At 47.2% G+C, this 288,358-nt stretch overlaps 1 protein-coding gene and 1 long non-coding RNA gene across 2 annotated transcripts; one reads left to right on the top strand and one right to left on the bottom strand.

Annotated features, from left to right (window-relative positions):
- Positions 1-63,381: 63,381 nt before the first annotated feature.
- Positions 63,382-179,393, bottom strand: LOC144754107 (E3 ubiquitin-protein ligase TRIM39-like). The gene is made up of 6 exons (XM_078641672.1): positions 178,879-179,393; positions 165,259-165,354; positions 161,722-161,952; positions 131,491-131,513; positions 91,365-91,414; positions 63,382-64,391 (listed from the first exon to the last, which is right to left on the bottom strand). Exons 1-6 carry the CDS (start codon positions 179,287-179,289, stop codon positions 63,826-63,828), a joined length of 1,377 nt encoding a protein of 458 aa, XP_078497798.1. The 5' UTR covers positions 179,290-179,393; the 3' UTR covers positions 63,382-63,825.
- A 399-nt stretch (positions 179,394-179,792) lies between these two features.
- LOC144752921 (uncharacterized) lies at positions 179,793-199,182 on the top strand. Its single transcript, XR_013594142.1, has 2 exons — positions 179,793-179,887; positions 198,851-199,182. It is a non-coding gene; the product is annotated as an uncharacterized LOC144752921 (long non-coding RNA).
- The last annotated feature ends 89,176 nt before the right edge of the window (positions 199,183-288,358 follow it).

Raw genomic sequence — 288,358 nt, 5'->3', positions numbered from 1 at the left:
GCTGATACATTATTCTATCCTTCAATGCCTCTTTGGTGACAACGGGCTGTCTTATACACGTCGTAGCACAAAGGCCACATAAGGCAGGACCACATTGCACACAAAGACAACATGAGAACAGAAATGTCACAACAACCCCTATGATCATCAGAATCTTCCAACCCCAAGTTGACATCAGACCCCAAAACCATCCCAGTAGCGTCCAATTTCCTTCGTCCACGTGTATGGACTCCGAAATTTTGTGCAACTTAGAGATGGCTTGATAAATCGTTGGAGCGTTATCAGGTATGAATACGCAGCAGCTCGAATGGATGATTTTACAAACCCCACCTCTATCTGCTAGAACGATATCTAGAACCATACGGTTCTGCAACGTCATTAGTCTATCCGCCTGGAGTTCGGCTGTCAAATTACCAAGGGCATTTGCAGTTATGTTGGCAGTTGATTCTACTACACGAGTTAACTGCCTCAGGTTCCTGCTATTAACCATCGGTCCCCAGAACGGTAGGAAACCCTTAAAGAAGTCTCCCGCTTCTTGTCCGGGAGTATCTTCTTTGCTAACCACACCTCTCACAATTCTAGTTCTGTGGTAATCAGAGGCCACAGTGAAAGTCGGAGGCAAAAGATTCGCAATATAGCAGGTACCTGAGAAGTCATGAGGTAACCACGTATAGGCTCGATCATAACATACAAAGTAGGTACCCTTGGCAGGCAGGAAGACAGGGGAGGAGAGCGTCGGTAAGACATACGTCTCGGTACAAGCACTCTCCCCAAACTGAGCTCTCGGATTTCGACCAAGACCTTTCAAGCAGAAATTACCAAGGTGAGGTACAATCCATATCGGTGACGAGCTTTTAAGCTGCCTCTCACCCACTGATAAGCTGTACTCAGCCTCACTTAGTTCCTTATATGCTCGCTCCTCTTCCTCTGGGATGAGCGATGCGTCAAAAATATCTCTATCTAAGTCTGCAATAGCTCTTGCCAGAGTCTTGTGGTACGGGCCAGGACCAGAGTTTGCTGAGCGTGGTTCTCGATGGGGGTAGGAATCTAGTGCGCTACGAAACATAGTTTGTAATGCTCGAGCTGACCCTTGTGCACTATAAGGCAGAACTAAGTACGGAATACCCTTATCCATGGTATGTGGCATTAACCCGCACACCCAACAATTGGTAGTGTTTACCACTAACTGATGCTGATGCAAGAGTTGGATAAAAGAGTTGTTTCTGAATTCCGCACGTCTGACTTGTTCGTGTTGAGGCAGAAGATAAAAGGAATGTGGAGAGACAGTAGAAACGAAATATAGATCATGAGATGGAAGAGTAGGTGTAGCAGAAGACAATAAGAACTGGGACCCATAATATACTCCCCCTACCAGTAACATAGATATGGTGAGGAACAGTATGATCACCTGTGAGAAAAACCATTTCGTATGAAACATTTTATGCAATGCAGATCTTTGCGCCAACATTCCCTCTCTTTTCGACAGCTCAGACAATGATGATTCCATCCCCTAACAACCGTCCGCGACGTTCTTGACGCACTTCGTTCTGAGTAGCGATTACCAATTCCCAGGAGTTCCCAGAAATCGATAAAAGAAACCGACCTTGTGTCGATAGCTGCTAAACAGAAGGAAGTACCCGCACGGCCTTACGGTCAACCTGGATGGCAGGTTCTAGCTAAATAATGTTCTTGGCTGTACGAAAAAAGAATAAAATACACAATATATAGTATCCACTGTTTTCAGAGCAATGTAGAACCTAGAAACAAAAAAATCTTTTTATTTGTGGCTCGTTCGTGGACGAAGAAAGTATCGACTACTCCCAGGGCGAGTCTGTTCTTCGAATAGTGGATTGGACGGTAAAGGAGTGTTCAATTGTTCAGGCGATTGTTCAATAGTCAAATTTTCCAAGGTTGACGTGGAGGAAATTGTTTGAGGGGAATCAACAACAGTGTCAAATACAAGCCGAGCTTCGCTGAATGGAACGAAACGTTGTGGAGTGTCGGTCTCAGATGAAGAAAGACCTCTTCTCATCCAGGTGTCCGACGGCAAAGGAAGCGGAACTTTTTTAGTATGAGTAGCGTGGACCCAATTCCGGCGTCCGTGTAGTCGAACCGCCGTCCTCGTAGCCAGCTGTACCTGAAACGGGCCCACAAATCTCGGTTCAAGGTTCCGTTTTCGTCCGTAGTTCCGGACGAGGATCCAGTCTCCTGGTTGGAGCCGATGACCAGGACCCTCTGTTTGTGACGGCAGAGCCTCAAAGACCTGTTGGTGAATCAAACTCAATTTAGCAGTCAGATCATAGAGATAATCGATCAACATAGGGTATTCAATTCTATCAAATTCTTTAGGTCTTGGGACTCCCCATACATTAGCAGGGCGGCCGAATACAATCTCGTATGGGCTGAGCCCTACTCGAGAGTGTACAGTTGCCCTGGTCGACAGGAGAGCTAGAGGCAAAGCGTCGGGCCATGATAAACCAGTTGTTGCCTGAATTTTAGCCAATTTCAGTTTTAGAGTGCCATTATATCCTTCCACCAAGCCTGCTGATTGTGGATGGTTTGCACTATGAAATTTTTGCACAATCCCTAAACCGCGACACACACTCTTCATCACACTCCCAACAAACTCACTTCCGTTGTCCGACCATACGACCCGAGGCATTCCATACCGAGGAAAATATTCTTTGAGCAAAATTTTTGCCGTGGATAAAGCCGTGTTATCCTTAAGGGGGTAGGCCTCAATCCACCTAGAGAATGCACACACCACAACCAACACATACTTCAAGTTATTACATCGGTCCATGTGGATAAAGTCCAACTGGATGACTTCGAAAGGGTATGTAGGAGGGGCAAAATGGCCAGGAGGAGTGGGGGTGCCCTTACCAGGATTGTGCATCAAACATACCATACAATTCTTAACCACTCTCTCTGCACACTTAGTAATCCCATCATTCTTCCATACATGAGACAACAACTTGCATATGCCTTTCGTGTTGATGTGCGCCATACCATGAGCCATTGTAACAACAGCGAGCACATACGCATCCGGTAACATCCATCTCTGCTTCTCTGATAAATCAACCCAACATCCATTCTCATCCAATCTTCCCGTGCTCTCTCTCCATTTAGTCCTTTCCGTCTCAGTGGCTTCATTCTGTATTCCTTTCACACTTTCAAATGTGTCTTCACACATACCAGTCTCTGTTGGCCATCTCACTGAGTTCGTAACATACATTCTGTTCGTCAAATCTTTAGCCGTCTCTTTAGCCGTTTCATCCGCAAACGCATTACCACGACCCACATCATTCGTTACTTTCTGATGTGCGCTACATTTGACTATGGCCACCTGTTTAGGCAATGTGAGTGCATCTAAAAGATCATTTACAAGCTGACCATGTTGAATCTTCGTGCCATGCGACGTAAAGAATCCTCTCTCTCTCCACAGTCGTCCAAAACTATGTGCCACACCAAACGCATACTGGCTATCTGTAAACACATTCACCCGTTTATCTTTAGACAACATACACGCTCTCGTCAATGCGATCAACTCAGCAGCCTGAGCCGAATTCTGACTTAATCTTGCCCTTTCTACAATCGTTCTCAATGTTACTACAGCATACGCAGTCGTCACATCACCATTCGGCAACTTAAAACAAGAACCATCCACATACAAAGTACCATCAGGATCTGTCAATGGAGTATCTTTTAGGTCAATACGACCCTTGGTCTCCTCCTCAGTTCTGAGATAGCAGTCATGTACTGCTTAACCACTTGACTCTGTGTCGATCGGCAGCAATGTTGCTGGATTCAACACATTGCATCGTTTTATCCGTATATGACTGGCCAGCAACGTCAACTCATATCCAGACAACCTTGCGCTCGTCAGATGTTGAGTTTTCGTTCGATTCAATAGAGTGTCAACTGCATGCGGAACCATCACCGTAAGCATATTATCCATGACTAGACCTGCGGACTGTCGAATGGACGCCGCAGCTGCCGCCGTTGCTCTTAAACAACTCGGCAAGGCTCTAGCTACTGGGTCTAAAGTCGAAGAAAAATAGGCACATGGGCGTTGCTTGCCACCAAAAGGTTGTGTCAGAACACTCAACGCGCAACCATCCCTCTCGTGAACGTATAGTGTAAACGGCTTACTGTAGTCAGGAGTGCCCAACACAGGAGCCGAACACAACGCATCACGTAATTCAGAAATACTCTTCTGACACTCTTCAGACCAAGGCACTGGGGATGGAACATCTTTGCACGTAAGAGCTATCAATGGTTTCGCCAACAATGAAAAATTTGGAATCCATTGTCTACAATAGGACGTAATACCTAAAAAGGCACGAACATCTCTTTGGGTTTTTGGCACAGTCATTTGGGAAATCGCTGCAATTCTCTCTGGGGTCAACCTTCTCCCTTGTCTTGACAATAAGTGACCTAGATAGGTTACTTCTTGACAACAATACTGTAGCTTTGAAGGCGATACCTTGTGGTGTAAGTCATGTAGATAGTGTAACAATGATACCGTAGCCGTTTTGCAAATAGCTTCTGTATCGGCTGCCACTAAAAGATCGTCAACGTATTGAATCAAAGCCGCACCTTTAGGTAAAACAAAGGCATCAAGTTGACCTTTAAGTGCTTGGCTGTAGATTGACGGACTCTCACAGTAGCCCTGTGGAGCGCGTTTTAGTCTAAAACTGCGACCACCTAATGAGAATCCGAATAGGTCTCTGCTTTCCTCTGCAATCGGGATGCTAAAGAAAGCATTCTTTAGATCGATCACTGTGAACCAGGAGGCAGATGCCGGAATCATTGTTAGTAAGGCCGTAATGTCGGGAACCACAGGAAATTGTGGAACCACTATTTTGTTCACCTCTCTTAAATCTATTACGAAACGATACACAGGAGGTTTAGTTGGGTCAGTTCGTTTCAGAATTGGCAATACAGGGCTATTACACACGTTTCCACGAGTTTCTTCAACAACACCTTTTCCAATGAGATCATGAACAATTGTTAACAGTGCTCGTTCGCCCTCAAGAGAAATACGATATTGAGGTAAACGTGGTAACCGCGCATTTGGTTTCAATTGAATCACATAGGGTGGAATGTCTAACAGGCCCACATCATTGGGACCTGTGGCCCATAAGGACGCAGGGAGGGAACTCAATTCCGGTGGAAATTTATCGACCGATAAATACATGGGAGAGATCACTCTCCGTCCCAATGTAAGCTCCACTCCTTCGGGGGAACAATACAAAGTTGCATATAATCGTTTTAATAAATCCAGGCCCAAAAGATTCTCACCACAACCTGTAGATAGAATCAGTGGAGCCGTTAGCTCACGAGGTCCAACCATAAGAGGCAAAGGACTAGAGACTGGGTTGCTAACAGGGGCGCCGGAGAATCCAACGGAAACGTTCGTTAAGCCAGACAAAGGTGCGCCAGGGAGTTTCGAATGCATGATAGAACTTTTCGTCGCACCAGTGTCTAACAGAAAAGGCTCAACTACACCCGATGTAGCCACTGCAACGTAAGGCCCACTCTGATCAACCGGAACTGACACTACTCCCTCTCTTTGTCGTTGGCTGTCCTAGTAATGGTCGTTTGCAACAGTCTCATGCTCTACGTAATAATCGTCCACATTATACTGTGCAGATCGGACTGACCCCGCATTTCGCTGGTCAAAACAATTATTCGCATCTGATTGATTTTGATGACGATCAATCTGATTGTGGGATGAACCACGACCTCTACCTCGTGATGCCTGTTGAGGACCACCACCACGGTTTTCCTCGTGTCGACACACCATTCAGACGGTCCCGTAAGGCAAGACAATCATATTTTAGGTGTCCCTCTTTCCTACAATATGCGCACTGATTATACCCAAGTGAAGATCTATAATCAAAGTTGCTGCATCCTATCGGGCTGTGCTCGTGATCGATACTGCTGTTGTGAATCATTTTGGTTTGATCGTGGAGGATATGCTTGCTGCAACAAAACCTTCGTTTTGAGCTCTTTCGTTTTCTTTTCTACACGATCACTTTCTTCCTTTTCCCTATTCTCATAATACTGGGCCGTTGGTAGTATTTGCGCAGGGGTTGAAACTGCCCACGCACTCTCTGAATTCTTCAATTTGTTGCTTAGCTCAGGTAACAAATTCGACACGAACTTGTCAACAAATAACCGCTGGCCTCCCTCAGCGCCCATGTCCTGGCCGCTGTGGTCGACAAACGCGTCCTCAAACCTCGTGAAGAAATCCGAGACACTCTCGTCTTTCTTTTGCTTACAAGCTGATAACTTGTCCCAGTTCACCTTCATCGCTGGCATGAGAGTTTTCATGAGCGTAATGATTTTCTGAGGCAAATCCAAGATCAGTTGGTCAGGCTTAGCCCCACCAACTTGTAGTCCATCAGCCGTTATCAATGCAGCCCAATCACCCCCTAATTCAACTGCGTGGTCGGCTTGACGAATTTTAGCCCAAACTGGTTGCGGTACAACATTACCGAACAACATGTCGATGTCGGCAAGGTTCATAATAGAAGCTTCCACCAGTTGTGATAACTCCTTATAATAACCAGCCGGATTTTTACGCGGATCGGGCAAGGATTGCTTCACTTGCAAAACTTCAGATCGTTTCCATGGAAGATGTATCCATACCCTCCGAAAATGCGGTAAAACCACAGGGTTAGCTTGCAGATCTCCAGGCACCCAAAGTGGCGGAACCTCTCTCATAGGATACTGACCAGGAACCGCTTTCCAATTCTCAGAGGTATCATCTAATGACACCCGAGAATGTGCTGTGGATCTGAACGCTAATAAGCGTTCCACGGCACGTCGTACATCTTCACCTATAATCATACCGTTCGAAAAGTGACTCTGAAGTTCAATAATGTCGGACGGTACATTATCTATATCATCATTATACCATTCTTCCCTCAAAAAGTTACACATCTCTTCAAACACGAATCTCTGCGTAGGCTCATTAAACTGAGAAAACGTGTCGAAGACCACACGTGGAGTGTAATTAGCAGGATGTCTTATCCTCCTATAAGCCATGGTTACTAACGTCTCTTTCTCCCTACCACTAGGGATCTGACTCCGTCTCTGAGGAGTTCCAGATAAATCACACGAAAATAACGGACCAGAAAGAGGTGAATAAAGGGTAGCAACAGAGTTAGGAACACGCTTACGAACAGAAGGGGAAAGAAAAACAGGGGCAACAACACCGGAGGTGAAGGAAGGCATAGTAGGAACGGACAAGGTAGTCGGAGTAGCAGAAACAACAGTTTGCGAAGGTACAGGTACAGGAGCAGTAGGAACAAAGACAGGTGGTAGAACAAACGTAGGGTTAACAGCGGGCTGACCCGCAGCCGCTGAAGCAACAAGAGGTACAACAGGAGGTACTACAGGAGCAGCTACAGGAGCAGTAGCACCCTGTACATAAGGAGGTGGTGATTTCATTAAATACGATAACAAGGAATCCTCCTTCAAATCTTCTTCTTTCTTCTCTAGACTACTCGGTAAAACCGGGTAACATTTATCTATTTTCATGTGATGCAATCTAGTAGAGATTTCCATTTCCTTTTCTTCTTTATCTTGTTTACATTCTCGTATAGTTTGCATTATCGGAACGAACCCTTGCTTTTGATCCTTTTTAAGTTGTTTGATTTCTTTCTGCTTGGCCTCTTTACGCCATATCCGAAAGGAATCAAACATAGCTGGCCTAGCTTTCTTTAAAAATAATTTAGCCTCAAGATTATCTAAAATCGAAAGTTCAAAAGTTCCATGTGGTGGCCATCTAAGGTCACCGTCTTTCTTTGTATAGCGGATCCAGTAATCATTATATATTATAGGACCCACCCCATGTCGACTATAAAGGTCATGTATCGGAGTTCCAACCGGAGGTATCGGACACGAGTCCTCCAACCGGGAATCCATTGCGCAACATTTGAAAATACGAAACAAACCACTATGGCTAGGCATCGTGCACACTAACCTAGTATCAAACTTCAAGGATTACCGAAGCAATAAAACCTCGTGTAAGTCAAAACCCTCGGTTTTTGGCAATTGCAACTGTCAAATAATACTAAGAACCAATACTAAGAACCACAAATGCAATGGAACCATGCAATACAACAAAGCCTTAAGGCTATCACAAAGCTCGGAGAGCTAACCACAAAGCCTGAGGAGGCTATTACAAAGCTCGGTGAGCTATTACAACAAAGCCTTAAAGGCTACAATAAAGCTTTCAAAAAGCTAGAACAACCACTAAGGACTGGGAGCGACCCACAAATACTTAACTCAGAACTTCAATGGCGTCACCAGGAAGGCCCGTCTATCGTCTCGCTTGTACGTAAGGTCTGCACCGGGCGTCGAAGACAGGTCGACAGTCAGGGCATCGGTCCGTCGCAGCCGTCAGGAGGCGGGAATCTTCGCAGGGAAAATCGTCGGGCCACTTATTTCGACAACAGGATCGATGAAGCGGGGTGCACCTTCCCTCGGAGATTTCACACGAAGTTCCTCACGATCATCAGGCTTTGGACCGGTACCACTGAAGTCGCCCTACGTTGGGCGCCAACTGAAGGACTGGACTTTTAACAGTACCAGCGGTGTCAGGGAACAACACCTATAACCTTCATGGGATACCTGTTTCGGCGCACAAACTACAGAGACACGGGACACTTCCTTCGGCGTCAAAGATCAGCGTTTATTACTGCAGGGAAACAAGAGTCATAAGAAGTACATGGACATGTAGGTTCTGCGAGTCTGCTTCAATTTGCATATGTAGGTCGCTCTCTTTTATACAAAATGTTGCCATTGCACAACATGTGAACAAAAGATTACAATTCAGTTCCCACAGTAAAACTTCAAAAGGGTCGCTTTTATGTGTTCAGAATCCCGCAACATAATTACAGTAGCAATGCCGGTTCCCAACTGTAAAAGTACATCTCCCCACCATTAGGCACACCCATTAGAGTTGTAAATGACAAAGAAGAGGGGACAAGAGCAGCTGCAAGGAAGTCAGACACGTGTAGAGAAAAGAGTGTGGGGGTAATATCGGAAGCATGATCATAGGATCAAAGAGTTGGATCCCATCTCCTGCACGGCTGTCACAATAGACCGACACGACCAGATTACCCTCAAGCTGAGCCATCTGCCTTTGCTGTGTCATTCCTCCGGCCATAAAGACGCATGAAAGGAATATGCGTCTTCCGCAAGGCTTGGGAACTAGAGGGTCAAGGGGCGAACAGTTACCTGCTCGCTGACTACGTGAGGGCAAGAAACAAAATGGATGCCGTATCTAAAATGGAACCCAAGGGTTCGGATGAAGAACACGTAATATTAGACGAACCCTGGCAGGTAGCGTAGCGAAAATACACACACTTGCCGAACTCGTCATTTACGGTTCGTAGATACCAAACTCGTCCATATTCAGTAATGCACAGAAGGTCGTAATAATTTTCACGGAACCTCAATTCTCGTGAATACACGAGTCCTTCGGCTTTGGCGCTTGCAAGTTCCAAACAAAGTGATCCCGAGGGATGCCCAAAACTAAGAACCAACTAAGGACTGAGAGACGCTCCACTTATACTTAACTGAGATATCGATGACGTCTTATCGTTTCGCTCTACCAAACATCAAGGGTCCAAATCAGGGCGATAGCCAGGGCAGCAGTCCTTTGTAGCCGTCGGGAAGCGGGGAACCTCGCAGCAAAGACTTTCGGACCACGTCGACATGCAGGGGTCGATGAAGTGGCGGCCTTCCTCCAGAATTTTCACACGAAGCTCCTCACGAACCTCAGGCTGGACCGGTACCGCTGGTATTGCCCTACGTTGGGCGCCAACTGAGGTACTGGGTTTTTCAGAACCGGTACCGAACCGGTAACCCAGTGGTGTCAGGGTACACACCCAAAGACCTCGAGTACTTTCCTGATTTAGACCACAGAAACTCAGAGTCTTCTAGGTGAAGTGTCAAAAATCGATTTTATTGGCTGCAACCAAGTAACAGGCGTCCTAGAAGTACAACAACACGGTATGTATATTCTCAGGAGACTGCTCAATCTTACAAAGCCAGCCTTCTCCTTTTATACAAAATATTGTGCTTGAGGCAAGCATTCCTAATTTTACTGCTTGACTATTCACATATTTTCATTACAAAGAAAAAGCAGAGTCATGATGAAAAACTCACATTTCAGTTTGTCCAGCCTATATTTAATTACCCGGCAAGGCCCAGTATTTCCATCAGATATCAACGGACCCCTCATAAAAACGGGCACCTCCTCTTTGTAAAGCAAGTCATGAAGAAGGAAACAGGGACAGGTGTGTGTAAGATTAGGCATGTTTCGTGTGCGATGAAAGGCTTATGACATGTTGCGCCTTGATATTAATCTCACTCGGCCACTGGGAAAGGAACTGGCCGAGCAGGTTTGGCTCCAGGCAGTGGAGTCAGCTTGCCCAGGTCACAGAGGGGTTAGCAAAGGTGTATGTGTCCTTTAGACTCGTTTTTGGCCTCAGTCACTTGCCTATGTGAGGGCAATCACAATATGGCTGCCGATCAAAAAATGGAACCCGAGGGTTCAAGACGGAAACTCTGATTTAACGGTGATCCCATCACTCGAACGCAGCGAAAATGCTCGTACATAGTATACTCGCCATTTCCGGTCTGCCGATACCAAAATCGTCATGATACGACGATGTTTATTGCACGAGTCCAGAATTTTCAGAACCACAGTTTGATGGAGTGGAATACCGTGGCTAACAGGGAGGATTTTAACTCGCTACTAAATGTAGACCTAGACAGATCAATCCCGCCCCTGACGAGAATCACAGCAAGATTCAAAGCACAGGCATTGGCAGAGTGGTTGGCTCACTGGTCACTAAAAGAGATCTGGCGCACCCTCAATCCCAACACACGTATGTAATTGTTCTATTCAGCTGTACACGGGTTACATGTAAGATTGGATTGCATAGTAGGATCACACGTCCTCCCCCCCCATTTATCAAGAAGATCTAGTACCTAGTACGCAGACACTATGATCACAATTCTCAACAACTACAACTCACCTGGGAGGTAGGCCCCCCAATTCCTACATGGCGGCTTCAACAAGCGGCGCTGGAGGACCAAGCTTTCGGATCATCTTTGGGGACGGCAATGTTGGAATGCTTTGAGGCAAACAAGGGCACTATAGATGACACCCTGCTCACAAGAGGTCTCTGCCTGGGTGCTGCCTGGGGCATATGGTAGCAATTGACTGACTCACTTAATAAAATAGAGAGACAGTTACTGAAACACAAAACAAGTGCTATGACAGATGTGGGAGACGCAGCGACCATGCGCGCAGAACATGCTGAGCATTTAGAAGCACGTATCTTACAATATTTCACTGCTATTTTGAGTCTGAAAGTTAACACTGCTAAGTCCTGCCTTTACCCTTTTAACAAAGCAAACCAAGACCCGGTGTACATCCTCAATGGGGTACGAGTACAGTGGAGGGCAGACACATTCCGGTACTTAGGCATAAGAGTGTATAGGCAGTCAACAGACTTGTTTGATGACAACCTGGTCAGAACATTAACCGCCATCCGTTCCCAGATGTCATTCTGAAGCAAGCTCCTACTAGTAGTGACAGGCAGAGTAGCTCTCACTAAAATGGTGATCCTCCCATTATTCCTATACTATTTTGTGAATCTGACAAGATATAGCCCCCCGCTTTTCCACTTGCTGGAGAAACTAATCAGAGACTTCATAGGGGGCAACGCCCGGCACCGAGTAGAGGTTGAAATATTATATCTACCCACAAACCTGGGAGGTCTAGCGGTCCCAAATATTGAAGAGTAGTACCTAGCCATTCAATTACAATAGGTGGCTAGATGGTTAGCCGACCGCAAACGTGACGATACTGCGACTATGGGTCCATGCAACCGTAGCTGATATTTCATCCCAATGTGAACACAAGACAACTAGAAACATTGCTACTCAAAGTGGCGTATAGAAGTTTCCGCAGAAGTCTGAACCTAACCCCACATATCACGCCATACGCACCAGCGTTACCTTTGGAAGGATCACCCGGTGGCCAAATGACGGTTACAGAAGCTGAGCTATGAAACTGGCATGAGGCGGTTATTCAATGCATGGGAGTTTTATACTGAGATGGCACACTAATCACATACATGACATTAATAGAAGAAGACGAGTTACCACCAGGCCAATTCCTGCTACACCGTCCACTAATAACCGCCCTCATGTCTAGATGGGGTGACCTAACAAATGAGCCTCAAACCCACCTTAGCATACAATAAATGCACGTTATGGGGTAAGGCAGACACCTCACGTGGTGGTTTGTAATCTTGTTGAGGCAGCACACAGCAGCTAATCTAATGGTGCTCGACACCGCTGGGAACAAGACATGGGTCGCCCGCTCACAGACACCTAGTGGACCTCAGTGCTAGAAAGCCAGGTGTGTAACCCTCCTTCTATACACATACTGAAAGGAAATTGCAGACACACTGGCCACATGCACGGATCACACAGTTCCATTTAAATGGCATATTTACATTCAACATCTATATCGTAGGCACCCGGAATATTAAAGTAACTTCTAGATTCCTAGATCTGGGTATGGTGGTAGCTTAGAGACTAATCACTAGGAAATGGAAGGCTCAGGACCCACCTCATATACTAGCATGGAGACACTCCATGCTCGTGTGGGCCAAAGCAGAGAGTATAGCGCTCTACATAGAGGACACCTTTGGTATGCGTAAGACCCTGATTGCCCCAAGCTGGGATGCGATGTTGGCAGAGATTTCGCAAGTTCATAATGCTGCAGATTAGGGATGCACGCACAAAAAGCAGGAAAAACCCTAACGCAATCGGCAGAGTAGAGGTAGTAGGTGACAAACATGAATGCATCCCAATCACATCCAATTAACAAATAGATGTTAAACTGATCTTTACACATACCAGCATACGAAGTGAATTAGGTGGGGAATCGGTGGAAGGCTCTGAACCTGTTATATAACACCAGTTATGATTTAAGTTGTCCCTGTTAACTTATTACCCACCTTCCAAAGTCACGAGACAATGCGCAACTACAATCCATAGCACTGGCAAATGCTATTCACTAAGGCAACAATATGCATGAATGACCATAGATAATACATGAATGTACTTCATAAGTAGACATTGCCTATGGATATATGCTACAATGGCGAGTACAGGCAGTACCTGTTAATCTTTTCAATGCTATACAAATATTGTTGTTGTGATCCATTACAAAACCAATGCTGAATTTATGATATACTATGTATGTTTGAATAGTTGCTGAATATTGGTAAAAAAAACAACAATTTAATAAAAACAAATATTTTTAAAAAACACTCCAAGGCATACAGTAGTAATCAGTACACTCCATTGGATGGCAAACAGTAATAGAACTACTAGAAGTCTTGGCGGTGATTTCATGCGGGGCGAGTGGTCTGCATTGCTGCTGGTTGTCTGGGTCAAATATTTGGGCAGCTGGCTCCTTTTTTATTCGCCGGCCCCTTTTCCTGGTCCCGCATGAGCTCAAGACCTCGGGACTTTGTTTGTTTTAAATGGGGTCCTTTTCCTCATGCACCCGTCCTCTGTGAGTGCCTGTTCTGGTGGCATTTTGCTGTGTTTCTAAGCGTTGCTGATCCCCGAAGTTGCTGTCATGGACTCGGGTGTCTCTTCATCTGCTCCTCCTCTTGATTCCCTGCGCCTGTTAATTAATGAAGTGGTGGCTGCTGCCTTTGGGGCTCGGGAGGCTGCTGGACCTCCTGCCAAGGTGCCTCGTGGGTCTGTAGATCCGCTGGGTGCTCCTGATGGCGAGTTGGGTCCTGATCAGGAGGAATGTGTCCGGGGTGCTTTGTTCAAGATGCAGAGCTCTCTGACTTGTTCGCCCACGTGCGGGATAGTTTGGGGTCCACTCCTCCTGTCTCCGATGTCCTGGAGGATGACTTCTTTACGCAATATCACCAGCCAGCTCCTGAGTCCTTCCCCTTGCATGGTGCTGTGCGCAAGGTGCTGGATCATGAGTGGAAGGAGGTGGATAAATCCGCCTTCCCTCGCTTTCTGTCTAAGCGTTATCCTTTGGAGGGTTTTGCTGCTGAATTAAAGCAGGCCGTCAAGGTTGACAATTTGATGGCTGGTCTTACCTCTCAAGGTTTGGTCCTGTCAGATGATGCCCTTCCTGCGGATGCTGTGTGTAATCATTTCGAAGGGGCGGTGAAGCATTCCTATGCTGCTTCCAATTTTTCTGTCAGGGTGACTGCCTATTCTAATTACATGGTCCAGTCCCTCCTCAAGGATATTCTGGCACTCTCTCTTCTTTTGCAGGATGGGGAGGATGCCTCCTCTCTCTTGGCCCTCATGGAGTTGCAGGTGCGATTCTTGTCGGATATTTCCTTTGACAATTTGAGTGCCGCTGCGGCTGCTTCTGGTGCTTCGATAGCTGCGAGGCGTCATATCTGGATGCGGTCCTGGAAAGCTGAGTCTTCCAAAATGTTCGGGCCTCAACTTGAAGAGATGGTCAAGCAGTCAGCAGAGAACCGCAAGCTTGTGGCTCCGGTCCGTCCTCCTTTTCGGGGCGTGGTTTTGGCTACCGTCGTGCCTACTGCTCGGGGTGCTTCGCAGCCATTTCGTGGCAGGGGTTGTGGCCGGGTGGCCCCTGGAGGTGCCAAGCCTGGGCCCCTGCCGATGTTGCTGCCAGCGCTTCTTCCTCTTCTCAATGACTGTCTGCCTTTCCCCTCCAGCTGAAAGTAGGGAGAACTACCCAACCTCCGGGGAGTTCTCTTCACTAAGGCGGAAGAACCTGTAGAGATCATCTTCATTGGCATTTTCTGTGCCAGGACGGTGTTCCACCGTAAAGTTCATTCCTTGTAGGGAGATGGACCACCTCAGCAGTTTTGGATTCTCACCCCTCATTTGCATAAACCACCTAGTAGGGAGACCAAGTAGGGAGCGGCCAGGTGGCACCCCTACAACCCAAGATTGACACCATTCCGGCTTGGAAGCGCCCCAAGACCCAGACAGAGGTGAGGGCCTTTTTAGGACTCACCAGGTACTAGCGGAGATTTGTTAAGGGTTATGGCACCATTGTTGCCCCCTTAACCGAGCTGACTTCCAGGAAGTAGCCAAAGAAGGTGATCTGGACTGAGTCCTACCAGAAGGCTTTTGATGCCCTTAAGGCTGCCATGTGCACGGCACCGTGCTCAAGGCACCCGACTTCTCCAAAGAATTCATCATACAGACTGACGCTTCAGAGCATGGTGTGGGAGCGGTGCTCTCACAGCTCAACGAAGAGGGCCTAGACCAGCTTGTAGTCTTCCTTAGCAGGAGACTACTCCCCAGGGAACAGAGGTGGAGTGCCATAGAAAGGGAAGCTTTCGCTGTGGTCTGGGCACTGAAGAAGCTGAGATCATACCTGTTTGGGACTCACTTCCGGGTTCAGACAGACCACAGGCCCCTCAGGTGGTTTATGCAAATGAGGGGTGAGAATCCAAAACTGCTGAGGTGGTCCATCTCCCTACAAGGAATGAACTTTACGGTGGAACACCGTCCTGGCACAGAAAATGCCAATGAAGATGATCTCTACAGGTTCTTCCGCCTTAGTGAAGAGAACTCCCCGGAGGTTGGGTAGTTCTCCCTACTTTCAGCTGGAGGGGAAAGGCAGACAGTCATTGAGAAGAGGAAGAAGCGCTGGCAGCAACATCGGCAGGGGCCCAGGCTTGGCACCTCCAGGGGCCACCCGGCCACAACCCCTGCCACGAAATGGCTGCGAAGCACCCGAGCAGTAGGCACGACGGTAGCCAAAACCACGCCCCGAAAAGGAGGGCGGACCGGAGCCACAAGCTTGCGGTTCTCTGCTGACTGCTTGACCATCTCTTCAAGTTGAGGCCCGAACATTTGGAAGACTCAGCTTTCCAGGACCGCATCCAGATATGACGCCTCGCAGCTATCGAAGCACCAGAAGCAGCCGCAGCGGCACTCAAATTGTCAAAGGAAATATCCGACAAGAATCGCACCTGCAACTCCATGAGGGCCAAGAGAGAGGAGGCATCCTCCCCATCCTGCAAAAGAAGAGAGAGTGCCAGAAAATCCTTGAGGAGGGACTGGACCATGTAATTAGAATAGGCAGTCACCCTGACAGAAAAATTGGAAGCAGCATAGGAATGCTTCACCGCCCCTTCGAAATGATTACACACAGCATCCGCAGGAAGGGCATCATCTGACAGGACCAAACCTTGAGAGGTAAGACCAGCCATCAAATTGTCAACCTTGACGGCCTGCTTTAATTCAGCAGCAAAATCCTCCAAAGGATAACGCTTAGACAGAAAGCGAGGGAAGGCGGATTTATCCACCTCCTTCCACTCATGATCCAGCACCTTGCGCACAGCACCATGCAAGGGGAAGGACTCAGGAGCTGGCTGGTGATATTGCGTAAAGAAGTCATCCTCCAGGACATCGGACACAGGAGGAGTGGACCCCAAACTATCCCGCACGTGGGCGAACAAGTCAGAGAGCTCTGCATCTTGAACAAAGCACCCCGGACACATTCCTCCTGATCAGGACCCAACTCGCCATCAGGAGCACCCAGCGGATCTACAGACCCACGAGGCACCTTGGCAGGAGGTCCAGCAGCCTCCCGAGCCCGAAAGGCAGCAGCCACCGCCTCATTAATTAACAGGCACAGGGAATCAAGAGGAGGAGCAGATGAAGAGACACCCGAGTCCATGACAGCAACTTCGGGGATCAGCAACGCTTAGAAACACAGCAAAATGCCACCAGAACAGGCACTCACAGAGGACGGGTGCATGAAGAAAAGGACCCCATTTAAAACAAACAAAGTCCCGAGGTCTCGAGCTCATGCGGGGCCAGGAAAAGGGGCCGACGACTAAAAAAGGAGCCAGCTGCCCAAATATTTGACCCAGAGAACCAGCAGCAATGCAGACCACTCGCCCCGCATGAAATCACCGCCAAGACTTCTAGTAGTTCTATTACTGTTTGCCATCCAATGGAGTGTACTGATTACTACTGTATGCCTTGGAGTGTTTTTTAAAAATATTTGTTTTTATTAAATTGTTGTTTTTTTTACCAATATTCAGCAACTATTCAAACATACATAGTATATCATAAATTCAGCATTGGTTTTGTAATGGATCACAACAACAACATTTGTATAGCATTGAAAAGATTAACAGGTACTGCCTGTACTCGCCATTGTAGCATATATCCATAGGCAATGTCTACTTATGAAGTACATTCATGTATTATCTATGGTCATTCATGCATATTGTTGCCATAGTGAATAGCATTTGCCAGTGCTATGGATTGTAGTTGCGCATTGTCTCGTGACTTTGGAAGGTGGGTAATAAGTTAACAGGGACAACTTAAATCATAACTGGTGTTATATAACAGGTTCAGAGCCTTCCACCGATTCCCCACCTAATTCACTTCGTATGCTGGTATGTGTAAAGATCAGTTTAACATCTATTTGTTAATTGGATGTGATTGGGATGCAATCATGTTTGTCACCTACTACCTCTACTCTGCCGATTGCGTTAGGGTTTTTCCTGCTTTTTGTGCGTGCATCCCTAATCTGCAGCACTATGAACTTGCGAAATCTCTGCCAACATCGCATCCCAGCTTGGGGCAATCAGGGTCTTACGCATACCAAAGGTGTCCTCTATGTAGAGCGCTATACTCTCTGCTTTGGCCCACACGAGCATGGAGTGTCTCCATGCTAGTATATGAGGTGGGTCCTGAGCCTTCCATTTCCTAGTGATTAGTCTCTAAGCTACCACCATACCCAGATCTAGGAATCTAGAAGTTACTTTATTATTCCGGGTGCCTACGATATAGATGTTGAATGTAAATATGCCATTTAAATGGAACTGTGTGATCCGTGCATGTGGCCAGTGTGTCTGCAATTTCCTTTCATTCTGTGTATAGAAGGAGGGTTAGACACCTGGCTTTCTAGCACTGAGGTCCACTAGGTGTCTGTGAGCGGGCGACCCATCGCTTGTTCCCAGTGGTGTCGGAGCACCATTAGATTAGCTGCTGTGTGCTGCCTCAACAAGGTTACAAACCACCACGTGAGGTGTCTGCCTTGCCCCATAACGTGCATTTATTGTATGCTAAGGTGGGTTTGAGGCTCATTTGTTAGGTCGCCCCATCTAGACATGAGGGCGGTTATTAGTGGACGGTGTAGCAGGAATTGGCCTGGTGGTAACTCGTCTTCTTCTATTAATGTCATGTATGTGATTAGTGTGCCATCTCAGTATAAAACTCCCATGCATTGAATAACCGCCTCATGCCAGTTTCATAGCTCAGCTTCTGTAACCGTCATTTGGCCACCGGGTGATCCTTCCAAAGGTAACGCTGATGCGTATGGCGTGATATGTCAGGTTAGGTACAGACTTCTGCGGAAACTTCTATACGCCACTTTGAGTAGCAATGTTTCTAGTTGTCTTGTGTTCACATTGGGATGAAATATCAGCTACGGTTGCATGGACACGTAGTCGCAGTATCGTCACGTTTGCGGTCGGCTAACCATCTAGCCACCTATTGTAATTGAATTGGTAGGTACTACTCTTCAATATTTGGGACCGCTAGACCTCCCAGGTTTGTGGGTAGATATAATATTTTAACCTCTACTCGGTGCCGGGCGTTGCCCCCTATGAAGTCTCTGATTAGTTTCTCCAGCAAGTGGAAAAGCGGGGGGCTATATCTTGTCAGATTCACAAAATAGTATAGGAATAATGGGAGGATCACCATTTTAGTGAGAGCTACTCTGCCTGTCACTACTAGTAGGAGCTTGCTTCAGAATGACATCTGGGAACGGATGGCAGTTAATGCTCTGCCCAGGTTGTCATCAAACAAGTCTGTTGACTGCCTATACACTCTTATGCCTAAGTACCGGAATGTGTCTGCCCTCCACTGTACTCGTACCCCATTGAGGATGTATACCGGGTCTTGGTTTGCTTTGTTAAAATGGTAAAGGCAGGACTTAGCAGTGTTAACTTTCAGACTCAAAATAGCAGTGAAATATTGTAAGATACGTGCTTCTAAATGCTCAGCATGTTCTGCGCGCATGGTCGCTGCGTCTCCCACATCTGTCATAGCACTTGTTTTGTGTTTCAGTAACTGTCTCTCTAGTTTATTAAGTGAGTCAGTCAATTGCTACCATATGTCCCAGGCAGCACCCAGGCAGAGACCTCTTGTGAGCAGGGTGTCATCTATAGTGCCCTTGTTTGCCTCAAAGCATTCCAACATTGCCGTCCCCAAAGATGATCCGAAAGCTTGGTCCTCCAGCGCCGCTTGTTGAATCCGCCATGTAGGAATTGGGGGGCCTACCTCCCAGGTGAGTTGTAGTTGTTGAGAATTGTGATCATAGTGTCTGCGTACTAGGTACTAGATCTTCTTGATAAATGGGGGGGGAGGACGTGTGATCCTACTATGCAATCCAGTCTTACATGTAACCCGTGTACAGCTGAATAGAATGATTACATTTGTGTGTTGGGATTGAGGGTGCGCCAGATCTCTTTTAGTGACCAGTGAGCTAACCACTCTGCCAATGCCTGTGCTTTGAATCTTGCTGTGATTCTCGTCAGGGGCGGGATTGATCTGTCTAGGTCTACATTTAGTAGCGAGTTAAAATCCTCCCTGTTAGCCACGGTATTCCACTCCATCAAACTGTGGTTCTGAAAATTCTGGACTCGTGCAATAAACATCGTCGTATCATGACGATTTTGGTATCAGCAGACCGGAAATGGCGAGTATACTATGTACGAGCATTTTCGCTGCGTTCGAGTGATGGGATCACCGTTAAATCAGAGTTTCCGTCTTGAACCCTCGGGTTCCATTTTGTGATCGGCAGCCATCTTGTGATTGCCCTCACATAGGCAAGTGACTGAGGCCAAAAACGAGTCTAAAGGACACATACACCTTTGCTAACCCCTCTGTGACCTGGGCAAGCTGACTCCACTGCCTGGAGCCAAACCTGCTCGGCCAGTTCCTTTCCCAGTGGCCGAGTGAGATTAATATCAAGGCGCAACATGTCATAAGCCTTTCATCGCACACGAAACATGCCTAATGTTACACACACCTGTCCCTGTTTCCTTCTTCATGACTTGCTTTACAAAGTGGAGGTGCCCGTTTTTATTAGGGGTCCGTTGATATCTGATGGAAATACTGGGCCTTGCCGGGTAATTAATTTTAGGCTGGACAAACTGAAATGTGAGTTTTTCATCATGACTCTGCTTTTTCTTTGTAATGAAAATATGTGAATAGTCAAGCTGTAAAATTAGGAATGCTTGCCTCAAGCACAATATTTTGTATAAAAGGAGAAGGCTGGCTTTGTAAGATTGAGCAGTCTCCTGATAATATACACACCGTGTTGTTGTACTTCTAGGACGCCTGTTACTTGGTTGCAGCCAATAAAATCGATTTTTGACACTTCACCTAGAAGACTCTGAGTTTCTGTGGTCTAAATCAGGAAAGTACTCGAGGTCTTTGGGTGTGTACCCTGACACCACTGGGTTACCGGTTCGGTACCGGTTCTGAAAAACCCAGTACCTCAGTTGGCGCCCAACGTAGGGCAATACCAGCGGTACCGGTCCAGCCTGAGGTTCGTGAGGAGCTTTGTGTGAAAATTCTGGAGGAAGGCCGCCACTTCATCGACCCCTGCATGTCGACGTGGTCCGAAAGTCTTTGCTGCGAGGTTCCCCGCTTCCCGACGGCTACAAAGGACTGCTGCCCTGGCTATTACCCTGATTTGGACCCTTGATGTTTGGTAGAGCGAAACGATAACACGAGTCTTCTGGTGACGTCATCGATATCTCAGTTAAGTATAAGTGGAGCGTCTCTCAGTCCTTAGTTGGTTCTTAGTTTTGGGCATCCCTCGGGATCACTTTGTTTGGAACTTGCAAGCGCCAAAGCCGAAGGACTCGTGTATTCACGAGAATATCGTATTCGATAATCTTTTGAAGTTTGAAGCTAGACTAGAGAGCGAAGATGCCTGGTCTTAGCAGACTTGGAAATTTGTTTTGTTTTGGTTGGAATAATAGGGACTCCTGATTGGAGGACTCGTGTCCGGTTCCTCCGATTGGAACTCCAACCTATGAATTGTATGTGAAACATGGAGTAGGCCCCATCACATATAATGAAGTGTGGATCAAATACACCAGAAAAGATGGTGTTTTAAAATGGCCCCAATATGGTAGTTTTGACACGGAAATTCTAGATAATTTGGAGGTTAAACTTTTTAAGAAGAAAGCCCGGCCGGCGATGTTTGACTCTTTCCGCCTATGGCGTAAGGAAGCCAAACAGAAGGAAATTAAATTAGCGAAGAAAAATAAGAGAGAAAGGGATATTTCGATAATGCAAGCTGCTATGCAGTTTAAAGATAATGAAGAGGAACAGATGAGTGAGCAGTTGCACAGGCAACGTAAAATGGTAATAGATAAATGTTATCCAGTTTTGCCGCCTCTTCAGCAAGATGCAGCAAAAGAGCTTGAACAAGATCCGTTAATGGCGCATTTGTTAAGTTCACCACCCCCTATGCGCAAAATGCTACGGCACCTCCGCAACCTTTAGTTGCGCAACCTGTGATTGCATTGCCTCCTGCTCCTCGACAGCACCCACCAGCTGTTCTTCAGTTGGCTCCTGCTCCTCCGGTGCAGCCTCCTCAAGGGCCACCGACTTTTACATCTGCTCTGCCTTTACTTCCTACAACTTTGACTACTATATCGACTACCACTCCTGACACTACCTCTGCATCTGCCTCGCCTCACTCAGCTTTCCCTCTTGTCTTTTCATTGACTTCTCCTTCTGTTCGTCAGAGAGTGGCTAGTACTGTTACTAGTATTTTATATCCTTTCTTTGGAGCGGCAAGTCCGGCTCCTGTCTCTGAGCATAAACAGTTGCGTAGTCAACAGCCTGATTCTAGGGAGAAAGAAACGTTGAATTATTTGGCACATAAATGGGTTGCTGACACGGAAAGATATGATTTAGAGTGTGTTATGGATGTCTTCACCCAGTGGGAAGCATGAAAGCAGAGATACGTTTTTGAGAAAATGTGTGCTTTTCTGTGTGAAGATTTAGAGGAAAACGATTTGGACTCTAATCCTCCTGAGTTGAGCCATGTACGGTTTGAGTTTTCAAAAGGCTCAATTGTGGGTTCAGATGTTAGGAAAGCAGTTGCGACGTTGTTGTCGCTTAGGACTGAAGGTGTTTCTAAGTCGTTGTTTGAGTCTGATTCTTCTGTTAAAAAGAAGGGAAGACAATACCCCATGAGAGAAGTTCCCCCACAATGGAGAGAGGGTGACGCAAATGCTAACCCACCTATTCTGTCACACTTTCAGCGTGTGTGGGTACATGTTCCATGGAAGCGAGCTGAAGTTTTGGCCCTTAAACAGACATTACCTGATCCCCGTAAGAATCCTGCAGGGTATTACAAAGAGTTGTCACAGACTGCTGGATCATGCATCATGAATTTAGCCGATATAGACATGTTGTTTGGGAACGTTGTTCCACAGCCTTTATGGGGAAAGATTCGTCATGCAGATCATGATCAGGAATTAGGTGACTCATGGGCTAATATTGCTGCTGCAGATGCCCTACAAATTGGTGGTGCTAAACCCGAGCCTTTAGTAGCAGACCTCCCTGGTAGGATCATTGATTATATGAAAACGATAATGCCTGCGATGCGTGTAAACTGGGATAAATTGTCTGCATGTAAGCAGAAGAAAGATGAAACAGTCTCAGATTTCTTCACCAGAATTGAAGAAACGTTTGTCGACCACAGTGGTCAAGATATGAGCACAGAAGGTGGTCAGCGTTTGTTCGTCGATAAATTCGTGCACAATCTGCTTCCAGAGTTGTGTAAGAAGTTAAAGGATTCAGAGAGTTCTTGGGCAGTTTCCTCTTCAGCCCAGATATTGGCTACTGCACAAAATACGAAAATAGAGACAAAGACGAGAAAGATAGAGCAGAAAAGAAAACTAAAGAGCTGAAAACGAAGGTTTTGCTACAGCAAGCATATCCGCCACGTGGTGGTGGTGGCCAGAAAAATGGTAGTCAGAATAACTATCAGAGTAATTATCAGCAGCCTCAACAGTATCAGAGGAACTCACAAAGAGTCGAGTATACTCAGCCACGTGTCCCTGTAGGCCCCAATCAGTGTTCGTATTGCAAGGAAGAGGGTCATTTTAAGTATAGTTGCCCTATTCTGTTACAGCGCGCAAATGGTGGTTCAAACACAAGAGGTAGAGGTGCTCAGCAAGCGCCTAGAGGTAGAGGACGTGGAAACGTCCCCCAGAACGCACGTCCCCTTCCACCTCAAAATTCTATGAATAGGTTCGATCAACAGAATAACGCATCTGGTAGGACAGCTCAGTACTATGCTGATGATTACTATACAGAAGATGAGCATTGGGAAGGTCATGATTGCTAGGACAGCCATAGACAAAGAGACGGAGTTGTTTCAGTTCCAGTAGATCAGAGTGGACCATACGTTGAGGTGATTACATCAGGTGTGTCAGAACCTTTTCTGTTGGATACTGGTGCTACAAAGAGTTCTATTATGCACTCCAAACTCCCTGGCGCACCTTTGTCTGGCGAAATGAATGTTTCTGTAGGTTCTTCTGGCGCCCCGGTTAGTTGCCCGATTTCTGACCCTTTGTCTCTTTCTGTTGGTCCTTGTGAATTTGAAGCACCCATTATTCTGACAACAGGTTGTGGTGAAAACTTGTTGGGATTGGATCTGTTAAAAAGATTGTATGCAACTTTGTACTGTTCTCCTTCAGGAGTACAACTTACTTTAGGTAAGAAAGTGGTTTCTCCAATGTATTTGTCAAGGGATAAACTTTCAACAGAATTGTCGTTTCTTCCTGATATTCTTTGGGCTACTGGTCCTAATGATGTGGGTCTTTTAGAAATACCACCATATGTTGTAACATTGAAAGCCAATGTTAAAATGCCATGAATCCCCCAATATAGAATCTCTAGTGAAGGTGAAAAAGCTTTGCTAGCGATCGTTTACGATCTAATTGAAAAAGATGTCATTGAAGAGACAAGAGGCAACGTTTGCAATAGTCCTGTTCTGCCTGTTTTGAAATGAACTGATTGTTTTACCTGATGGTGCTACTCTTGTACAGTACGTTGATGATTTGCTTATTGCTGCAGATACTGAGGAAATCTGTAAAAAAGCCACGTTGTCATTGTTGCGTCATCTGTGTGACTTGCATCACAAGGTGTCACTTTCCAAATTGCAATATTGTCGACAAGAACTGACCTACTTAGGTCATCTCTTATCGAAGGAGGGAAGGAAACTGACCCCAGAAAGAATTCAGGCAATAGCAAAATTGAGTGTGCCAAGAACACAGAGAGAAGTGTATGCTTTCTTGGGTATTACATCATATTGCAGACAGTGGATAACAAATTTTTCGTTATTAGCCAAACCTTTGGTGGCATTAACGTGTAAAGATAGACCCAATCCCGTTCCTTGGTCTGAAGAGTGTCAGAAAAGTTTTTCTGAATTGCGCACAGCATTATGTTTGGCTCCTGTGTTAGGTACCCCCAACTACAGTAAGCCCTTTACATTGTATGTCCATGAGAAACAAGGCTGTGCATTGTCAGTGCTGACACAGTTGTTTGGAGACAAACAGCATCCATGTGCATATTTGTCGTCGACTTTGGATCCGGTAGCTAAAGCATTGCCAAGTTGTTTAAGAGCAACAGCGGCAGCAGCTGTTTCTATTCGACAGTCTGCTGGTCTAGTAATGAATAACATGTTAGTCGTGATGGTCCCACATGCAGTAGACACGTTGTTAAACAGAACCAAGACACAGCACTTAACTAGTGCTCGATTGTCAGGTTACGAATTAACATTGTTAGCGAGTCATGTGCACATAAAAAGATGCAACTCTCTCAATCCAGCTACGTTGTTGCCAGTTGTAGAGGAATTAGATGCTTCAGAACAGCATGATTGTTTTCTTAGAACAGAAGAAGAAACGAAAGGGAGAACAGATCTCCAGGACACTCCTCCTGCTGAATGTGATGGTACATTGTGGGTGGATGGTTCATGCTTCAAGCTCCCGAATGGTGATACGACTGCAGCATATGCTGTCACGACTTTGCATACAATTGTTGAAGCTGCACGTATTCCACATAATTCAGCTCAAGCAGCAGAGTTGATTGCACTTACAAGAGCATGTGTGTTGTCAAAAGGAATGAAAGTGACCATCTACACCGACAGCCAGTATGCGTTTGGAGTGGCTCACAGTTTTGGATGATTGTGGAAAGAACGTGGGTTCCTGACTTCGCATGGAGCTAAGATTCAGCATGGTCAGTTGGTGAATGAGCTTCTTGAATCACTGACCTTGCCTCTGCAAGTGGCGATTGTGAAATGTAGTGCTCACAAGAAGGTGACTGATGATGTTGGTCGTGGAAATGCATTTGCTGACGAAATCGCGAAAGAAACTGCAAGGAATGTGATGAGCCGAATGTATGTTGCAGGCCATGCAAGATGGGTTGGTGATGTTGGAATGTGTGAAGACACGATAGAGAGTGTGAAGTCTATTCAAGCTGAGGCTACAGAGAAAGAGTTGAACATGTGGAGAGAAAGTACGGGTAGAATGGATGCAAATGGTTGTTGGATTGAATTGACTGAGCATCAGAGATGGTTGCTACCCGATGCGTACGTGCTTGCAGTGGTTACAATGGCTCATGGAATGGCTCACATCAGCGTGAAAGGGATTTGCAAGTTGTTGGCCCCAGTATGGCAAAATGCAGGAATTCCTAAGTGTGCAGAGAATGTGGTCAAGAATTGCATGGTGTGTCTGAAACACAATCCTGGTAGGGGAACCCCAACTCCAGCTGGTCATTTTGCACCTCCCACGTATCCGTTCGATGTTTTGCAGCTAGATTTCATCCACATGGAGAGGTGCAACAATTTAAAATACGTACTCGTTGTTGTTTGTGCCTTCTCAAGATGGGTAGAAGCATATCCCCTGAAGGACAATACTGCCTTGTCCACAGCGAAAGCCCTTGTGAAAGAGTTCTTCCCTAGATTTGGAATGCCTAGAATGGTCTGGAGTGACAATGGAAGTGAATTTGTGGGTCGAGTGATGAAGAGAGTATGTGAAGGGCTAGGCATTCAGCAGAAGTTCCACGCTGCAAATCACCCCCAATTAGCTGGACTAGTAGAATGTTACAATGGCACGCTTAAGTTAAAATTGGCCAAAATTCAAGCGAGCACAGGTCTTAAATGGCCTGACGCTCTCCCTTTAGCACTCCTATCAACCAGAATGACTGTGCATTCGCGAGTGGGACTTAGTCCATTTGAGATAGTTTTCGGCCGCCCGGCCAACATATGGGGAGTGCCAAGGCCCACAAAGTTCAGTGAAATCGAACACCCTGTTTTGCTTGATTACTTGCACGAATTGACGGCTAAATTGCGTGTTTTACATCAACAGGTCCGTGACACCCTGCCTCCGGTCTCTGAGACTCCAGGTCACGCCATCGACCCTGGATCCTGGGTTCTCGTGATGAACTTCCAGCGAACCAAGAACGATCAGCCCAGGTGGACCAGACCGCACCTCGTCCTTCTTTCCACAAGATCAGCTGTTCGAGTGGAGGGGAAGAAAAACTGGATCCACGGGATCCACTGCAAACGGATCCCTCTGCCTCTGCCGTATGACCAGTGGGTCCAGAAGGGTGTCGCTGACTCAGAGACTGAAACTGTGCCACGTTTTCTGCCTTTCAGTGATGCACGTTTAAAAGGAACACTTACTGAACAAGAGAGTGATACAATTTTGCAACCAGCTGTATCACCGTCAATTCGATTGGACACTACAGAACCTGAACTCCTTTTCAAAGACCAAACAGTACCTGGGAAAAAGCGCTATAATTTGAGGCCGAGACCTACGGACAAATAAAATTCTTTTTTTTATCCTGCTATTTTTGAAAGTGCAGCTCTCTCATCTGAGAAACATGCTTATTTTTGTTTTTCGAACCGCCATCCGGGTTCCGCTGCTAGGGCCGCGATTGCCCAAAGTCTTTGGGGTGCAGCTGACGACGTTAGGTCGGCAGTTCTGGTTGGTCTAAGGGAGTTGCCCTGGACTGACAGAAGCATTCCTTAGCAGAAACAACCTCCCATCGCGGGCAGCACTTTAGAGAGGATGGAGTTTTCCGAGATGGAGAGACCTGCCAAAAGAGTGAACTTTAAAACCAGGATCTGTAAAATAATGACAAAGAAAAGCTTTTTGATATTGTGCATTTTTGTTATTCAGTGTGATGATATTTTTAATAAGTTATGTTTTATTCTCTTTTCAAGTAACATTTGCACCCACTACATCGCCTATACCTCCTCCTTCCACTGTTTCCTCACACTCTTTTCAACCCCTTCCTGAACATGAATCCGCTAGGAGATTAGAGTTTATTAATAACTCCTTTGTTCAGCTCTTACACCAACACCAACTTGTAATGAACACGACTAACTGTTGGGTGTGTGGGCTTATGCCTCACACAACGGATAAAGGTATCCCTTATCTGGTGCTGCCATTCAGCCACAATGGTTCTGTGTGGGCATACAGAACAAAGTTCATATTTGCTCGTGAAGTCCACCCCCTACGTTCTGTAAAAGACAATCCTAAAAATAGTGCTCTAGTTAAGGGTATAGTCGACATGATTAAGGAAGATATTTCTTATGAAACTACCCCCGAAGATGAGACACTTGCATACATAGGATGGAACGTGACCGGATATGGAACTACTCTGAGTGAGAAACAGCAAGCTAAGAGATCCTCCCCGATTTGGATTGTACCCCATCAGGGTTACCTATGTCTGCAAGGTACTGGCAAGAATCCCAGAGCTCAGTTAGGGAAGAGTGTCTGTACTGAAACGTATGTTTTTGGATCTCAGACTTCCCCAGCGTTTTTAGCAGCTAAGGGTACCTATTTCATCTGCCATGATAGAGCCTATACATGGTTGCCCCCTGACTTTTCAGGCTCATGTTTTGTTTCGTTCCTGTTGCCCCCCACCTACACAGCAGCGGCAGATTACCACAAGACAAGGGTAGTTAGAGGTGTCTTGAGTAAAGAAGACACTGCAGGTCAAGAATTTGGGGATTTCGCAAAGGGTTTTCTGCCGTTCTGGGGACCCATGGTTAACAGCAGGAACATAAGGCAATTGACAAGGGTGGTTGAGTCCACCGTGATTGAAACTGCTGGTGCCCTTAGTAACTTGACTGCTGAGCTCCAGTCGGATTGTCTTATGACCCTTCAGAACAGGGTCGCTATAGATGTCATACTTGCAGACCGAGGTGGGGTATGTAGATTGATCCAATCGATTTGCTGTGTTTTCATTCCAGATAACGCTCCAACAGTGTACCTGGCCATCTCCAAACTGCATAAGATTTCCGAATCTATTCATGTGGATAAAGGAGATTGGTCATTAATGGGGTGGTTCTGGGTACTGATATCCGGCTGGGGATGGAAAATTCTGATGGTCATTGGGATGGTCTTAGCCATTCTTCCCCTGTTCTGTCTGTGCGTGCAGTGTGCTCCTGCAATATGTGGCCTCTGTGCTACATCATGTGTAAGGAAGCCTGTATCAAGAGACGAACTAATTAATAGAATGATGTTACAGCAACATCTCAATGACTTTAGGAATATAGACCTGGACTCAGATTAGCATGAGATTAGGTTAAATTGCCTATGTAAGGGCAAAAGGAGGGTTTGTGGTTCTGAAATTTCTGGACTTGTGTAATAATTCTGGACTCGAGAATTAAACTTCGTCGTAACATGACGAATTTGGTATCAGCAGACCGGAAATGGCGAGTATACTATGTACGAGCATTTTCGCTGCGTTCGAGTGATGGGATCACCGTTAAATCAGAGTTTCCGTCTTGAACCCTCGGGTTCCATTTTGTGATCGGCAGCCATCTTGTGATTGCCCTCACATAGGCAAGTGACTGAGGCCAAAAACGAGTCTAAAGGACACATACACCTTTGCTAACCCCTCTGTGACCTGGGCAAGCTGACTCCACTGCCTGGAGCCAAACCTGCTCGGCCAGTTCCTTTCCCAGTGGCCGAGTGAGATTAATATCAAGGCGCAACATGTCATAAGCCTTTCATCGCACACGAAACATGCCTAATGTTACACACACCTGTCCCTGTTTCCTTCTTCATGACTTGCTTTACAAAGTGGAGGTGCCCGTTTTTATTAGGGGTCCGTTGATATCTGATGGAAATACTGGGCCTTGCCGGGTAATTAATTTTAGGCTGGACAAACTGAAATGTGAGTTTTTCATCATGACTCTGCTTTTTCTTTGTAATGAAAATATGTGAATAGTCAAGCTGTAAAATTAGGAATGCTTGCCTCAAGCACAATATTTTGTATAAAAGGAGAAGGCTGGCTTTGTAAGATTGAGCAGTCTCCTGATAATATACACACCGTGTTGTTGTACTTCTAGGACGCCTGTTACTTGGTTGCAGCCAATAAAATCGATTTTTGACACTTCACCTAGAAGACTCTGAGTTTCTGTGGTCTAAATCAGGAAAGTACTCGAGGTCTTTGGGTGTGTACCCTGACACCACTGGGTTACCGGTTCGGTACCGGTTCTGAAAAACCCAGTACCTCAGTTGGCGCCCAACGTAGGGCAATACCAGCGGTACCGGTCCAGCCTGAGGTTCGTGAGGAGCTTTGTGTGAAAATTCTGGAGGAAGGCCGCCACTTCATCGACCCCTGCATGTCGACGTGGTCCGAAAGTCTTTGCTGCGAGGTTCCCCGCTTCCCGACGGCTACAAAGGACTGCTGCCCTGGCTATTACCCTGATTTGGACCCTTGATGTTTGGTAGAGCGAAACGATAACACGAGTCTTCTGGTGACGTCATCGATATCTCAGTTAAGTATAAGTGGAGCGTCTCTCAGTCCTTAGTTGGTTCTTAGTTTTGGGCATCCCTCGGGATCACTTTGTTTGGAACTTGCAAGCGCCAAAGCCGAAGGACTCGTGTATTCACGAGAATATCGTATTCGATAATCTTTTGAAGTTTGAAGCTAGACTAGAGAGCGAAGATGCCTGGTCTTAGCAGACTTGGAAATTTGTTTTGTTTTGGTTGGAATAATAGGGACTCCTGATTGGAGGACTCGTGTCCGGTTCCTCCGATTGGAACTCCAACCTATGAATTGTATGTGAAACATGGAGTAGGCCCCATCACATATAATGAAGTGTGGATCAAATACACCAGAAAAGATGGTGTTTTAAAATGGCCCCAATATGGTAGTTTTGACACGGAAATTCTAGATAATTTGGAGGTTAAACTTTTTAAGAAGAAAGCCCGGCCGGCGATGTTTGACTCTTTCCGCCTATGGCGTAAGGAAGCCAAACAGAAGGAAATTAAATTAGCGAAGAAAAATAAGAGAGAAAGGGATATTTCGATAATGCAAGCTGCTATGCAGTTTAAAGATAATGAAGAGGAACAGATGAGTGAGCAGTTGCACAGGCAACGTAAAATGGTAATAGATAAATGTTATCCAGTTTTGCCGCCTCTTCAGCAAGATGCAGCAAAAGAGCTTGAACAAGATCCGTTAATGGCGCATTTGTTAAGTTCACCACCCCCTATGCGCAAAATGCTACGGCACCTCCGCAACCTTTAGTTGCGCAACCTGTGATTGCATTGCCTCCTGCTCCTCGACAGCACCCACCAGCTGTTCTTCAGTTGGCTCCTGCTCCTCCGGTGCAGCCTCCTCAAGGGCCACCGACTTTTACATCTGCTCTGCCTTTACTTCCTACAACTTTGACTACTATATCGACTACCACTCCTGACACTACCTCTGCATCTGCCTCGCCTCACTCAGCTTTCCCTCTTGTCTTTTCATTGACTTCTCCTTCTGTTCGTCAGAGAGTGGCTAGTACTGTTACTAGTATTTTATATCCTTTCTTTGGAGCGGCAAGTCCGGCTCCTGTCTCTGAGCATAAACAGTTGCGTAGTCAACAGCCTGATTCTAGGGAGAAAGAAACGTTGAATTATTTGGCACATAAATGGGTTGCTGACACGGAAAGATATGATTTAGAGTGTGTTATGGATGTCTTCACCCAGTGGGAAGCATGAAAGCAGAGATACGTTTTTGAGAAAATGTGTGCTTTTCTGTGTGAAGATTTAGAGGAAAACGATTTGGACTCTAATCCTCCTGAGTTGAGCCATGTACGGTTTGAGTTTTCAAAAGGCTCAATTGTGGGTTCAGATGTTAGGAAAGCAGTTGCGACGTTGTTGTCGCTTAGGACTGAAGGTGTTTCTAAGTCGTTGTTTGAGTCTGATTCTTCTGTTAAAAAGAAGGGAAGACAATACCCCATGAGAGAAGTTCCCCCACAATGGAGAGAGGGTGACGCAAATGCTAACCCACCTATTCTGTCACACTTTCAGCGTGTGTGGGTACATGTTCCATGGAAGCGAGCTGAAGTTTTGGCCCTTAAACAGACATTACCTGATCCCCGTAAGAATCCTGCAGGGTATTACAAAGAGTTGTCACAGACTGCTGGATCATGCATCATGAATTTAGCCGATATAGACATGTTGTTTGGGAACGTTGTTCCACAGCCTTTATGGGGAAAGATTCGTCATGCAGATCATGATCAGGAATTAGGTGACTCATGGGCTAATATTGCTGCTGCAGATGCCCTACAAATTGGTGGTGCTAAACCCGAGCCTTTAGTAGCAGACCTCCCTGGTAGGATCATTGATTATATGAAAACGATAATGCCTGCGATGCGTGTAAACTGGGATAAATTGTCTGCATGTAAGCAGAAGAAAGATGAAACAGTCTCAGATTTCTTCACCAGAATTGAAGAAACGTTTGTCGACCACAGTGGTCAAGATATGAGCACAGAAGGTGGTCAGCGTTTGTTCGTCGATAAATTCGTGCACAATCTGCTTCCAGAGTTGTGTAAGAAGTTAAAGGATTCAGAGAGTTCTTGGGCAGTTTCCTCTTCAGCCCAGATATTGGCTACTGCACAAAATACGAAAATAGAGACAAAGACGAGAAAGATAGAGCAGAAAAGAAAACTAAAGAGCTGAAAACGAAGGTTTTGCTACAGCAAGCATATCCGCCACGTGGTGGTGGTGGCCAGAAAAATGGTAGTCAGAATAACTATCAGAGTAATTATCAGCAGCCTCAACAGTATCAGAGGAACTCACAAAGAGTCGAGTATACTCAGCCACGTGTCCCTGTAGGCCCCAATCAGTGTTCGTATTGCAAGGAAGAGGGTCATTTTAAGTATAGTTGCCCTATTCTGTTACAGCGCGCAAATGGTGGTTCAAACACAAGAGGTAGAGGTGCTCAGCAAGCGCCTAGAGGTAGAGGACGTGGAAACGTCCCCCAGAACGCACGTCCCCTTCCACCTCAAAATTCTATGAATAGGTTCGATCAACAGAATAACGCATCTGGTAGGACAGCTCAGTACTATGCTGATGATTACTATACAGAAGATGAGCATTGGGAAGGTCATGATTGCTAGGACAGCCATAGACAAAGAGACGGAGTTGTTTCAGTTCCAGTAGATCAGAGTGGACCATACGTTGAGGTGATTACATCAGGTGTGTCAGAACCTTTTCTGTTGGATACTGGTGCTACAAAGAGTTCTATTATGCACTCCAAACTCCCTGGCGCACCTTTGTCTGGCGAAATGAATGTTTCTGTAGGTTCTTCTGGCGCCCCGGTTAGTTGCCCGATTTCTGACCCTTTGTCTCTTTCTGTTGGTCCTTGTGAATTTGAAGCACCCATTATTCTGACAACAGGTTGTGGTGAAAACTTGTTGGGATTGGATCTGTTAAAAAGATTGTATGCAACTTTGTACTGTTCTCCTTCAGGAGTACAACTTACTTTAGGTAAGAAAGTGGTTTCTCCAATGTATTTGTCAAGGGATAAACTTTCAACAGAATTGTCGTTTCTTCCTGATATTCTTTGGGCTACTGGTCCTAATGATGTGGGTCTTTTAGAAATACCACCATATGTTGTAACATTGAAAGCCAATGTTAAAATGCCATGAATCCCCCAATATAGAATCTCTAGTGAAGGTGAAAAAGCTTTGCTAGCGATCGTTTACGATCTAATTGAAAAAGATGTCATTGAAGAGACAAGAGGCAACGTTTGCAATAGTCCTGTTCTGCCTGTTTTGAAATGAACTGATTGTTTTACCTGATGGTGCTACTCTTGTACAGTACGTTGATGATTTGCTTATTGCTGCAGATACTGAGGAAATCTGTAAAAAAGCCACGTTGTCATTGTTGCGTCATCTGTGTGACTTGCATCACAAGGTGTCACTTTCCAAATTGCAATATTGTCGACAAGAACTGACCTACTTAGGTCATCTCTTATCGAAGGAGGGAAGGAAACTGACCCCAGAAAGAATTCAGGCAATAGCAAAATTGAGTGTGCCAAGAACACAGAGAGAAGTGTATGCTTTCTTGGGTATTACATCATATTGCAGACAGTGGATAACAAATTTTTCGTTATTAGCCAAACCTTTGGTGGCATTAACGTGTAAAGATAGACCCAATCCCGTTCCTTGGTCTGAAGAGTGTCAGAAAAGTTTTTCTGAATTGCGCACAGCATTATGTTTGGCTCCTGTGTTAGGTACCCCCAACTACAGTAAGCCCTTTACATTGTATGTCCATGAGAAACAAGGCTGTGCATTGTCAGTGCTGACACAGTTGTTTGGAGACAAACAGCATCCATGTGCATATTTGTCGTCGACTTTGGATCCGGTAGCTAAAGCATTGCCAAGTTGTTTAAGAGCAACAGCGGCAGCAGCTGTTTCTATTCGACAGTCTGCTGGTCTAGTAATGAATAACATGTTAGTCGTGATGGTCCCACATGCAGTAGACACGTTGTTAAACAGAACCAAGACACAGCACTTAACTAGTGCTCGATTGTCAGGTTACGAATTAACATTGTTAGCGAGTCATGTGCACATAAAAAGATGCAACTCTCTCAATCCAGCTACGTTGTTGCCAGTTGTAGAGGAATTAGATGCTTCAGAACAGCATGATTGTTTTCTTAGAACAGAAGAAGAAACGAAAGGGAGAACAGATCTCCAGGACACTCCTCCTGCTGAATGTGATGGTACATTGTGGGTGGATGGTTCATGCTTCAAGCTCCCGAATGGTGATACGACTGCAGCATATGCTGTCACGACTTTGCATACAATTGTTGAAGCTGCACGTATTCCACATAATTCAGCTCAAGCAGCAGAGTTGATTGCACTTACAAGAGCATGTGTGTTGTCAAAAGGAATGAAAGTGACCATCTACACCGACAGCCAGTATGCGTTTGGAGTGGCTCACAGTTTTGGATGATTGTGGAAAGAACGTGGGTTCCTGACTTCGCATGGAGCTAAGATTCAGCATGGTCAGTTGGTGAATGAGCTTCTTGAATCACTGACCTTGCCTCTGCAAGTGGCGATTGTGAAATGTAGTGCTCACAAGAAGGTGACTGATGATGTTGGTCGTGGAAATGCATTTGCTGACGAAATCGCGAAAGAAACTGCAAGGAATGTGATGAGCCGAATGTATGTTGCAGGCCATGCAAGATGGGTTGGTGATGTTGGAATGTGTGAAGACACGATAGAGAGTGTGAAGTCTATTCAAGCTGAGGCTACAGAGAAAGAGTTGAACATGTGGAGAGAAAGTACGGGTAGAATGGATGCAAATGGTTGTTGGATTGAATTGACTGAGCATCAGAGATGGTTGCTACCCGATGCGTACGTGCTTGCAGTGGTTACAATGGCTCATGGAATGGCTCACATCAGCGTGAAAGGGATTTGCAAGTTGTTGGCCCCAGTATGGCAAAATGCAGGAATTCCTAAGTGTGCAGAGAATGTGGTCAAGAATTGCATGGTGTGTCTGAAACACAATCCTGGTAGGGGAACCCCAACTCCAGCTGGTCATTTTGCACCTCCCACGTATCCGTTCGATGTTTTGCAGCTAGATTTCATCCACATGGAGAGGTGCAACAATTTAAAATACGTACTCGTTGTTGTTTGTGCCTTCTCAAGATGGGTAGAAGCATATCCCCTGAAGGACAATACTGCCTTGTCCACAGCGAAAGCCCTTGTGAAAGAGTTCTTCCCTAGATTTGGAATGCCTAGAATGGTCTGGAGTGACAATGGAAGTGAATTTGTGGGTCGAGTGATGAAGAGAGTATGTGAAGGGCTAGGCATTCAGCAGAAGTTCCACGCTGCAAATCACCCCCAATTAGCTGGACTAGTAGAATGTTACAATGGCACGCTTAAGTTAAAATTGGCCAAAATTCAAGCGAGCACAGGTCTTAAATGGCCTGACGCTCTCCCTTTAGCACTCCTATCAACCAGAATGACTGTGCATTCGCGAGTGGGACTTAGTCCATTTGAGATAGTTTTCGGCCGCCCGGCCAACATATGGGGAGTGCCAAGGCCCACAAAGTTCAGTGAAATCGAACACCCTGTTTTGCTTGATTACTTGCACGAATTGACGGCTAAATTGCGTGTTTTACATCAACAGGTCCGTGACACCCTGCCTCCGGTCTCTGAGACTCCAGGTCACGCCATCGACCCTGGATCCTGGGTTCTCGTGATGAACTTCCAGCGAACCAAGAACGATCAGCCCAGGTGGACCAGACCGCACCTCGTCCTTCTTTCCACAAGATCAGCTGTTCGAGTGGAGGGGAAGAAAAACTGGATCCACGGGATCCACTGCAAACGGATCCCTCTGCCTCTGCCGTATGACCAGTGGGTCCAGAAGGGTGTCGCTGACTCAGAGACTGAAACTGTGCCACGTTTTCTGCCTTTCAGTGATGCACGTTTAAAAGGAACACTTACTGAACAAGAGAGTGATACAATTTTGCAACCAGCTGTATCACCGTCAATTCGATTGGACACTACAGAACCTGAACTCCTTTTCAAAGACCAAACAGTACCTGGGAAAAAGCGCTATAATTTGAGGCCGAGACCTACGGACAAATAAAATTCTTTTTTTTATCCTGCTATTTTTGAAAGTGCAGCTCTCTCATCTGAGAAACATGCTTATTTTTGTTTTTCGAACCGCCATCCGGGTTCCGCTGCTAGGGCCGCGATTGCCCAAAGTCTTTGGGGTGCAGCTGACGACGTTAGGTCGGCAGTTCTGGTTGGTCTAAGGGAGTTGCCCTGGACTGACAGAAGCATTCCTTAGCAGAAACAACCTCCCATCGCGGGCAGCACTTTAGAGAGGATGGAGTTTTCCGAGATGGAGAGACCTGCCAAAAGAGTGAACTTTAAAACCAGGATCTGTAAAATAATGACAAAGAAAAGCTTTTTGATATTGTGCATTTTTGTTATTCAGTGTGATGATATTTTTAATAAGTTATGTTTTATTCTCTTTTCAAGTAACATTTGCACCCACTACATCGCCTATACCTCCTCCTTCCACTGTTTCCTCACACTCTTTTCAACCCCTTCCTGAACATGAATCCGCTAGGAGATTAGAGTTTATTAATAACTCCTTTGTTCAGCTCTTACACCAACACCAACTTGTAATGAACACGACTAACTGTTGGGTGTGTGGGCTTATGCCTCACACAACGGATAAAGGTATCCCTTATCTGGTGCTGCCATTCAGCCACAATGGTTCTGTGTGGGCATACAGAACAAAGTTCATATTTGCTCGTGAAGTCCACCCCCTACGTTCTGTAAAAGACAATCCTAAAAATAGTGCTCTAGTTAAGGGTATAGTCGACATGATTAAGGAAGATATTTCTTATGAAACTACCCCCGAAGATGAGACACTTGCATACATAGGATGGAACGTGACCGGATATGGAACTACTCTGAGTGAGAAACAGCAAGCTAAGAGATCCTCCCCGATTTGGATTGTACCCCATCAGGGTTACCTATGTCTGCAAGGTACTGGCAAGAATCCCAGAGCTCAGTTAGGGAAGAGTGTCTGTACTGAAACGTATGTTTTTGGATCTCAGACTTCCCCAGCGTTTTTAGCAGCTAAGGGTACCTATTTCATCTGCCATGATAGAGCCTATACATGGTTGCCCCCTGACTTTTCAGGCTCATGTTTTGTTTCGTTCCTGTTGCCCCCCACCTACACAGCAGCGGCAGATTACCACAAGACAAGGGTAGTTAGAGGTGTCTTGAGTAAAGAAGACACTGCAGGTCAAGAATTTGGGGATTTCGCAAAGGGTTTTCTGCCGTTCTGGGGACCCATGGTTAACAGCAGGAACATAAGGCAATTGACAAGGGTGGTTGAGTCCACCGTGATTGAAACTGCTGGTGCCCTTAGTAACTTGACTGCTGAGCTCCAGTCGGATTGTCTTATGACCCTTCAGAACAGGGTCGCTATAGATGTCATACTTGCAGACCGAGGTGGGGTATGTAGATTGATCCAATCGATTTGCTGTGTTTTCATTCCAGATAACGCTCCAACAGTGTACCTGGCCATCTCCAAACTGCATAAGATTTCCGAATCTATTCATGTGGATAAAGGAGATTGGTCATTAATGGGGTGGTTCTGGGTACTGATATCCGGCTGGGGATGGAAAATTCTGATGGTCATTGGGATGGTCTTAGCCATTCTTCCCCTGTTCTGTCTGTGCGTGCAGTGTGCTCCTGCAATATGTGGCCTCTGTGCTACATCATGTGTAAGGAAGCCTGTATCAAGAGACGAACTAATTAATAGAATGATGTTACAGCAACATCTCAATGACTTTAGGAATATAGACCTGGACTCAGATTAGCATGAGATTAGGTTAAATTGCCTATGTAAGGGCAAAAGGAGGGTTTGTGGTTCTGAAATTTCTGGACTTGTGTAATAATTCTGGACTCGAGAATTAAACTTCGTCGTAACATGACGAATTTGGTATCAAAAGACCGAGAATGGCTGGTACACTATGTACAAGCATTTTCGTCATATTCGAGTGACGATTTCACCTCGAAATCGTCATTTGCGTCCTGAACCCTTGGCATCCATTTTGTGTAGGGCAGCCATTTTGTGAGTTGCCCTCACATAGGCAAGCAAATTAAGCCAAATTCGATTCCAAAAGACACGTACACCTTAATTGACTTTCCTGTGACCTGGGCAAGTTGGAACCATTGCCCCAGGCCGAACCTGTTTGGTCAGTTCCTCTCCCAGTGGCCGAACGAGATAGCATCAAGGCACAACATGCCATAAACCCTTTTCATCACACACACACCCTGCCGAATCTTGCTCACACCTGTCCCTGCTCTTTTCTCTCTCACTTGCTTTATGATAGGGAGGTGCCCGTTTTTATTGGGGGTCCATCGATATCTGATGAGAATGTTGGGCCTTGCCGGGTAATTTGTTGTGGGCTGGACAAACTGAGCTATGGGCTTGTCATCATGACTCTGCTTTTTCTTTGTAGTGGAAACATTTCAATGGTATACTAAAATGTGAAGAATGTTTGCCTAAAGCACAATATTTCGTATAAAAAGAGAAGCCTGACTTTGTAAATTTGAGCAGTCTCCTGAGAATATACATCCCGTGTTGTTGTACTTCTCTGACCTGTTACTTGGTTGCAGCCAATAAAATCGATCCTTGACTTCACCTAGAAGACTCTGAGTTTCTGTGGTCTGAATCAGGAAAGTACTCGAGGTCTTTGGGTGTACCCTGACACCGCTGGGTTACCGCTTCGGTACCGGTTCTGAAAAACCAAGTACCTCACTTCTAGCTGCATGTGCTGATCCCAGTCACTCACTTTATTACTAAAAACCATGTGTGTGTGTGTGTGTATGTGTCACCCACGCCTACTCATGTTCCCTCACTACACCCACAGTGGTTGTTGATTTTAATAGAGTGAGCAAACAGCAAAGAATAAAGGTGTAGTTGCCAGTTTAGCTTAGCTCTTTTTAACATAGTGGTGGTATAGAACTTGATTTCCTGGGGTTCTAGCACACCTCCACAGGTTCATTTAACATATGTTACACATTTTGGTTTCATTGCACATTTTTATCCCCTTTTCTTTCATGGTTGACAGTAGCTGATGATGATAAGTGGGGATCCAGGCGAGTACCAGCCTGTTAAATCCTCCCCTGGGTGTTGCTCCCATGAGGCTCTGTCAACCCCCCTCCCCCTTTTTTTCCAGTCAGAAGGATGTAGTTAGGGAACATGAGTAGGCGTGGGTGACACATACACATACACACACACATGGTTTTTAGTAATAAAGTGAGTGACTGGGATCAGCACATGCAGCTAGAAGGTTGATGAGCATCCTTGGCTTGATAATAGAATAAGTAGAATTTAATGTGGGTCTTTGACCACACAATATACAAGGGAAGGCCATTAGTGCAGAAAGTGATATGAGTGGGGGACGGCCTGCTTCCCTGTGTTTCCCCTTAGGCTCCTGTTGTGATTGAGTTAAGACAGACTTAAGACAAAATCCTAACTTAAGTCTGTTTTATGACAAACTTAAGACAAAATCCTAACTTCTGTGAATACCAAAAGTAGTACATTTAGGATTTTGTCTCAAGTTAGTTCTGTCAATCAGGCCCAATGTTCCTGCTAGAGACAGAACGGATTTTTATCTTGTGGCTGTTTCCACTCATGCTAACAGCGGTTCCCAATCTTTACACTCCTGTGGACCCCCATTGAAGTGACTGCTGGAAGCCGGGGACCCCCAAGTAATTTGTATGATTTAAATGTCAAACATTAAAACTGTAATTCGAAAAAAATAAACACGTGTGCACATCAAACAAAAACTAGATTTGGATTACTAAAGATTTTAGTATTTTTATATTTAAATATTTGCAAAAATCTTAATGAGAAGGTTGGTGCTGCATCTCGCGACTAACTTTTCATTGTTTGGTTTTATTTATCTGCCCGAGGCTCCTCGTCCTGTCAAGGCTGGACTGGAAACCTAAAGTTGCTATGGCAAATGTTGTCAGACCAATCCCTGTACAGTGCACACCAAGTGCAGCTAGTGAGCCTGACCACTACAAAGGGGGCTTTGGGGGGCTCTCCCCCAAGAAAATGTGGGGGGGAAATGGTGCATTTTACAAGACATTTGTCATTATATATTGAATTGTATTATCTCTTAATAAAGACCTTACAATGCACCAGGATACAACAATCTTTTGTCAGTCTTCAATGATTGACAATCTTCAATGATTCCCTCACTACTACCCTCCAACAGTGCCCCTCATCTCTCCATAGCACATGTATTTAATTTCATTTTTAGCCCCTCTCATACCACTGTAGGGTGTCAGAGCACTTTACATCACACACATACAGAGACAATGAATCATACATGTGTAGATCAGTGAATAGAAACTGTTACATAAGGCAACGGGTCTACCAGGTGTAGGATTCACATGTCATCCATACTGGTAGGCATTTTTTAAGAGTGCTTGGTCTGGAGAAGTATAAACTCAGGATTCAGAACATAACACAAGGGTTAGCGTTGACTTTAATAAAGGATTTATTTCTACACAAATATACCTTTTTAGCAGCATCGCGATAATGAAAGACTAGGAAAAAGCATAACTTACTAACTTGTACCATGCAGTTTGCATGCAGCTTTTTGATGGCAGTTTATAGCTCACTGTGCTAGATTATGATTGGAACTTGTGAACTGCACAATAACAAAATAATCTCAGTGGCAAAAGCAGGAACCCACTGAGCTATGCACAGAACAAAATACTGTTTATTTAATGCACAGTAGACATTCTTTGCAGCAGGCATATTAACCATTTGCGCTTCCATAGATGAGTCAAAGATGCCACTGGACAAAACCCCCATCTCTCTCCAGCAGAAACATTAAGCACCGGAGTTATCATGACACTTTTATTGCTGCCCAAAAACTGCTGATTATACAAGGAACTTTGCAGTGCTTTTAAAACTGCTGCCTGCGAACCCCCTGGAAATGTGTCACGGATCCCTGGGGGTCCGCGGACCCCAGTTTGGGAACCACTGCCATAGAGGATTCAGATGCCTGCTGCAAAAAACATGTCCTGGTGTGGCTGTAGGTTTTTAGGCTACAATAAAAATGTAAAAGTAACTTTGGCGATTAAGGTTCCTGCTGAAGAGAGATCAGAGTTTTAACTAGTGGCTGTTTCGACTCATGTTAAAGCAGCACTGAGTATTAAGATGCCTGCTGCAAAGAACATATCTTTGTGTGTTTAAAGGTTATCAGGCAACAATAAAAATGTAAAGGTAACTTTGCCGATTAAGGTTCCTGCTGGACTGGAGTATTCTACAAGGCGTATAGAGACATTTTGGCACCTCAGCTCCTGGCGGTGTTGGCTGAGGCATTAGAGTTGGGCACACTCCCCCATACTCTGCGTGAGGCGGCCATATCCCTGTTACTTAAATCTGGAAAGGATCTGTCCTACCGTCCCATATCCCTCATTAATTTTGACAACAAGATCCTTGCCAAAACGCTTTCCTCGCGTCTTTCCCTATTAATGGATCAAATTTTGTCTCCGGCACAGTCTGGGTTTATCCCATAACGATCTACCGCTCTCAACCTTCGCACGGTCTTCCCAGCCATTAACCGTATAGTCCTCCACGCCAGCTGCAATTGCGTTACTAGACGCAGAGAAGGCCTTTGATTCGCTCAAATGGCCCTTCCTTATGGCATCACTTCATAAACTTGGCCTCCCTTCTAACTTTATAGCTCTAATTGCCCTTCTATATTCATCCCCACGGCCCGCCTGCGGGTTAACGGGTCCTTATCTCCTCCCATCACATTACGCGCGGCACGCGGCAGGGATGTCCATTGTCCCCGCTCCTGTTCATTATTGCAATGGACACCCTGGTCCGTCACCTCCAGGAAAAACACCTGTTCCATGGCCTGCAATTTCCAGCCGGTCCGCTCTTGATGTCCCTGTATGCGGACAATGTTTTGCTTTTCATATGCCACCCTCTGACCAATCTTCAGCCGCTAATTGACGAGATCGAACGCTTCGTTTCCATTTCAGGTCTAAAGATCAACTGGGGGAAATCGGTGTTATTCCTCATCCGGAAAGCGGCAGCGACTGATGGGGCAGAGTATCCCCTGCGAATGGGCCGGGAGACTACTAAATACATTGGGGTGCAACTGCACATAGACATGGGCCAGGTCATACAGCTAACCTACGGGCCTGCTATTGACCAACTTACCTCGCAAAAAGAAAGGTGGATACAGTTGCCTCTCTCCATGGCCGGCCGTATCACCCTCATGAAGATGAAACTACTGCCTCGTTTCCCCTACTATTTTCGACCATACCTATCCAACTCACCAACGCGTTTTTTGCCCACTTACGCCGCCTCCTTATCCACTTGCTATGGGCCGGCCATAGACCAAGAGTGGCTTGGGAAACTCTTACCCTCCCATACACCCGAGGTGGATTTGCAGTCGCAGATCCTCAACTGTATTTTCTGGTAGCACAGGCACAATTTGCGCACCACTGGTTTCATCCTGACGCGAGTATACACTACACCGAAACAAACAAGGAACTAGCTGCCCGACTCCTCTGGCGTCCCTACTCCCAAAGGGAGTCCCCCTTGATGCACATGACAATCAGCCTCTGGCCACTACCTGTTGGGCCTGGCGTAAACTGAACCGATTATATAGTCTGGCCTAATTTACTCGCCTGCGCCTCCACTCGCCACTAAACCCTTTTTACCTCTTACTACTGATAAAGGGGTGCTTGCCACTTTCACTAAGTTAGGGCACAACACCTTCGGGTCGCTGTTCCCGGGCGCGCAAACGGTCTAATTTGACACAGCTCCCTGGGCTCACTGGCATGGACTCCCTTAATGTGGCCCGACTTCAGGGGACGCTCCGCACTGCCTTTTCCACTTACCCTGCCCCTTACGACGACTTCCCCCCACTCACTATTCTCATAACTGATGACACTGCATCACATCTGGTCACAAAACTGTATAAGGCATGCATGTCACTCCGGGTAAGGCGGGATGACGGGCCAGGTAACTTTGGCGATTAATGCTCCTGCTTGAGAGAGATCTAAGTGTTATCTAGTGGCTGTTTTCTCTCATGCTAAAGTATCTCAGAGGGTTAAGATGCCTGCTGCAAAGAACATGTTCTTGTGTTTTAAGACATTTTCAGACGACAATAAAATTGTAAAGGTAATTTTGACGGTGAATGTTCCAGCAGGAGAGAGATCAGAGTTTTATCCAGCGGCTGTTTCCACTCATGCTAAAGAAGCACAGAGGATTAAGATGCCTGCTGCAAAGAACATGCCCTTGTGTATTCAAAGGTTTTCAGGCAACAATTAAAATGTAAAGGTAACTTTGGAGATTAATGTTCATGTGGGAAAGAGAGGGAATTTTTATCTAGTGTCTGTTTCAACTCATACTGAAGTAGCGCAGAGGATTAAGATGCCTGCTGCAAAGAACATGTCCTTGTGTGTTTAGAGGTTTCCAGGCAATAATAAAAATGCAACTGGTTGTGTTCTATGTTTATTATATGTCTAGATTTACTATTTTTACTAAGTGATGATTCTGACTGTGGTCCATGTGGCCCTGTCATGTGTATATAATCCCCTGTAAATATTGCCCAGTGCCAGTGTATATTGTGTGATTACTATTCTAATGTGTTTTATGATAATACAAAGGCTATTTTTGATATAACCGTGTGTGGAATCCCTTTTGTGGTGTGCCGAGTATGTTGTGGCTGTGTGGGTTGCGCAAATGCTTTACACATGGCTTCCGGGATAAGCCTGACTGCTTGTGCCAAGCTACCAAGGGGGTGAGCAGGGGTTATGATGCCTGCAGCAAAGAACATGTTCTTGTGTGTTCAGAGGTTTTCAAGCAACAATAAAAATGTCTAGGGTTACTTTAGTGATTAATGCTTATGCTGGAGAGAGGTGGGAGTTTTATCTAGTGGCTGTTTCCATTCATGCTGAAGTGCCGCAGAGGATTAAGATGCCTGCTGCACAGAACATGTCCTTGTGTGTTCAGAGGTTTCCAGGCAACAATACAAATTTAAAGGTAACCTTGGCAATTAATGTTTCTGCCAGAGAGCGATAGGAAGTTTTATCTTGTGGCTATTTCGACTCGTGTTAAAGTAGCGCAAAGGATGAAGATACCTGCTGCAAAAAACATGTCCTTGTGTGTCTGTAGGTTTTCAGGCAATCATAAAAATGTAAAGGTAAATTTGGCAATTGATATTCCTGCTGAAGAGAGATCAGAGTTTTATCTAGTGGCTGTTTCCAGTCATGGTAAAGTAGCGCAGAGGATTCAGGTGCCTGCTGCAAAGAACATGTCCTTGTGTGTTCATACGTTTTCAGGCGACAATAAAAATGTAAAGAAAACTTTGGGGATTAATGTTCTTGCTGGAGAGAGATGGGAGTTTTATCTAGTGGCTGTTTCCAGTCATGGTAAAGTAAAGTAAAGTAAAGTAAAGTCCACATTTGTAAAGTACACAATCACCCGTAAGGGTCTCTAGGCGCTGGGGGCCGTCGGGAAGATTAAGCGAGCTATTGCCCAGAGTCACATGGTGCTGGGCTAACCTTCCGCCGGAGCCGGGGATCGAACCGTGGTCCCCAGATTCCAGCGTCAGTCGCCCTGGCCGCGGCGCCACACCTCTCCAAAAGGATTAAGATAACTGCTGCAGAGAACATTTCCTTGTGTGTGCAGAGGTTTTCATGCGACAATAAAAATATAAAGGTAACCTCGGCAATTAATGTTTCAGTGGGAGAGAGATCGGAAGTTTTATCTAGTGGCTGTTTCCACTCATGCTAAAGTAGCGCAAAGGTTTAAGAGCCCTGCTGCAAGGAACATGTCCTTGTGTGTTCAGAGGTTTCCAGGTAACATTAAAAAGTAAAGGTAACTTTGGCAATTAAGGTTCCTGCTGGAGAGAGATGGAAGTTTTATCTAGTGGCTGATCTTAAAGTAGCGAAGAGGATTAAGAAACCTGTTTGCAAAGAACATGTTTCTGTGTGTTCAGAGGTTTTCAAGCAACAATAAAACTGCTTAAGGTTACTTTAGTGATTAATGTTTATACTGGAGAGAGAGGGGAGTATTATGCAATAATAAAAATGTGATGGTAACTTTGGCGATTAATGTTCCTGTTGGAGAGAGATGGGAGTTTTATCCAGTGGCTGTTTTCACTGATGCTAAAGTAGCTCAGAGGAATAAGATACCTGCTGCAAAGAACATGTCCTTGTGTGTTCAGAGGTTTTCAGGCAACAATAAAAAATATAAAGGTAACTTTGGCGATTAACCCCTTGCATGCTTATGACGAGCTCAGCTCGTCATGAGGCACAGTGGAGCTGTGCTCATGACAAGCTGAGCTTGTCATAACTGCAGCGGACGGCCCACGGGGGGCTAATTCCCCACCTGTGCGGGCGTTCTAAAGGAGTGGCGGAGTCGTGACGAGCTCAGCTCGTCATGAGCACGGCTCCACTGTGCAGCATGATGAACTGGGCTTGTCACGAGTACCACGGCGCCGCACGCTCCCCTCCCCCCGCACCGCGGGAGAATTAGCCCTTCGTGGATGAGGTTAAGCTTCCTGCACGGCGGAAATAGAAGTTTTATCTAGTGGCTATTCCCACAGAGGATTGAGAGGTCTACTGCAAATAACATGTCCTTGTGCATGGAGAGGTTTTCAGGTGACAATAAAAATGTAATGGTAACCTTGGCAATTAATGTGTTTGTGGGAGAGAGATCGGAGGTTTTATCTAGTGGCTGTTTCCACTTATGCTAAAGGAGCACAGAGGATGAAGATGCCTGCTTCAAAGAACATGTCTTTGTGTGTTTATAGGTTTTCAGGCAACAATAAATATGTAAAGGTAACTTTGGCGATTTTTATTTAGCAGCTGTTATGTTATGTTATGTTACTCTTGCTTATATAGCGCTCGAATCACCTGGGGGCATCTCTGCGCTTTACTCTGGAAACACCCCGGAAACAGGTAGCACAGAAAGATAGGTGAAGATTAGAACAGAAGTGCCTTTAGATGTTTTCTGAACACCAGATAAGAGGGAGTTTCTCGCACGGATAGCGGTAGACTGTTCCAGTATTTGGGTGCGAGGTATGAGAATGCCATACCTCCGAATCTACGAAGTCTGATGCGGGGGACCAGTAGTAGCTGTTGGGAGCCAGACCTCAGAGCATGTGAGGGGACATATTTTTCCAGTTTCTTCTGGAGGTACTCTGGCCCCTGACCCTGAGAGACCCCATATGTGAGGCAACACATTTTAAAGAAGGACCTCTGTTTTATTGGAAGCCAGTGTAACCTTCTCAGCAGTGGTTGCGAGGGCGTGCCGGCTATATTATTCATGACCAGCCTGGCTGCCGTGTTCTGGATGACCTGTAACTTCTTCAAAGATGTTATTCCTATTTCAGCTAGTAATGCATTCCCATAATCAATACGGCTCATGACTAGGGCTTGAGTAACTGTTCTGCGGTGTTCCGTGGGGATAAACGGAAGGATCTTTCGCAGTAATCTGAGCCTGTAGTAGCAAGCGTCTGACACTGAGGCTACATGATCTTGCATGGACAAGGACTGATTGAGTTTAATGCCCAAGTTGTTGACACAAGATTTAGGCGTGGGGGGCAGGCCCAGTTGTGCAGGCCACCAATCACCATTCCAGACCTCTGAGGCTTTTCCTAGGAGCATCAACTCCATCTTGCTCGGATTCAACTGTAAGCAATTGTTGGTCATCCAATTGGAGATCGCAGATATACCAGTTACAAAGCAGATTCTGTCCGCCTCCAAGTTATGGCCAATAATGAATAGTAGCTGGGTGTCGTCAGCGTACGAAATTATTTCAAACCCCAGGGCCTCCACCACCTTAGCCAACGGGGCCATATAGATATTAAAAAGCGTGGGGCTAAGGCAGGAGCCTTGGGGGACACCCTTGTCTAGAGCAGTTCTATCAGATTGGTAGGGACCCATTAGGACCGATTGTGAGCGGTCCGCTAAAAAATTCCGTAGCCATTTATGAGCAAGGCCCTTGATACCACAGAAGCTAAGCTAAGCCTCTCCGCGAGCCTATGGTGAGAGATGGTATCAAAGGCCGCGGAGAGGTCAAGCAAAATCTAGATAACCGAACCTCCGGTGACCACTGTGGTTCTGAGGGAATCAGTCACTGCTAGAAGGGCCGTCTCAGTGCTAAAACCCCGCTGGAAGCCGGACTGGGAGGAGTCCAGGATGTTATTAGACTCAAGGTAGCTGTTTAACTGCATATTAATTCGACTTTCCAATATTTTCCCCAAGAGTGGAAGTAGAGATATGGGGCGATAGTTGGCCAGCTCTGCTGGATTGGCCGTGGGTTTTTTAAAGATGGGGCGGACATAGGCTTCCTTTTCAGGGAGCTGGAATTACTCCTTCTTTGATAGAAAGATTAAAAATCTTTTGTACTGAGGGGGGCAGACTATGGGATAGAAGAGACATAATTTTTGGGGGGCAGAGATCTGCTGGTGAGCCCAATTTGGCAGAGGCCAAGGCCCCAAGCGTCTCTGATAGGGTGATTGGCCTAAAACAGTCTAAAGAGCAGTCCGTCCTTATAATAGCGTCATCTAGATTGACAGTGCTAGTTAGGGTGGCCAGCTTGTCAGTAGGGAAATTCACATACATTTTTTCAATTTTCTCAGAAAAAAACTCAGCTAGGGAATTGGGAAGGTCCTTAGTCTCAACAGTGGGTTGTTTGCACACCGTTGGTTCGACAAAGTCCTTCACGATGTCAAATAGTGCCTTAGCCGAGTTTTTTGATTGCTCAATTTGTTTAGCAATGAACACACAGCATGCTACCTTCAAGTTGCGATGGTAAGCTGCCAGAGCTGTTTTATAAAGGAGCGTTGATTGCACTGTTTTATTATGTCGCCACTGACGTTCCAGCTTTTTACATAGAGACTTTTCCCGACTCAATTCTGAAGTGAACAATTTAGCTGAGTTACGGCTTGGGGTGGACCTGGGTTTGTGTTTCAAGGGAATGGTAGCATCCAGAGCTTTCCTCACCCTTCGTTAAATACTGCCAACATATAATCTACCCCCCGGTCTTCTAGCTGGAAGGTTGTCCGGTAGGCTTCCTCGAAAGCCTGTGGGGTAAGTTTGTTCCATGGCCTGTATGGGGTAGGGCACCTGCTGCCAACCAGGTCCTTCTGCCCCAGCACGGTCAGGAGGTATGTAAACTTAATCAACGCGTGATCCGACCAAACAAGGGGCTGTGGGGGATCGTATTTAAGCGCCACAATATTAGTAAAAACTAGATCCAGGTGTGGCCACCGCTGTGCGTGGGTCCTTGTATTCTTTGATAGAGGCCCAACTGCTCCATGTCAGTGAGGAGTTTATTTACTTCCGGTAGGGGGCTCAGTTCGCCGTGAAAATTAAAAAATCTCCAAGCACCAAAAACGTATTTGCGGCAAGAGCATACGTGGCTATCAGGTCTATGAGAGTGTCCGTGAAATCGTTTTTTGGGCCAGGGGGCCGATAGACCAAAGCTCCCGTCCAACACTCCGAGGCTGAGAACATAGCTTTAAAAATCCCGATTTCCAGACCCTCATCCAATTGAGAGTTAATCCAAGAAACATTAATATGCTGTTTATAGGCTATGGCTATTCCACCCCCCGTTTTTCTTGTCCTATCAAGGTGAATACATTTGTAAGTTACTGGGATGGCTATGTTTATAGTCGGGTGGTTTGTGGAGTTCAACCAGGTTTCGGTCATATAACACAGGTCGGGTGAGTGGGTGTTTAACAAGTCCCAAATTTCAAACTGATGTCTAGGATGGAACCTGACATTGCATAACATGAAGGTATGGGCCTCCTCTGTACTGGTCCACAGCGAGTGTCTGTACGATCTATAGCTAGTAAGTTTATCGCCGTGGAAGGTGCACTTCCTACAGGCCACCGGACCCTCTAACTGAGCTGGGAACTTAGATGGACAGGTTAGCATTGTGATGTATTCCTATAGGTTCTGTATCGATCCCCCTATTCCTGACCCTATTCTGGTTAACAAGTTAACTAGCAGCCATCCCATGAGGCAGAAAACCCCCATGATGCAGGAACCGTTATCTGATTAAGCCACACTACGGCACAGGAACGTGTTATCTGATTAGGTCATAACGCTTGCCATCTAATTAGACAAGCGATAGTCCTCCAGCCCCTGATAAGGCATACGGAGTTCTCAAAACAAATCAAACCTATGACAACCTGGGAAAAACCCTGCGGCCATTGTTTTGATTTCACCGAGAACTTCAGCAAAAGAATGTGCTAACGACCAAGTCGTATGACATCCTTATTGACGTATCTATGTCCATCCTTACGTCAATCTCGGCACCTTAAAGGTATAAATATTACCGATATTGCCCTATGCAAACACACGCGGTGGTGACGAGATCGGAGCAGCCAGACTTGCCGAAGCCCAGAGCAGAGCAGACCCCGCTGGCTCAGCCCCGCCTTCCTGACACGCTGAGAACGAGAAGCTGCCTTTTCTCCTGCCGAGAAATCCAGCCCCGGCGCTTCCGGGTAGCCCTCGCAGGCAGCCTGGAATATCGAGACCAGAGACGAGAGATACCATCCTTCATTCATCCTAGATTCCAGGTACAGAACTGAATAACCCCTCGCAGAGAATTCTTTAGTCAGTCACTTGGCAAAACAAACTTAACTTAAACTGCTACTTTCTATTCCCGCCCACGTATTAGGCTTAGGTCAGGTACACGGGGTAGGCGTAGCTAGAAACATCAGTTGAGTACGATTAGTCAAATGTATATGTGTATGTATCTATTTCATCCATTTTAAACCATCATATGGCTTAGAAACCATATCAATGTTTTTACAGTATTATTTTATACTTCTGATTTTAATGTATGCACTTTACTTAACCATAAGTATTGCAATAATATCGATCCATTTCTCTTGTATGAGAAAAGAGACTGATCAATAAATAACATCTTTTATTGAACACGCCCGTCTCTTCCTTTTCTCTACAATCTGGTGAGACTAAGAATGCACGTACTGACTGAGTAAAATAAGTCGTCTTTTGTTTTCACACGACTCTAGAGATACACTCTTGATTAGGGGAGAGCAAAGTTGTCATGTTCTATGGTTGTCAGAAACTAAATCCCTTCTTGTCTATCCAGGGAGGTTCAACTCCTCCTTGCCTATTCGAGAAAGTTTCTAGTGAACTCTGAGCTAGCTGGCAAACCCAAAACTTAAAGTCTAATATCGACAGTAGTAGACCTAGTTAACGTCTGGTCTAGGCCTATACTATTGAAGGTATTATTCCAATGCGCAGAGCCTATTGGGATAATAGGAACTACACTACATGGCGCCCAACGCGTTTGGAAGGGCGATAAAACTAACGTAAGACATTTAGAGTAACTCAGTCGTGCTTTTTCACTCAGACCCCTTTTTTCCCATAATACTCCAAAGACGTCTGGAGTGGGTGAAAGGTAATATCCTGCCAGACCTCGCAGGAGGAAACTCCTATGTATGGTTCTTGGTTTAGTCAACGTTGAAGGATACACTGTTCCAAAAATATTGTGCATCTAATCTTTGTTTCCATAAGAAACCTGATCTGCAAACAAAAGAAATAAGCTTCCTGTCGGTAAAATGGTAGACAGTGATGATGAAAGAGAGACAGTTAGAATAGCAACTGAACTCGCAGCAGCTGATACTGCTATGCAAGAAGCAGACCCGGGTATAATAATCATCCCGGTCAACATAAGAAAATCTATAACTTTAAAACTTATAGAAAATGGACTGACACCTAGAGGTGGCACAGTCATATTCGTAATTGAGGCACACGAATATCGGCAGACAGAGGTATTCTACACATGGATAAACTTTCCAGCAGCAAATGCTGTAACTAAGTACTTCCACTATTACAAAACAGAGGAACCTCCTAATGAGTACACTCCTTTCGAGGAGGTGGAAGTACCACTTAAATTTCAAGAGCACCTGCTCTTATTTAATGGCGCCCTAAAACATAATAATCACATCACCAGGCTCGGTCCCTTAGGTAGACCAGGAGCAACGTGGCCGGTCCTAGCCGGATACACACCACATCCAGACATCGACGGGATGTCTGCAGCAGAGCTTTTAACACAGCTAAAACAATTAATAAAATTACATAGACAATTAGTCCAGTATGTGATGCGGACTTCAACAATCCAACCAGCAATTAAAATTCCACAGCTGACCCCTCATCAGGGGAACACAAATAAAATTACACCACAGAACATACAGTCCTGCCTAGGTAAAGTACCAGCTAAACGGGAACAAATACCATTCTGGTTAGCACAAAAAATCACCCAAATAGAGGCGGTGTTTCCAGACACCACCCCGTTAGAAAAACACAGGATTCTGACTATCTGTCTTCCAATGGGAATCGCACCACACGTGGAGGACTGTGACACTTGGGGTACAGTCTTTGCTTCCATCTACACAAAAACGCACGGTGTTCCATCCATTTCAGTAATACCAGATGTGCTAAAACAAATTCAAGACGAATACGGTCCAGAACCCGCTTTAACTCTTGGTATGAAATTACTAAAAGACTTCAAGCAGGTCTCGGCTATATTATTAGCCAACATAAAGGGAGAAGCAGCAAACGTGGCGATCCGCCAGAGGTTAAAGGAGACAGATATAGCAGACCAACCAGCTGAAATTGCCAGAATTATAGAAAAATCCTATGAGGAACTAGGTAGAGATAGTTTAGGTGGAATACCAGTAAAACCACAACTGATTGAAAGTCCTGAAAAAATATTTTTTAATAATAATTCAACATCACAAAAAAAGAGCTGGGATGGAAACAAACAATCCAATCCCAAAGAAAAGAAATTCCAGTCCAGAGGAAGGTCTCCTCGGCGAAGAGAAAAATCTCCGAACCAAAGACACAGGTCACCCCAAAGTGACCCCTCTGGGAAAAGATATAACCTTAGAAATAGGGATAATATAAAGAAGTCTGATAGATATCAAGACATTGATACACGTCCCTCTCAATCTTTTCAGACTTCCTCGCAGAAATCGGAAAGAAGAGGACGATCAGAACAAAGAGAAGAGCACGCCAAGTCCAAAGACAAGGAACCTACTCATCTAAAAAAGAAACTTCAATTTCCAAAAAAGAAGGTAGCCAGTATCAAGGTAGTTAACAATGCCGAGAATACTGAGGACACAACTGAAAAACGGAGAATGGGCTCAGACAATGCTAGACAGCGCAGCAGAAGTGAGCATAGCTCGCAAAGTCCTTATGAATCATCTGGAGACAGTGGACACGAATGAATATCTTCAAGTGGAAACTGCAGACACCAGAGTTAGCAAACCTCACAAAATATATGAAATAACTTTACGTATAGAAGGGGATAAGACTAGAAAAATAAGGGGACTATTTTGGGATAATCTCTCCAAGGGCTATGACATCCTTCTAGCTGAAAAAGACTGGCCACCAGAGTTTGTCAGGGACTGCCCTCATGGCGAAGAAATAATTATGCCTGCCTTCTCAAATCATATCCCAATTCATAAAAAATACACACTTGCTAGAAAGTGGGCAGTAGCTCAAGCTCCTGCTTTATATAAAAATCACGTAGGATGGGATGAGGACTCTCCTCCTCACAAAATCCAGTTAAAATCACAACCTACTGCACAGAGGCAGTACCCAATTAAGCAAGAAGCTAAAAAACAGGTAAAAGAAATCCTAGATCAATTAGAGTACCAGGGGGTGATTGAAACTTGCACCTCACAAATGAACAACCCTTTGTTTCCGGTCTCCAAACCAGACAATTCATATTGTCTAGTTTTGGATTACCGACACCTTAACTCATGTTGCAAAACTTTTGCAGTGCAAAACTCGCATAGTGCTGCACTAATGAATAACATAGTGCGCAAAAAATACAAAACAACATTAGACATCTCTAATGGATTCTTTTGTCAAAACATAGCACCAGAGAGCAGATATTTGTCTGCGTTCTCAATAAATGGCACTCAAAAACAATTCTGTCGGTTAGCCCAGGGGTACAAGAACAGCCCAGGGGTATTCTCAGCGAGAGTAACAGAATTACTACAAACATATGATGACGAAGCATTATCTTATGTCGACGACATTTACTTAACAGATGATGACTTGGATACTCACTTGAAGAGAGTGAACACCATAATACTTGGGTTCGCAGCAGAGGGTTACAAATTCAACTTTAAAAAATCCAGAATTGCCCATCTGACAGTCCTGTTTTTAGGATATGAATTATCAAGTGAAGGCAAAAGCCTGGCTGACAATTTCCTAGAGAAATGTGCCGTACTCCAAGCACCTAGAACACTAAAAAACCTACAGTCAATTCTAGGCTTCCTAAATTTCGGAAGAACATACATTGCAAATTACGCAGAAAGGGTCAAACCCCTTTATGATCTAATAAAACCAGATTTTAAAAGAACCAATTGGACTCAAATACACACAGAAATTTTGAGATCCTTACAAACAGACATGTTAATTAAAACAAAATTAGAAACACGTGATAACACACGCAATCTTGTGATTCGAGTCATCCCAGGAAGATGCGGATTCACATACCTGACCTCTAATGAGGGAGAAAAGGTACCGATTGCATTCAAATCACACTTGTACACAGAAGCTGAAAAGAAGTTCAGTATTAAAGAAAAAATTGTTCATGCAGTTCAAACCGCAATAGCTAGAGAAAAAGATCAAGCTGACGGTAGACGTATCACAGTCAGAACAGCAGAATCAGCCTTTGAGGCATTAACAACACCGTGTAATTTACCAACAACAACATTGAATCCGGAATGGATACAATGGGTAAATTCCTTTACAACGGACAAAGTATACTACTACTTTGATCCAGAACTAGAGGAACTGAAAAATCTAGAATATGAAAGAACTTTCCCTCTGCCAATCGACATTCTGCCCTTACGACAATACGCTTGTGTAATCTATACAGACGGACATGCTCAACCCTCCGTTTGGGGAGAACAAGCATGCAACCCCACATGTGAGATTACAAAAGAAGTGTGGCGCGGAGGTAAACTAAGACCTCTAATAACAAAAACACACTCAGTAGAAACTAATTCAGAACAACAGACTGAAATAATAGCATTGAAAATGGCGCTAGATAATGCGGATCGCGAATTCTCGACACTTATAGTGTCCGATTCATATTACTGCGTCAAATCATATAACAAGGATTTGCAAACATGGATTCAAAACGGTTACAAAGATGACACAGATGCAACAATAAAGCATAAACTGCTTTGGGAACAAATAGCTCTTTTACAGAAAGAACTACCAAAGACTCACGTGACACACTCACTGAGTCATCAGCGTGATGGCGTTCACGTTGCAGGGAATTCATTGGCTGAGACAGCCACAGCGGTAGCAACTAAATCGGCTTCCGTAGCTAGAAAAAAGCGTACATTAAAATATATTGACGGGGAAACAGTGCTGGCGGTGAAAACGTCATCAAAAAGCGACTGCTCAGCGCTACCGATCAACTATCCACTCAATTATACATACATAATCGATGCAAACTCCGTCCCTTTTGCTCGAATCCCTGGAGTGGGGGATAGAGTGATTCCAAACATGGACAGGAGAAACTTGTTAATTGCAGACGCACATATGGGTGAGGGTCTCAGACACCTCAAACTAAAAGATTCTCTGGAAGAATTACAATCAAGGTACTGGTGGCCAGGCATGAGCCTGCATCATACCATGTTTGTAAAGAACTGCCCAAACTGTAACAGAAATCGCAGTGGTGAGAGAAACGGTGTAATACCGTGTCGTTTCACTCCAGAAAAGATCAACAGTAAAAAGCAAAGCGTCCGATTAACATATACAGGCTAGTTTCCACTTATAATGTAGATCACCAGCACTCGGCTGACGTCTGGACTGTTATACAAAGATTTGCGAGTCTAAATGGCATATACGCTAAGAGCATGCTACGTTTGACCATTGTTTTCACTCTAGCCCTCCAGCCTGAGGGGAAACATGGCCAAATGAGCATAGCACAGCGGGAATCTTCTCACTTCCTTCCTGAGGGATACGGGATGGTGTAAAGAAAAAACCAAGGCATAAAGCTATCTATAACAGAAAGGATATTAGGTTCGGGAGCTGGGTGGGTCAAACATCTAATAAGTGTCCAACGTAGTCTAAATAACTTGCCAAGAAATTCTCTGAAGGGATTCAGTCCGTACAAATTATTATTTGGAACTAGGATGTTAGTCTTAGACCTCGACAGTCAGACTTCAGTGGTGAAGGAAAAAAGCTTTGATATCAAAGATCGTTTGGCTATTTTGCAGGACTTAAACGAAACAAGAAAAGACCTGAGCAACATAAAGTTGAAACAGCAGCCACCAACCACTGAAGAACCACCACCTGTCCCAGCAAGACCTGTCTGGATTCCAAAAGTCGGGGATCTAGTCAGAGAAAAGATCGCGGTAAAGAAGGAATTTGGGCCTTCTTACAGAAAAGCAGTTCCTGTCTTGTCTGTCAACGGGACAAGATCAGTTGTACTACCGCCGCTTGCTGGTAAAAAGGAGAACCGAGTTGTATCCATCGACCTGGTAAAACCACAATCATGTGGCCGATAACAAATAGCAGGCCCAGTGGACTCCCAATAAGTAGTAGAACACCAAGATTTGCTACAAACACAGAGGTTCAATCTAAGAGGCTAATCACATTCGAAACGCCTACAGAACTACAACAAGGACTATGCAACAATGCAATGGAACTTAGACCTCTGAAAACCCAAATAAAAACATTTAGCAGAGACACACCAACCTACAATGAAGTAACAAACGACTATGCAAGAAACAGTAATCCTGAAGCAATTGGAACTATTGACAGAACAGCATCCGGCTACTTCATAAACTTCGATGATTCCTCTGAAGACCTCAGTGAATCAAAGACACAGCCATCAACAAAAACCTTTGAAGATAAAGTTAAAGTACTTTTGAAACAACTGAAAGAAACATATCTGATTTCTCCATGGATCGAATTTTGGGTGGGTTTTGGTGCATTTATCCTCATACTTTGGCTCATCATGGTACTAACTTTGGGACGCTTCATTGAGGGAAAATATGCTAAAATGCACACAGCAAGTCAGAAAATCAACTTGATCCTCAAACCACACACATCTTCACACGTCGAGAAAAGAGAACTTTCTTCAGTCAACTTCACAGCCCATCCTATACCGGGTGGGGTAGCATGGGACAACACGGACTACGAAATTTATGGTCCGGTTGAAATCCTGAAATATCCACACCAAATCAAGATCTCATTGAATGACTTTGTAAAACCAAGCTCATTTGCTGATGATTGGGACTTTGAAAGTATAAATAATATGATGTCTGACTTAGTGATGTCTGCTAAATTTACCAAACATGATTATTTGCAGGGTTCGACAAATTATGATAGTATGTACTGTTATAACCACTATGGTAACCATTTTCTACATAAATCCGCACAACCTAGAAATGTTTTAAATTATAATCAATGGGAACATTGTGCAACCCCTCCAAAAGGAAGCTCAAGAACCTTTTATGACAAATATTCATACTTTTCAAGTTTTAACACAAGTAATGCTGAAACATTTTATTTCAAATTGTCAAATAAGACAGGGACAAAGACCATGATAACAAACACGAAATTGATATATTCAGACTCATTTTTTGAACAAATGAATACTTTTGGTTTTGATTATTGGGACAAAAATGTTGAAGTAAAAAGTGTTTGGGGTACAAAAGAATGGCAAGTACAAGGTATAGAATCTTTGTTTAGAGCCTGCATGATCCCAGAACAAATTATATTTTTAAATGACACTGTTCAACAAACTACCTGTCTTGGCCTAGCCAAAATCAAAGACTTAAATAAACCGTCTATTCCAAAACCAACAATGAACAGCAATAGCTCTACAGATGAAGAGATAGACGTAAACTATGTATTAAACCAAAATAGAACACATCCTGATTGGAAACAGTGGTTGATCTGGCCCACAGATACTAATAACTGTCAAGACAGATTCCTGAACAAAACACAGGGGTTCAAAATGACCAGGCCAGACCCTAGATATTCCCAAAGACAACACCCAGGGATAATAACCACCTACAGTGTGGGCAAATTATGCCTTCAATGGCTACAAACTTCCACACTGGCAGAAATTAAGCAACACCTAACTTTACTTACTGATGGTGCTGACTTGCGTGATTTCATTATGGGACCGCGCAAACAGCGTCAAAAACGTTTCATAGCAGCCTCTGTATATGCAGCATACAACGAGGCCTGGAAGGTTACCCAAATTGAGACAGCAGAAAGTATACGGGAAATTGACCGTATTAATTTGGAAAAATCACTTTCTGTAGTGGACAATGGGTTAATGACTCTGTCCTCCAGAATTTTTTCTCTGGACAGCATTGTGTCTTCAGCAATCGACATAATATCGCAAGACTTACTGTTGTTACAACACGGTCAGTCTCAATTGCGTTCTATTGTACAGCTTGGCTGGACGTTACAAAATCTGCGTTCAGGCTATGTGCCTTGGCGTTTAATCAACACAACGTCACTATTCAATATCTTTAACATTACTGATAAACAAATCAGTATGGCACAGAAGGGTGCTGATTATACAATCCTGAGCATTGAGAAACTCGAGAGATTACCAGTGACAATGTCAGAACGACCTGTCAGTGAATGGATAATACATGGGATAATTAATATTCCAATATCAACCTTCAGGTTTCAATACTGCCAAAAATATATACAGGCTGGCATGTACGAAAAATTGGGAAAAGGGTACATTAAAACAACATGGAACTTGCCCTATTCACATGCATGTGTCAGTAATAAAGGACAGAAAGTGTTTCTTAGTGGCAATAATTGTGCGATGTCACTAAGCGGTACACTTCTGTGTAATGGAATTAGTTTGCATGGAGCCTGTGAAGGGAATTCAAATAACCTTTCATGTCACCAGCTAGGCGCACCTGCAACAGAGATAGAACCATTCTTTCAAAGACTCTATAATGGGAGTTACATTCTAATTGTAGATCGCAGATGTTGTAGTCTAATGCCCGGGACTCCTTATCTCGTAACTACGACTGCGAAGGTCAAGTGCTGTGGACGCTTATTGTTCCCCAGCTCCCTTCCAGACAGGGAGGCAAGGGCATGGCCCAACTTGAAAATTACTTCTATTCGAATAGATACTTTAAGCAGAATGAAAACAGTGCTTCTTCAGACGCCGACCAGGCTCACGTCATCAAAAGAAACGTATGATCTCCTAGTCGCAAGGACGACTGCAGAGATTCACTCCTTATTATCAACTAATTCCCCCATACATTTCGCAGAAATCCTGAATGAAATCTTAAATATTTCTGATACCAGTGGAGTCTCAAAAGTATTTAAGACAGTATTTTCAATGGCATTAACACCATTCAAAGCCATACTGGGTATTTTTCCAGATTTCGTCCATTCGATTTTTGGCGGACTTCCCCTTATTTTGGGACTAATTGCAGGAATCCTATTCTTGGTCCTAATATTTCGTTATGGCAAACCGTGTCACAGCCAAAACACCTGCGACAAGGGAAGAAACAATCCTAGCCATTGGATACCGGGACCGGATATCAAAAATCCTGGGACTATCCCGGCTTAGAGACCTGAACATGACTTGGTTTCTTTCATTTCGACCAATGTGGCATCGATGTGTTTTACCTGTATTAAGGTGCTTGCTATGCGGAGAAGAATGCGTGTTAGACACCTGTCTGACGCTACAATCAGATGCGCCAATGGATGCAGAAACATTGTTGAGTCCAATAAAGGCTCATGCTTTGTGCTGCCCTCAACGGCTACCAATCCTGATGACGGCATTCGTGGAAGCTTCACCACTACGATTAAGGGGTAGTGAAGTTCAAGATGAAAGCAGTATCGATCAGGTACGACCTTCTGTCAGCAATACTAATCAAAACGTCAATGGAGACAATCATGCGCACGAATGCATGGTTACACCTTTTTCCGAGTTAGTGGAACTCTCCCAGGAAGCTGTTGACAGCTTTTTCGACAGTCTAAATGATATGATGTTCTCACCAGAGCAGAAATAGAGACTTTTGAGCAAGCTCGTACACGGCGTTCCCTGAATTTGGCCTTCAACTTTAATAATAAAGTCACATGAACAATTTTCCCTCCAGTTCACGGACAGCAGTTTTTTCAGCAGCCCCAAAATATTTTTACAATTTTTCGGGACACTTATCTTCTGCTTAAAGTAAGAACTATTCTTAGAGAACTAAAATTTCTAATTTTAGATAGTTTATAGACATTAGCTGCCCGCTGGTATGTTCATAATTATTTTATTCTGTGATGGAATGGTCTCGAACCTTTTTTCTGTATTAAGAGCCATTTCATGTGTAAATTCTCATATACAAATTAGTGATAATGTATAGATATGCGTGATTACTTTAGCATTATTCTACAGCTTGAGTGCATATATTACATGTGACTGTTTTTTCCGTATATTTGATGATTTCAAAAATGCATTTATGTATTTTGGGGTGGTAAGGTATACACAATACTCTACAGTATGTTTTACTATGCCTAGATTAGTAAATATGTCCATAGTTAGCGTGGAGTGGGTGTGATGTATTCCTATAGGTTCTGTATCGATCCCCCTATTCCTGACCCTATTCTGGTTAACAAGTTAACTAGCAGCCATCCCATGAGGCAGAAAACCCCCATGATGCAGGAACCGTTATCTGATTAAGCCACACTACGGCACAGGAACGTGTTATCTGATTAGGTCATAACGCTTGCCATCTAATTAGACAAGCGATAGTCCTCCAGCCCCTGATAAGGCATACAGAGTTCTCAAAACAAATCAAACCTATGACAACCTGGGAAAAACCCTGCGGCCATTGTTTTGATTTCACCGAGAACTTCAGCAAAAGAATGTGCTAACGACCAAGTCGTATGACATCCTTATTGACGTATCTATGTCCATCCTTACGTCAATCTCGGCACCTTAAAGGTATAAATATTACCGATATTGCCCTATGCAAACACACGCGGTGGTGACGAGATCAGAGCAGCCAGACTTGCCGAAGCCCAGAGCAGAGCAGACCCCGCTGGCTCAGCCCCGCCTTCCTGACGCGCTGAGAACGAGAAGCTGCCTTTTCTCCTGCCGAGAAATCCAGCTCCGGCGCTTCCGGGTAGCCCTCGCAGGCAGCCTGGAATATCGAGACCAGAGACGAGAGATACCATCCCTCATTCATCCTAGATTCCAGGTACAGAACTGAATAACCCCTCGCAGAGAATTCTTTAGTCAGTCACTTGGCAAAACAAACTTAACTTAAACTGCTACTTTCTATTCCCGCCCACGTATTAGGCTTAGGTCAGGTACACGGGGTAGGCGTAGCTAGAAACATCAGTTGAGTACGATTAGTCAAATGTATATGTGTATGTATATATTTCATCCATTTTAAACCATCATATGGCTTAGAAACCATATCAATGTTTTTACAGTATTATTTTATACTTCTGATTTTAATGTATGCACTTTACTTAACCATAAGTATTGCAATAATATCGATCCATTTCTCTTGTATGAGAAAAGAGACTGATCAATAAATAACATCTTTTATTGAACACGCCCGTCTCTTCCTTTTCTCTACAATCTGGTGAGACTAAGAATACACGTACTGACTGAGTAAAATAAGTCGTCTTTTGTTTTCACACGACTCTAGAGATACACTCTTGATTAGGGGAGAGCAAAGTTGTCATGTTCTATGGTTGTCAGAAACTAAATCCCTTCTTGTCTATCCAGGGAGGTTCAACTCCTCCTTGCCTATTCGAGAAAGTTTCTAGTGAACTCTGAGCTAGCTGGCAAACCCAAAACTTTAAGTCTAATATCGACAGTAGTAGACCTAGTTAACGTCTGGTCTAGGCCTATACTATTGAAGGTATTATTCCAATGCGCAGAGCCTATTGGGATAATAGGAACTACACTACAGCATATCCCCCCTACACTGTAGGCTGTCCTCCGTATGGTATGGAGTTCCGCTGAGGAATAGACTAGAGTATTAGCCTGATTTGTAGCTGCCTGAGGTGGAGAGACTGCTCTGGTCTCTTGCCCCGTCGTGCCGCGGACGGGCGCAGACGGGCTTGCCTTTGGCGCACCTTCGGCGCGCCAAAGCCGCTCCCGCTGCCCGCGTCCGCTGCGCAGAGGCATCACCGTCTTCTTTTATAATGACGCCGCTCGCGTCAGATGACTAAGCCCCGTCCCCTCTGCCCGCCTTCAACGTGGGCGTGGAGTGTGTCAGCAGCGTAATGGGGAGGTGTGGTCCCTACACCTAATCGGCAGAGCACCGTGGAGTCCTAGTCTTCCGTAATGCAGTAAGTTTTTAAAAGTTCTAAAACACAAATTTATACAAAGAAAGAGTGCAGCATTAAAAAAGTCAGTAAAGCAAACACACAAGTCCTAACTCCCGGCTTTCCGCCTCAGGAGTGTCAGAGTAGGGCGAGCCTAGCCTTGATTCCTTCTTTTGTAATGACGCCGCTCGCCTCAGCTGACTAAGCCCTGTCCCCTCCGCCCCGCCATCAAGGTTGGCATGGAGTGTGTCAGCAGCGTAATGGGGAGGTGTGGTCAAAGCATCTAATGGGCGGAGCACCGTGGAAGTAGTGAAAAGCATCAAGATGCCTGCTGCAAAGAACATGTTCTTGTTTGTCCTGAGGTTTTGATGCAAATTTAAACATTTAAAGGTAAATTTGATGATTAATGTTCCTGCTGGAGAGAGTTGGGGTTTTATTTAGTGGATGTTTCCACTGATGCTAACTTAGCACTGAGGTGTAAGATGCCTGCTGCAGAGAACACTTCCTTGTGTGTTCAGAGGTTTTCAGGCGACCATAAAAATGTAAAGGTAAGAATGGCTATTAATGTTCCTGCTGGAGAGAGTGACTAGCGTTTTATCTAGTGGCTGTTTCGACTCATGTTAAAGTGACACAGAGGATTAAGATGCCTGCTGCAAAGAACATGTCTTTGTGTGTTCAGAAGTTTTCAGACAACAATAAAAAGTAAAGGTAACTTTGTTGATTAATGTTCCTGCTGGAGAGAGATGGAAACTTTATCTAGTGGCTGTTTCCACCCATGCTGAAGTAGCGCATAGGAATAAGATGCCTGCTGCAAGGAACATGTTTTAAGTGTTTAGAGGTTTTAAAGCAACAATAAAAATGTTTAAGGTTACTTTAGCGATTAACGTTTATGCTGGAGAGAGATGGGAGTTTTATGTAATAATAAAAATGTAAAGGTAATTTTGGCTATCAATGTTCCAGCTGGAGAGAGATCGGACTTTCATCTAGTGGCTGTTTCCATTGATGCTAAAGTAGCGCAGAGGATTAAGATGCCTGCTTCAAAGAACATGTCCTTGTGTGTCCTGAGGTTTTCAGGCAACAATAAAAATGTAAAGGTAACCTTGGCTATTAATGTTTCAGCGGGAGAGAGAACGGAAGTTTTATCTTGTGGCTGTTTACAGTCATGCTAAATTAGCGGAGAGGTTTAAGATGCCTGCTGCCAAGAACATGTTCTTGTGTGTCCTGAAATTTTCAGGCAACAATAAAAATGTAAAGTTAACTTTGTAAATAAATGTTCCTGCAGGAGACAGATCAATCAATCAGAGTACTTGTAGAGCGCGCTACTTACCCGTGAGGGTCTCACGGCACTGAGGGGAGGGGGTGCTGCTACTGCTCAAAGAGCCAGGTCTTGAGGAGTCTTCTGAAGGCGAGTAGGTCTTGGGTCTGCTGTATGTGGGTAGAGAGCGTGTTCCAGGTCTTGGCGGTGCCGGAGATCAGAGTTGTATCCGATGGCTGTTTCCACTTATGCTACAGTTTTGCAGAGGATTAAGATGCCTGCTGCAAAGAACATTTCCTTGTGTGTTCAGAGGTGTTCAGGCGACAATAAAAATGTAAAGGTTACTTTGGCGATTAATGTTCCTGCGTGAGAGAGAAGGAGGTTGTATCTAGTGGCTATATCCTTGAAGGAGTATGTGAGGAGGTGCAGGGTCTACAGCGGAACTAGATTTCACTTTACTAAAAAGTGTTGGAAGAGTTTATCTGGTAATGGGGAGGGGGAGTTTGTGAGGCAAACGGTGAGTGAGCCCAGAGTCTTTCTCTTTGGGGTAGAATTTGGTGTATTTATTGTACTTTATAGGGAACAGTACATTTCGGAGATGTAAAAAAAAAGTTGCTAGATCATTGCAATGTGTGACTGTGGGTTCTGGGAAATTGCCGCCAATTGACGTGGTTAGGGATTTAACAATTTGGAAACGCAAACAGTAAACATAAGAGTTACCGACAGGCCGGTAGTTTAGTTGTTTTCAACCAATATTTTACTATTATAAACATGTTAGATTGGGCCATGCATATTACATTTAATCTTATTGCCCTTTCAATAGTTTGCAGACAAGAATTATTAATCTAATTATAATTGGTGATTTTTGTTGTATAGATGCATATGCCACCGACATGCACCCCAGCACACTACCCACATGCATCCCACCAACACACACCTTATAATAACACACCACACCATGCCACTGCCCCACGTCACTGCACTAGACACCAGGTTTGCAGTACGGAGCACAGCAGCCACACTGCTCTACAACATACCTTAGAAACATTGCCAAAGCCAATACCTCTGGCTAAAGACTTATAAGGTCCGAAAGGAGAGACCTATTGGCTACGCCAATGCTTGTTTAATTTAGCAGAGACTTTATCATATGTTACAAGCGGTTTGGTGGATGATTGACATGACAAACATTGTCTGCCCTTGTTTGAAAATTGTGCAAGGAAACGAAATACATAGTTTCAGGTGAGGCTTCTGGTTGTCATGGAAACAGGTGAGAGGGTCATTGTGAAGAAGATTCTTTGGAATGTTGGAGTTTGAAGATTTCGTGGAATGACACTAGCCTCAGCTCCACTCCTGTCCCGAGACCGAAGTACGGGAAGAGCCTCTGTGTGAAGCGGGCCTGCGGGAAGGAGTAGAGAAGCTCCATGGAGTCAGCATTGTACAGGGACAGCCGCCCCCCCTCGTAGTCCAGATACACCCCCAGCTTCAGGGGCTTCTCACGAGGGGACAGAGGGGTCTCAGGGGAGGTGAGAGCCGTGTACTGACCCTCCCACCCCGATATAGCCCAGACTCCCCCCTCAGGTGCCGATGTGAAGTCTCCCTTCCTGTCCACAGACTCTGCTGCGACCCCAACCTCACACCCTCCCCCCTCCTCCCGCAGCGGCTGCACCTCCCAGTAATGTCTGCCGGAGGTGAACCCCTCACTCCCCAGAACACAGTGGTAGTGGGTGAATCTCTTGGGGGTTTCCGGCAGGTGCTGTGCTGTGTCCGTCCGTCTCACTCGTCTCCGTCCCTCAGACAGGATAAGTCGAGGATGAGCAGTGTCAGGATCCAGAGTCACCGTCACTGCAGAGAAGAGATTCACAATTAGAGATTCAATGACACAAAGAAAGGCTGTAATTACTGCTTCTGTTTTACATGCGATTAATTAACACCTCATCTGGCAGGAGCACGCGGCGCTAGAGAGCACAGCCGCTCACTACACTAAAGCATGCGGTCTAGACTGCTCACTAAACTAAAGTGCGCGGCACTAGACTGCTCACTACACTAAAGCGAACGTCACTAGACTGCTCACAACACTAAAGCGTGCAGCACTAGACTGCACACTACACTAAAGCGAACGGCACTAGACTGCTCACTACACTAATGCAAATGGCACTAGACGGATCACTACACTAAAGCGTGCGGCACTAGACTGCTCACTACACTAAAGCGCGCGTTCATCCAAAGCACACACCACACCGCACAGCACTACATAGAGAGGGCAGCAGGTAGGGCACTGTACTAGTTAGTACACTGCTTTAGATGGTACAAAGAAACAGAGCTACCCCAAGGTATACAGTACTAGTCAATACACTAGTGAGAGAGCTAAAAGAAGAATATCTCGCTGAACTCCACCGCCCTGTAGAAACACTACAGGAGCTGAGCCAGAATATCTCACTGAACTCCACCGCCCTGTCAGGAACACTACAGGGGCTGAGCCAGAATATCTCACTGAACTCCACCGCCCTGTAGAAACACTACAGGGGCTGAGCCAGAATATCTCACTGAACTCCACCGCCCTGTCAAAAACACTACAGGGGCTGAGCCAGAATATCTCACTGAACTTCACTGCCCTGTAGAAACACTACAGGGGCTGAGCCAGAATATCCCACTGAACTCCACCGCCCTGTCAGAAACACTACAGGGGCTGAGCCAGAATATCTCACCGAACTCCACAGTCCTGTCAGAAACACTACAGGGGCTGAGCGAGAATATCTCACTGAACTTCACTGCCCTGTAGAAACACTACAGTTGCTGAGCCAGAAAATCTCACTGAACTCCACCGTCCTGTAGAAACACTACAGGGGCTGAGCCAGAATATCTCACTGAACTCCACCGTCCTGTAGAAACACTACAGGGGCTGAGCCAGAATATCTCACTAAACCCCGCCGCCCTGTAGAAACACTACAGGGGCTGAGCCAGAATATCTCACTGAAGTCCAACACCCTGTCAGTAGCCACAGTCCAAAGATTCTTATTTCAGTTTTGTGTCAACACTAACTTGAAATAAAAATTGAACTTTCTACCCAACTGGTATTCCAAGTGACACAGTATTACCACATGCAGTATTACCACATGCAGTATAGCCATGTGCAGCATAACCACATATGGTATTTCCACATGCAGTATTACCACGTGCAGTATTACCACATGCAGTATTACCACGTGCAGTATTACCACGTGCAGTATTACCACGTGCAGTATTACCACGTGCAGTATTACCACGTGCAGTATTACCACGTGCAGTATTACCACATGCAGTATCACCACATGCAGTATTACCACATGCAGTATAAATGAACATAAAAGCAATATAAGGTGTAAGAGAAACACGACAATAATGGCAGCCCATTTCTTACAGGAGCAGCATTGCGTAAATGACCTGCAATGGACGATAATTGAGCAGTTACCATCTGAGGTAGACCTCTTTAAAAAGGAGCAGCGATTTAGGAACAAATATAACAGGCCTAAATGACGCCATACCTTGGGGCCAACTACGCTGAATATCAAACTAAACACTAGGGACCCCTTACCTCTATCGGCAACTGAATAACACCTCTCGTGGGTTTAGAGATATCTAACCACTATCATCTCCTCATGGAATTCTAGGTGCGATTTGACAAGAATTATATAATTATAACAAAATCATCATCAGCTAGGTCGTTTCCTAACAACAAACCATAGTTCATGATATATTTAGGACAGATCGTTCTTTAAGTTGCTCATCACAGAACTGCCTCTGCACGAATAATAACTGTATTTATTAACACACTACTGGCAGACAGGGAGTCAGCTTATCAATTGGAACAACAGCTCCGTTTCCACTGACGCTAGGGCACCAGTGTGAATCCCCACACATACGCTCCAGCAAACAAAGAAAAATCTCCTTGTGCAAGCGCCAAGCAACATCTTGCCTTTGAGCATGCGCGGAACAGAAGGAACAAGCACTCGCGCATTGCATACTCCGGCTCCTTTCTCATGGCGTTTATCCCCGGGTACTTTGACGGATCTGGTGCTGCGTGAAGAACTGAGGACAATTATTGAAGAATTTTTTGATAAAAATGTAGGATCCGTGGAGAGCATGGGTACAGTGTGGGAGGCCTTTAAGGTGACAATACGGGGAGCATGTATAAGTTTACAATCAGGGGTCCTTAAGTCATTGCGGAACTCCATGGACAAACTGGAGGGTGAACTGTTGTCACTAGAACGACTGCAGGAGCTACTGCCGGAGGAGTCTCGGTTGGCTGAAATCCGGAAGAAAGTAACTGACTATAACGACCTCGCAGATCAGGAGGTTAAATTCTTGTCCAAACGCACCAGGGCGCGGTACTATAGTGAGGGGGGTCGCACAGGACGCGGGCTGGCAGACAGAGTTAGAGAACCCTGGGCTAGGCACTGTGGTGTACAGGAGATAGTGGATGACGAGCGCGACTGGCATCTTAGATTGTTTTGTACAATACTATGAGCAGATGTATGGACATAGGGAGACGGCAGGTGAGGACGAGTTAGCGCAATATTTGGACGACATAGCATTGATCTGGCTGTCGAGGGGACAGCAGGATTTCTTAATGCATCACATTACTGAGGGGGAGCTTCGGGATGCAATTGCAGCTGTGCCGAATGGCAAGGCGGCCGGCACAGACGGTTTGCCGTCCAAATTTTATAAAGAATATGTGGATCTACTTTTGCCGCGCTTGGGGATGGTTCTGGAGGAAGCGCTGGAACAGGGACAGGTTCCGGCAACGATGAGAGAGGCACTGTTGGTTGCGCTGCCGAAACCTGCCAAACCCCTGAATCACTGCGAGTCGTATCGACCTCTGTCCCTGATGAATACGGACGCTAAGATTATTGCCAAGGTGCTAGCGACGCGAATGCAATTGATATTGCCGGTTATGGTTTTGCCGGATCAATCCGGTTTCGTACCCCTCCGCTCCACTACTCATAATTTGAGAGCTTTGTTCGCGGTTCTGCATCTTCTCAAGCCAGATCTTGCTGCAGTGGCAGTGCTTTTGGATGCTGCGAAAGCATTCGACTCCGTGGCCTGGCGATACATGATAGCAGTGCTGCATCGCATGGGTGTGCCATATTTCTTTACGTCCTTGATCACTCTGCTGTACACAAACCCGATGGTGCGAGTGAGGGTTAACGGACATGTGTCAGCACCATTCCCAATACAGAGGGGGACTAGACAAGGTTGTCCCCTTTCGCCGTAACTATTCGCTGTCATATTAGAACCCCTGGCTTGCATTCTGCGGCAAAGATATGCCAACACAGCGTTACGATTCCCTCTCAGGTCTCTGGCGGTGTCCATGTATGCCGATGACATGGTCTTGTACATAAGAGACCCTGCTCAGAATTTGGAAAGAGTACTTCGGGAATTCATTAGATTCGGGCATTTTTCTGGATTGTCGATCAACTGGGATAAATCCATATTGTTACCCCTCACGGATGCCACACTGCCTTTCCCATTGGAATTTCCGTTGGAGTGGGCACTGGAGCCGGTGCGCTATCTGGGGATTTGGGTGCACAGCGATTGCAAATAAACAATACGGGCCAACTATGGAGTGGCTATTTCGAAATTGGAAGATCAGGTCGCGCGTTGGGTTAGGCTACCACTCTCGTTTGCTGATAGGGTCTCCCTCATCAAAATGGTGGTTCTTCCTAAATTTCTGTACTATTTTGTTAATGTGCCAATCGCCCTGACGTCCCATTTCTTTGGGCAACTGCAATCACTATTAATTACTTTGGCATGGGCCGGGAAGAAGCCGCGAGAGAGATGGGATGTATTTACAAAACCTTATGAGTTGGGAGGTTTTGCTGTACCGGACATGAAACTTTACTATCTTTGCGCTTAGGCTCATTTTGCTACTTACTGGTTGTCAGCTCCGCCATACATGCCGCATGTGGCACTTGAGGCTAGCGCAGTCCTTCCGCTGCCACTCAAGGCGATGATAGTGAATCCTCACTCAATATTTCAGAAAGGGGAAGTGGATACGGTACACAGTACGTACAGCGCATGGCGGGAGTTAGGCAAACGATTGAATAGATTGCCACTGTATGCCCCAGGTATGCCACTACTATATCATGCTGAGATCTCGGTTTCGAGTGAATTGGGAGCCTTACAGTTACTACAGGGTGCAGGGATTACCACTATGGGAGATGTGTTTCCGATTGCCAATTTCCTTCCTTTGCAGACCTTGTTGGGTCAGACGAATAATTCCATCACTACCCCTTGTTGTTAAATATTTTGTCCACCCTAAGCGTGGAAGGGTATACTCAGATGTGAGTCCCTTGCTCATTGCACCATCAGGATTCAAGCAAGCCGGGCCGACGATGGCTGAAATGCCAGAAACCGGTCCCCGGAAGCTTGTTTCCTTCCCAGTGTAAGAATTGGCTTGGTAGTTTGGTTTGCCCTGTTCCCATCATGCACTGGGACAGGAACAGACTAAATTGCAAATAGCCAGGTTCTGAACTGGGATGGTGCAGTGAGCTAAAAAACGGTGTTGGATCTAGCCCTGATCTCTTGACTGGGTGAGAGTATTCTGCTTAATTCAGAAACTCTGTCCATCACCACCCCTTGTTGTTAAATACATGCCGCATGTGGCACTTGAGGCTAGCGCAGTCCTTCCGCTGCCACTCAAGGCGATGATAGTGAATCCTCACTCAATATTTCAGAAAGGGGAAGTGGATACGGTACACAGTACGTACAGTGCATGGCGGGAGTTAGGCAAACGATTGAATAGATTGCCACTGTATGCCCCAGGTATGCCACTACTATATCATGCTGAGATCTCGGTTTCGAGTGAATTGGGAGCCTTACATTTACTACAGGGTGCAGGGATTACCACTATGGGAGATGTGTTTCCGATTGCCAATTTCCTTCCTTTGCAGACCTTGTTGGGTCAGACGAATAATTCCACTATGGCTACGTTTATTTATGTTAGACTCCGCGCTGCGATACGTGCCTTGTACCCTTCCTTTCCGGACGAACCACCGGTGTTAGGTGCCTTGCAACTGCTATATACAACGGCGAACCGAGTAAAATTGATCTCATGATTATACCGGGCTTCACAGGAGGATGAGGGAGGAGGGGGTGTGGCGGCCAAAGCTAGGTGGGATGCATGTTTGCCGGATCCGCTGACTGATGATGAATGGTCTGAGTGCTGTTCCATGACCGGAGGATTTGCGGCTAATGGAAATTTCCGTCTCATTCACTATAAATTCCTACAACAGTGGTATTATACGCCTGTACAGTTGGCGAGATATGGCCTACGAGACACGTCCAGTTGTGTGCGTTGTGGAGTAGAGGATGCTGACTTTATTCATTTGGCATGGGGGTGTGATCGAGTGTATGCGTTTTGGGTAGCTGTGACTGCAGCGCTTTCCGAAATGATATCGATCGATATTACTACTAACCCGCGACTATGCTTGTTGGGCATAGCCTCTAGAGTGCCTGCCGGGGTGAGAGGCTTAGTAGTGCTAGTGCTGCAGATTGCTAAGCGCAGAGTGGCTGTTTCCTGGGGGGGAAAACGAGCACCAGATGTCAAACTCTGGTTGCAAGACTTGGCATATTGTCAGGATCAGTTGACCTGTTACTATGAAGAGCTGCCGGTTACCTCCAGACCACAAGATATATGGGGCCCATACACAGAATACATGTTGTCGAAGCTTGCTGATGATGGGAGCCCCTAGTTAGTTTTCATTGTGTGGATGTTCGCGACTGAGATGTGGATATGATGTGGGTGTTCTTCCTTCCTATATGAATCTCTAATAAAGACATGAGGGTGGCCCCTTGTCCTGCCGTCCATCTGTCAGTGGCACGGTTTTTCCTACTGAGCTATTCTTCTACGATATACAAGGCCTAACCAGTCACCAACCAAAGATGCGTTGCAGTGCATATTCCGTATACCTTACTTACCACATGCTTTTCCGTATTACTTCTTGATGCCATGATCTGAGCCCTGGGATGTTTGGGTGGGGGGATGTTGAAGTATTCAGTTATTGTTGTGGTGTATCTAAAAATGAGACTGCTTATAATATGCATAAGAATTGTTGCAAGACTCAGGTTCCGCATTATAGCATGATGACCACATTGCCATTAATCTTCACTACAGTGAATATTTACAACGATTGTGAAGTATGTGCGAACTACTTTGCGGCCGGCCCTTCTTTCGGGTTGTAGGCCATCAGCTGTGTTCTTGTAATAAGTGCAATAAAGGTCTTCAAAAAAAAAAAAAAACACGTGCACTACTCACAAAAAAAACCCGGTCAGCCCATGTTTGGGCACATATCTGCCCTTAATTTACCCCGTAATTGGCAATTTCGAGAAACAGCGCTAGTATATAAGGCCCACATTTCCCACAGCGGCATTACCAGCGCAGCCGCGTTGAGGGGAAGGTGTTTGACTGCATCCAGAGTAACCGTGAGTTATTTATACCCTGAAGGAGGAGGATAACAGAAAGAACTAGTAAGCAGACAAACTGAAATAAATTTTCGCTCACATTCACAGGTCGCTAAACTTGGCATGATGGGAACCCCCAATATACGTGAGAAGGCTCATGAGGCTTATTAATGAATATTACTAAGTAAGATACCAAAGTTTCTATTTTCCTTTCTACACTACAGGAATTTAGGGAATGAGCAGAATTCAAATACGTGTGTTTTATGTTTGTTTTGTCCAAGTCCTTGTTTTTCCTTTACAGGGTGCACGATCATTTGTAGCATGACCAATATGTTTAGACATCGGCAACCCTTCACTTTTTTCTAAGGTCACTGCAACCTGGAAGATACCTATATTATTGTGAGATCAGTATTTGCAATGCTTTTTTCTCCTTCTAGGTCTTTATAATACGCCAATTGGGCGAAAAGAGACTACAGACCATTATGAACTATGATTTAGGTACACACACCTTATAGTTCACCCTTTTTTTGTATAATACACTTTTACATTCATGTGAGTAAGGTGGGGAGTTTTGTGCATAATCCCGTCCTGAAGAAGGAGTTTCCAACTCCGAAACACGTTCATGTAGACGCACATATGCGGTTGATGTACATAATTATAAACTAACAACCTCTCACCGCACCCCTTTTAATGATACCAGCCCGGGGGCTAAATAAAAGTTTTTCACCCCACGAGCCAGGTATTTTTTAACTATCACTTATCACTACTGAACCCCACTACTCACGTACAATCATTACCTCACACACACCACACATGGTCCAAAATCAGTGCTCCCACGTAGTCGTCGGTCGTAGCACGTCGCATCCCGTAGAGGGGTGCGAAGACCCCGATGATGAAGCATTACACCAAGGGGCCTGTTGGTGTGTGAGGGGTATTTAAACAACACTAAGTGCTCCCCACCACAGTAGGGATCACTATCACTATCCAAGTGGATTCCACTTTGTTTATGAAAAGGTTGACGTGGAGCACCCGATGGGGCTGTCGGGGGGTCTTCAAATCCATGACGTAGGTGGTCTGGCCTCGACGCTCCACAATCTTGTACGGACCAGTCCACCTGTCCTGCAGGCGCTAAGTTCCCCAGGCTCCATGATCCACACCTTCTGTCCAGTGTCCAACTCCACCGTCCGAGAGTTGCGGTCTTACCACTCCTTCATGACGGCTTGGCTAGCCTCCAGATTGTCTGAGGCTTCCTTCCACAGCTTGGCCATCTGGCTGTGGAATGCCAGCATGTAGCTGACAACATCATAGGGAAGCTTCTTCAAAGTTTTCTCCCACCCCTCCTTGAGAAGGCTGAGGGGCCCCCTAACGGGGTGGCCATAGAGCAGCTAAAAGGGGCTGAACCCGACTCCCTTCTGTGGTACCTCGCGGTATGAAAACAGCAGGCAAGGGAGGAGGACGTCCCACTTCGGTCTCAATTCCTCTGGCAGACTCCGGATCATCCCCTTCAGGGTCTTATTGAAGCGCTCTACGAGCCCGTTAGTCTGGGGGTGGTAAGGAGTGGAGAACCGATAGGTCACTCCGCACTCCTTCCACATAGCCTGCATGTAGGCAGACATGAAGTTTGTTCCCCTATCTGACACCACGACCTTGGGGAATCCCACTCGGGTAAAAATCCCCATCCGGGCCCGCGCCACCACAGGTGCAGTGATGGTCCTCAGAGGGATAGCCTCCGGGTACCGAGTTGCGTGGTCCACTAATACCAAGATGAACCGGTGTCCTGCAGAGGTCGGAGGGTCCAACCGCCACAAATGTCAATTCCGACCCGCTCAAAAGGGGTCCCGACCACCGGGAGCGGTTCCAAAGGGACCTTCACTTTAGTCCCAGTCTTGCCACTTGCCTGGCAAGTCTTGCAGTAGGTGTCAGAGGCAACTCTCATCCTGGGCCAATAGAAATGCGGCACTAGCCGCGCAAAGGTCTTGTCCTGGCCCAGGTGTCCAGCCAAAGGTATCTCATGCGCCAATTCCAATAAAAAGGCCCGGTAGCATTGGGGGACCACTAAGGCCCTCGAAGATCCATGCACCGGAACCTTAGGTTCAATGTAAAGGTGGCCATCCTCCCAGTACACGTGGTAACTGCCGGTCTCCTGGCTGGTTGTTTGGGCTCCGGCCTGCCGCCGCATGCCATCAAGCGTAGGGCACTCCTTCTGCGCCTGACAGAATTCCTCCCGGGTAGGCCCTCCTTCCACATGCCACTCGGCAAGGGTCGGCAAGTCCCCCACAGGAACAACCTCCACCCCCGCGGACTCTGGGGGTACCTACGCGGGCTCCCCATCCATCACACGGGGTGTGTCCTCCACTCCATTCTCCTCTGGACCGGCATTGGGTTGGGCCATAGTTTCAGGCTCCAACCCAGGTTGAGTTCCTTGCCGGGCAGCCATGGACTGCGTGACCACACAAGTCCACCCTGGTAACCCCAGCATCTCAGCATCATGGCAAAATGCGATGCTGTGTGCGCTACGAATTTCGTTTTATTAATTAAATTGTGTACTTACCTGCATGTATCCATATGCCAGTTTTTAGGTCCCTCTACCCTGCCCCTCCCCCTCCCCGCCTCCCTGCCCCACCGTAACTCCCTCCACGGCCCGCGGCTGGTCAAACCGCAGCCGCAATGAACAGGCAGTAAACCGAGCCGCTTGCTCTTCTCACTCGGCACCACTGTCTGGCCGCCACCGCAGAATAGAAGGGAGCCGGTATCTGCAGTTCAGCGGAGCCGCGGTTCGGTAGGTTCCCGCTTGCTCTTCTCCGCCACTCATCTTAGCTGTCCACCACCACAGAAGGAAAAGCAGCAGTATCGATAGGCTCAGCAGCGGGAGCCGTGCTTCTCGCTCGCTCGCTCATTTGCTCTACTCTGCAATCAGCCGCTCCATTTAAGGGAAGTTCAATACCTGTCCTGTCCCTCCAAAGTCAATCAACGGCAGAAATGACATTCATGACCTCTGACCCCCGAGGGAAGGCTTGCCAGTCAAAGTGAGCGATTTGCACAATGATCCAAGTGCAGAGATTTCATTCAGAGGCGCCCGGGCGAATAATTAGGTCAGTGTAGGTACATGCACTAGGTCAGTGTAGGTTCATGTGCTAGGTCCCTGTTGGTGATAAAACTTTGGAAAATAGAATGTGTTATGTGGTAAATACAAAATTCTGAGGTAATTTTCCATTTGATTGTCCCAGAATACTGCAGTAACTAAGTTACTCGCAGTTGTCAAGCCTAGCAGTATCATAACAGTATCATCGTTCGACACGGTCTCCCACCAGATCCTGCTCAGGAAATTGGAGGAGATCGGACTCAGAGGACCTGCTCTTCAGTGGATGATGAGCTTCCTGTCCTCCCGTTCTCAGACCATCAATTTAGGCCCTTTTCAGTCAAAGACGATGGAACTGAGCAAGGGAGATCCCCCAGGGCTCATTTTTAAGCCCCACCTTATTCAACATCTATGTTGCTCCCTTGGCAACCTCCTCAGGACCTGTGGCTCTACGCCTATTTCATCTGCATTGCTGATGACACTCAGCTCCTCTTCTCATTGAATAAATCCACCTACTTTGTTCAGGGAAGATAGGGATTATGCTTTGAGGAGAGGCATCCATGCTGTGGACACCAGACTGGTGGCTGGTAGCGCTAGGCACCCCCTTGCCCGACCAAAAGACCCTTGTTAAAAACCTGGGCATTCAACTAGACCGGGAGGAGGGTGCCGCTTATACTGCTGGCTCCTGCTTCTACGTGCTGGGTTTGTTCGTGCGTTTCCTTTCCTCCCAGATTCCACTCGCAAAACCCTCATTCAGACAATGGTAGTGAGCCGCTTAGACTAATGCAACGCTCGCCCGGTCTCAGCCTATGTATCCTCGCTTAGCAGATTGCAGGTGGTTCAGAACACCGCTGCGCGCATTGTCTCGAATGCCCCCCAGAAAACTGTCTCCCTTCCTCTCCTTCAACAGCCTCATTGGCTTCCGTGCGCAAGCGGGTTAAATTCAAAATCTGCTGCAACGTCCACAAGGCCTTGTATAACAATGGACCCCTCTACATCGCAGAGAAACGTAATCATTATGTCCCTTCTAGGACCCTCCGGTCAGGAACAAAATCGCTTCTCTAGGTCCCAGGGATCAGGAAACAAGGTTAAGTGTGAAATGCTTTTGCTACCTCACTCCCCTTTATTGGAATCAACTCCCCATTTACCTGAGACATTGTCCTGATTATCTCCGATTTAGAAAGCTTCTTAAGACTGCTCTGTTCTAATAATGCTCATCAGCCTATCCAGCAGCACGGTTCAAAGCGCAGAGATACCCCTTTGGGGGTGATTTAGGCGCTTTATAAAACCCATAAATAAATAAACTAATTAATGTGAGGTGTGAAATTACCGCATCTGAATTTCCGATAAACTTAGCATGAATGTCCAGGGGGAAGAATGATTTAAACAAAGGAAATGCGTCAGCACATATACAGAAGGGAGATTAGAAGAAATCTAGAAAAATCTGGAAAAGACAAAGTTTAAGGACAAATCAAGGAACTGTACCCTGACGTGAGTGCACGTTACCACTAAATACCATACAATACCATACCACACCACACCATATCGCGATCCCATTCTATCCATTACCCCCATACCAAACCATCCCATACCACTATACCATACTATACAATGATCTCACCCTATACTACACCACATCATACATACCATCAAAACATTCCATGCCATACCAGTCCATACCATCCAATCCCTTCCAATCCAACCCCATCCCACCATAACATCCCATACATACCATACTATTCCGTAGCATACCACACCACACCATACATACCATAATAACATTCCATACCATACCAGTCCATACCATCCCATCCGATCCAACACCATCCTACCATAACATCCCATACATACCATGTCATTCTGTAGCACACCACACCATACCATAGCACACCATCCCATCCCACACCATACCATAGCATACCACACAATACCATCCCATACCACACCATACCACACCATCACATAGCCCACCATACCATAGCACACCACACCATACCATCCCACACCATACCACAGCACACCATCCCATCCCATACCACACCATAGCATACCACACAATACCATCCCATACCACACCATACTACACCATCACATAGCCCACCATACCATAGCACAGCACACCATACCATCCCACACCATACCAGACCAGCCCATCCTAGCCCGTAACACACCATACCACAGCACATCACACCACACCATAGCACACCATCCCATCCCACACCACAACATACCACACCATACCATACCACACCACACAACACCATACCACACCATCCCACACCACACAACACCATACCGCACCATCCCTCACCACACCATACCATAGCATACCACACCATCCCATACCACACCATACCATAGATTACCACACCATACCATAGCTTACCACACCATACCATACCATCCCATACCACACCACACCATAGCATACCACACCATACCATACCACACCATCCCATACCACACCATACCATAGCACACCACACCATCCCATACCACACCACACCACACCATAGCACACCACACCATAGCACACCACACCATACCATACCATGGTCCACCACACCATAACACACCACACCATACCACACCACACTATAGAAAACTACACCCCACCACACCACACCAAACCATCCCATATTACACCACACCATAGCACACCACACCATAGCACACCACACCATAGCACGCCATACCATAGCACACCATCCCATCCCATACCACACCATAGCATACCACACAATACCATCCCATACCACACCATACTACACCATCACATAGCCCGCCATACCATAGCACAGCACACCATACCATACCATCCCACACCATACCATACCACACCACACCATACCATCCCACACCATACCATAGCACACCATCCCATGCCATACCAGACCATACCATAGCATACCACACAATACCATCCCATACCACACCATACTACACCATCACATAGCCCACCATACCATAGCACAGCACACCATACCATCCCACACCATACCATACCACACCACACCATACCATACCATCCCACACCATAGCACACCATCCCATCCCATACCACACCATACCATACCATCCCATACCACACCATACCATACCCTAGCCCACCACACCATCCCACACCACACAACACCATACCACACCATCCCACACCACACAACACCATACCGCACCATCCCTCACCACACCATACCATAGCATACCACAACATACCACACCATCCCATACCACACCATACCATAGCATACCACAACATACCACACCATCCCATACCACACCATAGCATACCACACCATACCATACCACACCATCCCATACCACACCACACCACAGCACACCACACCATAGCACACCACACCATACCATACCATAGTCCACCACACCATAACACACCACACCAAACCATCCCATATTACACCACACCATAGCACACCACACCATAGCACACCATACCATAGCACACCATCCCATCCCATACCACACCATAGCATAGCATACCACACAATACCATCCCATACCACACTACACCATCACATAGCCCACCATACCATAGCACAGCACACCATACCATACCATCCCACACCATACCATACCACACCACACCATACCATACCATGCCACACCATACCATAGCACACCATCCCATGCCATACCACACCATACCATAGCATACCACACAATACCATCCCATACCACACCATACTACACCATCACATAGCCCACCATACCATAGCACAGCACACCATACCATACCATCCCACACCATACCATACCACACCACACCATACCATACCATACCATCCCACACCATACCATAGCACACCATCCCATGCCATACCACACCATACCATAGCATACCACACAATACCATCCCATACCACACCATACTACACCATCACATAGCCCACCATACCATAGCACAGCACACCATACCATACCATCCCACACCATACCATACCACACCACACCATACCATACCATCCCACACCACACCACAGCATACCACACCATCCCATACCACACCATACCACACCATACCACACCATACCACACCACACCATAGCACACTGTGGAAAAGTAAATTTTGCCATGTTCTGTGTCCCTACGTGTTCCCCATCTTATGTTGTATGTGCATGATTAATATGCATATGTATTCCCCATGATCGATTAAAGACGCAATTACAGTTGTGTCCATCTCTAGTATGCCAGTTTCCAGTTCTCGTGAAAGCTACGAGTATTAGGCCTATGTAAAGCTACGTTGCCACGTTTCTCAGTGTGCACGTTATTTCATTGTAAAGTCCCTGTTTTCTAGGCCTCAAAAGGGCCCGGACTCAGATTCAGCTCCTGTCTCCTGAACCCTCGCTGAGGAGCGATACAGCCCCCACCTGTATCCCTGACCCTTCACTTACTTCCTGCCTCACAGTGCCCGGCTCGTCCTGGCTCTGCCTCCAGTCTGCCAAGAGTATGTTATGATTCCAGTTATCAGTCCAGCTCTCCTTCTCTGCATTCCTAAGCTACTGAATCGCATCAATAGTTTCAGTCATCGTCTAGCCTTTACGTCTCCATGTAAGAGAAATACTGTATTTATGGTCATTTAATATTCCTCAACACATACTACATGCAGAATAATGCATGCACCAGTCTTAGTGTCTGTTAGCCTTTGCCCTGATAACTTTTGGATTCTATCAACATGTTCTCTAAACATCAGATACTAGATAGTGTTTAGGTACATGTCGCTCTGACTCTCCAGACTTTCGTCTCTCCTTCTAGCTCAGAAGTCATAGCCCCCAGCTTCTCCTAGTAACACGTCATTGTCAGTTTGCGCGCACCACTAGGTTAGAGGTCCCGGCTCCTTAGGTAGCCCCCTCCATGTTTCCGCCCCATTTATGACATATTCTGTTACGTTTACATCACATGTCCATGTACACGCCTCCTGTTACACCCACTTTCATCCTTATCTCTCGCGACTGTTATAGGCCCCACCCACTGTTCCGCCTACTGTATGTACTGTAATGCAATTGTTTTAGTATATATACTTGTGTATTGTTATTAAAAGACAGCGCGCGCTCATTCCAGCTCCTGCCCGACAGCTGTCGGGGCCCCCCCTGTTGGCTAGCCATCCCAGATCTTGCCAGTGCAGGTTGTCCTGTTCCTGTCCTTTATGCTGTATTAAACCTGCAAACTCCTACTACCTCGAATCTTGACTCTTATTTATTGAGCTATCTGTTATTGTTATATCTAGTCAAAAATAGAGGTATTATTTATTTATTTACCACATAATGGCGCCCGAATAGGGACTTGCCCTTTCCCCACGCGCCGGTGAAGCCACGCAAGCCCCCTGATCCTCTGCAGCCGTGACGGAACCATACCGTGCACGTGCAGATATTTCTGCTTCAAGTATCCCTCAGGCCCACGGAGGAGACGGAGGTTGCGGTCCAGCATCCAGACGAGGCGGTGGAGGAACGCGGCGAGTCCCGACCAGAGCCCAAGCCGAGAGTCCAAGGTCCGAGGTATCCGGAGGCCCACCCGTAACAGAAGTCCGAAGTTCGTCCGTCCGGCGTCATAGCAGTCCAGTCCAGTCCGAGGCCTTCCGTTCTTGCTGCCCGGTGAGTACCGTTGCTGGGGTAGTATCTAGACAGGGTCAATTGCATTGTCTCTGGTCCGTGGGTTTGGGTACACAGATCCAACACGAAGTGTCCACTTAGGTGGATGCGGGTCCTGACGTGTCTCTTTATGAGACCGGTAAGTTTCGTACTGTTTCAGCAGTGTATCTAGTTTCTGTTCTAGTCTGTTCTGTTCTCGAGAAATTCATGTATTCTGTTTTCAGTATTCCAGGTAGTATTTTGTCCGAACTGTTATTTTAAATGTCATTCATGTATTTCAATGTCGTGGTATGAAAGTGGTGTAATTATCGTGTTCATTGTGTATTGTATTGTGTCTAGACTACAGTTCAGTCATGCCTTTGTTTTCCAAATTACGTCAGTTAAAAACTAGAAAAGGTCTGTTAGAAGAAGCAGTTCCTGTCCCGCCTAGGGACAGTCCAGGTCATTTTATGTATCAAAAGCATGGCATAAGTGCCATATTATATCTAGATTTATGGGTGGAGTACACCAAACAGTTAGAAGAAAAGTATAGATGGCCCGTATCGGGTACATGGGATGCCGAGTGCATCATGCGAGTAGAAGAAGTATTATGGAAAAAGAAAGCCCGACAGTCACAGAAAGATGCCATCGAGTTATGGCGCAAAGAATCTCATAAAAGAACCGAAAAAGAAATCAGAAAGTCAGAATTAAGTAGAGAAACCTCAGAAAGAGCCCAAGAAAGGGAACTAATCGAAATAGGTGAACGAGTTAAAACCGAACAGTCAGACAGACAGAGGAATGCCCTCATTAAGGGTATGTATCCTCTTCTTGCCGAGGGCTTGCCAAAAGCAACCCCGGAGGCATCCAGTAATTTTCCGCCACCCTTAGTTCCGACCAATCTGCGTCACAAACCGACCGCAGCTGAGATTTTTCTCTCGTCCTATTTGGACGACACAGTCCCAGAATATGCAAATCCTGTTCCGCCAGCTCCTGTAAATAATGTAAATCCTGCTCCTCCAGTCACCGGGGCACCTGTTACAACACCTGTTACGGTACCCCCGGTCCAGCCCGTAGTACAAATTCCCGCCACATCAGTCACTCTGCCAGCACGAAGAGTATCAGTCGACGATTCCAGTTTAGGGGCCGCGGGAGGAGGTCCTCCTGGTACCCCGCCGCCAAGTAGACGTCTAGGGGCAGTCGAGTTACATGAACGTGCGTTACAGCGTACGCCTAAATATAAGTCCATTGCAGAAATCAGGCGACTTCTTACTGAATGCTGTTATGATCCAGTCCCAGGCGAGGATAGTATGGTTATATATTCCGTACGTATAAGGCAGGTGTCCGAGTATTTGGTCACCCTACCGAATATGAAAGAAGATCTAGACAGAATGTATCGTTTCATTCGTACGGGAGACGATTCAGAAAGTATTGGAGAAGTCATGTCTCTCAGGAAAGCTGAGATCCAGTTCATGTTATTAAAGTTTCTGATCAATTGTTTAATACGGGAACAAGATTCCCCGACTAAAGATCCGACCGAAATGAGAATTCTGACAAAGTGGAGTGATAATATAGCCGAGGGTAAGCACAAGACACTCAATAGTATAGAGAGTATGTACAAGAAAATACGTAAAGAAATAATAAGGTTACACGAACAACGCAAAGAAGCACAAGTAAGCGAGAAAGAAAATGACTCTTCTACTGAAGAGGTAGAGGACGAGAATCCCGCCAGAATAGCGTATGTGGGTAAATCTAGAATTCCAGACCGACATTTACGCCTAGAACACAAGAAAGTCTTTCATCTTCCAGCACCGGAACAAGGTTCCCTAGAACAAGTATTTCAAGCTACCGATCACATTCTGAATTCACGAATCGGTTATAGTGAATTAGGTACCATGCATGAACAAGAACTAGCCCGATCAGCAGTCCGATGGATTACTGATTCTACCACTTTTCCAGACGAAATAGTGGCACAAATGTTTCTGAAATTACCCCCAGCCGAGCAGCGACTGGTGGGTATGTATATGATCCAACACCTATTACACTGTATGAGGGTCAACATTCTGATCCAGGTCCGTTACATGATATCCTGAACGAGTTACTCCAGTATAGATGGAAAGGTTTAGGTACTGATTTAATTAGTGTCATTCTAGAACAGCGCCATAAATACAGAACGTTTTTGAACCCGCATTTTGTTCATGTCTCACCTCCAGAAAGTAAACCGTTTTACATAGACAGACAGCATCCGTTACGAGAAGTACACCCAGTTAGGACAGCGGGTGGTGAAATGCAACGAGTATTTGTTTACACCCCAGTTACCAAGATGGAACTCTTAGAGATGAAGAAATTAATTCCCTGTCACGACAAAGATCCAGCAGGGTTCCACCGAGAATTAAAAGACATGCTCCGTATGGGAGAATACACGTATCCAGATATTATTAAAATGCTAAAAGTCCTGTTGCCTGCGGGCATATATGAGAAACTCAAGGAAAAAGATTGGGAGGTGGGAGAGAAAAAGATCGATTGGACAGCTCTAGAAGCTGAAGATAAGATACGAGTACCAGGTACCGGTCTTGGAGACAAATGTAAAGAATTACCTGAACTATTAATACAAGTTTTGCCTAGATTATTAGCCACTAAAAAGGAAGACTGGGATGCAATCTCAGCCTGTAAACAGAAACAAGACGAAGACACTAGTGATTTTTATTCCAGATTTGAGAAATGTTTCATAATAAACAGTGGTTTGAAGACGAGTAGCGAGTCATACCCTCATCTTTTTGTTACTAAACTAGTCGAGAATTCAAGTCCACAAGTTAAAAATCGAGTTTTGAAAGTCGAAAGTACATGGCAAGCTAGTACTCCGTCCCAGATGTTACAGATGCTCCAGTATCACCAGAATAGAATCAGAGAAGAGCAAGAACACGAGAGAAGACGTATGAAAGACACGAAAATGAAAGTACTAGTTGCACAATCTGTTCCTCAAGACAGTCAGAAGAGGGGTCCGAATCAAGCCAGTCATCCTGCAGCTCCCGTTAAAGGGACATGCAATTACTGTAAACAGCCAGGTCATTTCATAAACGAGTGTGCAGTTCTGAAACACAATATAGCCACTGGTAAAACTAAAGAAAGACCACGTCCGCCTAGACAAGAACAAGTTTCACAGACTTCTCAGCCACAGAATGCACAACAGACAGTTCCAGCACCGCAGCCTATAGCTGCAACACAACATGTTACACAGCAGATGTACCAGTATGCACAGTCAGAGTATCCAGAGTATCAAGCGTATTCATGAAACAGCCTAGAGAGGGAGGTAGGCTTGCCTCTCATCGAGATTCCTGTAGATCAAGAAGGTCCCTATGTACATAGTCAAGTATTGGGGAAAGACAGAAAGTTTTTGATTGATACAGGGGCAAGTAGGACGACTATTAGTCACGACGAGGTTCCAGGGGCTCCGCTCTCAGGCTCTAGAAATGTTTCCCTTGGATTTTCAGGAAAGCCTATTGTAAACGAGATTTCTAAACCAGTTACTCTAGAAGTAGGTCCATTGTCCCGAACTACTGATCTATTGCTTACAAAGTCATGTCCAGAAAATTTGTTAGGTATTAAGACACTGAAAGCATTAGGTGCAGTTATTTGCTGCTCCCCAGAAGGAATACGTTTGTTTTTACGTGACTTTAAGGGTCACTATGTATTACGTGATTTTGATCCAAGATTACTGAATGTTCCCCAGCATCTATGGGCGCAAGGTCCAACTGATGTTGGTTTTATGCAAATCACACCCCATCGTGTGACTCTCAAACCAGGTGTAGTGTTACCACGAATCCGACAGTACAGATTGCCACCTGAGGCTGTAGCAGCCTTATCCAAAATTATTGACGAGCTCATTGCTCAAGGAGTAGTTGTAGAAACTGACTCCAATGTATGTAATTCTCCTATCATTCCAGTCATGAAACGTACTGATCCAAATGCACCTCCAGTATATCGATTAGTGATTGACCTTCGAGAACTTAATAAATGTATCATTCCCCAGTACCCAGTTGTTCCAGATATCTCATCTCTATTGACAGCCATCGATTCTGAGGCAATATTCTTTACAGTAATAGACCTCAAAAATGCATTTTTCAGTGTCCCCATTCATCCAGACAGCCAGTTCCTTTTCGGATTTTGTTTAAATGGAAGGAGCTATAAATTCACACGAGCTCCTCAAGGTTTCACAGAAAGTCCTAGCATTTACAGTCAAGCACTTAAGAGACAACTAGACAACATTCACATGCCAACTGACACTGCCCTGCTCCAGTATGTCGATGATCTACTGATCACAGCCCGTTCTGAACGTGCTTGCGAGCGAGCATCACTTACAGTCCTGTATTTCCTAGCCGAGATGGGGCACAAGGTGTCTCCTTCAAAGCTTCAATTCTGTGTCCAGCAAGTGATCTACTTAGGCCACTTACTGTCCAAGTGGGGTAGGCAGTTGACACCCGATCGCATCCAGTTAATAGCGAGTCTTCCTCAGCCCAAGACACAGAAGGAGGTACGTGCTTTTATCGGCCTTACTTCTTATTGCAGACAATGGATTCCTCAGTATGCATTTCTAGCTAAACCACTGATACAGTTAACGACACAGGAGGCAGCCGTATCGACTGTCCTCCCTTGGACATCTGAACATACACTTAGTTTCAATGAGTTAAAGAAAGCTTTATGCCAAGCTCCTGTTCTAGCTACACCGAACTACAGTAAGCCTTTTACACTTTTTGTCACAGAACGTGATGGTACAGCGTTATCTGTTCTTGCACAAGATCAAGCAGGACAATACAAGCCCTGTGCTTATTTTTCGAGCACCCTAGATCCAGTAGCCCAGGCTCTGCCTGCGTGCCTCAAGTCAGTTGCAGCCACAGCACTAGCTATCAGACAAAGTGATTCTATAGTATTAGGACATTCCTTGACAGTACAAGTTCCACACTCCGTGGAAGTTCTTTTAAACCGAACACAGACCCAGCACTTGACAATTGCACGTTTGACAGGTTATGAATTGACACTGTTCCAGCCACACATAGAAATCAGACGCTGCAACGTTTTAAATCCTGCTACACTGTTACCGTCAGTTACTTCAAATCCTGCCACACATGATTGTGTGGAAGTTGTTAACACTATGACAAAGCCAAGACAAGATCTGACAGATATTCCATTATCAGATCCCGACCTGACACTTTATGTGGATGGTTCATGTATGAGAACGAGTACAGGAGAACTAGTAGCCGCGTATGCAGTGACTACTGACACTGAAGTTATTGAAACACACCGTATTGACACCCTGTCTGCTCAAGCAGCAGAGCTAGTCGCTCTGACACAAGCCTGCATACATGCCAAGAACCTGAAAGTTAATATTTACACAGATTCACGCTACGCATTCGGAGTTGTACACGACTTCGGAGTGCTCTGGCAGGAGAGAGGTTTCATGACTTCTCATGGAACCAAGATTCAGCATGGTCTCCTCATTCAAGCTCTGTTAGATGCAATACATTTACCGACATCTATTGCCATCATGAAATGCAAAGCACATACGAAAGTTACAGACATTATTTCTCAAGGAAATGATCTAGCAGATCGAACAGCCAAGCTTACAGCTCAGACTCCAGACATACCAGTTAACAAGACACCAACATCCACTCTAGAACAGACTACTTGTATGACAGTTAAGGACCCTACTCAAGATGTCATAGATATCCAGTTACATGCTACTCCCGAAGAAATCAAGAAATGGTCCGAACAAGGAGGGGTCCAGACAGATCAGGGATGGTTGACGAAGGAAAAAGCCACATGGTTTCTCCCCGACTCAATGGTTCAAGTCATTATCAATACCGCACATAGTCCAGCACACTTAGGAGAAAAAGCCATGTTAGACAGTATCCAGAACATTTGGTTTAACAAGCATTTACGAGCTGCAGCCAAGCAGAAAGTCCGTACTTGTATGATATGTTGCCAGTTCAATCCAGGTAAAAGTGTCCCGGTGGAACAAGGTGGATTCCAGCCTCCTGACCACCCTTTTGAAGTCCTCCAGATGGATTATATTCAGATGGAGCGATGTCGAGGTTTCAAGTATGTCCTTGTAGTTGTATGCGCTTTGTCCAGGTGGACAGAAGCATATCCAGTCCCAGATTACACAGCCGCAACCACTGCCAAGCAGTTGGTTCGTGAATTCTTCCCCCGTTATGGACTCCCTGGGGTCGTGTATTCTGATAACGGCCAGCCATTCTCATCTGAATTAATGAAGCACGTTTCCCTTTTGTTAGGGTACCAGTGGAAGTTCCATTGTGTACGCCATCCAGAAGCAGCCGGTCTCGTAGAGAGACATAATCAAACCTTGAAAATCCGCATTGCCAAAATCTGTCAAGAAAAAGGTGTAGACTGGTTAGTTGCCTTGCCAGTCGCCCTATTTTATATGCGCATGGTCGCACATTCCAGATCAGGTCTGTCCCCTTATGAGGTCGTATTCGGCCGCCCCCGAACATGTGGGGTACACCTAGACCCCGAAGTATTACAGATGTTTCCAGTAATATGCTGACAGATTACCTAGCTTCCTTGATGTCTGCCCTACACTCTTGTCGTTCACAGGTTGCCGCCGCATTTCCAGACAATACCGAGGTGAAACCGCATGAAATCGTTCCAGGAAGCTTGGTTCTTGTCCGGAATTTTGTTCGTTCAAGTCCGCTGGAGCCTCGCTGGAGGGAGCCGAAGTTAGTCCTTCTAACCACCCGCACAGCCGTGAAGTTGGAAGGCAGGAAAGGCTGGGTGCATCTGTCTCACGTCAAGAAATTTCACGGACTAAGACCTAAAACTTTAAATAACACTTCTACAGATACTATTCTTAAGGACTGTCCCGCCAATGACATTGATTCAAAACCTCCCCTGTTAGAGGAAACTCCGCAGCAGGAGTATAAAAAGATGCTTCGGTCTAGTAAAATAAGTCAGCCAGTTTAATTGTCTAAGTCCTCCCCTAGGTGAAACGGTTAGACAGGTATCTGACATGTATGAAATAGACCCCCATAGTGAGAGAGTTAGTCAAAACTCTATCCGATGTATCATTTTTCTAAGTTTTATATTGTTTCTCAGCCTGATGGTTACCTGCACGAGTTATGCATTTCATTTATGTTTTCCAATTTCTCATGTAAATAAGTCTTCTAATGCTACAGTAGAGCACACGTTTAGTGATCTGCCTCCTCACGAACTATCCTATCGTCTTGCTATGCACAACAATTCATTTATCCGTATGTTACATTATTCACACAAGACCAGCAATGCCACAAATTGTTGGGTGTGTGGTCGACTCCCCCCTTTCCAGACACCTAAGGGAGTTCTGCCACTCTTTCCTTATCCATTTTCACATAACGGTTCATGTGGAGCCTGGTCCATGTTAACGTCATCTTCAAATGATATGTCCCTTCTGAACAGTACATGTTTTCCAGACAAGCAAGGTCTTCCCCACAGAACAGGGTTAGATCTAGAAAATGAAGTTTATAATTTGGGTAATTATTCTTCGAAATTCATGGTCCTGAATGTTCAGTCTGATCCTACTCCAGACTTACCTGCTATTTCAGTACTACCAGTCAAAGGCGAATTATGTGTCCGAAATAACGGTTCCGTACATGTAGGACATAGTGATTGTACTACTATTGTCGAGTATAGTGACAGTGGGAAATCTATTTTCAAAGCTTCACGTCATTCTTATTTTGTTTGTGGTCAGACCGCATATGTTCGTCTGCCCCTCGATTGGGATGGAACATGTTACATTGCCTTCCTACTGCCACCAGTTTTTCTAGCCCCATCTGATTATCATAGAAACACACATCTAGTACACATTAGACATAGAAGGGAGATTGAATCCCCGATTGTCGATCAAACTGAAACTGCTCTAGAACAGTATACAGATTTCAATAAAGGTTTCTTCTTCTTTATAGGACCTATCCAGAATAGTAAGTTAATACGTAGACTGACCAGAACCCTTGAAGCAGTAGTGAATGAGACTGCCTCTGCTCTAGGTAACTTAACCGAAGAGCAATCTGCTATGAGATTTGTCGTGCTCCAAAATCGTCTCGTTCTTGACGTCATACTGGCCGATAGAGGAGGAGCATGTAGAGTCATCGGATCTAGTTGCTGCATTTTCATTCCTAATAACGCGCCGTCTGTTTATTCAGCTATAACCAGACTTCATAAAATTGCCCATCAGTTACACCAGAATCCAGGCACCTGGACATGGTCCGGTTGGTTTTGGAGTATAATTTCTGCCTGGGGATGGAAAATATTGTCATTTCTAGGTATTGCAGTAGCGATCATATTCAGTTGCTGCCTCTGTATACAATGTGGCCCTGCGATTTGCGGCATTTGTGCTACCTCTTGTATTCCTAGTCCCAAGTCCCGTCCTAGATCCCGTTCCAAGAAAATTCGAGACGAGCAAATGATACTGTATGAAATGATAGACGGTATCATGAATATTGATGTTTCCTGATGGAAACGTAGTGACAAGGAGGGAATGTGGAAAAGTAAATTTTGCCATGTTCTGTGTCCCTACGTGTTCCCCATCTTATGTTGTATGTGCATGATTAATATGCATATGTATTCCCCATGATCGATTAAAGACGCAATTACAGTTGTGTCCATCTCTAGTATGCCAGTTTCCAGTTCTCGTGAAAGCTACGAGTATTAGGCCTATGTAAAGCTACGTTGCCACGTTTCTCAGTGTGCACGTTATTTCATTGTAAAGTCCCTGTTTTCTAGGCCTCAAAAGGGCCCGGACTCAGATTCAACTCCTGTCTCCTGAACCCTCGCTGAGGAGCGATACAGCCCCCACCTGTATCCCTGACCCTTCACTTACTTCCTGCCTCACAGTGCCCGGCTCGTCCTGGCTCTGCCTCCAGTCTGCCAAGAGTATGTTATGATTCCAGTTATCAGTCCAGCTCTCCTTCTCTGCATTCCTAAGCTACTGAATCGCATCAATAGTTTCAGTCATCGTCTAGCCTTTACGTCTCCATGTAAGAGAAATACTGTATTTATGGTCATTTAATATTCCTCAACACATACTACATGCAGAATAATGCATGCACCAGTCTTAGTGTCTGTTAGCCTTTGCCCTGATAACTTTTGGATTCTATCAACATGTTCTCTAAACATCAGATACTAGATAGTGTTTAGGTACATGTTGCTCTGACTCTCCAGACTTTCGTCTCTCCTTCTAGCTCAGAAGTCATAGCCCCCAGCTTCTCCTAGTAACACGTCATTGTCAGTTTGCGCGCACCACTAGGTTAGAGGTCCCGGCTCCTTAGGTAGCCCCCTCCATGTTTCCGCCCCATTTATGACATATTCTGTACGTTTACATCACATGTCCATGTACACGCCTCCTGTTACACCCACTTTCATCCTTATCTCTCGCGACTGTTATAGGCCCCACCCATTGTTCCGCCTACTGTATGTACTGTAATGCAATTGTTTTAGTATATATACTTGTGTATTGTTATTAAAAGACAGCGCGCGCTCATTCCAGCTCCTGCCCGACAGCTGTCGGGGCCCCCCCTGTTGGCTAGCCATCCCAGATCTTGCCAGTGCAGGTTGTCCTGTTCCTGTCCTTTATGCTGTATTAAACCTGCAAACTCCTACTACCTCGAATCTTGACTCTTATTTATTGAGCTATCTGTTATTGTTATATCTAGTCAAAAATAGAGGTATTATTTATTTATTTACCACAATACCATAGCACACCACACCACACCATACCATACCATACCATCCCAAACCATACCATAGCACACCACACCAGCCCATCCTATCCCATAACACACCATACCACAGCACATCACACCACACCATAGCACACCATCCCATCCCACACTGTACCATACCACACCATCCCACACCACACAACACCATACCACACCATCCCACACCACACAACACCATACTGCACCATCCCTCACCACACCATACCATAGCATACCACAACATACCACACCATACCATAGCTTACCACACCATACCATACCATCCCATACCACACCACACCATAGCATACCACACCATACCATACCACACCATCCCATACCACACCATACCACAGCATACCACACCATCCCATACCACACCATACCATACCATCCCATACCACACCATACCATACCATCCCATACCACACCATACCATACCACAGCATACCACACCATCCCATACCACACCATACCATACCACACCATCCCATACCACACCATACCACAGCATAACATCCCATACCACACCACAGCATACCACACCATACCATACCACACCATATCATACCACACCATACCACAGCATACCACACCATCCCATACCACACCATACCATAGCACACCACACCATCCCATACCACACCACACCACAGCACACCACACCATACCATACCACACCATACCATAGCACACCACACCATCCCATACCACACCACACCATAGCATACCACACCATACCATACCACACCATACCATACCACACCATCCCATACCACACCATACCACAGCATACCACACCATCCCATACCACACCATACCATAGCACACCACACCATCCCATACCACACCATACCACAGCATACCACACCATCCCATACCACACCACACCACAGCACACCACACCATCCCATACCACACCATACCATAGCACACCACACCATCCCATACCACACCACACCATAGCATACCACACCATACCATACCACACCATACCATAGCACACCACACCATCCCATACCACAGCACACCACACCACACCATCCCATACCACACCATACCATAGCACACCACACCATCCCATACCACACCACACCATAGCATACCACACCATACCATACCACACCATACCATAGCACACCACACCATCCCATACCACACCACACCATAGCATACCACACCATACCATACCACACCATACCATACCACACCATCCCATACCACACCATACCCCAGCACACCACACCATCCCATACCACACCACACCATAGCATACCACACCATACCATACCACACCATACCATACCACACCATCCCATACCACACCATACCACAGCATACCACACCATCCCATACCACACCATACCATAGCACACCACACCATCCCATACCACACCACACCACAGCATACCACACCATCCCATACCACACCATACCATAGCACACCACACCATCCCATACCACACCACACCATAGCACCCCACACCATACCATACCACACCATAGTCCACCACACCATACTATAACACACCACACCATACCACACCACACTATAGCAAACTACACCACACCACACCAAACCATCCCATATTACACCACCCCATATTACACCACACCATACCATAGCACACCACACCATAGCACATCACACCATGCCAGACCATACCATAACATACTACACTACACCACACCATACCATAGCACACCACACCAAACCATCCAATACCACACCATACCAAACCATTCCATATTACACCACACCATACCATAGCACACCACACCATAGCACACCATGCCATAACATACTACACTACACCACACCATACAATAGCACACCACACCATACCATAGCCCACCATCCCATACCATATCACACGATACAATACCATACCACACCACACCACATCATACCATATCATTTTCATGAACAGTAATATTCAGAGCTAATCATCACAATGATATTTACCTTTATAACTCTTCACCACCTCTGGGCTCTGAATCTTCAGATTATTACACCTGTAATAACACACACAGGATCTTTGTATTAAAGAGCAATGACAACTCAGTTTTAAGAGCAGCGCCTGTGGACTAGAGCTCAGAGTGAGTTACTGTTCATACACAACAGACAAAGCTCTAACGATACCCAAAAGTACCTTCAATATCTTATGAAAGGATGTGGGTGTTCTAAGGCAGATAGCTCAGTGAGGTCAGCACGCATCATGTGATTCTATGGAGTGCCTCAGCGTGGGTCTTCTAGGAGCGGCAGTTAGCTCAGTGAGTGGGAGGCAGAGACAGGTTACCTCTGCTCCTGGTGGAGTCTTGAGTATATACTTAATAAATACCTTCTTACCTGAGGCCCACGTGAATTCCAGACAGCGCCCTCAACACAACATTGTCACATCGAATCCCTGCCAGTGTAAACTTTGTTACCGTTCTCTACAACCAAGATATTGAATTTCCTTAGTGGGACATATAAGGAAGATTTAAACCCAGACGCTTAGGAATGAAAAACTGGCTGCAAAACAAAAACTCCCACGTCTTATGGACCAGCAGACTTAAGACCGGAGAGGAAGGATCATAGAGGGAGAGATAAGGGGACAGGTTAGGAGGCAAGCGAGGGTAGCAAGCGAGCCAGAACTACCCAAAGGCAAATTAGATTGACAAGAATAGCAACCACTAAAATGTAACAGGCTGATCCTAAACCAATCTCAGCATTGGTATTGTACGGAATAGGCTTTCACAATACACAAATAAAAGCTGCCAGACCTAAAAAGTGACACGCTTTTATAGGGAGACTCACACTCCTATGCATTTAAAACAAGCATTGGCATAGCTAATAGGTCTTGCCTTTGGGACGTGTTTAGTCATGCAACAGTTGTTGCACCAAGGATATTGTGCTGGATAACTAAACACTTATAAGGTCCCAAAGGCGAGACCTATTGGCTATACCGATGCTTGTTTTTTCTAGCTGTCAGTCATATTATGTGGTACATATGTATCTGTGCAATTGTGGTCCAGTGATTTATAAGCAATGTAAAGCACGTGCCAGGACTTTGAGTGTTTCCTGAAAATGCTACATAGCTTTCTCCTCACGACACATCGGGTGCAATAAGAGAAAGACCTATACTTCAGTCAGACATCATGACACAATATTATTGTGCACACTATGCGGCACTACCAGGGAAGTATAAAAAACAGCACACATTCGACATCAGGGCATGAAATGCACAGGTGGTAAAATGAGGACACGTGAATCACTATATGGGTACTGACGTCATGCTGCACGCAATGTTTCAATCGTAATATGGATTATTGCATCTAAAACCTTGACAAAATTCAAATATTTTAGGAATGTACTTGTGACGCCATTATAGTTAACTTAACAGCATGTCAAAGTGTAAGATATGTCTTGTACGAGTGTCACTGTCACGAAATACTCTTGTTTCTAGATCATTTCTCTCTAATAGGACAGGCACATATTGAGGAGACTGTCACATGTTCTGTGATATCATGCAGGTGGCATTGGCATATTTTACGCACATAGACTGGCTTGTGTCGTTTTCCAACTTTCTTTCCAATGAACCGGCCCTCCCCACCCTCGCCAGCCGGCCGGTCCGCCCCAGGCCTGGGCCTCTGACGGCAGCTCTATTTGCTTAGGATTACGGCATGCATCAGACATATTTGTAACTACAAGAAATGTTATGTTTCTGAAACTAGGGTCTGCTGGCACGCACCTCCGAGAAGCACCTCCGCGAAGCACCTCCGAGAAGCACCTCCGCGAAGCACCTCCGCGAAGCACCTCCGCGAAGCACCTCCGCGAAGCACCTCCGAGAAGCACCTCCGAGAAGCACCTCCGAGAAGCACCTCCGAGAAGCACCTCCGAGAAGCACCTCCGCAAAGCACCTCCGAGAAGCACCTCCGCGAAGCACCTCCGCGAAGCACCTCCGCGAAGCACCTCCGCGAAGCACCTCCGCGAAGCACCTCCGAGAAGCACCTCCGAGAAGCACCTCCGAGAAGCACCTCCGCGAAGCACCTCCGCGAAGCACCTCCGAGAAGCACCTCCGCGAAGCACCTCCGCGAAGCACCTCCGCGAAGCACCTCCGCGAAGCACCTCCGCGAAGCACCTCTGCGAAGCACCTCCGAGAAGCACCTCCGAGAAGCACCTCCGAGAAGCACCTCTGAGAAGCACCTCTGAGAAGCACCTCTGAGAAGCACCACTGAGAAGCACCTCTGAGAAGCACCTCCGAGAAGCACCTCCGAGAAGCACCTCCGAGAAGCACCTCCGAGAAGCACCTCCGAGAAGCACCTCTGAGAAGCACCTCCGAGAAGCACCTCCGAGAAGCACCTCCGAAAAGCACCTCCGAGAAGCACCTCCGAAAAGCACCTCCGAGAAGCACCTCCGAGAAGCACCTCCGAGAAGCACCTCTGCGAAGCACCACTGAGAAGCACTTCCGAGAAGCACCTCAGCGAAGCACCTCCGAGAAGCACCTCCGAGAAGCACCTCCGAGAAGCACCTCCGAGAAGCACCTCCGAGAAGCACCTCCGAGAAGCACCTCCGAGAAGCACCACTGAGAAGCACCTCCGAGAAGCACCTCCGAGAAGCACCTCCGAGAAGCACCTCCGAGAAGCACCTCCGAGAAGCACCTCCGAGAAGCACCTCCGAGAAGCACCTCCGAGAAGCACCTCTGCGAAGCACCTCCGAGAAGCACCTCCGAGAAGCACCTCCGAGAAGCACCTCCGAGAAGCACCTCCGAGAAGCACCTCCGAGAAGCACCTCTGAGAAGCACCTCTGAGAAGCACCACTGAGAAGCACTTCCGAGAAGCACCTCAGCGAAGCACCTCCGAGAAGCACCTCCGAGAAGCACCTCTGCGAAGCACCTCCGAGAAGCACCTCCGAGAAGCACCTCCGAGAAGCACCTCCGAGAAGCACCTCCGAGAAGCACCTCTGAGAAGCACCACTGAGAAGCACCACTGAGAAGCACTTCCGAGAAGCACCTCCGAGAAGCACCTCCGAGAAGCACCTCCGAGAAGCACCTCTGCGAAGCACCACTGAGAAGCACTTCCGAGAAGCACCTCCGAGAAGCACCTCCGAGAAGCACCTCTGCGAAGCACCACTGAGAAGCACTTCCGAGAAGCACCTCCGAGAAGCACCTCCGAGAAGCACCTCCGAGAAGCACCTCTGCGAAGCACCTCCGAGAAGCACCTCCGAGAAGCACCTCCGAGAAGCACCTCCGAGAAGCACCTCCGAGAAGCACCTCTGAGAAGCACCTCTGAGAAGCACCTCTGAGAAGCACCACTGAGAAGCACTTCCGAGAAGCACCTCCGAGAAGCACCTCCGAGAAGCACCTCCGAGAAGCACCTCAGCGAAGCACCACTGAGAAGCACTTCCGAGAAGCACCTCAGCGAAGCACCTCCGAGAAGCACCTCCGAGAAGCACCTCTGCGAAGCACCACTGAGAAGCACTTCCGAGAAGCACCTCCGAGAAGCACCTCCGAGAAGCACCTCCGAGAAGCACCTCCGAGAAGCACCTCAGCGAAGCACCACTGAGAAGCACCTCCGCGAAGCACCTCCGAGAAGCACCTCTGAGAAGCACCTCTGCGAAGCACCACTGAGAAGCACCTCCGCGAAGCACCTCTGAGAAGCACCTCCGAGTGGCACCTCAGCGAAGCACCTCCGAGAAGCACCTCAGCGAAGCACCTCCGAGAAGCACCTCCGAGAAGCACCTCCGAGAAGCACCTCCGAGAAGCACCTCCGAGAAGCACCTCCGAGAAGCACCTCCGAGAAGCACCTCAGCGAAGCACCACTGAGAAGCACCTCCGCGAAGCACCTCCGAGAAGCACCTCCGAGAAGCACCTCTGCGAAGCACCACTGAGAAGCACCTCCGCGAAGCACCTCTGAGAAGCACCTCCGAGAAGCACCTCAGCGAAGCACCTCCGAGAAGCACCTCTGCGAAGCACCACTGAGAAGCACCTCCGCGAAGCACCTCTGAGAAGCACCTCCGAGAAGCACCTCTGAGAAGCACCTCCGAGAAGCACCTCCGAGAAGCACCTCCGAGAAGCACCTCTGAGAAGCATTGCAGCAGCATGTATGCTTCTCGGTGCGTGCCAGCCAGCAGGGCCATAGCTTAAAAAATATAACTTTTCTTGTAGATAGAAATGCTTCTGAAGGTAGGCCCTGCTGGCCCTGCTGGCACCCACCGAGAATCATACACGCTGCTGCAATGCTTGTCGGAGGTGCGCGGGCGTGCCAGCAGGGCCTAGCAGCTGCCTTCAGAAACATTTATGGGTGCAGTCACAGTGCACCAGATAAAGGTAAACTAATTGCCCAGATGCCCGCCCCAGAATCAGAACCTGGTTTCCCGTCGAGACTCGATTTCGTTGGCTCAACATCCCCTCCAAAGTCGGCAGCTGTGCTCCTTGGAGTCAACAATAGATTATGGCATGCACGCCACCACATCTGTCCTGCGCCGTCGCCACACTACTGGGACGGTCACATCAGTCACTCAATGTTCATGATTTTCACTATCACTACTAGTGATAGTGAAAATCATGAACCGTGAGTGACCGATCGATGTGAGATTCAAAGATCTAGGGAACAGGGAGGGACCGTGTCTAGTGACGCCAAGTCCAACACACAAGGTGGTGTCACCAGAGGCAGTTGTTTTCAGTAAACGCAGAGTACTCACTCAGACTGTACTTTTCACTTCTGTCCTTCAGACTGTGAATCCTCAAAAGGCAGGCTCTCATCATGAAAGATTGGGAGGACTGTCTGGGCCAGGGAGCTCTCCTCTCTCTCGCTCCACTCCCTTGCATATAATGGCAGCAGCGTGAACGAAGAGGGGAGGAGGAGAGACTAAAGACAGGCTGAGCTCTCTGACCAATCACTGCACGGCTTCACAATAAACACATGCGGTGATTGGTGAACATTGCTTCCCAGCTCTGTGGACACGCACCAGTCCCAGGCTCCACCATCTCTACCTAGAGTCGCGCTAAACAGCCAGCGCCTTGATTGGCCTGGGCAGCACAACCCGCCGCTCATTGGGAGACTGGGGGATGCGGCATCGATCCCCCTGGCTCCTTCATTATAGACTGCTAAGATCTTAGAGGGCCTAACAAACCCCTTGCCTACCGCTCTCGGCTTGGGAGCTCCGGTTGGCTCGCTCAGTCGACCCCAGCCTACTGCTTCTAGCCTTGGCTTGGGAGCTCCGACTGAGTCACCCAGTCGACCCCGGCCGACTGTTTCTGCTCTCTTTTAGGAGCGTCTGGTGCGGGAGCTCCGGTTGGCCTGCCCAGTCGACCCCGGACTGACGCCTTTGGCCCGAGTCTGGGAGCTCCGGGCAGCTCACCCAGTCGACCCCAGCCGACTGACTCTGCTCGTATATCGGGTGCCTCTGGTGCGGGAGCTCCGGTTGGCCTGCCCAGTCGACCCCAGACGGGTGCCTTTGACCCTAGTCTGGGAGCTCCGGGCAGTTCACCCAGTCGACCCCAGCCGAGCACCCCTGTCCTCTGCTTGGGAGCTCCGGATACCCCCTCCAGTCGACCCCAGTTGAGTGCCCCTGTCCTCTGCTTGGGAGCTCCGGATATCCCCTCCAGTCGACCCCAGCTGAGTGCCCCTGTCCTCTGCTTGGGAGCTCCGGATACCCCCTCCAGTCGACCCCAACTAAGGTTTTTCCCTTCCCCCTCTTTTGAGGAATTCTGTAATGTGGCATATACGGTGTCCTCGGGCTCCCCGCTCGACCCACTGCCTCCCAAATTTTGGAAGGCTTTTCAAGCAGAACTTTTTTAGCCTCTGTTCTCGATCTGTCTCCAGTCCTTGGAGTTGGCATCTGTGCCAGAGTGCTGGAAGTTAGCAGTTGTGTCACCTCTGCTCAAGAAGCCAACTTTGGACCCGGCCTGTCTTTCCAACTATAGGCCAATCTCTCTGCTCCCTTTTCCTATTAAGATTCTGGAAAAATGGGTGACTCGTTCACTCTCAGGTTTCCTGGAGAACATCGGCTGGCTCGATGAGGCCCAGTTTGGCTTCCGCCCCGGACACGGGACAGAGTCCGCGCTGGTAACCGTATTGGACAATCTTCGCTCGCGTGTCGACAGTGGTCGGGCAGCCTTTTTAGTGCTGCTCGACATGTCGGCCGCGTTCGACACGGTTTGCCATCGGACCCTTGTCAGGAGACTGGAGGAGTGCGGGGTCACTGAGGGCGCAAGAGACTGGCTGATATCCTATCTAGGCGGCCGGCAACAGTTGGTTTCACTCCCCCCATTTTGCTCTGAGCCAAGGAGTGTAGGACAGGGTGATCCACAGGGCTCGGCCATCAGCCCTATACTTTTCAACCTGTACCTCCGCCCGTTAGTCCAGCTAATAAAATCTTTTGGTGTCTCGGCATTTAATTACGCCGATGACACCCAGCTGGTCTTCTCTCTGGAAGGGAACAATGCGGTTTCGCTGGATACCTTCCACCGCTGCATGGCAGCCACAGCGGACTGGTTACGAGCTAACTCCTTACAATTTAATAGCTCCAAGACGGAGGTGCTCCACTGTTCCATAGACCGGATTCCGCGGGCACTTCCAGAGAATTTTTGGCCTAGCACCTTCCTTGAGCCAGTGTTGGCGGCGGAATCAGCTCGTAACTTGGGGGTGATCTTTGGCCCAAACCTACAGCTCGACATGCACGTCAACAAAACCACCTCTACGTGCATGATGCTGCTGCGCATGTTGCGCAAAGTTCTGCCCCTTCTCCCCGCTCAAGCCAGGCCGGAAGTAACATACTAAGTCGTCTCGACTATTGTAATGGGCTACTTCTGGAGGCCCCAAAAAACCTGACGGGGAAGCTACAACGGGTGCAGAACATGGCCGCCAAGTTGGCTCTCTCCCGCCCTAGGTCTAGCTCTTCCACTCTAGCTCTAAGAGACCTACACTGGCTCCCGGTACACTTGCGGGTACAGTATAAAGCTGCGTGTTTGGTGTTTAAAGCTGTACATCAACAGGGTCCTATTCCTCTGCAAAATATGTTCGCGTGGTACTCTGCTTCGCGGTCCCTTCGCTCTTCTTCGGCGCATCTACTTGTAGTCCCGAGGTTCCAGAGAGTGAGGATGGGTGGCCGCTCCTTTAGTGTTGCAGCGGCCAAACTCTGGAACTCCCTGCCACTATCTCTGAGTAGCCACAGGGACTATTTTCCGTTCAGGAAAGCGTTAAAAACACATTTGTTTCCAAAAACTGCTTGAGCGGATAAAGTGTAACTGTTCCTAGATCAAAGCGCCAGGATGCCCTCTGGGTGACAGGACTGCGCTCTATGAATACACAAAATAATAAATATGGCAATGCTAAAGATTGCGCAAGTCGGGCTGGCCAGGGAAAGGCACTCGGCCAACCCAACAGGCGCATTGGGCAGTATGCTGCCATCAAAGGCTGCTCACTGCTGCTGTTCCGGTTATAACCAACCCCCATCACGTGATGAGTCATCATGAGTAACCGGCCTGTGGCTGAGACAACTGACTGTCTGACTGCCCGGGCAGAGACTGCAGGCCTGTCAAGTATCACGCAATAGGCGTGACGCTAACGCATTTCAGTGTGGTGTTCCGCAACACCGCACTGAAATGCATTGTCACACATTTTTTACAATGACCCGCACTCTACTGACAGCGCTGAAACTGTCTGTCCACTACGCCAGGTGCTAGCAGGCTCCTGCGCCACCTGTGTCCGCCCCGGGCCGCAGCAGACTTCACTTGCGAGGAGCAGCAGCTAAGCAGTTAAAGATCTGCACTCAGACTCTAGTCTAGTGCTACAATGTTACAATATCTGCCCTGCTTCTTGCGAAATTCCCGCCCGCTGCGCCGTCTGCGTGGCTAGTTTGAGTCACATTGAGCCACTCTCACTGCAGCCCAAAATAATACAGAGATCCCGCAATAATCCTATTTTTTTTAAATGTGATCGACGACATCCACAGGATCGGCAGCGAACCCGACCTAACCTCAAGCACAGGAACGGCGGCGCGGTGACTTCTAGATCCCAGAACACACTCGGCTGCTGAATTTTCATGCAGTTGGTGGAGTGGTTTTGTGGTCACGAGGAGATATCCTCATTCTTCTGAAATGTTTCTATAAAAGTTTCAACTATATTATCATATGGGGTTATGTCTCTGGACGTCAGCCCCTGCACAGCTACATCTCCCACACCTGCGGCACCGGCGCTGGGCAACGTTTCAAAGCCGCTGCCGAGCGCGTTACCGCAGCCTGTTCGGTGGAGCTAGAAGAGACGCTGCAGGCAGTGTGACACGTTAATGGGTGAGCCGGACAAAACCGTGTGTGTGTTTGCCAAACGTTGATGGCTGCTGTTTGCCAGTACGTGCCTTTTCTTGCCCCCCCCCCTTCTAGAAATGTCTGCATGCATTACTTCTTGTTCCTAAAAAACTTTATTTTGGTTCGGTCAAACCATAAAAGCACAAATAGTTACACAATTTTCATTTCAAACTGGCACGGGGTTAGGAATAGTAATCATCAATTTCATTTCCAATACAATTCTTCATTATTAAGATTCATCGTCAATGGAAAAGATTATAAAAGATAAATTAAAAATGTTAATTAAGGGTACCATTTAAAACAATAAAACATCCCTCGCGAACACACATCTCATAAATGGCGTCAATCATGTACTCAACAGCCTATTTAAAGTCTAAAGCTAGGTGGTATCACAATAATTGACTCTAAGCTTTAGAAAGCAGATTTCTACAAATATTCCACATGGAAAACAGGAACTTAGCTATAGCAGTCACATAAACTGGGTCAGTGTCTGACTTTAAGATCCTATAGAAGTCAAGGTAATTCCTAATGCCCATATTGTTACATAACCGGAAAATCCAGTCCTGCCTAATTTTCTTGTATGCCGTACAGAAGAGGATAACATGAATAAAAGTTTCCTATTCCACTAGGCATCCAGGGCAAGGGCGTGTAGGACCTCTCACCCACTTATCTGTGATTGCGTTTAAAGGTAAGGTTCCATATCTGAATTGGAGGTACAGATTCTTGGCCAGTGTTGGTTGTATACAATCTATTACCTCTTCAAATTTGTAAAAGGACTTAATATCCAAAAAACCATATGTTAGGCTAGAAGTATTTACAAACCGGAACAATTTCATTAGATTATGCTCTTTAATCATATTTGCCAAGATTTTCTTAGAAAAGGCTGGACAAGATTCCTCTGACTAGACCATTAACTCTCCATACCAATCAAAACAAAGGAGTGTCTTATATATGATAACCATGGAATTCTCCCAGCCCCTAGGGTTGCAATTACCACCTTTAGTTCATTCCGATAGTTGACCAACTCAGGAGTACTCCACAACCTCCGCCAGTAGAGGAGTGGGCAGGAGGCGATTGCATCCGCAATTGGCCGAATGTTTAGATCCAACCTTAATGGTACCAATGGTGTATTTCTTGGGAGGGTCATAATTTGCCTAATAAAATTGTTTTCGGTAATTGTTAAATCATTCGATGTTGTGTGCCCCCATAGTTCTGCTCCATATAATGATGCTGACCTAGCTTGGACTTTGTAAATTTCTAGGGGTGGACTTATAATTTTTAAAACACAGTTTTTTTGAACTTTTAAAATTCCCCCCAGAGCCTGTGATAGTTTTAAATTGGCCTTAGCCTTCTGGGGAGCCCACCCCATTTTATCATTAAGAGATAAGCCAAGATAATCAAAGATTGGTAGCCTTTCCAGGGGTCTGCCCTCCATCAGCGGAAGGGGGCAATTGGTAGTATTAGCATTAAAGACCATATACTGCATGCATTAGAGCATTACAGCACCTCGGAGCTTATCAATATATATTACCGGCTTTGGTCTTGGACTGGTGCCAGCGGGACGGCACTCGGACCATGACCTCAGGCTTCACGATTCACCGGCGAACCTGTGCAGCACTATAGGAGCAGAGCTGCGGGCATCCGACTTTACGGCACCGGGCTCAGCGGAGCTGCCACAAGAAGTAATCCGTCATCAGGATTAAGTAAACACCTGGACCGCGCCCAGCGCCAGACCCCCTGGCCCTCGCATTGCCCAGCCCTCCCGCGTTACCTACGATGCCACCACCCTCCTAGCCTTTAACCCCGGCCGCTACCCCAACTGCGTCCAAGCCGCTCCTGGACACACCCATGGACCTTTCTCATGCTACTCCTGCAAATTCACCAGCACCGTCAACAATTCCGCCACGATCACACCACAGATTCCCGACCCCAACCACCTACAATGCATCTTGCTCAACACCCGATCGGTCCACAGGCACGCCATTGACCTATGGAATCTACTAGACACCATCTCTCCGGACATCGCCTTCCTAACAGAAACATGGATGAACGCCTCCTCCGCCCCAGACATAACCATTGCCATCCCAGAAAATTATAAGATCATACGCAAGGACCGTACCGGCCACACAGGAGGAGGAATCGCTATCGTCCACAAGAAATCCATCCACATCTCAACCAGCTCTGACGTCAATCTCGCCAACTCTGAACACCTTCACTTCCAGATCCACACCGACCCCAATACCACACTCAGAGGCACCCTCCTTTACAGGCCACCAGGACCCCGCGCACAATTTAGTGAGGACATCACGGACTTCATCACTCCACACGCGCTCCCCTCCAAAGATTACATCCTTCTGGGAGACCTCAATTTTCACCTTGAAAATAACAACGACCGCAACTCCACCGCCCTTTTGGACAACCTCGCCAACCTCGGACTTAAACAACTGGTCACTTCCCCCACCCACATCGCAGGTCACACTCTCGACCCTATCTTCACCTCCAGCAACCATGTCTCCTTCAGCCACACTACGGCTCTCCTCTGGACTGACCACAGCTGCGTTCACTTTACCTACAACAAGCCCAAACCCAACAACCACCCCCAACCAACTCTGCAAAGAAACTGGAACAAAATCACCATCGACCAGATCTCCTCATCGCTTCTTCTAAACCCCCCAGCCCACTCCTCAAACCCCGACCAAGCCGCCAACAACCTCACCCTATGGTTATCCAACAGCGCCAACATCCTAGCACCACTGAAAAAACGACAAAGCAAATCTGGCAGCAAGAAGACCTCATGGTTCAACGAAGATCTTAAGAAATCCAAGAAACTCTGCCGCTCCCTTGAGAAGGCCTGGAAAAAAGACCCAACCACCAATACCAAGGACGCCTTCAAAAACGCCACCCGCATACACCACCAACTGATCCGAAAGGCCAAGAAAACCGCCTTCAAGGACCGACTAGATAACAACGCCCACAACAGCAAGGAACTTTTCAACATCGTCAAGGAATTTACCAATCCCTCGGCCAACTCTAACGACATCACCCCTTCTCAAGCCCTCTGCGACTCCCTAGCTTCATTCTTCCACAACAAAATTGCAGACATCCACAACAGCTTCGACGACCGACCCGGAGACCAACCCACCCAACCACCTGCTGGATCTTCACCCCCCTCGAACATCCTTAATGACTGGAACCCAATCTCCACTGAGGACACCATCCGCCTGATGAACTCCATCCACTCAGGATCCCCCACAGACCCATGCCCTCACTACATCTTCAACAAAGCAGACTCCATCATAGCACCGCACCTCTGAGACGTCATCAACTGCTCCTTCAACTCCGCCACCTTCCCGGAAAGCTGGAAACACGCTGAACTCAGCGCCCTTCTGAAAAAACCCACAGCGGACCCCACCGAACTCAAAAATTACCACCCCATCTCGCTCCTTCCATTCCCGGCCAAAGTCATCGAGAAAGCCGTCAACAACCAGCTCGCCGCCTTCCTCGAAGCCAACAAATCCCTCGACTCCTCACAGTCCGGCTTCCGAGCAAAACACAGCACTGAGACCGCCCTCATCGCAGCAACAGACGACATTCGAACTCTACTGGACAATGGAGACACAGTCGCCCTCATCCTCCTCGACCTCTCCGCAGCCTTCGACACAGTCTGCCATAGCACCCTTCTACAGCGCCTCAGAAACATCGGAATCCAAGGAAAAGCACTAGAATGGATCACCTCGTTCCTCACCGGAAGAACCCAGAGAGTCCGCCTTCCACCATTCAAGTCAGAGGCCACTGAAGTCATTTGCGGCGTACCACAAGGATCTTCACTCAGCCCCACCCTTTTCAACGTATACATGAGCCCCCTCGCGGCCATCGCCCGCCAACACAACCTTAACATCATCTCCTACGCGGATGACACTCAACTGATCCTATCACTCACCAATGACCCTAGAACCGCCAAAACTAACCTACACGAAGGTATGAAAGAAGTAGCCGAATGGATGAAACACAGCCGTCTGAAACTGAACTCAGATAAAACAGAAGTCCTCATCTTAGGTACCTCCCCCTCCGCATAGGACGACTCTTGGTGGCCAGAAGCCCTTGGAAAAGCACCCATCCCGACAGACCACGCACGGAACCTGGGCGTCATCCTGGATTCCTCACTTTCAATGAACAGACAAGTCAACGCCGTCTCCTCATCCTGCTTCAACATTCTTCGCATGCTCAAAAAAACATTTCGTTGGATCCCCACGAAACTAGGAAAACGGTCACCCACGCTCTGGTCACGAGCCGACTGGACTATGGAAACACCCTCTACGCCGGTACTACCGCTAAACTCCAGAAAAAACTCCAACGAATCCAGAACGCTTCAGCCAGGCTCATATTAGACATCCCGCGCAACAATCACATCTCTGGTCACCTGAAAGACCTCCACTGGCTTCCCGTCAATAAGAGAATCACTTTCTGGCTCCTAACCCACGCACACAAGGCACTCTACGAAACCGGATCAGAATGCCTCAACGCAAGACTGTCCTTCTACACCCCCTCACGCCAGCTACGATCATCCAACCAAGCCCTGGCCACTGTACCTCGCATCAACAAAACCACCATGGGAGGTAGATCCTTTTCCTACCTGGCAGCTAAAACATGGAACTCACTTCCCACTCACCTTCGCCTCACTCAGAACCACCTAGCATTCAGAAAGGAACTTAAAACATGGATATTTGACCAGTAATTCCCCTCCCCTCTTCAAGCGCCTTGAGACCCTCTGGGTATGTAGCGCGCTATATAAATTTCTGACTTGACTTGACTTGACTTGAAAGAGTGACGGTATGTTTGAAAGTATTAGTAAACACTTCTGTGCCATATGTGATTTTAGACTACTCTTACGGACTGCACATGACACACACTGGTGCAAGTACTCTTAGGTAGCACGGACCCCGGACAGGGAATCAAGGCCGCTCAGCTATTTATGAATTATTACGGCTCACTGTATCTTTTTGAGATAATAATGCCAGACTGTGAACTAGGTTAGTTAGACTCTCCCTCCTCGTGAGGCTTGCCCTGACCCCCTGTCCTCCCGATGCCTCATTGTGTCGTATGTTAATGGCCTAGAATACCCTTGTAACTTATTCTCAGCCTCAGGTTAATAATAAATTACGGGCGGAGCTGCATGCCCTTCCGTAATCAGCTAATTTATTTTTAATAAACTGCTGTTTTTTAAATAAATTACAGTCTGCGACCGGGTTGTGACCCCTGGGCTATGTGTGTACAGCTGTTTTAATGTCTTCTTAGAGTTTCTCGATGCTCAAATGGGTGTGATTTCTGATATGTAAAAAGTGTCACTCATCGTTGTTGAAATGTCACTCATAATTACGCTGAAATTATGAAAATGTCACACATAGCAACCTGTAATCTTGGCAGCTATGAGACTGAACACACACTAGACACACATGTTTATTATTTTTATTTATTCAAAGCTGCCAGTGCTACTGCTGAAAATAAACAGGGGGGCAACGCCCCAATGCCCACACAAAGGAACCGCCCCTGTGCAAATGCTATACAGGGTGCCGGCAGCTAAGATTTTAGATGGTGAACTTACAGCTTTGTTTCAGTTATCCAGGGGAAATAGGCAGCGGTGTCCTTTGTCGCCAATTCTGTTCCGTATATATAGTGAGCCCTTTTCCCAGATGATTCGTCAGGATTAGACCATTCTTCCCTTTGAAGCTGCAGGGTTACCAACCAGAATAGCAGTGTATGCTGATGGCATAGTTCTGCATACATTGAACCCAGAGCTCTCTGTTCCACAGCTAGAGATGCATGCCAGAGATTTTGGTAGTCAGGATGTCTAATCAATAAGGGGAAGACAGAGATTATGACATGGGCTAAAGAGAAGGTAGGGCTTCAAACCAGAAACCAGATTAGGAATCATGGGAGAATCATAACTCAGAGTTTGGAGGAAATACCAGATGTAAACTTAACTAAGGTATCCCACTGAAATTGATGGTGATATGACAAATGATACATTAATTCATGTGAACGAAATTGCGCCCTTATTAACAAATTCACCCTTTGTGAACGCCACAACAGGTTGCTGATTTACAGGCCACAGGTGGGGTGGCACGTAGCCGGCAGACAAATGCATGGACAGGAAACCTGATATCAATCCGACAGATTAGTGAAGAGACACTACAATGGTTAAGGGAGATTGGCCCCAATAAAGCATGTGTGAGAAGTTAGCCTGGCATATGCAGTCCACTAATTCTAGTGGGCACCTTGCACCAGTCTAATCGACCTTATTGATGGTGGTTGTAAAGTCAACCATATAGACAAGCTATCCTAGTGGTAGCATGGACCAGCAGTCTTAGGCTAAAACTTCAGAGAGCATGTTAAGCTTATTGTTTTACAATAGATAACCCCTTGAATACCAAATGAAAGGACACCACACAAGGTATATATCAAATATATATATATTTATCTAAAACACAACCCCTCTGAACTCTTTATGAGGTCAGAAGCCAAAGTACATTACAAGATTCTCAATTAGCATAAGATAAGTAGCACAAATACAGTTTAGCACAAGGGGCGTCTAAAACCATATACTAAAATAGTGGTATAAGAACCACAAAAGAAATAGAAAGTAGGTCTAGGGCCTAGGGAATCGCTGGGGCTACACTAAACAACCCAAGGTTAGGAAGTAGGAGGCCCACGGGAGACGCGTGCAGTGCCTAAACACAGCCGCGGGTTACAACTGACTTTCTATGGGAAACATAGAAGTTACTGTTTAAGGACACTTCGATATGGACTATGAGGAAACCCCCTTAGACTAGGACACTTCGAGAGTCAAGATGCACGGGAGCACTGGAGTACTCGTGTTACCTCAACTAGGGAAGCCGGGTGCATAGGTGCCTTTTGGTGTCGGGTTTCGTCGATGTTTTCTATGGAGAGCTGCAAAGAAGTGCTGCAGGCGACCAGAGGAAAAGTGTCCGGGTGGATCCAAGGGTGGATCTAAGATCTGAAGAACCTGAAAGCAGAAGGGACAGAGTCTGGGTCACTAGCCAGTGACCAGGAAGGAACCAGGAAAGAACCAGGCGATGTCGGGTGATTTCAGGTGAAGATGCAAAGTTTGTTTCTGCAGCCACGAGGACCAGAAGGCGTCGACAATGACCAGGAGCTGGATTCGAGCTGTCTCACAAAGGATCTAGTTGACTGCAGTGTCGGTATCCGGATTGGACCCAACAAGCCTTGGCAAACGCAACCCACGCAGGAAGTGAAGATTGGCTTCGGTGCAGACCAGCAAGGTCTGGGGTGCCTCTCCTTTGCAGGGAAGCTGCAGCAAGCCTGGAGCAATCAGGAAAGCAAGTTTAGTTAAAAAGAAAGTCTTCCAGGGGCTCGCTAGCCAACAGACTAGGAACCAGGAAGACGCGTCGAGCTGAAATGCAGGAGCAGGCCCCACGCGCCACTCGTGGAGTGTGAAGGGCTGAGCTTTGGTGCAAATGGTGCTCGGGTCTGGGGCTTCTCATACCCCAATGCAGAACTTCGAGTTACCTCAGGAATCGATGCAGCTAGCAAAATGCAGGATGTCCAGGCGTTCCGGTCCCATTTCTCTCATGTCGGCCACAGGCCTCAGCTTTGCTGGAGTCATCGAGCAGCGTCCGGGATGTCTGGGAATACGTGTCCTGAGTCACAGAGTCTTCGGGATCTGGCGGGAGCCTCGACAATGCAGACTGGCAAGTCACTGATGGTGCCTGTTTGGACAGGGTGGTCCCTCCTTGACCACAAGGGAGATGTCTTCCGTCTTCTAGTCAGAATAGAATGTTGAAGGTCCAAGAGTTCTGTATCAAAGTTTCATTCCAGGATAATCTAAAGTCCCAGGGACACAGCTGCTATACTTATACTGAAATAAGGGGCTGGATTACCTGCTAGGTCCCTCCTATGGAAGGACCTGGGAATGGGGTGGTTTCATCCCTTTCCCTTTGTCCAGTTTCGCACCAGAGCGGGGCTGGAGTGCCCCAGCAACTGGTTTGAACCGGGCTATGCATGGAGCACCTTGTGTGCCCCAGGCAGTGTCTGGAATTGGATCTTTCAATGCAGCCCTCCCTGCCCCAATACACTAAAGCCTCTCTGGGGAGGTGCTATCACCTCCCTAAGCAGGAAACCTATTGGCCAGGCTTCCCCCGCCGGAGTTTTGTCCAGCAGCAGGAGGTCAGACTCGTGTCTGTGGCAGCAGCATCCATTTTGTGATGCTGAGGCTCTGTTTAACTTTAACTGGGTGTACCAGTACTAACATGTCCTCTCCCTCTAGAAGGGTGGATGCTACCCTCCGCCCACCAGAACTGGTGGGGGGGGGGGGTAGTATTCCAAAGTGTTTGACACCTTACACGACATGTTTCGATAAAGCCAAACCAAAGTTAGCATTAACCGCGAGGATTATAATGCACTTAAGAGTATATGGTATGGCTATATCATAGAACAGCTATAAGGAGATGTTTCTGAAAGCTGCAGAGGGGCTCAGCTCATGGTATACTATATCCCAGTAAGGGATGATTACACCACCTTACCCAGGCTTCGTGATCAGACCTGTGGTGTCAGTTTGGAGGCCCAATCAGGGGTGGCATAATTCATGCTGCAGCCCCTGGTAGGCCTTGGGTGCACCTATGCCCTGGGTACCTATGGGACACTATACAGGGGCTGACAAGGGTGACCCAGTAACCAATCTGGTATGTGCCTAAAGTACATGGTATCAATTTAGAGAGAGAACAGCTGGGCTGTGGGCCTGATTAGCAGGACCACAGCCACACTAAAGTCGAAAAACCAGAAAATTATAGCAAAAAGTGGGGGTGACCATAGGAAGCAGAACCTGCTCTCCTACACAACCCCCCCGCCGCCCCCCCCAACGCAGGGACATTAAACTAACCTTGACCAGTTGAGTCTTCATGTTCTAAGTGGAAATATCTGGAGAGTCCATCTGCGTTGCCATGGTCAGTCCCTGGGCGGTGCTCCACTGTAAAGTCCATCCCCTGTAGGGAAATGGACCACCTGAGCAGTTTGGGATTTTCATCCTTCATCTGATTTAGCCACAAGAGGGGCTTATGGTCTGTCTGAATCTTGAAGTGAGTACCAAACAAGTATGGCCTCAGCTTCTTCAGTGCCCACACCACAGCAAAGGCCTCCCTCTCAATAGCTGACCAACGTTTCTCTCTAGGGGTCAGCCTTCTGCTTATGAAAGATACTGGCTGGTCTTGACCATCTTTATTCAATTGTGAAAGCACGGCCCCCACTCCCAATTCTGAAGCATCTGTTTGAACAATGAACATTTTGGAGTAGTCTAGACTTTGCAGAATAGGTGCAGTACACATGGCCTGCTTCAGGTCATCAAATGCCTTTTGACATCTTACTGTCCACTGAACTTTCTTTGGCATTTTCTTAGAAGTTAAGTCATTGAGGGGTGTCACTATGGAACCATACCCCTTGACAAACTTTCTGTAATACCCAGTCAGGCCCAAGAAAGCTCTGACCTGAGTCTGGGTGGTGGGAGCAGTCCAGTCCTTGAAGGTCTGCATCTTCCTCTCCAATGGTTGATTCTGACCCCCACCTACAAGGTGGCCCAAGTACACAACATTACTCTGCCCTATCTGGTACTTAGTAGCCTTGATAGTTAGGCCTGCCTTTTGCAGGGCCTCCAAACCTTTCTTCAAGTGGATCGGGTGATCCTCCCAGGTGGAGCTAAAGACAGCAATATCATCAAGATAAGCTGCACAGAAGTCATCCAGGCCTGTAAGGACTTGGTTCACCAACCTTTGGAAAGTGGCAGGTGCATTTTTCAAACCAAAGGGCATCACCACAAACTGATAATGCCCACGAGGGGCTGAAAATGCTGTCTTTGGCTTTGCAGAATCAGCTAGTCTAATCTGCCAGTAGCCAGCTGTCAGGTCAAATGTGCTAAAAAAACTTGGCAGACGCCAATCTGTCAATGAGCTCATCTGCCCTAGGTATTGGGTGGGTATCTGTCCTAGTGACAGCATTGAGACCCCTGTAATCCACACAAATCCCAATCTCTCTCTTACCATCTTGGGTGTGAGGTTTAGGTACCAGGACTACAGAACTAGCCCAAGGGCTCTCTGAGGGTTCAATGACTCCAAACTCCAACATCTTTTGGGCCTCTGTCCTGATACAGTCCCTGACATGGTCAGGTTGCCTGTAGATTTTACTCTTGACAGGCAGACTGTCCCCAGTGTCCACTTCATGAGTGCACCAGATAGTCTGACTTGGAGTCAGATAAAACAAATGTCTGTATGACTGCAAAACTTGTCTACAGTCACTCTGCTGTCAAGACTACACCATCAACTGAACCATCATCAGGGTTCTGAGAGAGCAGGTCTGGGAGAGGGTCACTCTCTTCCTCCTGTCCTTCATCAGTGGCCATGAGCAAGCCCATGTCTGCCCTGTCAGCATATGGATTCAATCTGTTGACATGAAGCACCCTGTGGAGGCTCCTGGGAGTTCCAAGATCAACCAAATAGGTCACCTCTCCCTTCTGTTCAACAATAGTGTGGTTCCAGACCATTTGTCTTGGAGAGCTGCTGGGGCCACTGGCTCCAACACCCACACTTTCTGTCCTGGCTGGTAGACAGTCAGCACAGTCTTTTGATCATGCCAGGCTTTTGTAATTCCTGGCTAGCCTCAAGGTTTTGGAAGCCTTTTTCATGTCCTCAGCCATCCTGGAGCGGAGACCAAGTACATAGTCCACAATGTCTTGCTTGGGAAGTTTGAGAGGCAACTCCCATCCTTCCTTTACCAGACAAAGGGGTCCTCTTAGAGGGTGCCCAAACAGAAGTTCCAAAGGGCTGTAGCCAACCCCCTTCTGTGGGACCTCTCTGTAAGCAAACAAAAGGCAGGGCAGTAGGATATCCCATCTCCGCCTGAGCTTTTCAGGGAGACCCTTAATCATGCCCTTTAAGGTCTTGTTGAATCCCTCAACTAGACCATTGCACTGGGGATGATATGGTGTGGTGAACTTGTAGTTCACTCCACACTCTTTCAACATTGCAGTTAGGTAACTAACCATTCAAGTTTGCACCTCTGTCTGATACTACCTCCTTAGGAAAACCACTCTTGAGAAAACTCCCAGAAGGGCTCTGGCCATAACAGGTGCTGTCGTGGTCCTAAGGGAAATAGCTTCTGGGTATCTGGTGGCATGATCCACTACCACCAGAATAAATCTGTGCCCAGATGCTGTTTGGGTATCCATTGGTCCAACAATGTCTATCCCAACTCTCTCAAAGGGAACCCCCACCACAGGTTGTGGTGTAAAGGGGGCCTTTGTAGTGCCACCTGATTTGCCACTGGCTTGGCAGGTGACACAGGAGCGACAAAACTCCTTTGTATCTTCTGACATATGGGGCCAGTGAAAGTGTGGGACAAGCCTGTCCCAAGGCTTTTTCTGGCCAAGATGTCCTGCAAGGGGAATATCAAGGACTAAGGTAAGAAGGAAGCCCCTGAATGCCAAAGGTATGGCCAACCTCCTGGAAGCACCAGGCTTGGGGTCTCTAGCCTCTGAATATAGGAGCCCTTCATCCCAATATACTTTATGTGTACCAGTAGCATTCCCTGCAGCCTCAGCAACAGCTTGTTGTCTGAGGGGTTCAAGAGAAGGGCAGTCCTCAGATCTGACCTGGAAGGTCCCCCTGTCCCAAGAAACTCAACCTGATCAGGCTCAAGCTCTTCTAAGTAAGTAAGTAAATATTTTATTTGTATATGATTAATTAAAATCTTTACAAAATTGTAAAACGTCCAATAATTGTTGTTACTTCAACATAACAAAATTAGGATGCATAAAATTACAGTATTGGTAACAGTTTTATGATTACCCTCGAGGGATTTAAAAAGTTCATCTAGCGTGGTTAAGTCTATTTCCTATTATGTCAAAGAACTTCACAACTTGACAGTTCAACTTAATGTCGCTAGTAGAGAAGCACAGTTTGACTGCCTGTCTACAGGTCCGAACGGCATGTAGGTTGAAGAAAGGACGTAAGAGATTGTACCTCAAGTCCTTTACGCTAGGGCAGATGCAAATCACATGAACTATGTCCTCCTTGCCGGTTTTGCACATGTGAAGGGTTGTTTCTCTCCCAAGGGGGAAGATGTGGAAGTATGGGAATTACCCCGAGGCGTAATTTTAAGAATTTTTCTTTAAAATTTATTTTCATGCCGATGCTGAAGTAGCTTGTGGCCGCAGTTTTTCGTAGTCACCCACCGTTAGCCATCCATGTGCTCTATTTGCTAGGTCCTTCTTGTCTTCTATCGCTGAAATGATACTAGCTGATTGTTTGGCTACTTTTTTAAAAGACAAGAGATCTATTGATGTTTCCCAGATGTCAGTCAGGCCTAGAACTTGGAGTGATTCGTATAAGTAGGCTCTCGGTGCGAAATTGCGTTGCCGAAGTAATTCTTCCCATACATTTGCACATAAAGATCCAGCATCTGCATTGCGAATCTTATGCCAGTTTGTTGCATACACACTCCGCCTCTCTAGGGTTTGTTTCAAGATACCGAATTCCAGTCGAATCTGAGCCGGGGAGATGTATTTGGGAAGATTAAAGATAGCCCTGTATGAGATGGCTATGAGTGTGTCCAGCAACGCCGCGTCCTTACCGTGGTGTGATTCACTCTCGTAAGTGAGAGTCGGTTTTAATTTGGCCCTCAGTATTTCAAGAAGAGGTTTGAGTGTAAGGTCAGGTAGTTTGACCTTCAATGATTTTAGTGCCAAATAGGTCATTATAGCCTTCCCTCGCAAGGACTTGAACTGCGCGCTAGAGGTAATATTTGAGTCCAGGATTACTCCCAGGTATTTATATGTGATGACCTGGTCGAGCTTTTCGCCATTCAAGTGCCAGCAAGGATTCTTTCTTTTCCTGTAATTCACAGAAACCGCCTTTGATTTATTGAAGTTTATTTGTAGTGCATTCTTTACTGAAAAAGCATGGGTTGTGTTCAAAAGGTGTTGGGGGCCCATTGGAGTCCGACTTATCAACAGCAGATCATCCGCATATAACAGGTTTGAGAGGGTAATTTTCCCTAATTTCGGTGCATGATTGGAGCATTTGTCTAGTTGGCCCGGTAGATCGGCTAGAAAAAGATTGAATAGGATTGGTGCAAGTAGGCATCCCTGTTTTAATCCTTTTGTTGTCCTTATGGGTTTTGAAAGGTGTGTTCCAGCCCCAAGTTTGATTTTGATCCAGGTGTTTGAGTGGAGCAGTATTAGGACGTCTAATAGGTATTTAGGTATTCCCAAATTGTCCAGTTTCAGCCAAAGTTTGTTTCGGTCCACGTGGTCGAATGCGGCGGTATAGTCAATAAATGAAAAGAATAAGGATGACTTAGTTTCTTTAGCTGCTTCCATCAGCAGTGATAGTGCCATGAGATTATTTGCGGTCCCTTGGCCTTTGCAGAAACCCGTTTGGTTGATTGGCATGATGGAATTTTCAGTTGCCCATGATGTTAGCTCCTCCAAGATAAGGCCAGCAAAGTATTTTGCCTCCACATCTAGGAGAGCAATAAGGCGGTAGTTGTTTGGAAGCCTCTTGCTACCTTGTTTATATATCGGGCTGATAATTGAACCGTGTCAGGACTCAGGAAGGGTCTGTGAGAGTCTGATACTATTGAACACTGGTGCTAAAGATGCACTCCAAAATTCGACATCTGATTTGTAGAGCATAGGTGGTAGGCCGTTCGGCCCAGGAGCACCGGTTGGTCTCCCCCTTGATATTTGTCGTTGGATGTCTGGTGGGAGAATTGTCTTTGACCCTGACTCAAATGCCTTTGTTGAGTTTTTTTCCGTTTTTGATTTTTCGAATTTTGGTGTATTCATGGCGATGTACTCCCCTGTTTCAATGGGATTTGTGGGAGTGTAGTGGTTGAGGTTTGCTTCTTTTTTTTCAAGCTCTTCTAGGACAGTTCCTTCTTCAGGCTCACAATCAGCTTCCTCGGAAGGCTGATCCACAATCTTAAGGCAGGGGGAAGGCAAAGCCTTAACCTTACTGCTTCTCCTTCTCGTAGGCAACTGGTCCATTGTTCCAGGATCCTGAGCCTGTTCAGTGTTGCAATTTCTGACCTGTGAACTAGTCACAGCAAGCACATGTGCTGAGATGCCTAACATTTCTGCATGTGTCCTATGCTCCACTTCAGCCCAAGCTGAAGTCTCCAGGTCATTTCCAAGCAAACATTCCACAGGGAGGTCTGAGCTAACAACAACCTTCTTTAGGCCAGTTACCCCTCCCCAGGAGAAATTAACAACTGCCATACTGTGAGTGGTAGTGACATTGCTAGCATTGGTCACTAGGTAATTTTCACCTAGTATGATCTGTCCAGGGTCCACAAAGCTGGGTGTCACCATTGTGACACTAGCACATGTGTCCCTGTAGGCCTGAGCCATCTTATCATTGATTAAAGGAGTCTGTCTGTACTTGCCCAAGTTACAGGGACTCACAGTAGAGGATATAGCCATGTCCACATCACAGACAAGAACAGCTTGAGTTGGTATCCTGACTAGGCCAGAATCCATCTCAGTTCCCAGGGTTAACCCTATTACACCCGTCTGTTGAGAACCACCACTATTAGCTGTACTAGGGGGAACAGTTGCCTTAGGGACAATGGTGGCTGGAGCTGCCTCCTTCTTGGTGTACTCATTGGTCCAATGAGTATTCACTTTACAAGTTTTGCACCATGGTTTTCTAGGACCTTCTTTTTTCTTTGATTGCTGGGAACTCCCACCAGTAGAAGCTTTTTGGGGACCTTGAGAAGACTTCTAGTCTTTTGCTTTCTCCCCACCCTTTTGGTCTTGCTTCTTCTGATCACCACCTTGGTTCTGAGCCTTCTGCTTCTCTCTGGTTCTGACCCATTTGTCTGCCTTCTTACCCAATTCTTGGGGAGAGGTCAAATCAGAGTCAATCAGGTGTTGATGCAATACCTGGTTCTGACAATTATTAAGAATCTGTTCTCTCATAATCAAGTTATACAATCCTGTATAGTCACTTACTTTACTGCCCAGTAACCAGCCCTGCAGAGCCTTAGTAGCACAATCTACAAAGTCAGTCCAATCCTGAGTCTGTGCCTTCTGGGTGTCTCTGAACAGCAACCTGTACTGCTCAGTGGTTAAGCCAAACCCATCTATCAGTGCACTCTTCAGGACATAGTAGTTGTCAGCATCCTGTTCATTAACTGTAAGGAGCTTATCTCTGCCTTTATCTGAAAAGGAGAGCAACAACATTGCTGCCCACTGACTCTGGGGTACCTGCTGTACTTTGCAGGCCCTCTCCAAAGTAATCCACTTATGGATATCATCCCCTATCTGTTGGGGGGGACAATTTTGTTCAGGTTTCTATGGTCATGTGACATTTCCCTATCTCTAGGCATGTTGCTGCCACCAGTGGGTTCAAACCCACACAATTTCCTCTCTCTTTCAAGAGCCAGGGTCTCTTTTGCAGGGGCAACTTCTTGCCTCTTGATCCTAAGCTTGGATTCCCTCATCCTAGCCTTATGCTCCCTTCTCTGAGGTGAAGTCATTCTCCTTAGAGCTGAGGCATTTGACCCTATTGATGCATCAGAATGTTCAGATCAACTAGACAGTGACCTGTGTCTTCTGTGTACATCATTAGTCCTAATTGGGGGTCTGGATTGGAATCTTCCTCCTCCAGTCCCATGTAGAGCTAAGTTAACCTAGTTCAGTTCCCTGACTTCTACCTGGTTATCATCCACTTCATCATCAGTGCCCCCCTGATTGTCATCATTAGGGTCTTCTGCTGAGGGATGGCCCCCTTCTGTACTACCCTGGTTACCTGGATTAGATACTCTTTCTGCATCATAAGCCAATAAGATATCCACTAGGTGGTTAAAGGTTGGACTCTGTCCTTGTCTCAGTTTCCTGACTGAGCATAAACTCCTCAGCTCTTGAAAAGTAAATGCATCATACTTAGAAGGCACCCTTATGGTTTCTTCTGGCAGGGACCCACTAGGTCCGGCTTCCAAGGACATGCTTAGTGAGGTGTGGTGTGTGCACCTACTAGAACCTCTCTTGGAGTTGTAGTCAGGGTGGGCTAGGCCCTTAACACCTACAACAACTAAGTTCAGTAGAACTTATGTATTATACAAACTTGATTTATATGTACCTACAGGAACCTTAATGTGATCTTTCAAATGATATTTGAGATTACTTGGTAAAACAATTTGCAAGCTCTTATCACACCCATCCGCTGCACACCAATATGAGAAGTTAGACTGACATCTGCTGTCCACTAATTCTAGTGGGCACCTTGCACCAGTCTAATCGACATTATTGATGGTAGTTGTACAGTCAACCTTATAGACAAGCTATCCTAGTGGTAGCATGGACCAGAAGTCTTAGGCTAAAACTTCAGAGAGCATGTTAAGCATATTGTGTTATCATAGGTAACCCCTTCAATACCAAAAGAAAGGACACCACACATGGTATATATCAAATATATATGTATTTATCTAAAACACAACTCCTCTGAACTCTTTATGAGGTCAGAGGCCAAAGTACATTACAAGATTCTTAATTAGCATAGATAAGTTGCACAAATACAGTTTAGCCCTAGGGGCGTCTAAAACTATATACTAAAATAGTGGTATAAGAACCACAACAGAAATAGAAAGTAGGCCTAGGGCCTAGGGAATCGCTGGGGCTACACTAAACAACCCAAGGTTAGGAAGTAAGAGCCCCCTCGGTTCAGGATCAGTCAGGGGTACCGACGGACAGAGCGGGGCCTCCATCCCTGAGCAGTTGCCAGGAGAGGTGAGGCTTACTCCCATGAGATATTGGGAAAGAATCCCTTTTTTCTTGAACACACATCCTACACATCGGAATTCCACATACGGTAGGATGTATGGTATCACTGATTTGTGCTAAATATTTCTCAAATTGTTATGTTTTCATTGCAGTAGTGTAGTCTTGGTCCTGACGAAAGCCAGGTAGGTTATTTTTTCCTACGAGGGCTGAAACATGTAGACCTGTTACAACTATTTGACGACAGTTATTATTTCAAACTGTCTACACTCTGTTTTTAGATTTTGACACCATGATATCTCCCGAATAAAATGTATCCCTTATATCATGGTAGCCAATTTTATACTGCACTTTTGTTTTCTCTCACACATTTTTTCAACACTGCAAAAACCCATCCCACACCACAGAAAAACACACATTCTATGCTATGACCCATCACTGGTGGTTGTTGGATTAGAGTAACACACTAGGTGTGTTGCGCTAAATTCAGACCATCTTCTTACAAATCCCAGATGATGAAGCTCTGCCATTGGGTGGACTGATGGGATTCATTTCTTTTCCTCTGAGAACACGTTTTGGGTATTCACTGAGCTCACTGTTGTTTTTGCCCATGTCGATTGATACACCAGTGACATTTGTTTAAATTTTGTTATACTGTGATTGGGGGTATAGTGTTATCTGGTCTTTAAATATCCTCCCCTTAGACCCTCTAACAATTGTGTATCGTAGGAAGTAGGAGGCTCACGGGAGACGCGTGCAGTGTCTAAACACAGCCGCGGGTTTCCATTGACTTTCTATGGGAAACGTAAAAGTTATAAAGTTACTGTTTAAGGACACTTCCGGATGGACTACGAGGAAACCCCCTTAGACTAGGACACTTCGAGAGTAAAGACGCATGGGAGCACCGGAGTACTCGTGTTACCTCACCCAGGGAAGCCGGGTGCATAGGTGCCATTTGGTATCGGGTTTCATCGATGTTTTCTACGGAGAGCTGCAAAGAAGTGCTGCAGGCGACCAGAGGAAAAGTGTCCGGGTGGATCAAAGATCTGAAGAACCTGAAAGCAGAAGGGACAGAGTCTGGGTCACTAGCCAGTGACCAGGAAGGAACCAGGCGATGTCGGGTGATTTCAGGTGAAAATGCAAAGTTTGTCTCTGCAGCCACGAGGACCAGGAGGCGTCGACGAAGAGCAGGAGCTGGATTCGAGCTGTCCCACAAAGGATCTAGTTGACTGCGGTGTCGGTATCCGGATTGGACCCAACAAGCCTTGGCAAACGCAACCCACGCCGGAAGTGAAGATTGGCTTTGGTGCAGACCAGCAAGGTCTGGGGTGCCTCTCCTTTGCAGAGAAGCTGGCGCAATCCTGGAGCAATCAGGAAAGCAAGTTTAGTTCAAAAGCAAGTCTTCCAGGGGCTCGCTAGCCAACGGACTAGGAACTGGGAAGACACGTCAAGCTGAAATGCAGGAGCAGGCCCCAGGCACCACTCATGGAGTGTGGAGGGCTGAGCTTTGGTGCAAATTGTGCTCGGGTCTGGGGCTTCTCGTACCCCAATGCACAACTTCAAGTTACCCCAGGAGTCGATGCAGCTAGCAAAATGCAGGATGTCCAGGAGTTCCGGTCCCACGTCTCTCGTGTCCGCCACAGGCCTCAGCTTTGCTGGAGTCGTCGAGCAGCATCTGGGATGTCTGGAAATCTGTGTCCTGTGTCGCAGAGTCTTCGGGATCTGGCGGGAGCCTCGACAAAGCAGACCGGCAAGTCAATGATGGTGCCTGTTTGCACAGGGTGGTCACTCCTTGACCACAAGGGAGATGTCTTCCATCTTCTAGTCAGAATAGAATGTCGAAGGTCCAAGAGTTCTGTATCAAAGTTTCGTTCCAGGATAATCCAAAGTCCCAGGGACACAGCTCCTATACTTATACTGAAATAAGGGGCTGGATTACCTGCTAGGTCCCTCCTATGGGTAGACCTGGGAAGGGGGTGGTTACACCCCTTTCCCTTTGTCCAGTTGCGCGCCAGAGCGGGGCTGGAGTGCCCTAGCAACTGGTTTGAACCAGGCTATGCATGGAGCACCTTGTGTGCCCCAGGCAGTGTCTGGAATTGCATATTTCAATGCAGCCCTCCCTGCCCCAATACACTAAAGCCTGTCTGGGGAGGTTCTGCCACCTCCCTAGGCAGGAAACCTATTGTCCAGGCCTCCCCTGCCGGAGTTTCGTTCAGCAGCAGGAGGTCAGACTCGTGTCTATGGCAGCAGCATCCATTTTGTGATGCTGAGGCTCTGTTTAACTTTAACCGGGTAAACCAGTACTAACATGTCTTCTCCCTCTAGAAGGGTGGAATGCTACCCCCACCACCAGAACTGGTGGGGCGGGGGGTAGTATTCCAAAGTGTTTGACACCTTACACGACATGTTTCGATAAAGTCAAACCAAAGTTAGCATTAACCGCGAGGATTATAATGCACTTAAGAGTATATGTAAATGTAAATGCCGGCATTTGTAAAGCACACAGCTACCTCCAACGGAAGTGTCTCGGCGCTGTCTGTATACCGCTTAGGAACCCTTCCTGGCTTTTCCCTCTGAAATGTCCACTCCTGGGCACCCCCAAGGTGAAGCCAGGCATCCCAGCGCTGGTGGGGCCGTTGTGGAGATTAAGCAAGCTATTGCCCAGAGTTGCAGAGTGGGACCCATGATTAGAATAGGCACCTAGGCGAGAATTATCAGGTCCGAGGAAATTGAGCCCAAGACCCGCCGAGGCGGGTATTGAACCCTGGTCCTGGGCCAGACCTCTGCATAAGGGTCTGCCGCTCCAACCATTTGAGCCACACTTCTCCACAAGTGTGTATGACTATATCATAGAACAGCTATAAGGAGATGGTTCCTAAAGCTGCAGAGGGGCTCAGCTCATGCTAGGGCACCCTCTCACATAAAACCAAGCACTCTGCCTCCAGGATTGTTAAGGCCTGCCATAGGAGTGACTTATAGGTTACTATGTGTCTATATATATATAGGTGGATATAGGTATACTATATCCCAGTAAGGGGTGATTACACCACCTTACCCAGGCTGAGTGATCAGACCTGTGGTGTCAGTTTGGAGGCCCAACCAGGGGTGGCATAATACATGCTGCAGCCCCTGGTAGGCCTTGGGTGCACTTATGCCATTGGTACCTATGGTACACTATACAGGGGCTGACAAGGGGGACCCAGTGACCAATCTGGTATGTACCTAAAGTACATGGTATCAATTTAGAGAGAGAATAGCTGGGCTGTGGGCCTGATTAGCGGGACCACAGCCACACTAAAGTCGAAAAACCAGAAAATCACAGCAAAAAGTGGGGGTGACCATAGGAAGCAGACCCTACTCTCCTACAGCACGCATGACTGAAGGGGGGAAAGCACAAATACATTTATGACTCTAGATGCAGCAACTTACATTCCTCCCCATACAAGGGTCGCCAGAAGCATTTTATTGCCTATAATGAACAGTATATAAGAATGCTAAGGATCGATTGTAATTTGAGTCCCTCTGCCTGTAGCTGTTCTCCCAGCTGGTATGTTTAATTAAACAAACTGTTCCTGTTTTTCCAAACATCTGTCTCTTGTTTTTCAAAGGTCTTTCATGTTCAAGCAACACTATGATATAGATGCTCTCCTTAAAAGATGAAGGGAAACTCTTGGCTGGAGAGCTAGATAATTCTTACATGGGTCAATTGTATAGAGCTATGTTGAAGCATTTAGGCCTGAAAACTTTTTTTGTTTAAGTTTGGGGACCAAATATTTTTAAACAAGGTAAGTTGAAGGTACCCTTAACAGCCCTGAGGGTGTGGGAATCCTTTAGGAAAAGTCTCGGGATTGATTACTGTGTGGACCTGGCACCAATTTGGGGCTCTCCGGGAACCCCCAAGTGACTTAAAGATAAGCTTATGTTACCCTCTCCAGCATGGCAACCTTTCCAACTGGGGTGACATGACAAGCGCTCTCTGAACTTTTGAAGGGAGCTTTCAAAATGTAAATGCCGGCAGCTTTGTTCTTGGTCGTCATTCCAAAGGTAGTCAGAGGTGAGCGGTTCAGTGAAGGAGGACTTCCTCAAGCGAGTGAGAGCTAAGCAACAACCTAAAAAAGAGGTTTCCCAGTGGTATTGGGTATTTATTTCCGCAACTGATGAGAAAATGGGAGTTCCATCCCTGTACTGGGAAAAGGATCTTCTGGCGCTAGCTAAAGACAATTATAGCGAGTGTCTTTAAATCTCTTATACACTCTGATCAAACCAACGCCACTTAAAAAGACATTATTAGTCTCCAACGAAGTTGGCTAAGATCACATTGGAACCATCAAAATATTGGAAGTGCGGTGACACAGAGGCAGATGATATACACATGTTCGTGGACTGCCCATTATTGGCTTTCTTCTAGTGGTATGTAAGTCAGGTGTTTCGAGAAATTATTGGTGTGAAATTAAGGTAAGCCCCTGTCAGATCCTATTTGGGATGGACTTGTGTCCTTTCTGGGATGAGTTAAATTCGGATCAAGCCTCACTGATATTTTTTCTGATCTCACTAGCAAGAAAGGGCATCTGTAAGAAATGAATCACTCCCGACCCAGCAAAGGTATCAGAATGGCTCAGATCTGTAAGAGATGTCAGTAGACTGGACATGAACCTCAAGTCGGCCTCAGTAGAGGAAAGATGCCGTCCCTTTGTGATATGGCAAAGTAAATCATAACGTCCTACGATTACACCTCATTCTTGCTAAGAAATGGGCAGTTCTCCTTCCTACAAAAGGGCAGAACTTTAAGAAATATTCAGTAGACACATACGCTGGACACCCTGGGTGGAGGCGTCTTGGCTCACAGCTCACTTAGCTGGATGGTGATATGAGGACAAAAAAATGTATACTACTTCTCCACAACCTTGGAAGGATTAGCACGCAACATCTATTACTGCAAACTCCATCATCGCTGCTCTAGAACTTTAAAACACAAACCCCTCTAAAAATATATCCTAGAGTTTACAAGAGGGCTCAGTGAGGGAAATGCTGTCTGACCAGTAAGACACAATTGTGAATCCAGCAAGGCAAACTCATCCTTTCATCCTGCTCAGGTTGTTTCACTACTCACCATCAAAGTGGAAAATATCTATTTTATGAACAGCAAAGGTGAATGATCGAAAGCTGCAGAACTTTGGGGGATCTCTGCCCTCGTAACCTCACTACAGAGCCTCAGACCAAAACCGAAGCCATGGCCATAGACATGTACCTCCTCCGCACCAACCTACACATGGTAGTGGAGTGCTTAGTGGAAACGGAGACACAGGTCAGGGAAGAGTGGAGGGAGATCTCCACATTGAAGGTGACGGTGGCCGCCCAGGAGATCTGCTTGAGTCGATTGGAGGCATGGATGGAATATGTGGACGGCCGGTCCTACAGGTGTAACCTACGATTTGTGGGTTTCCCCGGGGGCGCCATGGGTAACGTCCCAGAGACCTTAATGGAAGACTGGATCAAGATAGCATGCCCACTATTTTTCGTGGTGGAAAGGGCCCAGAAGTCATTGGCCCCAACGCCCGAAGCAGGAGCTCCACCTAGAACTATAATAGGGAAATCTCTCAACTACAGAGACGGGGATGAACTCCTATGAAGAGTTCGGAGCCATGGACACCCAATATTTGAAAATAGCAGTATACGAATATTCCCAGACCACACAAGAGCTGCAATTGCACATAATCTAATTTGTGATTGTTTAACACTAAATTCTTTTTGAAAGATCTGTGTGGATTTATTGACATGTATTTAGTTTTGCTGGAATTAATTTCAAGGCCTTTCTTTGTACAATACATATAAAAGGAATCCATTATGCACTGCAATCCCAATGGGGTTTGCGAGATTAAGATGGTATCATCAGCAAATAGTAATGCTGGTACCACTTTGCCTCCTAACTTAGGCGAGTCGTTGTTACAGCCTTCTAAGTATTGGGGGATATCATTTATATAAAGTGAGAAGAGGGTGGGTGCCAATACGCACCCCTGACGTACACCCCTTCTCACTGGTATCGCCTTAGTGAGTTATCCCCTAGGCCCCCACCTTACTTGTGGAAATAGTCATTTTTCCCCCTCCGCTATCCAACACTTTCCCTACTTTTGCACTCTTTGGAGTGGGAATAGTATTTTTTACCCCTCGCTATCCAAACTTTTCCCTACTGTTACACTCTTTGGAGTGAGAATTGTCATTTTTACCCCTCAGCTATCCAATACTTTCCCTACTGTTGCACTCACTGGAATGGGAATAGTAATTTTTATCCCACCGCTATCCAGCACTTTCCCTACTGTTGCATTCACTGGAGTGGCAATAGTAATTTTTACCCCTCTAATATCCAATACTTTCCCTACTGTTGCACTCACTGGAGTGGGAATAGTCATTTTTACCCCTCTGCTATCCAACACTTTCCTTACTGTTGCACTCACTGGAGTAGGAATGGTAATTTGAACAACTCCGCTATCCAACACTTTCCCTACTGTTGCACTCACAGGAGTGGGAATAGTAATTTTTACCCCTCCGCTATCCAACACTTTCCCTACTGTCGCCCTCACTGGAGTGGGAATAGTAATTTTTACCCCTCCGCTATCCAACACTTTCCCTACTGTTGCACTCACAGGAGTGGGGATAGTAATTTTTACCCCTCCGCTATCCAACACTTTCCCTACTGTCGCACTCACAGGAGTGGGAATAGTAATTTTTACCCCTCTGCTATCCAACACTTTCCTTACTGTTGCACTCACTGGAGTGGGAACAGTATTTTGTACCCCTCTACTATCCAATACTTTCCCTACTGTTGCACTCATTGGAGTGGGAATAGAAAATGTAATTATTCCACTATCCATCATTTTCTCTATTGGTGTATTTATTGTTTTGTGAAATGTACGATTTAATAATTTTTTTTAGTTAAATGTTTGAATTAATTATAAAATGGTTATTTTTTTAATTTTAAAAACTTTACAAATTAAATAAAGATAAGTGATTAAATTATTTGAAAGTAAATATATGTATATGTATAAAATATTATGTCTAATGTGTTTATATATTTTTAAATTGTTTATTTCGTTATATTTGTTTAAAATATATATTAAATGTAATTAATTGTGTTAAAGATAATGTTAATATTATAAATATGTAATATATTATTTTAATTATATCTTTAAATCAATATTTTTCTACATCTATATTTTTAACTTCGATATTTTTGATTCAATATTTTTGTACTTACTTGTTAAGGTTTTGGAGACGATATTTTATTAGTAAATTTTTTTTTCCAGTATTTTGAACAGCAATATTTTTTACATCGATATTCTGTCAATGATCCGTACATATGATCAGTCCTCATGGTTGCCCCCGGTATGAGGAGTGACTACTCTTTTGGTTTTATACTAACCGATCACCACCAGTCAGTCATAAAAGGCTTCTTGCTTATTTCCCACTCCACTAGGAAATTCACAAGGCAAATATTCATACATTGGCCCTTTGCATTGTATTCCGCTACACATGGAATCACTTCCCTCATTTCACCTGGGTGACCAGTTTCCATCCTAAACTGGTCTACTTTTATACATTGTTATTTGCACTTCCTTTCTACTACTCAGGCGCCTCGTTCTCCTTACGGTGTACTCATTTTAACTTTTCCGTACAGTACTATATTTTCCTCAGCATGGTCGCGTATACCTACCATTGTTTATATTTTAAACAGATTCTGACAAGATCCACTCTTTATCTCTCGGACTACTTTTGGACATTGTCCTTACTATAGGGCGCTCAGGTATTCTATATTCTTAATAAATCTCACTACTAACATTTATTCTATACGTGCATGCAAAATGGAACACTAAATACACATATTTCTTTGTATCTTAGAGAGCACAATGCAAGCAAAATGTAGTTTTTCACTTGTATTATGATATATACTGGCATTCCCTATGACCCCCTTCCTCGGGTTCTCATCTTTCGGTCAACATCACCTATCATGGGTACCGCTTTTTATGGCTTTGGGTGAGCTTACACTACAATGCATTTTTACACAATATCTTCAGGGCATTGTGACCAGCATATATCATTTCATGTCACTATTTTCCAAAGCCTCATTACTACCATATGAGGTTGACACGTAAGAATTTTACGTAAAAGATTTCATGGGAGATGATGTTCCATACCAATGTATGTATTTTTTCTGCAGCCTTGATAAATCCCAATGGACAAAACACGTGTTGGCAGCTTTTGGTCGTATAGACCAGATATTGGCTGTTCTTACTTATATATAAACCGAACATTGTGGGAACTACAAATGGAATAAAATAAGGAATAAAATAACGTCACGAAAAAGAACAAAAAATTTGATGGACTTTATATTAGGACTACTTTATTTATTAAATGAACTTTCTATGTGTGCTCTAGTACTTATTATTTTGTATACTTTTTGCACAGGACATTGTCCTAAGCAGGTGAACACCCTAGGTGGCACGGTGCCTCTAGTACAATGGTAGCACCTCTACCCCACATGAAGATATATATGTATGATCTAACATCCCTAACAATAGTGCTGAAAATTGGATCTGCTATTGTCGTGAGCATAGCCACCATTTATGTTTGAATAGTTAGGACATTTTGACTTAGTTTTTGCCCAACTCTAAACTGAGGAAAACCTGGGGGGACTTTTACAGAATGTGCTTGCTGTTTCTGTATGTTCAGGGTACTTTTCTTAGGAATTTGGTTAAGCTTTAAAGATACAAATATGTTTTGTGAGGACAGCAGCTCATTTCTGTGGCAATTATTTCAAGACTCAAAAGAGTTTGCTGAAAACTTGCAGGGATTTATGAAAATTTAAGAGAGTTTCCTGATGACGCAGGGAAGGTTTCTGAGGACTTAAAGATTTGTTTTGAGAATGCAAAGTGATTTTATGAGGATCTGAAAGTTTCCTAACACTGTGTGAGCTAAGTAGTGGCATTTACACACAGCAGCATTGAGACCTGCTCCTTACACACTGACAGGAGGTTAATAAACCAGCCTTACCTGCTGTAGTGATGGCAATAAATAACCAAGCTGGAAACGGTGGAAGAAAATCAACCGGTCTTTAATTTAAGGAATCAAACTCCCGTGACCTCAGCCACAGCCTCGCTTCTCGAGCCGCCTCACCTAGTCCCCGGCGCTCGCCTTGGAATGCTGATCGCGGTGACATTCTAAGTGATGTCACCGCGAGCAGCTCCATTACATGCGGAGCGCCGGGGGAGTATATGCGTGGAAGATACCACACATCCCCCTTCCCTGCGGAAAGAAAAACATGAACGTAACAAGCACAGTTAGACGCACCAGGTGGCGCAGAAACACCCAACTGGGTGTGGAACAGTAAAATCTTCCTAGGCCAGGTGGAAGGGTTGACAAGGTGGACAAAACACCCACATTACATCATTATATACTGATCAAAATGTCTAGGTGGTCTGGTCACCCTCTTGCTAGGCCTGACGGTAGAGTGGGGAATTATGGTTTGCCTCTTCGTGGTGGAACTAAGGTCCCGCCCAGGGTCTCCCTCCCGTCCCCTTGAATTCTCAGGTGGATGGTACTTCACGACCCTCCCAAGGTTCCATATTTTCCCCTCTTGTGTCTTGACAGCATTGTTGAATAGTTTGGTGATCTTGGTGGGGTTGGTGTATGCTGACCAACATGCCCTCCCTGTTGGCGCTCTGATTTTGATACTGTCTCCCACCTTGAATTCTACTTCCTTTGTGGCGTTGTGCCGGTCATATTCCTCCTTTCTCTTTTCCATGGCCTCCTTTTGTTTCTTCAAGCTTTCAGCTTCTTTAGATCGGTCTGACCGCCCCTTGTGCCACTCCATCCATCCTGGGGTTAGCTTCGTGTTGGGTATCCTGGCGCGGAGCAATTCAAACGGGGTGACTCCCGTCGTCTGATGAGGTGTGAACCTGTATGCTTCAAGCCGTCTCCACGCCTCCTCCTTCCAACACATTCCGCTAGCTTTAGCCAATTGGATGCTTTCTTTGAGGGTTTTATTGAAACGCTCGACCATGCCATTGGTTTCGGGGTGGTAAAGGGCGCAACGCTTGTGTCTGATGCCTCTTTCCTCCAGGAAGTCTTCCATCTCCTTTGAACACAGTTGTACACCGTTATCGGTAAGGATGTTGCTGGGTAGTCCTTCCCGGATGAACACCTCCTCCAGAAACCTGATGACAGTTCTGGTGGTGACCTCGCTGACGAACTTTATCTCAGGCCACCTGGAATACATATCCACAAGCACCAAAATGTAAGGTGTCCGCTGTTCTCCTGACATGGGGCCCACGATGTCTAATGCCAACTCGACCCACGGTCCTGAAGGGGCCGGCCGGCACACCATTGGGGGCGTCTGTTGCTTCAGGACCTTGTCGCTGTTACTGCACGGAATGCACTCTCTGATTCTCCTTTCCGTGGTTAGATCCATGTTTGGCCACCAATAGCTCTCCCTGAGTCTTTGCTTGGTTTTGGTGATGCCCAAATGTCCTTCGTGGGCTAATTCGACCAGGTTGTTTCTCACGGTTGCGGGAGGTACGAGTCTCGTGCCCCTGAATAGACATCCGTCTATGATGGACAACTCGTCTTTGATGGCTAGGTATGGCCGCAGGTTTTCATCCTGTTTGTCACCGTGCTTCCAACCGCTTCTTACTCTTTTGGTATCTCCTCCAAAATTTTGTCTTCTTCCAGCGCCTTCCTCCAAGTTTCTTCTCCCAACGCCCTCTGGATAGTGCAGACATCCTCCATTTGAAGGTCCTCTTCCTCTTCATCCGCCAACTTCTCTCTCTCTCCTTCATCACCAACTAGCCTAGATAGACAATCAGCTGCGAGGTTCTGTGTCCCGGGGACGTATTCGACGTCAAAGGTGTATTCTTGAAGGCCGACTACCCACCGCCTTATCCTGCTGGAGATGGCATCCAAACCCTTCTTGCTGAACACCTCCACCAACGGCTTGTGGTCAGTGCGGAGGGTGAACTGGGTTCCCCAGAGGAAGTCTCTGAATTTTCCTAGCGCCCAAAATACAGCCAAAGCCTCTTTCTCGATAACCGAGTAGTTGTTCTCGGACTTCTGGAGTGACCTCGAAGCAAATGCTATGGTTTCTTCTCCTTCTTCTCCAATTTGGGTGAGGACCGCTCCCAAACCCTTCGCGCTAGCGTCGGTGGTGACTATGGTTGCCCGGTCGGGTATGTACGACTTCAGACTGGGGGCCTCTGCGAGTGCCTTCTTTACATCCTCGAACTCCCTCTGGCACTCCTGACTCCACCGGAATTCATTCTCCTTCTTCAACAGTAGCCTGATGGCATATGTCCTCCCCGCCAGGTTCCTTATGAACTTTCCGTAGAACTCTAACATCCCCATGAATGACTTGATCTCGTCCTTGCCCTTGGGGGAAGTCAGGTTCACGATGGTGTTTTGTAATTCAGCTTTTGGACATATGCCCTCAGTAGTCACCTTGTGTCCCAGGAAGTCCAATTCAGCACAGCCAAACACGCACTTCTCTCTTTTCACTGTGAGGCCTTGTGACAGAAACCTTCCCAGAACGCTTCTCAACCTACCATCGTGCTCCTCATGGTTCTTTGCAAATATTAGCACGTCATCCTGGTAGCACATGACGCCTGGGATGTCCTTTAACATGTTGCCCATGATTCTCTGAAACACGGCGGCCGCCGAGACTAACCCGAATGGCATCCTTTTGAATTTATATGCGCCCATGGGTGTCACAAATGCCGTGAGCTCTTGAAACTCCTCGTGTAGTTTTATTTGGAAATAAGCTGAGGTAAGGTCAAGGGTAGAAAAGACTTTGGCCCCTTCTAGCATGCTCATCATCTGGGTGATGTTGGGCAAGGGGTAACGGTCGACCACGACTTCCTTGTTCAGTGCCCTCAAATCAATGCAGAGCCGGACCGAACCATCCTTCTTCTTGGCTGCCACGATGGGGGCCAGCCATTCTGTTGCTTCCACTGGTTCGATTACTCCGGCCTTGCACAGTTTCTCCAGTTCAGCCCTCACCTCCTCCTGGATGGCAATTGGAAGCTTCCTGACTTTGGCCACGACTGGCCTGGCGTTCTCCTTCAGTCTTATTCTGTGGCAGTAGTTTTTCAAACATCCCAAATCTTCCCTGAACACTTCTTGGAACTCTGTTACAATGTCTGCTTTGTGTTCCATAATTTCTTGTACCAGGATCTGGGGATCACAGTTGGGATTAAGATAGACCCCTAGCTCTTTCTGTGCCTGCCACCCCAAGATGTTGTCTCCTACTGTGGACACATATACCTTTGAGACTGTTGTTCTGTTGCTGTATTCTACTTTCCCCAGGAAATACCCCTTCATGGAGATGGGGCGACCGGCATACCCCCCTGGCCTCAGATCCATTCTTTTCAAGGTAATCGTTCCCTTTGACACTCGTGAGAACTCTTTAGCATTAATGATGGTAATTCTAGAACAAGAGTCAAATAGTGCTTCCACTTCAACCTCCCCAACCTTTATGGTGTCCTTGGGACTGCTGACTTGTCCTCCCTCGACCTGCACCACTACTTCCGCGCACACGGGGTTGCTGGGACTGGGGGCTAGTAACTCTTGTACTTGCACAACAAACTCGTCACACACCACATTCGTCCTGTCCCTACTCTGTCTGCTGACTCCCTGCCCACTCTTGCAGTACTGCTTGAAATGCCCCTTCTTCCCACACTTGTTGCACGTGAATCTGAGAGCAGGGCATTCTCTGTCGTTAGCTAAGTGCCCCTGCTTGCCACACCTATAGCAGGTGCCTTTAAACGTTCCTCCTAACTTGCCTTCTTTGTGTTCCCTACCCACTATTTTCTGGCCTTTTACTACAGACACTGCTTCACATTCAGTCACCACCTCGCTGACACTGGCCTTTTCCTCATTGTTCTTCTCCCCTGCGTCTTGCTTTATTTCTTTGACGCATTGGAGCATATGCTCCACTTGTTTGGCTATAATGAGGACCTCTCGCAAGGGCGGGTCGTCCTTCAACCATAGCTCCTCACGCACCCTTTCCATCCTACACGCCAACACAAATTGGTCCCTGATTCTCTCCTCACTTGCACCACCAAATTTGCAAGAGGCTGCTAACTTCCTTAGGTCGGATACAAAATCTTCTATCGATTCCCCCTCCTTTTGTGCTCTCTTACCAAAGTGGTACCTCTCCATAATCGTGCTAGTCTTTGGAAGGTAGTGTAAGTCTAACTTCTTAAGGCTCACTTCAAATTCATTCAGACCCCTAGCCTCCTGTGCCCCTAACTCTGGGAGATGGTCCATGACCTCTTCGCCTTCCGCGCCCAGATAATAGGCTAATAATGCAATCTTCCTTTCTAAACCCAGGTTTGGCCCACAAACAGTGGCGTAATTTAAAAACACCTTTTTCCATTTCTTCCACTGGATATTGGGATCCCCAGGGGTGGTCAAGAAAAAAGGTGGAGGGGTCACACTCTGCATGTTAGCCTGCTCAGGCTTCCCTTGCTGGCACCCAGTGAAAATTCACACCCACTGGACACACTGACGCTGAAAATGAACAGTAACTTAGCGTAAGCCTCACAGAGTACACAAATCTTTGCTTCACATTCCCCCTGCGACACTGAACAGGAGCGAGACGGGGAAAATAAACCTTGCACAGTTCTTAGGGTGGGGGAAACGAAACACAGGACATTAGAGCGTGGGCCGCTGCTGGCTATTTTGCTACGTATTCTCGATGTGCCACACCGCACTCTACCTGTACCCCAAAGGCAGTCTGACTAGAACCTGTGTGTGACGGGACAGAAGAGTCCAGAAACCCTCTGTGCACTTGAATGAGCACTTGCAGTTCAAAATTCGTCGTTCACAGTTACAGTTTCCACTCTTTCGGTGCCCTCCAATTGTGCTACAACAAAACACAGTTAATGTTCCTGACGTATAATTCTTTAATCCTCCCACGCTGTCAGCCGGTAACGGTGAGGGTCTCTGCGCAGGGGCCAAATCTCTCCGCGCTGCTGTGCTTCAACCTGCTTCCTGCGTTGTGCCTCTATGATGCCCTCTGTGGCGCTGCACCTAGACACTGCAGCGCTGAAAATTTACCTTGACTCCCCGCAGCGCTCTACTCAGGCTCTCCTCGCAGCCCCCTCTATGACTCACAACCCGCCTCCTATCGTGGCGGGGTCTCCATACGCCAGCCTTTCTTTCCAACGCGCTGTCCCAGTGCGCTGCTTGAGGGGGAAAGCCGACCAGCGTCGCACAGGCACAAGAGTCTGCAGCGGATCTCACACGCTTTAAAGGTGACAGCGCGAGACACTTCCCAGAGGGGGGGGGCGCGATCAAAGTCTCTGCCTCAGGCTGGTGACTGGGGGCTCGAGCGGAGCTTGCGCCCACGTTCCAAACAGCGCCTTCAGTGTGATTTATACTCGCTAGCCAGGCTGAGGCACAGTAAACTTTCACAGTTAAGAGCGCTTAGAGGACACTAGCGCCTAAGTGAGGAAGTCCGTCAGAGCACTGAAAAGGGGGCGCGCTGGTGGCCAGAAAGAGTCACCTTACTTTCTTCGTGGATCAAGGCAGTTCCCACGCCTCACACTGCTCACCCCTGGCAGCTGTTAGATGACCTCGGGACCGCCTCCGTTGCTTTCCGCTGTAATCGGAGCCCCACAGCCACGTCCGTCTCCTTCTCCGCTCGTCCTCTGAGCTCCTTCTTGATTCCTGGGCGTGTTGAGGTCACAGGGGTAGTTTACCCTCGTCGCCAGTGTAGTGATGGCAATAAATAACCAAGCTGGAAACGGTGGAAGAAAATCAACCGGTCTTTAATTTAAGGAATCAAACTCCCGTGACCTCAGCCACAGCCTCGCTTCTCGAGCCGCCTCACCTAGTCCCCGGCGCTCGCCTTGGAATGCTGATCGCGGTGACATTCTAAGTGATGTCACCGCGAGCAGCTCCATTACATGCGGAGCGCCGGGGGAGTATATGCGTGGAAGATACCACACCTGCTTAGGGTGCTTCTGAGATCCTGCAAAAGAGAGAGACAAACACAGTGAAATCAGTTTCCACAGGAGATGTCAAAGGTATGGCAGTATTTTTAGGAGTGAAACACTTAACTATCTATGGTTAGAAAACAGCGACTGGGGTCACATGACACAGCACTTCTGGGGTATCGCATGACTAATTACAAAATGTGATATTCTGAATGAGGTCACAGGATATAACAGAAACTGATACTCGGAATGGTAATGACAGAGCACAGTGTCACTCTGAATGGAGCCACAAAACACAGCACATTCTGATATTCTGAATGAGGTCACTTGGCACATTGTATGATGTTCTCAACAGGGTCACATGCATGGGCATCATTTAGGGATTGCCAGGGGTCACGGCTGTGACTCCAGGCTTGTCCCATGTGACCTCTGACACTGTTTGTGTGACCTTTGGCTTCAGAGGTAGTGAAATGAGTACCAAGAACACAGAGGAAGCTCGCCCTTTTGAGAGCCGTGCTTCACCTTTGTTTTCAGCCAGTTTTATATTAATAATAATCTATTATTCACTATTAGTTTAACTGTTAGTGTAATAAAAAATGGGGCACAAGGATCTAGAATGACAACTTCTGGGGCAGATGTCTTAAATAAAAAAATGCTTTTAAATGTATGTAGGGTACGTGCTTGGGATCAGAGTGTGGTTGTGTGTTTGTGAGTGTGTTTGTAAGTGTGAGCATGAGTGTGTGTAAGTAAAAGTGAGTGTCAGTGACAGGTAGTGTGTGAGAGCCATTAAAAGGGAGTGAGTGAGAATAAGTGAGAATGAGTGGCAGTGAGCATGAGTGAGTCAGAATGAGCGACAATAGGAGTGAGTGCACAAGTGAAAAAGTATGAGTGAGTAAGACCTAGAGTCAGTGTGAATGAAGGAGAGAGAATGAGTGATACAGAGTGTGTGAGAATTACAGAGTTAGAGCAAGAGAGTATGAGTAAGTATGATGGTGTCAGAGTAAGAATGAGTGAGAGTGAGGTAGACTGAGTGAGAATGAATGATTGAGTGTGGTTGAGTAAATGTGAGTGAGGATATGATGTAATGCTTGCTAGTCTGCCATTGGCCCTTACATACTGAATGTATTTGTGGCTTATAGAGGGATCCATGGAAAGATTCCACAGCTGGAATACTGGCGGTAATTGTAGGCATGGACAGGCACCTGTTAAAACCACTGCTACTGTCACACTGGAGGCAATTTCTGGCGTGGGGGTAACTGTGGCAAAATACTAGCACTAGCTCATTGGAGATGCTTCTTGGCATATGGGAAGAAAACCATGACATAAGGGGGCAACAATCACAAAATTATAGCCCTGATGTACTAGATGTAATTCCACTCAGTGGCAGGTTCTGCCCCCATAGACCCTAAAATGCATTTAGAAAGTTTATATTACCGGCCGCGATGCTTATATTACAGCCGTGGGCTGGCTGCACATTGCAAGCATCAGACATTTAATTTATGAGTGGGCGGGGTGGGGCATCATTATAGACTGCACGGGAAGAGTGTCTGGGTCTAAAGATGTGTAAGTGCGCATGTCAGGGTGAATGGGTGTCTTCCTATGACCAACCCGACATGTGCACATAAGGCCTCTCCTACCTGCACAACGTTAGTGAGCCAGGGATCACATCTGCAGCCTCCCCAGTCTCCTAAGGAGAGCTGACTTTGCCTGCTCCAGCCAATCCCGACCCTGCTCTTATGCTGTGAAGCAGCTTCTGGATTGGCTCAAGAGGCGAAGAGTAGGCCTAGTCTTGGAGGCAGCAGGTTTTGCTTTACAGAAGAACATGGCCAATCACAGCATGGCTTTATTATGAAGCCATGCACTGATGGGTCATTTTCTATCCCTTGCTGCCTTCCCTTCAGTCGCTCTACTGTTTCCGCCTCCTCAACATGCCCAGTCCAGGGAGTAGCAAAGACGAAGGTGAGAAGCGCTGCGAGTAAGATTCGGTTATGGCAATAAACTATTTTACAGGATTAATGTTTCCTTAAGATGTTTTACAAGACAGAAAATTAACCTGGTAAACAGACATAAGAGAGACCTGAGAATATGGTCAGAATATGGTAAAAGAAATCAAGAAATCGAGCCATAAAATTAAAGGGTGTAGAAAGATAAACAAAAGAGGAGCGAAAAATAAAATCACAAGTGGAAGCCAGATGAGTGAGGCACAAAAATATACATTTTCTAAGTGGTAAAATGTAGACTTCATCATTTAAGAGCCCTTTTGTGTGCATGTTTGTGCTGGTGAGTTTCCGTCAGTGGAGTGTGCCATTCTCTTCAGAGTCAAGAGACATGATGGGGGGGGTTCCTCTTCAGCACCCTGCAGCTTGACCTTCTGGGTGCTATCCAAAATGAATAACCAACAACGGCACCTATTAGCTAAGCGCTTTTATATTAGATGCACTTGCACGACCTTGGAACCAGCTCCAGCTCCACATCTTAAACAATAGTGGCAGCTTCACAATTCCGGTGTGTGATATAATTAGGGGACCGGCTGTGGCCTAACGGCTAGAGCGGTCAACCTCGAAGCTGGGGAACCGGGTTTGAGTCTCGGCAGAGATGCTCAACATCCTGTGATTCTGGCAAAATCAGTTCATCTCTCCATGCCTAACAAAATGAATGTGCTCGTCTAACGTAACCAGTGCTCATGTAAAGCGCTCCGATACCTTCGGGTTGAGTTTGCGCTCAGTAAAACTAAAAGAAAAATTAACCTGTTATCTCAGGAAAGGCCACTTAAATACTGATTCTTTTGGCAGTGCAGGCTGACTGCTGGGGAAGCGGGTGGGGCATGTTTATGACTCCTAAAGACCCTCACTGGAAGCATTATAAATTGTAATAAAATAATGAGAGAAATGTAAAATAGGTTCCTGGCTCTGGTTTGTGCCTAAAATTCTACTGTCTTTGAGGGTACTGCTCCCACATCTGTGTATTGCCTACTGCTGGGGTCTCCAACTTTTTCTGCAATAAGAGCCACTTATGATTGAAGAAAAGCACCCGAGCTGCTATCATTTGTGTTGCAATAGTGACCACGTCAGACAAGATTACAGGAGTCGTCGTCCCGTGCACGATTACCAGCAATTTCAAATGCCTCTGAATGATGGTAACACGTGCAATAGTAATCGCAATAATATTAATAATACGTCTCTCCAAAGCTGTATGAGTAATACATGACAGCCACAGGTGCTATGCCCCCGACCCAGGGTAATAATATTAATAATATATCCCTCCAAAGCTGCATGAATAATACATGGCGGCCAAAGGTGCAATGCCCCCGGCTCAGGGTAATAATATTAATAATACATCCTTCCAAAGCTGCATGAGTAATACATGACTTCTATAGGTGCAATGCCCCCGGCCCAGGACATTAATATTAATAATACGTCCCTCCAAAGCTGCATGAGTAATACATGACAGCCACACGTGCAATGCCCTCAGCCCATGGTAATAATATTAATAATACGCCTCTCTAAGACTGCATGAGTAATACATGAGGGCCATAAGGGCAATGCCCCCGACCCATGGTAATAATATTAATAATACGTCTCTCCAAAGCTGCATCAGTAATACATGACAGCCACAGGTGCTATGCCCCCGACCCAGGGTAATAATATTAATAATATATCCCTCCAAAGCTGCATGAATAATACATGGCGGCCAAAGGTGCAATGCCCCCGGCTCAGGGTAATAATATTAATAATACATCCTTCCAAAGCTGCATGAGTAATACATGACTTCTATAGGTGCAATGCCCCCGGCCCAGGACATTAATATTAATAATACGTCCCTCCAAAGCTGCATGAGTAATACATGACAGCCACACGTGCAATGCCCTCAGCCCATGGTAATAATATTAATAATACGCCTCTCTAAGACTGCATGAGTAATACATGAGGGCCATAAGGGCAATGCCCCCGACCCATGGTAATAATATTAATAATACATCCTTCCAAAGCTGCATGAGTAATACATGACTTCTATAGGTGCAATGCCCCCGGCCCAGGGCATTAATATTAATAATACGTCTCTCCAACGCTGCAGGATTTATCACTCAAATAACAGCTTTAAATATATCTTGGAAATCCATTTTCCTTCTAAACATCAGTTCATGAGTTCTGAAACTAAATACATATTAATCTCAAATACAAACTTCAGAATTGTAGTACATATAATAATTCAACCAAGCAAAAACGTCTAATTTAGTAGACTGGCTACACACGAGAGCTACTTGCAGGTAGCTGGGGAGACGCCAGTAGCTCACAAGCTAATCGTGGGAGAAGCCTGGTCTATTGGAATTATAAGCCAGTAGAGTGACTGCCTTAGTGGGTGGTGCAAGCAGGGGACCACTATTGTCAGATAAACCAAACGCATAGGACCCTTTGAGGTTCATCAACAGGCCATGGGCCATCGTCCTTGATGACACAAGAGGTTCATCAACATGTCGGGAGTCATCTTCCTGTAATTACAAGAGAGGTTACTCCAAAAGGTCATGGGAGAGTATCCTAGAATGAGTTGCGAGGTCATATCAACGGGTCGGGTCCATCATTCCAGCAGGAGGCAAGAGTGGTCCTCTCTTGTGAGAAGGATGAGCCTCCCTTGGACTGTGCGTCTTACGGGTCCTATTTCATTTCTCAACACCGACACAAAACTATGGGCCAAACCTTATCTACATTGGTGATGGTGGGCTTGATTCCTACATTCGCCACCCGGGATACATATGTTTACTATCTATCACTTTCCTAGAAGCAGAAATGGCATTTGAGCATGTGTTTAGATTGACTGGTAAATTACATCTTTGTACCAACATTGACAGGTCATGGTCATTATAAACTACTTCAACTTACACTGTTCCAGAACAGGCTGTGGAACTAGAGAGGGATGCTCTCTGCCACCATCGGAGGGATGCTGTCCGTCAACCCCGGAGGGATGCTCTCTGCCACCCTCGGAGGGATGCTCTCTGCCACCCTCGGAGGGATGTTCGCTGTCACCCATGGAGGGATGCTCTCCGCCCTCCTCAGAGGGATGCTCCATCCCCCCATCACCCTCGGAGGGATGCTGTCCGTCACCCTCAGAGGGATGCTCTCTGTCACCCCCAGAGGGATGCTCTCTGTCACCCCCAGAGGGATGCTCTCTGTCACCCCCAGAGGGATGCTCTCTGTCACCCTCAGAGGGATGTTCTCCGTCACTCTCAGAGGGATTCTCTCTGTTTCACCTAGGAAGGATGCTCTCTGTCACCCTCTGAGGAATGTTCTCTGTCATCCTCCGAGGGATTCTCTCTGTCAACCTTGGATGTCTGTCACCCTGGAAGGGATACTCTCTGTCACCCTCAGAAGGATGCTCTCTGCCACCCTCCGAGGGATTCTCTCTGTTGCCCTCAGAGAAATGCTGTCACCCTAAAAGGGATGCTTTCTGTCACCCTAAAAGGGATGCTTTCTGCCACCCTCGAAGGAGGGAAGGATACTCTCTTTTTCCCTTGGAGAGATGCTCTCTGTCACTCTCCGGGTGTGCAACGCAGGAGTGGTCACCCTGAAGACTCAAAAAAATGTAAATCAGTAATGCGGGAGTGCGGACTATACATCAGCAGCAGTACAAGTTAAAACAAGGTTTAAAATTCATACCCCAGTTTAAAAGAAAGAGGAGGCTCGGCGTGAGGGAAGACTCCAACGCTCTAACGCTCTGTCGCTGTGGGAAAAAAGTCGTCAGACTCAAAGTTGGAGCTGGAGGCGGGTCCCGGTGCAATATGCGGTGCGAAGCCGCCCAATAGGTCAGGGAGGGAGAGTGATGGGAGCAGGAACAGGAGGTTTGGAGACGTTTGGATGGAGGCCGTGCTCTGCTTGTTAGCACGCCGTAAAGTCTTGATTAGAACGGATTTTAGAGGGCCACCCAACAGCTGCTCCCTTCTCAGCGTGGGAGCTGATCTCAAAGAAGATGGTTTAAAGGACTGTTTAAACTGCAAGGAGGGGTGTGAACAGAGGAAAAGCTGCAGGTACAGTGTGTGAGTGTATGTGCTTGCATGAATCTAACTATAAGACCAGGAAGGGTGACCTCAGAGAATTTGATAATTAATTCTTCTCAGGAGAACCCCAGACAACACAATATTACAATCCCAAGCTCAAGTACAAGCTCAAGCGCAGATTTTGGCGTCAGAGGCTTAATTGAAAGAGGCTATAAAAGTGGATACAAAAAAATCATACAAAAAATCTTACTCAAAATATAAGCTATCCCTTACGCAACCCGCAACCGAAGATTACCCGCGTTGCCCCCTGAAAGTTTAGGTCATACTGTACTTGAAGAGGGACTGGAAAACTCCCTTGAGTTTAATAAAATAAAACTCAATAACCGAAAACAACAAGCATTGGCATAGCCAATAGGTCTTGCTTTTGGGACCTTATAAGTATTTAGTTTTGCAGCACAATATCCTTGGTGCAACAACATCAGCTGTTGCATGGCTAAACCTTGTACCTTATAAGTGTGTAGCCATGCAACAGTTGATATTGTTGCACCAAGGATATTTGTGCTGCATAACTAAATACTTATAAGGTCCCTAAAGCGAGACCTAGTGGCAATGCGAAGCTTGTTTACAAATGCAGTGACTCACATACATCGATGGATTTATGACTCAGACTAGCCCAGGCTCGAAACTTCACTGAATACCTTCGCTCTGTGCCTCACTCTCATGGACAACTTTGCGTGCAGAGCAATGTTGAGACTGGCTGAGGCCGGTGTGTTTTGTGGTCATTAAGGTGCTTCCTGTTCATCATGTACTCTGAGATCCTCTCAGCCGGCTCCTTCTAGTTCTCACCGGTTTGAGTCAAAAGTACCATTGGTGCTGGTGCTGAGTAAATAAAAAAGTAAACGAAATACGCTCCTGTTTAGTTTTAAAAAGGTAATGGTTTTGTGTGCCATCCCTTGCTTCTAAACAATTGATACCTATACCTTTAAAAAATAAAACCAGCACAGCGGCAGAGGATATGGCGCCATGAAAAATCTCTATAAATTGTTGTCTAATTTATAGGTTCTTTTTTGTAGCGATAGCAACCTTCAATTTTTTTCGAAAGTCACCGAAGGAGGGGCTCTCTTATTTTTTAGTCGATGATCTCCTTTTCTTTATTAATTGTGCCCGTTATATTGTAACTCGTGCAGTTAATAAAGAAAATTAGACAACAATTTATAGAGATTTTTCACGTTTGCCCTGACGAAGTCCTTGGGCTTATTAGCCGGACGAAACACGTGTTGGCAATGAAGCAATGAATTGCGAGTTAAGGAAATGATGTGAAGAGTTGTGTGCAGCGACTGCATTTGAACTGTGAAGAAATAAAGAAGAAAATATTTTGAAAATCACTTTATCAGAGTATCAGCAAAAATCTTTGATTGGACTCTATTGATTTCTTACCTAGTATTGCTCTGGTTGAGAATTGTGAAAAATTTGATTTTACTGGTATACTTTGTTTTACCTGTTTGATTACAACTATTGGCAAGGATTGTATCTTCACCTTTGAGCATTCACTAGAAGACTATAATACAATAAGAACACTACCTGTAGCGCATTTGTTTCCCTCTTGTCAGTTTTTGTATACAAAATCATTTACGAATACCCATTAATAATTATTAAAAACATAATTACAATTGAATAATGAATTAACAATAAATTAACAATATATACCAATACATATTAATTAATAAATATTAGTCATCAAATAATAAATATTGAACAATAAAATATTTTTCATGACTTTTTTTTATTATTTAAAATGAATTCACAATTAAAAAATAATAACATTATTTTTCATATCAAATAATTCTTTTTATGAAACATTGATTACTAATTATTTAAAAATAATTTCCAATTATTAAAAAATAATTACCAATTAAAAACATTAATTGCCAATTAACAAAATTAATTACCACATAAAAAATTTATTACCAATTAAAACAATTATTTGCCAATTAAAAACATTAATTACCAATTAAAAAAATGAATTACCAATTAAAACAATTATTTACCAATTAAAAACATTAATTACCAATTAAATTAATCAAATAAAATAGTTAATTGCAAATTAATAATTAATTAAAAATTAAATATTTACCCATTCCAATAAATAAAAATAAATCATTAATTAATTATAATTAAATTACTTCCCACCCAATTCCCCTATAAACCCACAACCCACTACAGAAATAAACACAAACATTAATTAAAATTAATTTATAATTCCTAAAAATGTATAATTAATTTAGTATATTTAAATTACTTCCCACCCTATTCCCCTATAAACCCACAACCCGCTCCAGTACTAAAACATAAAATGTACTGGGCGTGTGCTTGAAGTGGGCGTGTCGTGCGGGGGATAGCGTTCTGGGGTATTTGACGTAGACGCACTGTGTGGCGTCTAAGTGCACCACGTCGTGTTTGTGGAGTGAGTATTGTGCATGCCAGGACCGATCAGGGGCGTCGGCGGGAGCGGACACACAGGTTTGTCTCCTGCGGCAAGGACACAAAACCGCAGAGCACACACTCACGGAGGGGGGGGTTCTTTATGTGTGTGTGCGCGTGTGTGTATGCGCGGTGGCAGCGGTGGGGGGGTTTCTCTATGTGGGTGTGAGTGCGTGTGCACGGCGGGGGGCGGCGGGGGTTCTCTAGGTGTGTGTGTGTGTGCGGTGGGTGGGTCTGTATGTGTGTGTGTGTGTGCGTGTGTGCCTGCTTTCAAGGAGCCATGGGAGACAGGAAGCGCGCGCCACCTGATCCGAGTCCGCAAGGTTGTGCGTGCATATCACTTGTCTCCTGTCTCCCTTGGCTCCTTGAAAGCAGAAATGATTGCAATAAAGTCTTGCAGCGACGATCGCTTCGCGATCGGTTCGCAGTGCGAGACCTAAAAAGGGTACAACCCAGTTAAGCCATCAGGACCTGGGTGATTAACAGTACAGAGGATAGGGGGTCCCAGTGGGACAATTTGGATGAACACACATATTTATGTAGCAGCATCCATTAAATTAATCATACTATAAAATTCTGCTCAATACTATTTATTCATATTGATCATCAATCTGAATGTTAAAAATCCAACAAAACATCTGGAAAATACATATACAAAAGTGCCCCAAATGTGTAGAAGGGAGAAAGGTTCAAAGTGAGGGTTAAATGAGGGCGGAGAGGGAGTAACAATATACACATCAACAATGATATTGGTATGTCCTACATGACAATTATATACAAGCGAAATAATAAGCAGCCAATATGCCACTGAATAGGCACAATGAACAAAGCACTGTTGCACGCATTGGCATATATACAATATGTCGACATTTCGACCACTGACAGACGTAGGTGACCTTGATTCTTTCAATGTGGTCTTCTCAGGACTGTGAAGGGGCCTCTGAGAATTTAATAAAGGGAAATACTTAGAATTTGTTATAATTTGTAATGCAAAGTCTAGATATAAAAGGGAAACTAAACTACCGTACACCACCATTGGCTAAGTGGTTGAAATGATAGTAGTAGGCCCGTGGGCTGCTATGTCAGAGAAAAGACAGACAGCAACCTAAAAAGAGAGGAAGGTTGGACGCCATCAGTTATTTGCAAAGGGATTTGATTTAGGGTTGATATGGTGTATGTAAAACACAGAATTATTCTGGACTTCTCATAAGGTAATGTCAAAATGCAACTATGTTCTTTTCAAAAGAAAACAAGAGGGTCGAGTTTGAATCCAAAGGTTCCCAATTACTGTGAAGAGTAACAAACAAGCACGCGCCCATAGATATAACACCACTCCTCAAAATAATGTAAGGTTTTAAAATGTTTAAAGGAAAAGCGTGACTGTAAAAATTGGTCTCATTACCTTGTAGAAAAGAGCTTTCATCATTAACTGGGTAAGGAAAATGCTACTTACCAGTATGCATCTGTTCTTGGCATGTAGAGCTGCAGAATCGTACACTTTTGCAATAGATCGCCACCTGGTGTTGGGCTCGGATGATTGCAGGTTGTTGTCTTCTTGGAATAAGTCTTTGTAGTCACGAGATAGGTGACTCCTCCCTTGGACAATACTGCGCATGGTCATCGACTCCATCCTCAGATTGTTTTTCGCCATGATGGGAAATGATGGAGTTAGTAGAAGTAAAGAGAAAAAGGATGTCCATGCGTGTGCATCGAACTAAGATGAGTACTGGAACGGATAGAAGTCCCTGGGAGGTGGGAGGGCGTGTACGATTCTGCAGCTCTACATGCCAAGAACAGATGCATACTGGTAAGTAGCATTTTCCGTTCGAGGCATATGAGCTGCAGATCGTACACTTTTGCAACAATTGTGCAGCAGTGTCTCCCCTAGCGGTGGTCGCTTGTATCCGTTGCAGTATTCTGAAATTGTGTTCCAAGGACAGCTTGGCCTACTGCAGCTTGCTGCTTGGCCTGCACATCAACACAATAGTGTTTAGTGAAGGTGTGTATTGTAGACCATGTTGCTGCCTTGCATATGTCCTCTAGTGGTATATTTCCTAAGAAAGCCATAGAGGCTCCTAGTTTGCGAGTGGAATGTGCTCTAGGAGGAACTGTTAGTGTACGTTTAGCTTTTTGATAGCATATTTGTATACACTTTACAATCCACCTGGCAATTCCCCCCTTAGAGATGGGGTTGCCTTTGTGTGGGGGAGGGAAAGATATAAATAATTGTTTTGTCTTTCTGAAGGATTTAGTCCTATCTGTGTAGTATAATAGGGCTCTCCTAACATCTAAGGTGTGTAAAGCTCTTTCTGCAACAGAGTCTGGGTTTTGGAAAAACACAGTAGCTCTACTGATTGGTTAAGGTGAAAAGGAGTGATAAACTTTGGCAGGAGTTTTGGATTAGGCCTGATAACCACTTTGTTAGGATGTATTTGAAAAAATGGTTCTTGTATTGTGAATGCTTGTATTTCACTAACTCTTCTGAGAGATGTGATGGCAACAAGGAAAGCAGTTTTCCATGTTAGGAATTGCAATTCACACTTGTGTAAGGGCTCGAAAGGGGTCCCATAAGTCTTGTAAGTACCACGTTCAGGTTCCACACCGGAGCAGGTGGTAACCTAGGTGGGATTATTCGTTTTAATCCTTCCATAAATGCTTTGATTGCAAGTACTCTGAAGAGAGATAGATGTTGTCTATTCTGTAAATAGGCTGCAATTGCTGCCAGATGAAGGCATATGGAGGAATAAGCTAAGTTGGACCTTTGTAGGTGTAGAAGGTAGCAAATGATATTTTGGATGGAAGCATCCAGTGGGTCAATGTGATTGTTGTTACAATATATTGCAAACCTTTTCCACTTAGCGGCATAACACGCTCTGGTAGTGGCTGTTCTAGCTTCTTTAATTATGTTCATACAATCTGGTGGCAGGTTTAAGTAACCGAACTCTAAGACTTCAGGAGCCAGATCGCCAAATTAATTTGGCTTGGTTCTGGGTGTCTTATTTCTCCATGGTTCTGTGTTAACAGGGAGGGCGTGAGCTGTATTTCTGATGTGGAACCAGTGAGTGATCTAGTAGTGTGGTGAACCACGGCTGACGTGCCCATGTGGGAGCTACTAGTATTAGTTTGAGAGACTGTTGCCTGAGTTTGCGCACTACTAGTGGAATGAGTGGGAGAGGTGGAAAAGCGTACGCAAATCTGCCTGACTAGTTCATCCATATTGCATTCCCCTCCGACCGTGGGTGTGGAAACCTGGAGGCGAAGGTTGGGCATTTTGTATTCTCGTGTGTGGCAAAGAGATCTATCTGTGGATGCCCCCACCTTTGGAAGAATGGCTGAAGAACTTGTGGATGTATATCCCATTCGTGAATCTGTTGTGACTGTCGACTTAACAGATCTGCTATCTGATTGTGAATTCCTGGGAGGTGTTCTACAGTCAGGTGTATGTTTTGAGGAATTGTGGAATTTTAGTTCGTGAACTGAACATCATCTGCGCCATCTTGCCCATTCCTCAGACTCACGTATGAACATACACGACAGCCATTTTAGGTACCATGGTCTCCCTGTTCACGATCGATCGTCAGCGCACTTCCCTGACCCTGCAAGCATCCCCCATGCACACTGGCTGCCCCCGCTATCACATGCACAAGTCATGAACCCTCCCCTTCCGCATGACTCTGTCTCTGGGAATCACACCCCGCGCCTGACCAACACCTCCTTTCCTTCCATGAATACCCCTCTTTTGATAAACCCTTCCTCTACGCTCGATTGTCCACACCGATCCTTCCTTTCATGAATATCTCTCCTTTGATGACCCCTTCCTCTGAGCCCGATTGTCTGCACGGACCGCTGGTCATCCCTTAGCCTGAGGATACAGTTTATTGCCCACTACTGTATGCACTCGCCCCTCTTCAAAGGAGCTACTATTGATCATGACCTCCCCACCCCCTGAGATTCGATCAGGCGCACACATTCCAAAGGAATCGGCGGAACACTCAGCTGCATGATAGCCCCCTCCTATTGTATGGGGGGTGAGGACCTCTACTGTAGCCACGTGTTGGAATGAGCCGGAACTGGGGGGTACCGGGGATGTCTTTTTCCTTACTTCACAATGTCTTTATTGTAATAAAGAGCGGTCACATGTCGTAAACCAGTGTATAAAAGGCCAGGCCTCAGAGAGGCTAGGGAGAGCACCTCGAGACGATACCTTGTTGTCTGATCTGATGTGTTCTGCTCCGTCGGAATAAAACTTGTTTCCTGTCTTCCTGTCTCCAGCGCCTGCCTCTTTATTTGATAAACTTCGTATGATATTAGAGGCGTTTAACGCCGGGCAAAATTACTTAAGAAACATCGACTAAATCGCCTGACCATTTTTCTGACTTTCCTCAATTGGCGTCCCAAGCGTGGGGCCCATCAGCGACACGTGGATCCAGTGGGAGAGGTCCCGATGACAGAGTGAACAACTGCAACGATCGGGAGAGCTCCTGTCCGATAGACCCTCGTCTGACAGCCGATCATCCGAACTTCACTGGTTCTGAGCAGACCTCTCCCGAGTGATCTACGGTCCTGACTGGGAACCATCAGGAGTGCCGCGGTAGCAACAGAGAGTAGAGGACGATCGGGCGCTGGAAGCGGAAGACGAGAAACTGTCCATGCGGTCCGGGTAAGGTCGTGACACATGACGAATTGCGAATTGATTAATTGTTTGATTGATTGAAATACTAGTATTTGCTTTGTCGCTCTTTGAGATATTCGCTGCCTGCAAACGGGGAGGAATAGGAATATTCTATCTCCCTTTGCGGATAGTGAAGGGTAGGTAATGCGGACTTTTGTCCCCCATTGTAATCTGCCTTACCTATTTTTCTCCCCACTGATTGATTGTCCGAACATAGATTGTTTGGAGTATAGTTCTTTTGAGGTTCTCTGCTTGCAAATAGTGTAGAATAGCAATATTCTGTCTAGTCTTTGCAAATAGTGAAAGATAGGTAGTGCGGACCTTTGTCCCCCGTTGTAATCTGTCATGCCTGTCTTCTCCCCACTGATTGGTAGTTGGTACAACCCGGACCGCTTATTAGAGATGAACCATCCAGCTCCATTGGAAGGCACCCCTAATAAGGACATGTTCACTAAGCAAGGACTAGTCGCTATAGCTTATAGTAAGTTATGGCATAAATATACAAAAAAGGACCCCGAAAGTCAGTGGCCACTGATAGGTTCCTTTGATGATTATAAAATAAAAACGTTAGAAGCAGCTGTTAGAACAAATAAGGCAACGCCCACCATGCTCGATAGTATCGGCATGTGGCGCAAAGAAGCAGAGCAACGAAGGAAAAGAGAAGAAGCAAAAATAGGGAAAGAATTACGAAAGGCAGCCCACCTGGCCGCTAAGGAACTAGATGAAGAAATAAGAAGGAGAGAGGAAGTTAGACAAACGCAAGAATCAGGGTCGGCAGGCCAATGCCCTGTTAGGACCCCCTCTACGCTCTACCCGGAGATGCCCTCCAAACAACGGGCAAACGACGAGTTACTGCTAGGTCCTCCGATTATCTACATGCCCCCTCCTTATGCCCCCTGCCAGCCTCTAGCACAGCACCTACCAGTTCTGAGTGCGGGCGAGGGTGACCCTAGCGCTAGTGCCCCGGCTCTTACGGCCTTCGCACCGGCCACATTGGTAACAACATCAGAAGAACTCGAGACTAGCAAGCAGCCAACAGCCAGACCAAATAGGTTGAGCAAAGACGAGCGGGATGGGATTGACAAGATAGCAAAGACACTGGTAGAACGGAAGGAGAGCGAAGAATATACGATGGATATGCACAATTCACATGCCGGTAGCCACAGACGGCATTTCATTTTACGGTTCAGCTACCACACCCTGAACGCATATGAGGATAGGTATCAAAATAAGGGTCCTGCTAAGCTGACGGCTCTATATAGAAAGGTCGATGTTGGAGATGGGACTGAGCGCGATGTGACGGACCTCTTCATGCAAACGCTTGAAGTCTTCCGCCACCTCACGGAACAGAAACCAGAGGTCAAGATCACAGTCCCTGAAACGGCTGAGTCCCCATTAGAAGTAGCCAACACTATGATGCCTATCAGAGAAGCCGCCCCCTACTGGGTTCCCCCAAGAGGTCAGGGAACAAACGACGATATCAACCACGCAGATGCAAAAGGGAGGGTTGTGTACAATTGGGTTTACCAACCATGGGATCGACAAGATATTTTAACCTTTAGGCAAACCCTGCCTGATTTAAGGAAGAACCCGACAGCATTTTATACTGAATTAGGCACAGCCTTGGGCTCAACGATAATGACTCTAGCAGACATTGATTTGTTTTTCGGGTTATGTCTGCCGGCTGACGTGTGGAAGCAAATCCGGAAAGCCGATCACACAGATCTGTTCGGACATACCTGGAATCAACTCAGTGAGCTAGATAGACGACGAGAGCCCGGAAGGAAACCGATAAAAGACATACTGGAACTTCCGGACAAAATAGTCCAGAAGCTAAACACCTTGATCCCAGAGAAAAAGGTAGATTGGTCAATAGTCACAGCGTGCCGTCAGAAACCCCAGGAAGACGTATCAGAATACTTCTCCCGATTTGAAACGGTGTTCTCCGACTACAGTGGCCAAGACATGACCACCGCAACCGGACAACACCTATTCGTGCAAAACTACGTAAAGGGTCTGTCACAAGAGGTTTCCCAAAAGTTACAAACGAGCGAGAGTAGTTGGGGGGCCTCCAAACCCGCCGCTATCCTCCAAATGGCTCAGTACTACGAACACCAAAAGAATGAGAGTGATAGGGCAACCGAGAGAAAGAAGAAAGATTTGAAAGAAAGGGTGATGATAGCCCAGATACAAGGGGTGGCAGTCGGGAAAGAACTACACAGGGGGAGCTACCAATCAATCGCCCCTAGAAATCCACCCCCAAAGGACCGCACACCCACTCCCTACTCTGGACGTAGGGACATAGAAGATAAACAGTGTGCATTTTGCAAAGGATTCGGGCATTGGAAGTCTCAATGTCCGGTTCTTCTGGAACTAATTAAAAATAAAGAAACGAGGGACATGACGAATGGCCCCAGGACTAGAGGGCAGGGGCGGGGGTACACAAACGACACCAACAGCGACAGACCAGGAAGATCGAACACATTTGACCGTCCCCGACAGAACCAGTACCAACTATCTGACAGTGAGAACACTTCCGACTTCGCATAGGACTGCCAGGGGCAAGGGAGGGATCCAGTCGAGCTCTGTGTTGACCAGCAAGGTCCTTACGTCACCGCTAAGGTCCTGGGTACAAAGTCTCCATTCTTGGTAGACACTGGAGCGACACGTAGTGTATTATCAAAGCGACTGATTCCAAGGCCACCCTTGTCTGGCTCACACATTACATCGATAGGTTTCGACGGAACGCCCTCCACTAATCCCCTGTCTGTACCTATCTCCTTTGACCTAGGAAACAACCCCACTGACACAACATTTCTGCTCTCCTCCAACTCCCCGGACGCCATTATGGGTATTGATTTACTAAAACATTTCCGAGCTACTATTAGGTGTTCCCCAGATGGAGTCCGAGTCATCCTGTACGACAACCCGAGCATGTCCAGATCCCGCCCCGCACGACATATGTACTCTATAACTGATGCTGACCTATCCTTGCTCGACACCCTACCCCTGTACCTATGGGCCAGAAACGATTCGGATGTAGGACGAATGATGATCGACCCTGTGCACATAACTGTTCGACCAGATGCAATACTCCCGAAACTCCCACAGTACCGGATATCGCCCGAAGGCGAGAAGGCATTGGTAGCGATTATTCAGTCCCTGGTAGATGCAGGAGTGGTAGAGGAAGTGGTTAGTAATGTCTGCAACAGCCCTATCCTACCCATTGTTAAGAAGCAAGGTGAGGGAGATGAGAAAGCGTACCGCTTCATCATCGACCTGCGAGAAGTCAACAAAGTGGTGGTGCCACAGTACCCCGTAGTCTCAGACATCACCACCATTCTGACCCTCATCCCGTCCACTGCCACCACCTTCACCGTTATTGATCTCAAGAATGCATTTTTCTCTATCCCCATCCATCCAGACAGCCGTTATCTCTTCGGCTTCACCTTGAAAAACCGTTCGTACCGATTTTGTAGAGCTCCCCAGGGCTACACTGAAAGTCCCAGCATTTACAGCCAGGCCCTCAAAAGACAGCTGGACGCCGTCCAGCTACCAGATGGAGTGGTGTTGATCCAATATGTCGATGATATCCTTTTGGCGGCCGACACCACTCCACTTGCAATCACGGCCACTATCCAACTCTTGCACTTTCTTGCGGAGAATGGCCACAAAGTCTCCAAAAAGAAACTGCAGTTCTGCCAGCCTCAAGTGACATACCTAGGCCATCTCCTGTCCAAAGAAGGGAGGAAACTTACGCCCGACCGAATCCAAACCATCCTAGACACCCCCATCCCAAAAACACAGAAGCAAGTCCGTTCATTGTTGGGCCTTACCTCTTTTTGCCAACAATGGTTACCAAATTTCAGTCTCATTATAAAACCCCTACTTTCCCTGTTGGCCAAAGATGTTCCCTTCCCACTCCCTTGGACCCCCGAATGCCAAGCATCCTTTAAGGAGTTGCGGGATGCCCTTTTCTCGGCACCCGTCCTAGGAACACCAGATTACTCCAAGCCCTTCTCCCTCTTCACTCACGAAAGGGAGGGATGCGCATTGTCTGTTCTAACTCAGCCCACGGCTCCAAACAACGCCCTTGTGCCTACTTCTCTGCCACTCTTGACCCAGTCGCCAGAGCTTTACCTGCCTGCCTTCGAGCAGTAGCCGCCGCTGCTGTCTCTATCCGTCAGAGTGAGGGAATTGTACTTTCGAACTCTCTCACGGTGTTAGTACCCCACGCAGTTGACACCCTTTTGAACCAGACCAAGACTCAACACCTGACTAGTGCACGACTGACGGGGTACGAATTGACTCTACTTGCACCCCACATCACTCTGAAGAGATGCACGACTTTGAATCCTGCTACACTGTTGCCCTTGCCTGAAAATGACCCCGATGTGCCCCCTATACACGACTGTGTGACCCTCACGGACGAACAGACCAGGAGTAGAATTGACCTCCGAGACATTGCTTTTACAGACCCTGATGGAGAACTATGGGTAGAAAGCTCTTGTATCAAACTCCCAGACGGCACCACTTCAGCTGCCTATGCGGTGACGACAGCCCGAACAGTAGTTGAAACAGCCCGCATCACGCAACGATCCGCACAGGCGGCAGAGCTAATTGCCCTCACACGAGCATGTATCATAGCAGCAGGAACCACGGCGAACATTTACACGGACAGCCAGTATGCCTTCGGGGTGGTTCATCATTTTGGGCTCTTGTGGAGGGAAAGGGGATTCCTGACGTCCCACGGCACGCCCATCCTTCACGGAGATCTAGTCTCCGCCCTGATTGAAGCAGTTCTCCTCCCCAAACGATTAGCAGTGATAAAATGCCAGGCACACAAGAAGGTGACGGACTTAGTTGGACAGGGAAACGCACTGGCCGACATCACTGCCCGAACCACAGCTGAGAATAGGACGACGACACGCATGTATGTGACCAGGTCACAAGCAGAAAAATGGACTGACGCTAGGGAAACGATTAGGGACATCCAGTCGGCCAGCACACCTCACGAACTGACTGAGTGGGCACGGGTGGGTCTAAAGGACGATGAAGGCTGCTGGCGGACAAAAGACACAAACAAATGGTTGCGGCCTGACTCATACTTGATTCCCATACTGACTATGGCACACTCCCCTGCACACATAGGTTCTGCCCCCATGATTGAACTCATTTCCAAAGTCTGGCACAACAACAAAATCCCCGACTCAGCCAAACGCCTGGTCCAGCAGTGCCTTATCTGCCTACAACACAACCCCGGGAAAGGAACTGTGGTACCCCGGGGAGGGTTTGGGATCCCCGACCACCCCTTTGAGGTCCTCCAGATGGATTACATCCAGCTGGAGAGATGCCAAGGCTTGAAGTACGTATTAGTCATTGTATGTGCCTTCAGCAAATGGGTGGAAGCCTATCCAACCCGTGATAACACTGCCATGACTACTGCCAAAGTACTACTGAAAGAGTTTTTCCCTCGCTACGGCCTTTGTCGAATTTTATGGAGCGACAATGGCCCCCACTTCATAGCTGAAGTTATCCAACTAATCTTGAAGGGGCTGGGGGTAAAGCAGAGGTTTCATGCGGTCTTCCACCCCCAATCCGCTGGCCTAGTTGAGCGACACAATGCTACACTGAAACTGAAACTGTCAAAAATAGTGGCCACCACAGGACTTAAGTGGCCAGATGCCCTCCCACTGGCATTGCTATCGATGCGCTCCACTCCCACTAAGCACCATTTGACCCCCTACGAGGTTGTGTTTGGGCGACCAATGAACCTCTGGACTGCCCCCAAACCGACCTCCATTCACGATGTCCCCGACGTCCTGCTGTCAGATTATTTATACAAATTAACTAAAACGTTGTCTGTCATTCATCAACAGGTGCAGCAGGCCATCCCCGATGCTTCCAGGGGTCCCGGTCACGATATCCAACCGGGAGACTATGTTTTAGTCCGGAATTTTCAACGGGCAAAGAGTCTGGAACCTCGGTGGACGGGCCCCTGGCAAGTACTGATCACCACTCGGACGGCTCTTCGAGTGTAGGGAAAAAGGCACTGGCTGCACGCACACCACTGCAAGAAGGTCTCCTCGACCCTGGCCACGACAGAAAACGTCGACACCCAAGAAGAGCTCCTGAACAAAGACCGGCCATCACTGAACTGCTATCATGATACCGAGGCACTTGAACTTGCAAAATTCTCTGATCCCACTGTGCCATCCCGGGAAGGGTATTTCCTGCGTCAAAAAGGAGGGAGCTTCGGCTAAGTAGACCACGGACTAAGTTAAAATCTCAGAACGGTGGCCTAAAACAACCAAGGGTTTCCCGGAGAGAAGCTAAACAAAGTCTGTGGTTCTGCCCATTACCGAGCACCTTGAAGATGATGGAAGCGCCAGATAAGAAGATGATGGAAGCAACCGGAAATACCCACTACAGGAACCCAAAGGCTGACAATTTGCACAAATCAAAGACAATCGCCTTCTTCATTGTCTTCCTACTTTGCCTCCTCCTCATGACTTCCTTCTGGATCTTGGAGGAAAGCACACCCGCTCATCAGTAATTGCCGACCACTGCACAGCCAACCACCATGAAAGAGCACCACCTGATCTCCCTTTCGCCTCAGCTCCGAGAAAGGCGTAAGGAGTTCTGGAACAATTCCTTCGTGCAACTATTGTACCAGCACAACCTTGCTGCAAATGCCACGAACTGCTGGATCTGCGGGTTGCTCCCGCATGCCACTGGACACTCCATCCCCTTCATCCCTTCTCCTTTCTCAGTTCACGGCTCCTGCCTCGCCTGGTTGATCCTCTTGCAGGAAAGCCACAAGGACAACGCCGCTTCTGGACAAACAGTGTCACACTTCTACTATGGGTTCTGGCTGAACAAAACAGGAAGGACGTCTGCCCCCTTTTGTCCTGTGACCTCAGGTTCCGCCTTCCATATGAACATCCCTGCCAAAGAACGAGTTGAAATGCAAGTGCTCCACAATCCAGCTAGACCCACCTTCTCCTACCTGCGGAAGCGAACGACTGCCAGTCTGACTGTGGCCCTGTCTGTCATCAATGTCACAGGTCTCGTGTGCCTCGAAGGCCAGGGAACACAGCTGGTGGGTCACAGTTCCTGCCACATCACCAGAACATTGGTCTCAGTTGATCCCCCCTCCTTTGTTGCTTCTCCGAATATGTACTTTGTTTGTGGCACCAAAGCTTACACTTGGCTCCCGAAAGGTTGGAGGGGTACGTGCTACATCGCCTTCATTCTTCCCCCCACGTATGTGGCCCCAGCCTACCATCACCGGCAAAAGCGCGCCGGAGACATTGGACAAGCCGACTCCACTGGAGCACAGTTCCTGGATGCGGTGAAGGGACTTGTTCCTCTGTGGGGCCCAATGGCAAATAGCCGCGCTATCCGACACCTGACTCAGGCAGTAGAAACAACCATTAACATCACGGCTGGCATCCTCGCTAACAACACGGCTGAGCTTCAGGCAGTCCGCCTGGTGGCTCTTCAAAACCGCCTTGTTCTAGATGTGGTTCTGGCCGACCGTGGAGGAGCATGCCGCATCATCGGCTCCAGCTGTTGCACCTACGTGCCAGATAACTCGCCTTCAGTCTACAAAGCAATCGAACACCTCCACAGACTATCCTCAGAGGTTCACCAGGAGCAAGAAGGATGGTCGCTTGGAAGCTGGTTTTGGGACACTTTGAAGGACTGGGGATGGAGGTGGTTTACATTTATACTGATACCAGTCGTGGTACTATGTGGGTGTTGCTTAGGTATTCAATGTTTGCCACCTTTGTGTTCACTCATTTCTAACTGTATGTGCACTAAGACTTTGGACTTTAGAACTGAGCACATGAGTCCCCTCTATGAGATAGAAATACGTGGTCTTATGGGGATAGATCCGAATTGACAAGCTGGCGAGACATGTTAAAAGGGAGGACTGTGGAATTTTAGTTCGTGAACTGAACATCATCTGCGCCATCTTGCCCATTCCTCAGACTCACGTATGAACATACACGACAGCCATTTTAGGTACCATGGTCTCCCTGTTCACGATCGATCGTCAGCGCACTTCCCTGACCCTGCAAGCATCCCCCATGCACCCTGGCTGTCCCCGCTATCACATGCACAAGTCATGAACCCTCCCCTTCCGCATGACTCTGTCTCTGGGAATCACACCCCGCGCCTGACCAACACCTCCTTTCCTTCCATGAATACCCCTCTTTTGATAAACCCTTCCTCTACGCTCGATTGTCCACACCGATCCTTCCTTTCATGAATATCTCTCCTTTGATGACCCCTTCCTCTGAGCCTGATTGTCTGCACGGACCGCTGGTCATCCCTTAGCCTGAGGATACAGTTTATTGCCCACTACTGTATGCACTCGCCCCTCTTCAAAGGAGCTACTATTGATCATGACCTCCCCACCCCCTGAGATTCGATCAGACGCACACATTCCAAAGGAATCGGCGGAACACTCAGCTGCGTGATAGCCCCCTCCTATTGTATGGGGGGTGAGGAACTCTACTGTAGCCACGTGTTGGAATGAGCCGGAACTGGGGGGTACCGGGGATGTCTTTTTCCTTACTTCACAATGTCTTTATTGTAATAAAGAGCGGTCACATGTCGTAAACCAGTGTATAAAAGGCCAGGCCTCAGAGAGGCTAGGGAGAGCACCTCGAGACGATACCTTGTTGTCCGATCTGATGTGTTCTGCTCCGTCGGAATAAAACTTGTTTCCTGTCTTCCTGTCTCCAGCGCCTGCCTCTTTATTTGATAAACTTCGTATGGTATTAGAGGCGTTTAACGCCGGGCAAAATTACTTAAGAAACATCGACTAAATCGCCTGACCATTTTTCTGACTTTCCTCAGAATGGCCCATCTCCAAATGTTCTGCGCAAGCTGGGACAGTTGCAGAGAGTGTGTCCCCCCCTGTTTTTGTATATAGTACATAGCTTTCATATTGTCTGTCCGGATAAAGACAGCTTTGTTTTGTACTTGCAATTGAAACGTCTTGAGTGCTAGGAAAATTGCTAGCAGCTCTAGGTGGTTGATATGGGACATTTTTTGTTGGTTGATCCATTGGCCTTGGTGGTATAGTGTAAGAGATGGGCTCCCCATCCTATGAGGGATGCGTCTGTCGTGAGCACTATCTGTGGAACAGGCTCTAGGAACGGCCGTCCTCTTGTCAAGTTTTTGGTGTTCCACCATTGAAGAGAGCGATATGTACGGCTGTCTACCAACACCAGGTCTGTGAGCTGACCTTGAGCCTGATTCCACTGTTGTGCTAGACATTCTTGTAATGGGCGCATTTGCAGTCTTGCATGTGGAACTATGAAGATGCAAGATGCCATCATGCCTATTAGTCTCATGAACACTCTGACTTGGAGAGACTGCTGGTGTTGAAAGATGGAGACTAAGCTCTGAATGCTCTGTATCCTGGCTGGACTGGGATACGCTAGAGCTGTAGATGTGTCTATGGTAGCTCCTAGATACTGATGAACGTGCAAAGGCTCTAGGTGCGACTTGGTGTAGTTTATGGTAAACCCTAAGTCGTTCAGTGTCTGAATTGTTTGCTTTGTGTGTTGGACACATTGACTGAATGATTATGCTTTTATGAGCCAGTCATCGAGATAAGGGAAGACATGTATCTGTTGTCTTCTGAGATGTGCTGCTACTACTGCTAAGCACTTTGTGAACACTCGTGGTGCTGTTGTGACCCCGAATGGAAGAACTTTGAACTGATAGTGCTGTCCTTGTATGACAAACATTAGATACTTCCTGTGAGCAGAATGTATAGGAATGTGAAAGTAGGCGTCCTTTAGGTCTAGTGTTGAAAGGAAATCGCCTTGTTGTAGTAGTGGGAGTACTTGTTGCAGAGTGATCATGTGAAAATGATCTGATTGTATGTAATATTTGAAGGGTCTGAGGTCAAGAATTGGTCGTAATGTCGCGTCCTTTTTGGGGATTAGGAAGTACACTCCTGTTCCCTGTTCTTCTAAAGGAACTACTTGAATAGCATCCTTTTCTAGAAGAGCTAGAACTTCCTGTTGAAGCAGAGTCATATGGTCGGTGGACATTGGATGCTGCCTGGGTGGTATGTTTGGGGGGGGTTGCTGTGAGTTCTAGGCAGTAGCCATGTTGGATAATCTGCCTCATCCACCTGTCTGTTGTGATGGAATTCCAGACAGGTAGGAACTGTGATAATCTGACCCCCACAGGAGTGGAATGCTGTAGGGGAAGCAGAGGGTAGTCACTGTTTGGGAGTGGAAGAGGAGCGGTTGTTGTTATTTTATTACCTCTGCCTCTTCCCTTGTAATTATTGCCTCTGTATCCTCCTCTAAAGTAACCTTTGTTAGAGGAGGTCTGTGTGTGCGTTTTAAAGGATGATGTTGTGTCCGCGCCGGTTTGCTTAGAGCCTCCTCTATACAATGAGCGGCGATAAGAACTTCTACTCTGTGTGGATTGAACACAAAGTTCGGTTAACCGAACATAAGAGTACCATCAGGAACAAATCAACCAAAGCCCCACTAGCCGCTCACTTCATCACACACCAGCACAACGTGAGCCAACTGAAGTTCCTTGTTTTGGAGGTTGTCCCACTGAAAGCAGGCGTTGACAACAAGAAACTACTACTCCAAAGGGAGACAATGTGGATCAAAAAACTGGATGCCTGCCAGCCCAAGGGGCTCAATGAAAGACTTGAATATAGTTGTTTCTTATAGAGATGTGTTGTCTCAACTTCACTTCAACTTAATCATTCTCCGCTTGAAATTATATGTTCCTTTCCGTTTTTCCATGGTTTTTACTTTTTCCACTACCATCTTTTCTTAAACCCAACCGGTCGTCTTATAGCAAATCCTCTACTATGTCACATCCGAGTTTATGCCCTCTGCTTTATATCTTCTTTTACACTGTCATCACTTTCCCTTTTTACCTATTGTCATCACCTTTTCATATTTTATTAATCTCAGGTTTTTTGCATTTACTATCGTTTGGTTTCCTACCTTGCTTCCTTTTACCCTCTAATCACTTACACTCTGGTCACCTTTATCATTCTTTGTTATGTATACCATGCTATCATTGTGTATGTACATGATTCTGAACCCATTCCAAGATGGCTGCCATTTTTTGAATGTAGATGTCGCGTTAGTTCACGCACCACATCGGTACCAATCCCTGTTTGATTCGCTGTTCTATTACACCTTTCTGTGCATGTTTGGCTGTTCCCAACCCCTCGGGGTATTTCTAGATATGAGTGTTCCATCTATGTTTAGTTACGGGAGTCCGTTTTTTCTTTCGAGGCACCTTATTTACTTCCGCATTTCCGCTGGCCACTCACAAACCTTCGGCTGCACGGCGTTTGGCGCGTCGCGTTTTTCACCCATCGGTAAGCTTTTTCTCTACCCCACTTTCACTCGCAAGTTGGTTCTGTCACTGGTCACACTCCTTTTTAAACTAAACCTCACCAGTCGAATCTTGAGTTTTTTGGTTGTTATTTATCTCACATACTTACCAGGGGTCTCGGATCTCTTTGGCACTAGTTCGGGTTCCGTTTTTATCTTGCACACGAGGATTCTGTTTTCTACTCACCCCGACTGCATGATTTTCAACTTTTAACAGAAAGACATGGGTTACTTTGCGCACATTTCCCTCGTTCCGCATGGCGTTTTTTTTCTGAATTGCATGTATTCATTTCACCGTCATACCATGTTTATTTAGCTTGTGGCTGCGAGCTCCCCTTCCTGACTTCGATTTATTTACTTACAGATGCATTGCTATCCCCTGAAGAAGGGCCTCGCCCGAAATGCATAGGGATTATGCATAGATTCATGGATGTTATGTAAACGTGTTCTCTAACGTCTAGTTTCACAAAGGAGTCACTATGATGATGTAATATGTGACCCTTTAAATAAATTTTCTCAAGAAAGATTACTTGGATTACGCTTGTTTGAACTACATAAAACGCACTTTGGAAATTGCTATTTAGGAGTTTTATCTCCATTTGGAGTGCCCTTGGAAACAGTGCAAGCCCTTCTTGCACTCCTTCGTTTGTTGCTCAAATCCCCGTCCCTACCGGCCGGAAGGGATTATTTCCAGGCACCCGAAAATACCTACCATTGGTTTACTTTATATTTGATGAACATTACACATTCAGTGTGCCGCCACCTCCTATTCATTTTGTGGATTGTAATGCACCCATAGACTTAGCTGTGTCTGTGTCTTTTTTCATCTTTTCTAGTGTGTTGTCTACTTCCGGCCTGAACAATTGGTTTTGATTGAAGGACTGGTTCAAGATGGTAGTCTGTACCTCTGTTTTATAACCTGAAATGCGTAACCACGCATGTCGCCTGAGTATAACACTAGTATTGACTGCTCTGGATGCTGTGTCAGCTACATCTAGAGCACATTTAATTGAGGCATTGGATATTAATTTGCCTTCTTGTATGAGCTCTGTTTCCTGATCTTTGTATTGATCTGGGAGGTGCTCCATCAGTTTTTCTAATTGGTCGTAGTGAGCCCTGTCATAGCGTGAGAGCAGGGCTTGTGTATTTGCTATGCGCCATATATTTGTAGCCTGCGCAGCAATCCATTTCCCTGACGCATCAATAACTTTAGATTCTTTGTCAGGCGGGGGCATGTCACCAGAAGTCTGGGAATTGGCTCTTTTCCGTGCATTAGACACTACTAAAGAGTCTAGTGGCAGATGTCCCTTAATATAGACTGGATCAGATGGTGTTGGTCTATATTTCTTTTCTATTCTTGGGTTTAATACCCTACATCGTACCGGGTCCTTAAATATTTCTGGAGCATGTTAATGACTCCTTTGATCATGGGTAGTATTTGCGTAGACCTTTGTGACTGCTCAAATGTATCAAGTAAAAAGTCCTCATCAATGGCATCAGAGTGCATTGAAACCCCGTGGTAAAGGGCAGCTCTATTTAAGAGATGATTAAACCCAATACTATCTTCTGGAGGGGAAGGTTTTGTTGGGTAGGACTGAGGATCAGGAATGTCGGGCACATTGTGCGGTGGGAAGCCATATATATCATCATCTTTACGATATTCTGGATTGGCATCTTAATCTAGAGGGTATTCATGTGGCTCTGGTATGTCATTCCCCCCACCTAGATCATACTCTTCATCTGTGTGGTGTGATGATGCAGGAGATTGAACAGGAAAAACTGTAGGTTCAATGTAAGGAGGTATAGGAGAGGAAGAAGGTGAAGGAGAGGATGGGTGCATTGGAGAAGTTGCACAATCCTTCTTTTTGGCAGGAACCACAGGTAGGTGTGGTGTGCCTGCTGGTCTCTTCTTGTAAGGAAATAGCTTCCACATGTCCAGATTTTGGATTGATATGGACTGTTCTTTGTTTAGGATCTGGTCTAAACAGTTCTTCCTCCTCTACTATCTTCTTCGGCGTTGATTTCTTCGGTGCCGATAGGGGTAGTTTTGTGTTTTTTGCTGTAGGAGGCGTTATTGAGTCTGTGGCAAGTTTTTCGGTGTCGAAGGTGTTTTCGGCTTGGTAGGCTTGTTAGAGGGTTTCTCTGTATGATGCCTTGGTGTCTTTGGTACAGAGGTTGGAGATTTTGGAGTGGAGACAGGTCTCATTGGCCTTGCGGCGCCAGACTCTGGCTTTCCATCTTTATTTTTGGAACCGGAAGGTTTCGGAGTCGGAGCCTTTTTCGGATCCGGTACAGTCTTTGGCTTCGGCACCGATGTATCTTTTGGTTTGGGTGCCGAAGGATCTTGGTCTTTGGGCACCGAAGGGTGTTTTGACTTCGGTGTCGAAGAATCCTTCGGTGTCAAAGGATGTGTGTGCTTCAGTGCCAATGGAGGAGGTGGAATTGGCACATGTGGTTTTGTCGGTGCCGAGGCACTGGAAGGCGTAGTTGTTTTCGTCAGAGCTGAGCCCGAAGGCGGGGCGTCGGAGGGGATATTTCGGTCTGGACTGGTCCCCATGGACGGAGTGCTGACCGTTGCCTTTCGCTTGGGTAGTGTCTGCTGTGCAGGGGCAAGAGTACTCGCGGGTTGACGAGATGGAATCGAGTCGTCTGAGTCCTCTGCCTCCGATATGATCTGGAGATCAGGCGAGTCTTCCTCGGCGACGAGTGGAGCCTCGTCCTCGGAGATGTCTTCGGGTGGATCTTCGTCCTCGGAGACGTCTTCTTCGATGATCTCCTCCTCGAAGATGGCCTCCGGTGGTGGTGCTGATCTCCTCATCTCGTGTCGACGTGCCCTCCGATCCCGAATGGTCTTCTTCGATCGGAAGGATGCACAAGCTGTGCAGGTCGACTCGTTGTGTTCCGGTGATAGACAGAGGTTGCAGACCTTGTGATGGTCGCTATGACGGAATTTTGCTCGACATACTGGGCATCTCTTGAATGGAGTTCTGTACATGAGGCGTAGGCCGTACGGCGCCGATAGGCCCAACGGCCCGTGTCGACTCACCGGAATGTAGCTGATGTCGAAAGTAGTCTATACGATGTCGATAATGTTTTTATAAAGTTTTAACACTTCGAAGTTGCTGAAAAGTCTTTTCTAGCCGGAGCAGAAAACTTTCATCCGAACCCAGTGGCGGAAAAAAACAATCTGAGGATGGAGTCGATGACCATGCGCAGTATTGTCCAAGGGAGGAGTCACCTATCTCGTGACTACAAAGACTTCTTCCAAGAAGACAACAACCTGCAATCATCCGAGCCCAACACCAGGTGGCGATCTATTGCAAAAGTGTACGATCTGCAGCTCATATGCCTCGAACACAAAGTTCCAGTGTTCCAAAGGGACAGACAATAATTGACCCACTGCCCAAAGTTCCACTCATAAAGAAATGGAAAGTTGTTTAAGCATAGACACCGATAAGAGTAAATCCATTACCTCGAGGCAAAGTGCATCCTTTCACTCCATTGTAAAGGGAGCACTGAAGGAAAAATTCATCACTCACACGTGCAGCCTGCGCAGTGACAGACGCTCGATGCTGCCGGGTGGAAGTCACGTGGGTGAAAGGTTTTTGTTTAGAAACTTTGGTACCTCAGAGACCCTTTGGAACTTTGGAATTTTGTTTACCCCATAATGATGACAGCTCCCTTTCCCCCTTTCCATGAGGTAATGAGCCTGATTTTTACAGACACGCTTTTCCTTTAAACATTTTAAAACCTTACATTTTGAGGAGTGGTGTTGTATCTTTGGTCCCCTGCTTGTTTCTTTCTCTTCACGGTAAATGGGAACCTCTGGATTCAAACCCAGCCCCCTCGTTGGAAATTTTCTTTTGAAAAGAACTTAGTTGAATTTTGACATTATCTTATGAGAAGAAAGTCCAGAATAATTTTGCACACAACTCCTTCCTTTCTCTCTTCTACATATTCGGGGCACTTTTGTATATTTATGCTCCAGATGTTTTGGTGGATTTTGAACATTCAGATTGATGTTCAATATGAATAAATAATTCTGAGCAGAATGTTATGGTATGAGTAATTTAATGGATGCTGCTACCAAAATATGTGTGTTTTTCCAAATTGTCCCACTGGGACCACCTATCCTCTGTACTGTTAATCACCCAGATCCCGGTGGCTTAACTGGGTTGTGTCCTTTTTTGTAACCAGCTATGTAACTAGGCATTTGGAGTAGGTGATGTCATGTTGCCCCGGATAAAGCTAGAGATTTCCACAGAAAACTCTTTAGTTTGAAGAATAGTGACAATTTTATATTACGAGTAACCCTTGATTATATTACAGAGTATGCAAAATGCATCTCTGCAAATTGCAGCATTAGAAATGTAATTTAAAACTAGATTTTCTTGGCACCCTAAATGGTAACCAAATTCCTCTCTAATATGGCTTAGGGTGGGGTTAGAGATGTTAAACTCCTTATCGTGGTCATACGCTGTCACTTTAACAGTGGTGCTCTGCTCAAATATGTTGATTAGTTCACAGCCAAGAAGCTTCATGGGAAGTAGCTCCATGTAAAGGGTGACAGAAAACATCAAAGACATCACTCCGAGGATGAAAAAGAGCATCCCTAAGAGGGTGACAGAAAGCATCCCTCCGAGGATGACAGACAGCATCCCTACAAGGGTGACAGAGAGCATCCCTCGGAGGATGACAGAGAGCATCCATCTGGGGGCGACAGAGAGCATCCGTCCGAGGATGACAGAGAGCATCCCTTGGATGTTTTCCTGTGAAGCTGCAGGCAGCCTTTGACAAAGGTGCTTGGGGCTCTGAAACGTGTTAAGCGTAACATAAACTCAGCATGAAACTTGCTGGTTCCCCTGGTGGTAATAATTCAGATGAATTGCCTACCGTGGAGTGCTCCCCCATGCGCAGGACAACTTAGAATTCATACTAATATCATTGTTGATATGTAAATTGTAACTCCCTTTCCACTCTCATTTAACCCCACTTTGCACACAAGTCCGTCCCTTTTACACATTCGGGGCACTTTTGTATATGTATGTTCCAGATGTTTTGCTGGATTTTGAACATTCAGATTGATGCTCAATATGAATAAATACTAATGAGCAGAATTTTATAGTACGAGTAATTTAATGGATGCTGCTTCATAAATATGTGTGTTCTTCCAAATTGTCCCACTGGGACCACCTATCCTCTGTACTGTAGTTACATAGCTGTTCACCCTAACAAGAGATCAGTGCACTCGAAAGTAGGTGGCCACCTGCATCAGGAGAAAAGTAATCAATTTAAAACAGAAATGTTTTTAAACTTCCTAGAAAAGGAGGAATTTGGTTTCTTTCCAAATTTCTAAGATGTTTGCTCACATTATGCTTTACATTTTTATTTGGCTTTCTTCACATTTTGCTCCTTTGGTTCCCTGTTAATTACTGTCACTGGAATTGCTTGGTGTGCCGCATTAACTTGTATGTGACACTGTAAGAGGTCACTGCACATCCCACTGCTTATATATTGAATCGGGCTCTCAGCATCAAGTAGGACAGTGTAAATAATCCATGACTGTATATTGTGTGCAGCTGTCAGAGTGCGTGGGGTCACTGTATATTGACCCTGCCAGGAGATCATGTGGGTTCCACTTATACATTTAATAATGCACATAACTCTTTTGTTGTATTTCCCAAACAGTATCTCACCTTCAGGAGTTCCCACGCTGACGCCTCACACTTTTTTCCTATCTCCGTTATCACTGCATTGAGAGAGGTGATTTGATTGGACAGTTTGGTGATATTTGCATTTTCCACCATGGTGATTATCTTCTCCATCTCCTTCAGTCTCCCATGCAGTGTTTGCTCATTTTCTTTCAGGAGTTGCCGCAGTTTTTCAATTTCAGATTCAAGTTTCTTCTTCTCAGTTCTTAGCTTGTTCTGTCAGAAGGAAAGAAAAGCTGGTTAGATTTATTAAGCTTCCTATAGGCCGTCCAGAGAGTGGGAGTCCAGGAGGAGGGTGGAGGGGTTGCCTATTCTGATTGTCATAACCTTGCACAAAGGCTTTGTCTGAGAGACATACAAACAAGCATTTACAATGCAACGGTCTTGGCATTGTTAAAGTTAGAGCTATTGGCATTGTTCATGACATTATTTTAATTTATGTTTTTAAAACATATAAATAAATGGCATTGTCATTTACAATGTATACAAACCAAAATATAACTGTGGGTATAAATTCTACTGCTCGTGTTTCCTGGGTCTATGCCAATGCCAATAGCTTAATCTCTCGCAAATATGAGATCTATTGCATTTGCACCCACACACAGAGCCACACACACAGAGCCACACACACAGAGCCACCCACACAGAGCCACCCACACACAGAGCCACCCACACACAGAGCCACCCACACACAGAGCCACCCACACACAGAGCACTTCTAATAATCTATTAATTAGCCCTTTACTCAAAGACATTCACTTCTGCATTTTTTTCACACACCTTAGTCCTGAATCGCGTACCTCTAGGCATTTGCTCACACTCATGCAAATCTATACAACCACTTACCCGTAGGTATATGCACACCCTCTTTCCTTATAAAAAGTGCCAACTGTACACTGGCATACCTACCACCCTCCCTTTGCCCAACTTTCTCATTTCCAGTCGCAGCTTTTCTCCCCTACATTACTTATGTTTCAGTAAAACCCCAGTTCTTGCCCCCCCCACACCCCTCCTTCCTGATGTCCCATCTCCCACACTCGCGCAACCATCAATCACATACCATCCACACCTGCCAGAAGAAAAGCTCCTTTGTGACCTTTAAACTATTAGTTCAGGGTACAACCTCTGATTATTCTGGGCATAAACACATTACAAGAACACACATTTTTTTACTTTCTCATTTTTTTATTATTTCGATTGTTTTTTCATTCAATTACTTCTTTTTAAACATTATTCTGAGTTAAAAAGTTATGTTTTCTTCATTTCAAATTGCATTATTTCCATTTTAAATCACAATACAAAATTCATAAATCCTATAACAATATATGAATTATCATATCACCAGGTAGAGAACAACCCAAACACAACACTCTCTCACACTCATCCACATTCACAACTTCATCTATTCACATTCATAACACATTCGATTATTTTTCTATCTGTTGTCCAGGATAGAACCACTATGGTGGGATTTTACAAGGACTTGGCCAACGCGTTTCGGTGGAAAATACCAGCAATGAATACCACCGTCATCAGGACCCACCAGATAAATCAATAAGTGTTCTCTATGACCTGGAGTTATATCTTCACTGTCTCATAGGGACAATAACATCTGTAGTTCGCTCGTATCCTGTTGTTTAGCAGATTTATCTTGTGTAGAATAAAAAACCTTGAAATCTTTTTTTCTCCTGAGGTAGACCCAACTTTATCCGGGAGGGAGGGGTGTGGGCATTCGGATCTAAGACGGGACCTGACCTCTTTTGGTATTTCCTTCCTAACCAAAAGGAGAGGTACTCAGCAAAATGCCAAGTTGGAGCCAACTCTGGAGACAGGGGGTGTTTGATGAGGACCGGGTCAAACATATTCTCTCCGAATGGGTCAACAATGCTCACTTTTGACCCAGATGCCTTTGATGCCTCCTGATCCTAAGGATCGCTACCATTCTTAAAAGCTTGTGTGCGTTTTCGGACCTTGATACGTCCGTTCTGTGTCTTTGCTTTCCGTGTTCGTGACTATCAGCTGAGCATTTGCTGGCAATGGAAATAACACAATAAATATTCAATTCAGAGTCTTGAAAAAGCTCAGTGGGCGAAACGCGCGTCGGCTGCTGTTGTTCTTCGTGTGTTTAGAAAATTGGAAATAAAAATTAAACGGAAAAGGCCTGATTCAAGATTGTGCTTGAAACTTTATTGAAAGGACACTTGACAAGGAGAATTGGAACACATCTTGTGGAAGAATCTCCACCATTTTATGTCTCACTATCTTGTTAGATCATAGATATAGTGAGCGGGTGTGCTCTGATGTACTGTGGTTGATCATTGTTTTATTACTTAGATGAACCCTCTTGGATGTTCTGTGGTTTGTTGATGTATATACAATACCATAGCATGATTACACTGACAAAACCTTTTTTTAGGAAGGGGCTTACACCAGTCTGATGGATGTATAATCATTACCGATCCACGCATACACACCCCACTAAGGTACACACCCACACAGAAGCACACCCTAATTTGCAGACTCACACACAAACCTTGTACAAACTCACAGGTGGATATCCTCAGTCCATGCATGCACAGACTCGCAGCACAGTGGCACACATCCACACAGATGCATATAAAGAAACACAGACGTATATTTCCAGATCCATGCATACACACTACCAGAAGTGCACACTCATACAAATGCACACATTAATGTGCACACTCACACACAAACCTTGTAGAGACTCACATAGGGATATCTTCAGTCCATGCAGGCACATAATTACACATCCATACATATATATACTCACACAAAGATGCATATAAAATCTCATGGTTGCGTAACTCCAGACGTATGCATATATCAGACCTTGTGATACGCAAACCCATAGAAGAATCCACATACGTAAGTACAAACCCACAGCCAATAAATGCAGACTAAAGCATACATAACCCTCAACCACACATGCACATAGACACGCACATGTATTTGCATACTCTGTGTCTCAAAACCTATATATGCATATGCAGACAGACACAAGCACTAATCCAAGCCCAAAAAACAGACAGATATAGAGATGCTCAGATATGTATGCACTCCATCAAATAACTACGTGGCCATCCATACTTGAAGAAATACTTAGACACGTGTCTAAGTGTGAACATGCACTCACACAAATATGCACGCACACACACACACACACACACACACACACACACACACATTGGCACGTACTCTTAGCCAGATAATGCCACACCTGTGCTCACATACTCTAACACACACTGTGTGAGTGTGTAGGCACTTCCTTAGGATCAGAAAAGTAATTCTTGATTTTTTAGGATGAACCCTTGGCTGATTGCATCCCCAATATCCAAGTGCAGTGACTCCCATCAGTATATTCATTTGCTGGGGACCATGACACAGTTTGTAGGGTGACTCATCAGTTTCTGTGTTCTTGAACTCTAAGAGATCACAAAAAGACATGGGCAGGGACATACACAGACACACAGAGACACAGCACTCACTGCAGCCACTTACCCTCATGGTTTGATACTGTTCTTTTTCCTTGATTTTAGACTCCTGAAAATATTTGTCCTCTTTCTTCAGAAGATGCAGCCACCCTTGAAGTTTTACCTGCAGAGATGAAAGTGCAAGAAATAAGTGTAGATATATGGAGTGCAGTCGTTTTATTATTATTAGCACATTTTATTGACTTTAACGGTACATAGCGGGCGGTGCTCGAAGCATACATTTCGGATACTGTTTATATGAGATGGTACCAATTATATTCAAACAACAACATTGCCTGTGAACATACAGGCTCAATAACTAAACTTGGCACAGGTTACTATATGTTTCACTATAATTAAAATGTTCAGGTGTACATGTTTAGATGACAGAGTGACTCATCTTACCTAAATATTGGTCCAGTTTGATTGGATTGCCTGGTTTAGGGAGGGTCTGATGGCGGCAGGGAAGGCAAGTCTATGCTGCGATATGTTGCCCAGTGAGACCATACTTTCGTGGACAACCACCCTCCTGACATACTGCGATTTCAGCCTCCATTCATTTGTCCGCGGCCTTTCTCCACCCACCCATTGATGGAGGGGAGGTACCCTTCCACGTTTGTGCAATGCCCCACTTGGCAAGTGTGAGGCCCAAAAATAGTAGATGTTGTTTATAGCGATTCCCCCCTATCCCCTCGGTGCTGTGAAGCAAGAAAAGCTTGGGATCGAATGGAAGACGCCAGTACAGGACCCGACCCAGGCATGCCAAAATGGTTACTTTGCCCCACAGCTCCAGACTCTGTGTAGGAAGGTCACCTCCGATTCTCCACATCTGAGACATGTGGGGGACTGGATAACGCCCATCCTCCAGAGGGGGGAGCAGTTGGAGTATGCTCAGTGGAGGTATTTAACATGGATTATGCTGTAACATGCGGTTATAGTGGCAACTCGTGACTAGAAAGAGCTTCAGTCCAGGCATCGTCTATAAGGTCGTAAATGTCGGCTTCCCACGCAACGCGGGTTTTGTACTGTGGTTTGGGTAGTCAGTGTCTGGTAGAGTTGCCAGATCTTATGCGTGCCAAGATCCCCCATTAGTAAACGCCCCTCTAGGGTGTGAAATTCTGGTAGACCTCCCAGCGAGCAGATTAGAGGAGTCAGGGCGTGTCTCAGCTGCAGATATTTGTTAAACTGTGTCCAGTGCAAGTGGAATTCTATCTGTAATTGTTGAAACGATTTGAGAGTGGGTCCCAGCAGAATGTCACTCAGGGTAGAGATTCCAATGAGGTCCCAGGCTCGGAAGCCAGGAAGTCCGGCGACAGGTCGCAGGTAGGTACCCTTCCAGGGCTGTCTGCATCATGCGTCCGTCCCAGCCCATTTTATTCACGATATAACGCCAGAGCTGGATGACAGTTCTGCAGGTGGGGGTTGAGTGGTCAAGGTTTTTATGACCACTCGTTGATATTCAACAGGTGAGACACCACATAGTAGTCATATATATTGGTCACCGCAATCCTGCCACAGTACGTCGACTGGGTGCAGGTTCGTAGCGCAACACGGACGATGCCCCCTCCCCATAGGAAATTGTTAAGGAGTGCATTAACCTGGGCAAACCACGTGCGTGGATTGATATTATGTGCCAAAGATATCGTGGGACAAGGCGAGATGAAGACCCCCGGATATTTGAAGCCATTGGTTGCGTGAGAGAACTGCGAAGCCCAAGAGACGTGCCCATGGTGACCCCATACTGGAAATAACACTGACTTCGCTGGATTGTCTCCAAGGCTGGAGGTCTCCCCAAACACCCAAAGTATCAGGAAAATCCGGGATCGGTTAAAAATAATAATACCTTGTCTGCATATAGCGCAATACTGTCGGACCGGTCTTGTGACCATTCATACCCACAAATTAATGGGTCCCGCTGCACCCATGTAGCTAAGGGCTCTGTGGCGAGCACAAATAGCAATGAATGCAGGGGGCAACCCTGCCTAAAACACTGACGTATTGGGAAGGGTGCTGACCGGAAGCCTGCTACCCGCACAGAGGCTGAGAGCTCTGTTTGTAATAATTGTATGTAAGACAAAAAGCGTAGGCCAAAGTTGAGAGATCAGAGGAGCTGAAAAAAATATGTCCACCTCAGGGAAACAAACACCTTATCTATATCGGCCAAAAGAATGGCCGCAGGGCAGCCCAGCTCCGGGGCCTTCACAATCGCATTGTGAACCTGCCTAATATTGTGCTGGGTAGACCGGTGCAGCATGAAGCTGGCCTGGTCGGGGTGGATCAGTTTGTGGATACACGTGTGGAGGTCAGCAAGGACCTTACCCAACAGTTTGGGTCCAAAATTTAGGAGGAGGTTGGGGTGGTAAGAAGATGGTTCTTCTGGGGGTTGGCCTGGTTTAAGGAACACCACTATCTCGGCATGGCACCAATCCGGAAGTAAGATGTGCTGCTCCAGAGCCTCATGGAGTGCATCCAAAAGATGTGGCCGAGCTGTGCCATGTGTCACTAGGAAGTCACTAAGGAAGCCATTGGGGCCAGGCGTGCGATCGGCGTGCATGTTGGATAAAGCCGCACCGAGTTCCTCTGTGGTAATGGGGGCATCTAGCTGGTCGCGCAGGTGGTCTGGGAGATTTTTGGGTGATCTGTCTGTTGGAAATTCCCCTATTGTCGCACGCAATATGAGTTCCTTCTGCTCGTATAAGGAGGCATAGTGGCCCTTGAACCCTTGGGCGACTGTGTCGGGGTAGTACAAAGGACTCTGTCCACGTTTCGCAGTGCCGACACCGAGGCGGGGAACATCGCCACCTGACACAAACGATGAAGCATTTTGTTTGATTTGTCATCCCATTGATGAATCCTATGTTGGGTCGCTAACCAGATCTCATACATCTCCTTAGTGAGATGCTGATGGATTTGTTGTTGTACTTTGAGGAGGCTGTGTTGCGGTATTGGGCCTGAGGTCTCTGCAGCTTTGGATTTTCTAGGTCTACTATTTGTGCAAGGCGCTTACGTTTTTCCCTGCGCAAAAGCTGATGTCCACCCCATGAACAGGGCGTTTAAGAGCTTCCCACAGTATAACACTGGAGGGGGCAGTGCCCAAATTGGACAATAGAAAGTCTGTAATTGCCTGTCGGAGAACGTCTTTGTAACCCGGGTCGCCGAGGCGCCAGGGTGACAAGCATCATCCGAAGGGGGAGTTTGTTTGCCCAATGTGGAGTCTAAGTGGATGCGGGGGGTGGTCGAGAGGTCTCTGGGCAGGATAGACATGTGAGGCCCTATGTATGTGGCTGCATGGTAAGAAGAAGTAGTCAAATCTGGATAGGAAGCCATGTACTGCTGAAAGGAACGTGGCGGGCATTTCACCCAGGTGTGGTGGTAGCTGGTGGAGTTTGGATTCTCCCGATTGGTGCCTATGTCCTGACTCACGTCGGCGGTCCAAGGTTGACAAGGCTTCAATGCAGTTGACGCCCAGTATTATTACGCCATCCGGGAGTTCTCCCCAAAGTGGTGTGATTTTGTCAATGAAAGTGTGTCCTAAAGGGGGAAGGGGCGTAAACGCTGCCTATGGTTATTGTTTTGCTATATAATGTACCTGTCGCTATGGTGTATCGTTCCCCTGGATCTGACCAGAGTTTGGACAGAGTGAAGGGGCTACTGCGGTGCACCAGAATGGCCGTTCCGCGACAGCCGCCTGTGAACCCTGAGTGATCTACTGTGTCATAACCAAACCGGGCAAGACATGAGGCTTTATTGCCTAGTAGATGGGTCTCTTTCAGTAGGAGTATATTAGTATGCGGTGCACTCCTGAATTTCCCTAGTGATGACACTAAATGTAGCTGCCTAGCGCCACAAGGGTCCCTGCGTTGCAGGGAATGATTGTTCATTTGCACATAAACAATCACTAATGGCGATTTGTAATTTCTATGTGTGCTTAAGAATGCAGAACATATAGAAGTTGGAAAACCAAATTTTTTAATGATGGTTTATGTGCAGGAAGGGACTCCTTTCTGCACATGAACAATCACTAATGGCGAATTCCTGTTTCTGTCTGTGCTGCAGAATGCAGCAAACATGGAAACAGCAAAAACGAGGAGAAATTAACCATTTCTCCTCGTTGCACCTGTTTAAGACCAGGTTTTCCCTGGTCTTATTTTTGGTGCTGCCCCATGATTACACCACCCTTGTAAATAAGGGGCAGCGTCAAAAAGCAATGGGTTTTGTGGTGGAACACCCAGAGCAACACCCATAGCCCCTCCCTTTGCTGCGAACTGCTGCGGTAAGGGGCATATTTACAAGGTGACGTTAAGCCACGTTAAGTGGCTTAAGGCCACCTTGTAAATATGGAGCAGGGCATTGAGCCACAGGAACGTCATTAAAAGTGATGTTCCTGTGGTGCAATGCCCCTGTAAATATGCCCCCAAGTCTTCTAACACCGACAAATGTGAGCCCAGGCGCTACACACTGCACTACCCATGAAACCCTTTCAGTATATCGTGGTATCCCAAATCAACCACATACATAGGACTTCTGATGATCTGCAGCTGCTTATGTGGTGCGAGGTGAAAACACCGGGGCTCTGACAGACGCCCAGTGCGACCCTCTGCAGTTTCTTGCACGGGTCACACTTTGAAACTCACAACTAACAAACTTACCTAATGCGCGTGGGCAACCTTCACCAGGGACCCGCGGAGACCCACAGAGCGACCGGTGATCCCTGAATGATCACAGAGGTCCCTTCAGGGACCCACGGAGACCCACAGAGCGAACGGTGATCCCTGAGTGACCACAGAGGTCCCTTCAGGGACCCACGGAGACCCACAGAGCGAACGGTGATCCCTGAGTGACCACAGAGGTCCCTTCAGGGACCCGCGGAGACCCAGAGAGTGAACGGTGATCCCTGAGTGACCACAGACGTCCCTTCAGGGACCCACGGAGACCCACAGAGCGAACGGTGATCCCTGAATGATCACAGAGGTCCCTTCAGGGACCCACGGAGACCCACAGAGCGAACGGTGATCCCTGAGTGACCACAGAGGTCCCTTCAGGGACCCGCAGAGACCCACAGAGCGAACGGTGATCCCTGAGTGACCACAGAGGTCCCTTCAGGGACCCGTGGAGACCCACAGAGTGAACGGTGATCCCTGAGTGATCACAGAGGTCCCTTCAGGGACCCGTGGAGACCCACAGAGTGAACGGTGATCCCTGAGTGATCACAGAGGTCCCTTCAGGGACCCGTGGAGACCCACAGAGTGAACGGTGATCCCTGAATGACCACAGAGGTCCCTTCAGGGACCCGTGGAGACCCACAGAGTGAACGGTGATCCCTGAATGACCACAGAGGTCCCTTCAGGGACCCACAGAGACCCAGAGAGTGAACGGTGATCCCTGAGTGACCACAGACGTCCCTTCAGGGACCCGCGGAAACCCACAGAGTGAACTGTGATCCCTGAGTGATCACAGAGGTCCCTTCAGGGACCCGTGGAGACCCACAGAGTGAACGGTGATCCCTGAGTGATCACAGAGGTCCCTTCAGGGACCCGTGGAGACCCACAGAGTGAACGGTGATCCCTGAGTGATCACAGAGGTCCCTTCAGGGACCCGTGGAGACCCACAGAGTGAACTGTGATCCCTGAGTGACCACAGACGTCCCTTCAGGGACCCGTGGAGACCCACAGAGTGAACGGTGATCCCTGAATGACCACAGAGGTCCCTTCAGGGACCCACAGAGACCCAGAGAGTGAACGGTGATCCCTGAGTGACCACAGACGTCCCTTCAGGGACCCGCGGAGACCCACAGAGTGAACTGTGATCCCTCAATGATCACAGAGGTCCCTTGCCCTCTTCTAGGAGGTGCGACTAACCTGTGATCCCTAAAAGCTGATTTAAGTGCTGTGTATTCCTCTGAACTCCCACTCACATACCTTGTGCGATTGGACAACCATTTATGTGGGACCCGCAGGGTGTGTCTGATCCCTGAACACCCAGATATTGCATCTTTTGGAGACTCCAGTAATGTATTCACTTGTGAATCATGAACATCCACGCACATACCTTGTGCTCTTGGACAACCATTTCACTTTGGTGAGAAATCCTTTGAGCTGCTGTCGAAGGGTTTGAATGGGAAGAGTATTCCTTAATCATCAATAACCCTCTAAAACCCATCTCTGTGGTAGGCAGCTCTAGGACAGCGAGTCGGTATGCATCTGGTGACTTCTTGCTCGTCTTCTTCAGTTTCACTCTTCCCTCCAGCTTGTGTCCTCTCTGGTCTACGTTTCTCCACCTCTCACCTGTGTTGCCCTTTTACCCTTTCCTACTGTTTTACTTAAACTCCTAGACTGTTTTTGCTTCTTTGAAATCTGTTGTCTGCTTGTTTGTCTGAAAATGCCCTGGCCATCATAAAGCGTCTGCTCAGAGTTCGTGGCTTAGCTCGTTTCTGTGGCCAGGGGTAGGGGCAACATGCATGTTCTTCATAGTGGCGACCGTCAGCTCTTGACTGTGTTTGGATTTGTGGGGATAGAAAAGGCCTTTTTACCTGTTTGCGCCAGTGATGTCATTGCCTTCTGGTCTTGCTGGTGTGACATGTCTGACCAGTCTTCTGGGTTCTTCGTTGCATCCAGCGGATTTGGACACTATGTGGTCATAGTAGAATTAACCTAGTGTGCGCGCCTCGGCTGGCTGTAGGGACGGGGGCGCCATCTTGAAACTCCACTGTAAGTATGATAGAGGTCGGGGTTAGCCTGCCAGATGTACAGTGTTTATTGCAGATGTTCATGAATCTTATGGGAGTCCCTGTGTGGGATGACTCGGGACCCCTCTATCCTTAGAAGTGCAGCGGCGGCCTTTGTATTCCTTCGGGTATCTCCTCTAGCAGGTCATGGGTGATGTACTTAGGTAGGAGACAGCCGCCTCTTGAGAAGGGAAGGGTAAGTCTTTGACCATGACCTGCCCTTCTCTTCACCTGGGGTGTTCCTTACCAAAGACTGACACATGCACAGCTGAAAGACTTCTCTCCCCTTTCTTCTCCATTGTGGTATTCTCTGAATAAAATACTCCTGTCACCATCCAGCCTTCCTGCGGAGACTTGGAAGGAGAGTGTGGCTTGAGTGTCTGTAGATTGATACACAAGGTGTCAGAACACCCTCGAGCCAGGCACAGCGCTGTGCTGAGGGAATAGATACACCAGCATCTAATGTGGACTGAGCTCCAGAGTCACTGCTCCAGGGCTTCCTATGAGCTCTGAGGGGTTCTCTCCAGGTCAGGTGTGCTGAGGGAATAGATACACCAGCATCTAATGTGGACTGAGCTCCAGAGTCACTGCTCCAGGGCTTCCTATGAGCTCTGAGGGGTTCTCTCCAGGTCTGGTGTGCTGAGGGAATAGATACACCAGCATCTAATGTGGACTGAGCTCCTGAGTCCCTGCTCCAGGGCTTCCTGCTGAGCTCTGAGGGGTTCTCTCCAGGTCAGGTGAGCTGAGGGAATAGATACACCAGCATCTAATGTGGACTGAGCTCCTGAGTCACTGCTCCAGGGCTTCCTACTGAGCTCTGAAGGGCTTGTCTCCAGGTCAGGTGTGCTGAGGGAATACACAAACCAGCATCTCATGTGGACTGAGCTCCTGAGTCACTGCTCCAGGGCTTCCTGCTGAGCTCTGAGGGGTTCTCTCCAGGTCAGGTGTGCTGAGGGAATAGATACACCAGCATCTAATGTGGACTGAGCTCCTGAGTCACTGCTCCAGGGCTTCCTCCTGAGCTCTGAGGGGTTCTCTCCAGGTCGGGTGTGCTGAGGGAATAGATACACCAGCATCTAATGTGGACTGAGCTCCTGAGTCCCTGCTCCAGGGCTTCCTATGAGCTCTGAGGGGTTCTCTCCAGGTCAGGTGAGCTGAGGGAATAGATACACCAGCATCTAATGTGGACTGAGCTCCTGAGTCCCTGCTCCAGGGCTTCCTACTGAGCTCTGAGGGGTTCTCTCCAGGTCAGGTGTGCTGAGGGAATAGATACACCAGCATCTAATGTGGACTGAGCTCCTGAGTCACTGCTCCAGGGCTTCCTGCTGAGCTCTGAGGGGTTCTCTCCAGGTCCGGTGTGCTGAGGGAATAGATAAACAAGCATCTAATGTGGACTGAGCTCCTGAGTCCCTGCTCCAGGGCTTCCTATGAGCTCTGAGGGGTTCTCTCCAGGTCAGGTGAAGGGCACCCCTTGAAATGCATGGAACTCTCTGTTGAAAGGGTTCATGGTCGGCTTTGTTTGAAGGTGAGAGTGGGACTGCAAGTGGTCGTGGCGAGCCCATGCCTGCTTTATGTCCTCTGCAGCCCCATCTGGGTCTTGAGGCGACTCACTCACACAAGCCCCCAGGACGTAAACGGGCCAGCGTGGGCCTAGTGACCCGGTAGAGACGTGGGTGTGTTGACCTGCCTTTCATCTTCTCCTACTAAAGAAGGGCACAGTTTGGCAAAAGGAAACTGTGCGGACATGCCTCTTCATGCAGAGCCTTGGACCAGGGCTGAATCACTCGATCACCAATATTGGCTTTCTTATTTTCCCAGAACGATTTACAGTATTTTTGTATTATTAACCCTGCATTTGTGTAGCACATGATTTTGATATAGATTAAAGTGTGTTTCCTGATACAAAGCACTGTCTGAGCAGTTGATTTATTGAGCTGTGTTTTGTTAAACTCTGAAAGGAGTCTCTATCCCTCCACCACCTCCCTGGGTAAGCCTTGGCTGCTTGATCTGCTACGCTGCGAGGTAAGTGCCAAAGGGGTGTACTTAATGTTCGCTTTCCCAAGTCTTAATAGGACAGCCCCAGGACACAAGAGGCAAACAGACTCAAACCCCCTCAACTGAGGTCAATTGAACCTGTGTGTCCCGCGGCTCCAATGGAGTCTGACAGCTTGCTTTTAATCACTTAAAAAATACTCCTTCCTTCCTTCACTCTGGCAACTGTCTTCGCCTTGGCCATCTACTCTCATCACTTTTTCCATTTTGTCCTCACTCTTATAGTGACTTATTCCTATTTTTTCGTACACAACAAATCAACCCCTTTTCAACTAAGTTACAGATGCTTCAAACTTCTATACTTCATCTCTCTTCTCTGTATTCATGCAATGCCATGTTTTCTCCTTACGTTCTGCACGTCTGCTGAGTGTTTCCTTTTAGGTCTCCGCCTAGCGAAGGCTGCGCTTGCGCAGTCTCGCTGGGGAGAACTTATGTTTTACTGAGTGGGGCTTGAAGCCGCCCCTCTTCTCCATTGGCTTGCTTCCTAAACGGAGGCCAGCCATTGGATGAGAGGGGGCGTCTGTCCGTTTAAGCCCCGTCTTTTTGGGATTCGGGGGTGTTTTTTCGTTTCTTTCTGTTTTCTTTCTCTCCTCTTCCCTTTGGCTGGAATTTTACATTCCAGCCAATGGGAAGAGAAGAGAAAGAAAAACACGCCCCCGAATCCAAAATGACCGTGCAGTTCTCCTTCGCCTAGGAGAAACATGGTGGTGTTTCCACCACCTCGGCTCCTTTCTCCCGGTTGCCAGCTCGGACCCCTTTCTCTTGTTTAATATTCAACTCCCCGCTCCCCCCCCCCGCCATCCCCCTGATGTCCCCCCTGCGAGCCGCGACTGAACATAATTGCTGTAGAACTCTTCAGCTCCTAAAAGTGGTTCCTTGGTATTAAGCAATAATGTTCATTTTTAATTGATATGGCTGCATGCTCGTACTGCTGCTCAACTCCGATGTGTTCCGTTAACCCAAAACATATTGTGACCTTCCTTCTTCCACAGCACGGCTAATGCTGTGGTGCTAAGCTCCAAAATACACTAATTCCAGTAGGGGGACTGGCTTGTAGGATAGAAAGGCCCAACCGGGAGCCGTCAAGGGCTCTCCACATCGAACTATCACTCCCCATTATAGCCGCCTCCATCTCCGCCATTCCATGTTTTTGGGGAAACGCAGACTTACAACATGCTATCTCCAACAAGTTGCGTTTTTTGTCAGCCTGCTTTCAGAATGCTGGTAATGCACATAAAGGCGATCCCGCTAGCACTTGCTAAATGCCACGAAAACCTTTCCCCTTTGGTGAAAGAAACAGCACTCTGAGTCGGAATTAAGTCGGTAACCTGCTACACGTGAACATGTGTGTGTTTGTGCCCGAGTTTTTGCCCGCGCCTGGTCGTGTCTCTTGTGAGGGTCTTCTCAAACTGAGATGTGTGTGATTGTGCTCCCAAGACTTTGTATTGGTCTCTGTTGCCTGTATTTGATTGAAAGTGACCGTTAGCATGGTCGCGTGCATTTGTGTGCATTTTAACTCTAACATTTTTTTTTTTTTTTTATTTAATTCAGTTTAAATAGCGCGGACTTTACCCAAAGTAAAGGAGCGTTTTACAAAAGAACCAAGTGTGATGCATAAGGAGAATTACACACTAACAAGTAACAAATACAAAAAAGGTAAATATAAAATAAGAGGTGCAAGAAATAGGTTAATACAGGTATAGGAGACATATTTACAGCGTTGCATTCAGGCTGTGGCTGTGTGTGACTATTGGTACACGGAGTGTGTTGGTGTATGCTTGTTTACTAATGTGAGTTTACATATGTTTGTCTAGTACGACGAGCGGTTCATGTACCTTTTGTGTGTGCAGGTCTCTGTACTTGAGTGTTTGTGTTTATCTCTGTGTGTAGAAAGATACGTGTAGTGAGTTCGTAGATGTGCGCGTGTACTGTGCCCCTGTGACAGAGTGTATGTTTCGTTGTCTCTACCAGTCTGTGGAATTGGAGGTCAGGCGGCTCAAAAGGATAAACACAGAAAGGCGTTGACCCTGTTCACGCCATAACAATTTCCCCAACACGGCATTCAGCGCCTCTCCCTCTACAAACATCCACCCACCCCCTCTGAATTCCTTGAATTCCTGCATTCTCCTCTCTGTTGTTGTTTCCCTCTTTTTGTCTGCCAAATCACAGACAGATTCCCACACTCCCCAAACATTCAGAGCTTGCTCGTATCTCAAAAACATTCGCACAATTGCCATGCCGTGCTGTGATGCACGCATTAGACAACTTATAAAACACACGAAACAGAGCACGCCTGAACTGCTACCTCATTGAATACTCGTGTTGGCATTAAAAATATTTTACACAACACGCTGAAGTGAGCCACATGCATGCCTAAGATTAGCTAGTCCATACAACAGACCCAATGTTTTACGTCTTATTATGACCATGCTTTTATTCTTACAAACATCGTGGTTTTCAATGGTGTGTGTGAATGTAACCTTTAATGGCCATTTTTTTAACATTTAGCGCTCAGTCACTCGCTACCTATAGTAGAAATAATATCACAGCATCTAGGCAGCAAGCTCATTTTCTTCTTCCCTGCTAATTTGCCATGTAGCCAGCCCGCAAAGGAAATGTGGCTCAAAATCCGGCTTCGAATGTTAGTCACGCCTCTCTTTCTGGTGCACCGAATAAGTCATCTACCTCGCCGTTGCTTCATAAGGATGGGAGTCTGCGAGGAACCCCTTGTGGGAGCTGTTAGGTAATCTCTGGTGGGACAGGAGGGGAGGAAGTTTTAAAGGGAAAGGGTCAGCCTATAGTTATATCGAGTCACTGACACAGGATGGATGAGGTATTCACATATCCTCTACTGGAGTGAGGGGACGGAAATTTTAAAATTAAACCCTTATAAAGGGAGGGGTACTCCTTTTTTGTGTGTAGTTTATGATGTGTGTGTGGCTCTTTGTGTGTGTGTGTGTGTGTGTTTGGGACTCTGTGTGTGTGGCTCTGTGTGTGTGTGACTGTGTGTGTGTGTGTGACTGTGCGTGTGTGTGGCTCTGTGTGTGTGTGTGGCTCTGTGTGTGTGTGTGGCTCTGTGTGTGTGTGTGGCTCTGTGTGTGTGTGTGGCTCTGTGTGTGTGTGGCGCTCTGGTGTGTGTTGCTCTGTGTGTGTTGCTCTGTTTGTGTGGCTCTGTGTGTGTGTGTGAAGCTCAGTTTGCATGGGCAATTATTTCTATTTTCTTAGCCGTAGTATGCAAATGTGAATCAGGTGCAAAATCTCAGTTTTTGTATTATCCTCTTTCTGCCTGCAGTGGACTAGAAAATGAATGAATTGTACGCTGCATTTTTGCAGTGATCCATTGACTGCCACAAAATTACTGCCCAGGCATGCCAACTTGCAGATACATTTCACAATGGGGGGAGGGAGTTTGGGGGGGAGGATCTTATAGGAGATGTGTCTATAAAGGGACAAAATCATAAGCCAATTGCGTTTACGAGGCACGAGGGCACAAGGTCATGAAGAGGGGTCGGGGCTCTGGGCTGAGATCTGACCCCCAACATCCCTTACCCCCAAAACAAAAGCTTCTGAAGCTACCACTAATGCCCTGGGGAGTATGTAAAAACAATACCCATTAAACGCAGCAGCACCCACCCTCCAGATATGAGCTGGAAACCCACAATCCACACCTGCAGTGTGAGAGACAGCAGTGTGTATGAGCAACAGCAGTGTGAGAGACAGCATTGTGTGTAAGGAAGACAGCAGTGTGTGAGAAACAGCAGTGTGTGTGAGAGAGAGAGCAGTGTGAGAGACATCATATGTGTGTTCTAGGGAGAGAGAGCAGTGTGAGAGAGAGAGCAGTGTGAGAGAGGGCAGTGTGAGGGACATTTTATTTATGTTTTGGTTTTTGAAACATAAATAAACGCGTTGCTATTAGTCAATAGCTCAAACTCGCGTAAATACTCAACCTATTGCATTGCAATGCAATAGGTCTCGCATTTCGAGAGATTAAGCTATTGGCATTGTAAATAACAATGCCATTTATTTATCTGTTTGCAAAACCAACACATAATAAAAATGTTGTCATTTACAATGCCAATAGCTCTAACTTTTGCAAAGGCGAGACCGTTGCATTGTAAATGCTTGTTATAATTCTGTTTTCTTTGGGAGCATGCAAACTAAATGTATCTTTATGTATTTTTTTCCAATTTCTTAATATGGTTTCAAAATCGTGGGTTCCAAATCGTGCTACTCACCAAAAAAGCGCTTCAACACTAACAAGCGCTGTATAAATGCAAACCTTTTTCCCTCTTCTATCCCTCCGCTATCCTTCTGAATCCAAATAACTGACTAACCTACCCACCACTCAAATTACTTTTCATATTTCACTATACTAATTCAATACTAATCCTTTATGGGATCCGGAGTAGGGTGCTACCTCCAAAAAAGCGCTTTGACGCCTCGTCAGGGGTAGTAAGCGCTATATAAATGGAATTACAATACAATATTTGTGGAACCGGCAAGGTGCCTTTGATCCCTGAAAACCTAGACACACTGCATCTTCTATGAGCCTTCAGTAGTGTATTCACTTGTGAATCCTGAACACTCACACACACACCTTGTGCTCTTCTGCAGCTTCCTGTATGAGGTGCACTGCATGACTTGTCACCTCTGAACACTGTCACACAGAGCTCCCGCTGTCAGTCTGCCTCGCTGATGGGGCTCACAGAGCAGAGGGACTTTGTGATCCCTGAATTTCCACAGACATACCCTGTGATCTTCACTTGTCGTTCCAGGACACTCGCACACACACACACACCTTGTGCTCCTCTGCAGGTTCCTCAATGGGGCTCACACTGGGACTTTGGAATCCATGCATGCCCACGCACGTACCTTGTGCTCCTCTGCAGCCTCCTCTATAGGACTTGCTGAGTGAGTTTTATGCTCCTTGGACTCCCGGCAGACCCAGCATATCAGCTTCTGATCCTCTGCACAGAACAGTCTCAGTTTCTCTTCATGTTTCTCGCACATATTCTCCCCTTGGGGTTTCACCGGGGGAAGATGAAACTGTTTTAACATTTCCACCATGTTCCCCAGCTGCCTGTTGGGTCGGAGGCTTTTCCCAGATATTTCCCTGCACTGTGGACAGGAGAGGTTTCCATCTCTCCCCTTCCAGCTCTGAGTGATGCAGGAGCGGCAGAAATTGTGTCCACAATCGATAGTCACCGGATCAGTGAAATAATCCAAACAGATGGAACAAGTGGCCTCTTCCTTGAGGTTCCCGAGCTGAGCTGCCGCCGCCATGATTCACAAACGCAGGAAGTGAAGGTAAGTTTCATTTCTCTCTCTTTGTGCAGTGGGTGTGTCTGTGCGTCTGTCCATCCCTGTGTGCAGTAGGTGTGTCTGTGCGTCTGTCCCTCTCTGTGTGCAGTGGGTGTGTCTGTGCGTCTGTCCCGCTCTGTGTGCAGTGGGTGTGTCTGTGCGTCTGCCCCTCCCTGTGTGCAGTGGGTGTGTCTGTGCGTCTGTCCCGCTCTGTGTGCAGTGGGTGTGTCTGTGCGTCTGCCCCTCTCTGGCTGCGCTGGGACTTCATGTTACAGTCAGAGCAGGTGGACTGCCTCCTCTGCAGGCTGACCGACACGTCCCCGCAGGGGACACAGATAAGAGGGCGGCCACCGTAGTGCCACAGGAAGGCACACGGGGCAGCCCAGCTCTTTAGGACCCGGGGGGTCCCACGCGTCACGTCCTTCTTGTGGTGGGCGGGGGAGAGTATATATTCCTCCCCCGCCCACCGAGCGGCCTCTTTGTCTGCTGTCCCCTCACCCTGACGCCGTTTGCTGACCGCGCGAGCCCGTGGCCTGGTCGGGCGTCGGAGTGCCGTGTTTCGCTGTTTTCTTTCTTTGCGGTGAGTCGGACAGTTGTAGGCTTTGTGTTAGTGATTCCTTGCCGTCAGGTGAGGGGACAGTGGGGGTGCAGAGGCGGTGCCGTCAGTCTAGCGTGGGTGTGGACCCCGGTGCACGGCCTCGGTATTGTGGGGTCGTGGTGTGGACTCTCGTAGCATTAGATCGTGCATCGCACAGAGAGGCCATGTATTTGTAACTTTCGGCTCGCTTCAGGGGACCGAGCACGTTATGTTTTCCGGGTCGTGTGAAGGTGCAGACAGTAAGTTTAGGACTTTGTGAGCAGTTGTTTCCATCGCGCTAATAGCGCGGGATAAGTCGACTCTTTGTCCTTCGAGGGGGTGTGCTGAGGAAGCATCAGGAGCGGACCTAAAGTGTTTTCATGTTGCGTGCGGCTTCCATCACAGTCAGAGTTGCCTGGGGCAGACCCAGGGGTTACGACTTGTCCGAGCCTTGCTTTTAACCCTCAGCCCATTGCGTCCTGGGACGTGTAGTGTGGGAGACTGTGATACCGTGCCTGGTGCCAGCGATGGGGCGCAGCGTAGGTTGTGTCGGTATTTACAAGGAGCTTTCCTCGCCCCTTGAAAGTCTTGTGAATGTTTTAGGGTTGAAGCGCCTTCGCCCTCCGGGTAATCTCTGTGCGGTATCTTTGTCGGTGGGGGAATTGGCGCGAATGCCCGTCGGCTTTGTCCGCCCGCCCCCCCCCCCCCCCCTGGTGGCCATTTTGCAAAAGGGTCGGTGCCCCACCCCTTGTACCAGGCTGGCTTTTGCCTTCGCCATGTCTTTTGGCGCGTTCGCTAAGTATCTAGTAAACATTGAACGAAAGGCAGACGATACGTTACATGAGGTAATGTGACACCTGTGATAGTCTGTTTCAGCGGGTTTTAAAGGCCTTCTCCTGGGTGCGCGAAGTAAGGCATTTTAAGCGACGTAGTGGTATGCTGGTCAGGAGGCATTGGTAGGGCACGTTGAGGTGTTCTCCTATGCCTTGCGCTAGGGTAGTGCGGCAAGGTGCTGATTTGGCGTGTAATGTATAGGCTAAGGGGTGGACGACCGGCGCCTCGAGCATTGCTTGCCTGTGCCATTGAACGGGTTAGGCTAGACTTTGCTAGAATTGGCTTTGGGGTTCTGACCGCGTCTCAGCATTTGCTGATGGCTTAGCACAGAGGGCCCCTTATAATTTTAATTGGCGTCCATGCGCTGAGGTCGCTCAGCCGCTCCTCCGGTCATCGGGGCGGGGAAGGGAGCTGCATCTCGTTGCCTTGGGGGCACGCAGTAGGGTTCTTTGCCCGGGTGCCTTTTAAAGTGGTATAGCCGCACTCGGTCGCCGTTTTAGTTTAGTGGCCGCAGTGTCCGGGTTAGCGTGGTGGTTTTTGTGCCCCTGCCGGGCAGTGGGGAAAGAGTGGTTAGGCCTTCATGTATCATGCTGTCTGGTTTCTCGCCGATGCTCTGGTGGGCCGAGCGGTCAGGGGAATAGGCACGTTATCGTTCCAAGCTGAACGCACGGGCCACTGTGTGTAAATTGTTACAATGCCAGGGCAGTTAGGGGCACTCGTTGGGGCGGCTGCCGGGCAACGGCATCTCGCCCCGCCAGGCATGTATCGTGTTCAGTGCCCTCATGTGCGTCTTCGAGAGGAGCACTTTTAAATGGGTGTAGCGGCTACACAGACTGGGCGAGGTATCTCTTCGGTGAAGTATCTTGGCAGTGTTGGCATTCCAGTCGCTTCCTCGGCAGTGTGCGGCCCATGTGGACCCTGGCCATTTTGGCTCGCCGCTGGGGGGGACTCGAGCATTTTAGGGCCACATCTGTTTTATAGGATAGTGTGGTCGGATATTTTCGGGACCAGGGTTCTTGCGCTCGTTAAATATATAGCCTGGCATATCTATGCTTTTACTTCCACTGAGGAGGGAAAGTTTCGGAGCGCTGCCGCTACATATTTTGCCAAGTGGCCCTGCGCCGGCGTGCGCAGACTAAAGGGCTACTCGAGGAAATTGTGCTCAGCTCAGCTGTGAAGTTTGTGCGTTTTGGTCCCGGTGTGGTCGGCCGTTTTTACGCATTAGGCGGTTTTTGACGTAACTTTGTTTAGCCACTTTTATCTTTTGCAGCTTGTCTCGCGGGGGGAACATGCCTCTTGGATTGCGGCCGCCGCGCTGTCCGCACTTAGTTGAAGCATAGGGGCATTTACGAGCACCCCCGGGGGATCGTGCTAGCGTCATTACCTGCGGGTCGGGCACGCGCCAATTTTATAGGCATAAGGATATATATATATATATATATATATATATGCGTTGCTGGGTCACATTTGGCAGGACGGATTGTAGTACCGCCTGCTAGTTGCACTAGAATCGGACTTGGGGGAGTGGGAGCGGTACCCCCGAGGTCTTTGTACCCCCGAGGTCTTTGTACCCCCGAGGTCTTGTGTTATCTCAGCACTCTTCTACGACTGGTCCGAAACAAATGTATTGTACATGCCACCGATGAATAGGGTAGCCGCGCCTCCCCAAGTTCAGTGAGCGTTTTTCGATAATGGTACTTTCTAATGGCTGTTTCCGTCGCCGGACAGGATGTTTAGTGCATTCCGTATACATTAATGGGGCCCATGTTTGATCTCACTCCACGGATTCACCTCTCAGCAGGGTCACAATCCTTTTGAGTACCCGTGCTTCTAGGGTGTTGATGTCAAAGCCACCTCCAGGAACTTGATATTATTTGTATTCACAGCACGGGGAGTGAGCTTGGGGTGGGAGTTGGTGGCCAACCAACGGTGATGATATAGAGCTTTTCCTTCTTTGAGTGATTTGCAGAGTTATTTGTTCGCCCATGGTCGGGCCCCTTGGACATATTCGTCTCTGTTCAGACAATTCAAGAGGTAGCAAACAGTGCATTACCAGCAGAGAGGCGACGTGTGTGCAAGCTACAAAAGCGTACTTTGTACATGTAGAGGTAAAACACTGCAATAATTGGAGGCAATGGTGGCATTTATGCAGGTACCAGTACCAAGCACAATGTAGGAGGTGGCAATTGTGTGTTACAAGAGAGAAGTGAGTTGTGCTTGCTACTAGTGAGTGCCAATCACAGGGAGAAGGATAATAATTCACAAATGGCAGACGCTTAGCCACAAGAACTCTCCGGAAAGACACTTCCATAGTCGAGTAGAATTGAATGTTATATTTTGAGGCCTGGGAGGAGGAAGTGCTTCTGGGAAGTATGGTAAAGGAAAAAGTTAAGTGACACTATTCCACACACTCCAAGTGCGATGGTCAATTCTGACTAAGCTTGTGATTATTTCCGTAGTTTCAGACACTACACTTCTGCTGGAGGTACGCTATCAACAGGGTCAGGCAGGCAGGACAAGAGATCAGCGATGGGCACGTGTACTTGAGCACCATCACAGGTAGAAGGATATTTACTAGTAAATAGCAGTCTGCCTACAACAGGATCTCACTAGGAAGGCTTCCTCGTCCTTTACAACACTGATTGCGACATGATTTTGTATTTGAAGGGGGAGACTTTTACAAGACAGGAGGTTTAGTCCATTCCGTATCCACTAATGGGGGCCTATGTTGGACCTCACGCCACGGATCCACCTCCCAACAGGGTCACAACCTTTGGTACCCGTGCTTCTAAGGGTGTTGATGTCAAAGCCACCTCCAGGACTAGGCAATATTGGTAAGCACAGCACGGGGAGTGAGCTTGGGGTGCCATGGACGGGCCCCGTGGGGGTTTAGTGACCAACTACTGTGATGATATAGAGATTTTCCTTCTTTGAGTGAGTGGCAGAGTTATTTGTTCGCCCATGGACGGGCCCCGTGGACAATTTTGTCTCTGTTCAAACAATTCAGGAGGTAGCAAACGGTGCATTACAAGCGGAAAGGCGTCATGTGTGCAAGCTTCAAATGCGTACTATGGACAAGTAGAGGTATAACTCTGCAATAAATGGAGGCAATGGTGTAGCCATTGGTATAGCGCAAACTTTTACCGTAGGTATCAGAGAGCATTACATAAGTCAGTTGCCTTAGAGAGCATTACATAAGTCAGTTGCATTACATAGGACTTTGGACTACATGAGTTCTGTAAAAGGTACAAATAGTTTTGTTGCTTATAGCAAGAGGCGAGTGAAAGCGTTTTGTTACACATGCATTGTTTCTGCATATTTAGTTGTGCAGCGGAGACTCTATTGTGTCTTGGTGCTTCACTATAGGGACAGAACTGATATGTGGGAGCATGTAGCAAAGTGGCTATGGTGGATACATGTAATGCAAGGGAAGCTACTCCATGTAACAAGAGTAAAAGTGACATGAGGGCAAGTTGCTTTTGCTTACCTGGTACAGGTAGGAGGTATAGAATACTTACATGACAGAATGTTATCACAAGAACGTAAGTCACGTGAGCCAGGGAGGCACTGGTGCAAGTACAGGAAGATAGCACGAGGTAAGTGGTAGCTTTCACCTTTAGTGTGATGGGGCATGCATTAATAACATGAAGGAAGTTAGTTACATGATTTGGTGACAATCTGCCGCATGCACATGATTCTAGCAGCCAGCGCTCATGCCTCCTCTTGATAGGGATCGTAGGAGTGCTTACGTTTCTATGTGCAGCTAGTAATATGGTGTTATTAATTAGGATCTGTTCAATTCAGATATTCTGAAGTCCTGTAACTAGCTGGGCAATATGGGACCTGGACACGCCATTTATTTTAATGTGATGTCATGACATCCACCCGGGTCCCACATGGGCTGAGGGCACTCACGATTTTCCCTGCTTTTGGCCTGCCAGTGTTTTGCAGTCTTTGTATAAACTGCAGGGGAAGAACTTATGTGCCCGGGTACCTCTGATAAAGGGGGGCTAGTTTTTGGTTGACTATGCTTGGAAGCCTTATTGTACACCTTGTTTTCTTGTGCAACTAAGTAGCTTTGAGTGGCACTTGGACTCCCGTAGTAGCATATTTACGTCATTGTTTCACACAGGCTCACGTTAGCTTGGGAATTTCTGTCATAATGCAGCCTTTTTTTTTTTTTTTTTTTTTTCTCTTGGCCTTTTAGAGTCTCTTGTTAGTCATTGGGGTATTTACTGATTTGGGTCTTACTCAGCTTCTTGTTCGTTGGCTCGCACGAAAGTGTTATCCTGGTCTTTGTACGACACTCTTGGTGCACGGTCTTGAGGGAAATGTCACACATAGCAGTTACTCCTGGGAGCTATGGATGGGGGCCGACTATTTCTTGTTGCACTGCAAGAAAGCGATTACTGTGGCTTAGTTCTCTTTGCACCATGAAGCATTGACTCTACCATGAGATGGCTTTGTTGTATGTTAGCGCTCCTTTTTCTACGGAAGGATAGGGAGGCTTTGTCTTATCGGCCAAGCAACAAGCACTTCTCCGCACTTTTGCCTGTGCAAGCGGTATAGCCCAGGTAGGCGATTGCCTTAGCTGTCTTTCCAAGAAGGGTCAGCAAGGGACAGGATTTTCCTCAGTCTAAGTCCCTCTGCAGGGGTTGTCTCGCAGGGAGGGCCCCTGGCATTGGCCATGTCAACAGATGGGCCGTTGGAAGCGTGGTGCTCCCTTTTGTAGAAATTTAGGGAGGCTATGCCACTCATACCTCCCCCAGTCTGATCCCACGAAGACCTATCAGCTCTGGCCCCACGGTGGTTCAAGCTGATACTTTGTTTTGCCTCCACGTGTTCTTTGCGTGGGACACTTGGTGGTCCACATGCGGCCAGGCAGGCGATTGCTTTAGCTGTTTTTCGGGTCCGCAAGGGGCGGGCGAATTCCACAGTCTGAAGTTGCACAACAGGGGTTGTCTCGCAGGGAGGGCCCCTGGCTAGGTGCTTGGGTAAGCGTTCTACCCAGACCGTATCTATTTAGTTGTTTTCAGGTACGAAAGTGGGGATTCCTCGTGCAGCGTTCGCTTACCAGAGGGTACGAGGAGGAAGTGTTTGTTCCCCTAGTTGCACAGCATGGTTTACAGTGGTATAGGCTGCCTGTTAGGCGCATCATAGGGGCCAAATAAGGCCAAGCACAGGGGGACCATTTGGGCAAATGTCGATCCTGGCCAGGTCATGGGCGGCCATCTTTAGCTAGAGCCTGTGGGGGTGATAGTGTTCGATTCCCAGTCTGGGGGTATGGGCCATTTTTCCCTTGCCACGCGGTGCGGGGATAGCGGGCTCTTGGTGCCCCTGAAGATCAGGCAAGGGTGTTTTGGACTGAGGTGTGTGTAACGGTATTTACACTTTCTCAGACGGGTTCCAGCGGATACTCCTACCCACATATTGGGAACCTGGTGACACTCTATCTTTATTCGACTCCACCCCGGTGTAGATAAAAGGGTCTCAAGTGGTTAGCAGGTCCAGGTTCCTGTGACCAGGTGCTTGCTCAGTAAGCAGCATAGGTTGACCCGTTGCAAAGCCTTGCAGTGTATCATGATCAGGCTCTACGCGCTCAATCCACCTTATGCTGGCCGTGACACCTGGTGCGTGCACCTAGGTCCTTTACTAGGGATTGCGCTGGTCACTGCAGTGTTCTAGGGCACTTGATATAACGACCACAGCGATCTTACGGTGGGTCTCGCCACCAGTGGGGGACAGGTAATTTTCAGTGGTCAGACAGGTCTCCATCTCTTTGGGCAAGGCGCTAGTCAGTAAACGCTACTTTTCGGGAGGCGCTGGAGCCAACACACAGGAGGTCCTGTGCTGTATTTACTTAAAGGGGCAGAGACACATACCTTGGTAGCCCGACACCGTTCCGGTGGAAGTATCTAGGCTCACACAGGTGGTTAGCAGGGACCGGGATTCGGTGTCCGGTCTTAGGGTCAGCAAGCAGGCTAGACCGCACCTGTTGGCCCTTCAGGGAGGTTGTTCAGTACCATCCACAGGCAACATACTCTCTTTCCCTCCGCCGTGTTGTGACACCAGGCAGCGTCGCCGTGGGGCTGTGGAGGAGGATTGTTAATGTGTCTGGGCTATGGGGGCTAGTGGGCACTTTTAGAGGAAGAACACTAGGGGAATGGCCCACACGGTAGTGACAGATGAGCTCGGTGGTCTGATTTCTTATCCCGAGCTCCAGGGGCATGATGCCCTGTATGGAACAGTAAGGCAGCCGGCTCGCACGAGGTTTGCTGCGCCAGGCGGAAATATCTTGGGCAGAGATTTGGCCTTTTGCATGTGGGTTATAAACCCAAGCCAAACTCCCTTGGTGTTGCTCGACCTTTGGGTCAGCGGTCCACGTGGGTATGGACCTGTTTTTCTGAATTGGGAGGAGACCCTAGTAATAGCAAGTAAGGAACAGCTAGGAGGAATGCCGGCCTTGGTGGGGGGCCCTGGCTGCGACGGTCGCCACACCCAGGTCTGTTGAGGAGTTACAGGGCGATCCAGAGGCGGAAAGGTACCCGGGAGTACCCTCTTCAGGAGCACAAAGGATGCTGAGGCCTAATATCCCCAGGAAGTCTGTGCGGTGGACCCTGGGGGTACGACGGCGCCCCGCTATCCTACGGGCGGTTGGAAACCTGTACAACCGGGGGTTGCTTGAACGCTCCGCCCCTCGTAGGGGGGGGGCGTGAGCAGGAGGGTGGACCAATGGTTCACCGGAAGTGGGAGGGGCTATCTCCTCCCATAACCGCTAAGCAACGATTGGCTAAGGCCACGTTGCAAATTGGCCCATCAGGTGGTAGGTCGCGAGGGGCGGCTTGCCTTTTGGATCGCCTGTAAGATAACCCACCGTGTTGGCATTGTGTATATGCTAATAAACCTGCAGCTACTTTTCTCCAACAAAAAAGTTGTCTTGTCTGCTTATTTCTGCCAAAATGTATGTTACTATGAGCGGGCTGGTGAGTGGTGCCGATATTGGCACTATGCAGGCTGACCGACACGTCCCCGCAGGGGACACAGATAAGAGGGCGGCCACCGTAGTGCCACAGGAAGGCACACGGGGCAGCCCAGCTCTTTAGGACCCAGGGGGTCCCACGCGTCACGTCCTTCTTGTGGTGGGCGGGGGAGAGTATATATTCCTCCCCCGCCCACCGAGCGGCCTCTTTGTCTGCTGTCCCCTCACCCTGACGCCGTTTCCCTCCCTACCGCATACCCGGCGTTCTCAGGGTGGGGGGGTAATGTTTTCTAATATTGTCTCATTTTTGTTGCAGGAGGAGTTACAGGGCGATCCAGAGGCGGAAAGGTACCCGGGAGTACCCTCTTCAGGAGCACAAAGGATGCTGAGGCCTAATATCCCCAGGAAGTCTGTGCGGTGGACCCTGGGGGTACGACGGCGCCCCGCTATCCTACGGGCGGTTGGAAACCTGTACAACCGGGGGTTGCTTGAACGCTCCGCCCCTCGTAGGGGGGGGGCGTGAGCAGGAGGGTGGACCAATGGTTCACTGGAAGTGGGAGGGGCTATCTCCTCCCATAACCGCTAAGCAACGATTGGCTAAGGCCACGTTGCAAATTGGCCCATCAGGTGGTAGGTCGCGAGGGGCGGCTTGCCTTTTGGATCGCCTGTAAGATAACCCACCGTGTTGGCATTGTGTATATGCTAATAAACCTGCAGCTACTTTTCTCCAACAAAAAAGTTGTCTTGTCTGCTTATTTCTGCCAAAATGTATGTTACTATGAGCGGGCTGGTGAGTGGTGCCGATATTGGCACTATGCTGCTTGTGATTTACCTCTGGGGTTGACGCCATTTACGCGTCATGTGGTTGGTTATATTTCGAGAATCTGTAAGTGCAGAACTGGAGCTTGTAGATGGGTTTCTGTAAAAGGCTCTGTGTCATCTTTTTACAGGCCTATTCTGCAAGTAAAACCTTTTAGGAATCTCATAAATATCTCTAAAATACTTTCTAAAGTGTTTTCTTCCTATATTTGTATTTGAATCCCTGCTGCTTAGATTGACGAGTGCTGTTGTTTGCAGGAGGTCTGTTCGCACCTCCGTCGTTGTCGATTGCCACAGTAATGCTCTAATTACAGAATTGTGTGATTCATTTATGGGCATTGATTGTCAGTCTTCATTGACGCTGTTGGTTGATAAATGGCAGTCTACCTGGGTGTCCCGTGGTTATCGAATAGCCCCAGCAGCTTTGGGGTTAACTCCAAGGTTCTTTCAATCTTTTGCCCCAATGTTTGAAGAAAGGTAGTGGGAAGAGCACCTGCCACGGGGCAGTCTGCATCCTTTCGCCTGTAGGTGAGAAGGGGCTCGAGGCTGGTGGTGGAGTCTCGGTTTCCAGCTTTCTTGGCCATGACGTTTGGTCCAATGGATTTGTGCCACGTCTCTAGGGCGTGTTCCACTTTTGGCGCTACTGCCTCCTTATTCCTGTTGATTGAGGGGTCGAGCGCCTTTTCTTTCCTGATGGGTGTAATATCGCCAACGTGCGACCCAGGGATAGCAAGGGAAGGGCGACGTCCTGCTCTCTTCAACTTGCTGGACCTGAGAGTGTTCTCCTTGTGGGGATTTGTGGGCACCGGGAGGTCTCTCTGCTCGCTCTTGTGTTGGTGGCTGCCTGTGAAATAGAGGTGTCGGAGCCGGGAATGCTTTGTCCTGAGGACAATCCGTTGGGCAGCCCTGAGTGATGCTGGAATTACCACTTTTTTGGAGAAAGTGCATCATTGATCCCCTTTGCGGAGCCGCCTGGGGGATTTTATTGGAACTTGGAGGCGGGGTTGTCCTCCTTGTGGCCCTTTTTATAGGTGATTGCAGAAAGACCTTTTAATCTGGAGCTGTAATTCAGCGGCCAGTATCCTTCTGTTTTGGGTCCCATCTCTCGTAACCACGCTATTTGGTGGCTAGCCATTGAGGCGGGCTCTCTGCTGGGACCCGGTTTGCTGCTGGGTGTGGTTGGTCCTCCCAGGTCCGTCTGATGGAAAGGGCTTGTGTGGCCCTTCACTGAGGGTTCTGCCGGGGTCTGCGCAGTGCTTCGGGTTACTGGGGCCCCCATGCTGCTCTCCCTTGAGATGGGCTCTTGAGTCACGCTGTGACGTGGGCCTGCGGCCTGAGCCCCTGCAGGCTCGGGATCTAGTATCGGGATCTTTTGTATCTCCTTCCGTGAACCGTAGACTGAAAGGGCTCTAGCCCTATAGATGGAGCAGTGTAGAGTGATGGGCAGGACAGCTCGACCGTGGGCTGCTCTCAGGCTGCTCCGGGGCTCCTTGCCGCTCCTCGCCCCCCCTCACTGCGGTCGCTGGTGCCAGGCTCGGCCTTCACCTCGGCCACGGCTCCACCATCTACGTGGCTGGTGTCTGACAGCGCAGCGCCTGCTCCGAGGTCGAACCACTGCTGAAAGGACACAGGGCCGGTCACCGGTGACGACGTTTGGAGAGCACCCTATAGGAGGGCGCGTGTGAGCTCTGCCTTTATTCCCGATCTTACAACTACATCTGCCTTTAGTTTGAGGAGCGATCTCAAGAGTCGAGCTGGGTTTGTCCATCCTCCAAACTGGCATCTGCAGGAGTCAGTGAGTTCGCGTCAATCGTTGTTCAAAGAGTGACTCCGCTTGCTGCTCTGCAGGTAGAATCCCACAAGGCCGACTCGGGCCAGGCGCGCAACACCCATTGGGCTCACGGGACTTCAGCCCCCCGTCGTGTGTGTCAGCCCGGGCGGAGACAGCTTCGAGGGCTGGCGAGCATCTAATTCTATTTCAGGACAGGAGGCTCCGATTATGCTATCTCATTTCTTTAATGAAATGCCCAGCAGCCATAGAAACAATAAACTTCATTACCCAGAAACACATGGGCAACAACCATAGAGTCAGGGGTATAAAATGGCATATAGAGAGTCACTCTTCCTCTTTCTTTGCTGCTCCGCAGCCAGTTAAGTGCTCTCTTGATACTATTTACGATTTTTCCTGTTTGCATTTCTATTGTGTGCTGTATTGCGCTGTTTGCCGCGCTAGCTGTCGCGCTTGGTGGTGCTTCCTGCGGCTTTGTTTATTTACGCGTTGGCGCGCCGGCACGTTTGGGAGTGTGTGCTCACCTCCCTTTCCGCAGTCGGGCGCTCTGTGCCTTCGCTGCGTCTTTGGTGGAGAGGATTTCTGGGGTTGTGGACGCTCGCGCTGCCTGCGCGAGCTCTGCTTTCTTCTGGGAGGTTGCCGGTGCCTCGCACATGCGCGTTAGGGAATTCCTCGCGCATGCGCATTAGGGCTTTTCCGGCGCTCCGTGTTTCCAGTCAGAACAGGAGCCCTTTGACTGCACGTCCTTCGTGACTGCCCTGCCCACTGCCTCCCAGTTAACCCTTCTGACGCCGGTTACTGTTCGAAGCTTCAGGCAAGCACAATACGCATAGGCTCTGCCTAGAGTGTCTTCTTTTTGTGTGGCAAGCCTTCCCTCCACGTTTTAATACTTTGTGAGGCATTCTTTTTCATTGCTTCTGGGCTTGCCTGGCGTTTTTGCACTCCCCCCTGATTTTTGCCTACGGCAAATTCATTTGTGTCATCTGGTGGGCTATATATTGCTCTGCTTCACAATGGCAGACACCTATTATGCTGATGACAACGAGTATGATGAGGAGGCCTCAGATACACTGGAACAAGGTTTGGTGGAGGCATTAGATAGGGGTGTTCAGCACTCTATGAATAGGGCCTTGGTTCGGGCCATTACTCCTCTAAAGTGCCATCTGACTCAATATGCGCAGCAGCAGGGTTGGGTCCCTGCTTCGCAATCCTATGCCTCTTCTCCTGGAAATCCACATGCGTCTGACTTTCAGCGTTTGGCCAAGTCCATGTCCACTTCCGCTTCCAGAAAACGGGCCGTGGAGGCCGACAGTGAGGACCATCTTTCTTCTTCTTCCTCCGATCATCTTTCCCCTCCTCCTAAGAAGAGAAAATGCAAGGAACACTTTGTGGATGCCCCTAGTCAGCCCCAAGTTCTCTCCTTTGATCCCGCTGACATAGTCCACCCTAATTCGACGGCGTGGCTTCCGTCTCCAGCTGTAGCGGCCTATGTTCAGCAGCACATTCGGCAGTCTTTTGACAAGGACGTCCGTGCGCGCCTCAGCTCAGAATGTCCACGCCCAGACCTTGCGGATGGTTTGGCAGATACACCTCAGGTGGATCCTACAATGCTCACCTATTTGCGGAAATTCACTAAGGATCCCAAAAAGGGATTGGACCGCTCTTGGAGATCCTGTCAGGATAAATCCTATGTCATCACGTCCGCGCAGTGGGCGGGCGCAGCGGGCGCGCCAAAGGCAAGCCCGTCTGCGCCCGTCCGCGACCGCACGGGACCAGGGGCCACAACCCTTGCCCCTTTACTAGGAAATATAATGAGCTACAGTGCGAGTGAGTTGTTCAACTTAAGACCACCTGTTAAGACAGCTTGCAATCACTTATTCCATCCGCTGAAGCTGCCCATTAAATGTCCGCATTGTTACTCTTATCCTAAAGCCACTCCCCTTGCAAAACCTCAGCACTCTTTTAAAATGCTCCTTCTTAATTGTAGATCATTACCGAAGCACCAAATAGAATTATCTTTGCTACTTGAGGAGCACACCCCGGATATAGTGTTTCTCACTGAGACATGGCTTACCTCGTCATCAGAGCCAGATATAATACAGGCTCTGCCTCAAGGATATCAAATAGCAAGGTTGGATCGCGTTTCGGGTAAAGGAGGCGGCCTAGCAATAGTGTTCAAAGAAACCTAATCTTGCCGCTGTCTCCCCAGTCCTTTCTTAGACTGTGAGAGCATGTCTTTCAGTATTGAACTCTCGCCCAACATCAATTTTGCTGGTGCACTGATCTACCGCCCTCCGGGGCCGTCTAGACAGTTCGTACATTCGTTATCCTCAGCTGTTGCAGACCTAGCTTCCATTTCCGCCAATTATACATTATTGGGCGACTTAAACTTGCATCTGGAGGACCTCAATGATCACATGGCGCAAGAGCTTGTCGCCGACATGGCCTCTCTACAGCTACTGCAACGCGTCCGATCTCCCAAACACATGAAAGGGCACTTGCTGGACCCCATATTCAGTAACTGTGTTGATCTAGAGGTAGAACATCCTATCATACTTCCATGGACGGACCATTGCTTGGTCCCTTTTACCTGGCATATGCACAAACCCCCCGTTTTGATGCCAGGATCTTGGGACGCCAGAAACTGGGCTAAACTCCCTTTAGACAAGTGGACAGACAAGTTACAAGCTACTATACCGTCGATTAGTGCTGACCCTCTGTTGGCCAACGAGGAATTCAATAATTGGATAACAAGTTCATTGAACATCATTCTCCCTACTAAGACTACTCGGGCCAAGAGATCCAGGACCTCCGCTCCCTGGTATTCTGATGAGCTTAGGGTCACTAAACGCAAATGTAAAAGGCTAGAGAGGAAATGGCGCCTGGACTATACGGACCATGACAAAAATCTATATAGGGAATCAATTAGGGATTATAAGACCGAAATAAAAAAGGCACAAACACAGTATTACTCACATAAGATTTCTGAAGCCAGCTCCAATTCTAAAGAGATCTATAGGATCGTAAAATGTCTCACTAAACTTCCTCAGCCCCCTATAAATTTTGATGACTTACAAGCCAGATGCAATGAGCTAGCTGACTTCTTTTATAAAAAAGTGGATCTCATTTATTCATCATTTCCATCACTTCCAACCACTGCTCCCTATACCTCAGCCTCCGCTAATATTCAGGAACATCCCAAGCAAGAGATAACAGACAATCCGCCACCTGTCTTGGACAAGTTCCCTTTATTACATTTGGACCTTCTGGCCACTTTAATGGCGCAGGTCAAAACGGGCTCTCCTAGTGATCCTGCCCCCCCGAGCTCCTTAAAAACAGTTAATTACATTATCCTCCCGATCATCTTGGAGGTACTGAATGCCTCAATTTCCACCAATACGGTTCCACCAGCATGGAAACAGGCTAGGGTGAGGGCCCTTGCAAAGAAACCTAATATGGACATGAATGACTTTAACAACTACCGTCCCATTTCTTTGCTCCCCTGGATCAGCAAGATATTGGAAAAATATATTAACAACCTTTTAACCAATTTCTTGGAAAAACATCAACTGCTCGATTCATCACAAACCGGTTTTCGCCCCAAACATGGGACAGAATCGGCTTTGTTGTCAGTTCTGGAGGAAACAAGGGGCATCTTAGATCGGGGAGGATCGGTGGCAGTCATCCTCCTCGATCTGAGTGCCGCCTTTGACACTGTGAACCATGAGATCTTGTTGCAGCGCCTCCATGATATTGGGATCCAAGGAGGAGCGTTGAAGTGGCTTAGGTCATTCTTGTCCAACAGATCATTTCAGGTTTTCGAGAGAAACATCATTTCCACTAGTAGACCGTTGGATTGTGGAGTCCCGCAGGGCTCCTCGCTCAGCCCGACATTGTTCAATGTCTCTATGAGGCCGCTGGCAGGTATCGTCCGCCCATATGGTATCAAGATCGTTACCTATGCGGACGATACCCAGTTGGTGGTCTCTTTGACGCGGGCTGAGAATTCCTCGGACACAGTGGACCTGGACGGATGTTTGAGCGAGGTACACAGCTGGATGACCCTGTCTTGCCTCAAACTTAATGGGAGCAAGACAGAGGTCATGATGCTGGGACGTTCAGCCCCTCCCTCGCTGAATTCCATCTGGCCGGCCAGCCTGGGCACTCCCCCAGTTCCAAAGGATACCATCAAGAGCCTGGGCATCTGGTTGGACAAGGATTTAACGTTAGATCACCAGGCTGTGAAGTTGTCCGCTACCTGCTTTGGTATTATTAGACTTCTGAAGAAGATCCTTCCCCTATTACCCTTCCAAGCTAAGCAGACTGTTGTACAGGGATTGATCCATTCTAGGCTGGACTTTGGAAATGCTCTCTATTTGGGAGCCCCCGACTTCACACTGCGGAAGCTCCAAGTGATCCAGAATTGTGCAGCTCGGACTCTACTTCAAATCCCTCGTAGGTCCTTCGCTAAACCCGGATTGTCAAGACTGCACTGGCTTCCTGTGAGAGACAGGATTGCTTTTAAATCCCTTTGTATTGCCCATCAGTCTTTTTGGTCAACTGGCCCTTTGATCAGTCGTTCCCTAATCACTCCATATTTCCCTAGAAGACAGTTGCGCTCAGCTAGTGCCTTCCTGGCTACGGTGCCCAAAGTCAACCGGGCTAGATCAGGAGGCCGCTCTTTTTCCTTGAACGCTGCGAAGCTGTGGAACAGCCTACCCCTTCAACTAAGGTCTAACCCAGATCTGACTTCTTTCAGGAAACACCTGAAAACTTTTCTGTTTAATAAATAAATCCTTTTGTTTGTTGGTCTCATCTGGTTTTTATTTTCTGTTTAAAACTTTCAGCAATCTTAGCGCTTGGACGCCTCCGGGCAACTATTTCGTGCTTTATAAATCGCATTTTCATTTCATTTCATTTCAAAGTCTTGGACATGCTGTGTCCCCTGACTAAGATCCTTGATCTTGGCTTTATCGCTAAGGAATCTTCTACCATGGTGGACCCGGACGAGCTTATTGAATGGGCTCAACGTGCCATTTGTCAACTTGGCAATGCAAATTGCGCACTCTCAAGTGAGAGGCGTCGTTCCATTTTGCTAAAACTTGATCCGAAGTTGGCGGTGCTCTCTTCCTCCGATTCGGGTCCTGCTGCTCAGGGTTTGCTTTTTGGGTAACCTTTCTTGAAGGAGCTGACCCAATTTGTCAGTACCTTCAGCGGCCTAGACAAGGCGCAGGCCACGCTTCGCCGTGCGTTCCGTCCGGTTTTTGCAAAGGCCGGACGTGGTAGAGGGCGCTCGTTCGGCCGCGGTCAGCAGCAGCAGTCCTCGCAGAGAGGTTATCAAGCCAACAGAGGGGGCCATCAATACTCCAATTATAATAAGAGGTCCAACTTCTATCCTTCGAGGAAAGGACGAGGTCAATACCAGAAGGGACGCTCCGGCGGTCAAGCCGGTGGATATCACGATTCCGGAACTTCAGGTGAGCCTAATTCCTGCATGCAGTGTTGTTCTGGGGGGCAGGATTCAGTTTTTCCTACACAATTGGCAATTGATCTCCAGCGATGCTTGGGTGCTGGAGACAGTTCAGGGTTACAAGATAGAGTTTTATCACCCCCAATGTCAAACTCGTCTTCCTTCTCCACTGTCTTTTTCCCAAAGAGATCAAGAGTTCATCACAGAGGAACTCAGTTCACTTCTCCAAAAAGGAGCCATAGTTCCAACCGACCGTCATCCACGGGGGTTCGTCAGCACGATCTTTCTAGTGGAGAAGAAAGGAGGGGGATCGAGGTTGGTTCTCAACTTGAAAGATTTCAACGGGGGGGGTGGTTTATCGCCACTTCAAGATGGAGGGCATTCATCTCTTGAGAGATTTATTACGGGACAAGGACTGGATGGTTCGTCTGGACCTCAAAGACGCCTATTTGTCAATCCCGGTCTTTCCTCCCCATCGCCGTTTTCTTCAATTCCATTGGATGGGTACTTGGTACCAATATCAGGTTCTTCCCTTCGGCCTATCGTCTGCACCTTGGTGCTTCACGAAGCTGTTAAAGGCCAGTCGTAGAGTCTCTCCGCAGTCGGGGTGTTCGGTTGATCATTTACTTGGACGACATCCTCCTTCTGGCGGATTGTCCACTCAAGTTGATGTCTCATCTTTCTTGGACAATCGATCTTTTGCAATCCCTAGGTTTCTTGGTGAACGCTCAGAAGTCTGTGCTACGCCCCACTCAGGTGATCAACTTCTTGGGTTTCGAAGTCAATTCTCTCACTTGTCAACTTCTTTTGCCGAATCAAAAGATTCGTTATATCAGAAGGGAGTTGACTTCTGTTATTTCGAAACAGACTGTGTCATTGAGGTCGTTACCACGAGTTGTCGGTCTCTTGGCTTCTTCTCTGCAGGCGATATTCCCGGCCCCTCTGCATTACAGGGCCATCCTCAGAGCGGCCTTCGATATTCCGATCAGATTCCCCTCTCGGAGGAGGCGAAATCAGAGATGCAGTGGTGGCTGGATCATATGGAGGCTTGGAATGGTCGAGCCCTGTTCGGTTCCACGCCGGAAGTAGTGATAGAATCGGATGCCAGCCGCTGGGGCTGGGGAGCCCGGTGCGGTCCGGTCTCGACGGGGGGTCGTTGGTCTCCCCAGGAACTGTCGCTCCACATCAATTGTCTGGAGCTATTGGCGGGCTCCTTCGCAATTCGCTGTCTCTTCCCTCTTCAATCCAACTGCTGCATCCTTCTCAGGATGGACAATGTATCCGCAGTCCGGTACATCAACAAACTGGGAGGGACGAGGTCCCGCTTGTTAGCGGAGATTGCCAAAGAATTTTGGCATTATTGTCTGCACCACAGGATCACGGTTATTGCCGAATACCTTCCAGGGTGCAACAATCTTGTGGCGGACTGGAACTCGAGGTATCTACGGGATTTCAGCGATTGGAGGCTTCATCCTCGCGTGTTCCGTCTTCTTCTCCGGTCTTGGGGCCCTTGTCATCTGGATCTTTTTGCCTCCCGTCTCAACACCCAACTTCCTCGTTTCTTCAGTTGGAGACCGGATCCGGCGGCCCTTGCCACGGACGCTTTTCTTCAACCGTGGCCGACTGCTCTGTGTTTTGCCTTTCCCCCGTTCATGATGATTCCCAGGGTTCTGGCTTACACGAAGAGGTATCAGTCAGAATTGATTCTGATCACTCCTCTTTGGAGGGCTCAAGCATGGTTCCCGGTCCTTCTGGAAATGGCTTGTGCAGTGCCGTTCCTTCTTCCCCAGAAGTGGAATCTTCTGCTGGATCCTCTTCAGAATCCGCATCCCCTAATCCAGTCGGGCTCCCTTCTTCTTCTGGCATGGCGAATTTCGGGGAACGCTGGTCAGTCCCAGGCCTTTCTGCAGACGCTTCAAAATTCATCAGTGACGCCTGGTCCCCTAGTACACACAAACGATACAGGGGATCCTGGAAGCGTTGGAGTGACTGGTGTACTCAACGGCAAGTTAATCCCTCTTCGGCGGATGTTTCTGTGATGGTCAATTTTTTGGCCTCGCTCGCTTCTTCCGGCTTAGCCTATCGTACTGTGAACAATTTCCGTTCGGCTATTTCTGCAGGTCATCCCCATTTGGACGGTAAACCGGTAGGTGAGCATCCTCTGGTTGTCAAGTTGCTCAAGGGTATCCGCCTGGCAACTCCTCCTCGTCCTAAATATGTTTCTTTATGGGATGTTTCTATTGTCTTGCGTTTTCTGGAATCTTGGCCGATTAATTCCTTACTATCTCGTAAACAGTTGTTGGCCAAACTTACCATGTTGCTTTGTCTAGTTTCCTGCAAGCGGGTTTCTGATGTTCGGGCTTTGGATCTTGCTGGACGCAGTTTTACTCCTGAAGGGGTTTCGTTTCGTCTCTCTAGACGGACCAAAACGAATACTACCATTATCTCTTATCCTTCTTTTCCTCAACGTCCACAACTCTGTGTCGTTCAATGCTTAAAGGATTATGAAGTAAGTACTTCTACTTTACGTTCGGATATGCAGGGTCAGTTGTTAATTGCTTTACAAAAGCCTTTTCGCCCCGTTACCCCGGCTACGTTAGCCAGGTGGGTCCGGTGGCTCATGGCTGAGGCTGGCATTGATGTATCTGTTTTTGGGGCACATTCTGCACGTGGGGCTATGGCCTCTAAAGCTTTTTCTTTGGATGTAACTTTATTTGATATAATGAAAGCTGCAGACTTGTCTTCTGATTCTGTGTTCAAGACCTTTTACTTTAAACCTATTGATAATGTTGCCTCTGTGTTGGTGGAACAGCTTTAAACAAGCATAATCGGAGCCTCCTGTCCTGAAATAGAATTCAAAATTTGCAAACATTCGTGACAAGAATTTTCAATTCTATTAAGGACAAGGAGGCGAGGATTATCCCACCCGTTATTCTCTACATTCTGTTCAGATGATGCTTTTACTGTTGTATTTTTGATGATGTCTTGAAAAGGATCTTGTTTTTTCCCACCCTATTTCTGCTTTATGCTCATTTGTTGCATGGCTTGGATATTACGGCTTTGTGTTCCTTTCAGGTTCCGATCCAAAGTGAGGATGTCTCCGTTTTACCTGGACCGTGCCTTCCTGCTCCTGCGGAGGATTTTGGTTGCAGTCTTCAAAGATCTCTACCGTTTTGGATGTTTCTTGGACTTCCTAGTTTGGCGTTCCTCTTGTCCTTGTTGGATTTTCCGGACTGGATATGGTCTGCTTTCCTGGAGTTTTTGTTACGAAAGAAAGAGGAAGAGTGACTCTCTATATGCCATTTTATACCCCTGACTCTATGGTTGTTGCCCATGTGTTTCTGGGTAATGTAGTTTATTGTTTCTATGGCTGCTGGGCATTTCATTAAAGAAATGAGATAGCATAATCCTCGCCTCCTTGTCCTTAATAGAATTGAAAATTCTTGTCACGAATGTTTGCAAATTTTGAATTGCAGCCGCACCCGAGTACAGAACATTTACTTGTAAATGAGGCTTGTGTTGTGTGTTCACCCCTTCTCTTACTCTGTCTATGATTGGAAGAATTAGCCCCCCCCCGAAATTTGGCTCTAGTTGCCCCCTGACTCCGGCAGTCCGGCTCTGCCGCCGTCTCAACCCGCCCCTTGCTATAGTAGAGGGCGTGGAGAGGATGATGCTGGCTGAAAGTGGGAGGGAGTGCAGCTTTGTAAATACTGCCAGGTGGGGTGTAATGATGCAGACAAGGAGGGAGGGGGCAGAGGCTGGTCTCACCAACTCACAAGCCGCACAGGCCTAACGACCGGCCACCTCCGCGAGATCCTGTGGTGCAGCAGCTCTAGCCACTGTTGTCCCGCCCTCCACCTGCCGTCAGGGCCGGCTCTAGGCTCATGGTGGCCCTGGGCAGGGAGCGTAGGTAGGGGCCCTGGAAGAGGGGGTCCGGGCGGGGCGGAACACCCCCCCCAGCTCAGGAAGGTGTTTGGAAGTGGAACAGAGCCGGAGGCCGCCAAATCCCTGCCAGGGGCCGCCACGTAAATATGTATCCATCCTCAGAGGATTATTATATTAAGGATATTTATTGGAGTGGCGGCCCCTGGGGTTTGGTTGCCCTGTGCAGGTGCACAGCCTGCACATGTATAAGGCCGCCCCTGCTGCCGTAGCCGCGCCTCATTGTGATCGGTCGTTGCTGCCTTATCCTCCTGGCTTGCCTTGGTGGCACCTTGGTGGTGGAGCGGGATAGATGCGCTGCAGCAGCTATCAGTCCCGGCACTCGGCAGCCCGCAACACACAGCACACAGCACACTGCTCGAAGCTCACAGCTCCAAGCTCCGCCTCTGAGTGGCTGCATCCAGCTTTCGATCAGCCTTTTGACGTGTGTGTCCTAGTCCTGTCTGATCAAAGACTGTACTGTTGATGCCCTGCTGTAGCTGTTCTGTGAGTGAGAGAAGCTTGCACTGCTGATGACGTGACCTACCTGTTCTGTCAGTGAAGAAGGCTTGCACGGCTGATGCCCTGGCCTGATGTACCTGCTCTACATGGGGGGAGGTAAGTTTCGACTGCTGATGCACTGATGTACCTATTCTGTGAGTGAGGGAAGCCTTCACTATAGATGCTATGCGGCACCTGTTCTTTGAGACGAAAGCTTAGACTACCGATGCCCTGATGTACCTATTCTGTGAGTGAGGTAGGCTTGCACGGCTGATGCCCTTGCCTGATGTACCTGCTGTACATGGGGGGAGGTAAGTTTTGACTGCTGATGCCCTGATGTACCTGTTCTGTGAGTGAGGGAAGCCTGCACTGCTTTGATGTACCTGGTCTGTGAGAAGCAAGCTCAGACTGCTGACCCCGATGTACCAATTCTGTGAGTAAGGGAATCTTGCACTGCTTATGCCCTGCTGTACCTGTTCCCATATTAGGAAGCTTGTACTGCTGCTACTTTGTTTTATCTGTTCTGTAAATGGAAGCCTGCACTTCTTTCAGTGAGGGAAACTTGTACTGATGATGCCGTTATGTGCCTGTTCTGTGGGTGAGGGAAGCCTGCACTGTTGATGCCCTGATTTATCTGTTGTGTGAGAGGGAAGCGTGTACTTCTACTACCATGATGCACCTCTTCTGGGAGCGAGAAGCTTGCACTGCTGATGTCATATTGTACTTGTGCTGTCAGTGAGGGGAGCTTGCACTGCTGATGCCCTGAGGTACCTGGTCTGTGAGTGCAGGATACTTGTTGTACTGCTACCATGATATAACTGTTTTGCTTGAGATGCTTGCACTGCTGCTGATGCCCTGATATACCTTTTCTGTTGAAGGGAAGCTTGCACAGCTGTTGCATGTGATGATACTGTTGTGCATGTGAGGGGAGCTTGCACTGCTATTGCCCTGATGTTCCTGTTCTGAGAGAGGGAAGCTTGTACTACTGCTACCCTGATACACCCGTTCTGTGAGAGGGAAGCTTACACTGCTTATGCCTTGATGGACCAGGAACACACAATTCGATCGTTGGGAGCCACTCTTTTTTTTCTTGTCGAGACTACGATATTTCGAGTCACTTATACAGGTCTCCTTCACCAGAGCTATCCATTGTCTATGTTCTGAGGGGGCGATGGATCAATCCATTTTCTACAGATCACATGTTTGGCGAATAGTTCCAAACAGAACCTAAGTTTCAGTTACAATTCTTCCATCCAGAGCCTGGCCTGCCTGGGAGCGAAATATCATTTATATGGAGTCCAATAATCCTGGAAAGAGGCTGGCGGATGTAGGTCCAGAGGAAACCTGCAGGCACCCTTTAGTATGCTATGAAACCAGCTACATTTAAAAGGAATTATCTCTTTAAGGTATGTAATTTATAGTAAATCAGAAATTAAAAACAGCTATTCCCTTATGCAAGAATACATACAAAGATATAAAAAAGGAAGTATTGTTGCTTTCTAATTTTTAGAATTGTACTTGATTTACATTAAAATGATTATCTTATTATGTGGAGCAATTTAAACACATATTTGATACATTGAACTGATTTTAAAATATGAACATCAATTTTGCTAACATGCCAAAATGTAATTCAGTCGAAGAATGTGTTGTAGGTTGCATGCCTATTGATAAGGCCCTCGGCATGTCAAAGGATTAATGATAAATGTTATGGAAACATTCAGATAAAGAATTACAAAGATCTTTCATAGAGTTTATAGAAGTAGGCCTGCTTTTGGGGCCTCTGAATGTTTGGAAATAAAATGATGTTGAAGTGGGGACGTCCACTCTTTTACATTTGTAGGTCTCACCTGCAGACAATGCGCATGTGCTGTCGCTTGGCAATGATCTATTGTTTAAAAGAAAAACTCTAATAAGGGGCTTTTGGCTGGCCCAAACTTACCAGTGCTGGGCTTCATCACTCTCATTTCCTTGCATCTCATTGGTCAGCACAGCAGACATCACTTCCTCTTCGTGTCTTCATCCCTTCGATGGAGCATGGACCTCGTGCTGATTAATGTCCTTATTGGTGTCTGTTGCAATGAAAAGGATCTCTCTTCGTAAATAGGAGTCAGGTAGCCTGTTCACGTTGAATTACAGCTTGTAGGTTTATTGAAGAGGATACAGGTTACGTAAGGGAAACCGGGCCATTAGCAGCATCATCTCTGCTCAGCCCATTACTTCAGACATCTCCAGCATGCCATGACATTACACCCTGGCTGAGTAGAAGGGAACAGAGAGTCTATGGAAAGAATGCATTACAACCGACAGCACATTACAACAGTGTCCATCCACTTCTCACGCTCAGATGCAGGTGCTTGTTTCTTTCTTCCCTGTTGTCTTGATTTCCCCTTCGTTGCTTGCAGTGGCTTGTTGCTCGTCTCCTCCCTCCGGTGTTGTTGCTGCTATCCATTGCGCACTCTTCCGCTCCATTGAAAGTCTGCAAATAATCCAGCCCTCCAGGGTCTACATTGGACACCCCACCATGCCTATATTTTCATACTGCATTTATGCAGTACTTTTCTAATGATTTGTCTTTTGTCCGCCCACCCTACCCAGACGACGCTAGAAGTCGAGCAGTATTAAGGTATGTCCTCCCTCTCTCACCGCAGTGAAGCACTCCTCCAATAATAAAATGGACTACTCAGAAGGTACACCGTTCAGGGCTCCTAGTGCTCCCACACATTGGCATCAGGTCCCACTGTCCCAAGCCAGGATCCTGCATGTTGGAAATGCAGAGCTCTGACCTTGGGCCCGTGTGTTTACATAAACACAATAAGCACTGTGTCACATAAAGAAATGCCTCTGTCACTATCTCTGGTGTCTTAGAGTCCACACAGCTGTAACTGTGCTTGTGTCAGGCAGGCCCAGAGCTGCAAAGCAGGGGGCGCCCCTTGGAAATAACTGACCCTTGGAATTACCAGGATACTTACCTGTCAGCTAGGGACCTTTGTGGAATTGACCCTCGCTTTTCACAGTCCATTGCTCTTCACTTCCCACAGCCGAATAACGGAGACACCACACGCTTTAGGCTCCATGTTAACTCTGCCAAGGGTTAGCCAGGTGTAATGTATTGATGATACACACGCTAGGACCCTTGCGGTTCTGGGCAGACTCTGGCTGGGGTGTTTTAAGGTGTTGTTAACGGACGTACGACGTTATCATACAGTGTGTGATTGTATGTTGAAGAATAAAGACGTCAATGAATCCGCTCCGTGTGTGGATTAGCTCATTTACATACTCCAGGGCTGGGGAAGACGCTACAGCGGGCGGTGAGTAGGGGATAAGTGCTCAAGAAGAGCCAAGCTGCTCTCCCTGACAGTTTGCAACAGTACAGCACATTGGTTGTATGTGCCACATGTGCCTCGCATTAATGAAAGCGCTCCGTGACTGGCACATGTGAAGTCGATGCCATGCTTCAAACCGTAGAAATAATTGAAGGCCCAGCAGAGGAGCCTATTCGACACACACACCAAGAAATCGCAGTTGAGGCTGCAGGAAAAGACGCTGCGCCCTAAACACAAAGCAATATCCAGAGGAAGTAAAGACAACGGCAGGGACAACCAGGTGAGAGGAACAGAAACCCACTAACCGTCAAGGCCAAGTGAAGCATTTTAAGACCTCCAATTGGATGTGGAGTCCCAGTTTGAAGCAAAGGGAGATGTTGCGTGCAGAGGTTGCGAATCCCACTTGGTACAATGAACGCTGTTTGAACGTGCTCTTGGTGGTGGCAGAAGGGAGCGCGAAGTACAATGCTGCCGTGTTTCTGAAACGACCAACGCCATTCGACACAGTTAAGAGACAGAACATCAATGGCAAGTGGGCTGCATGTATTGAAGCGTAATGGCTTTATAGATGCGCTAGTCATAGAAGATGACAAGAAAGTCATAAAATATTTGAAAACCCTTGCAGGTGATGGAGTGAAAGACGTGCTAAAGAAAGTCTCACAAACTGATGCAGCATCGTACCGACAGATAAAAGAGGTGTTGGATGCCAAGTTCAATCTGATGCCCAATGTTGACTATGAAAGATACATCTCAACAAAGCATGACAACAAGCTGGCGAAACGATGGGGGAATTTGTTGAAAATACTTGACGCACTTACAAACACTTTGGGGCCCATTACGATGTCGGGCGGATTGCCTCCGCCAGGCTGGCGGTATCCACCGCCGGCCTGGCGGAGGCAATCCGCCCGACATCGTGTCCAGAATTCCCCCCCGCCATATTAGTATGGCGAGGGGGAACGCGGCGGACGGAAATACCGTCCGCCGCTTTTCCGCCCCAGTCGCCTTGCGGCCGGGGCGGAAAAGGAATAATATGGTGGCGGTGTCTAACAGACACAGCCAGCCATATTATAATGGGGTGTAATGATGCCACGGAAAGGCATGCGGTCTTCACTTTGGGGGCCCCCAAAGTGAAGGAGGGGTGGGGGGTGCACACGGGGGGTACCTGTGGTACCCCCCTGCATTTGCATATGCAATGCGGTAGGCAACGCGCGGTGCCTGCCGCATTGTGTATTCAAATGCGTGCATGCATTCATGGCATTGTGGCTGGCGGTGCAGAGTGCACCGCCCGCCACAATGTTATGAATGCAGGATGCGGCCGCCACTGTGGTGGCCGCATCCTAATGCCACAAACGGGACCCCCGCCCTTATGGCAGGCGGTCCCTAGTCCCGATAGGATGGGGGCGGAGTAAGTCCGCCCATCATCCTAATGGACCCCATAATGTTCTGTGACTTAAAAGAAGAAGCCATGTGTCATTACCTACTGGCGGTCGCCAGTAGGTATATATAGTTAGGATTTTTTCTCTATGGGTTTTTTGAAAATTCTATGTCTAATAACTTTGGCGTTTGTGGACGGAATCGGCTGAAATTTTCAGGAAAATGGCACATTTTGTTTCTGAGCAGCCCTTGAAAATTTGGGGGGGGTTCGTCCAGTGGGGGCCGAGAAAAAAGGGGGGTCCCAAAACGTGTTTTTAACATTGAGTTTTCCATAGGGCGGTTGGCCTCACTTTTAGCCCGAACGGCTGAATGGATTTGCACGAAACTTGGCAAAATTGTAGGGACTGGTAGCCCGATGTGCCTTTTGTAGGTCTCAATATATGTGCTCCAGTGGATTTTGAGAAATTAACGTTTAAAAAAAGATATATATCTGTAACAGCGGACCGGTTAGCGCTCTGGTTCGCGGACTTTTCGCGCAACGGAGCTTTGTGAAGCGAAGCTGATTGGTTCTCCGGCGTCTGTCAACATTCCAAACAGTCCGTAGCGGCCGCCATCTTGTCTCTCGGTAGGATCGAGAGACAAGAGGAGGTCAAAACAAAGGGGGAAATAACTATAAGGGGGCATAGTAGATCCTCGCTGACCCCCTAGGTTTGATGTGGAGGTTTTAAAAGGGCCCCGCGGGGCAAAAAAAAACCAAAATAATAATATTCGAACGGCTGAATGGATTTGCACGAAACTTGGCAAAATATTAGGGACTGGTAGCCCGATGTGCCTTTGCTAGGTCTCAATATATGTGCTCCAGTGGATTTTGAGAAATTAACGTTGAAAAAAAGATATATATCTGTAACAGCGCTCCGCTTCGCGTACTTTTCGCGTTACGGAGCTTTGCGAAGCTGATTGGTTCTCCGGCGTCTGTCAACATTCCAAACAGTCCGTAGCGGCCGCCATCTTGTCCCTCGGTAGGATTGAGAGACAAGAGGAGGCCAAAGCGAAGGGGGAAATGACCATAAGGGGGCATAGTAGATCCTTCCTGACCTCTTAGGTTTGATGTACCATTTTGCCAAGTTTGGTGTAATTCCGTTCAGCCATTCAGGCTGTAGACGTATGTAAATGTCCTATGGAAAATTGCATGGGGAAAACACATTTGAAAGTGTTGAAATTTAGAACCAATTAAAATGTTACTTTGGTTTTGTATTTGTGTGTGATGAAAGTTAATTGGTTATGTATATATGTCAAATGAGAGGAAACCACAGCCATTTTGTGATACTACTGTCTGAGGTACATTTGTGAGGAATTTTTGGTGGTGAATTTCTGGTGTTTGATTTACACAGTACTAACACTTCTGCTACTTTTAAAAAGGTGAGTTGTTAATTTGTAAGGGGAACTATGTTGTACACTTGAAGATAATTTGAAAAATGTTTTCTGTTATTTATTTGCTGTCCTTCTGTTATACTAAATACTTGATGAAGTTAGTTTTATATTATGTATTACTAAAAACGATAAATGAAAGTGATTATTTTTTTCTGCAATTTACAGCAAGCAATTTCAAAATAAAATGGCTCACAATGAAGAGACCGTGGCAATTTCTTTTGAATTGTCCACTACATTGATTGAAATTGAGAGCACCAATAATGAAATATTGTCACAAGGAGGACATGACTTGTATGATTCCATTAGATTGATTGAAATGGACAGCACCAAGAATGAAATATTGTCACAAGGAGATGACTTGAATGATTCCACTACATTGATTGAAATTGAGAGCACCAATAATGAAATATTGTCACAAGGAGGAGATGGCTTGTATGATTCCATTAGATTGATTGAAATGGACAGCACCAATAATGAAATATTGTCACAAGGAGGAGATGACTTGAATGATTCCACTACATTGATTGAAATTGAGAGCACCAATAATGAAATATTGTCACGAGGAGATGACTTGAATGATTCCACTACATTGATTGAAATTGACAGCACCAATAATGAAATATTGTCAGAAGGAGGAGATGACTTGAATGATTTTTTTGATCAATCTCTTGATGGCGAATTTATCGAGTGTTTGGAGACCATAGAGTTACAAGAATCATCATTGCAGACTTTTAATGAGGAGATTCCAGATGAGATGATTGAAGAGGAAATTACTGATGAGGACATGTTAGTAGTTGTTTCAAATTTAGAAAATTCTGAAGAATAAATTTATATTTAGAAATCAAAAATTGTTTGAGACATTATTTATTTTTATTTTTAATTTATGAGGTTGTAGCGAAGTGATTGTAGTATAAAATGAGACTTATAGTATAGAGTGCAACATTTTTATGTTACATGGTAAGTTTACTCATATTTACTTCCCTTCTGCCACTATATTATCTCCAATGTGTATTTGACATGTCTTCTTCATCTCCGGCCTCCTTTCTCTCACTGTGTGTCTCCGATGCATCTTATCGCTGGTATTTTGTGTAATTACAGAAGAGAGTAAAATAAAATAGTTCGGAACGTGAAAAGGGGGCAAAGTAGAGTACTCCTCACCCCCTAGGCCTTTTTAGGCGGTCCCAAAAGGATCAGTTTCTGCTTTCCTGAGAGATTATGGTATGAGTTCCATATACCACAATAACTTGCATTACAACATGCAAGATATCTATCTCCTATTACCAACTTTTGGAGATATTCGCGCTAAGCGCGAATATCTCCAAAAAGTAACACCTGCCCTGAGCAGTTCTTAGCCATGTTATCCAATGGGAGGTGGATAACATGGCTAAGAGCATTAGCTCGGTAATGCATGAATATCGCTGAGTTTTTAGCGATATTCATGCATTGCGGCCGTTTATTATCGCATTTGCGATAAACCTTGATAATAGTAAGGTTTATCTTCGATAATTTCTGACGATGCTTAGTGGTAAAAAATTGGTTGGTAAGCATCGTTAGCGATAAATATCGCTTAACTTTGGTAATATGCCCCAACGTCTGTTAACGTTCGATTCGAAGGAAATGAGGAAGTGTTGAAAAACATTGTCTGCGCCATCTTGCCTTTTTTGAAATGCCACACTTTTGTCGTGCACGGCAGCCATTTTAGATGTCTTGACCAGACCCACTCTCTGCACGCTGTCGATTCGTAGCATGGCTCCTCACCCTCGTAAGCATCTCCCCCAGGCACTGGTCACCACCGCTCTCTGTCTTATGCATGGGCAATAAACCTTCCCCCATCTGCGCTGCTCTTCCCTGAGAATCACACTCTGTGCCCGCCCGACACCTCCCTTTCGCCCTATTCACTACCGCACCCTCTGACACTCCTCTTCCTCTGTGTCCGAATGTCCAGGCCGGTCCTAGGCTATCAGCTAGCCCTGCAGATGTAGTTTATGGCCCCAGCTGTAAAGAATCACCCCTCTTCAAAGGAGTTATAGTAGATCAAGGCCCACACCCGATGTGATCCGTCACAGCACACGCGTTCCTACTATCTGAAAACCATCCTGTATTGTGATTGGGGAGAGGACCGAGCCTGAAGCGGAAGATTCCAGGAATGACTCTTTGTACATCAAAGTTTTTACAATTATGTGTCACATTAAAAATATATAGCACTCCAACAAAGTAGTAGGAATATAAAACTTTAATAACATATAAATATATACAACAAAACAAAAACAGTAAAAACATTTAAACAACGAAGAGACCGTGGCAATTTCTTTTTAATTATCCAATAGATTTATTGAAATTGACAGCACCAATAATGAAATATTCTTGTCAGTAGCGGTCTGTTGTGCGAATAGTTCCAAGGCAGCAGAACGCGCTGAAATCTAGATGGCACGAAAGTGATGTCTAGCAAGTTGCCGCCCAGCAAATAACGGCGTGGGGCGCCGCGGGGGTGAGTGAGTCCAGTAGGCACCACAGCTATTCTTACCGGCATTGCAGAATTACTGCTGGGGACAATGCCTGTGCTGTAGCAGGGTCACAGCAGAAACAAAAAGGATTCTGTTGAAGATGTTGTTGGTTTTCAATTTGAAAACAGTTCTGGTGTCAACTGCTATGCTAATGTAGTGGTTAATGTTTTGTTTTCTCTAGAAAATGTAAAAGAGGGGGAGGCAGTCCAAAGTTCCGTTAAAAGGGCAAAGGAAAGGATCGGTGGTTTGAACTATCAGTCAAAAAGGGGAGGGGGTGCAATAATTTTTCCTACCGGGTCACACTGTGCTTTCACCGGAAGTGAGGTCTGCAGGATTGTAGTAATTCAAAGTGAGGCTGGCGCCAGCATGGGAGCGCCGACGTCCCGCGGATACAGTTTCGTCACTCCACGGGCGATCATGGCAGTCATTCCCCATCGGGGGTCGGAGACTCCCGCGGCTCCTCTAGAATCTTCAAGGTCGTGGAGGACTACGGTGGTGGAGTCAACCAGTGACCGGGCCATTTCTTTATGTTGGGCCCGCTCTTGCCAGGTCGACCGCCATTTTGAGAGTTCGGCAGCTACCGGCGATCGCGGGGTCACATGAGCGGACGGGCTCCACCCTGCCGGGCGAGACGTTGCAGCATGGCCACAGTGGAAGAACCGTTATCTAGGTCGTTCCGAAACTGTGCAGCACTGGAGTTGTTAGGATGCCACCGCCTGGAGCGCTGAGGGTGCAGCTGGGAAGCCTCCACCTGGGGAGGCGGGAGAGGCCTGTTCGCACCGTCTCTCCCTCCCAGTGCACCCCACGGCGTCTCGCTTGAGATTTGTTATGGCCGGACCAGGCGATGAGGACGAGGGGGGGTCGGAGGCATGTGCAAGACATCCCCCTCCAGTGTTGTCGCAGCCATTATAAAAGAAAGAAGTGTCCCGTCCGTCTTCGGGCCGGGCTTCCGGTGGATGTCGGCCGGACGCCCCTGGCTCTGGCCCCATGAACGGGTTTCTTGGTTTATCGGCTGCAGCCGGATCCCGTCGGCCTCGGCCCCCCGACCGTTGGTGGTCGGACCGGAAGAGCATGTGGCGGGACTACCTGCAACTCTCAAGGGCCACCGCGGCCGGACTGGGAGAGAGAGGGGAGGGTCGAGGAGACATTCCCCCCCCCTGCAACTGTTCAGCGTTGTAAAGGCAATCCCCTGGCCGGGTCCCGCTGGTCTCGGCCTCTCCTCCGGCTACACCCTACGTTAGGATCTCCTGGCCGAGGCGTGGCAGCAGAACCTGCCTTATATGGGCTGCTCCCGGCTGGGCGTAGCCGGAACCCTGCCCCACCTTGGAAGTTTCCAGAGTGGGGGTGGATGTTCTACTGACTTGCATTTTCCCTAGTCTATCGATTTTTTTGGCGTGGCAGGCGGTGGGACAGCGAGGGGTGATTTGGTTTCTCTTACTGTTTTTCTGGTCTCTCACCACTGGCATATTTTAACGTTTTCTTGTTTCTAGGACATTAATAGGTTTTATCATTAGGTTATGTTATCGTTTCTTTGTTCGTTGTTTAATAAAAGTTCATGTTCATCAGTGGCCTACTGATTTTCGTTTTCCTATTTTTTTCTTTCCAGGTTGTTTCATGGTAAAGTTTCTGTTAACAGGATACAGTGATCACTTTGTTATTATTGCATATGTCCTTTTCACTAGGGGTGCTCTCTGGTCGGGCCAGATGACGTATCTCTAGTAAATGGTCCGGGTGAAAAAGGTGCATCAATCAGTGGGGAGTAGATAGGCATGACAGATTACAACGGGGGAGAACGGTCCGCATTACGTACCCTTTCACTACTTGCAAAGATTTTCCTACGTTTATTTGCAAACAGGGAATACCTCCAAAAAGAACTAATTCCCAAACAGTCAATGTTCGGACAATCAATCAATCAATGAGGAATGAAATAGGTACGACGTGTTAAAGGCTTGCGTTACCTACCCTTCACTATCTGCAAAGGGAGATAGAATATTCCTATTCTTCCTCGTTTGCAGGTAGAGAAGATCGTTAAGAGAATTAACTTCGAACAATTCAATGCTCGATTGAAACAATCAACAAGGGGTACTGTGAACACAAATGAACGCCGCTTATATACATACGCATTGCTATTTTCAACAGGTTGTTCCTAATGTTTCTATTTTAGCGAGGTCAAAAGAGATCCCATTAGTGGCCTACTGATTTTGCTCGATTCCTTTTGTTTTTTTACACGATTTTTCGCTATCTGCAAAGACTAAACAGAGTATTGCGACTCTGTGCTTGTTTGTAAATAGAGAATGAACCAAAGAGAACAATCAATCAAATGGAGAGAGAAGCAGGCACGACGGATTACAAAGGGGGAAAGGGCTGCATTAACTACCCTTCACTATCTGCAAAGAGAGAGTACTCCTAATAGAAATGAGGGGTGGGGGGCAGCAATCAAAGCAGATCAGTGTGCATAAACACGAAAAAAAAAATTCTTACCACGTACTTGACATTCGACAGCTTATGATATTTGCTATTAAAAAACCATTGAAATTCACTGAAAAAACCATAGGTTATAGACCATATATAGTTAGGAATTAGCATTTACAAAACCTTGAAAATTCACTGAAAAAACCATAGGTTATAGACCATATATAGTTAGGAATTAGCATTTAAAAAACCTTATTTTACTCACACAAAACCATTGAAATTCCATATATAGTTAGTTGCACTAACTATATATTGCGCACCCGCAATCCACTGCTGATGATGTCACATATTACATCATTCATGACATGGTCAGTGACATCACTGATGACATCACTGATGACATCTCAAATGACATCACTGATGACATCACTGATGACATCTCATTTGACATCAATGACCACATCACTGATGATATCATTCATGTGACAATACAATGCATCTCCTCACATTTTAATATAACCTCTGTTTCACCCTGTGTTAAAAACAGAGTATAATTTTTGAAACCATTGACACACCAATACTAGTTACTACATACGTACTCACTGATTCCTACGTCTACACACACATTCACTCATTCACCCATACAATCATTCATACATACAATCACTCATGTTTACAACACAATCATATGCACTCATACACCTATACAGACACTCACACTCTGCCACTCATCCATGGAGTTACTCACACACCTAGTCAGTCCTGTAAAGAATCAATCACACTTCCATTTTCTACTCTATACAGTTAAACATAGAGCACCTTACGTTTTCAACCATATACTAACACATACTTACTCTCTTATACAATCATTGATACAAGTACACATTGATCTGTACAGAGTCACACACCTCCCATCCAGCCACACACACACTCAGTCTCCCATGCAAATACTTGGGCAATCAATCAATAACCCATATAGTTACTCATATAGCTACTGATCAACACATGCAGCAGTTTACAGAACAACAGACATAATGATGCACAAATTAAGACAGTTTAGTCACTAACCCATGCACTCAGTGAGACACATTTAATCACTCACTCATACATTCAGTCATGCACCTACTAAATCCTTCGTCCAGACACTTATACATCCACTCATTCTTCAATATGTAAGACATATTTTAACTTTACAGAAACATAGTCACTGGATGTTGTCATCAGTGATGTCATCAGTGATGTCATTTGAGATGTCATCAGTGATGTCATCAGTGATGTCACTGACCATGTCATGAATGATGTAATATGTGACATCATCAGCAGTGGATTGCGGGTGCGCAATATATAGTTAGTGCAACTAACTATATATGGAATTTCAATGGTTTTGTGTGAGTAAAATAAGGTTTTTTAAATGCTAATTCCTAACTATATATGGTCTATAACCTATGGTTTTTTCAGTGAATATATATATATATATATATGACACATATATATATTCACTGAAAAAACCATAGGTTATAGACCATATATAGTTAGGAATTAGCATTTAGAAAACCTTATTTTACTTACACAAAACCATTGAAATTCCATATATAGTTAGTTGCACTAACTATATATCGCGCACCCGCAATCCACTGCTGATGATGTCACATATTACATCATTCATGACATGGTCAGTGACATCACTGATGACATCACTGATGACATCATCTAGTGTCTGTGTGTTTTTGTAAAGTTTAAATACGTTTTACATATTGAAGAATGACTGGATGGATGGAAGACTGAGTGTGTGTGTGGCTGGCTGGGAGGTGTGTGACGCTGTGCATATCAATGTGTACTTGTATCAGTGATTGTATAAGAGAGTAAGTATGTGTTAGTATATGTGTGAAAAGTATGGTGTTCTGTGTTTAACTATAGATGAGGAAATCGAAGTGTGATTGATTCTTCACAGGACTGACTAGGTGTATGAGTGCATATGATAGTGTTGTAATAATGAGTGACTGTATGTATGAGTGATTGTATGGGTGAATGAGTGAATGTGTGTGTAGACGTAGGAATCAGTGAGTGCGTATGTAGTAACTGGTATTGGTGTGTCATGATGTCATCAGTGATGTCATTTAAGATGTCATCAGTGATGTCATTTCAGATGTCATTAGTGATGTCATCAGTGATGTCACTGAAGTATGGTGTTCTGTGTTTAACTGTATAGATGAAGAAATGGAAGTGTGATTGATTCTTTACAGGACTGACTTGGTGTGTGAGTAACTCCATGGATGAGTGGCAGTGTGTGACTGTCTGCATAGGTGTATGAGTGCATATGATAGTGTTGTAATAATGAGTGACTGTATGTATGAGTGATTGTATGGGTGAATGAGTGAATGTGTGTGTAGACGTAGGAATAAGTGAGTGCGTATGTAGTAACTGGTATTGGTGTGTCATGATGTCATCAGTGATGTCATTTGAGATGTCATCAGTGATGTCATCAGTGATGTCATTTGAGATGTCATCAGTGATGTCATCAGTGATGTCACTGACCATGTCATGAATGATGTAATATGTGACATCATCAGCAGTGGATTGCGGGTGCGCGATATATAGTTAGTGCAACTAACTATATATGGAATTTCAATGGTTTTGTGTAAGTAAAATAAGGTTTTCTAAATGCTAATTCCTAACTATATATGGTCTATAACCTATGGTTTTTTCAGTGAATTTTCAAGGTTTTGTAAATGCTAATTCCTAACTATATATGGTCTATAACCTATGGTTTTTTCAGTGAATTTCATTGGTTTTTTAACAGCTAATATCTGTAGCTGTAAAATGTTTTCTTCTTTAAATCCAAAAATATATTTTATATGTTTATTAATAATTTTTTTTTTTAAATATTTTTTTTTCTTCGTTCCCGCTTCGCGAATCGGGAAGCTTCCCGTTAGCTGACCTTGATGCCGCGAAATAGACCGCGAGCCGGTAAACGTTTCTTTACCGCAACTGCCGCGTTAGAAAACAACATCGTGACGCCTCCCGTCCGCATGACGTTTCGCGTTGTCGCGTGATACGTCATATGACGTGCTACGTTAGCGAACTGGTACGCTTACCGAGTCGCAAAGCACAGGTTTCTGGAAGCAAACCGGGAGGCCCTGCAAAGCGCTTAACGTAAACACAGCAGGTCATGTGACTTGGTAATAACACTTTTCATTGGTTCATTTCACTTTTGGTTTCCTAATGATGTAAGACTAGGTCATATAATCTAAAATGAACACTTTTCATTGGTTGAGAACTATTGTTTTTCCCAAATGATGAAAATCCCTCCTTCTTTCCTCACTCTGACTTTCATCATTGTGAGAGAAAGACCCTTTGTTACCAGTGAGCAATGGCTTCTTTAGTAGCTTCAGCTGGTGCTTCCCCACCACCTCCACCACATCCAAGGAAGAGTGGACCACCTGCTCAAGTTATAATTCAGCAAGAAGAGGAAGAAGAGGAACAGGACGACGAGCACGAAGAGAGGCACTTTTTGCCTGAGGAGCCCAGGACGTCTCACCGGAAAGAAAACTTCATTTGGCAATTTTTTAAAATTCCCAAAGGTCAGAAAAAAGTAAATGCAAGATACATAACTTGCCTTATATGTCAAGATAGACTGTCCAGAGGGACCGACAAAAAATACAGTTTCGGAAACTACACAATGCATCGCCATATGACTAGGTGGCATCCTAACAACTACAGTGCTGCACAGTTTCGTAACGACCTAGATAATCTCCCTATTATGGCCAGAAGATCTGTTGTACCGGAAGTAACGGGACCAGAGGGCAGGGAGATGGTGCCAAATATACAAACGAGATTTCATGAAGTAAAACAAGTCTGCGTATATTGCAGTGGATTCATTTGCTACGGAGAAAGAAGCATCACTCTGATCAACAGAGCTATTGACTATCATATGCAAGTTTGTACGAAACGCCCCAAATAATAAATACTTTTTTTTTGTTTTGTTGCTCCTGTTGAGCCCTTTACAATGAATCGTTTTCATTGCCCCCTCCAAGAAAAACCCAAAAAAATATAAAACTGTTCAGAAAAATTCAAAAAAAGTAAAAAAATGTTCAGAAAAATAATAAAAAAAATATAAAACAACAAAAACAATAAAAAAAAGTTCTTTTCAGAACTACCTCCCCGTTATTAAAAAATTGGTACAATATTTGGAACTGTGCCAACCTCTATTTCTCGTAGTTCGCTTCCCAGTTCGCTTGCCGGTACGCGAACCGGAAGTGAACCAACATTTTTTTTTTAAAAAAAGAACAGTAAGTATAAGGGAAGGAAACAGACACTTATGTTAAAAGAAAGACAGCTATAGGGGAGTAAACTAGAGATACTATTACCCGTAATCCACTGCTGATGATGTCACATATTACATCATTCATGACATGCTCAGTGACATCATCAGCAGAGGATTGCGGGTTTTTTGGCAACGTGCCTTATCCACGGTTTAATAACGCTGCCTTTTGCTTTATATAAGTTTTCAAATTGTATGAATATATACCAATAGGTCGTTATGAACCTTTAGGTAGTGCTTTTCTTCATGAGGTCTGGTCGCTTCCATACACATACAGATGTTTCAAAGATGATCAAGAAGTTTATCTGAATGGAGAGGAATGCACTGAGACGCCAGATCATTCACTAATGTGTAGGCACATACAGTTACACGGTTCATGCAACAAACACCGACCAAATATGGCTTGCGTGTTGCAAGGCACGCCAGTTCCTGCTATCATCCCCACGTTCAAGTTGTTGGAAAATGGTAGTTATTTGATGCTCAATAATGAAGATTGTTCTGGGTTAATTAAAAGTATTCCTTTTATCGTAACAGTAAGTGAACGGGTTATTTGCTGCAGAAATGTTCTATTTCCTCCCACACATGAACATAGGGAGTTTTCAATCTGGCCACAAATACCAACCTTGGGAGCAGATTTCAACGGCATGGCAAGAATAAGAGCTCTTTTGTCTCAGAGAGAGGTGGCCTTGAGTTCGGCCCGTGAAACTTTCGTGCTTCACATAGCGAACACCCGTACAGAGGTGCAGACCCTTTTCAATACTGATTCGCCTTTCCATTTCAGCAAGATGGTTCGGACTTTCTTTAACGCGTCCTCCACAAAGGCCCTGGCGCACTTTTTTAAAGTTGTTACCAGTGGTCTCGTGACTTCATTTGAGAAAATCTTTGGAGTCATCCCTGCTTTCTTTCATTCTATTTTTTCCACTGTGCTTCGTGGATTCCCATTTTTACTTGCATTACCAGCGGACGCTCTTGTGTTTTTTTACATTTTTAAATATGGATGTCCCTCCTGTGCAAGCTCCCGCCCTGCAGCTGCTGACACTGTTCCGCAATCGCATGCTAGAATATTATGGCACAATGACGTTGGCGATATTAAGCACGGCATATGGATTATCTTTTCGATTCTCCTACTTCACCTGTGTCCAGCCTGTATTTCACTGCCTGACCTGTGATTTCGATTGGGCCATTGATTTGTGTCTCTGCGGACCGGTATCTCCTGACGTCGACTTTAATGAGCTGATGACTCCTATCATTACTCACGAGTTGGTTTGTCCTGGCGAAAGGATTATGGCTGTGGCATTGATGCATGGACTAATTGGTCCCTGGAATTTACTGGCGGCAACACAGTCTTTCTTGGAACAGAGCTTTCTTGAAAACCCACCGAGCTGTCCTCTGATGGTGATAGAGGATCCGGTGCTGGGAGAGCACGTATGTTCTTTTCCGCTTTTAAATTGGATGGCTGAACTCTTTTCGGATGAAGACGGTGACTTCCTATTGGAGGCTGTTGCAGCTTATTTTGCATACACAGTTATGTCATAGACCTTTTTCATGTTTGATATGCTGAGTACTAGCATTTCATTGACAATTCATTGACTTATTTGTCAAGTTTTTATTATTTAGCTTGCCTATTGGCTTAAGACTCGATAAAGTACTTGGCTGTTTTATTTTTCTTTAGCATTAAATTTTCCTAGTTTTTAATGTTTTACCTTGCGGACCGTCCACATATAAAGTTGCAATCTGCTCTCATGAGATGGCACTTCTATTATCTTATTCAGTTCGTTTCCGGATCATGGGGAGGTGTCATCTAGGTCCTGGATATCTTTACACCGTGTTAAGTTAGCATGGGCTCATTACCGGTTTAAACGCCATTTTTCCTTTTTTGCAACTTCTGCACACGACACTTAGTTGTTGCTTTAGCTTTCAACCTAGTAGTTCATCGTGGTTTACATGAGAATAATATGTTATTGCTCTACTATCTGCTTTGCTTGTTAAACTATATCTGTACAGCGAGTGCTGAAGTTTCAAGAACAACACGATACAGAATTGTTATGAGGTCTGATCTCCACGACTTCATACTCATAACATAAGTGCAGCTTCTGCCAATTCTGGGCATGAGGCGGGTTTTATATTGCTTTGCCGAACACACATACACAACAGTTGATGCGGTTCACATGAAGAGAGAGCTGGTGTATGCTGATGTGATTCCTTCAAATCTAAGACACTAAAGTATGGGCACGCCCTAAACCAACACAAACAGACCTTCTTAGCAAATAATATAATATGTGTATTAGGGAGGGTGAGATATAAGCAGCCGCGGGCCGTGGAGGGAGTTACGGTGGGGCAGGGAGGCGGGGAGGGGGAGGGGCAGGGTGGAGCCCTCTCCACCCTGCCCCTCCCCCTCCCCGCCTCCCTGCCCCACCGTAACTCCCTCCACGGCCCGTGGCTGCTTATAAGTGTTGCTAACTCTTATTCATTTACAGCATGTTAACATACTGTCACCATTCGCTTTTTATGTACTAGTAACTATGCTGGTAATTTTGCTACTGATAATATGTGTACTTGTATTATCTAAGATACTACGCCTGAGAAGACGGCATTAGTAAATAAACATTTCAAATACACATGTGTTCTTCTTAACTCCATGTTCTGGTTTCTAAGAAATATATAACGACCGACTGTTCATGAGTTCCACGTATCCTGAGGTACTATAAGTTCATATTCTGGATTGTCTAAACATTGAGAGTTTGTTATATCCAATGTGACACTGTACCTAGCTTGCTAAGGGGTTTTTGATTACTAAGGTGAGTTTTGGGGCACCCTAATTCGCCGAGGTTCCAATCCTCTGTCCACAGTTCTGTGTGAGAACAGAAACCCTGCGACAGGGGCACCCCCGACCCTTGCTGGAGCTTCATCACACTTGCGATACAACTCCAGCAATGCGCCACCTTTACGGCACAGATACATCACGCATCTGTGCTGTTTTTGCCCCATGATGCGCCGCATTGTAAATGCAGCACACCATAGGTGACGGAACAGCGGCACAGAATGACTAACACATCCCTGGTGATGCGCCAGTCATCATAAATCTATCCCTATGCTTCTTATCTTGTTAGAGATGAACCGCCATATGTATCATCAAAGTTTTTTGCATTTCCTAAATAGCGAACTTTAAGGAATAAATAGCGATTCTTTACCATTCCTAGTTTGCGATGAGCTATTTGCTAATTACAAATTACCCATTCATTTCCTTCATTTCCATAGGGCGGTTGGACTCACTTTTAGCTCGAACGGCTGAATGGATTTCCACGAAACTTGGCAAAATTGTAGGGACTGGTAGCCCGATGTGCCTTTGCTATGTCTCAAGATATATGCTCCAGTGGTTTTTACGAAAATTAACTTTGAAAAATATATATTGGGCTACATTGGCCTATATATATGTTGGAGCCCAAATGTAGCCCAATGTAGCCCAATGTAGCCCAAAGATGGCCGCCAGAGACAAAAAAAACAAATGTAGCCCAAATATCAGCCAGATGTAGCCCAACTATAGCCCAGTGACAGAATGACCAATCAGCTTCGCAAACCTCCGTTACGCGAAGCGGAGCGCTGTTACAGATATATATCTTTTTTTGAACGTTAATTTCTCAAAATCCACTGGAGCACATATATTGAGACCTAGCAAAGGCACATCGGGCTACCAGTCCCTAATATTTTACCAAGTTTCGTGCAAATCCATTCAGCCGTTCGATTATTATTATTATTTTTTTTTTTTGCCCCGCGGGGCCCTTTTAAAACCTCCACATCAAACCTAGGGGGTCAGCGAGGATCTACTATGCCCCCTTATGGTCATTTGCCCCTTCGCTTTGGCCTCCTCTTGTCTCTCGATCCTACCGAGAGACAAGATGGCGGCCGCTACGGACTGTTTGGAATGTTTACAGACGCCGGAGAACCAATCAGCTTCGCTTCACAAAGCTCCGTTGCGCGAAAAGTACGCGTACTGGAGCGCTGCCCGGTCCGCTGTTACAGATATATCTTTTTTTAAACGTTAATTTCTCAAAATCCACTGTAGCACATATATTGAGACCTACAAAAGGCACATCGGGCTACCAGTCCCTACAATTTTGCCAAGTTTCGTGCAAATCCATTCAGCCGTTCGGGCTAAAAGTGAGGCCAACCGCCCTATGGAAAACTCAATGTTAAAAACACGTTTTGGGACCCCCCTTTTTTCTCGACCCCCCCTGGACGAACCCCCCCCCCAATTTTCAGGGGCTGCTCAGAAACAAAATGTGCCATTTTCCTGAAAATTTCAGCCAATTCCGTCCACAAACGCCAAAGTTATTTGACATAGAATTTTCAAAAATCCCATAGGAAAAAAATCCTAACTATATATACCTACTGGCGACCGCCAGTAGGTAATACATTATCCCATATATAAAGGCACAAGAGAATGCTTGAATTGAGCAAGACCACTGACTCATTGTCAGTGAAATTGCTCTCCCACCCTCGCAGCTCCACCATTAAGTGAGGTGCCCCTGCCCCTGCACTCTTGAGTGTTGGTGATCGAGGCCCTCCTCCACCTGCAGGTTTCCCTGCGCCTCATCCCTGGTGGTCCAGTGGACCTCTGTCTACTTTCTCTCCCTCTGCTCCTTCACTCGTTTTCACTCGTTTTTCTCCCCTTTCTATCTTCCACCTTTCTGCACCTCTGCTCTTTTGCGCCTTATTTCTGCCCATTTCCCTTTCTCTCCCTCTGCTCCTTCACTCGTTTTTTTCCCCTTTCTATCTTTCACCTTTCTGCACCTCTGCTCTTTTGTGCCTTATTTCTGCCCATTTTCCCTTTCTCTCCCTCTGCTCCTTCACTCGTTTTCACTCGTTTTTTTACCCTTTCTATCTTTCACCTTTCTGCTCTTTTCTGCATCTCTGCTCTTTTGTGCCTTATTTCTGCTTATTTTCCCTTTTTTCTTTATCCCTTCTTTCCTCCCTTTACCTTTCCCCGCCGCTGCTGCCCCCGCGGCCCCTCCCCCCAGCACGACCGGCCCAATCCAGCTTCCCTCCTCGCTCCCGCCTCCCAGCTGTCCAGCCCTCCCCGACCCCTACTTAATGGCGGCCACTGCGGGGACAGGCGAGCAAGACCACTGACTCATTGTCAGTGAAATTGCTCTCCCACCCTCGCAGCTCCACCATTAAGTGAGGTGCCCCTGCCCCTGCACTCTTGAGTGTTGGTGATCGAGGCCCTCCTCCACCCGCAGGTTTCCCTGCGCCTCATCCCTGGTGGTCCAGTGGACCTCTGTCTACTTTCTTTCTTTCTGCTCCTTCACTCGTTTTTCTCCCGTTTCTATCTTCCACCTTTCTGCAACTCTGCTCTTTTGCGCCTTATTTCTGCCCATTTTCCTTTCTCTCCCTCTGCTCCTTCACTCGTTTTCACTCGTTTTTTTCCCCTTTCTATCTTTCACCTTTCTGCACCTCTGCTCTTTTGTGCCTTATTTCTGCCCATTTTCCCTTTCTCTCCCTCTGCTCCTTCACTCGTTTTCACTCGTTTTTTTACCCTTTCTATCTTTCACCTTTCTGCTCTTTTCTGCATCTCTGCTCTTTTGTGCCTTATTTCTGCTTATTTTCCCTTTTTTCTTTATCCCTTCTTTCCTCCCTTTACCTTTCCCCGCCGCTGCTGCCCCCGCGGCCCCTCCCCCCCCAGCACGACCGGCCCAATCCAGCTCCCCTCCCCGCTCCCGCCTCCCAGCTGTCCAGCCCTCCCCGACCCCTACTTAATGGCGGGCACTGCGCGGCCGCTGCGCAGCCGCGGGCTGCGGGCGCGCAGCTGGTGCACCGAAGGCGCGTCAAAGGCAAGCACGTCTGCGCCCGTCTGCGACCCGTCCGCGACCAGCACCAGGAACCCTGGACCTCCGCCCCGCCAACGCTACGACCCAGCAGCACTCCACGCACTCAACCCAGGCTGCAACAACAACTGCAAGCTAGCATCACCAGCCGACACCCATGGACCCTTCAGCTGTCACCGCTGCCGGCACACCTGCAGCACCGCCAAGAACATGGATCCAGCACAACCCGCCCACAAGAACACAACCGAACCGAAGACCCTGCAATGCATCCTCCTCAACGTCCGATCCCTCCACAAACACGCCACAGAAATCTGGGACCTCCTCGACAGCACAACCCCAGACGTAGCATTCTTCACCGAAACCTGGACCAACACCACCTCGGGACCGGACATCGCCATTGCCATCCCCCAAGGATACAAGATCTCCAGGAAGGACCGCCCCATCCACCCAGGAGGAGGAATCGCCATCGTCCACAAATCCAGCCTCCGCCTGAGCACACTCCCTGACGAGTCCACAGAACTGATGGAACACCTTCACTTCAAGATACTGGCCAGCCCACCGCCGCCCTCCGAGGAACCCTCATCTACCGACCTCCTGGACCCCGCGGACCCTTCGCCAACTCCATCACGGACATTATCTCCTCGCAGGCCATCGCATCCACCAACTACACCCTGCTGGGAGACCTCAACTTCCACCTCGACAATCAACTGGACCCCAACACCACATCCCTCCTGGACAACCTCCACAACATTGGACTCCGCCAGATCGTGACCGAGCCCACGCACTCAGCAGGACACACCCTCGACCCCCTCTTCACTACAGGAAACTCCATCACCTTCAGCCACACCACCGAACTCCCATGGACCGACCATCGTTGCGTCCACTTCACCTTCAGAACACCCACCATCCACAGACACCAGCACCCACTTCCACAAAGAAACTGGACCAAAATCACCGATGACCAGCTCACCTCCTCACTCAACAACTCCACCCCAACCATCGCTGAAAACGACGACCCCAACACCGCAGCCCGGACCCTGCATAGATGGATCTCAGACAGCACCAACACCATAGCCCCCCTCAAGAAAAACAACAATACCCGTGCCAAGAAAGCCAGATGGTTTACCACCGAACTTCGAGAGTCCAGGCGCACATGCCGCTGCCTCGAAAAGGCCTGGAGAAACACCAAATCCACAGAAGCCCACAGCAACTTCAGAGCCGCCACCAACGCCCACCATCAACTCATCAGAGAAATGAGGAAAAAAGCGATTGAAGACAGAATCTCCACCCACGCACACAACAGCAAGGAACTCTTCAGCATCATCAAGGAGTTCGCCCAACCCACCAGCGAGTCTACCGACATCCCTCCCTCACAATACCTCTGCGACAAACTCAGCATCTTTTTCCACCACAAAATCAAGAGCATTTAAGACAACTTCGACGAAGACAACCAACACACTGAACCCTCACCAACCACCCCCGACACCCGGAAACCAGCGATTGATGACTGGACAGCCCTCACCACCGAAGACACACTGAAGACAATGAAGTCAATCCACTCAGGGGCCCCCACGGACCCCTGCCCCCACCACATCTTCACCAGTGCCGCCAACACCATCGCACCCATGCTCCGCCAAACCATCAACCGCTCCCTGGCGACCGCCTCAGTCCCCGACGACTGGAAACACGCCGAGGTCAACCCCCTCCTAAAGAAACCCTCAGCGGACCCCACCGACCTCAAAAACTACAGACCCATCTCCCTGCTCCCGTTCCCAGCGAAAGTCATCGAGAAAGCCATCAACAGCCAACTCGCCACATTCATTGAAGAACACAACATCCTCGACTCCTCCCAATCCGGCTTCAGAAAAAACCACAGTACGGAAACCGCCCTCCTCGCCGCAACAGACGACATCCGCACCTTACTGAACAAAGGAGAAACAGTAGCCCTCATCCTCCTCGACCTATCAGCGGCGTTCGACACAGTCTCCCACTGCACCCTAATACGCATACTCTACGACGCAGGAACCCAGGACAAGGCCCTCGACTGGATCTGCTCCTTCCTCTCCAGCAGGACGCAGCGGGTCAGACTCCCCCCTTTCCTCTCGGACCCCACACCTATCACCTGCGGAGTCCCCCAGGGCTCCTCCCTCAGCTCGACGCTCTTCAACGTCTACATAGCTCCACTTGCCCCCATCGTCAGAACCTACGGACTCAACATCGTGTCATATGCAGACGACACCCAGCTCATCCTCTCCCTATCCAACGAGCCCAACACCGCCAGACGCAACTTTCGAGAAGGCATGGAAGCCGTCGCCAAATGGATGAAAAACAGCTGCCTACAACTAAACACCAACAAAACAGAAGTACTCATCATGAGCCCAAACCCCGACGCCTGGAGTGACACCTGGTGGCCCACCGCCCTCGGAAACCCGCCAACCCCCACAGACCACGCACGCAACCTGGGAATCATCCTGGACTCCGAGCTCAAAATGGACCGCCATATCAACTCTGTCTCATCTTCCTGCTTCCACACCCTCCGCCTCCTTCGTAAGACCTTCAAATGGATCCCCCTCGAACACCGAAAGACAGTCATTCACGCCCTGGTCACCAGCAGACTCGACTACGGCAACGCACTCTACGCCGGAATAAACAAAAACCTCATCCGTAAGCTACAGAACATCCAGAACGCCGCCGCAAGACTGGTCTTCAACCTGCCAAAACACTGCCACATCTCCCAGCACCTGCGCACACTCCACTGGCTCCCCGTCGAGGCGAGAATCACCTTTAAGATGCTCACCCACGCACACAAGGCCCTCCACGGCACCGGACCAGCATACCTGAACAGCTGACTCAAATTCCACGCACCCCAAAGGACCCTACGATCAGCCCAGCTTTCCTACGCTGTGGTCCCCCGCACCAGAAAGACCAGATCGGGAGGCCGCTCCTTCTCCTTCCTCGCGGCCAAAGCATGGAACGCCCTTCCGCTCCACCTCAGACAGACAACATTGCTCCCCATCTTCGCAAGAAACATCAAAACCTGGCTCTTCGACAGACCCCCTTCTTGATGGAATGGAACCTGCACCCCCCCAAACCCCCCACCCCTAGCGCCTTGAGACCCTTACGGGTGAGTAGTCGCGCTTTAACAAACTCCTGATTGATTGACTGATTGATTGGCAATTGTAACAGTGTCATCAGGGGAAATAAAATAAACCACCCCATGAAGGGACATGAGATCAAAGTCAAGGTCAACGCAACATGTGACACGGCCAATGTGATATATGCCCTGAAATGTCCCTGTGGGAAACTTTACATTGGAGAAACGGAAAGATACATAAAAATAAGCCTTACAGAACATAAATCTAACATACGCATGAAAAACACCAAATCTACGGTGGCAACACATTTCATGGAGGAACAGCATAACATCTCCCAATTGAAATACATGATACTTGAAACGGTGGGGAAAAAAAGAAGGTAGAGACAATACCAAGTACTTGTTGCAACGAGAGAACTTTTGGATAAAAAAACTGTCAACCCAGAATCCCAATGGTCTCAATGACCGCATGGAATTATCATGTTACTTATGAATGTTTTCATTTTCCTTGGCCGGGGAGTGGATCTTGCAATTTAATTATTTTTTGTTTCTCGTCATGTTAATGGAGTAAATGTCTTACTTATATCATTACACATTGCATCACACTACATACATAGCACTCCGCGACTCTCGCGGGTTAGGGCATACTTTGTTTTAGGAGTTCGAGCCTTAGTGTTAATTTTTAATCGTCTTCTTTCACCTATTTTTCTCACTCGTAATTCTTTCCTTTTGAAAGTAGAATTATTGTTGGCATAATAGATTGAGATAGCACAGATCGTACCATGCGGTATCTGGTTTTGCAGGGTACGGCGTAACTCTTCTGGTTTCATGTATCACGTGATCGGGATGTTGAAGGTTACCAGCGGGTTTAAATGGAGGATGATAGCGTATTCGGCGTCTTCGTATGGTGGAATGCCTCAGTAAAAGAGGAAATTTGTTCCCGTTAAAACACGAGCAGGTTAGTTTGTTGAATTCATCTTAGTGTTTGCAGCACCTTACCGGTAAAAGTTGATACCAAGAATTGGTTTTAATTAGAATGTGCTTGCTTTATGTTTTCTAACAGCCTTCACACTGAGTCGCAAAAAACACAGTTGATGGACAGAATGTAGAACAATGTCATACATTCACACTGAGTCGAGCATTTACTTGACAAAACGCGACATGTAAGGGTTTTTGTTTGACGCAACGTGCAATTCACGGGTTTTTAAAGGTGAAGTAGGTGACACAGTAAATCTGCACCAGACCACATTAGGCACATCGGTTTAGATTATTACATGTAGTTGGGGTCGTAGGGTCACAACCTCATTCGAGTTTGATATAAATATTAACACATACCTACATGACATTTGCTCATTATGTTTTTTACTTGATCATTTTTTCAGTGTTGTTCCCTGATGAAGGGCTGTTTAGTTACGCCCGAAATGCATTGGATTCAAAAGTAACTATGTCGCATTTTTGAACATATGAATAACCATGGAATGGGAATATGTGAGAATTAAGAAGTAACTGAAAGTGTGTGAAATAAAGAATGAAATAGTTCGCAAAATAAATGGTGTTTAGAATCCTCATTCTTGCATTGAGGAGAAATAGAGTGCCCACAGGGATGCTTCTAATGCTTCATTAGAGACACGTGTTATTCATATATTTGGCGTCCAGGCACGTCGGACGTTTCCTGTGGAGCACCTTCAATGGATTAAAAATTGCTTGAAGAAAATACAAGCTGTGCACCTGCCTCAAATTTCCAGTTCCAAATTAGACAGCTCTGGCCATAGTGCCACATCCTCTCCCCCACTGAACACCATACTGCCCCAGTTAGAGAAACTTGTGCTGCCTTAAACTACAACCCAATTGTGCCCCGCTATAAACACCTGGATGCGACTCAATTCAACTACGCACAAGAGTAATATGCTGCCTAAAAAACAAGCATTTGCAATGCATTAGGTCTCACATTTATGTGAGTTTAAGCTTTTGGTATTGTAAATGGCAATGCATTTTATTTAGGTTTTAAAAACCACCACATAAATAAAATTTATTGTCATTTACAGTGCCAATAGCTTAAACTAGTGCAAATGTGAAACCTATTGCATTGCAAATGCTTGTTTTAGAACTTTTGCCCTGTGGGTAACCCCTGCGAGCTTAGGCCCCGGTCACGTGATGGAGCAGGCAGGTGGATGGCGCCCCCTATGGTACAGATTGCTGAAACTGGCGCGGTGTTCCCCAAGTGAGGGCTGCGGCATGAAACTGGTGGAGCGGATACCCAGCCTGCCACAGGGCTCTGCTATGAACTAAATACCCGAAAACCGCTTCCTGGTTTTTTTAAATGTTGGTTAAAATTGAGGCCGGTAGAGGCCCAAACTGCACATGATGTTGACACCGGAGAGCAACCTAGAGTTGCTTTCAGGTGCTCAGAGTCTTGCATTCATATAAACGGAATCAGAACTACAATTACCTGAAAGCACCGGGAATCTGAGATCTCGAATCTGGGTGGACTGCTCACAGCTGACACAGGATCTTCTGTCAGCTTTGGTTTCACAATACAGGACTTATAGCCTTGTTTCGTTTCGTTGTGTCAACAGATTTTTCTGGCTTCTTTTTATGTCTCGCCTACGCAGCGCGCATGCGCTGACAGACAAAAGGACCTTTTGCGATCGCTTCTGCTTTTCAGACCAAAACGTGCATGCGTTCCATTGTCTTCAATGGCAACGCGTGCACTTCTGAAGATTGACTTGCGGGAGCCAGCGCCTCCATATGGTAGCAATTATCGCTCCCACAAGTGAATCGCGCAGGCCCCCCCTCCTCTTCCCTGCTGCCGCACAAGGAGCGTTCTGGCACTCCCCCGCCTCTGCCACTTTCAGCACGAGGCATGCGCTGGTTTCTTTTGCAGGCTCTTTGTTTCCATTTTTCATGGAAAACAATTCGCTTTTCCAACATAAAATTTTAAATGACGAAACAAAAACAAAACTCCATAAGAACCAGCGGCAGAGAAAGGGTTGCTCAATGATGTGTATTCACCCGTCGCACCGTTGGATGTGGGGTGAGGCGGACCCTGTTGAAGGCCTCAGGCGCTGTGACTCACCCACTCACCACATACCACGAGCTCCGCTCGCATTTATGAAGAGGAGGGAAAGCCTGGAGTGTCCGTGTCCATTTTTATCACTCAGTGCGGAGCCTTGATGATCAATTGATGAAACCATGGGATCCAGCCTGGAAACCCGGCTGCGCGCTGCACTCAACATCGTGTGATCTTCGACAAATCACTTACATGTAAAGTGTATTTGTGTAAACCCACTTGATACAAACGAACCGGCAGACCGACTCCACATGTAATTTACAGCTGGGCTCGTGCTACCGAATAACATTAGCTACAGAATCTGTGCTATTAAAAGACTAGCTACACAGCCGCGCTACAGCGCCTTGAGTGACATGAACTAAGCCTCACATCTATAAGCCACCGCCTCCCGTTTAAGGCGCACTCTGATGTCACCTACACTCAAACACACACTAATTGTTACAAAAGCTCTCATATTATGGAGTTCCTATTTACAATTGTATTCACTAACAATGAATGAAGTTCTGCCTCTTTAGTATCCCAATACTGTATGCATGCTTCGTAGCATGGGAGATGGGCAGCCTGTCCCAATAATGTATGCATGCTTCGTAGCATGGGAGATGGGCAGCCTGTCCCAATAATGTATGCATGCTTTGTAGCATGGGAGATGGGCAGCCTGTCCCAATAATGTATGCATGCTCCGTAGCATGGGAGTTGGGCAGCCTGTCCCAATAATGTATGCATGCTTTGTAGCATGGGAGATGGGCAGCCTGTCCCAATAATGTATGCATGCTTCATAGCATGGGAGATAGGCAGTCTGTCCCAATAATGGATGCATGCTTCGTAGCATGGGAGATGGGCAGCCTGTCCCAATGGGGAGCCTGTCCCAATAATGTATGCATACTTCGTAGCATGGGAGATGGGCAGCCTGTCCCAATAATGTATGCATGCTTCATAGCATGGGAGATAGGCAGTCTGTCCCAATAATGGATGCATGCTTCGTAGCATGGGAGATGGGCAGCCTGTCCCAATGGGCAGTCTGTCCCAATATTGTATGCATGTTTCGTAGCATGGGAGATGGGCAGTGTGTCCCAATAATGTATGCATGCTTCGTAGCATGGGAGATGGGCAGCCTGTCCCAATAATGTCAATCAATCAATCAATCAATCAACCAATTTATATAGCGCGCTACTCACCCGGTAGGGTCTCAAGGCGCTGGGGGGGTGGGGTCCGTTACTGCTCGAAAAGCCAGGTCTTGAGTTGCTTCCTGAAGGAGAGATGGTCCTGTTTCAGCCGTAGGTGGATGGGGAGGGTGTTCCATGTCTTGGCCACCAGGTAGGAGAAGGATCTTCCTCCAGCGGTGGCTCTGCGAATGCGTGGTACGGTGGCGAGAGCGAGACTGGCCGATCGCAGCTGGCGGGTGGGCGTGTTGAAAGTGAGGCGGTTGTTAAGGTACTTGGGGCCCAGGTCGTGAAGAGCCTTGTGTGCGTGGGTGAGGAGTCTGAACGTGATCCTCTTGCTGACGGGGAGCCAGTGCAGGTCTCTCAGGTGGGCGGAGATGTGGTTGTGGCGGGGGATGTTCAGGACAAGGCGTGCGGAGGCGTTCTGTATGCGCTGGAGTCTTTTCTGTAGTTTGGCTGTGGTTCCCGCGTAGAGGGTGTTCCCGTAGTCCAGTCGGCTGGTGACGAGTGCCTGGGTGACCGTCTTCCTGGTTTCAGTGGGGATCCATCGGAAGATCTTTCGGAGCATGCGGAGGGTGTTGAAACAGGATGACGAGACGGCGTTGACTTGTTTGGTCATCGAGAGGGAGGAGTCCAGGATAAAGTCCAGGTTTCGTGTGTGGTCCGTTGGCTTGGGGGTGGTGCCCAGGGCAGGGGGCCACCAGGAGTCGTCCCAGGCGGAGGGGGATGATCCCAGGATGAGGACTTCCGTCTTGTCTGAGTTCAGTTTCAGGCGCCTGTTCTTCATCCACTCGGCGACGTCTTTCATTCCTTATTGTAGGCTAGATCTGGCGGTGGCAGGGTCGTTGGTGAGGGAGAGGATCAGCTGGGTGTCGTCGGCATAGGAGATGATGATGAGGTTGTGTTGACGTGCGATGGCTGCGAGGGGGCTCATGTAGACGTTGAAGAGGGTGGAGCTGAGCGAGGATCATTGTGGTACGCCGCAGATGACTTCGGTGGCCGCGGATCTGAACGGGGGAGGCGGACTCTCTGGGTTCTTCCGGCAAGGAATGCGATGATCCACTCCAGTGCCTTCTCTTGGATTCCGATGTTGCTGAGCCTCTGTATTAGAGTGCGGTGGCAGACTGTGTCGAACTCTGCAGAGAGGTCCAGGAGGATGAGGGCAGCTGTTTCCCCGTTGTCAAGCAGGGATCTGATGTTGTCGGTGGCTGCAATAAGGGCGGTCTCGGTGCTCTGGTTGGCTCGAAAACCGGACTGTGAGGGGTCGAGGGATCCATTTGTCTCGAGGAAGGCGGCGAGCTGTTTGTTGACGGTCTTCTCGGTGACTTTGGCAGGAAAAGGGAGGAGCGAGATGGGGCGGAAGTTCTTGAGGTCGGTGGGGTCCGCTGTCAGTTTCTTCAGGAGGGCGCTGAGCTCGGCATGCTTCCAGCTCTCCGGGAAGGTGGCGGTATTGAAGGAGATGTTGATGAAGTCCCGGAGTTGGGGTGCAATGATGGAGTCGGCCTTGTTGAAGACGTGGTGGGGGCAGGGGTCGGTTGGGGATCCGGAGTGGATGGTGTTCATCGTGCGGGTGGTGTCTTCGGTGCTGACCGGGGTCCAGTTGCAGAGGGTGGTGGTGGGGCGTGTTGGTTCGGTAGTTGGGTACGTGGTCGGTGCGCCGAAGCAGTTGTGTATGTCAGCAATCTTGCGGTGGAAGAAGGAGGCGAGTGAGTCGCAGAGGTATTGCAAGGGTGTGATGTCGTTGTTTCCTGCGCTGGGGTTGGGGAGCTCTTTGACGATGTTGAAGAGTTCCTTGCTGTTGTGGGTGTTGTTGTCCAGATGTTCTTTGAATGTTGTTCTTTTGGTGGTGCGGATCAGCTGGTGGAGTGTGCGGGTGCGTTCTTGAGGGCAGTCATGTTTTCTGTGGTCTGGTCGTGGCGCCAGGCCTTTTCCAGTGTGCGGCAGTTTCTCTTGGATGTTTTGAGTTCGTTGGTGAACCACGAGGCTTTCTTGCTGCCGGGTCTGTTGGGTGGGTTCTTCAGAGGTGCGAGGTCGTCGGCGCAGTTGGTGAGCCACTGTGTGAAGTTGCGGGCTGCTTCGTTGGGGTCCGTTGCGCTGGCGGGAGGGTTGTGGCTGAGGGAGGTGTAGAGCTGGTCAGCGGTGAACTTGCTCCACCTCCTGCGGGGAACCTGTTGCGGGTGGTGGTGGGTCGTGGTTCTCCTGAAGCTGAAGTGGACGCAGCTGTGATCAGTCCAGTGGAGTCCGGTGGAGTGGCTGAAGGAGATGTGCTTGCTGGAGGAGAAGACGGGGTCAAGCGTGTGGCCGGCGTAGTGGGAGGGTGTGCACCAGTTGCTTGAGTCCGAGGTTGGCGAGGTTGTCCAGCAGGGTGGTGGTGTTGCTGTCATTGTTGTTCTCCAGGTGGAAGCTGAGGTCCCCTAGGAGGATGTAGTCAGAGGAGGTGAGGGCGTGCATGCTGATGAAGTCTGCGATGGCTTCGCTGAATTGTGTGCGTGGGCCCGGGGGTCTGTAGATGAGAGTGCCTATGAGGGTGGTCTTGGGGTCGGTGTGTATCTGGAAGTGAAGGTGCTCGGCGGCGGTGAAGTTGTCGTCGAAGTTGGTCGTGATGCGGATGGTGTTCCTGTGGACGATGGCGATGCCTCCTCCGGTCTGGTTGACGCGATCCCTCCGGGTGATCTTGTATCCGTCTGGGTTGGCTATGGCGATGTCCGGGGCTGAGGAGGCGTTTGTCCAGGTTTCCGTGAGGAAGGCGACGTCTGGTGATGTTGTGTCGAGCAGGTTCCAGAGTTCGACGGAGTGTCTGTGGACGGAGCGGGTGTTTAGGAGGATGCAATTGAGGTGGTTGTTGCTGTTGCCTGGCCTTTCAGGTGCGGTGCAGGTCCGGAGGCAGGTGAAATTGTAGGCTCGGCAGGTGAAATTGCATGCTTTGTAGAATGGGAGATACGCTGCCTGTCCCAATAATGTATGCATGCTACATAGCATGGGAGATAGGCAGCCTATCTCAATAATGTATGCATGCTTCATAGCATGGGAGATAGGCAGTCTGTCCCAATAATGTATGCATGCTTCGTAGCATGGGAGATGGGCAGCCTGTCCCAATGGGCAGCCTGTCCCAATAATGTATGCATGCTTCTTGGCATGGGAGATGGGCAGCCTGTCCCAATAATGTATGCATGCTTCGTAGCATGGGAGATGGGCAGTGTGTCCCAATAATGTATGCATGCTTCGTAGCATGGGAGATGGGCAGTCCAGTGTGTCCCAATAATGTATGCATGCTTCGTAGCATGGGAGTTGGGCAGCCAGTCCCAATAATGTATGCATGCTTCGTAGCATGGGAGATGGGCAGCCTGTCCCAATAATGTATGCATGCTTCGTAGCATGGGAGATGGGCAGCCTGTCCCAATAATGTATGCATGCTTCATAGCATGGGAGATGGGCAGCCTGTCCCAATAATGTATGCATGCTTCGTAGCATGGGAGATGGGCAGCCTGTCCCAATAATGGATGCATGCTTCGTAGCATGGGAGATGGGCAGCCTGTCCCAATAATGTATGCATGCTTCGTAGCATGGGAGATGGGCAGCCTGTCCCAATAATGTATGCATGCTTCGTAGCATGGGAGATAGGCAGTCTGTACCAATAATGTATGCATGCTTCGTAGCATGGGAGATGGGCAGCCTGTCCCAACAATGTATGCATGCTTCGTAGCATGGGAGATGGGCAGCCTGTCCCAATAATGGATGCATGCTTCGTAGCATGGGAGATGGGCAGCCTTTCCCAATAATGTATGCATGCTTCGTAGCATGGGAGATGGGCAGCCTGTCCCAATAATGTATGCATGCTTCATAGCATTGGAGATGGACAGCCTGTCCCAATAATGTATTCATGCTTCGTAGCACAGGAGATGGGCCGCCTGTCCCAATAATATATGCATGCTTCGTAGCATGGGAGATGGGCAGTCTGTCCCAACGATGTATGAATGCTTCGTAGCATGGGAGATAGGCAGCCTGTCCCAATAATGTATGCATGCTTCGTAGCATGGGAGATAGGCAGCCTGTCCCAATAATGTATGCATGCTTCGATGCATGGGAGATAGGCAGCCTGTCCCAATAATGCATGCATGCTTCGATGCATGGGAGATGGGCAGCCTGTCCCAATAATGTATGCATGCTTCGTAGCACGGGAGATGGGCAGTCCAGTGTGTCCCAATAATGTATGCATGCTTCGTAGCACGGGAGATGGGCCGCCTGTCCCAATAATGTATGCATGCTTCGTAGCATGGAAGAAAGGCAGTCTGTACCAATAATGTATGCTTGCTTAGTAGGATGGGAGATGGGCAGCCTGTCCCAATAATATATGCATGCTTCATAGCAAGGGAGATGGGCCGTCTGTCCCAATAATGTATGCGTGCTTCGTAGCATGGGAGATGGGCCGCCTGTCCCAATAATGTATGCGTGCTTCGTAGCATGGGAGATGGGCCGCCTGTCCCAATAATATATGCATGCTTCGTAGCATGGGAGATGGGCAGCCTGTCCCAATAATATATGCATGCTTCATAGCATGGGAGATGGGCCGCCTGTCCCAATAATGTATGCATGCTTCGTAGCATGGGAGATAGGAAGTCTGTCCCAATAATGTATGCATGCTTCGTAGAATGGGAGATAGGCAGCCTGTCCCAATAGTATATGCATGCTTCATAGCATGGGAGATGGGCCGCCTGTCCCAATAATGTATGCGTGCTCCGTAGCATGGGAGATGGGCCGCCTGTCCCAATAATGTATGCATGCTTCGATGCATGGGAGATAGGCAGCCTGTCTCAATAATGTATGCATGCTTCGTAGCACGAGAGATGGGCCGCCTGTCCCAATAATGTATGCGGGATTCGTAGCATGAGAGATGGGCAGTCTGTCCCAATAATGTACGCATGCTTCGTAGTATGGGAGATAGGCAGTCTGTCCCAATAATGTATGCATGCTTCGTAGCACGAGAGATGGGCCGCCTGTCCCAATAATGTATGCATGCTTCGTAGCATGGGAGATAGGAAGTCTGTCCCAATAATGTATGCGTGCTTCGTAGCATGGGAGATAGACAGTCTGTCCCAATAATGTATGCATGCTTCATAGCACGGGAGATGGGCAGCCTGTCCCAATAATGTATGCATGCTTCGTAGCATGGGAGATGGGCAGTCTGTCCCAATAATGTATTCATGCTTCGTAGCATGGGAGATAGACAGTCTGTCCCAATAATGTATGCATGCTTCATAGCACGGGAGATGGGCAGCCTGTCCCAATAATGTATGCATGCTTCTTAGCATGGGCGATGGGCAGTCTGTCCCAATAATGTATGCATGCTTCATAGCACGGGAGATGGGCAGCCTGTCCCAATAATGTATGCATGCTTCGTAGCATGGGAGATGGGCAGTCTGTCCCAATAATGTATGCATGCTTCGTAGCATGGGAGATACGCTGCCTGTCCCAATAATGTATGCATGCTTCGTAGCATGGGAGATAGACAGTCTGTCCCAATAATGTATGCATGCTTCATAGCACGGGAGATGGGGAGCCTGTCCCAATAATGTATGCATGCTTCGTAGCATGGGAGATAGACAGTCTGTCCCAATAATGAATGCATGCTTCGTAGCATGGGAGACGGGCAGCCTGTCCCAATAATGTATGCATGCTTCGTTGCATGGGAGATGGGCAGCCTGTCCCAATAATGTATGCATGCTTCGTAGCACGGGAGATGGGCAGTGTGTCCCAATAATGTATGCATGCTTCGTAGCATGGGAGATGGGCATCCTGTCCCAATGGGCAGCCTGTCCCAATAATGTATGCATGCTTCATAGCATGGGAGATAGGCAGTCTGTCCCAATAATGGATGCATGCTTCGTAGCATGGGAGATGGGCAGCATGTCCCAATAATGTATGCATACTTCATAGCATGGGAGATAGGCAGTCTGTCCCAATAATGTATGCATGCTTCGTAGCATGGGAGATGGGCAGCCTGTCCCAATAATGTATGCATGCTTCGTAGCATGGGAGATGGGCAGCCTGTCCCAATAATGTATGCATGCTTCCTAGCACGGGAGATGGGCAGTGTGTCCCAATAATGTATGCATGCTTCGTAGCATGGGAGATGGGCATCCTGTCCCAATAGGCAGCCTGTCCCAATAATGTATGCATGATTCATAGCATGGGAGATAGGGAGTCTGTCCCAATAATGGATGCATGCTTCGTAGCATGGGAGATGGGCAGCCTGTCCCAATAATGTATGCATGCTTCATAGCATGGGAGATAGGCAGTCTGTCCCAATAATGTATGCATGCTTCGTAGCATGGGAGATGGGCAGCCTGTCCCAATAATGTATGCATGCTTCGTAGCATGGGAGAATGAGGAAAATTGAATTTTGCCCTGCTATGTGTCCCCTACGTGTTCCCCATCATGTAGTATATGTGCATGATCTCCATGCATTTTCCCTCCATGGCCGAAGATAAAGACGCATTTGCAGTTGCGTCCAACGTTAGTATGTCAGTTATCCAGTCCTCCTTGAAAGCAACGTGAAATAGGCTTTTAGGTCTATGTTGCCAACGTCTTTACATGGTGCACGTTAAATCATCGAGATGCACCCGTTTCTAAGACTCCACAGGGCCCGGACACCAGATCCAGGCCTCAAGCCTCCTGAAACGTTCCGAGAGATGCAGCCCCGCCTGCATCCCTGACCTTTCCCTTACTTCCTGCCAAACAACGCGGTGCCCGGCTCGGTCTGGCCTGCTTGCCAAGAATATATTATGCCCACAGTTATCTGTTCAGCTCCCCGGATTCACATTCCTAGCTAACGAATAGGATAAACATATCCGTCTACAGTCCAGTCTTTCTGTCTCCATGCAAGTAATTTACTGAATCAGTATCCATAGAAGATCCATAGCCCACGCAATACATAAAGAAATATATGCATACACTAGCCTTTAGTGACAAGTAGCTTTTGCCCTGATGGCTTTTAGAATCAAGCAACATGTACTCCAAACACAAGATATCAGATACGCTATAGGTACAGGTCGTTCTGACATCCCAGACTTCAGTCTCCTCCACTAGTGCTAGAAGGCAGCGCCCCCCAACCCTCCCCAGTTACACGTCATGACTCGTTTTGCGCGCACCAGTAGGTTAAAGGTTCCAGCTGCCCATGAAACCCCCTCCATGTGTCCACCCACCTATGACACTTCTGTGACGTCTACATCACACACCTCCGTGCACGCCCTGTGCATGCCTTCTTTTACGCCCATATGTTCTTATCTTTCTTTTCTTCACTTGTTACGCCTACTGCATTCAATGCAACTGTACAGTTCTACTATATATATTGTATGATGTTAATGAAATGTTGAATATCCCTTCCTGAACCTTAGTAGGTGATGGAACACGATGTCCATTGGCTCGAGCCACTTAATTAAAGCCCGTATGACTCAGATACCACGGACTCTGCCTCTCATTTATTGAGCTGTTCTTATAATCATTTAATGCATAGAAAAATAGTCCCGGTAATTATTATTTACCACATAATGGCGCCCAAACAGGTACTTCCCCCTTCCCCACGCGCCGGCGATGTAACGCAGGCCCCCTGACCCCTTCTACAGCCGTGACGGACCCCTTCTGCGCACCTGCGGGTTTTCCTGCTAAACTCCCTCAGGCCCACGGAGGAGACGGAGACTGCGGTCCAGCATCCAGACGAGGCGGTGAGGAATGCGGAGAGTCCCGACCAGAGCCCAAGCCGAGAGAGCAAGGTCCGAGGTACCCGGAGGCCCACCTGTTTCCGAAGCCCGAAGCGCATGCATAGTGCGTAGCAGTAGCCAGACGTCGTAGCAGTCCGGTCCAGTGTCGAGTCTCCGAGGCCTTCAGTTTTGCTTCCCGGTGAGTACCATTGCTGGGAGCGCATCTAGACGGGTTCATTAATTTGTGCCCGGTCAAGACGGATCTGGGTACACAGATCCGGTCCAGACGTGTTCACCTAGGTGGAGACGGTATGACGTGTCTCTTTATGAGACCGGTATGTTCTGTACTGTCTTAGCAGTGCATCCAGTAATTCTGTTTTCTAGTATAGTTTCTCGAGATTTCCAGTATTATGTTTTCGATGTACTAGGTAGTATCTGTTCGAACTGTTTTTAATGTGTTTTGATGTCGTGGTATGAATGATTTGTTTGCAATTCATTACTGTGTTCATTGTACGTTTAAATATGCCTCTGTTTTCAAAGTTACGTCAGATAGGAACCAGAAAAGGGATACTCGAAGAATCAGTTCCCGTCCCACCTAGGGACAGTCCCGGACATTTCATGTATCATAAACATGGCTTAGATGCCATACTGTACTTAGACTTATGGGTAGACTATACCAAAAATCTGGAAGAGAAATATAGATGGCCTGTTTCAGGAACCTGGGATGCTGAGTGCATCATGAGAGTAGAGGAAGCATTATGGAAAAAGAAAGCCAGACAATCCCAGAAAGATGCCATAGAATTGTGGCGTAAAGAATCGCATAAAAGAACAGAAAAAGAAATCAGGAAAGCAGAACTAAGTAGGGAAACATCAGAAAAAGCCCAAGAAAGGGAACTACTAGAAGAGGGTGAACGAGTTAGAGCAGAGCAGTCAGACAGACAAAGAAATGCCCTTATTAAAGGCATGTATCCCCTTCTCGCCGAGGGCCTGCCTAAGGCGACCCCGGAAGCACCCTGTAATTTACCGCCACCATTGGTCCCGACTACGCTACGTCATAAACCGACCGCAGCTGAAATTTTCCTTTCTTCCTATTTAGACGACACTGTCCCAGAATATGCAAATACGCATCCTCCTCCGCCTGCTCAACCTCACAACCCTGTTACTAACGCGATTACTGTTCCTCCAGCCACTGGTCCCGGAAATCCTTTTAATCCGCCAGTAACCCAGGACCAACCTACATTACGTATGCCTACTTTACCAGTCACACTACCAACAGCGACGGCACACCCAGTATTAGTTGATGATCCTATTTCTGGAGCAGTGGGAGGTATCCCTATCACCCCGCCTCAAGTAAAACTAATAACGCTGAGAGACGCAGCATTACAACGCACGCCAAAAGTAACTACATACGCAGCCCTCAAACAATACCTTACTGATTGTAGATATGACCCAGTGCCAGGCGAAGATCAGATGATATTATATTCCATACGTCTACGACGAGTTACAAACTATTTGACTATCATACCAGAAATGAGGGAACATTTAGACAACATATATCATTTCATCAGAACAGGGGAAAGACCAGAAAGTATTCACGAGGCTATGGCACACAGGAAGGTCGAGACTCAAAATATGATCTTGCAGTTTTTAATAAATTGTTTAATAAGGGAACAAGCCAGCCAGGTAAAAACAAAGACGAGATGAAAGTCCTGATAAAATGGAGTGACAACATAGCAGACGGAAAACACAGTAAACAAGGTTGTATAGAATCCATGTATAGAAAGATTCGTAAAGAAATTCTAGGCATACACGAAAGGGAGAAAGCAACGAGAGAAACCGAGAAAGAGAATGACACCTCAGACGAAGATATAGACACAGAGAACCCAGATAGAATAGCGTACGTAGGTAGGGCGAGACCTTTTGACAGGCCCACACGCCTAGAATGTAAAAAAACCTTTCTTCCTCCCGTACCAGAACAGTGTTCTCTGGAGCATTTATTCCAAGCTACCGATAGAGTTTTGAAACAACGAATAGGTTACAGTGAACTTAGTACCATGCATGAACAGGAACTAGCCCGATCAGCAGTTCAATGGACTAGTAATTCTAGCACATTTAAAGACGAAGTAGTGGCCCAAACGTTTCTGAATCTTTCCCCAGACGAACAGCGACTGGTGGGTATGTACATGATCCAACACCTCATTACACTGTACGAAAGTCAGCATTCTGACCCAGGTCCCCTATATAATGTATTGGACGAGTTACTCCTAAACAGATGGAAAGGCCTAGGTACCGATTTGATTAATGTCATTTTAGAACAGCGCCACAAATACAGAACGTTCCTGACTCCACATTTCGTTCCTGTTCCACCCCCAGTAAGGAAGACATTTTACATAGACAGACAGAATCCCTTGCGAGAAGTACATCCTGTTCGGGCAACGGGAGGTGAGCTCGAACGAGTATTTGTTTACACCCCTTTAACGAAAATAGAACTACTGGAAATGAAAAAGTTAGTGCCCTGTCACGATAAAGATCCAGCAGGGTTCCACCGTGAATTAAAAGACATGCTCCGCATGGGAGAATACACGTATCCTGATATCATTAAAATGTTAAAGGTCCTGTTGCCTGCGGGCATATATGAAAAACTTAAAGAAAAAGAATGGGAGGTGGGAGAGAAAAAGATTGACTGGGCAGAATTAGGGAACGAAGATAAAACACGAATTTCTGGTACTGGTCTCGGGGAAAAAGCCAAAGCATTGCCCGAGTTGTTAATACAAGTCTTGCCAAGATTACTAGCCACGAAAAAGGAAGACTGGGATGCCATCTCAGCCTGTAAACAGAAACAAGACGAAGACACTAGTGATTTTTATTCCAGATTTGAGAAATGTTTCATTATTAATAGCGGCTTGAAAACAAGTAGTGAATCGTATCCACATCTTTTTGTTACCAAATTAGTAGAGAATTCTTTAGCACAAGTTAAAAATCGAGTACTGAAAGTTGAGAGTACCTGGCAAGCTAATACCCCGTCCCAAATGTTACAAATGTTACAGTATCACCAGAACCGAATCAGAGAAGAGCAGGAACACGAAAGGAGACGTATGAAAGACACGAAAATGAAAGTACTAGTTGCACAGTCTGTTCCGGTGGATAGCCAGAAGAGGGGTACGACTCAGACCAGTCATTCTGCGGCTCCTGTAAAAGGGACATGCAATTACTGTAAACAGCCAGGTCACTATATAAACGAATGTGCCGTTCTGAAACACAACATAGCTACTGGTAAGACGAAAGAAAGACCGCGTCCTCCTAGACAGGAACATGTTCCACAAAACACGCAACCACCGCAGAACGCACAACAGACAGTAGCAGTACCGCAGCCTATAGCTGTCACACAACAAGTTACACAGCAGATGTACCAGTACGCACAGTCGGAATATCCAGATTATCAACAGTATTCATGAAACAGCCTAGAGAGGGAGGTTGGCTTGCCTCTTATCGAGGTTCCTGTAGATCAAGAGGGTCCCTATGTACACAGCCAGGTATTAGGGAAAGACAGAAAATTTCTGATTGATACAGGGGCAAGTAGAACTACCATCAGTCATGACGAGGTTCCAGGGGCCCCTCTCTCCGGCTCAAGAAATGTTTCCCTGGGATTTTCAGGAAAGCCTATTGTTAATGAGGTATCGAAACCAGTTCCCCTAGAAATTGGTCCATTGTCCCGAACTACAGACTTGTTACTTACGAAATCATGTCCAGAAAACTTACTTGGTATTAAAACATTGAAAGAACTGGGAGCAGTGATTTGTTGTTCTCCGGAAGGAGTGAGATTGTTTTTACGTGATTTTAAAGGACATTTTGTGATGAAAGATTTTGATCCAAGATTACTGAATGTACCACAGCATTTATGGGCGCAAGGTCCTACTGATGTAGGTTATATGCACATTACACCATACCGTGTCACTCTGAAACAAGGAATTGTACTACCGCGAATCCGACAATACAGGTTGCCACCTGAGGCTGTAGCAGCCTTATCGAAAATCATTGACGAGCTCATTGCTCAAGGAGTGGTTGTAGAAACTGACTCCAATGTATGTAATTCCCCTATCATTCCGATCCTTAAACGTACTGACCCAAATGCACCTCCAGTCTACAGACTAGTGATTGACCTTCGAGAACAGTACCCAGTGGTTCCAGATATCTCTTCCCTATTGACTGCCATTGATTCCGAAGCTGCGTTCTTTACTGTCATCGATCTCAAGAACGCCTTCTTTAGTGTCCCCATCCATCCGGACAGCCAGTTCCTTTTCGGATTCTGTTTAAATGGACGAAGCTACAAATTTACACGTGCACCTCAAGGGTTCACAGAAAGTCCTAGTATTTACAGTCAAGCACTGAAACGACAACTAGATAGTATTCACATGCCAACTGACACTGCCCTGCTCCAGTACGTTGATGACCTATTGATTACAGCCCGTACAGAACGTGACTGCGAACGTGCGTCACTGACAGTCTTGTATTTTCTGGCAGAAATGGGACACAAGGTATCCCCTTCGAAACTGCAATTCTGTGTCCAGCAAGTGGTGTACCTTGGTCACTTGCTGTCCAAGAGGGGTAGACAGCTGACACCTGACCGTATACAGTTAATTGCACATCTTCCACAGCCCAAGACACAGAAGGAGGTACGAGCTATTATCGGCCTCACTTCTTACTGCAGACAATGGATCCCTCAGTACGCATATCTAGCCAAGCCACTGATACAGTTGACAACACAGGAGGCAGCGACATCGACTGTTCTCCCTTGGACCCAGGAACATACACTTGTTTTCGACGAATTAAAGAAAGCTTTATGTCAAGCACCTGTTTTAGCGACGCCATGCTACAGAAAACCTTTTACACTTTTTGTCACTGAACGCGAGGGTACAGCATTATCTGTTCTCACACAAGATCAAGCAGGACAACACAAGCCTTGCGCTTATTTTTCTAGCACATTGGATCCAGTAGCCCAGGCTTTGCCTGCGTGCCTCAAATCAGTTGCAGCCACAGCTTTAGCTATCAGACAAAGTGATTCCATAGTGTTAGGACACCCCCTGACAGTACAGGTTCCACACTCCGTGGAGGTTCTTTTAAACCGAACACAGACTCAGCACTTGACCATAGCACGATTGACAGGATATGAACTGACACTGTTTCAGCCACACATAGAGATCAGACGCTGCAACATATTAAACCCTGCTACACTGTTACCCTCGATTACCTCAAACCCTGCAACACATGACTGTGTAGAAGTTATTAACACCATGACGAGGCCAAGACAAGACTTGACGGACATTGCATTACCTGACCCAGACCTGACACTTTATGTGGATGGTTCATGTATGAGAACAAGTACCGGAGAGTTAGTGGCAGCATATGCAGTGACTACTGAAACTGAAGTTATAGAAACACATCGTATTGACACCCTGTCTGCCCAAGCAGCAGAGCTCATCGCTCTGACCCAAGCCTGCCTACGAGCCAAGAACCTGAAAGTAAACATATATACAGATTCACGTTATGCATTCGGAGTCGTTCACGACTTTGGAGTCCTCTGGCAAGAAAGAGGTTTTATGACCTCTCATGGAGCCAAGATTCAGCATGGCCCCCTCATTCAAGCTCTGTTAGAAGCAATACATTTACCTACAGCTATAGCCATCATGAAGTGCTAAGCACATACGAGAGTCACTGACACCATTTCCCAGGGTAACGACCTGGCAGATCGAACAGCCAAGCTTACAGCTCAGACTCCAGACATTCCAGCTGACACGACAAAGACAGACGTTTCAGTCCTGACGACTTGCATGACAGTCAAGGATCCTATACAAGATGTACTAGACATACAGACACATGCTACTCCAGACGAAATCAGGAAATGGACTGAACAAGGAGGGGTCCGGACAGATCAGGGATGGTTGACGAAGGGAAAAGCCACATGGTTTCTCCCCGACTCTATGGTTCAAGTCATCATTAATACAGCACATAGTCCAGCACACTTAGGAGAAAAAGCCATGTTAGACAGCATCCAGAACCTCTGGTTTAACAAGCATTTACGAGCAGCAGCGAAGCAGAAAGTGCGTACCTGCATGATCTGTTGTCAGTTCAATCCAGGTAAAGGTGTTCCCGTGGAACAAGGTGGATTTCATCCTCCTGACCATCCTTTTGAAGTCCTCCAGATGGATTATATACAGATGGATCGATGTCGAGGATTCAAGTATGTCCTCGTAGTTGTATGCGCTCTGTCCAGATGGACAGAAGCATATCCAGTCTCAGATTATACTGCCGTGACCACTGCCAAGCAGCTGGTTCGTGAGTTTTTCCCTCGATATGGTTTGCCCCGTGTCGTGTATTCAGATAATGGACAGCCATTCTCGTCCGAACTCATGAAACAGGTATCACTTCTGTTAGGGTACCAGTGGAAATTCCACTGCGTACGACACCCCGAGGCAGCTGGCCTCGTCGAGCGACACAATCAAACTTTGAAAACACGATTAGCGAAGGTCTGTGCAGAAAAAGGTGTAGATTGGATGGTAGCCCTGCCGGTTGCCCTCTTCTATATGCGAATGGTCGCCCACTCTAGATCTGGTTTGTCACCCTATGAGATTGTTTTCGGTCGTCCCCCAAACATGTGGGGTACACCTATGCCTCGTAAAATCACCGATGTTGACAGTAACATGCTGACAGATTACCTGGCTTCCTTGATGTCTGCACTACTCTCTTGTCGTTCACAGGTCGCGGCTGCCTTCCCGGACAACACCCAGGTGAAACCGCACGAGGTCGTTCCCGGAGATCTAGTCCTGGTTCGAAATTTTGATCGCTCAAGCCCTCTGGAGCCCCGCTGGAAGGAGCCAAAACTCGTTCTGATGACCACAAGGACCGCCGTAAAACTAGAAGGAAGAAAAGGCTGGCTCCATTCCAGTCATATCAAGCGCTTCCATGGACCGTGTCCAAAGACTTTTTTCAAGGATTGCCCCGATACTGACTCTAAACTTCCCCTGTTAGAGAAAACTCCGCAACAGGAGTATAAAATCAAAATGAGGTCTAGTAAGTCAGACTGCGTTTAATTGTTTAAGTCCCCCTCGGGTGAATCGGTTAGACAGGTTTCTGACATGTATGAGATAGACCCACATAGTGAGAGAGATAGACGGAACTTCAAGAAAACGAAATATTGTAAAAATCTCCGAAGCAGATGCATCGTTACATTATTGTTTATGTTTATTCTGAGTCTTACGATCACATGTATAAGTTGTATGTTACATGTATTTTTACCTCCTCTCGGTTCACATTTACACCTTTCCTCTAATGATACTGTAGAGCACACATTTAGTGAACTACCCCCTCACGAGTTATCCTATTGTCTTGCAAAGCGCAACAATACTTTTATTCGTATGTTACACTATTCGCATCAGACCAGCAATACCACTAATTGCTGGGTATGTGGCCGACTCCCCCCTTACCAGACAATGAAGGGAGCTCTGCCACTCTTTCCCTATCCGTTTTCACACAATGGGTCGTGTGGAGCATGGTTTACATTGACGTCATCTTTAGACGATAAGTCCACAGTTTCCCTTCTGAATACAGTTATGAATAAAACCTGTTTCCCAGACAAGGACGGTCTTTCCCCAAAGGACAGGGATAGATCTAGAAAATGAAGTATATGATCTAGGTAATTTTTCCTTTAACCTCATGGTTTTGAATGTTCAGTCCGAGACTAATTCAGACTTGCCTTCTATAACCGTTCTACCTATGAAAGGTGAATTATGTGTTAGAAAGAATGGTTCAGTACACCCAGGACACAGTGATTGTACTACTGTGGTCGAATACAGTGACAAAGGGAAGTCTACTTTCAAAGCTTCACGTCATTCCTATTTTATATGTGGTCAGACCGCTTATGTACGTTTGCTCCTAGATTGGGATGGAACATGTTACATTGCATTCCTACTGCCACCAGTTTTCCTAGCCCCATCCGATTATTACCGAAATACCCATCTAGTACACGTCAGACATAGGAGGGAGATTGAGTCCCCAATTATCGATCAGACTGAAACTACATTGGAACAGTATACGGATTTCAATAAAGGTTTCTTTTTCTTCATAGGTCCCGTCCAGAATAGTAAATTAATACGCAGGTTAACCAGAACCCTTGAAGCAGTAGTGAATGAGACTACTTCCGCCCTAGGTAACTTAACAGAAGAGCAGTCTGCTATGAGACTTGTTGTTCTTCAGAACCGCCCTGTCTTTGACGTCATCCTGGCCGATAGATGGCCTCATGAATATTAATGTTTCCTGAAGGGAAGGTAGGGAACAAGGAGGGAATGAGGAAAATTGAATTTTGCCCTGCTATGTGTCCCCTACGTGTTCCCCATCATGTAGTATATGTGCATGATCTCCATGCATTTTCCCTCCATGGCCGAAGATAAAGACGCATTTGCAGTTGCGTCCAACGTTAGTATGTCAGTTATCCAGTCCTCCTTGAAAGCAACGTGAAATAGGCTTTTAGGTCTATGTTGCCAACGTCGTTACATGGTGCACGTTAAATCATCGAGATGCACCCGTTTCTAAGACTCCACAGGGCCCGGACACCAGATCCAGGCCTCAAGCCTCCTGAAACGTTCCGAGAGATGCAGCCCCGCCTGCATCCCTGACCTTTCCCTTACTTCCTGCCAAACAACGCGGTGCCCGGCTCGGTCTGGCCTGCTTGCCAAGAATATATTATGCCCACAGTTGTCTGTTCAGCTCCCCGGATTCACATTCCTAGCTAACGAATAGGATAAACATATCCGTCTACAGTCCAGTCTTTCTGTCTCCATGCAAGTAATTTACTGAATCAGTATCCATAGAAGATCCATAGCCCACGCAATACATAAAGAAATATATGCATACACTAGCCTTTAGTGACAAGTAGCTTTTGCCCTGATGGCTTTTAGAATCAAGCAACATGTACTCCAAACACAAGATATCAGATACGCTATAGGTACAGGTCGTTCTGACATCCCAGACTTCAGTCTCCTCCACTAGTGCTAGAAGTCAGCGCCCCCCAACCCTCCCCAGTTACACGTCATGACTCGTTTTGCGCGCACCAGTAGGTTAAAGGTTCCAGCTGCCCATGAAACCCCCTCCATGTGTCCACCCACCTATGACACTTCTGTGACGTCTACATCACACACCTCCGTGCACGCCCTGTGCACGCCTTCTTTTACGCCCATATGTTCTTATCTTTCTTTTCTTCACTTGTTACGCCTACTGTATTCAATGCAACTGTACAGTTCTACTATATATATTGTATGATGTTAATGAAATGTTGAATATCCCTTCCTGAACCTTAGTAGGTGATGGAACACGATGTCCATTGGCTCGAGCCACTTAATTAAAGCCCGTATGACTCAGATACCACGGACTCTGCCTCTCATTTATTGAGCTGTTCTTATAATCATTTAATGCATAGAAAAATAGTCCCGGCAATTATTATTTACCACAAGATAGGCAGCCTGTCCCAATAATGCATGCATGCTTCGTAGCATGGGAGATAGGCAGCCTGTCCCAATAATGTATGCATGCTTCGATGCATGGGAGATAGGCAGTCTGTCCCAATAATGCATGCATGCTTCGATGCATGGGAGATGGGCAGCCTGTCCCAATAATGTATGCATGCTTCGTAGCACGGGAGATGGGCAGTCCAGTGTGTCCCAATAATGTATGCATGCTTCGTAGCACGGGAGATGGGCCGCCTGTCCCAATAATGTATGCATGCTTCGTAGCATGGGAGATAGGCAGTCTGTACCAATAATGTATGCTTGCTTAGTAGCATGGGAGATGGGCAGCCTGTCCCAATAATATATGCATGCTTCATAGCATGGGAGATGGGCCGCCTGTCCCAATAATGTATGCGTGCTTCGTAGCATGGGAGATGGGCCGCCTGTCCCAATAATGTATGCGTGCTTCGTAGCATGGGAGATGGGCCGCCTGTCCCAATAATATATGCATGCTTCGTAGCATGGGAGATGGGCAGCCTGTCCCAATAATATATGCATGCTTCATAGCATGGGAGATGGGCCGCCTGTCCCAATAATGTATGCATGCTTTGTAGCATGGGAGATAGGAAGTCTGTCCCAATAATGTATGCATGCTTCGTAGCATGGGAGATGGGCAGCCTGTCCCAATAATGTATGCATGCTTCGTAGCACGGGAGATGGGCAGTGTGTCCCAATAATGTATGCATGCTTTGTAGCATGGGAGATGGGCATCCTGTCCCAATGGGCAGCCTGTCCCAATAATGTATGCATGCTTCATAGCATGGGAGATGGGCCGCCTGTCCCAATAATGTATGCGTGCTTCGTAGCATGGGAGATGGGCCGCCTGTCCCAATAATATATGCATGCTTCATAGCATGGGAGATGGGCAGTCTGTCCCAATAATGTATGCATGCTTCATAGCATGGGAGATAGGAAGTCTGTCCCAATAATGGATGCATGCTTCGTAGCATGGGAGATGGGCAGCCTGTCCCAATAATGTATGCATGCTTCATAGCATGGGAGATAGGCAGTCTGTCCCAATAATGTATGCATGCTTCGTAGCGTGGGAGATGGGCAGCCTGTCCCAATAATGTATGCATGCTTCGTAGCATGGGAGATGGGCAGCCTGTCCCAATATTGTATGCATGCTTCGTAGCACGGGAGATGGGCAGTGTGTCCCAATAATGTATGCATGCTTCGTAGCATGGGAGATGGGCATCCTGTCCCAATAGGCAGCCTGTCCCAATAATGTATGCATGCTTCATAGCATGGGAGATAGGGAGTCTGTCCCAATAATGGATGCATGCTTCGTAGCATGGGAGACGGGCAGCCTGTCCCAATAATGTATGCATGCTTCATAGCATGGGAGATAGGCAGTCTGTCCCAATAATGTATGCATGCTTCATAGCATGGGAGATGGGCAGCCTGTCCCAATAATGTATGCATCCTTCGTAGCATGGGAGATAGGCAGTCTGTCCCAATAATATATGCATGCTTCATAGCATGGGAGATGGGCCGCCTGTCCCAATAATGTATGCGTGCTTCGTAGCATGGGAGATGGGCCGCCTGTCCCTATAATGTATGCGTGCTTCGTAGCATGGGAGATGGGCCGCCTGTCCCAATAATATATGCATGCTTCATAGCATGGGAGATGGGCAGTCTGTCCCAATAATGTATGCATGCTTCATAGCATGGGAGATAGGAAGTCTGTCCCAATAATGGATGCATGCTTCGTAGCATGGGAGATGGGCAGCCTGTCCCAATAATGTATGCATGCTTCATAGCATGGGAGATAGGCAGTCTGTCCCAATAATGTATGCATGCTTCGTAGCATGGGAGATGGGCAGCCTGTCCCAATAATGTATGCATGCTTCGTAGCATGGGAGATGGGCAGCCTGTCCCAATATTGTATGCATGCTTCATAGCACGGGAGATGGGCAGTGTGTCCCAATAATGTATGCATGCTTCGTAGCATGGGAGATGGGCATCCTGTCCCAATAGGCAGCCTGTCCCAATAATGTATGCATGCTTCATAGCATGGGAGATAGGGAGTCTGTCCCAATAATGGATGCATGCTTCGTAGCATGGGAGATGGGCAGCCTGTCCCAATAATGTATGCATGCTTCATAGCATGGGAGATAGGCAGTCTGTCCCAATAATGTATGCATGCTTCGTAGCATGGGAGATGGGCAGCCTGTCCCAATAATGTATGCATGCTTCGTAGCATGGGAGATAGGCAGCCTGTCCCAATAATGTATGCATGCTTCGTAGCATGGGAGATAGGCAGCCTATCCCAATAATGTATGCATGCTTCGATGCATGGAATATAGGCAGCCTGTCCCAATAATGCATGCATGCTTCGATGCATGGGAGATGGGCAGCCTGTCCCAATAATGTATGCATGCTTCGTAGCACGAGAGATGGGCAGTCCAGTGTGTCCCAATAATGTATGCATGCTTCGTAGCACGGGAGATTGGCCGCCTGTCCCAATAATGTATGCATGCTTCGTAGCATGGGAGATAGGCAGTCTGTACCAATAATGTATGCTTGCTTAGTAGCATGGGAGATGGGCAGCCTGTCCCAATAATATATGCATGCTTCATAGCATGGGAGATGGGCCGCCTGTCCCAATAATGTATGCGTGCTTCGTAGCATGGGAGATGGGCCGCCTGTCCCAATAATGTATGCGTGCTTCGTAGCACGGGAGATTGGCCGCCTGTCCCAATAATGTATGCATGCTTCGTAGCATGGGAGATAGGCAGTCTGTACCAATAATGTAAGCTTGCTTAGTAGCATGGGAGATGGGCAGCCTGTCCCAATAATATATGCATGCTTCATAGCATGGGAGATGGGCCGCCTGTCCCAATAATGTATGCGTGCTTCGTAGCATGGGAGATGGGCCGCCTGTCCCAATAATGTATGCGTGCTTCGTAGCATGGGAGATGGGCCGCCTGTCCCAATAATATATGCATGCTTCGTAGCATGGGAGATGGGCAGCCTGTCCCAATAATATATGCATGCTTCATAGCATGGGAGATGGGCCACCTGTCCCAATAACGTATGCATGCTTCGTAGCATGGGAGATGGGCAGCCTGTCCCAATAATATATGCATGCTTCATAGCATGGGAGATGGGCCCCCTGTCCCAATAATGTATGCATGCTTCGTAGCATGGGAGATAGGAAGTCTGTCCCAGTAATGTATGCATGCTTCGTAGCATCGGAGATGGGCATCCTGTCCCAATGGGCAGCGTGTCCCAATAATGTATGCATGCTTCATAGCATGGGAGATAGGCAGTCTGTCCCAATAATGGATGCATGCTTCGTAGCATGGGAGATAGGCAGCCTGTCCCAATAATGTATGCATGCTTCATAGCATGGGAGATAGGCAGTCTGTCCCAATAATGTATGCATGCTTCATAGCATGGGAGATGGGCAGCCTGTCCCAATAATGTATGCATGCTTCGTAGCATGGGAGATGGGCAGCCTGTCCCAATAATGTATGCATGCTTCGTAGTACGGGAGATGGGCAGTGTGTCCCAATAATGTATGCATGCTTCGTAGCATGGGAGATGGGCATCCTGTCCCAATAGGCAGCCTGTCCCAATAATGTATGCATGCTTCATAGCATGGGAGATAGGGAGTCTGTCCCAACAATGGATGCATGCTTCGTAGCATGGGAGATGGGCAGCCTGTCCCAATAATGTATGCATGCTTCATAGCATGGGAGATAGGCAGTCTGTCCCAATAATGTATGCATGCTTCGTAGCATGGGAGATGGGCAGCCTGTCCCAATAATGTATGCATGCTTTGTGGCATGGGAGATAGGCAGCCTGTCCCAATAATGTATGCATGCTTCGTAGCATGGGAGATAGGCAGCCTGTCCCAATAATGTATGCATGCTTCGATGCATGGGAGATAGGCAGCCTGTTTCAATAATGCATGCATGCTTCGATGCATGGGAGATGGGCAGCCTGTCCCAATAATGTATGCATGCTTCGTAGCACGGGAGATGGGCAGTCCAGTGTGTCCCAATAATGTATGCATGCTTCGTAGCACGGGAGATGGGCCGCCTGTCCCAATAATTTATGCATGCTTCGTAGCATGGGAGATAGGCAGTCTGTACCAATAATGTATGCTTGCTTAGTAGCATGGGAGATGGGCAGCCTGTCCCAATAATATATGCATGCTTCATAGCATGGGAGATGGGCCACCTGTCCCAATAATGTATGCGTGCTTCGTAGCATGGGAGATGGGCCGCCTGTCCCAATAATGTATGCGTGCTTCGTAGCATGGGAGATGGGCCGCCTGTCCCAATAATGTATGCTTGCTTCGTAGCATGGGAGATGGGCCGCCTGTCCCAATAATATATGCATGCTTCGTAGCATGGGAGATGGGCAGCCTGTCCCAATAATATATGCATGCTTCATAGCATGGGAGATGGGCCGCCTGTCCCAATAATGTATGCATGCTTCGTAGCATGGGAGATAGGCAGCCTGTCCCAATAATGCATGCATGCTTCGTAGCATGGGAGATAGGCAGCCTGTCCCAATAATGTATGCATGCTTCATAGCATGGGAGATAGGCAGTCTGTCCCAATAATGTATGCATGCTTCATAGCATGGGAGATGGGCAGCCTGTCCCAATAATGTATGCATGCTTCGTAGCATGGGTGATGGGCAGCCTGTCCCAATAATGTATGCATGCTTCGTAGTACGGGAGATGGGCAGTGTGTCCCAATAATGTATGCATGCTTCGTAGCATGGGAGATGGGCATCCTGTCCCAATAGGCAGCCTGTCCCAATAATGTATGCATGCTTCATAGCATGGGAGATAGGGAGTCTGTCCCAACAATGGATGCATGCTTCGTAGCATGGGAGATGGGCAGCCTGTCCCAATAATGTATGCATGCTTCATAGCATGGGAGATAGGCAGTCTGTCCCAATAATGTATGCATGCTTCGTAGCATGGGAGATGGGCAGCCTGTCCCAATAATGTATGCATGCTTCATAGCATGGGAGATAGGCAGTCTGTCCCAGTAATGTATGCATGCTTCGTAGCATCGGAGATGGGCATCCTGTCCCAATGGGCAGCGTGTCCCAATAATGTATGCATGCTTCATAGCATGGGAGATAGGCAGTCTGTCCCAATAATGGATGCATGCTTCGTAGCATGGGAGATAGGCAGCCTGTCCCAATAATGTATGCATGCTTCATAGCATGGGAGATAGGCAGTCTGTCCCAATAATGTATGCATGCTTCATAGCATGGGAGATGGGCAGCCTGTCCCAATAATGTATGCATGCTTCGTAGCATGGGAGATGGGCAGCCTGTCCCAATAATGTATGCATGCTTCGTAGTACGGGAGATGGGCAGTGTGTCCCAATAATGTATGCATGCTTCGTAGCATGGGAGATGGGCATCCTGTCCCAATAGGCAGCCTGTCCCAATAATGTATGCATGCTTCATAGCATGGGAGATAGGGAGTCTGTCCCAACAATGGATGCATGCTTCGTAGCATGGGAGATGGGCAGCCTGTCCCAGTAATGTATGCATGCTTCATAGCATGGGAGATAGGCAGTCTGTCCCAATAATGTATGCATGCTTCGTAGCATGGGAGATGGGCAGCCTGTCCCAATAATGTATGCATGCTTTGTGGCATGGGAGATAGGCAGCCTGTCCCAATAATGTATGCATGCTTCGTAGCATGGGAGATAGGCAGCCTGTCCCAATAATGTATGCATGCTTCGATGCATGGGAGATAGGCAGCCTGTTCCAATAATGCATGCATGCTTCGATGCATGGGAGATGGGCAGCCTGTCCCAATAATGTATGCATGCTTCGTAGCACGGGAGATGGGCAGTCCAGTGTGTCCCAATAATGTATGCATGCTTCATAGCACGGGAGATGGGCCGCCTGTCCCAATAATTTATGCATGCTTCGTAGCATGGGAGATAGGCAGTCTGTACCAATAATGTATGCTTGCTTAGTAGCATGGGAGATGGGCAGCCTGTCCCAATAATATATGCATGCTTCATAGCATGGGAGATGGGCCACCTGTCCCAATAATGTATGCGTGCTTCGTAGCATGGGAGATGGGCCGCCTGTCCCAATAATGTATGCGTGCTTCGTAGCATGGGAGATGGGCCGCCTGTCCCAATAATGTATGCTTGCTTCGTAGCATGGGAGATGGGCCGCCTGTCCCAATAATATATGCATGCTTCGTAGCATGGGAGATGGGCAGCCTGTCCCAATAATATATGCATGCTTCATAGCATGGGAGATGGGCCGCCTGTCCCAATAATGTATGCATGCTTCGTAGCATGGGAGATAGGCAGCCTGTCCCAATAATGCATGCATGCTTCGTAGCATGGGAGATAGGCAGCCTGTCCCAATAATGTATGCATGCTTCGATGCATGGGAGATAGGCAGCCTGTCCCAATAATGCATGCATGCTTCGATGCATGGGAGATGGGCAGCCTGTCCCAATAATGTATGCATGCTTCGTAGCACGGGAGATGGGCAGTCCAGTGTGTCCCAATAATGTATGCATGCTTCGTAGCACGGGAGATGGGCCGCCTGTCCCAATAATGGATGCATGCTTCGTAGCATGGGAGATAGGCAGCCTGTCCCAATAATGTATGCATGCTTCATAGCATGGGAGATAGGCAGTCTGTCCCAATAATGTATGCATGCTTCATAGCATGGGAGATGGGCAGCCTGTCCCAATAATGTATGCATGCTTCGTAGCATGGGAGATGGGCAGCCTGTCCCAATAATGTATGCATGCTTCGTAGTACGGGAGATGGGCAGTGTGTCCCAATAATGTATGCATGCTTCGTAGCATGGGAGATGGGCATCCTGTCCCAATAGGCAGCCTGTCCCAATAATGTATGCATGCTTCATAGCATGGGAGATAGGGAGTCTGTCCCAACAATGGATGCATGCTTCGTAGCATGGGAGATGGGCAGCCTGTCCCAATAATGTATGCATGCTTCATAGCATGGAAGATAGGCAGTCTGTCCCAATAATGTATGCATGCTTCGTAGCATGGGAGATGGGCAGCCTGTCCCAATAATGTATGCATGCTTTGTGGCATGGGAGATAGGCAGCCTGTCCCAATAATGTATGCATGCTTCGTAGCATGGGAGATAGGCAGCCTGTCCCAATAATGTATGCATGCTTCGATGCATGGGAGATAGGCAGCCTGTTCCAATAATGCATGCATGCTTCGATGCATGGGAGATGGGCAGCCTGTCCCAATAATGTATGCATGCTTCGTAGCACGGGAGATGGGCAGTCCAGTGTGTCCCAATAATGTATGCATGCTTCGTAGCACGGGAGATGGGCCGCCTGTCCCAATAATTTATGCATGCTTCGTAGCATGGGAGATAGGCAGTCTGTACCAATAATGTATGCTTGCTTAGTAGCATGGGAGATGGGCAGCCTGTCCCAATAATATATGCATGCTTCATAGCATGGGAGATGGGCCACCTGTCCCAATAATGTATGCGTGCTTCGTAGCATGGGAGATGGGCCGCCTGTCCCAATAATGTATGCGTGCTTCGTAGCATGGGAGATGGGCCGCCTGTCCCAATAATGTATGCTTGCTTCGTAGCATGGGAGATGGGCCGCCTGTCCCAATAATATATGCATGCTTCGTAGCATGGGAGATGGGCAGCCTGTCCCAATAATATATGCATGCTTCATAGCATGGGAGATGGGCCGCCTGTCCCAATAATGTATGCATGCTTCGTAGCATGGGAGATAGGCAGCCTGTCCCAATAATGCATGCATGCTTCGTAGCATGGGAGATAGGCAGCCTGTCCCAATAATGTATGCATGCTTCGATGCATGGGAGATAGGCAGCCTGTCCCAATAATGCATGCATGCTTTGATGCCTGGGAGATGGGCAGCCTGTCCCAATAATGTATGCATGCTTCGTAGCACGGGAGATGGGCAGTCCAGTGTGTCCCAATAATGTATGCATGCTTCTTAGCACGGGAGATGGGCCGCCTGTCCCAATAATGTATGCATGCTTCGTAGCATGGGAGATAGGCAGCCTGTCCCAATAATGTATGCATGCTTCGATGCATGGGAGATAGGCAGCCTGTCCCAATAATGCATGCATGCTTCGATGTATGGGAGATGGGCAGCCTGTCCCAATAATGTATGCATGCTTCGTAGCACGGGAGATGGGCAGTCCAGTGTGTCCCAATAATGTATGCGTGCTTCGTAGCATGGGAGATGGGCCGCCTGTCCCAATAATGTATGCTTGCTTCGTAGCATGGGAGATGGGCCGCCTGTCCCAATAATATATGAATGTTTCGTAGCATGGGAGATGGGCAGCCTGTCCCAATAATATATGCATGCTTCATAGCATGGGAGATGGGCAGTCTGTCCCAATAATGTATGCATACTTCATAGCATGGGAGATAGGAAGTCTGTCCCAATAATGTATGCGTGCTTCGTGGCATGGGAGATGGGCCGCCTGTCCCAATAATATATGCGTGGTTCATAGCATGGGAGATAGGCAGTCTGGCCCAATAATGTATGCATGCTTCATAGCATGGGAGATAGGCAGTCTGGCCCAATAATGTATGCATGCTTCGTAGCACGGGAGATGGGCCGCCTGTCCCAATAATGTATGCGTGCTTCGTAGCATGGGAGATGGGCCGCCTGTCCCAATAATGTATGCGTGCTTCGTAGCATGGGAGATGGGCCGCCTGTCCCAATAATATATGCATGCTTCGTAGCATGGGAGATGGGCAGCCTGTCCCAATAATATATGCATGCTTCATAGCATGGGAGATGGGCAGTCTGTCCCAATAATGTATGCATGCTTCATAGCATGGGAGATAGGAAGTCTGTCCCAATAATGTGTGCGTGCTTCGTTACATGGGAGATGGGCCGCCTGTCCCAATAATATATGCATGCTTCATAGCATGGGAGATGGGCCGCCTGTCCCAATAATGTATGCATGCTTCGTAGCATGGGAGATAGGAAGTCTGTCCCAATAATGTATGCATGCTTCGTAGCATGGGAGATAGGCAGTCTGTCCCAATAATATATGCATGCTTCATAGCATGGGAGATGGGCCGCCTGTCCCAATAATGTATGCGTGCTTCGTAGCATGGGAGATGGGCCGCCTGTCCCAATAATGTATGCGTGCTTCGTAGCATGGGAGATGGGCCGCCTCTCCCAATAATATATGCATGCTTCATAGCATGGGATATGGGCAGTCTGTCCCAATAATGTATGCATGCTTCATAGCATGGGAGATAGGAAGTCTGTCACAATAATGTATGCGTGCTTCGTAGCATGGGAGATGGGCCGCCTGTCCCAATGATATATGCATGCTTCATAGCATGGGAGATGGGCCGCCTGTCCCAATAATGTATGCATGCTTCGTAGCATGGGAGCTAGGAAGTCTGTCACAATAATGTATGCATGCTTCGTAGCACGGGAGATGGGCAGTGTGTCCCAATAATGTATGCATGCTTCGTAGCATGGGAGATGGGCATCCTGTCCCAATGGGCAGCCTGTCCCAATAATGTATGCATGCTTCATAGCATGGGAGATAGGCAGTCTGTCCCAATAATGGATACAGCATGGGAGATAGGCAGTCTGTCCCAATAATGTATGCATGCTTCGTAGCATGGGAGATGGGCAGCCTGTCCCAATAATGTATGCATGCTTCGTAGCATGAGAGATGGGCAGCCTGTCCCAATAATGTATGCATGCTTCGTAGCACGGGAGATGGGCAGTGTGTCCCAATAATGTATGCATGCTTCGTAGCATGGGAGATGGGCATCCTGTCCCAATAGGCAGCCTGTCCCAATAATGTATGCATGCTTCATAGCATGGGAGATAGGGAGTCTGTCCCAATAATGGATGCATGCTTCGTAGCATGGGAGATGGGCAGCCTGTCCCAATAATGTATGCATGCTTCATAGCATGGGAGATAGGCAGTCTGTCCCAATAATGTATGCATGCTTCATAGCATGGGAGATGGGCAGCCTGTCCCAATAATGTATGCATGCTTCGTAGCATGGGAGATAGGCAGCCTGTCCCAATAATGTATAATCAGAACAATAGAACAGATAGATAAAGAAAGAATTGGAAAGTCAAAACAATCAATTGAAATGCAGTGTTTTTATTCACAAATGGATAGTGAATTGGATGTCCTGTGATCTCATGTTAAGCCAAAAGGGGCTTTTATAAATCTTGTCTTAGATCACATTACAGACAATTGCTTTGATGCTCCAATCAATTGCGACTGCGATAACGGCTCACTAGGTCCTTTAATTTCCATAGATCGTCGACGAACCAAAGTGACTTACCTTGCACCAACTCGTGTGGTAGGTTAACGCGATCTATGTGTTGTGAGTGCACAGAGTGCCTCTGTGTATATATTCCTCAGTATTTTAATGCGAATCCACCTGCGGTTTTTCCGCTGGCTCAATATATGCTGTTGAGTCTCTCATTTTTTTAAAAATAGCCCTTACTTGGTTTTCACTTTCCTTTTACCCTAGGAGGTTTGCCCTTCCCCTACCTGTCCTGATGAAGACCCGCCTTGTAAGGACTAACTATCCTACACTTCCAAGGGTCGAAACGTAGACTGTTATCTACCCTGTCAACTCCGAATATCAGCGTGACTTATGCAGCACTTCAGGAGCTTGATTATATGTTAAATGTATTAGACTTTTGCGTGTTGTCATGAGGCCCCGATAAATGGGGACCATCTTGTACAGAATATACATGATTATCAATGTATGATTTCAATTGAGTATTGAGTCACTTTTACTTTCACCTTAAACTTTATCCCACACCTTCTTCTTCACAAACACCCCCCCCCCCCTCCTTCTGGGCACAAATATTAGTTTGAAAATTTGTATGATATATGCTATCTAACTATGAGAAGGTTATAACAGTGCACTGTGAATAAAAACACTGCATTTCAATTGATTGTTTTGACTTTCCAATTCTTTCTTTATCTATCTGTTCTATTGTTCTGATTATTGTTGTAGTCTGGGACCCCTCTGTCTATAAAAAGTACTACCCAGGTCCCGCAGACTTTATGGGTTCAACCCTATGGTTTACAATATGTCCTAATAATGTATGCATGCTTCGATGCATGGGAGATAGCCAGCCTGTCCCAATAATGCATGCATGCTTCGATGCATGGGAGATGGGCAGCCTGTCCCAATAATGTATGCATGCTTCGTAGCACGGGAGATGGGCATTCCAGTGTGTCCCAATAATGTATGCATGCTTCGTAGCACGGGAGATGGGCCGCCTGTCCCAATAATGTATGCATGCTTCGTAGCATGGGAGATAGGTAGTCTGTACCAATAATGTATGCTTGCTTAGTAGCATGGGAGATGGGCAGCCTGTCCCAATAATATATGCATGCTTCATAGCATGGGAGATGGGCCGCCTGTCCCAATAATATATGCGTGCTTCGTAGCATGGGAGATGGGCCGCCTGTCCCAATAATGTATGCGTGCTTCGTAGCATGGGAGATGGGCAGCCTGTCCCAATAATATATGCATGCTTCGTAGCATGGGAGATGGGCAGCCTGTCCCAATAATATATGCATGCTTCATAGCATGGTAGATGGGCCGCCTGTCCCAATAATGTATGCATGCTTCGTAGCATGGGAGATAGGAAGTCTGTCCCAATAATGTATGCATGCTTCGTAGCATGGGAGATGGGCAGCCTGTCCCAATAATGTATGCATGCTTCGTAGCACGGGAGATGGGCAGTGTGTCCCAGTAATGTATGCATGCTTCGTAGCATGGGAGATGGGCATCCTGTCCCAATGGGCAGCCTGTCCCAATAATGTATGCATGCTTCATAGCATGGGAGATAGGCAGTCTGTCCCAATAATGGATGCATGCTTCGTAGCATGGGAGATAGGCAGCCTGTCCCAATAATGTATACATGCTTCATAGCATGGGAGATAGGCAGTCTGTCCCAATATTGTATGCATGCTTCGTAGCATGGGAGATGGGCAGCCTGTCCCAATAATGTATGCATGCTTCGTAGCATGGGAGATGGGCAGCCTGTCCCAATAATGTATGCATGCTTCGTAGCACGGGAGATGGGCAGTGTGTCCCAATAATGTATGCATGCTTCATAGCATGGGAGATGGGCATCCTGTCCCAATAATGTATGCATGCTTCATAGCATGGGAGATAGGGAGTCTGTCCCAAAAATGGATGCATGCTTCGTAGCATGGGAGATGGGCAGCCTGTCCCAATAATGTATGCATGCTTCATAGCATGGGAGATAGGCAGTCTGTCCCAATAATGTATGCATGCTTCGTAGCATGGGAGATGGGCAGCCTGTCCCAATAATGTATGCATGCTTTGTAGCATGGGAGATAGGCAGCCTGTCCCAATAATGTATGCATGCTTCGTAGCATGGGAGATAGGCAGCCTGTCCCAATAATGTATGCATGCTTCGATGCAAGGGAGATAGGCAGCCTGTCCCAATAATGCATGCATGCTTCGATGCATGGGAGATGGGCAGCCTGTCCCAATAATGTATGCATGCTTCGTAGCACGGGAGATGGGCAGTCCAGTGTGTCCCAATAATGTATGCATGCTTCGTAGCACGGGAGATGGGCCGCCTGTCCCAATAATTTATGCATGCTTCGTAGCATGGGAGATAGGCAGTCTGTACCAATAATGTATGCTTGCTTAGTAGCATGGGAGATGGGCAGCCTGTCCCAATAATATATGCATGCTTCATAGCATGGGAGATGGGCCACCTGTCCCAATAATGTATGCGTGCTTTGTAGCATGGGAGATGGGCCGCCTGTCCCAATAATGTATGCGTGCTTCGTAGTATGGGAGATGGACCGCCTATCCCAATAATGTATGCATGCTTCGTAGCATGGGAGATGGGCCGCCTGTCCCAATAATATATGCATGCTTCGTAGCATGGGAGATGGGCAGCCTGTCCCAATAATATATGCATGCTTCATAGCATGGGAGATGGGCCGCCTGTCCCAAAATTGTATGCATGCTTCGTAGCATGGGAGATAGGAAGTCTGTCCCAATAATGTATGCATGCTTCGTAGCATGGGAGATAGGCAGCCTGTCCCAATAATATATGCATGCTTCATAGCATAGGAGATGGGCCGCCTGTCCCAATAATGTATGCGTGCTTCGTAGCATGGGAGATAGACAGTCTGTCCCAATAATGTGTGCATGCTTCATGGCACGGGAGATGGGCAGCCTGTCCCAATAATGTATGCATGCTTCATAGCATGGGAGATAGGCAGTCTGTCCCAATAATGTATGCATGCTTCGTAGCATGGGAGATGGGCAGCCTGTCCCAATAATGTATGCATGCTTCGTAGCATGGGAGATGGGCAGCCTGTCCCAATAATGTATGCATGCTTCGTAGCACGGGAGATTGGCAGTGTGTCCCAATAATGTATGCATGCTTCGTAGCATGGGAGATGGGCATCCTGTCCCAATGGGCAGCCTGTCCCAATAATGTATGCATGCTTCATAGCATGGAAGATAGAGAGTCTGTCCCAATAATGGATGCATGCTTCGTAGCATGGGAGATGGGCAGCCTGTCCCAATAATGTATGCATGCTTCATAGCATGGGAGATAGGCAGTCTGTCCCAATAATGTATGCATGCTTCGTAGCATGGGAGATGGGCAGCCTGTCCCAATAATGTATGCATGCTTCGTAGCATGGGAAATGGGCAGCCTGTCCCAATAATGTATGCATGCTTCGTAGCACGGGAGATGGGCCGCCTGTCCCAATAATATATGCATGCTTCGTAACATGGGAGATGGGCAGTCTGTCCCAACGATGTATGCATGCTTCGTAGCATGGGAGATAGTCAGCCTGTCCCAATAATGTATGCATGCTTCGTAGCATGGGAGATAGGCAGCCTGTCCCAATAATGTATGCATGTTTCGATGCATGGGAGATAGGCAGCCTGTCGCAATAATGCATGCATACTTCGATGTATGGGAGATGGGCAGCCTGTCCCAATAATGTATGCATGCTTCGTAGCACGGGAGATGGGCAGTCCAGTGTGTCCCAATAATGTATGCGTGCTTCGTAGCATGGGAGATGGGCCTCCTGTCCCAATAATGTATGCGTGCTTCATAGCATGGGAGATGGGCCGCCTGTCCCAATAATATATGCATGCTTCGTAGCATGGGATATGGGCAGCCTGTCCCAATAATATATGCATGCTTCATAGCATGGGAGATGGGCAGTCTGTCCCAATAATGTATGCATACTTCATAGCATGGGAGATAGGAAGTCTGTCCCAATAATGTATGCGTGCTTCGTAGCATGGGAGATGGACCGCCTGTCCCAATAATATATGCATGCTTCATAGCATGGGAGATAGGCAGTCTGGTCCAATAATGTATGCATGCTTCATAGCATGGGAGATAGGCAGTCTGGCCCAATAATGTATGCATGCTTCGTAGCATGGGAGATGGGCAGCCTGTCCCAATAATGTATGCATGCTTCATAGCACGGGAGATGGGCAGTGTGTCCCAATAATGTATGCATGCTTCATAGCATGGGAGATAGGGAGTCTGTCCCAATAATGGATGCATGCTTCGTAGCATGGGAGATGGGCAGCCTATCCCAATAATGTATGCATGCTTCGTAGCATGGGAGATAGGCAGCCTGTCCCATTAATGTATGCATGCTTCGTAGCATGGGAGATAGGCAGCCTGTCCCAATAATGTATGCATGCTTCGATGCATGGGAGATAGGCAGCCTGTCCCAATAATGCATGCATGCTTCGATGCATGGGAGATGGGCAGCTTGTCCCAATAATGTATGCATGCTTCGTAGCACGGGAGATGGGCAGTCCAGTGTGTCCCAATAATGTATGCATGCTTCGTAGCACGGGAGATGGGCCGCCTGTCCCAATAATGTATGCATGCTTCGTAGCATGGGAGATAGGCAGTCTGTACCAATAATGTATGCTTGCTTAGTAGCATGGGAGATGGGCAGCCTGTCCCAATAATATATGCATGCTTCATGGCATGGGAGATGGGCCGCCTGTCCCAATAATGTATGCGTGCTTCGTAGCATGGGAGATGGGCCGCCTGTCCCAATAATGTATGCGTGCTTCGTAGCATGGGAGATGGGCCGCCTGTCCCAATAATATATGCATGCTTCGTAGCATGGGAGATGGGCAGCCTGTCCCAATAATATATGCATGCTTCATAGCATGGGAGATGGGCCGCCTGTCCCAATAATGTATGCATGCTTCGTAGCATGGGAGATAGGAAGTCTGTCCCAATAATGTATGCATGCTTCGTAGCATGGGAGATGGGCAGCCTGTCCCAATAATGTATGCATGCTTCGTAGCACGGGAGATGGGCAGTGAGTCCCAATAATGTATGCATGCTTCGTAGCATGGGAGATGGGCATCCTGTCCCAATGGGCAGCCTGTCCCAATAATGTATGCATGCTTCATAGCATGGGAGATGGGCCGCCTGTCCCAATAATGTATGCATGCTTCGTAGCATGGGAGATGGGCAGCCTGTCCCAATAATGTATGCATGCTTCGTAGCATGGGAGATGGGCAGCCTGTCCCAATAATGTATGCATGCTTCGTAGCACGGGAGATGGGCAGTGTGTCCCAATAATGTATGCATGCTTCGTAGCATGGGAGATGGGCATCCTGTCCCAATAGGCAGCCTGTCCCAATAATGTATGCATGCTTCATAGCATGGGAGATAGGGAGTCTGTCCCAATAATGGATGCATGCTTCGTAGCATGGGAGATGGGCAGCCTGTCCCAATAATTTATGCATGCTTCGTAGCATGGGAGATAGGCAGTCTGTACCAATAATGTATGCTTGCTTAGTAGCATGGGAGATGGGCAGCCTGTCCCAATAATATATGCATGCTTCATAGCATGGGAGATGGGCCACCTGTCCCAATAATGTATGCGTGCTTCGTAGCATGGGAGATGGGCCGCCTGTCCCAATAATGTATGCGTGCTTCGTAGCATGGGAGATGGGCCGCCTGTCCCAATAATGTATGCATGCTTCGTAGCATGGGAGATGGGCCGCCTGTCCCAATAATATATGCATGCTTCGTAGCATGGGAGATGGGCAGCCTGTCCCAATAATATATGCATGCTTCATAGCATGGGAGATGGGCCGCCTGTCCCAATAATGTATGCATGCTTCGTAGCATGGGAGATAGGAAGTCTGTCCCAATAATGTATGCATGCTTCGTAGCATGGGAGATGGGCCGCCTGTCCCAATAATTTATGCATGCTTCGTAGCATGGGAGATAGGCAGTCTGTACCAATAATGTATGCTTGCTTAGTAGCATGGAAGATGGGCAGCCTGTCCCAATAATATATGCATGCTTCATAGCATGGGAGATGGGCCTTCTGTCCCAATAATGTATGCGTGCTTCGTAGCATGGGAGATGGGCCGCCTGTCCCAATAATGTATGCATGCTTCGTAGCATGGGAGATGGGCCGCCTGTCCCAATAATATATGCATGCTTCGTAGCATGGGAGATGGGCAGCCTGTCCCAATAATATATGCATGCTTCATAGCATGGGAGATGGGCCGCCTGTCCCAATAATGTATGCATGCTTCATAGCATGGGAGATAGGAAGTCTGTCCCAATAATGTATGCATGCTTCGTAGCATGGGAGATAGGCAGCCTGTCCCAATAATATATGCATGCTTCATAGCATGGGAGATGGGCCGCCTGTCCCAATAATGTATGCGTGCTTCGTAGCATGGGAGATGGGCCGCCTGTCCCAATAATGTATGCATGCTTCATAGCATGGGAGATAGACAGTCTGTCCCAATAATGTGTGCATGCTTCATGGCACGGGAGATGGGCAGCCTGTCCCATTAATGTATGCATGCTTCATAGCATGGGAGATAGGCAGTCTGTCCCAATAATATATGCATGCTTCGTAGCATGGGAGATGGGCAGCCTGTCCCAATAATGTATGCATGCTTCGTAGCATGGGAGATGGGCAGCCTGTCCCAATAATGTATGCATGCTTCGTAGCACGGGAGATTGGCAGTGTGTCCCAATAATGGATGCATGCTTCGTAGCATGGGAGATGGGCAGCCTGTCCCAATAATATATGCATGCTTCATAGCATGGGAGATGGGCCGCCTGTCCCAATAATGTATGCATGCTTCGTAGCATGGGAGATGGGCCGCCTGTCCCAATAATGTATGCATGCTTCATAGCATGGGAGATAGACAGTCTGTCCCAATAATGTGTGCATGCTTCATGGCACGGGAGATGGGCAGCCTGTCCCAATAATGTATGCATGCTTCATAGCATGGGAGATAGGCAGTCTGTCCCAATAATGTATGCATGCTTCGTAGCATGGGAGATGGGCAGCCTGTCCCAATAATGTATGCATGCTTCGTAGCATGGGAGATGGGCAGCCTGTCCCAATAATGTATGCATGCTTCGTAGCACGGGAGATTGGCAGTGTGTCCCAATAATGTATGCATGCTTCGTAGCATGGGAGATGGGCATCCTGTCCCAATGGGCAGCCTGTCCCAATAATGTATGCATGCTTCATAGCATGGAAGATAGGGAGTCTGTCCCAATAATGGATGCATGCTTCGTAGCATGGGAGATGGGCAGCCTGTCCCAATAATGTATGCATGCTTCATAGCATGGGAGATAGGCAGTCTGTCCCAATAATGTATGCATGCTTCGTAGCATGGGAGATGGGCAGCCTGTCCCAATAATGTATGCATGCTTCGTAGCATGGGAGAAGGGCAGCCTGTCCCAATAATGTATGCATGCTTCGTAGCATGGGAGATAGGCAGCCTGTCCCAATAATGTATGCATGCTTCGATGCATGGGAGATAGGCAGCCTGTCCCAAAAATGCATGCATGCTTCGATGCATGGGAGATGGGCAGTCCAGTGTGTCCCAATAATGTATGCATGCTTCGTAGCACAGGAGATGGGCCGCCTGTCCCAATAATTTATGCATGCTTCGTAGCATGGGAGATAGGCAGTCTGTACCAATAATGTATGCTTGCTTAGTAGCATGGGAGATGGGCAGCCTGTCCCAATAATATATGCATGCTTCATAGCATGGGAGATGGGCCACCTGTCCCAATAATGTATGCGTGCTTCGTAGCATGGGAGATGGGCCGCCTGTCCCAATAATGTATGCGTGCTTCGTAGCATGGGAGATGGGCCGCCTGTCCCAATAATGTATGCATGCTTCGTAGCATGGGAGATGGGCCGCCTGTCCCAATAATATATGCATGCTTCGTACCATGGGAGATGGGCAGCCTGTCCCAATAATATATGCATGCTTCATAGCATGGGAGATGGGCCGCCTGTCCCAATAATGTATGCATGCTTCATAGCATGGGAGATAGGAAGTCTGTCCCAATAATGTATGCATGCTTCGTAGCATGGGAGATAGGCAGCCTGTCCCAATAATATATGCATGCTTCATAGCATGGGAGATGGGCCGCCTGTCCCAATAATGTATGCGTGCTTCGTAGCATGGGAGATGGGCCGCCTGTCCCAATAATGTATGCATGCTTCATAGCATGGGAGATAGACAGTCTGTCCCAATAATGTGTGCATGCTTCATGGCACGGGAGATGGGCAGCCTGTCCCAATAATGTATGCATGCTTCATAGCATGGGAGATAGGCAGTCTGTCCCAATAATGTATGCATGCTTCGTAGCATGGGAGATGGGCAGCCTGTCCCAATAATGTATGCATGCTTCGTAGCATGGGAGATGGGCAGCCTGTCCCAATAATGTATGCATGCTTCGTAGCACGGGAGATTGGCAGTGTGTCCCAATAATGGATGCATGCTTCGTAGCATGGGAGATGGGCAGCCTGTCCCAATAATGTATGCATGCTTCATAGCATGGGAGATGGGCAGCCTGTCCCAATAATGTATGCATGCTTCGTAGCATGGGAGATGGGCAGCCTGTCCCAATAATGTATGCATGCTTCGTAGCACGGGAGATGGGCCGCCTGTCCCAGTAATATATGCATGCTTCGTAACATGGGAGATGGGCAGTCAGTCCCAACGATGTATGCATGCTTCGTAGCATGGGAGATAGGCAGCCTGTCCCAATAATGTATGCATGCTTCGTAGCATGGGAGATAGGCAGCCTGTCCCAATAATGTATGCATGCTTCGATGCATGGGAGATAGGCAGCCTGTCCCAATAATGCATGCATGCTTCGATGTATGGGAGATGGGCAGCCTGTCCCAATAATGTATGCATGCTTCGTAGCACGGGAGATGGGCAGTCCAGTGTGTCCCAATAATGTATGCGTGCTTCGTTGCATGGGAGATGGGCAGTCTGTCCCAATAATGTATGCATGCTTCATAGCATGGGAGATGGGCCGCCTGTCCCAATAATATATGCATGCTTCATAGCATGGGAGATGGGCAGTCTGTCCCAATAATGTATGCATGCTTCATAGCATGGGAGATGGGCAGCCTGTCCCAATAATGTATGCATGCTTCGTAGCACGGGAGATGGGCCGCCTGTCCCAATAATGTATGCATGCTTCGTAGCATGGGAGATAGGACGTCTGTCCCAATAATGTATGCATTCTTCGTAGCATGGGAGATAGGCAGTCTGTCCCAATAATATATGCATGCTTCATAGCATGGGAGATGGGCCGCCTGTCCCAATAATGTATGCGTGCTTTGTAGCATGGGAGATGGGCCGCCTGTCCCAATAATGTATGCGTGCTTCGTAGCCTGGGAGATGGGCCGCCTGTCCCAATAATATATGCATGCTTCATAGCATAGGAGATGGGCAGTCTGTCTCAATAATGTATGCATGCTTCATAGCATGGGAGATAGGAAGTCTGTCCCAATAATGTATGCGTGCTTCGTAGCATGGGAGATGGGCCGCCTGTCCCAATAATATATGCATGCTTCATAGCATGGGAGATGGGCCGCCTGTCCCAATAATGTATGCATGCTTCGTAGCATGGGAGATAGGAAGTCTGTCACAATAATGTATGCATGCTTCGATGCATGGGAGATGGGCAGTGTGTCCAATAATGTATGCATGCTTCGTAGCATGGGAGATGGGCAGCCTGTCCCAATAATATATGCATGCTTCATAGCATGGGAGATGGGCCGCCTGTCCCAATAATGTATGCGTGCTTCGTAGCATGGGAGATGGGCCGCCTGTCCCAATAATGTATGCATGCTTCGATGCATGGGAGATAGGCAGCCTGTCCCAATAATGCATGCATGCTTCGATGTATGGGAGATGGGCAGCCTGTCCCAATAATGTATGCATGCTTCGTAGCACGGGAGATGGGCAGCCTGTCCCAATAATATATGCATGCTTCATAGCATGGGAGATGGGCAGTCTGTCCCAATAATGTATGCATGCTTCATAGCATTGGAGATGGGCCGCCTGTCCCAATAATATATGCATGCTTCGTAGCATGGGAGATGGGCAGCCTGTCCCAATAATATATGCATGCTTCATAGCATGGGAGATGGGCAGTCTGTCTCAATATTGTATGCATGCTTCGTAGCACGGGAGATGGGCCGCCTGTCCCAATAATGTATGCATGCTTCGTAGCATGGGAGATAGGACGTCTGTCCCAATAATATATGCATGCTTCATAGCATGGGAGATAGGCAGTCTGGCCCAATAATGTATGCCTGCTTCATAGCATGGGAGATAGGCAGACTGGCCCAATAATGTATGCATGCTTCGTAGCACGGGAGATGGGCCGCCTGTCCCAATAATGTATGCGTGCTTCGTAGGATGGGAGATGGGCCGCCTGTCCCAATAATATATGCATGCTTCATAGCATGGGAGATGGGCAGTCTGTCTCAATAATGTATGCATGCTTCATAGCATGGGAGATGGGCAGCCTGTCCCAATAATATATGCATGCTTCATAGCATGGGAGATGGGCAGTCTGTCCCAATAATGTATGCATGCTTCATAGCATGGGAGATAGGAAGTCTGTCCCAATAATGTATGCGTGCTTCGTAGCATGGGAGATGGGCCGCCTGTCCCAATAATATATGCATGCTTCATAGCATGGGAGATGGGCCGCCTGTCCCAATAATGTATGCATGCTTCGTAGCATGGGAGATAGGACGTCTGTCCCAATAATGTATGCATGCTTCGTAGCATGGGAGATAGGCAGTCTGTCCCAATAATATATGCATGCTTCATAGCATGGGAGATGGGCCCCCTGTCCCAATAATGTATGCGTGCTTCGTAGCATGGGAGATGGGCCGCCTGTCCCAATAATGTATGCGTGCTTCGTAGCATGGGAGATGGGCCGCCTGTCCCAATAATATATGCATGCTTCATAGCATGGGAGATGGGCAGTCTGTCCCAATAATTTATGCATGCTTCATAGCATGGGAGATAGGAAGTCTGTCCCAATAATGTATGCGTGCTTCGTAGCATGGGAGATGGGCCGCCTGTCCCAATAATATATGCATGCTTCATAGCATGGGAGATGGGCCGCCTGTCCCAATAATGTATGCATGCTTTGTAGCATGGGAGATAGGAAGTCTGTCACAATAATGTATGCATGCTTCGTAGCATGGGAGATAGGCAGCCTGTCCCAATAATATATGCATGCTTCATAGCATGGGAGATGGGCTGCCTGTCCCAATAATATATGCATGCTTCATAGCATGGGAGATGGGCAGTCTGTCCCAATAATGTATGCATGCTTCATAGCATGGGAGATAGGAAGTCTGTCCCAATAATGTATGCGTGCTTCGTAGCATGGGAGATGGGCCGCCTGTCCCAATAATATATGCATGCTTCATAGCATGGGAGATGGGCCGCCTGTCCCAATAATGTATGCATGCTTCGTAGCATGGGAGATAGGCAGCCTGTCCCAATAATATATGCATGCTTCATAGCATGGGAGATGGGCCGCCTGTCCCAATAATGTATGCGTGCTTCGTAGCATGGGAGATGGGCCGCCTGTCCCAATAATGTATGCATGCTTCGATGCATGGGAGATAGGCAGTGTGTCCCAATAATGTATGCATGCTTCGTAGCATGGGAGATAGGCAGTCTGGCCCAATAATATATGCATGCTTCATAGCATGGGAGATGGGCCGCCTGTCCCAATAATGTATAGAGCTTCGTAGCATGGGAGATGGGCCGCCTGTCCCAATAATGTATGCATGCTTCGATGCATGGGAGATAGGCAGTCTGTCCCAACAATATATGCATGCTTCATAGCATGGGAGATAGGCAGTGTGTCCCAATAATGTATGCATGCTTTGTAGCACGGGAGATAGGCAGCCTGTCCCAATAATGTATGCATGCTTCGTAGCATGGGAGATGGGCCGCCTGTCCCAATAATGTATGCATGCTTCGTAGCATGGGAGATGGGCCGCCTGTCCCAATAATGTATGCATGCTTTGATGCATGGGAGATAGGTAGCCTGTCCCAATAATGTATGCATGCTTCGTAGCATGGGAGATAGGCAGCCTGTCCCAATAATGTATGCATGCTTCGTAGCATGGGAGATAGGCAGCCTGTCCCAATAATGTATGCATGCTTCGTAGCATGGGAGATAGGCAGTCTGTCCCAATAATGTATGCATACTTCATAGCATGGGAGATAGGAAGTCTGTCCCAATAATGTATGCGTGCTTCGTAGCATGGGAGATGGGCCGCCTGTCCCAATAATATATGCATGCTTCATAGCATGGGAGATAGGCAGTCTGGCCCAATAATGTATGCATGCTTCATAGCATGGGAGATAGGCAGTCTGGCCCAATAATGTATGCATGCTTCGTAGCACGGGAGATGGGCCGCCTGTCCCAATAATGTATGCGTGCTTCGTAGCATGGGAGATGGGCCGCCTGTCCCAATAATGTATGCGTGCTTCGTAACATGGGAGATGGGCCGCCTGTCCCAATAATATATGCATGCTTCGTAGCATGGGAGATGGGCAGCCTGTCCCAATAATATATGCATGCTTCATAGCATGGGAGATGGGCAGTCTGTCCCAATAATGTATGCATGCTTCATAGCATGGGAGATAGGAAGTCTGTCCCAATAATGTATGCGTGCTTCGTAGCATGGGAGATAGGCAGCCTGTCCCAATAATATATGCATGCTTCATAGCATGGGAGATGGGCAGTCTGTCCCAATAATGTATGCATGCTTCATAGCATGGGAGATGGGCCGCCTGTCCCAATAATATATGCATGCTTCATAGCATGGGAGATGGGCAGTCTGTCCCAATAATGTATGCATGCTTCATAGCATGGGAGATGGGCAGCCTGTCCCAATAATGTATGCATGCTTCGTAGCACGGGAGATGGGCCGCCTGTCCCAATAATGTATGCATGCTTCGTAGCATGGGAGATAGGACGTCTGTCCAAATAATGTATGCATGCTTCGTAGCATGGGAGATAGGCAGTCTGTCCCAATAATATATGCATGCTTCATAGCATGGGAGATGGGCCGCCTGTCCCAATAATGTATGCGTGCTTTGTAGCATGGGAGATGGGCCGCCTGTCCCAATAATGTATGCGTGCTACGTAGCATGGGAGATGGGCCGCCTGTCCCAATAATATATGCATGCTTCATAGCATGGGAGATGGGCAGTCTGTCTCAATAATGTATGCATGCTTCATAGCATGGGAGATAGGAAGTCTGTCCCAATAATGTATGCGTGCTTCGTAGCATGGGAGATGGGCCGCCTGTCCCAATAATATATGCATGCTTCATAGCATGGGAGATGGGCCGCCTGTCCCAATAATGTATGCATGCTTCGTAGCATGGGAGATAGGAAGTCTGTCACAATAATGTATGCATGCTTCGATGCATGGGAGATGGGCAGTGTGTCCCAATAATGTATGCATGCTTCATAGCATGGGAGATGGGCAGCCTGTCCCAATAATATATGCATGCTTCATAGCATGGGAGATGGGCCGCCTGTCCCAATAATGTATGCGTGCTTCGTAGCATGGGAGATGGGCCGCCTGTCCCAATAATGTATGCATGCTTCGATGCATGGGAGATAGGCAGTCTGGCCCAATAATATATGCATGCTTCGTAGCATGGGAGATGGGCAGCCTGTCCCAATAATGTATGCATGCTTCGTAGCACCGGAGATAGGCAGCCTGTCCCAATAATGTATGCATGCTTCGTAGCATGGGAGATGGGCCGCCTGTCCCAATAATGTATGCATGCTTCGTAGCATGGAAGATGGGCCGCCTGTCCCAATAATGTATGCATGCTTCGATGCATGGGAGATAGGCAGCCTGTCCCAATAATGTATGCATGCTTCGTAGCATGGGAGATAGGCAGCCTGTCCCAATAATGTATGCATGCTTCGTAGCATGGGAGATAGGCAGCCTGTCCCAATAATGTATGCATGCTTCGTAGCATGGGAGATAGGCAGTCTGTCCCAATAATGTATGCATACTTCATAGCATGGGAGATAGGAAGTCTGTCCCAATAATGTATGCGTGCTTCGTACCATGGGAGATGGGTTGCCTGTCCCAATAATATATGCATGCTTCATAGCATGGGAGATAGGCAGTCTGGCCCAATAATGTATGCATGCTTCATAGCATGGGAGATAGGCAGTCTGGCCCAATAATGTATGCATGCTTCGTAGCACGGGAGATGGGCCGCCTGTCCCAATAATGTATGCGTGCTTCGTAGCATGGGAGATGGGTCGCCTGTCCCAATAATGTATGCGTGCTTCATAGCATGGGAGATGGGCCGCCTGTCCCAATAATATATGGATGCTTCGTAGCATGGGAGATGGGCAGCCTGTCCCAATAATATATGCATGCTTCATAGCATGGGAGATGGGCAGTCTGTCCCAATAATGTATGCATGCTTCATAGCATGGGAGATAGGAAGTCTGTCCCAATAATGTATGCGTGCTTCGTAGCATGGGAGATAGGCAGCCTGTCCCAATAATATATGCATGCTTCATAGCATGGGAGATGGGCAGTCTGTCCCAATAATGTATGCATGCTTCATAGCATGGGAGATGGGCCGCCTGTCCCAATAATATATGCATGCTTCTTAGCATGGGAGATGGGCAGTCTGTCCCAATAATGTATGCATGCTTCATAGCATGGGAGATGGGCAGCCTGTCCCAATAATGTATGCATGCTTCGTAGCACGGGAGATGGGCCGCCTGTCCCAATAATGTATGCAAGCTTCGTAGCATGGGAGATAGGACGTCTGTCCCAATAATGTATGCATGCTTCGTAGCATGGGAGATAGGCAGTCTGTCCCAATAATATATGCATGCTTCATAGCATGGGAGATGGGCCGCCTGTCCCAATAATGTATGCGTGCTTCGTAGCATGGGAGATGGGCCGCCTGTCCCAATAATGTATGCGTGCTTCGTAGCATGGGAGATGGGCCGCCTGTCCCAATAATATATGCATGCTTCATAGCATGGGATATGGGCAGTCTGTCCCAATAATGTATGCATGCTTCATAGCATGGGAGATAGGAAGTCTGTCCCAATAATGTATGCGTGCTTCGTAGCATGGGAGATGGGCCGCCTGTCCCAATAATATATGCATGCTTCATAGCATGGGAGATGGGCCGCCTGTCCCAATAATGTATGCATGCTTCGTAGCATGGGAGATAGGAAGTCTGTCACAATAATGTATGCATGCTTCGATGCATGGGAGATGGGCAGTGTGTCCCAATAATGTATGCATGCTTCGTAGCATGGGAGATGGGCAGCCTGTCCCAATAATATATGCATGCTTCATAGCATGGGAGATGGGCAGTCTGGCCCAATAATATATGCATGCTTCGTAGCATGGGAGATGGGCAGCCTGTCCCAATAATGTATGCATGCTTCGTAGCACGGGAGATGGGCCGCCTGTCCCAATAATGTATGCATGCTTCGTAGCATGGGAGATAGGAAGTCTGTCACAATAATGTATGCATGCTTCGTAGCATGGGAGATGGGCCGCCTGTCCCAATAATATATGCATGCTTCGTAGCACGGGAGATGGGCAGTGTGTCCCAATAATGTATGCATGCTTCGTAGCATGGGAGATGGGCCGCCTGTCCCAATAATGTATGCATGCTTCGTAGCACGGGAGATGGGCCGCCTGTCCCAATAATGTATGCATGCTTCGTAGCATGGGAGATAGGAAGTCTGTCACAATAATGTATGCATGCTTCGTAGCATGGGAGATAGGCAGCCTGTCTCAATAATATATGCATGCTTCATAGCATGGGAGATGGGCCGCCTGTCCCAATAATGTATGCATGCTTCGTAGCATGGGAGATAGGAAGTCTGTCACAATAATGTATGCATGCTTCGTAGCATGGGAGATAGGCAGCCTGTCCCAACAATGTATGCATGCTTCGTAGCATGGGAGATGGGCAGCCTGTCCCAATAATGTATGCATGCTTCGTAGCATGGGAGATAGGCAGCCTGTCCCAATAATGTATGCGTGCTTCGTAGCATGGGAGAAGGGCCGCCTGTCCCAATAATGTATGCGTGCTTCGTAGCATGGGAGATGGGCCGCCTGTCCCAATAATGTATGCATGCTTCGTAGCACGGGAGATGGGCAGCCTGTCCCAATATTGTATGCATGCTTCGTAGCATGGGAGATAGGCAGCCTGTCCCAATAATGTATGCGTGCTTCGTAGCATGGGAGATGGGCAGCCTGTCCCAATAATGTATGGATGCTTCGTAGCACGGGAGATGGGCAGCCTGTCCCAACATTGTATGCATGCTTCGTAGCATGGATGGGCAGCCTGTCCCAATAATGTATGCATGCTTCGTAGCATGGGAGATGGGCAGCCTGACCCAATAATATATGCATGCTTCGTAGCATGGGAGATGGGCCGCCTGTCCCAATAATGTATGCATGCTTCGTAGCACGGGAGATGGGCAGCCTGTCCCAACATTGTATGCATGCTTCGTAGCATGGGAGATGGGCAGCCTGTCCCAATAATGTATGCGTGCTTTGTAGCATGGGAGATGGGCCGCCTGTCCCAATAATGTATGGATGCTTCGTAGCATGGGAGATGGGCAGCCTGTCCCAACATTGTATGCATGCTTCGTAGCATGGGAGATGGGCCGCCTGTCCAAATAATGTATGCATGCTTCGTAGCATGGGAGATGGGCAGCCTGACCCAATAATATATGCATGCTTTGTAGCATGGGAGATGGGCCGCCTGTCCCAATAATGTATGCGTGCTTTGTAGCATGGGAGATGGGCCGCCTGTCCCAATAATGTATGGATGCTTCGTAGCACGGGAGATGGGCAGCCTGTCCCAACATTGTATGCATGCTTCGTAGCATGGGAGATGGGCCGCCTGTCCCAATAATATATGCATGCTTCATAGCATGGAAGATGGGCCGCCTGTCCCAATAATGTATGCGTGCTTCGTAGCATGGGAGATGGGCCGCCTGTCCCAATAATGTATGCATGCTTCATAGCATGGGAGATAGACAGTCTGTCCCAATAATGTGTGCATGCTTCATGGCACGGGAGATGGGCAGCCTGTCCCAATAATGTATGCATGCTTCATAGCATGGGAGATAGGCAGTCTGTCCCAATAATATATGCATGCTTCGTAGCATGGGAGATGGGCAGCCTGTCCCAATAATGTATGCATGCTTCGTAGCATGGGAGATGGGCAGCCTGTCCCAATAATGTATGCATGCTTCGTAGCACGGGAGATTGGCAGTGTGTCCCAATAATGGATGCATGCTTCGTAGCATGGGAGATGGGCAGCCTGTCCCAATAATATATGCATGCTTCATAGCATGGGAGATGGGCCGCCTGTCCCAATAATGTATGCGTGCTTCGTAGCATGGGAGATGGGCCGCCTGTCCCAATAATGTATGCATGCTTCATAGCATGGGAGATAGACAGTCTGTCCCAATAATGTGTGCATGCTTCATGGCACGGGAGATGGGCAGCCTGTCCCAATAATGTATACATGCTTCATAGCATGGGAGATAGGCAGTCTGTCCCAATAATGTATGCATGCTTCGTAGCATGGGAGATGGGCAGCCTGTCCCAATAATGTATGCATGCTTCGTAGCATGGGAGATGGGCAGCCTGTCCCAATAATGTATGCATGCTTCGTAGCACGGGAGATTGGCAGTGTGTCCCAATAATGTATGCATGCTTCGTAGCATGGGAGATGGGCATCCTGTCCCAATGGGCAGCCTGTCCCAATAATGTATGCATGCTTCATAGCATGGAAGATAGGGAGTCTGTCCCAATAATGGATGCATGCTTCGTAGCATGGGAGATGGGCAGCCTGTCCCAATAATGTATGCATGCTTCATAGCATGGGAGATAGGCAGTCTGTCCCAATAATGTATGCATGCTTCGTAGCATGGGAGATGGGCAGCCTGTCCCAATAATGTATGCATGCTTCGTAGCATGGGAGAAGGGCAGCCTGTCCCAATAATGTATGCATGCTTCGTAGCATGGGAGATAGGCAGCCTGTCCCAATAATGTATGCATGCTTCGATGCATGGGAGATAGGCAGCCTGTCCCAATAATGCATGCATGCTTCGATGCATGGGAGATGGGCAGCCTGTTCCAATAATGTATGCATGCTTCGTAGCACGGGAGATGGGCAGTCCAGTGTGTCCCAATAATGTATGCATGCTTCGTAGCACGGGAGATGGGCCGCCTGTCCCAATAATTTATGCATGCTTCGTAGCATGGGAGATAGGCAGTCTGTACCAATAATGTATGCTTGCTTAGTAGCATGGGAGATGGGCAGCCTGTCCCAATAATATATGCATGCTTCATAGCATGGGAGATGGGCCACCTGTCCCAATAATGTATGCGTGCTTCGTAGCATGGGAGATGGGCCGCCTGTCCCAATAATGTATGCGTGCTTCGTAGCATGGGAGATGGGCCGCCTGTCCCAATAATGTATGCATGCTTCGTAGCATGGGAGATGGGCCGCCTGTGCCAATAATATATGCATGCTTCGTACCTTGGGAGATGGGCAGCCTGTCCCAATAATATATGCATGCTTCATAGCATGGGAGATGGGCCGCCTGTCCCAATAATGTATGCATGCTTCATAGCATGGGAGATAGGAAGTCTGTCCCAATAATGTATGCATGCTTCGTAGCATGGGAGATAGGCAGCCTGTCCCAATAATATATGCATGCTTCATAGCATGGGAGATGGGCCGCCTGTCCCAATAATGTATGCGTGCTTCGTAGCATGGGAGATGGGCCGCCTGTCCCAATAATGTATGCATGCTTCATAGCATGGGAGATAGACAGTCTGTCCCAATAATGTGTGCATGCTTCATGGCACGGGAGATGGGCAGCCTGTCCCAATAATGTATGCATGCTTCATAGCATGGGAGATAGGCAGTCTGTCCCAATAATGTATGCATGCTTCGTAGCATGGGAGATAGGCAGCCTGTCCCAATAATGTATGCATGCTTCGTAGCATGGGAGATGGGCAGCCTGTCCCAATAATGTATGCATGCTTCGTAGCACGGGAGATTGGCAGTGTGTCCCAATAATGGATGCATGCTTCGTAGCATGGGAGATGGGCAGCCTGTCCCAATAATGTATGCATGCTTCATAGCATGGGAGATGGGCAGCCTGTCCCAATAATGTATGCATGCTTCGTAGCATGGGAGATGGGCAGCCTGTCCCAATAATGTATGCATGCTTCGTAGCACGGGAGATGGGCCGCCTGTCCCAGTAATATATGCATGCTTCGTAACATGGGAGATGGGCAGTCAGTCCCAACGATGTATGCATGCTTCGTAGCATGGGAGATAGGCAGCCTGTCCCAATAATGTATGCATGCTTCGTAGCATGGGAGATAGGCAGCCTGTCCCAATAATGTATGCATGCTTCGATGCATGGGAGATAGGCAGCCTGTCCCAATAATGCATGCATGCTTCGATGTATGGGAGATGGGCAGCCTGTCCCAATAATGTATGCATGCTTCGTAGCACGGGAGATGGGCAGTCCAGTGTGTCCCAATAATGTATGCGTGCTTCGTAGCATGGGAGATGGGCAGTCTGTCCCAATAATGTATGCATGCTTCATAGCATGGGAGATGGGCCGCCTGTCCCAATAATATATGCATGCTTCATAGCATGGGAGATGGGCAGTCTGTCCCAATAATGTATGCATGCTTCATAGCATGGGAGATGGGCAGCCTGTCCCAATAATGTATGCATGCTTCGTAGCACGGGAGATGGGCCGCCTGTCCCAATAATGTATGCATGCTTCGTAGCATGGGAGATAGGACGTCTGTCCCAATAATGTATGCATTCTTCGTAGCATGGGAGATAGGCAGTCTGTCCCAATAATATATGCATGCTTCATAGCATGGGAGATGGGCCGCCTGTCCCAATAATGTATGCGTGCTTTGTAGCATGGGAGATGGGCCGCCTGTCCCAATAATGTATGCGTGCTTCGTAGCCTGGGAGATGGGCCGCCTGTCCCAATAATATATGCATGCTTCATAGCATGGGAGATGGGCAGTCTGTCTCCATAATGTATGCATGCTTCATAGCATGGGAGATAGGAAGTCTGTCCCAATAATGTATGCGTGCTTCGTAGCATGGGAGATGGGCCGCCTGTCCCAATAATATATGCATGCTTCATAGCATGGGAGATGGGCCGCCTGTCCCAATAATGTATGCATGCTTCGTAGCATGGGAGATAGGAAGTCTGTCACAATAATGTATGCATGCTTCGATGCATGGGAGATGGGCAGTGTGTCCAATAATGTATGCATGCTTCGTAGCATGGGAGATGGGCAGCCTGTCCCAATAATATATGCATGCTTCATAGCATGGGAGATGGGCCGCCTGTCCCAATAATGTATGCGTGCTTCGTAGCATGGGAGATGGGCCGCCTGTCCCAATAATGTATGCATGCTTCGATGCATGGGAGATAGGCAGCCTGTCCCAATAATGCATGCATGCTTCGATGTATGGGAGATGGGCAGCCTGTCCCAATAATGTATGCATGCTTCGTAGCACGGGAGATGGGCAGCCTGTCCCAATAATATATGCATGCTTCATAGCATGGGAGATGGGCAGTCTGTCCCAATAATGTATGCATGCTTCATAGCATTGGAGATGGGCCGCCTGTCCCAATAATATATGCATGCTTCGTAGCATGGGAGATGGGCAGCCTGTCCCAATAATATATGCATGCTTCATAGCATGGGAGATGGGCAGTCTGTCTCAATATTGTATGCATGCTTCGTAGCACGGGAGATGGGCCGCCTGTCCCAATAATGTATGCATGCTTCGTAGCATGGGAGATAGGACGTCTGTCCCAATAATATATGCATGCTTCATAGCATGGGAGATAGGCAGTCTGGCCCAATAATGTATGCCTGCTTCATAGCATGGGAGATAGGCAGACTGGCCCAATAATGTATGCATGCTTCGTAGCACGGGAGATGGGCCGCCTGTCCCAATAATGTATGCGTGCTTCGTAGGATGGGAGATGGGCCGCCTGTCCCAATAATATATGCATGCTTCATAGCATGGGAGATGGGCAGTCTGTCTCAATAATGTATGCATGCTTCATAGCATGGGAGATGGGCAGCCTGTCCCAATAATATATGCATGCTTCATAGCATGGGAGATGGGCAGTCTGTCCCAATAATGTATGCATGCTTCATAGCATGGGAGATAGGAAGTCTGTCCCAATAATGTATGCGTGCTTCGTAGCATGGGAGATGGGCCGCCTGTCCCAATAATATATGCATGCTTCATAGCATGGGAGATGGGCCGCCTGTCCCAATAATGTATGCATGCTTCGTAGCATGGGAGATAGGACGTCTGTCCCAATAATGTATGCATGCTTCGTAGCATGGGAGATAGGCAGTCTGTCCCAATAATATATGCATGCTTCATAGCATGGGAGATGGGCCCCCTGTCCCAATAATGTATGCGTGCTTCGTAGCATGGGAGATGGGCCGCCTGTCCCAATAATGTATGCGTGCTTCGTAGCATGGGAGATGGGCCGCCTGTCCCAATAATATATGCATGCTTCACAGCATGGGAGATGGGCAGTCTGTCCCAATAATTTATGCATGCTTCATAGCATGGGAGATAGGAAGTCTGTCCCAATAATGTATGCGTGCTTCGTAGCATGGGAGATGGGCCGCCTGTCCCAATAATATATGCATGCTTCATAGCATGGGAGATGGGCCGCCTGTCCCAATAATGTATGCATGCTTTGTAGCATGGGAGATAGGAAGTCTGTCACAATAATGTATGCATGCTTCGTAGCATGGGAGATAGGCAGCCTGTCCCAATAATATATGCATGCTTCATAGCATGGGAGATGGGCTGCCTGTCCCAATAATATATGCATGCTTCATAGCATGGGAGATGGGCAGTCTGTCCCAATAATGTATGCATGCTTCATAGCCTGAGAGATAGGAAGTCTGTCCCAATAATGTATGCGTGCTTCGTAGCATGGGAGATGGGCCGCCTGTCCCAATAATATATGCATGCTTCATAGCATGGGAGATGGGCCGCCTGTCCCAATAATGTATGCATGCTTCGTAGCATGGGAGATAGGAAGTCTGTCACAATAATGTATGCATGCTTCGTAGCATGGGAGATAGGCAGCCTGTCCCAATAATATATGCATGCTTCATAGCATGGGAGATGGGCCGCCTGTCCCAATAATGTATGCGTGCTTCGTAGCATGGGAGATGTGCCGCCTGTCCCAATAATGTATGCATGCTTCGATGCATGGGAGATAGGCAGTGTGTCCCAATAATGTATGCATGCTTCGTAGCATGGGAGATAGGCAGTCTGGCCCAATAATATATGCATGCTTCATATCATGGGAGATGGGCCGCCTGTCCCAATAATGTATGCGTGCTTCGTAGCATGGGAGATGGGCCGCCTGTCCCAATAATGTATGCATGCTTCGATGCATGGGAGATAGGCAGTCTGTCCCAACAATATATGCATGCTTCATAGCATGGGAGATAGGCAGTGTGTCCCAATAATGTATGCATGCTTTGTAGCACGGGAGATAGGCAGCCTGTCCCAATAATGTATGCATGCTTCGTAGCATGGGAGATGGGCCGCCTGTCCCAATAATGTATGCATGCTTCGTAGCATGGGAGATGGGCCGCCTGTCCCAATAATGTATGCATGCTTTGATGCATGGGAGATAGGTAGCCTGTCCCAATAATGTATGCATGCTTCGTAGCATGGGAGATAGGCAGCCTGTCCCAATAATGTATGCATGCTTCGTAGCATGGGAGATAGGCAGCCTGTCCCAATAATGTATGCATGCTTCGTAGCATGGGAGATAGGCAGTCTGTCCCAATAATGTATGCATACTTCATAGCATGGGAGATAGGAAGTCTGTCCCAATAATGTATGCGTGCTTCGTAGCATGGGAGATGGGCCGCCTGTCCCAATAATATATGCATGCTTCATAGCATGGGAGATAGGCAGTCTGGCCCAATAATGTATGCATGCTTCATAGCATGGGAGATAGGCAGTCTGGCCCAATAATGTATGCATGCTTCGTAGCACGGGAGATGGGCCGCCTGTCCCAATAATGTATGTGTGCTTCGTAGCATGGGAGATGGGCCGCCTGTCCCAATAATGTATGCGTGCTTCGTAGCATGGGAGATGGGCCGCCTGTCCCAATAATATATGCATGCTTCGTAGCATGGGAGATGGGCACCCTGTCCCAATAATATATGCATGCTTCATAGCATGGGAGATGGGCAGTCTGTCCCAATAATGTATGCATGCTTCATAGCATGGGAGATAGGAAGTCTGTCCCAATAATGTATGCGTGCTTCGTAGCATGGGAGATAGGCAGCCTGTCCCAATAATATATGCATGCTTCATAGCATGGGAGATGGGCAGTCTGTCCCAATAATGTATGCATGCTTCATAGCATGGGAGATGGGCCGCCTGTCTCAATAATATATGCATGCTTCATAGCATGGGAGATGGGCAGTCTGTCCCAATAATGTATGCATGGTTCATAGCATGGGAGATGGGCAGCCTGTCCCAATAATGTATGCATGCTTCGTAGCACGGGAGATGGGCCGCCTGTCCCAATAATGTATGCATGCTTCGTAGCATGGGAGATAGGACGTCTGTCCCAATAATGTATGCATGCTTCGTAGCATGGGAGATAGGCAGTCTGTCCCAATAATATATGCATGCTTCATAGCATGGGAGATGGGCCGCCTGTCCCAATAATGTATGCGTGCTTTGTAGCATGGGAGATGGGCCGCCTGTCCCAATAATGTATGCCTGCTACGTAGCATGGGAGATGGGCCGCCTGTCCCAATAATATATGCATGCTTCATAGCATGGGAGATGGGCAGTCTGTCTCAATAATGTATGCATGCTTCATAGCATGGGAGATAGGAAGTCTGTCCCAATAATGTATGCGTGCTTCGTAGCATGGGAGATGGGCCGCCTGTCCCAATAATATTTGCATGCTTCATAGCATGGGAGATGGGCCGCCTGTCCCAATAATGTATGCATGCTTCGTAGCATGGGAGATAGGAAGTCTGTCACAATAATGTATGCATGCTTCGATGCATGGGAGATGGGCAGTGTGTCCCAATAATGTATGCATGCTTCGTAGCATGGGAGATGGGCAGCCTGTCCCAATAATATATGCATGCTTCATAGCATGGGAGATAGGCCGCCTGTCCCAATAATGTATGCGTGCTTCGTAGCATGGGAGATGGGCCGCCTGTCCCAATAATGTATGCATGCTTCGATGCATGGGAGATAGGCAGTCTGGCCCAATAATATATGCATGCTTCGTAGCATGGGAGATGGGCAGCCTGTCCCAATAATGTATGCATGCTTCGTAGCACCGGAGATAGGCAGCCTGTCCCAATAATGTATGCATGCTTCGTAGCATGGGAGATGGGCCGCCTGTCCCAATAATGTATGCATGCTTCGTAGCATGGAAGATGGGCCGCCTGTCCCAATAATGTATGCATGCTTCGATGCATGGGAGATAGGCAGCCTGTCCCAATAATGTATGCATGCTTCGTAGCATGGGAGATAGGCAGCCTGTCCCAATAATGTATGCATGCTTCGTAGCATGGGAGATAGGCAGCCTGTCCCAATAATGTATGCATGCTTCGTAGCATGGGAGATAGGCAGTCTGTCCCAATAATGTATGCATACTTCATAGCATGGGAGATAGGAAGTCTGTCCCAATAATGTATGCGTGCTTCGTACCATGGGAGATGGGTTGCCTGTCCCAATAATATATGCATGCTTCATAGCATGGGAGATAGGCAGTCTGGCCCAATAATGTATGCATGCTTCATAGCATGGGAGATAGGCAGTCTGGCCCAATAATGTATGCATGCTTCGTAGCACGGGAGATGGGCCGCCTGTCCCAATAATGTATGCGTGCTTCGTAGCATGGGAGATGGGTCGCCTGTCCCAATAATGTATGCGTGCTTCATAGCATGGGAGATGGGCCGCCTGTCCCAATAATATATGCATGCTTCGTAGCATGGGAGATGGGCAGCCTGTCCCAATAATATATGCATGCTTCATAGCATGGGAGATGGGCAGTCTGTCCCAATAATGTATGCATGCTTCATAGCATGGGAGATAGGAAGTCTGTCCCAATAATGTATGCGTGCTTCGTAGCATGGGAGATAGGCAGCCTGTCCCAATAATATATGCATGCTTCATAGCATGGGAGATGGGCAGTCTGTCCCAATAATGTATGCATGCTTCATAGCATGGGAGATCGGCCGCCTGTCCCAATAATATATGCATGCTTCTTAGCATGGGAGATGGGCAGTCTGTCCCAATAATGTATGCATGCTTCATAGCATGGGAGATGGGCAGCCTGTCCCAATAATGTATGCATGCTTCGTAGCACGGGAGATGGGCCGCCTGTCCCAATAATGTATGCAAGCTTCGTAGCATGGGAGATAGGACGTCTGTCCCAATAATGTATGCATGCTTCGTAGCATGGGAGATAGGCAGTCTGTCCCAATAATATATGCATGCTTCATAGCATGGGAGATGGGCCGCCTGTCCCAATAATGTATGCGTGCTTCGTAGCATGGGAGATGGGCCGCCTGTCCCAATAATGTATGCGTGCTTCGTAGCATGGGAGATGGGCCGCCTGTCCCAATAATGTATGCATGCTTCGTAGCACGGGAGATGGGCAGCCTGTCCCAACATTGTATGCATGCTTCGTAGCATGGGAGATGGGCAGCCTGTCCCAATAATGTATGCGTGCTTTGTAGCATGGGAGATGGGCCGCCTGTCCCAATAATGTATGGATGCTTCGTAGCATGGGAGATGGGCAGCCTGTCCCAACATTGTATGCATGCTTCGTAGCATGGGAGATGGGCCGCCTGTCCAAATAATGTATGCATGCTTCGTAGCATGGGAGATGGGCAGCCTGACCCAATAATATATGCATGCTTTGTAGCATGGGAGATGGGCCGCCTGTCCCAATAATGTATGCGTGCTTTGTAGCATGGGAGATGGGCCGCCTGTCCCAATAATGTATGGATGCTTCGTAGCACGGGAGATGGGCAGCCTGTCCCAACATTGTATGCATGCTTCGTAGCATGGGAGATGGGCCGCCTGTCCCAATAATATATGCATGCTTCATAGCATGGAAGATGGGCCGCCTGTCCCAATAATGTATGCGTGCTTCGTAGCATGGGAGATGGGCCGCCTGTCCCAATAATGTATGCATGCTTCATAGCATGGGAGATAGACAGTCTGTCCCAATAATGTGTGCATGCTTCATGGCACGGGAGATGGGCAGCCTGTCCCAATAATGTATGCATGCTTCATAGCATGGGAGATAGGCAGTCTGTCCCAATAATATATGCATGCTTCGTAGCATGGGAGATGGGCAGCCTGTCCCAATAATGTATGCATGCTTCGTAGCATGGGAGATGGGCAGCCTGTCCCAATAATGTATGCATGCTTCGTAGCACGGGAGATTGGCAGTGTGTCCCAATAATGGATGCATGCTTCGTAGCATGGGAGATGGGCAGCCTGTCCCAATAATATATGCATGCTTCATAGCATGGGAGATGGGCCGCCTGTCCCAATAATGTATGCGTGCTTCGTAGCATGGGAGATGGGCCGCCTGTCCCAATAATGTATGCATGCTTCATAGCATGGGAGATAGACAGTCTGTCCCAATAATGTGTGCATGCTTCATGGCACGGGAGATGGGCAGCCTGTCCCAATAATGTATACATGCTTCATAGCATGGGAGATAGGCAGTCTGTCCCAATAATGTATGCATGCTTCGTAGCATGGGAGATGGGCAGCCTGTCCCAATAATGTATGCATGCTTCGTAGCATGGGAGATGGGCAGCCTGTCCCAATAATGTATGCATGCTTCGTAGCACGGGAGATTGGCAGTGTGTCCCAATAATGTATGCATGCTTCGTAGCATGGGAGATGGGCATCCTGTCCCAATGGGCAGCCTGTCCCAATAATGTATGCATGCTTCATAGCATGGAAGATAGGGAGTCTGTCCCAATAATGGATGCATGCTTCGTAGCATGGGAGATGGGCAGCCTGTCCCAATAATGTATGCATGCTTCATAGCATGGGAGATAGGCAGTCTGTCCCAATAATGTATGCATGCTTCGTAGCATGGGAGATGGGCAGCCTGTCCCAATAATGTATGCATGCTTCGTAGCATGGGAGAAGGGCAGCCTGTCCCAATAATGTATGCATGCTTCGTAGCATGGGAGATAGGCAGCCTGTCCCAATAATGTATGCATGCTTCGATGCATGGGAGATAGGCAGCCTGTCCCAATAATGCATGCATGCTTCGATGCATGGGAGATGGGCAGCCTGTTCCAATAATGTATGCATGCTTCGTAGCACGGGAGATGGGCAGTCCAGTGTGTCCCAATAATGTATGCATGCTTCGTAGCACGGGAGATGGGCCGCCTGTCCCAATAATTTATGCATGCTTCGTAGCATGGGAGATAGGCAGTCTGTACCAATAATGTATGCTTGCTTAGTAGCATGGGAGATGGGCAGCCTGTCCCAATAATATATGCATGCTTCATAGCATGGGAGATGGGCCACCTGTCCCAATAATGTATGCGTGCTTCGTAGCATGGGAGATGGGCCGCCTGTCCCAATAATGTATGCGTGCTTCGTAGCATGGGAGATGGGCCGCCTGTCCCAATAATGTATGCATGCTTCGTAGCATGGGAGATGGGCCGCCTGTGCCAATAATATATGCATGCTTCGTACCTTGGGAGATGGGCAGCCTGTCCCAATAATATATGCATGCTTCATAGCATGGGAGATAGGAAGTCTGTCACAATAATGTATGCATGCTTCGATGCATGGGAGATGGGCAGTGTGTCCCAATAATGTATGCATGCTTCGTAGCATGGGAGATGGGCAGCCTGTCCCAATAATATATGCATGCTTCATAGCATGGGAGATAGGCCGCCTGTCCCAATAATGTATGCGTGCTTCGTAGCATGGGAGATGGGCCGCCTGTCCCAATAATGTATGCATGCTTCGATGCATGGGAGATAGGCAGTCTGGCCCAATAATATATGCATGCTTCGTAGCATGGGAGATGGGCAGCCTGTCCCAATAATGTATGCATGCTTCGTAGCACCGGAGATAGGCAGCCTGTCCCAACAATGTATGCATGCTTCGTAGCACGGGAGATGGGCCGCCTGTCCCAATAATGTATGCATGCTTCGTAGCATGGGAGATAGGACGTCTGTCCCAATAATGTATGCATGCTTCGTAGCATGGGAGATAGGCAGTCTGTCCCAATAATATATGCATGCTTCATAGCATGGGAGATGGGCCGCCTGTCCCAATAATGTATGCGTGCTTTGTAGCATGGGAGATGGGCCGCCTGTCCCAATAATGTATGCATGCTTCGTAGCATGGGAGATAGGCAGTCTGTCCCAATAATATATGCATGCTTCATAGCATGGGAGATGGGCCGCCTGTCCCAATAATGTATGCGTGCTTTGTAGCATGGGAGATGGGCCGCCTGTCCCAATAATGTATGCCTGCTACGTAGCATGGGAGATGGGCCGCCTGTCCCAATAATATATGCATGCTTCATAGCATGGGAGATGGGCAGTCTGTCTCAATAATGTATGCATGCTTCATAGCATGGGAGATAGGAAGTCTGTCCCAATAATGTATGCGTGCTTCGTAGCATGGGAGATGGGCCGCCTGTCCCAATAATATATGCATGCTTCATAGCATGGGAGATGGGCCGCCTGTCCCAATAATGTATGCATGCTTCGTAGCATGGGAGATAGGAAGTCTGTCACAATAATGTATGCATGCTTCGATGCATGGGAGATGGGCAGTGTGTCCCAATAATGTATGCATGCTTCGTAGCATGGGAGATGGGCAGCCTGTCCCAATAATATATGCATGCTTCATAGCATGGGAGATAGGCCGCCTGTCCCAATAATGTATGCATGCTTCGTAGCACGGGAGATAGGCAGCCTGTCCCAACAATGTATGCATGCTTCGTAGCACGGGAGATGGGCCGCCTGTCCCAATAATGTATGCATGCTTCGTAGCATGGGAGATAGGACGTCTGTCCCAATAATGTATGCATGCTTCGTAGCATGGGAGATAGGCAGTCTGTCCCAATAATATATGCATGCTTCATAGCATGGGAGATGGGCCGCCTGTCCCAATAATGTATGCGTGCTTTGTAGCATGGGAGATGGCCGCCTGTCCCAATAATGTATGCCTGCTACGTAGCATGGGAGATGGGCCGCCTGTCCCAATAATATATGCATGCTTCATAGCATGGGAGATGGGCAGTCTGTCTCAATAATGTATGCATGCTTCATAGCATGGGAGATAGGAAGTCTGTCCCAATAATGTATGCGTGCTTCGTAGCATGGGAGATGGGCCGCCTGTCCCAATAATATATGCATGCTTCATAGCATGGGAGATGGGCCGCCTGTCCCAATAATGTATGCATGCTTCGTAGCATGGGAGATAGGAAGTCTGTCACAATAATGTATGCATGCTTCGATGCATGGGAGATGGGCAGTGTGTCCCAATAATGTATGCATGCTTCGTAGCATGGGAGATGGGCAGCCTGTCCCAATAATATATGCATGCTTCATAGCATGGGAGATAGGCCGCCTGTCCCAATAATGTATGCGTGCTTCGTAGCATGGGAGATGGGCCGCCTGTCCCAATAATGTATGCATGCTTCGATGCATGGGAGATAGGCAGTCTGGCCCAATAATATATGCATGCTTCGTAGCATGGGAGATGGGCAGCCTGTCCCAATAATGTATGCATGCTTCGTAGCACCGGAGATAGGCAGCCTGTCCCAACAATGTATGCATGCTTCGTAGCATGGGAGATGGGCCGCCTGTCCCAATAATGTATGCATGCTTCGTAGCATGGAAGATGGGCCGCCTGTCCCAATAATGTATGCATGCTTCGATGCATGGGAGATAGGCAGCCTGTCCCAATAATGTATGCATGCTTCGTAGCATGGGAGATAGGCAGCCTGTCCCAATAATGTATGCATGCTTCGTAGCATGGGAGATAGGCAGCCTGTCCCAATAATGTATGCATGCTTCGTAGCATGGGAGATAGGCAGTCTGTCCCAATAATGTATGCATACTTCATAGCATGGGAGATAGGAAGTCTGTCCCAATAATGTATGCGTGCTTCGTACCATGGGAGATGGGTTGCCTGTCCCAATAATATATGCATGCTTCATAGCATGGGAGATAGGCAGTCTGGCCCAATAATGTATGCATGCTTCATAGCATGGGAGATAGGCAGTCTGGCCCAATAATGTATGCATGCTTCGTAGCACGGGAGATGGGCCGCCTGTCCCAATAATGTATGCGTGCTTCGTAGCATGGGAGATGGGTCGCCTGTCCCAATAATGTATGCGTGCTTCATAGCATGGGAGATGGGCCGCCTGTCCCAATAATATATGCATGCTTCGTAGCATGGGAGATGGGCAGCCTGTCCCAATAATATATGCATGCTTCATAGCATGGGAGATGGGCAGTCTGTCCCAATAATGTATGCATGCTTCATAGCATGGGAGATAGGAAGTCTGTCCCAATAATGTATGCGTGCTTCGTAGCATGGGAGATAGGCAGCCTGTCCCAATAATATATGCATGCTTCATAGCATGGGAGATGGGCAGTCTGTCCCAATAATGTATGCATGCTTCATAGCATGGGAGATCGGCCGCCTGTCCCAATAATATATGCATGCTTCTTAGCATGGGAGATGGGCAGTCTGTCCCAATAATGTATGCATGCTTCATAGCATGGGAGATGGGCAGCCTGTCCCAATAATGTATGCATGCTTCGTAGCACGGGAGATGGGCCGCCTGTCCCAATAATGTATGCAAGCTTCGTAGCATGGGAGATAGGACGTCTGTCCCAATAATGTATGCATGCTTCGTAGCATGGGAGATAGGCAGTCTGTCCCAATAATATATGCATGCTTCATAGCATGGGAGATAGGCAGTCTGGCCCAATAATGTATGCATGCTTCGTAGCACGGGAGATGGGCCGCCTGTCCCAATAATGTATGCGTGCTTCGTAGCATGGGAGATGGGTCGCCTGTCCCAATAATGTATGCGTGCTTCATAGCATGGGAGATGGGCCGCCTGTCCCAATAATATATGCATGCTTCGTAGCATGGGAGATGGGCAGCCTGTCCCAATAATATATGCATGCTTCATAGCATGGGAGATGGGCAGTCTGTCCCAATAATGTATGCATGCTTCATAGCATGGGAGATAGGAAGTCTGTCCCAATAATGTATGCGTGCTTCGTAGCATGGGAGATAGGCAGCCTGTCCCAATAATATATGCATGCTTCATAGCATGGGAGATGGGCAGTCTGTCCCAATAATGTATGCATGCTTCATAGCATGGGAGATCGGCCGCCTGTCCCAATAATATATGCATGCTTCTTAGCATGGGAGATGGGCAGTCTGTCCCAATAATGTATGCATGCTTCATAGCATGGGAGATGGGCAGCCTGTCCCAATAATGTATGCATGCTTCGTAGCACGGGAGATGGGCCGCCTGTCCCAATAATGTATGCAAGCTTCGTAGCATGGGAGATAGGACGTCTGTCCCAATAATGTATGCATGCTTCGTAGCATGGGAGATAGGCAGTCTGTCCCAATAATATATGCATGCTTCATAGCATGGGAGATGGGCCGCCTGTCCCAATAATGTATGCGTGCTTCGTAGCATGGGAGATGGGCCGCCTGTCCCAATAATGTATGCGTGCTTCGTAGCATGGGAGATGGGCCGCCTGTCCCAATAATATATGCATGCTTCATAGCATGGGATATGGGCAGTCTGTCACAATAATGTATGCATGCTTCATAGCATGGGA

This window comes from Lissotriton helveticus, chromosome 5_1, assembly GCF_964261635.1.
Source record: "Lissotriton helveticus chromosome 5_1, aLisHel1.1, whole genome shotgun sequence".
Lineage (NCBI taxonomy): Eukaryota > Metazoa > Chordata > Amphibia > Caudata > Salamandridae > Lissotriton > Lissotriton helveticus.
This window is presented reverse-complemented; position numbering and strand designations above follow the sequence as displayed.

What these genes read in the sequence shown, in the direction of transcription:
- LOC144754107 (XM_078641672.1), bottom strand. Translation starts at nt 179,289, where the DNA reads ATGGCGGCGGCAGCTCAGCTCGGGAACCTCAAGGAAGAGGCCACTTGT. An exon ending in AGGCTGCAGAGGAGCACAAG is followed by an intron (nt 165,355 to 178,878) that starts GTACGTGCGTGG and finishes TCATCTCTGCAG; the next exon opens with GTAAAACTTCAAGGGTGGCT. An exon ending in CTCAGAAGCACCCTAAGCAG is followed by an intron (nt 91,415 to 131,490) that starts GTGTGGTATCTT and finishes GTGTTATTACAG; the next exon opens with GTGTAATAATCTGAAGATTC.